We start from the raw sequence: 271,306 nt of genomic DNA, 5'->3' as shown, positions 1-271,306 counted from the left end.
GTACAAATCAACTTCCCATCTTCCTCCTCCATCTCCTTTTCCTTTACTTCGTGACAAATTATGCCTCATGAGTGTATTTTTTTTTTAATCCTGAATAACCAGAGAAATGTAGATCTTACCAGGCTTTACAAGAAGTACTTTCCTATAATCTCATCAAACATAAGTGATAGCACATTGCAGAGGGGGGAATTTTGTACTATTTTTCTAAAATGACCAGACAAATTATCCCCTGGAACCACATGCTGCGGTGTTACGTGACTCTCAGGCCGTTGTCTCTATAATCAATCCCATATGGCCCATCAGTCCTTGGAAACGAACTGGCCCTCAGATAGCAGAGAGATGTGCTGTGAGATGACAACGCAGGGTAACCGCCTACAGATAAAAAGGGAACTCTTTATTTCCAGGGAACTCTTTTTTGCCAGACGTTTTATAAATCATAATATTCCTGTCAGGTGACTTCCATCTTAGCTGATTTGCAGGCGCAGAGAGCAGAGATTTTCCCTGTGATGTTGCACCTGCAGGACGTGCCTTTTTAAAAAAAAAGAAAAATATCTTTCACATCACAGAGGTTTTGCACAGGCAGGTCTCCAATTTGCTGAGAGATGGTCTTGTATTTTACTGTACATTTGTCGCTGCGGTTTGCAGCATGGGCGTGATCAGACTCAAAGAGAATGTACAAAACATACTCCACGCCCTCATAAGCCTGTCAAACCCAGATTTTCCGTAGATATTGTAAAACAACAAATACGGGATTTGGCTTTTGAATCTCTTTTTGCTCTCCCCGCCATCTAATCAGAAGTAAAATCTACTGTGGGGTTTTCTCCAGGTGGCAGGTGATGTTCGCCCTGCCTCTGACATCACCCACAGAGCTGTATGTTTCACTGGCAGCGCTGAATGCCTGTTCAATATTAAGTGCCAAAGAAACCATCTTGAGCCTGACTCCTCGCCCCTAACTTTGCTCTACTTGTTGATGTGTATGGGTATGAGCTGTAGAGTGGGGAATCAGTGGCGGCCTGCCAGCTTTTCACACGCTCCCATGCACTTAAAAATACCAATCCTCCGCTCCCTCCTGAGTGCACTATCTTCTTCAGGAGTGTTTTCTCTCCTTTTTTGGATCAGCATGCAGAAGATATGTTGATCATCCGCAGGTCCTTTATTGTAGCAGAAGATCAGAAAGAGTCAAAACAAGTTAAACGGTCGAGGTGAGGTAGCCAAAGCGGATATCTGCTGTCTTCCCCTCCAATATTGTTGCGCTTATCAGAATTTTAATCAGTTTGCACAGAGGCACGCAGTTTGGAAATGGCCTGCTTGTTTCTTATGGACGCTGTGTTTGTTTAAGTGCTGGGGGTTCAGGAGGAAGGGGACTGTGCATGCTCCGGCTTGGTCTCGCTGACATATAGTGAGACGGAGAAATACGACTTGACAGATGAGAGATAAGAGTGTGTTTTCTGAGGGAGAAGACAGACTCTGAAAACAGGCGTAAGGTGTCTCTGAAAGGGTCTTTGAAAGTCCACAAAGCCTCAGCCGCTGTCGCCCTGTGTAAGAGCTGAGCAGCACTGAACCTTTCACTAATATTCACTAATTTCTTCCTCTTTGGTGCAAGTTCTGGGAAGTTCAAGGACAAAGACAAGTGCACCTTGGAAAACATGTCCAAAATAGTTATACAGGCGCTAATCATAATTTGTCTTTTTACCTGTAACAGCAGAACCTGAACTCTCCCTCGCTGTAAAAGTCTAGTTTCATGTCTGCAGCTTTCTGTTGGATTCTTGCTGCACTGTGTATGTGGCTGTAGACACATTCTTTTGAACACAATAACAACAATACATGATAGAAACTTCATACTTACACCACAGGTTCCCCCTATAGAGTAGATGGTCTGGTTGTATTTTGGAGCACCTTGCTGCAGAAATCTGCATATTAATGAGGAAAAACTGTTCTTTTCTTGAAACTACTATAACTCCTTAATGACGTAAGATACAGAGTTCATATTAATACCAACCACGTGTTATGGCAGTGCCTCTTACTCCCACTGTGATATTACTGTACTTCCTTACTGCTTACTTACTAACTTACTGCTTCTTGTAACCTCTGTGTCATGGCCAGTGAGTCGAAGAGTTTGGCACGGCACCGTAAACAGAGGGAGGAGAGCAAACTCTTGCAGCTGAACTTGAGCAAGTGAGAAACAAGAATACTAAAAGGAAAAAGAAAAAGAAAAAAAAACTCTGGCAATGTTTTGAAGCCACTGTTCTTTTGTCTCTTATCTATCTGTGAAATTTCTCTTTGATGTCTTGTCACCTTCTTCATTATGCATTCTCTTTGCTCTTTCCGGGAAGAATAACTTCACAATCCGCATTTCAACATTTGCCATTTTCTCTGATATGTGCAATCAAAGTAAATTATTCATGGTCACATATACTATGAAGTGAAAGCAGGTCTGGCGACACTTATTTCCCCAGCTGCTATTGTTATCAACAAAAAGAGGAAAGGGCAAGAAAAGGCAACTTCATTAATGACACATAATGTTTTATGGCGGACTTGGAACTTCAAGTATCCCGAGCATAATTTGTTTCTTTTTTATATGAGCCACCCTGGTCCCCACCTGCCTCGGGTGGGGTAGATGAAGGGCATTTCTCGACATGAGCTTAGGGACCCATTAAACAGGGTTTTATATGTTACCACAATGGAATGCAGATGGAGAGCACCTGACAGCCGAGCGAATGCCTATATTCCTTAAATTCATTTTTTTCCCAGTTCGGATTGTTTATGAGAAATAGCAGGATACAAAACTAATGGGTGGCATCAAAAATTAGATCAGAAAAATAAAACAAATGTGCTTTAATTAAGAGTTAGTGCTTATCCTACCACAATAAAATCTACTTGCCATTCAGAAAAAAAAAGAAAAAAGAAATATGGTTGCTTCTTTGCGGTGTGACTATTTTAAAGAGGTTAGATACAACTGTGAAAGGAGTTTGAAAGAAGAAAAGAGACAAGAAAGACAAACAGAAAGGGAAATGGAGCCAGCAAAGGATATGCTGTCCTTTGTATGTTTGGCATGTTGGCAGCACTTGATGAATGGACGTCTCTGGAGGAACCCCGTCCCTTCGCAGAGACTGCCTGACCTCTCTCAGTTACGTAGCAACTATACTTTTGATGGTAGGAATTGTATTTCACGTCTTTTTTATCTGCGAATGCACACGGCCATAAATCCAAGGGGGACATGTGTTCCATTAAATAAAGAGGATAACATTTTCTTAAGTCTTTCTTACTTAACTCCTCAACTTATGTTTGGGGTCAATTGAACAGTTCCTGTGATTTGGTTTCAGTGCTGCCAGACATTGTTTTTCTGGCATTACATCTGACACAGCCGAACAAATGGCTAATGCTTCAGTATGGCTTCCCCCCACACTTACCCCAATACACCCCCCCTCCTCCTCCCCCTCACACACACACACATGCAGAGGCATGCATGCACACACACACACACACACACACACGTACACACACAACCACTCTAGCATATCAACACTGGTAGGTTGGATCTACTGACTGATAGAGTGTTGTATTTCACACCAAAGCCAAGCCTTTGCTGATGTGATGTGAACACAGCCACATACAATTAGCACATTTTCACCACAGCGAATTTTCAAAACACTGGTTGATGCTTTGTGTTGAAAAGAAGAGAGATGATATCTAAAAAGTGTATAAATGTCTCCAGATGAATTGCAGCTTTTTGAATTGCACTCAAAACCGTGACTTCGATTCAATGGCTCCAGGCCTTTCAAAGTAATTATGGGAAAAATGTTTATGGTTATTGTACAGCACATTTCAGTCTCCCCATAGATTCTATAATCGCTGACAGCCAGCTTAAGATTCCCTGTGTTCAGTTGTTTTGCTGTACTGTATTCAAAAATATCTACTCTAGCTCTCCAGTCTAGTTTCAATTCAACTTTTTGAGTCCGACATCTGAATAAGAAAAAGTTGGATAAGAAAAAGTATAGATGAGAAAAAGTATGAGGAAAGCACAATTTTCAAAAGCACATAAAAGATGTTTAGCCATAATTGGTAGAAAATCAGTGCACCCTAAATAAAAACTATGCACACTGCAATAGTCTCCGCACTTAGAGGACGGCCGTCTACCTCTTTGATATTATAAGACCTCAGACCTCAGAGTTATGAGTGACACTGATGACCAGACTGGCATTCATAGTTCTCTGCATGGTGTTGTGGATCTGGCCGTACTGTAACATCGATGCCTGCCTCAGGTTTCAGCCATCGGAGTCATTTAGCATTCCAGTCACACCATCAGAGCACACCATGAGCTTGGCAGACCGACCCGTAGGAAACCTGCCTCTGAACCCCACCCAGCCCACATGACCGACCGCAACGTGGGCCTGTCCCCAAAAAAAATGAAAGATGGGGTCAGTTCTCACATCGAACTATTGCACTGTAAAACCCAGATCTTGCTAGAGAGTATGCACTGTGTGGAGAATATTGTAGTAATAGAATAGTAGTAGTAAAAGCTCAGAATTGCAGTAGATGCTGCATTTGCTGCAAACTTTAGTCTACTCTCTCTTTTTGACGCACACTGAATATCCCTGCTATTGCACTTAGTCTTTACACTTTATTTTATTACTATTTGATGTTTGGCTGGGTGTATATTGGGTTGGGGCATGCTTGGGTATATGTTTATTGTCTTTCTACCTTTGTGTGTGTACAGTATGTGTTTCCTATGTTTTTATGCTGCACCTGAATTGCCCCTCAGGGACTACAGATTTATTGAATTGAATTGAATTTCTCTGCCAACATACAATTTCCTTTTTTTAAAACAAACAAAAAAACCCAATCTAAAATGATTGAAATAAGCGTAACATGGCCCCCCTCCACTTCTATTATCAGTTCTGTAATGCCCTCATTCTGTACTGAATGTCATTGGGAGCGGTTCCCTTGGCTTCAGGCCTCTAACTGAGCGCGACTGTGTCAGCATGTCTGGATTTCAGCCCCAGCACCCCGAGCTCTCTGACAGCCCGGCCTGAACCAGGAGGAGAGATGACGCGATCCCTTTCTGAGTTATCCTGGGAAAACAAGAGCAAGGTGCTGCATGGGCCGAGGTGTTCAACACGGCAGCACATTCCCCCTCTCTGATCTTCACTCCAACTGGTTCAAATAACTGAATGAGCAGGCTGCTGAAGTGTTATGCCCTACTTGGCGAGATGTGTCTGTGATCAAATGAATGGCCAGGCCCCTCGGTGCTCGCTCATTATCTGGATACTGAGCCTTCTTTACACTGTGGGAGGCTCTTCAGCTCAGATAAGACTGGAATGCTGTATGTATGGTGCTACTTTAAATCATACTGCGTGAGGAGTATGACGCCGTTGCTGTGTGAAATCCTAGCAACTCAACTGTCTTGTTGATTTTTATGTTTTCCCCTCAATTGAAGGATTGCATGGTGTCTTTATGGGTTGCGAAAATTCTCCAACCTCTTATGAAACCCTTTAAAAATCCATTGGATAATCTCAAAAATGTCATCAAGCTAAAAACAAGGCTGTTTTTCTTAGTTCCTGAAACACTTTGGAGATTTGGAGATTTGGTTTTCATCCAACAGTGATGATACGTTCCCATATTGTGCATTCACTACTGATGAGTAGTGTGCAATGAAATGGAACGACAGCAACTTTCTTCATGGTCTAAGACAAATTTCTCTACCGAGACCAATAAATCGAATCTTGAATCTTGAATCTTGAATCTTGAGTTAAATTTTATTATTATGGAGAAACAGCTCTGTTGACAGCTCTCCTTTCCTTTCAGATATCATTCTTAAGTATATAAAATAAACTGTATCATCTTGTTTTGAGACGTGCTTTCAATCCCATCTCAAGCCATTTTCACACTCCGTCTCCCTTGGCAGCGGTTGCAGTGTGCCGCTGTGGTTTGCTGGAATGGTTTGTTTGTTGCACATGAAAGAAATGGGTTTGAGCGTTTTCTGCAGATGTTGATTCACCATGGCACTGCTTCAGAAATTTCCAATAGAGACCCCTCTCTCTGTGGTTTGCAGTTTGTAAGTGAATTGATTTATTCGTTTTGGGAAGATTGCACACATTACATATTTGGAGCAATCAAATCAGCAATTATGTGGCTTCAAATTTCATGTTTATGTCCAGCTGTGACAAGCCCAACTGTCAGGAGAGAAGTTTGGCTGGATTTATTATCTATTGAAAGGGGCTCAGTGCCTGGCAGCATGACTAAAGATAATACAATACAATACGAATGTATTCACACCATAGACACACATACTATTTTCATTAAAATATGGTAAAATCAACTTTTTTGTAATAATGACATTGAGGAACATCATGTATGTTAAGGTTACAGTATTAGAGACTATTTTGTTTTATCTATGATATCTATCTATGATAGTGTCATTACTGTTCATGTTTGGCAATTAAGTGGAAAGATGTCTGATACTCCCTGAACTCCCTTTCTATGGACTTCCAGCTGGAGAAAAGAATGTACACTTTGGGGAAAACACAGACGTGCCAATGAAGAGCAAATCAACAAAATAGCAGGAGATGCAATTTCTTCTGTATTAGATTACATATAAGACATGTACTGTATATTTACATTACTGTATAACATGGTCGGCCTTTCCTTAAATATATTTGGACATCTTGGAAAGCTTGTTGAGGCTGGAATTGATGAAATAAGATCCTTCTGTTCTGGTGTCCATGAAGCCTGGGAATTTGTATGTAACTCATCGAATCTCACAAACTTCAGCTGAGATCTTGAATATTACTCGCAGTCACAGTGAGATGAGTCTCACCTGTTTATTAGCAAAATTTTGATCCCAAAAGGCAGCTTAAATGACATGATGAATCTTGTGTGTGTGTGTGTGTGTGTGTGTGTATGTTCATAAATTACTATGACAGCATTACAAGCATTACAAATCTTTACAAATCCCTTTATAATGCAATCCAGATATGGTCCTCATAGAAAATGATACCTAAAATTGTGTTTATAAATAACAGTAAATGACCGTAAAATTCCAGCCCACATCTATTACTGTTGGCCAAGGCGAAGATAAGGTTCCTGTAGTCTCATTTAAAGTCGTCTGTTGCTTTAATGCTCAAATAGGTACGGCATCGCATGCAACAGCCCAAGGGCAAAAAGCGACGGGGGTGGGTGGACAAAACTTTGGTGTGGGCCATCTGTGTGCTATTTAGACCAGTCCCAGCAGCCATGGCTGCTTAATTCAAAAACTGTCAGGGAGTGTCATTAGGTGCAGCCATTTAAAAGCTTCAGATTTCATTAGCCACAGGAAGGGCCACATTACCCTCAGGATTAATGTCAGGTTTCGCGGTTCAATGCTACAGCAGTGGACTGCATTAATGTGACTAGGGCTGACCCTCTTGTTTAAATACACCCTAACTCATTAAAGATTATGTAGGCCAAGAGGAACCCTTAAATAGCCCGTGAATTATGGGCATTTTGTACCAGCGACATTCTCTTTACACCTCAAAAATCTCCAAAATCGCCCACCTCTTCCTGTAGCCTACATGCTAAGATTCAATCACAGAGCGCTAAATCTCAAGCGGAGGGGAGTTATCTGTCATTCCGCAGCCAAATGTTTTGTTTACGCTCCTTAAAGCAGCTTTGTTCTCGGTGTTGCATCATGGTTGTTTCATAACAAGTTGTGCTCCACAGTGTCTTGATGATGTGGGGGGTGGGGGGGGGGGGGGTGTTGTAGGGGTGACGCCATGCTGTACATGCCAGGTCCAGTGCTGTCACGAAGCCACGAGCCGTGGCCTCGCTATCTAGAGGAAGACACAGAGAGCTGAGTCACGGCGTAGTGAGAGAGAGAGAGAGCGATAACTCACTGAGGATGAGCCAAGTCATCACTCTTCCTGTTTTAATTAGGAAGCACGGCCCTTCAGCAGCCAATCATGTCATCAGCTTCCTTCCCTTTCAATGATTACAGACAAGGAGGTTGAGCTAGTTTGCCGCGATGCTTCGATGGTGAAAATGCCTTGAATTTTGGGGAGTAGACTGGCATCGTCTTGCAGGGTGTTTCAGTATCATATTTAACCTTCCGAAATAATGAGAGTGAAACTGTCAGCAACGGTGAGCAAAAGGAGACTTAATCGAGTTATGTGCATCTCTCTCTGCAATTTTGCTACATCATGTTGACATCTTTCCAAGGCCGGAGGCTGTGAATGTAATATATTCTGTCCTCCTGAGGGGTGGCGGCACTGTTTGTTGGGGGGGTCACAGAGCCTCTGTGTTTCATCACTCAGCCATTCATCACAGTGTCACCATGCGCCTGCATGTCAGGGCTCCCAGCGCGCATTACCAGGTGTGAGAGGGGCCTGAATTTTTGGGCTCTTAATCAGGAAATGATCGCAAGCCGCCATGATTCATGGTGTGGTCTGGTTGTCATAATATATATGTTCGGCTCCAGAAGCAGCGTCTTAAGGTCGAAATGTATACTCCCACTCCTGAGAGCCATACCTGCACCAGTGGGATCTGTTTCCTTTTCAGAGTGGATGCCTGATCTAACTTTCCAGAGTTTGGACAAATCTCAGGAGGCAGAACAATATAAATGTTTAAAAAGCAGTTTGGACAGAATTCCTTTTCATCTTTTTTCCTTCACACGAAACCTGCGGACTGTTTTCCATGTCAGCCAAAGGGGGGTTAGACCTTTGTGGAGCAGCAGCGGTACTACTATACCGCTGACTTGGCAGCGAATCCATTTTTGCAATTAACACTTTTTTTATGCTCTCACTTTGGTGCCCAGTGGGCTCTGAAGTAAGCACATAATCCTTAAAGGGGGAGGGGGGTATCACTGTTTAATGCCCTTTATTACTCAAGTGCAGCTCAGTCAATATCTCGGTCACAGCAGAAGATGTCAGACAAATATGTTGATGGGTCCAAACTGGGCCTAAAACATCATAGACTATTGGCTCTGAAACCATCAGGATATTTAGCTAATTCATTCTCTTTCATTTGATATATTTTTGGTTCTTGTTGTGGGGCTTAATTTTCTGTCATCAACATCCTCATTTAAAGCAGAAAATAATGTGTTTTGTGGATGCTGATCATTGAAAGATCAGATATCTGTGTCATTGACTTTTCATGGATTTGTCTCATCTCCACTACTTCAGACTACTTACATTGTTGTTCAATGTATAGCTATTATCAGCTATTATTATTCACAGTCACTTTCCACTGCTCATAGGATCATATTTAGTTAGAAACTCGTGAAATATGCTGATGACATAATTTTTGTCGATATAAAATCTGTTTCCCATCAGTGCAAACAGAGTTCATATTAGTCATAGATAATAAAATCCTTGCTCCTTTCAGCCAAAAACTTTCTTATCTGGTTACAGCTTCCAAGACAAGTAGCACTGGAATCAAACAGAGCAGCAGGAATGTTGTGTTTTGTGTTTGAAATGATTGTGCTCGGTAATTTTCCATGCATGTCTGTTAACTGCTGATCTACTGAAAAAAAAAAAAAAGGTTTTAAAATGTGTGAATGGAAAGGACCTTGACCCACTTTAAACAACAAAGCCATAGGAAATGACCAATGGATAATGAAAGATAGAGGTCAGATGAAGGAAAAGAGACAAAAAATGAGCAGCGGCAGTATTTTCTTTTATTCCTGAGATGTAATGGTGCCTACCAGTACCTATTTCAATACGTTGCCAACAAGTAGCGTACTGTTCACTACAGTGGAAAAAATCCTAATGATGACTATACTTAACTGTGAAGAGCTTATTGAGTTTTCCCTAGGAAGCCTCCCCAGTGCATCGTTTGGAGCTGTGCTGTAGGCAGTCACTGCAGAGACTCCAATTACTGACCAGGTCCCACCTGGCTGGCTTCTAACTGTGACCAGCAAATTAGAAAAAGAGAGAGAGGGAGGAAAAGCATTTAAAACAGCAAGCCAAAAGTTTCGTTGCAGTGCTATAGGGCTACAGGAAACCAAAGAAGACAAACCTCAAGCTGAGTTTAACAAGTGCAATGCTTTAGCAGAAGGGAAGATAGGCAACTCTTTGTTCACGAGTTGGACACGCTCCAGCCGCCTGCTCCATAGGATATTCTTCGATAATCCACTGAGTGGCTGATTTATGGCCGGCATTAACATGCTGACTGAACTTCCTGAACAGAATCTTTCTCTACAAACAAACCACATGGCATTAGGAAAAAACATAACATCTAACAAAAATGCATGTAATTTTGTGGATGGCACGAGTGAGGACTGTGTTAGCATGTTGAGTAATACACCTGTGGCTGTAGTTCTGGTTGGAAGTAATAATTCCAGTCAGTGCGGTCATAGAGTACGTGCAGTTGAGTTCTCTATGAGTACGTGCGGCTGAGTGCATGGAGTGGTGTCGGGCCAAAAGTGATGAGTCGCCGAGACAAGTCTTCCCGTCTTTGAAACACTTCAGACGGCTGCGACATGTAGGAGGTTTCGAGGCGTTAAACCACAGCTGTGATGAAAAATGGGATCAAATTATGATTCAGCCCCTGCAAACAAAACCAATTATCTCGGGGTTCACGGGCCAAGAGCAGCTGCTTGTTTCAAAAAGAGAAGAGAGGGTCCGTCATATTTTTTTGTGTCACAGAGCGCTTTCAAGGGACCCCAGGCACTTTCAACCCATAGGTTATTTCTGTTCCTGTACTGTTTTGAAGGGATATCGTGTTTCCCAAGACAGGAGCTTGTACTCCGAGGGGGGAGGGGGGTGGGAAGGGGGGGGGGGGGGGGGGGCTGGAGAAGAGTAGATGTGCCACATTTGACGTTGAAGCAAGATTACACTGTTCCCCCCAAGCAGACAGACATTAAACAAGTGGGAGACCAGGGAAGCAGAAAGGCAGATGAGAGGTTGCTGTGCGTGTGTACACTTCCACATGGGGCTTAAGAGGCAGAAAGGACAGCTGGTTCACTCATCACTACTTTGCTGTATCCTCGGCTTTTAAGACCCCCAGGGACAGATTGCTCCTCCTGGACAACTGATGCGCACGCTGCAATCATAATGGACAACAGCATATATTCTAACGCAACTCAAGGTGTTGATCTGTATCATAATGTTTGTAATTATTCCTGTAACCACATAACATTAGCCTGAAATAATGGCATTTATTGAATTGTGGAACCGTTGAGTTTAGCAGGGGTTGTGCATGTTTTTTGTGCTTCTTGGGATTTTTTCTATTTTTTTCTATAGTCTGCCTAATAAAACTGAATGAAGACTGAATGAATGAATAGAATGCAGCTATCACAGTAATTATAATCATATTGTTCAAGAAAGCATATATTTATATTATGTGCAACTCAGACTGTAAACAGCCAAATACCATAATGAGAAACCCATTTAGATCAAGCTGGTACCTGTGTTGTTGAATTGTGTTTTGCATTTGCTTAATGAAATCATGTGCTAACACCATAATTTGTAGCTTGTCTATTGCAAATTCATTTAGTAAGTCATTAGCAAAATGTACCAAATGCTACATTGAAATGTCAGTATTTACATTTGTTATTGGCGTATTGTATACAGCTGATTAATTAACTATACAGCACTTAGGCTAATGCTATCTCAACAACAACTGCAGGCCTGAGCTATTTGTGGGAAGGATGACATACTTTCTCTTGTTCAGACTGGAGTCTTGGTAGCTTATCTTTGCTTGGTCCACATCCGCACTTTGCACAGTGCAAGAGCTATAGTTTTTCACTCCCACATGATTTGGTGACACTTTGATTAATCTTTTGTCATCTTGCAGTATATGTAATGCTCTCCTTAAAAGGTTCAAACTGATGTTTAGTTTTTCTGTTGCAGGAAGGTCTACAATTCTTATGTTTTCATAGGAATCATGACTTGGGAAGAGTAGCTTTTTGGATGTTTTGCTTTTATAAGGTGAAGGGGAGTAGTAAATATTGTATATTGTAATATTTTTGCTGTGTATCTGCAGCTTGTAAATTACATTTTTGCAACAAGAAATCAACAATCCAATCCAATATGGGCATATATTTCATCTCTCCAGAGCATCCCATCCCACAAATTCAAGATACTGATTTGAAGAGACACTGCAAGTATAGCAGGTCAGCCTGACTGACTTGTTGAGGTTACCACTCTGTCTGTTTTCAGTGCACCTCTCCCAGTTATGAAAACATCCTATGGGCTTTTCACGCATGGCTAACTCAGTACCATCACAACAACTCTGTCTCTCTGGGCTTGCCGAGCGTGTGTGTGTGTGTGTGCGTGGGTGGGTCGGGGGGTGTGGTAGACAGGGGAGTGATGGACTAGAAGTGACACGCGACCCCTGAGATGGCCAAGGATTAATGGCCTCCAATAGGCAGGCTCCTAGAAGGATGTGGAGGAGTAATGAGGACTTCCACCAGCTACAATGCGTCCATCCATCTGCCCTTCCGGGTCCACATGCCCCCAGCTGCAGCTCAGAGTCCAGATGTGGAGCCACCTGCGGAGAAATGGCCACTGGTTTCCTGCCGACACAAAACCAGTGGACGGAGCATTCCTCCAAGGAGTGACGCTGACCCAATGGCAGGTACAAGGAACTGGATATTGGAGTTAAGGGCACCCATGGTGGTATTGGTGGAGGGGGTTTTCGAGTAAGGAAGGCCTCAACGGTGGCGTGACCCTTTACATGGAAACAAGGAAGGCAGGGGATTCAAAACACTGCAGGGACCTGAGAAAATTGAAACATGGAGAATGTCAGTGGGGTTTTCTGATGTTTTGCAATATACGCAAGCTTGAAAGTTGTTAGAAAGCCAACTGAGAAGTGAATGAGGCAGATATGAATATTAGTCACCTTCATGAGAAGAATGACACATTGGTTATAGTCCTTTCCCCCTTCTAGTTCATATGTTTCAACTTGATTTGGTAATCCCTTTGAATCTTGAGACTAAAACTTTCACGTAAACCACTTCATAGTGTGACTCATATTGCCTTGTATTGCATTTGCATGTATTCATCTCTTAAGAATAGAACTCCTGAGTATAGTTGGCATCCTTTGCGTCATACTTAATGAACCCGTAGGTCAGTAACCTAAGGCTTTCCTGCCAACCAAAGACCCCTTTACTTTCTTCTTAGAGTCGGGGTCTGTGTGCCTGCTGCCTCTGTGGCCTCAGATAGGCATCACACAGAGGAGGTAGATGAGAGGGCTGCCACAGGACATCAAGAGGGCCAGGAGGCAAGCCACCTGCTGTCACCATCTCCCCCTCTCCAAACCGTCTCTCTGAACCAGCATGAAAACACAAGGTCAAACAGCCAGGGCTGCACTTCATGTCCCAATCTATTAGATTTTCAGATGCCCCGCTTTTCACTGAGATCAAATCACTTCCTGCCAACCAGATTAGAAGTGCTGGCGGGGGGCGAGGAGAGGGCGAGCAGGCTTATATTAAAATGGCCTCATGCTGCTGACAAGTCTTTGAACGGGAGGGTGCTACACATTCAGCAGAGAATGTTCCCCAAAACCGCTCCGAAACTGACCAAGAAAATCTGACAGAGAAATTGTCCTTGTGCCTTCAGCAGTCATCTGAGTTCTTTCTGCATGTCATTTGATTGGTGTATGTAGTCAGGGCCTGTCTGAGGTCATTTTTGCACTCAATTTCCAAGTTTGCAGTCACATACCACACATAGGAAGGGTTGCTCATATTACCAGCACTGCCGGTGGATACCTGTACCTACCAAGGCTGAACGATGAACTTGACCTGCTCATCCACTTTAAAAAAGAGCTTGTCTTTATTAGAACAAATTTGTATCTGAATGATTTGAGATGATACATTATTTCTAAGGTCTATTTCACCTTTAATTACGTTTATCAGAAATTTGGTTAGTTGCGTTATCTTAGTGGCATCGATTATCCAAATTAATTCAATATCACAAGTTTTGCTATTTGGCTGGATTTTGATGTTTTGGCCTTGTTGGCTGGTTTCATTTCCCAGGCAGGCTACACAGTAAACTGTGTTTCTATTAGTTTCAAGTGAAAGAATAGACATTAACTTAATGTCAGCTTCATTTGAAGGGTTTGCTGAAATATTCACATATTCTAGCCCATCTTCAGTATACAGCCTGGGTTTGCCAGATTAGCCAAATCATACCGACAGAATGATAACAACTTGTACGTCTTCTTACTCATCAGCATCATTTGACTGTCTGTCTGCCTCTCATTACCGCTCGTTTGGGTAGCCTACTATTAATGATTTCTGATAATAATTCATTGTAGAAATAGAGTTTATCTTTTAAAGCCAGTGTGTAATCTTAGAGTGTGAAAGATCAACATAATTTATGGGTTTTGATTAATTATTAATGGGATTGAGTACATCATTTGGAAATCTCAAGAATGTCACTAGTTGAATGAGAAAAGCATCTGGTAACATTTCAAATAGCCTGGTTATTACAGTATAATAAAATCCATATCCTTCGGTTAGGCTACTGCACAAGCAAGATCTAGTTACTGTATAGGCTACTTAGATTAACTATGAACTGCAGCTTTATTTTCTAAATATTGGCTTTGAGTTGAGTGTGAAGGGGCTTATTGCTTTTTAAATCTGTATTAGTACATTATGTTCCCATTGTAATCTTTTTCTAATTTAAGCTATTTCAGCATTTCCAATTGGTCTTAATCCTAGGATCCATTGATCCCTCTTAACTAGTTAATTGTCTAATTGTTTAAATCTGGTCAGTGAATAACAAGGCCTTGGTCTTCCCACTCCATCTCCTGAAGGGTTTTGGCTCAGTGGTCGATCCGTCCTGTTGTCCTGAATCCACAACAATGCCCAGCAGACCGGGCTGTGCCACTTAAATAACCAAGCGCAAACCAACTCATTGTAAAATGGAAGCGTATGTTTGGCTAATGAGGCTCAGCTGTCCAGTCAGTTTCACTCATGTATATCTCCTAATCTGATGATGGCTCTGTGAGGATAAAGGGGGGATTTCAGAGGCGATACAGACAGACAGATAGCAAAGTGCATGGCGGAGGCCTGGCCCAGGATGTCAGTGTTCAGGGTGGGTGACAGTGTTATTCCCTGCCATCTGTTTCCCAGGCAGCGGTCCAGCAGTGCTATATTGAACGCACAGGCATGAGGGTGTAGGTAGCAGCCCACCATGCCGCACAATTGCCGTTATGGCGTACATTTCATATTAATGTGATAGTGTGTGCCTCCCTCAGATGACTTTTTGTAAGGGCAAAATGGATTCAATACAGGCTACACAGTGATATATAATAAAGCCTTCTTACACTCAGACTGCCCATCTGTCTGTCTCTCTGGCCGTCTGTCTGTTTTTCATGTCTGTGGCACCGTCTCAACTCAACAGAGGAGAAAAAGGCTTGGCACAGTCACAGCTTTCCTCCACATTGTTGAGCTATAAAGTTACAGAATGCAGACGAGAATGCAGCAAGATGAGATTATTGAATTAGAGCAAGTACAACTGTTTGTTTTCCCTCTGCACTTCAGCTTGCGGCTGTTGGTCTGTGTGAATTTCCCATGAAAAGCCATTTCAGGCCCACTCGCAAACCTCTTTCTCTTTTATGAAGATGAACAGGATGGTGAGCGGCGTCAGTGTTTGGTGACGCGGCACATGCCGTAAATGGCATATCATTTTCTGTTTGAGTATGTTACCCAAACAGCAAAGGAATGTTATGAGAGCAATGGGGTCTCATCGCTCAACCTTTTATGAGAAGACCTCACAAAGGCCCGAATCACTCTCCCTCTCTGTCTCCGCTGTCACCCTCCGGAAAAGTGAGCACGCCGTAAATCACCTTGGCAGCTCTGTGTTTTGAAGCGGCAGACTGCCCATAGCCAGTGTCATTTTATAGGTTGTTATTTCACTCCATGTTGCGGGGAGAAGGGTCCTGAAATCACGTCGCTTTTGACGCTGATGTGTTTGCTCGAAGAGGTGAATCAAAGCAGGGATGAATGGAGAGACACGTACAGAAAGCCACCAAAAGACGACCCAAAGTTCACCGGGGAACCTCAATTCAACCTTTGTCCAGAGTCTGAACCTTATGGTATTCAGCTAATTCCTTTAGTATGGAAAGTGGAGGCTTTATTGCATGCTATGAGTATGTGAACCTGAGCGTATAAGTGCTAACTTGCATTAACATGTGCACTTGTATATACAATGAATTACTTTGTGTGAGGGCTCAGGGGAGAGCTTTAGAAAGAAAATCATGGAGGGTTTTGGTTTGGGCCATTTCTATAAAGATCTGGACCATGTTGTAGGTGTTTTAGGTATTATTACCTGATTATGAATAAGAGCATTTTCAACTCCAGAGACCTATATTGGTTTCCTCTATTTCTTTCACATGTGTCTATAAAGCTTTTTATTTGATTTTGTCCCAAAATATTTAGACACCTTCAAGGCAGTGTGTATAAGTGCGTGCATGCTTGCATGCATAAGTCTGTGCAAATCCCAAAACAACCTGTTTTTAAGCTCCGGAGAGAGAGAGCTGGATTATTTCTCCCTGATGCCCTTTGTTTGAAGAAAATGGTGTTGACTGACAGCTGAGCTCCTGGACCCTACTCAGGCAGGGTTCAATGCGGATGCCTGGATAATGAGGTCGACTACAGGGATTACAATCAGACAGGGAATATTAGTGTTCTCATGTGTCAGTCAAAGCAGGAAAACCTCCCAGTGTTGCGGTGTCAAAATGAGCCTTTCAGCTTCTGATTGGTTCATATTTACTATACAACAACAACACAGAGCCATGTCACAGCGTCCCCAGGGTAACTTAAAGACGTCTCAGGCCCATGACAGTTAATGGAGGAAGGAGTTATGGTGGGAAATCTCACCATGGCTCCATTTCCAAGGCCCTGATGGACACTGGGGGCACCCCCAAAAGAACAAATTATCTCGTGTCAGCTTTTTGGCAATAAAATGTGGTAGTTTTAACCTCAAAGTCTTTAACCTCACGATAATCATTCAGCCAAAAGGTAGACTTCAAGCTGAGACCGAATCCCTGTTTTGCGCTGAAATGTATTAATGGACATGGCGGTTGACCCTCTCCAACCTAGAGAGCCTTCACCTCTCCCTCCCTGGTCAGTCCATTTAAAGAGGAAAACAGAGAAAGAGATGAGAGATGGAAAGAAAAACATTAAAAAAGCGGCGACTCACAAGAGCGATGTGACATATGGAAGCCATCACAGGCCTCGACTCCCATCTGTGTCGGCGGTCGTGGCCTGCTGGCACCCACTAGTCGCTGTGCAGGATGGGAATAATCCAGGGAAGAGGATCCGTGGAATTGTGATAAGAGGAGTCCGAATCCCCTGAGGACAAGACTTCAGCTTTGGGGGTGGGGTGGGGTGGGACGGGACCTCGGAGGGTGTTATTGTGAGGTGCAAAAGCTCGCTGGTGTTTACAGAAAACAGGTGCCCAGCAGCTCAGCGGGGTTCAGCTGGGTTTAGCAGGGCTCAGTTTCTCACGTTTCTGCCTGTGACAAATGCCCCATACATGATTAAAACTGCAAGGCTACCATTTCCTTGTTTCTCACCAGCGTGTAACGAACTGTTAATATAAGCGGCACATTCCATCGCCTTGAAATTTAAACAGTTTCTAGACTGTGTTGAAAAGTCTGCGGAGCAAATGTGCATTTCCTGCGCTGCGGTTGCCAAGATGGATTTGATTTATTTCTGTTTGATTTCTGTTTGAATTGCCAAGCCAATCTTTTTGGCACGCGTAACAAGCTGGAATAAAACTAATTGAAAGGCATAATTGGAAAAGGAAATTAGCTTCCCATCTTAATTTACATGTTTGCGTTGCTGAATTAGCCTAAAGGAATGAATTAAAAGTGCATTATTATAAGCCTCAGAGTTGAGCGGAAAGGTAATTTAGGAGTCTTCTGACCACATTCATTCAAGCTTCATACCCTGATTTACTGCAGATCTAATCAGGGACTTGAATGATATTTGCTCCCTCCGGTCATGTTCTATTTTGTTCTTCCTCTAAAAAAAAAATGGTGACGCATACAAGCTATACCTTTAAGGTCTTTAATCAGTCAAGTTGAGACAAAAGTCAAACAACTTTTTACACGAGCAGAACAATTTAGGTAGCATATAATATTCAGTTAAGCACGTAAGAATCTGAGGACTTGTTTCATGTGGTGTGACACGTAGAACGGCATGTTTCTGCCAACCTCTCCTTTGCTACGCCTTACTAACTGGAACAGTCCAAGTTTTTTTGTCGGTGAAAAATTTATTGTAAAGTGGTAAATTTTTTATCACCCCATTTCGGCGGACCCCTGATGGTAGGCTGTGGGGCTGTATCAATCTGAGAGTGAATAACCCTTAGCATTTTAGCATTTTCACGTGCGCACACACACACACACACACTGTTGTTCCCTTGCAAGATTCAAGAAATTACAGATGGGCATCTTACTCTATGTACCAACAATCTTTCCAGACATACACTACTATGCTGAAAGCGGGTTTAGCCCTTCTAGTAGAACAAATCAGCCCTATACTTTGAATTCCAAGTACCAGAATGAATGCAACATGTGATCTTGTGTGACAGTATGGTCAGGTCCCTCGGGTCCTGCACCCAGCCCAGGTCAGTGCAGCCCCTGAGGGCAGAAGGAGCAGGGCCCTTCAGATGTAACACCTCACAGACAGCAACACCTGGGATTTATTACTGAATGTGCGTAAGTGGCCGCATACAGACGCAAAAAGTCCTGGCCTTAGTCTTGACTTCCATACGTAAAAAGGACATCATCAGGCAAAAGTCACAACCTTCATATCTATTTTCTTTTTTGTACCTGCATTTCATCTGTCTCCCTGCTGCTCGTCCATCTTCAGCGGCGTGGTGCGGAAGGGGGAGTCTTTTCAAGCTTGACTAATGTGGTTCAGATAGCGTGCAGGATGATGATGGGGGAGCACCTTGATCTGGGCCATACCTTGTTTGTTGTGGCGGCTTTACCTCCGCCGATTCTACCCTCCCTTTTCACCCTTCACGTCCCCCTCACCGGTGCTCTGCTTCAGCAATTCAGCCAAATGAAAGAACAGCTGTCTGACCCCTTTTTAGTCTGGCTGCTGCTCTAAAGGCGCATGGCCCTCTTTGGTTCTGCGGCGGTCTGTATCCTCAGGACTGAGCGTCACGCAGAGGCAATCTCCAGCAGGATGTGGGCCTCCTCATCTCCTGCCCACTCTGTAATCAAGTGCTTATCTTATCATCAGGAAGTATTTGCGTGGGAGATATTTTTTGTTTGTTTGTTGTTTTTAAAATGTATTTATTTCCTCCAGTACAAACAATCAGACGACATCCTTGGACGGGGAGGGGAGCGTGCCGGTGCTGTGTGCAGCTGGAGGTGACACAGCATGCTGTGGTACAGTAATGGAGTCATCCATCAACAGGCCCCATTAAAACACCTTGACAAGCCAGCTGAGGCCACTCCAGTGGCCATGGTGACCAGTCTAAAGGTTGACATTTTGTTCTCAGACAGTAGCCACAGGAATACTTCATGTAAACGCAATAACACTGAAATGTAACTCACTGTGTTCACCGGTTTATGGGATTTACCCGGGCAGATGATCAATTAGCTCAGTTGTGTGCGTTTTAGTGTGTGTGAGTGCGTGTGCATGTGTGTGTGTGTGTGTAGTTCTGGACACAAAGTCAAAAGTGCAAATGTTCATGAGCAGGGCAAATTTTCTAATGAAATGACCAGGCAAATGCTATTTTTTAATTTGTGCTTTGAATAATCTACTAATGTAACTATGAATGAAGGAATCCACACAGAGTAAATGTTGACTTTACTGGAGAGTCATGTGTTTTATTTGTGACCCGCAATCACATCCACAAGCTTGCAGATACTTTCACTGTCACTGATCCAGACTAGACTGGACTAGCCTCGCTCTCTGTTTGAACCGTTTGTTGCATTGTGCATCACAAGCTGCCATTTGCACAGCAATGCTTGATGTTTGAAAGCAGTTAAATGACTGAGTGAATGGATGACTTGAATGAATGAGAAGTTAAAAACCATCCATAGGCCTTGCTTATATCTGCTATTCACATTAACAGTGATTTTCAGAATATACACATGAATGAAATCAAATGAGGAAGACAAGGGGGAGAGACATGCAGATCTCCCTGCTGGTAGACTAAGTTTCTTCATTCTAACTTTGTCCTGTGTCTGTATCACTGACACTGATACCTTTCTTAATTAAAGCAATATTTAATGCATGACTTAATGAAAAGTTAACCTTTAATAGGAGCCACTTCTGGGATTTGTGTTCACCACCAGTTAAATTAAAATAGGCAAAATTACAAAATTGTTTATTGGAGATTATAACAACTGACATTAGGGTACAAACATTTTAACATTCTTTTACAAGGCGAACAGTTTGCCTCCATTCAATGTGTATGAGAAGTGAACAGTGGTGCCCACTGCATGACACATTGTTGATGGCAAGGTAAGCTTGGCCTATTACGTGAATATAAAGGTTTAACATGCAAATGAGCACAGCAATCACAGTGCAAGAAACCAATCACATTTGGGCAGAAAGTTGGAAAGTTGTTGGTCTTCCTGGTGTGTAACACTGCCATAGGTTGCCTAAAAAACTTTTGCTGCTAATTGGCTAAACAAGTTCTATTAGCTTGCTAGCCTACCTATCCCATACCCATGATGCTTCAAAATGAAACAAGTCACATGACCCACAGCAGCCAATATTAGTGGTTGACTATTCAGACTATTCATCTGGAGGTTGAACTAAAAAGTGAAAAAGTTCTACCAAAGTGAAATATTGTTTTACGATTGTTCATTATACGGGAAAATTATAGGTAACCATATGCAGTGCACTCAACATCCAACCATCTATTAGCAACCCTAATTGACATTTCACAAAGGGGAGTTGGTGAAGAAATGAAAAGAAAGAAGAAATGCAACAATTTAATTGCAGACCTCTATTTTTTTTTCAAATAGCCTAAATTTCCCTTATCTTAAGTAGATTTCCCTTTATCATCTAGAACAAATCAAATCAGTCAAATAATCTTTGTCCAGTGTAGACAAATGTTATTAAAGTAATTGTTCACACACTTCTTCTAGTACGGTCCTGATAAAAAGGGAAAAAAAGGCTAGAGGTCACATTTTGTTCAGGCCATTATGTATAATTAGGCTAATTTGTTAAGTCTTTATTTGAGCATATCAGGCCTTGTAGCCTAGATAATGATATACATTAAGGCATGGTGAGCTATCAGCATTGTGCCTCAAGATAGTTCAAGATTATTGTGTGGATTTCAGATCCTTTATAAACCTAGCAGGTAGTGATCAAAAACCATATGAAAAGAAAAATGAGAGTGAACATGTTTATTGAAAAAGCAGAAATCAAATTATTGTATTTTAAGAAATCAAATGTGTTGCTAGCAGAAATGGCTTTTTTTCTGTCATCATTGCTGTTTAAGCGCTTTATTGTTTGTTCCCTGTACTTTAAGCTCTCAGAGAACTCGCTCAAGCTGAGATAGAGCAATTATGTGCAATTTCAGCTCTCATGCCCATCTCCAGCAATCACCATGGCGATATTTAAAATGTGGTTAGAATCAGGAGGCAGACACAGAAAGTGGTAATATGTTCCTTTTTCTACTGACCACTCTTTGTTCTCCTGAACTTCAACCGATTTACAAACAAACAAATCCCTTTCCCGGATTTAAAGGACTTTTGCTCCACCACAGAGTCAAATTGAGAAACTGTTACAATTGGATGGTTTTAAATTATGTTGGTTTTCGGCAGACATTTCTCCCTAAAGCCCTGTAGAGGAGTGTTATTGCTGCAGTTTTGTCTTGTGTTTTTTTTTTTCAAATCCAGGCCTAAGATGGCTGAAAAAGCCCCAGTGAGCCCCATGTGTATACATTATCTTTGACCAGTGATCAGGATCCTATTCAGAAGACGCTATCTCCCCCATCTGCGGCATGTCGACAGGCATCCTCCTGCATTCCAGTCCTTTTGTTTGCGGAGCTAGGGGAAGGACATTAATGAGTCTTCCATTGACTTAACATCCTTGGAAAGTCCGCCTCGGCCTCACACCTGCTACCTATAAGCCGCAGGAATCCCTGCTTGATCGCTGTTTAAGGATGTGCTGCCTGGAAAATATGCGGGCTGCACAAGGCCCTGAAGGTAGCGCAGCGTGCGTCGAGGAAACGGTAAAGAATGTCAACCTGGACATCGCCTCCACATCCACCAAGACAGCCAAGAATTCAGCCATTGTTAAATGAAAACAGGCTCTCCATCACTGATATTGAGCACCTGTAGACTTAATATACTCTTAAGCTCCATTGTGTTGTTGTTTTCCTCCTTTATTTTGACTGGGATGCAAGGGCAAAGGTCAAAAGGTTGCTATGCGATGACGGGAGTGTGATTAATTGCAGTTGTTTATTAACACAATGGGAGATGGCTTGGTAAAGTTTTGCCATTGGAAGCATTTGATCTGTGGCCTGTGACAGGCTGCACGTACAAAACACAGCCTGCTCTCATGAAATTTCATGAAATGAGCGCAATTTCTTAAAATGAAAATAACGTGCACTGTGCACGAAGAGTGAGAAATACATTTTCCCCTCCAGGAAAGGATAACATGGAGGAGACACAGCTAGAAACAAGAAGTTGTATGGCATTGAAATAGTGCAGTGGGAAATAAGGGTTTGGCAATCAGGGTGGTAGATGAGTGTTTATGTTTGTCTTCAACTCTGGATTCAATTCCCAACTCCTGGATAGGGTTTGGAACCCTAACCCTAAACCCTAACCCTAATCCATTTAACCATGACCAAAACCTTACCCTAAACTTAACCAAATAGCTAACCCTAACCCTAACCATTAACCTCAACCCAAATCTTAACCAAAGTTGTTTTAGCTGCCTAACCTTAAACCTGCAATAAGCGATTTCAGACCCTATAACCAATCCTGAAACTAACGTGTGCTATGTGGAGATTTCCGTGAGATGTAATGATATAAACAAATAGCCACACATGCGGACCAGCTGTGTTGTTGTTTTCACCTCTTTCCTAAAGCTTGTTGTCAGGTTCGGCCCGAGTTGTACCTTTTCCTTTTTTTTTTAAACTAGCTCGTCTCCTCTCTCGCTGTTTGGAAGCAACGCTCTCCCCGTCCCATCCCTGAAAAAAATTCTGGTAATGGCGGAATCGATGAAGCGAGTGAGTAAACGTTTTCAAGTAGTAAACTTGCTACCTACCTCTTCACTTGTCATTGTGGGACATGTAACCTTCAGCGGGAGAAAAATCTGGCAAAGCGAGACTGGCGACATTTCCCCGTAGGTACGTTTATTTTAGCCATTAGCCTTTATGCACGGTTTGTCCTTAAGGGCTTCCGTCGCACCGGTAGTTTTGCTGTGTGTGTTTACAAAGTGTGTTGCGGTTTCTATCACCCTCTAGTGGTCAGAAAATCAAACATTAACTGACATTATTTTACCTAAGCTTAACTGTTAGCTAACCTTTTCATATGCCGAACACTTGAAAATGACGTGTCCAATTGGTGCTAGTGTCACATAATCCTTTCGCAGTGGAGGAGCGTGATCCTCACATTATTGCGTTTCAGAGTTTGTGTTAGCAGATAATATCAATGAGTGCATGGATCTTACTTTGGAGTGGCTGCTGCATTCGAAGGGGACATGGCGTAAAAACTCTGCCAGATGGACAGACACGGCAGAGGAAAGAGGAAAGATCCCTGAGGCTGGCAGCTTGATTGGCTCCTGATAAACAGTCAAACAGTAACTAACTGAGTCCATCAGAGGGCTCACCTCTGCCTCAAACCGAGCTGTACAGCACTCTGCTTTGGCACGGTTACTATGTGCATGGGCATCTGTGATGATGCGTGCCAGATCATTCCCAACTGTATTTGAGTTTGATGTTCAGTGGCACCTTTCCTAAGCTCTACATCACAGCTACTGTAGCTCATTTTATCTTAGCTATTAAAGCTATTACATCTGATCGTCAGTGTTTTTGATCCCTGCTAGAACTAGTGTAAAGAAAAAAAACAGATCAAGCATTCAATAGCTCTCTATTGAAGTAATGTGAAGTATCAAACCCCGGGCTTCTGTAATGGGCCGATAAAAGAGGGAAGATATCACCATAAATCTGTCAGAAGGGTTATTCAATGTGACAAACACATAGGACTCATTGCCTGTGTAAGAGCTGGCCCCAGTACCTACGTATCAAAAACGTAGCGATGGGGTTTTAAGCGGCTGTAACAGCTCCTGAGACACCTGGTTCTGTGTATCTGGAGCCGGTTTAAAGTCCAAGCGGGCTCATAAGCCGCTCTTATGAACTCTTTGACAGCTCCACGAAGCTCAGGACTCGGCTAATGCCTGAAAATGTTGCCCTTGAATGGACTCATCCTAATCCATGGACAGAAGTCTGTCTCTTCACCAAGTATATGAGATGAACTTTGGGTCAGTTGGTGAGGTCAAGGGTCAGAATTTAAACCTCTGTAAAGCCAATCAGTCATCCTTGTCATCTTCCTAAACCTAATCTCGTCTTTTGCCAAATGTTATCGCTTTCTATGAGAACATATTTTTTCCTCACTGTGAACTGACAGTCAAAGCGCTGTCTGACTGTGTAACATGGCAAACATGCACTCCCTGGACAAAAACGTGTTACGCACCGCGGGACGTCGCCAAAGTTGCTGAAAGGTTAGATGTACAATCAGGAAATTCTCCGCGATGGATGCAGCACCCCAGCGGGAGTTCGGATTCCCCACTGATGCACCGTGTCCTGCCTTTCCCTTTCCTCTGCGGCCCCGAACCCACAAGCTACCACACTGCTGCCCTGTAACGGCGGCCTGAAGAGCCTCAGAGGGGCTTCTGCTAGATTTATGTGCCGTGCTTTTGTTTAGCCAAGGCGTCCTGCTTATTTTTGCTTCACTTTAAGAGACTACAGGTTGAGATAATGAATCAACAGACAGGACTGAGGTTATGGATCCACAGAGAGCGTCTCTGTGGCTGGTCATCTGGTTTGACCATTTGTTCAATTGATTTTTTGTTTTGTTTTGTTTTGTTTTTTACAAAGCATGGTCGTCTATGAGCAGCTGAGGTCTTTGAAACAGCTAAATACACTTGAAAGGTTTATCTGACAGTAAACATACAAACCACACAATGGTTCATTTAGTATTATGTTAGTATTGTGGCAAATGCAGAACATCTGTCCTATTCACCATGTAAATAGAGGGGTTCAGTCACATATAATCAGAAATACACAGACTCTTTGAAAAATACAGTACAATTAAAGCCTACACAACATTGGTTCAGTGCACCATTTCGCCCACCATTTTTCAGTCTGAAATCGTGTTGATGCAGCACTATGGAAATGAATCATGAGACACAATGCTGTTCACTATTCCTTTCATTTTCAATTATATATTCAATGATATGCTTGGCTTGTCAGACTGTCAAAAGTTAGCTCTTTTTTTTTAAAGGCTAAAAAAAACATTTGTTCACTGTGAAAGAGCCTGGAAATAGGGGCTGACTTAATCACTTTAAATGTTAGATAAGGGTATGGTGAAAGGTGAGGGTACAGCTCAAGAATAAAGGGTGCCACGGCTAAAATGAGCTATAAATAGCATTTGTCATCAGAGCCTGGAGAGGAAGGTGTTTGGACGGGTCAGAGCTAACAGGCAGACTGTGGTTGATATGTCGACCGAGGTCAGCGTGTGCGTGCCGACTGCAGCGCCTCCATTTTTCCACTGGTCACCGCCGACACCCATAAAAGTCCAGCACATGACATGGTTGCATCAGCAGGGTCTCGTCACCCAGGGTTTTGTTTTTCTTCTCCTTCCAAGAGAGGTGTGAAATCGATGCCTCCAGCCATTATATGGGCTGAATTGCACATAAATCACATCCTTCGTACAGATTTAAGAGATAAGCTTAGCAAGGTGAAAGAGTTTATTTTGACTGTATCCTTTAATAGTATATATCTTTTACAATGTTAGTGTTTTGATTGATGGAATTATTCGTAGTGTCGATTTTATGTAAAACATTCAACGCACCAATATTGTTTTGTCTTCTCTCCCCATTTTCCCCCTCATTTTCTACCCCGATAAACCAGCAAACCCTCACTAATTTAAAGATTTCTTCCTCACTCTGAGGTGTTAATGCTCTCTCCTCTTGTAACAAGCTCCATGGCAGTTTCCACGGAGGGTAATAATGAGCTTTTACATCTAACAAGCGAGCAAGAGCGAGCAAACTGGCTATTTTCTTTTTTTCCTCCTCGTTTCTGCTCCTGCTTTCCATCCCAAATATGCCGTATCTGCATCAAAAAAGCAGCTCATGGGCTTAAAGCTGCCTGTGACACCAGCCTCGGCTCTGTTTCACTGTTTGCCGGAGCAAAGCTTAACCCCCAACCAGTGCATATAATGGGCCAACTTGACTGGCCGCCTTGACATGCAGTCCTCCCTTTGTAATGGGGTCAGAGCCAGCTATGGTGCAGCAGTTTACAAGTGTCAGAAGGAGGGAAGAATTTGCGGGGAGAGAAGGCGAAAGCCCCCCGCAACTGAGAAGTGGGCGCCTTTTCTTCAGCGGCTGTCTGTTCCCAGTAGCGCAGAGGCCTTATTCTCAGGGGTCAAGAGGTCAAGTTAGGCACCATGCTAATCCCTTCACAAGCCTATTATGAGCTCCCGAATGTGCGGACATGAGCAGCGGACAAGTCGTAAGTCGAGCCAAAGCTCTAGATATATCCTCATCATTTCAGCAGTTGTATGTGAAACTTGGAGTAGACTAGAATCCTGTTTAGTTAGACCTTGCTCATTTATGCTGTACATTTGATGCTCTACATTTATTTATACATATTTATTATTTGTTTATTTTATTTAGTAATTCATTTGATAGGGACAGTGCAGTTAAAATGATTACGCTTCACAATTGAAATATAAAGTTGTAGCTACTGCTAATTTCCAACCCTAGTCCCTAGTTGGGCTTTTAAATAGACTACAACTATCTAAAATGTCTTGTATAGGCTAATCATAAGGCTAAAAAATATATATATATATATATCAAAATATTTGTTCCTCATTTAACCTGACAGTCAGCAAACGCTCTGTTATCTCATTAGATTTTTCCTCATTTGCTTCCAACATGCTGTCCTTAATTTGAAAATGAACCACTTATCCAAGATTAGGGATTTGTGGCAAAGAAGGGGGAATTTAGAAATATCCACTATACTAATCAAGCTGCAGGATCCAGTTGGTGAGCTGAACTGAGCCGCATCATGTCTGGGCTCCAGGAGTATACAAGTGTGTTTGTGTATGATCAGTTGGCTTTCCACGCAACGGAATTCCTCCACACAGAGTAACATCCTACATCATTAAAATGGAGCAAATTCCAACGGCCAATTAATGATACCAATTATAGATATCTTTGAACAAACAAGCTGACACAATGACAGATTCACTGACTTACACGCACACACACGCACTCACACACACACACACACACACGCACAGACAGGATATCCGGAAGTGAGGAAACACTGTGAATCAATAGGAAACAACACAGCTTGAGCCGGAGTGTGTCCCTTGTCCCTGAAGGCAGCATGCACTTGAACCAGGTGCCTTCCTCTATGTATTTTTCCTGTTTACCGACTCGCTCGCCTGCTTGTTTGGATGTTTTCCTTTGGTCCCTAAAGTCAATACCTTCCTGTGGGCCGCGGCGCTCTCGCCTGACTTCACCGCTCTTTTCTGGCCACCGGACGTCATTAAAAGCCCCAGAATATCGACCAAGGGAAGTCTGATGGAGTCCAGTGTGCGGTGCATTGTTTTGAAACCATGCTGGTTTTCGGCTTTTGCTATTTCTGGAGCCGCAGATTGCCTCCTGCATGTCAACTGTATTCAACTGTAAGAAGTAGCTATTTTCCACCTACGCCTCCATCGCTAAATAAAACAATGACATTTCCAAGGACTTCCTTTAAGTATAAATTAATTTCCTGTCTCTGAAGTGACAACCTTCTCACTGACTGAAATACTGGAATGTTATGCAAACTGCTGTGCGAACTAACTACATTTCATGCTTGTCAGAAATAAATACCGTGTTGTGAATGGTGGTGTATCGGAATTATTGATGTTAACGAATAAATAATATTAAACAATGAAGTCATCCGTGCCAGAATGGCAGACTGTCAAACGGGCGCTGAGCCCTGAGTTTCTCTTGAATGTTTTTCTGGCATGTCCGCTCTTTGTCTTCAGTGCAACGCTCTGCTATCAGATGGGGGAGCGCAGCGAATCCTCCAGATATCCACCGACATTTCTTGGCCCGTCTCCCGATGGCTCGCTTGACCTCAGGTTGTGGTATTGCTCAGATGTGGCGCGCTCAGACTCAATATCTGTGTCAGTGATTGGTCCTTTATAGTGTGACCTTTGCTTTAACGCGTTATCAGACACACAATAGACCCCAGACTGCACATTCACATGCACACACTATCACCACATACACACACACACACACGCGCACACACACAAATACACACACCTCCGTCTGTGTTTGCTTACACACCCCAAAGCTCCACTTTCATCCAGACCCGAGATAAACACTCAATGATAAAGAAGGAACAGTTTAGAGAGGAATCAGCAGAACTCTCCAGAATTGCTGACTGCCACTGACTGCTAACATACACACACACACACACACACACACTCCAACCCTTTATCAGCCCTTTATCGATTGAAACTTGCCACTCTAACTCTCATCTACTGTACTCTCGACAGATATGTTCGCTCCCCTCTCCCGCAACAAGTCGAGTTATTCCCTCAGCGGTTTGGAATTTGCCGCTCTGGGAGACAAATGGAGGCGCAGCAAGTCTCCCCGGTGAGCGTCTCCAGCCCCGGGGTTTTGGAACGAGACTCTGTCACCCCACACCAAGCATGCACTGCTCACTGTTATCACCCTGTACTCTGCCAAGCATGCCAGCACCTCACTAGCTGCACTTGGATCAACCGGCGTCTCTCAACCAGCTAGAATGACGGCCCTCGTCCTTGACAGGGCCGGGGGTTGAGCTATAGCTTGTTGGAAATGCTGGTATCAAGTATTCACAGCAAAACACACTGCAAAACATGTCCATCTTAAGTGATTTAGTGTTATATTCAGCCTTCAAATCTTATTTTTCTTAAAACAAGAGAAAAATTCTGACTCCACTTGTTTCCAATGCAGTTTCACTTCTTTCAGGGATTTTCTAGAAACACGTGTCAATATCCTGAAACAAGTCAGAATAAGGCAGATCGCTGCACTACTATCAAGAAAATGACACTTGATTCAACAAAATTCTTGAAACAAGTTGATTTGCATTGGAAACAAGTGAAATTATCTCACCCCACTGGCAGATTTTTTCACTTACTTACTCAATAATAGACTAAATGACTTGTTAAGATGGAGATTTTTTGCCGTGTTTAAAAAGTATTGAAGATCGCCTGCAGGGGAGAAACTGCTCAGAACTTTGCCTTTTCCTCTCAAATGGCTGTGGTGATTGCACACTGGCTACATTCTCTGTGAAACCCACAGTAGATCTCATTTCCCAAAGTCAGTCCTATATTGTGGTTTGTATTATGGTCAAACAAACCCAAAATACTGTGTTTTCAACCTCTTCTAACCATTGCATTTACCACAGGACTATCCTACAGCTGAAATGGTTTCTGTGGTCAATATCCCATTGATATTTCATCACTGAGCTGTTCCTGTGATTTTCAGAGAGAGTTTCAGAGATTTTTGGGTTATTCCAGGCTGCTTTGGCTCTCGGAGGTTATCTCAGGCTGCCCTGATTTAAGGTACAGTATGTTTTCACCAAATGCAACACTTTTTAGTTATGAATTCTTAATAGCAAAACCTCTCAAAGGATCATGAATTCCTCCACCAAATACCTTTTGATGTATTACGATACCAAGCTCCTACTCCACAGTGTATTTATACAGTAGATATTTATGAGGGCCTACGGTCTATGGCCTTCACTGAATGTAACAGATTGCATGTGATGGGCCTGTCAGGGAAAATAATTCAACCGTGCCACAAAGTTCTGCAAATTGCCTTAACTATGCTATCTCATAACCTAAAGTCGATTACATTATTGAAGACAGACTTGAGAAATGGCAGACTCTCTCCATTTGTTCCCCCAGAGCCGCACACGCAGGTTTACTGTAAAATGTGATACCTCTTCATTAATCCTGCTGATTGGAGCGCAGCCCAGTAGGATATGCAGTTTGAGGGCCGACTGCATGGCTGAAGTGTGTGTGTGTGTGTGTGTGTGTGTGTGTGTATCTGTCTGTGTTGTTATGAGTAAGTGTGCATGTACTTTTACATCTTAACACATCTGTGTGTCTGTGCATTCTAAGTGCGGCGTCGGCGCCTCGGGACCCAAACCCCTCCACCTCTTCAGTGTGTGTGTGTGTGTGTGTGTGAGTGTGCGAAGTGAGCGCCAAAGGAGAAGTCTTGCATCTATCTCGTCTGACAGCTCCCGACCTTCTCCTAATCCCTGTATTTCTCCCTATCTCACTCCACATTACCTCACACATACATACACATACACACGGACAGCAGGCATGTGACCCACCGCTGCATCAAAGCCAGGCGGCTCATTCATCTGCGGCTGAATTGACAGGCAATAGCGCTCGGGACTCCATCATCCGCTACCGGCTAAAGTCTGGTGCCAGTCTATCTGCATTCCAACCACAACGTCCTTCAATCCCTCTCATATTGTCTCCTCATCTAGATTTGGTGACTGATGTGCAATTTAATTTGCTTTCATTGGTTTGGGAAAGGAGACATTCCACTATGAATTATTTTTGTTGGATTTCAACAATGATTTCCCTTTCTTCAACTGTCAATGTCAAGATCTCTTTAGCTTGGCCGTATACCATGTGGAGAAACACATCCTGAAAGCGGTATACGACTGTGCAGTGAATACGTCAGCACCACACTGCACAGAAGAGTTTTTTACAGCAGCTATAACTCTCCTGGTGGTTGCTACCACAGATAGGTGTTACTCCTGTTCTATCTGTGAATCTCTGGCTCCAAACCTTTGTCTCCCAGCCACATCTGATTTACTGCATGTTATCCTCCGCTTCCCCTATCTCTCTAAGCAATCTGGTTTCACTTGGGCTCCCAGCTCTATTTAAGAGCACTTTGTCAACACAATGAGAGGAGGAGATATTCCCTCCCAGCTGAAGCGCCCAAAATTATGTATTGTGTTGCAAAGAAAGGGAAGACTTATTCTATACAGTTGGTGCTGAAATCTCCTAATGCCTTCAAGATGTTGGGATCGGGTCGATGCTTTATGGTGCAGATGAAAAGAAGTTGTATTTTTCCAAATGCAGCACAATGCCATCACTGTTAATTTCAAATGCTGGCTGAAAATTGCACCGTTTTGTAGTCTATTCTCAAAATAGAGCGCACTCCCAACCTTTCTGAGCAGTTATAATCTTGGAAGGGAGAAAATGTGCGTCAAGCCATGCCAATATGCTGAACAGTTGTAATCTAGGGGAAGTAGCCAGATTTGTAATCTGCTTCCCCGGGCCGCTGGAGTGGCACAGCAAACAAAGGCGGCTGGAAGATTGGAAGTGTGTGACCCCAAAGTGGCCAGTTGCTGTTTACTTTATACAGAGACTGACGGCTGCGTACAAGACTGCAGCGTGTATACGTGACTGAGGTCACAAAACCACCGTACCACTGCATCAACAGCTCAGACCAGGAGCGCTTTTTCCATCTGTATATTTATGGGCTCTCTGTATCCCAGTTTGTCTCCAACTTCCCTCATTCTCTCTCTCTTAAATATGGCATGTTTCCTGCTGCTACCTATTGTCTCTAGGAAGGACTAGGAGGGATTTGGTGGTTGGCGTCCGCTGTCTGTAGTAATATAACTGATTTATACCCAGTTGACAACCCTAAAAATCCTCAGCCACCATTATGGTCACTTTAAAAATATCATCCACTCCGCAGAGATATAGAGGAATGTGCATCACAGCCACAATATATACCAACGATCCCAAGGCAGTGGAGGGAACACCCAGGTTGAATGCCCTCGATGGTTTACTGTACCCTAATACTTAATGTTCAAACCATTCTCTTCATTAAACTTAACTGCTTTGGTTTACAGTATGTTGGGTATGCATTGACTTGGAGAACACAAAGCAAGAAATCTTTCATCTAAGCATTGGCAGATGTAATTATTTCATGCTCATCTGAGTCTAATTCCACCCCTCCTCTCACTCTTGTCTTCATGTTAATTCAGCAGCATGGACGTGAAGCCGGTCATCAGCTGGTCTTGGTGGTGGTTTTCAGGGAGCGTCCATGTTAGGCCTCCTGTCTGCCCTGCCCTCCCCTCTGCCTCAGCTCCTCTCTGACTCACACACCGAACACTGTTGCCAGGGCTACCATTTATTAATATTGGTCCATAACTTTGAGCCTCACCACCGAGCTACAATGAGGCTGATGGCTGATACAGCCACCGAATCCCCTGACACACACAAACACACACACACACACACACACTCACACACACACACACACACATTATGTCCACTAGAGATGCAGACTGTGGATGAGTGCATCTACAAGAGCGAGGGTTTTAATGAGAAACAGGGTGTTCACTGAGGCTGGAGGAAGGACTGGAACCGGGATAAGTTGGTCACTAGCGACCCCTTCTGGTCATGTAGTTCACTCTTCCTGTTTCTTACCTCGCCCTGCCCAGTTCACCACTGTCAATCAATAAACCACACAGTGCAAGGCTGTGGCCAGTGTGTGTGAGGTGAGCTGATCCAAAGACAGAACAAGAAACAAGGAGCTGAAGATCTTATAAGACTAACTTAATCATGTTTTTATGTATTGATTAATTCATTTCAGCTCACTCCTTTTTGGCCCTGCTTAAAGGTCTACAGTGTGTTTTTCCACAGTACTGTGCTTACATCATCATTTACTTCTGCTATTACTGTGTAACTAAAAATACATTTTTACTGAGAACTTTTCCATGTACTGGAAGTTATGTGCTAGCAATTTATGCTTCCAGCAAGTTGAAAATATAATAATTGTGTTAGGAATATGTTGCATGAACACTATTTCTTCAGTGATGCTCACACACACACACATGCGCACGCACACACACATACACACAGAGAGAGAGAGAGAGGGAGAGAGAGAGAGAGAGATCAGAGAGAGAGGATCACTGTTGGTGACCAATTACTGTTGGTTAATTGATTATTAATTTCTTGTTACATGCTTTGGCATTATTGTTTGTTTGTAAACTGGCATGCCAATAAAGCACATTAAATTGGATTGAATTGAAATTGAGAGAGAGAGAGAGAGAGAGAGAGAAGCTGCATGAAATAATGACTATGGAGCAAATACTCCCCCACCTGGTCAAAAGGTGTCACTGACTGCCAATGTATGGTTCACCATTTTGAAAGAGCTGTCTACATCAACAGTTTATAACCGAGGAAGTTCTGATTACAAGGTTACATAATACTTTTTATTACTGCTCCATCTATGGCCCTGTGTGTTCTGTGTGTTTTACCATGTAGGAATTATGCAAACTAAACCAGTTTTAAGACCTATTGGTTTTATTGACCCATATGGAGCTTCCCATATTCCATACACAACAACAGATGGTGGCCAAACATTAACAGCTGCATATCATACCTGCCTGTCCCTTCCTTAATGCAGGCTACTTTGGTCCAAGGTCAAAGTACGGCAGGCTTGACTGGGCTCATTGTTAACTTCATATCTCTCAACGAGTGTGGTCATGATAATATGCTAATATGCTAAATAAAAGAAGCAGCACCTTAAAACGTTCTCTAGAAACCGTGCTGGTCCTGAGTGTAGTCCTCATTTATTCAGCTTTTCTTTTCTTTTTTCCATTGAATTCTAAGAACACTTCTCACTTCCTCATTTGTTAATATTTGCTGCTTGTATACTGGTAATCTAGGAAGTGAAGCGTATTCTGCTGAAGTGCTGACTGTCAGTTGTTCTGATAAAAGCATCAGTACAGTTTATTTTAGGAATATAGCTGTTGATCATGATCACATATGAACTTGTGTACATCAAAGCTGCACCCCAGGCCTTATTCCCCTTTATCTTCTTCATATAGGAGAGTTATGAATTGGTTTTTAAATCAATTTGTATCTATGTTCCTAGTAAATATGACGTGTTGAGCTATATATCATTTGGTTTCAATAGCTTTAAATCATGTAGATGTTGGCTACTAAATCTGCTCTTTTACAGCGTGGCTGTCACATAGACATCAGAATTCAAGAATCCAAGTTTGTGTATTTGTATACACACACACACACACACACACACACACAGAGAGAGAGGAATGTGGAAACACACACGCACAGGTTTCTCAAGCACACAACCTGTATTGAGCTATATATCATTTGGTTTCAGTAGCTTTGCTAAATCATGTGGATGTTGGCTACTAAATCTGCTCTTTTACAGCGTGGCTGTCACATGTCGACTCGACAAATTTTTTTTTGTACAAACCCATGGCCTATCACTGAATCTGATCATGTAATGTTCAATATAAGTCCAACTAAATGTCTGGGTCACTTTTTTCTAGTAATACAATGTGTGAGCAGTAACAGCAGTGTTTCCGCTGCAGCAATAGATGGATTTATGCTTTTCTGTTACTGTAAATCTTCATGTCAAGCCCCTCCAGAAGCCATGGACAATGTTCAGGAAGTCCTGTTATACACACAGGATACCCACAGCTTGCCCTTTTAAACAAATACAGACACCACAGATTATACATCTTCATATAGTACAAGTCATTTTTAAGCAATACAAAACAGGTATTTTAAGGTCATTATTAAATAAAAAAAATCACCTGATTATCCCTGAATGTTCATAAAACGCAGAAATACCCTTGAGTTTACGTCTAAAAGTAAAACTTAAAGGATTTTTAATTAATGGGTGAGCCAAGCTAATCTTACAATGCAAGGTGAAATGAAGGGGTCGGTTTAAAATTAATAGAGGTTTGATATATGACCACCATTACAGTTATTTCTTCTCCTCTTCATAGACTTCAAGGCCCACAGAGACCTCTGTAATTTGCTAAGCTATGGTCCTGTTGCACTCTTTCTATAACCTTAATTTAAAATGAAATTACGTAAAAGAAACTACTTTGTAATCACTATATTTTTCTGTTGTATCCCAGTCTATGTCTATTATTTCAGCACTGTATTCTGAGGCTCTGCTGTGTTTACCAAGGGTTTTGAAGTCATGATGAAATGTGTTTATAAAGGTGTTACCTAATAGACATTTCTTCCTATCTCAGGCAATTGCAATCTTCATAAAATCACATGTTGCATTATGCATCTCTCTGCCTCACCACATTTCAATAAACCAGAAGTAACAGATCCTTCTCATTCTCCACGGAGGTTTTGCGGTTGCTATGCAGTAATTGGCCGGGGATCTTATGACTACCCAGAATCCGGTCTGTTCATATGTTTAAACACACACTGACGTATCTCTGCTCTAATAAGTCTCCTGGTCATACACTCTCCCTTCTCCTCTCCTCCTCCTCCTCCTCTCCTCCTCCTCCTCCTCCTCCTCCTCGTCCTCGTCCTCTTCGTCCTCCTCCTCTTTACCCAGCGGCATCATACTTGGCTTGCATACAAGGACATAAAAATACAGGCAGCAAACATTTTCTGTGGAAAGCTCTGAGGGATTTCCAGGAGTTTTGCCTAAAATGTGTGAATCTTCACACATAGACTCATGCATATACTCGGGCGTGCATACATTTGCATGCAGGCAAACACACAAACATGAAAAAATACAGCACATGCCCACAGACAAATACTGAGGAACAATCACATTTGAATGCACCCATGCTGTATGTATACAGCCTTGTCCATATTTTACAGCATACAGTATACTGGCTGTACACAAGGGGCCTTGGCAACTCTTATCTTATAATAATAATTCAAATAAGAACAGTAAGAGAACATTTGCATAAGAACTGAACAGCTGAGCAGGAGACCCTTCGCTGAAGTCCCGTCTCCTCTTCACAGTTGCGTTGCCGTGCTGCTAAGACAGTTGAGCAACTCAGGCAACATGCCGGGGGAAAACAGCTAGGTGGTCAAAAGTGGCTTGACACATTGTATTTTATGGCAGGGAGCAAAGAAATTGTTCTCAGCCGGAGATCCACCCCCAAAGCCACTGCACATGATTCCTATCAGAGGGCCGCTGTGAGTGGAGATAGTGAGAGAGAGAGAGAGAGAGAGAGAGAGAGAGAGAGAGAGAGGACGGACACAGTCACACACTTACTCTACCAGACACCCACACACATTTTCTCACTGAACACCCACACACTCTTTCTCACATACGCTGCATAAACATTGGAGCACCTGCTTTGTTGCCATTCTGTCTGTGGATTCGCTCGCGACAGGCTGCTGGTGCCAAGATGCCCTCCTATGGCTGGCTGTTGGCTCTGTCCGTTGCAGCTCTGGCAGGTAAAAGTTCCTCTTTATACTCACTATAGTTGATCTGTCTTTGTTAGTAAGTCTCATGTGTCTGCTCTCTGTTTAAGGACTTTTATTGACCTGCAGCAATTATCAATATTTCCACGTTTATAATAATGAAAGAGGCTGAAATGCTGGGGAAACGTAAAAAAAAAAGATATCTGACACTTTATGATAGGACCGGGTACAGTCTAATTGCATATATTTAAAATGCTCCCTCCATACAAATCTGTGTGCATGTTGCCTCATGAACAAGACTCATACTGTTGCTTGCAAAGGGGGCATAAGAAATTGCCATCTGCTCTTCCCATGCCTGTTGGTTTATTCATTTGGATTTCTTTGCATAAAATTTGTCTGTGATTGAGTCTTATGGGAATGACAGTTCTGTTCAATAACCGTGTCTGTTTTCATGTTGGACGGAGCATCCATGAGCATGAACATGATTGAATTACAGTATCTTGATTGATTGTGTCTTTGATGTTTTTTTGCATGGCGGCTCTCTCTGGTCTCTGCAGACAGAGGTTGTTCATCATCCTTCAGTTTGATTGACCACTGACATTTGTCCTTAGACGTCCTAAGCTTTAAGCTGCATTGATTTTTTTTTTTAAAAATTCCAAAGTTGGTTCTGCTAGTCACAATGTCAAAAAAGATAAACACATGATAAGTTGCCAAATGAGAGCGGCACTTTACTCAGATCTGAGAATGTGCTTACACAGCTCAGCTCTGCCACTTCAATGTGTCATTTTCCAATGTCTCTTCCTCATGCTTTTCACATTTCAGGAAACAGTATTGCTGCTGTTGCAGAAGGGAGAGCTGAGAGGAACTGCTCAGCGGTCCCACCGGTAGGATCACTGTGATCTTGACACTGGATGATACTTCATATGCAACAATTATTTACTTGTTACAGTGAAAAAGTCAGCTTTGTACTCCACTGTTTTATGTGGCGCTTTATCATAAAAATGACTTTATGATAAAAAATACAAAAAATGACAAGAAATTCCATGTTTGTCTATCAAGAAACGTTGCATGTTGTTTCAATACACTTTTTACTACAGTTAATGATTACTGTACATGTGCTACAGTTAATGATTACAATGGGAGATACACAAAAGGGATGATTCAGCAGTTTTACAGGTTTTAATTAAATCTGAAGACTCTTCCCAATGTGTGTGTGTGTGTGTGTGTGTGTGTGTGTGTGTCACAGTACCTCCCCAGCACAGCGGTCAATACCACTGTCAGACTGCAGGCCCTCAGAGCGGCAATGAGTCTCCTAGAAATCTCTGCCTACATCATTCCTGGCACTGATGCTCACCTGGTATGTCTGCTGTCCTACATGTCCATCATAATTAATTCAGCAGGGTTTAAAGCATGTTTGTGTGTGTGTGTGTGTGTGTGTGTGTGTGAATGGGTGTGTGTATATGTGTGTGTCTGTTTGAGTGTTTGTGCATATGCCTGGGTTATTCTGCCAGGGTCCCTAAGGCAAGCAAGCTTTATGGGAGTATTTGAGTGTGTGTGTGTGTGTGCGTGTGTGTGTGTGTGTGTGACGCTGAACTAGTCTGTGTCTCTGACAGAGTGAGTACATTGCACCACGCGATGCTAGGATGGCCTTCATGACCGGCTTCACAGGCTCCGCAGGTACATCTGCCTCTCGCTTGTTCCGCCTCCTCTTCCTCCTCTCCCTCCTCTTCTTCCTCTTCCTCCTCTCCCTTCTCTTCCTCCTTGTCTTCCTCCTCCTCTTCATGACTCTGCTCCCTGAGAACTGCGGTCACGCAGCTCCTCTGCTCTCATCCCTCCTCCTCATCGTAGGCTACAACCTGCTGCACATTAATTTGGCTTCATCGGCTCTCATTCACTGCGTCATTGCGTCCCGTCTTTCATCAGTATTCTCACTGGCAGAGTCACTGGTGAGCAACTGGTGAATCGGCGGTGTGTTGTATGAGACAGCGCACACCAACAGTGGAGAGCAGAACAGATAATCATAGCTATTGTACTTCTACACTCAGCTGTTGTGTAGATGAAAGGATTAACAGGACCAATCACTCTCCAAAGGCCTTATTTTTTCCATTGAGAATACATAGACTGGCTACAGCTCACCAGGCCAAACTTCCAAAGGTGCTGGAGGAACAATAAAGTCTATAAAGAAAGGAGATAGTTTCTGCCCACTGTAAAAAAAAACACACACAACACATTTATCATTTCTGTGTGAACCTCTATTGAGAATCTGACATGCCAGCTTTGTATACCAGCAGATATTCAGCCATTGTTACTGGACTGTGCCTTTGTCACGTTAAGATACAACAGTGGAATGACAATGTACGGGATGACAAGCTCGTATATTATACATCCACCGCGCATTGCTGGGCTGCTGCCTGCGCTTCCTCTGTGTTTTTCTTAACCTTGCTTGTTTCGCACACCCGTTACATTTTTCACGATTAGCTGGCCCATCACGCGCTGTAATAAGTCAACTCTGACATTTACAGTCGTTTGTAATTCAGTGTCAACACTGGCCCCGCCATGACGCAGCTGTTGTCCCCCCTCCCCAGGCACTGCTGTAGTTACTCAGACCAAGGCCACGCTGTGGACAGACAGCCGCTACTGGGTTCAAGCTGAGAGACAGATGGACTGCAACTGGGAGCTGGAAAAAGAAGGTGGGATGCTCATAATGTTATTAGTTAGGACAACGTGGTAAACACGGGCCAGTATCAAATATTTATGGTATGATGATCTTGCCCTATTATCATGGTATTTACTTTATAAAAATTGTACTAAAACAAAGTAAAGTCACTTCAGTGCGTGTTTTGTATTACAAAAATACTTTAAAGACAGAACAATCAATGCTGACCTTCGCACATTTGTACTGTGTAGACAATAATGAACACATAGCAGATTTTGTTCTAAAGGGGCAATAAGAAATCTATTAATTTTATCGACATCCATTGGCGACCAAGGCATCGCATCAATATCGACAGATCTCTGGCACAGCTTATGCTGGCCTGTAATTGGCATAAATAATAAAGTCGCATTTTCACAATGGAGACAAGTAGGCTAATTAGAGCAAGGATCAATCAGAAAGGTCTAGTGGAGAGACAATATATCACAATGTAAAACACTATAATAATAATACTGCTTTGTCATTAGCTTTTTTGGCTTGAGAACAAAATTTCTTGTGACAGTTCATTCACTCATAGCACCGTCCAATGTCATTTCAGTGGAAAATGTGAGTGGGGGTTAAGATGAGGTGTTGCCCTTGCTAAACAGAGAGTACGGGCCGGAAAGTGAGTTTTGAAAGCGAGAAATCTCAGAGCCTGGCAAAGTAATTGTTGAGTCACTGGTATTGACCAACAACCCTATCAAACCCCTGCAGATGATTGATGGACATTTTGTGCTCTGGGATAGTAAAAATCGTACTTATTGCACCTTTAAACCTTCACATTTAGATTAGTTTGTACATTACTTAAACATGTTGTTTTCTGGATCATGATAGTGAAACCGGTATATCAGTCCAATCTTACAATCCACATTTTGTAACAAAGCAATCCCTGCTGATTTGATAGATACATTATGATTTATATATGTTGTTCCAATGCACCATAATATTCATAGCAGCAGCACAGGTAGGGCCTTCTTAATCTGTACTGTCACATCCTTTAAACTCAGTAATGGCTTGATACAGTCTGTCATGTGTGATGTTCCCCAGTGTCCGTCAGCAGCGTGGCAGACTGGCTAATCTCTGAGGTTCCACAGGGCGGCGAGATCGGCTTTGATCCCTTCCTCTTCTCCCTCAGTAAGTCGGCCCGGCCCCATTCGCCATCCTGTCAGTCCAGTTTATCGTCAATAAAGCGCTCACCCAAGTAGATGGAAAAGTATTGATGCGGCCTCCAGACGCCATGCAGACTGTTTACTTGTGATTGATTCAGTTCGCTGTGTGTAATCATCTGCAATTTCCTCCATTAGAAACGCAGGAGGACTACAGCGCCAACCTGGCACCGAGCAATCGCACCCTCAGGTCCATCCCTGATAACCTGGTGGACGGCGGGTGGACGGACAGAGATCCCATCCCGCCTGACAACCTCACCCGCCTGCCAGACCGAGTCATACGTGTGTTTGCTTGTGTGTGTGTGTGTGTGTGTGTGTATGAGTGTGTGTCTGTTCACACACAGTAGTCTGATGGTCTGCCAGTGTGGTGCCCTTTATCTGTGAGGCTGATAAATACCTGCAAACTAGCCAGAAAGCAATAAGCACACCACAAACACAGCCATAAAAAGAGCCGATTCATGTTTTTATTGCTGCTTGTCAAATCGAGTCATAACTTTGAGGGATACAATGGAAAAGGCACCAGATAAGGAAGTTCTCTGTAGCCTAGCTATAGAGGCCTTTTTAGTCTTATCATTGTCAGAGAGTAGGTAAATGGAGAGGATCATAAAGCTAATGGTGAGTGTGTGTGTGTGTGTGTGTGTGTGTGCGTGTGTGTGCGTGCGTGTGTGTGTGTGTGTGTGTGTGTCCACAGAAAGGACCTGGCAGATAAAGGTGGAGCACATACGGAGTCAGATGAGGGACAATCCTTACCAGCCCACTGCCCTTTTACTGTCAGCACTGGATGAAACTGCCTGTAAGAAACTCAAACTTTGCAGTTAATACATGGTGCCAAAGAACCTGTAAAAACATATTTGAATAAATCAGCTATTAGTTCACGTTCACGTTCATTTATCGATATAGCTCTTCATCACAAGCACGTCTAAATGACTTTAACGTAGCTTGTAGTGTTGCTGATTTAGGAAATTAAGCTTCTTCTACTGTTGAATTCATTGTAAGACGCGCTGGATACGAGCATCAGTTAAATGCCTAATAGTTAAATGTAAATCTATTCATTACAATTCCTTGTATATGTGCCTTGGAGGACATTCAGTTTTGTCTCCTCAAAACGCAAGAAGTGTGAGTTTTAGGATAGAATTGCAGGTTATAGAATTACTGTCTAATGTGAAGGGTTGGGGAGTTGTAATAGGATTACAGTAATCTGATTGACAGACATGGTAACTGTAATCCAACACGATTAATGACAAAAATATAAGAATGAGATTACACATGCTTTTGAAAAATAGGTAACTGCTTGTAGGATTACCTCAGAATTTGTTCAATATTTAATAAAATATTTTAAAAATTCAATTTAAAAAAAAAGAATAGTTGATAGTGGTTTCAGAAGACGATAATAACATTATTAAAACTATTCAACTGGAATTATATGTCCATTCAACTTTATAGTCTATGGGTTTTGAAGGCAAAGTAACCCAAGACTTATTAAACGCAATCAGATTGCATAACTGAGTTTGAGTAAACCATCTTATAATTGCAACTTGAATCAGGCAATCAGTAATGCATATTGGATTATCAGTTCCCACTCTGTAAATGAATAGCAAATTATTCAAAAGCAAACAACCACACAACCCACTTGGTGCATTGTTGGAGTCACACAGCACAATCCTAACTACATACACTCACTGACTTGTGACTTATGACTTATTTCAGAATTAGTGCGTCTCTTTTCAATGACAGAAGCCCACAGAAAGTCATGTATTGCAGACACAAGCATCAGACACCAGCAGTGGGTCTCGGCTCAGACGGATCCAGTAGATCATGTAAATGGGTGTGTGAGCTGCTGCTGATAGCCAGCGGTTGTGTGTTTTCTCTCAGGGTTGTTCAATATGCGTGGAAACGACATCCCATACAACCCCTTCTTCTACTCCTACACACTGCTGACAATGGATGAGATCTGGCAAGTCCATTTTTTACAGAGATTTCATGTGAACGTTGTTGACAGTTATGTTACAGTCACGTCTTCCTTACTTCTCTGCTCCTGTCTCTCTCACCTCCCCTGAAAACCTAAAACACAAGCCCATGTTTAATGCTTTTAAATTAGATAGTTTTAAATTAAATAGTGCTCAATGTTTTCAGTATGTACTGTCCATTGCTTTTGCTTGTCTTTAAGATCCACAGTGGAAATAATTCTGATTTTTCCGTGTTTTTATTCTTGAAGGTTTCATTCCAGGCTGTTTTTTCTTTTTCTTAGGTGCATTTGTATGAACAACTTGTTGTATTTTAACTCATATATCAATTTAATCTTATTTAATCTTATCTAATCTAACCTACATCTCTTCCCCTCCCTTTCCCAGGCTCTTTTTACACATTGACAGAGTGACAGAGGATATGAAGGCGTACCTGAACGCCTCCTGTAACCAGTCCCTCTGTGTCCAGTTGAAAAGCTATGACAGCGTGCGATCCTCCCTCGAGGGGTATGTGGACAAGCCCGGGGTAAAAGTGTGGATCGGTACAGAGTACACCAACTACGCGCTTTATGAGCTGATCACACAGGTAATGACAGCAGTGGAACAAAGAGATTTCATCAAAGCTATACTCATATACTCATACAATATTCACTCACATTATGATCTGGAAGAGCTTAATTTGTAGATGAAAATTACGCTTTCTAGAATTCAAAATGCTGGTCTGTTAAGTTTACAAGTCTAAAAAGGCTTTAACAGCACCAAACACATGTAAAACTCTTTTATAGTTGTCACATGCTGTCAGTTCTTATGTCAAAAGGTCAAGGCAAGAAAATTCAGCGTCAAAAAACAATATACTTACTTTTCACTTTTCACCTGGGGCCACCATACTTATTATTATTATTGGCCTTTAACATGTAAATATTTTTATATCGACAAAATCTAATATTCAATCTGTATTCTACCATTAAAGGGGTTATTTTCATCAGCAGTAGGACATTTTCTGTGCATAAAAAGCAGTGGAAAAGGAAAACTACGATTAGATTACATTCATGTTCACATAAAAGGCGAGATTAGGGGTGCCAGGGGGGGTGCAGTGATTAGGGAGTCCATCAGCAAACTTCTGCCCTGCTGAAGTGTCCTTGAGCAAGACACTGAATCCCAACCAGCTGCAGGGAAACTCCTCTGTGAATTACAATGTGCTCTGACCTCTCTATTGTTGCGGCGGGCAAGGAAAAAGACAATTTCCCCCCAGGAATAGATAAAGAATGACATTATTTTTTACATTATTATTATTATTATTATTATTCATTGCCTCCCTCTCTCTCTCTCTCTCTCTCTCTCTCTCTCTCTCTCTCTCTCTCTCATGCAGGATAAGCTAGTGACCAGCTCCTACTCTCCTGTGTTGACGACTAAAGCGGTGAAAGACGAGACTGAGCAACGTATCCTGAAGGACGCTCACGTATGTCATCCACACACACACACACACACACACACACACACACACACACACACACACACACAAATATACACATGCACACACACTCACACACAGTTACGAACAGCTCTAAAGGAAATGCTTTCAGTGGCCGTATTTATGAAGCTATAAAGTTGCCAGTGCCTTCCTCTGTCTGAGAGCTTTCTCACCCAGCGGTTCACTAATCGATCCTCGCTCTCAACATGGTGGGACTTTTATGAGTGGAGGCATATTGTCTGTTGTAAGTTTTCATTGGCTAACTTTACATGCGCACAATAATACGACTATTGCCAATACTGCGATTAAAGCAATAGTCTGATTAGGTCGTTTACATGGTTGTAAAACTAACAACTCCCCCATAATAATCCTGTTTACATTCTTTTTGATTATGCAGAGAGAATTGTGGAAATGGGATTTTTTTTTCTTGTTTTGGATAAAAAAAATAACTTGTTTTCTGTCCCACCACTATCAAATTTAACCAAAACAATAGCTAGAGCACTTGAGTGAGTCCTATTCATAGTATTCTGTTACATCACCTCACAGCCATCTTGGTGGGAAAATAACAGGTGATTGTAATAAATTAACAGGTGATTATAATCAAAGGACAGCCAAGGACAGCCAAGGAAAGCCCTGGCAATGCATGTGACATCATGGGAATACTATGAATACACAGCTTGATACATGTATTACCCTGCCCAGTGTTTTCTGTATTCAACAGATCCCAGGACGACAAGCTGTTACCTTGGTGACAGCTAACGGGGATCCTAATAAACTAAACTAAACTAAACAGCCTTGTAACATGTGAATTTTCAATACTTGCCAATAAATTTAGTGTTGTTTTGTTTGATGCTGAGTTTAGCTGAGACCTCTGTGCGTCATTCTGGCTGTGTGCAGGTGAGGGATGCGGTGGCGGTCATCCAGCTGCTGATGTGGCTGGAGAAGGCCGTGCCCGAGGGGAAGGAGACGGAGCTGACGGCGGCGCACTACGTCAACGAGCGTCGCAGGTGAGCGCGCACCCAGAAAACACCAGAGGGAGGAGAACTGATGTATTTGGCTCAAGAAGACGTTCTGCTACTGCGCCTCAATTAAATTACACAAGTCAGAGAATCAATACTCGTCTAGAGAATGACTCAACTACTGTAAAAATAAATTAGATTTATGTATCAGTTATGGGGGGATTACGGTAAATCCAGAATAGCTGTTTGACTGTAAGTGCCAGATCTCATTGTATTCACTACTTTAATGTCTAAAAATAAAGTAAAAATAGAGAGCCAAATAAACTTCAATAAAATAGTAGAGTTTGCCAGCTAATACAAACGTTATTGTAGCAAACAGAATGACAGCAGAGGCCCGAGCTTTGAGACGATCTCTGCAAGTGGACCCAATGCTGCTCTTGCCCATTACAGGTAAGCTGAATTAAAATCCTTCCACTTCTTGTTGACTTCACCTTTTTTGCTTTTATCATGTGTAACTAGGTCATTCAGTTTTCTCCATAGTGAGTTACCAGTATCCCAGAGGTATACTGCTGCTGTTTTGTCTTGATTTCTGTGTTGCAGCCCCACAAACGAAACCAACCGGAAGCTGACGGTTAATGAGATGTACCTGGTGGACTCTGGTGGCCAGTATCTGTGAGTAAATATACTCTGGTCACAGACCAACTCTAGTTTCGCCTTAAGTCATGAGCATTTAAAATGAGTCAACCTTTCTCTCACTACTATTAGAGATGGCACCACTGACATCACTCGGACAGTTCACTGGGGAACCCCCACAGCAATGGAAAGGGTACAACTTTTGATATATTATTCAAAATGCTACCATCTGAAGGGATTTTTTTTTCTATAACATTGAAACAGCATGATGGCCAATCATCTAGCATAGCAGATGTTTAGCATTTGTTTTCTCTTCTTTTGTAAAATGAGTATCATGTCCTTGGAATTCATCTATATTGGTATTATGGTATAAGTCAGTAAATCCTGTAAAATTCTTTGCATAATAAGTTGAATGCCACACAATCCAAAATATTCCTTTAAATACCATTTCCACATGTCTCGTTGCATAGGAGGCCTTCACTCGAGTGCTCATGGGAAACATTGAGATATCTCGAACCATATTTCCCTCAGGGACACGAGGTGGGTATGAAACACATCCGTGAAAGTTCAAAATCAGATATAAACTCTGATTTAACCCTAAAACCTTCTCCATTTCACCACTAGAGAGCCCTGTTTCTCCACTTGCCATGACTGAATGATCATTTTCTGCTCTTACTGAAGCAGGGATGGATGTTTACCATCTGCAGCAGGATGTTTGAGTCAAAGCTCTCTATATGGCTTTTGTTTATCAACAGGTGTCAACATGGAGATGCTGGGTCGCCGGGCATTGTGGGAGGTGGGCTTGAACTACGGCCACGGCACGGGTCATGGTGTAGGAAACTACTTCGGAGTTCATGAGTGTAGGACCACTTTTATTTTTCCTAGGTTTTGGGAATTATATGATCTCATATCGAAAGTTAACTTTCTATTCTGCTTTTTAACCACTTCATCTGCATACATGAACACAATTCAAAGTCAAAATCCACCCTACTAAAACAATTCAAACACAGACTTCAATAATCAGTGATGTCAAAAAGCAATACAATCTGAAGCCAAACAATTGATGATGCATGGGAGGCTGTGTGAGACTTTACATCAAATTGAACTTCACTGCACTGTGGCGCTAATAGCTGAGAGCCAGAAAATGAATAACCTGGCAATCAATTTGGATTTGCATGCACACATTTCATTTCTCCATGCAATCCCCTCGCACTCACCTTGCTTGACAAAAAGGAGCAGAAAACCCCGACTCAGCTTACGAGAATGAGCTTCAGGGAGATGAGAGGAATTGGTGAAGTGAAATTGAAAGGAACAATCATAACAAGCCATGCCATCTTTTTAAAAAAAAAATTGAACATACAATATTCATCCTTTACACTCTTTATCAGGAATTGCAAAGCCACATCATGCTACCTAGCTGGAAAATATGATAAATGTGGGCGTAAGACACAGTTTGTAATATTCATGCAATGGATAATAGCGTTGTTAGAGTGTAAAAATACTTGTTCATGCACATAAATCAAATCAAATATACATGAAATGTGTTTGAGGGCAGATTTTCACCTTTATATAACCATGTTCTGTAATTGGTATTGTTGTAATATTGTAATATTGTGATTTTTCCAGGGCCAGTTGGCTTTCAGAGTAACAACATTCCTTTCAGAGCCGGCATGTTCACCTCTATAGGTGAGGCTTCATCAGAACAATTCACATCCCAAGAGATAAACCCCACATCTCCCCTTTTTTATGCTAAGCCCGTTTAAGGGAATTGAACATTACATTTAGTACTTTCTCCTGTTTCAGATGCGAGCGTGTTTTTAGCAAAGTGTGAAAAATAACAATCTGATGATATCTTTCTCTCAGAACCAGGATATTACAAGGAGAATGATTTTGGGATCCGGATTGAAGATGTTGCTGTGATCGTACCTGTCCAGACAAAGGTAGATAAGCCATTAGCGGGATGAATAGATGGACCGGTTGACCAAATCATTATTATTGATAATTGCTGATCTTGTTTTTGAAGCGTGATATCAGTCATTTAACATCATGTCATGGTGAATGATTTCTGGCTCTATGTGTTTTTCTTCCCCTCAGTACAGTAACAACTACCTGACCTTTGACACGGTGTCACTGGTTCCATATGACAGAAAGCTGATTGACACCTCTCTCCTTAGCGCTGAACAGGTAAGAAATATCTTGGTGCATAATTAAAGAAGTTAATAGCAGTTTCACTTTCATGGGCTTGGAATTACATTTATTTGATGGAGATACTAAAAAGCACCCAAAAGAGTAAATGCCCGGTAGCGTGACTGTAAGATAAGCTGTTGCCTCCCCCCAAGAGACGTTCAGTTCCTTTTTCATTTGTAAATACATGCAGATCTAAGAAAACATGACGTCGAACTGGTTATTTCATCTTCCTGACACACAAATGTTGGTTTCCTCTTAAAAAATCCCCTTTACATGACTTTCTTCAGATTTAAGATTTTTTCTGCTACTCAGAGGTCAAGACTCTCTTTTAGAAAACAAAACCACGTGTGAAATCGACTGCAGCTGCTATGTTTTGTCAGCTCAGTTAAAGAGAAACCTAGCAGAACTACCACTACCAGTCAAAAGTCTGGACACACCTGATTGAACACGCTGTTTCTCATTGTCTTAAAGCCATTTTGATCTGAAGGCTTATGCTTAAATGCTTGAAATTTGTTTCTTAGACAAATATAAATAGTGAAGTTGATGCCTATGTATGAATTTCTTTCCAAAGTCTTTGCCTTTCCATCAAGGCAAAGGGCGGCTACTTTAAAGAATCTAAAATATAAGATAGTTTTGATTTGTTTAACACTTCACTGCATAATTTCATTTGTGTTTTTTCATAGTTCTGATGTCTTGACTATTATTCTAAAATGTGGGAAATAGTAAAAATAAAGAAAAATGTAGTGTGTCCAAACTTTTGACTGGTGCCCTTCTCTCCCTGTAGCTGCAGTGGCTGAACAGATACTACACGACCATCCGGAAGGTGATGGGTCCGGAGCTGGACAGGCAGAAGCTGCCGAAGGAGAAGCAGTGGATGCTCAGGAACACGGAGCCCTTCCTGCAGGCCGGATCCTCCGCGTCCGTCTGCTCCTTCTCACTGACCCTCGCCGCTTTGGCCACCGCTCTCCTCCACAACATCGTCTGAACAGCCACACCCCCCCCCCCCCCACACACCCCCATCTCTCTATTTCTCTCAGTCCGTTTCTATCACAGCAGAGTTGCACACTAATGTAACCCTATGCAGTCTCTACTGACAACAATGCAACTAAACCAGGTTGAGAGATGCACTGGAATTTTACCATTTAGCTCTTTTTTTTTGTTTTAATGGATATTTTTGTTTGATCTTTTAATTGGGTAGGTAAATGTTTGCTTTTGTTGTGTTGAACGTTTACAAAATGATTTTTTGTTTTTTTTGTTTCAGTTTTTTAGTTTTTAAATTGGATATTTGTATGACCTGCTGAAAGGGGCTTTTGCCAGTTGGCAATGCAATATAATTTCTATTTTATTAAAGTAATGCTCTTTTAAAGCCATAGACTCAATTTACTTGAGGATTACAGACTGTTTATTTTTATTAATCATAACCCCACAACAATACAATTCCTTTTTTTGTTTTGTTTAAGTAGTTTAAAGTAGTAAGTTTTATTAGTGAAAAGTGATAACATAAAACTGACAGATAAATAACAGAGGGTTATATACAAAACATAGTGTGTACATTAAATGTTGATATTAAAAGGGATTATAGTTATGGGTGACAAATGGGAAGAAGCACATAGAGCAGAGGCACACAAACACAAGACAATTACATTAATATAAACATGAATATCTTGACCGGAAAAGGGAGAGTATGGTTTACATATGACTTGGGTAGATATAGTATCAGATATTCAATGTAATACAATTCCTAATTCCCACAAAAACAACATTAGTCCTCCACTTTCAGCCTTGGTAATTTCTTATCACCAAAATGACGCCTGACAATGGCAGATAATTGGGGTCATCATTACATGCTGAGACCAAACAGCAGTCAGCTTGCCATGTGTGAACAGATCTTGTGGTTCCGTTGTGCCACATGTGAAGAGCTCATGCCAGCAGAAGGCCGGTTGCCTGGCAACTATTCTGTCAGAGCGGCTTGGAGGTGTGAATGTTTCCCATCATGCCTCACCCTGCATCTGCATGCTCATGGTCTAACAAGCCTATACAGCTGAAAATAAGTTTTTTACACAGACAGTCAGATGGTGTTTAATACTTATGGTGTCATATCGGGGGAAAGTTATGTTAGAGTCAAGACGGCTTTTTAGAAATGGCAAATTCACCCATATCCGGCTTGCGTAGTCGGTGTTGAGGTAAAGAGGCCTCAAAAAGAGGAACAATAATATGATTCTTGATGTTGAAAATATGAGATCATTGTTCTGTGTGAGCGAAACAGCTTCTTCCACATTACATTGTTTGCGTAGTTACTGTAAAACATTTGCATCTTTATGTGTAGTATGTGTGTGAGTATCAAAACCATCCATGTCCCTAACAGCTGTGTGTGTGTCATCTCCAGTAATTAATGCCCCCCTATAGGCTTCAATGAACCTCCAGTGAAATCAAAACCTTGCACAACTTTTTTCCTCATAATTTTGTCCCTCTGAGATCTGTAGAAAGATTAGCTTGTTGCCACCCTTCGATAGAGAGAGCGACAGGAAACAAAAATAGGGCATCCTCTTATCATGTGGTTTTCTACCACACCAAAATAACAAGCTAAATTCAACTTACCTTCTACTTCCCTCTTTTCTTACTAATGCTTGCCTTGTCTCTACTTGTACATGCAAAAATATGTACATTTCTATGGGTCACTCAAGTTGTTTTCTGCTTATTTGTCTATTTTTGGTTGTTACTATAATGTGAACATGGGTTTCTGAATCGCCCTGCATCTCATTTTTACTGTCTCAGAAACCACTTTTCCTATATATACATCCACAGTTGGATGTGCTAGCCTGTCTGACCATTGATTCATCTGCCAGTTTATGATTTTGGTATATAGCTTGGGCAGGCCTCCGCTGCAGCTGCCACAAAGCCGTTGCTGAGTTTCTAAATATGTCATCATTACATGTCTTTCACTTCTGCACCTCAGTTCCAATACGAAATAGGTGTTCATATGAGAAGTATGACTAAATAACAATCTGAGAGATCAAAAACCATCTTGTTGTTCGGACGAACTGAACGACCCATGACCACACAAAGCTGGTTGACAAAAACAAGAGCTGCTGCAGCGTTGCATTATGCAATGTTGCCCGCCAGCAAAATTCAGTTCAACATTCTGCTGAAGTCAAAAGCATATGGCTGTGGAGGAGTGGAAGGCAAAAAGAAATGTTTTAATACGGTAGCTGCAGGGTTTATTCATGCTATACAATGCAGATTTGGTAGCACAGTAGGGGATGAAATGCTTCGTAAACAACTGCTCTTACTTGATGATTCTCTCCTTAGGCTAGTAGCACAGTTTTTATCTGACTGAACAATATGAGAAACCACATGTTCAGTTTTTTATCACACCGTACCAAACCAAAAATGACCAGTGTGGGGTATGCATCACATAAATAATTATTTCACTTTTTGGCCTGTATTGGCCTTAAGTATTTTAAATGTGCATTGTTGGTATTCATCTGTGCTGTTCACATTGAGTTTGTGAAAACAGCATTTGGTAATGACATTCTGCTGAACTGTCTCGTGCGAGTAGCAGTGTAGTATTGAGCCACAGAGCTTGGCACGCAAGACTGAGAAATAACAAACCCTGTGAAAGAGCAGACGGTGTGTAAACCCAAACCAGAGCTCCAAAAACAGGGTTTGCCTCTTTAGTTCCTGTGTGGCCATGTGACTTCCTCTCAGTCTCTGCGCTCCGCTCCGCTGCAAAAGAGGATAGTTCTGTCTTCCTCTGTTTTATCTGAGTACATCGGCTGTGACACCAGAGTGGCAGACACCCTTATTGATTTACATCAGCAGCCGTCTCATCACCGTTTGGCCACAGAGATCCGAGGACCACAGAAGAAGAAGAAGATGTTGAGGCGACGACCTTCCAATGCCTCGGAGAAAGAGCAGGTGCAGAAGAAGAAGGTGAGCAGGGTTTGGGTTGTTAATGTGTTTAGGGGTTAAAGGGGGTAAAGTGAACATGCACAAGATGAGCCTTTATAAAGATGCTCATTATGGACTGTGATTGGGAAGAGTGCTGTTTAGTTTGTCTCACACACACTGTCTCACTCACTTAAAACACTTAAGTGAAGGTGCTTGCAATACGAACACATACAGCCTGTATGTGCAGCTCTTTGTCACAGGATGTGCCGCTCAAACCTTTGCGGTGAAGCTAAACAACAAAACCTAAAATGAAACTTAAGGCTTTGCAAGGTGTAAGAAGGTGATGGGAGCTTATAAAACAAATATGTTTTTTAAGTGTCAGCTTCAACTACCTCCCCCCCCCCCAAAAAAAGAGGCTTCAATTTAAAACATGCACTCTTTTAGAAAAGTTAGGTTCCTCTAGTATGGTTGAGTGAGTCACTGCTGCAGATGTAGTTTGAGTCAGAATATGTTTTGTGGCTTCTGGCTCCCCGTCTCTGGCTGCCAGGATGAGCGCTATAGCCTCCTACGCCTGACACCAGTGCCCCTTGTTTTCCATCCACAGCTCTTCTTCTGCGGTCCAATTCAGGCCTTATCATTACACATCTCATTACCTTTGTTCTCAGCCATCATCCCATCAACACATAATTGTCACCAGCAATAATCGGGGCTGAGGAAGATCATTGTACCATTACATGAGTCTATGGTCTGCGATTATGAAGCATTAATAGAGAATTGATTTATTTGAAAGATTCATAGGTTTTCAGGGAGGAGAATTGTGACAGGGAAAATAATCATTCTCCTGCAAGATTGCCTCATAATAATAGCAATTGTTCCCTGGTCTGTGTGGGTGGTTTAATCCTTCAGCCGAGACGCAGACACAGACCGTCAGACACCAAGGCTGACTGGATGTCTGCAATGATTGGTTGGCAGCAGTTGCTCAAGCTGTGCCTGCTTCCTGTGGTTTCAACCAAGAATCAAGAAGGATGGGTTGAGATAAGATGATATACCAAGACATGTGGTTACATGGAAAATCATGCCTAAGAATTTCCACTAAAGTTAGTAGAAACTCTACTGAATAATTTTGTTCAAACTATGAAAGAGCTCCCTTGCCAACGCATAAATACAGACCAAAAGTTTGGCTTTGGCTCAAAATAAGTAATTCTTAATTTAAGTGTATGCAAATAACACTTATCAGACTGAGAACTTAAAATAGATCATTTTAGACCAGTCAAAGGCTTAGACCAGTCTTAAAGTAAGTTTCTGCAATTAGCCTCATCTCCCTTCTTCATCATTTCCCTGTTCCCATGTGTCTTTGTCTCGTCTGAAAGCCACTTAAAATCTAATCTTGTCATCATGGTAGCATTTACTCTTCAGTCTTCTGAATACTAACTATATGTGATAGGGGAGGGGAATCGTCTAGCGCTTCACCATGCATCGTTTCCTTTGTGCTGCTACAACTACATACACAGGACTTTCAGAAACAACCACCATCTGCAGCAGGAGCTTGCAGGCCTACACTGATCCAGATTCATGACTCTTTATCTTTTGATAAACGTGTGATGGGAAGCCCAGGCAGTGAGTCTTTCTGACTAATCCAGCTGAAGATTCAATCTATGAACACGGTTGGGGAGATAAGGACCATGAGATCAGCATTATCTAAGATGTAAAGTTCCACTAAAAAGCACCAAAAAACCGCCTGACATATTTCTGGAGGCGGTTTTGACTAGTAACAGCTTAAATGTTTACACTCTTCGCCTTGTGATAAGACTTGTGTATGGAGATGATTTATTATGATGCACTGTTGACCCTTTACTTTTGTTAGTGCCCTCATATTTCAGCTCTATAGCGAGTGTATGCTTCTCTGGGCCTTGTCTTTATGATTTCAAACAAAATGCAATTGACAACGTGTTTACAGCTCAGCCTGCAAAGGTCCAGCAGCTTCAAGGACTTCATGAAGCCCAAACCCACCTCTCCTGTTGTGGCAGATAAAGAGTTCAACTTGGACGAGGCAGTAAGTTGGATTGTTGCACTGTCACTCACTTATTCATGCATTTACTCACTCATTAGTCACTTGATGTTCCTCTCAAACACGAACACACACACACACACACACACACAAACAGATGCTTAGACATATGTGCCGTTTTTGAGAAGTAGAAGTAGCTATTTTATCTCTCTTTGTGATTGGAGTTCCTGTAGATGTCAGTTCCTATACAGAGATTTTATCACATTGTTCCTCAGTGGAGGCCATGCAGACCACTGTGTGACCACTGCACCCAGCCTCAAAATCACACTGTTTCCAGAAGTGGCCAAAAGTGGCACAAGGGGCAAGCAGAAATTAGTTTAGGAGTTTCGGGCCATTACAGAAGTGCACAGTTATTGCTTCCTGAAATAATCACCACAAACGGACTCTTGGGTGTTGCTTGCAAATATTGAAATTGAAATTGACAGAGACTGAACTTCCTAACAAGATTGTGCGTGACTGGAAATTGGAGGACAAATAAGCGAAGGGGGTTTAGAAGAAGAGGGGAAGTAAGAAAGAGGATGACGCTGAGTGTTGCATTTAAGCCCGATGCTGAAGCCGGATGACAGAGGCACTCAGACAGGATGTCCTCCGGTGCGAGCTATTCAAGCAGAGAGCCTCTGTCGCAGACGCACGATAGCTGACAGTCTCATGCAGTCCATTTGCCTCATAAACTGCCTCATAAAGAACTGATCGCATCATTAGCTTTCACGTCTGAGCCCAAAGTCACTGTTATAGAATGAGTTATCTCTGGTAGTACTGACAAACTATGTATTCAGTCTGAGCGCGTGGTCACAAAAGTGTGCAAGTGTGTCTATGTGTGTGTGTGTGTGTGTGTGTGCCTTTGTGGGAATAAGCAACATGTGTGTATGCAAACCCAATTACCACAGGGCCTGTAGCTTTTGTAGCTTGTGTTAACACTTAAAAACAACAAGGTGTTGTACAAGTATTTACAAAACTATCTATCTAAACCTGCTGATGAATAACACACTAATTTACGCATAATCATGATTTACTGAAGCTGTCTCACAACCTCACCACTGCATTGTCTCCCTAATTTATGCCAAATAGCCTTTTTGAAATGTGTTTGTATATTTGTTTGTGTGTGTGTATCCACGACTGTTTGCATGTGTGTGACTGAATAAAATGCACACAACTTGATGAGAGAACGCTCTTCATGATGACCATAACTGTGATCCCAGGTGGCAGAGGGTGTGACAGCAGAGGAAGCTGTGAAAAGTGGCAGCAAGCTTGGCAAGAAATGGCGCAACGTCATCTCACGTACCATGACCCGCAAAACATCCAAGATGGTGCAGAAGGCCCTGGCTGAGGAGGGGGTAAAGCCTTTTAAAAAGCCTTATACACTTTACTGGATGAATATCATAATATTTTACAGTTCAACTCATAAGAATTCATACATTTATACACTGCAAAATACTATCTATGATATATGGTTGAACTATAAAGTACTGCCTATACAGAAACACACCCTGGCTTTTATGAAGACAGTTACAGCACAGTACAGTACCTTACACCTCCTGAAATAGGAAGAAAGCTGTAGTCATCACAAAAGATTGAAACTGCCTCCACCTAGTGGACAGACTTGTGCATTATATTGTCCAAACAAAGGCAGGATGAGTCTCAGCTGTCTGATGTTTAAGTGCTTACCTGTACCAGGGTTTGGAACAATTCACTCTTGATTAAATTAATTTAAAATTGAAGAACTGGAAATGCTTTTCCATAAAAAAGGTTCTTATATGTACAGCGACATTTAGGGGCAGCAGGTTGGATTAATTAAGTAGGGAGTCCAAAAAGATAAAAGAGAATTTCCTTACAGGGATCAATAAGGTATCACATCATTATTATTATTATAAATCAGGCTCAGGAGAAAGAGACCTGTATCATTATTATGTGAATTGCACTTCCAATTAATATTTTTAATTGAGTGAACTGAAAGTGAATGGACTTCGACGCTGAACTGCATCATTTTCCTTTGTGCTTCCAGGGGGAGAGTGGCGAGGAGAGCTCCCTGTCTCCTGTCAGTGACTGTCTCCCTGACCTGAGTGCGGGACAGAGGACGTCTGTGTGCTCCACAGGATCAGAGGACACCACGCCCAGCCCCGTCACCCGCCAGCTCTCCGGCAGTAAGTCGCTGTACAAAAACCTCTGAAAGTAAAAATGATCATGAGCTTGTTTTACAGTACATAAGTTGATGAGTATGAGTAGTAAGTTGCTTTTAATATCTGACTCTCTTTCTTCCTCCTCCACCATATTTCTCTTTTCCCCTTCTGTTTTATTGAAACTACTGCTTCTACTTCTGCCTTTATTGACCTACCTATCCCTTGTTTTTGTTTGTTTTTATATAGTTTTAGTATAGTTTCTTACTTGCTATGTATTTGTACACTGTTTTTATTTATGCTCATACTATTTCATGTAAAGTGTCTTTGAGTATCTTGAAAAAAGCTATACAGTAGTAGTAGTAATATTATTATTGTTGTTATTATTAAATGGGTCAGTCCTGCAATGTGAAGCATCTGAGTGTACTGAATGCATCTGAATGAGTGTGTGGCTCCATTTCAAATGTGTGTGTGTGTGTGTGTTTGTGTGTGTGTGTGTGTGTGTGTGTGTGTGTTTGTGTCTCAGGTGGTGACAGACAGAGCTTGGACAGTGGATACTGCCAGAGAGACAGCATGAGGCTGGAGGAGAACGGCCTCTCGTACAGCGGACCCTTCTGTGGCCGCGCGCTGGTCCACACTGACTTCACCCCCAGCCCGTATGATGTGGAGTCGCTGAAACTCCAAGTGAGTCCCGGGGGAAATCCTCTGCGTCTCTGCTTCAGCCCTCGGCCTCTTCTGCTGTCTTGTCAAGCCGTCCCCCGGGGAGCTTGTTAGTAACAGTGTGAAACAAAAAGGGTAGTTCTGATTATCATTCATGAAGGCACAATTTAAGCTACATGGCCCATTACTGACTACTTGTTTGAGAAATAACATCATTTCTGTAGTGATTCGGTCACTGAAGCGCAAATTATACAATGCTATACTATGAGAAGATTCTGTTAATGAGGATGAAAATGTTTAGTGTTTAGTCACTCAGTAGTTTGCTCATATGTGACGGGCTGGAGGGAAAAAAAATCACATTTCCTTAGCAATGCTTCCACACAGAATATTTCCTCATGGTAATAAGTGTGATTTCTTCAGTCACAATTATTTTGAGTTGACAAGTGTTAATTGGAGAGATGTTGCTCCATAGAGCTGATAGGGCAACACACACGCATCAGAAGTGTTAAATTAACTCTGATGGGTGCAGACTTGTATAAACACTGGAATAGTGTTGATTTTTACGCTCTCAGAGTTAAATCAACACTGATGATTTTGCTGTGTACAGTTAGCTAGGCGGGATGCGTTTAATTATTCATTCAGCCTGGTTCAAGACTCATAGGGTTTTGGTGACATCATCCTAACATCTAAGCTGAGGTATTCATGCGTCACCTCTCTTACAGAAAGGTGACATCATCTACATCATTGAGAAGCCCCCAGTGGGGACCTGGACAGGGAAGCTCAACAACAAGGTGGGCTCCTTCAAGTTCATCTACGTCAACATTTTGCCTGACGAGAGCCCCCCGGTCCGGAGGAAACGCTGCCACAGTAAGAGCCACCGGTCCAAAGACAAACCCAAAACCCTGGAGGAAGTGCTGGAGAGCATCGGCCTGACCGTAAGATACACTCCCTTCTGATGTCACTGTGTGTTGCATTGCAGCAGGTCAGCTAACACCTGATACTACCTGCTGTGATGGTTGCCATTGTCCACATAGTCACCTTTAAAGACCACATCTTAAAAGGGTTATATTATAAATGCATCTCAATCTAAATAATATTTGTGTGAATGTAATCTTCTTCTGTGTTTCAGGAGCTGAGCTCGTTGCTGTCCATGCATGGTTTCCAGAGCCTGGAGGATTTCGGAGGGCTGAAGGAGTCTCACCTCAACGAGCTGAACATCACCGACCCAGAACAGCGCAACAAGATCCTGAACGCCACTGACCTCATGAGAGACTGTAAGTTCACATCCAGCTACCACACATTCACATAATCATATAACTCTGCACTGCCCATAATCTATCATATCACATGATCCTGTTCCCCAGGCAAGCAATGAATAATAGCCTTCTAATCTAAGATCTCAATCAAAGCTTAAGAAAATGTCCCAATAAATGTCTGTCAGTTACAACTTAGTATTAAGTATTAATTTCAGAGTCACTCGGTGACACTCGGGCGTCACGTTCAAGCAGTGTATGTGTCTTTGGGGCATGCTTTATGGTAACATCACATTTTTTCTGCCTCAACTAGCTAATTAGGTACATTTTATATGGCTCACTTGTACAACACTCCACTCACAGTTTGCAGTTATGCTCACTCGCCTGTAGGAAAGCCTATTTTGTCCTCAGAAAGGCTTTGATATCTGAGCTCGTTTGCCCTCCAGACAAATCATTAGGTGCAGTTCTAACACCTCTCCTGGAGCAATGGCTATACTCTGAATACAGTTTATGGATGCCCATTAGCATTGCAGTTAGCTGCGGTAACACACTTCCCTATGTTAATTACACAAGAAATGACTCAGATCACCCCGAGACTGAAGACACTGAACGGAGAATACCGGTGCTTTATGTGATTTTAATAAGCATATTTAAGCAGAACGAATTAGAGGATTAGTCGTGCCCTGTTTGTTTACAGCTTTACACAACCTGACCTTAAATTCTCTCTCTGAAGCATTTGAGCGGGATGAGAGGACCTATTAGGGTTTAGGATGGATTAATGAACTGCGTATGTATTGTCAAGCTATTCTGTTTTTAACTGCGTCTGTCTTTGCCCCATTCAGCTGAGGATGAGTCAGACCCAGATGAGGAGGGCCGATCTGGGGAAAACACCAAGGAGCCGAGGGATTCTGGCTGTTTCGAGAGCTCAGAGAACCTGGAGAACGGACGTGAGGAACCAAAGACAGAGGAGGTCGTCCAGCATGAGCAACCAGAGGAGCAGAACCAAGAGGCAGAGAAGCAAGACCAGGACTCAGGAGAGCAAGAGGAGAACCAAACAGACCAGCTGGACTCTGTGCAGGAGCAGCTGCAGGAGCTGACAGTGGATGAAGGCTCTTGAGAAGTGAGAGGGGGGGGAAACACTGGAACTTTATTCATTCCTGGTCCTCAGGATTTCTCAGGATATGTAATGCCGTTAATCAAAGAGCTCCGGCTCTTCATTATAAGAGAGCAGAATGACGATGGAAGCGTAATGTAAGGATCAAACATGAACGTGAAATGGAGTTTCTTTTCAACTGCGGTTGCGTCAGGTTCCTCATTTGCAGAACAGTAGGCTTGTATTCTCTGTGATCCTGACTGAGAGGTAACTGGGAATAAAACCTGGGTTGTTCAAGCAGCACAATTTCTATTGATCTTTCACACCTGAGTACATTGTTTTGAAATAATTCTATGTTGTTATATCATATGTACAAGATGAGATATTAAATGAGATATTGCTTGGTGATTAGTTCCTGCTGAGGTATGACAATGTAAGATGTCTTACTGTTTGTGATCGTTATGTTCAAGCGTTTCAAAAGTTTTCCTTCTCCTCATTATGTCCCTGTGTATCTTCAAAATGTATGTTATACTGTCTCTTTGAAATATGAATGTAAAATGTTTTCATGTCCCATTTTGCCAAAATGGTGGTTTGGCTATTTGTAAATATAAATACCTTGTTTGTCAGCAGAATTGCCAAACTGCTACGTTTTAGTTTACTTTTTCCATTCTATTTTGAAATACATTAGTTTGATTTCTGTTACATTTCATGCATGAGGATGTTGTGAGGGTGTTGACTTTGCTGTAAATAGAATTTGAATAAAAGATCATTCAGTAAGTTTCATCTCATCTTGATAACGTCACAAATGTCAGAACGGACATCCAATTAAGATGATAGTTCAATCAATTAAAGCACGAGACATGAAATAATAATAATAAGACAATATTGTTTATTTACCAGACACATCGATCATGTAAAAAGAAGTGAAGTAAATTGAATGAAATACATATAATCACAGTGTTATTACTAAACAAAGTGAACATAAATAAGTTCCATCAATGGTATAGTACTGTATCTGTATACATGATGCAATGTAATAGATCGATCAGAGCATTCAGATCTGACCCTGTCATGTCATTTTAACATTAGAAATCATAAATACAAATGTTAAGCAAATGTTGAGTTTTTCTTGAGCTCAACTTGGCAGGCTACAGTCACCTCAGTCAGAACTGTGAACCCACAGTGGTGATAACTAAGGTCCAATAGTCCCAGTAAAATTCACTTTAAAACCACCATACACTGGAATTCAACACAAACATCCCATCTTTTATGGACAATCGATCACATACATTCTTGCTTCTCGGTGACAGCAATGCAAAGCCATGAAGTCGACTAAAACTGTCTTCAAATACCTTTTCCAGAATGAAAAACCGCCAAATTCTGCTTTAAAGATTGATTTTGGGTTAGTACTGCTCATTGGAAATTAAACATTCAGCAATTACTCTTCTACACTTCACAGAAACAATACTGTCAGCCATTTTACTGTATCTTTCCACGGAGACATGTCGGTTTTCTCTCCAGGTTCTTAACTATCCGAGTATAGTGAAAGTAAATATGGATAATGGATATAATATGGATTATCTTTCATGGTCTAAAAGCATCCAATATCAGTCTTCATTCTCAACAAATTGTTTCCAGTGTTGCACCCAAATTATAATAAGATAAAATGAAATAATAATACAGCTGCCATCATTCCTGGCAACTGACATTTTCAGCACTTCTGCTTGATTAATTCATACTATATAGTAGCAATGCAGCCAATATTTTTGGAGTTGAATTGAATTCTTCAGGAGTTACAATAATTGTGACTCTGCTGTGTGTTCAATAAATTGTCTCGGGCAGATCTCAGGGTCTAATCAATAATGACACTGTTGATATACTAGAATTTCTATACAAGTATATTTCACAAACATTAACTCTTGTCTTGCATACAACACAATGACTAACACAAACTCTCGCTACCAACTAGCATCACTTAAAACACTTAGGATTATCTGGACCGTCTCTCGTCGTCTTCGTGAATCCCCTTCAGTAATAATCTGTGTGACCCAAACAAATTAAAATTCTCAAGCCTTGATAAATGCTGTGATCCATTTGACGCGAAACACGCAGATGTGTGAAAAAGGAGGATAAACGTACACCTCTCTGTCTCGGCCTTACACGGCGTGATAACGAGCCTTCAGTGGCGGCCGCCTGGCTTTGGAAATACAGGAATAATTCTCACAGCAAGTGTGCAAGGAGAAGAGAGAGAGAGAGCGCAGAGCGTGTTGAATATGAGAGAGATTTTGTTTCAAAGCAGCGGTTTTATTGTGTGAGAGAAGAGAGGGGAGAGGGCAGCAGGAAGAGAGCAGACTCCGGGGATGATGAGCTGTGGCGTGATTTGCAGGAGGAGGTGTTCAAGCTCACAGGCAGAATAATTAACACTGGCCACACACACACACTCTCTCTCTCTCTCTCTCAAAATCAACAAACCTGGCTGCCATCTGTCCTCCTCACCGATCAGCTGAGAGGTTTTTAGCACATCTATACCTACTTTAAACTATGTACAAGTCAACAATGGCTTTGCTTATTTTTTTTTGCTTCTCATAGTCTAATTGGTAGTGTATAAACGGTGACATTTCTCATGAAACACTGTATGTATCTCTGGTTTGAACGGAGTCGAAGGGCTTCTCTGTTAGTCGACCTTAGTTGCATATGATAGTGCAACTGTTTATAAGGCACTGTTACTATAGTGTCTACTATCAACAGCAATCAGGCCTTTTCCCTCATACACACTGGGACACTGGCAAAGTGTCTCCTAGATACAAGACTGTACTGTACAAACTCTACAGTCTCCGAAACAACTTCTACTATTTCAGAGCACCGACACCACTCTGCATCTTCGACGATATAAAAATGGAAGGACAGTCGTTGATCTGGATCAAATCGATTAAAAAAAAAAAGATCAAATAACAACAGTACTGAATGCAGCAATATCAGAATACAAGGTAGATTTTGACGTGACTGGAGGGAGCTTCTGAGATATTGCCTTTCTATCTCAGCTGAGGATTTGCATGTTCCCCCCCCCTACCAAGACATCATTGTGTACTGACAGACTTATGCTCACTACTGTAGGTGTAACCCTTGTATCCACACTTGTCAAAAAAGCTGCTTGGCCAGCCTTCCCATGAATTGCATAGGGCATGTAATGTGTGCACTGGATAAACTGAAAACTGACCGTATGCATGATCGAACATTTACACATGTCCAGAAGGAATATTGTCTTTGTCAGACACTTGCAATCCTAAGAGTATATTTGAACTGGCCTCTCACAATAAATGTCATTATGCTATATTAAATAAAGTAAAAGTAGCACTGACAATCAGAGCGAGCCCACGGGCGACCTGTGGGAATGTCGTGTTATTTTGCAGTTCTTCCAGCAGTTTTTCCCCGATGTGTCTGTTTTGTGTGTCTTTCCATGCAATGTTCAGGGGACAGAGGAAGCTGCATTAGATCACGCCCCTTCCCACAGGAGCGACTGTCAATCAAACAGCTCCGCAGCCTCTGGTTGGGAGAAAAGGGAAGAGGCGGGGGGCTGCAGCTGTAACTCCGCTTTTCAGGTGGAATGTAGGGCAGGAGTCGAAGAATAACTGAGTCACCCGCACAGTAATCAGACATTGATTATTAATGTTCCGCCTCCTGACCGAGCAGGAGGCTGGAGGAGGGGCCAGGAGGAAGACCGCCCCCTTCACGCAGCTAGTGGGCTTTGTCCTTGATGATGGAGGCGTCTACGTCGGTCTCGGGCGAAGCCAGCGGCGGCAGCTTGGGAGCGGGCGATTCCTCCTCGTCGGGGGAGGAGGTCTTCTCTGTTGAGGAGTCGATGCTCGGCTTGGCATCGTCAGGTGTGTGCTCATTAGGGATGAGTGGAGCTGTGGTTTTCTGTAGGCAGAGAATTGCATGCTGAAATGAGGCAAATGCAACTACTAATGACTATCTGAACCGCAGCAGGCATCACACAAATGAAAACAAGTAGATACAAAAACAATAACAGTAGCTGTGGCTAAGGCGCAATATGGCCTATTCAAATGGCTAAAATCAGGGAAAGACATACTCATTTTTAATTCAATCCTGCTTTCAAAGAAAAAAGCTTCTGCACACTGTCACCAATGCAAGTTTCACATTTATTGTTATGTGAAACTTGCATTGGAGACAGTGTGCAGAAGCTTTTTTTCTTTGAATTCACGGTCGGTCCGTCGCCTCCAGCACCTGTTGTAGTGAGTAGCTTTCTATTCTCTATTTCAATCATGCTAGAATAACAGTGCTCCAAATTAAATTAACAGTGACTGGATCTTCCCTAACCAGTTAAATAATCTAAAATTGAACAATATGAGGTCCTGCAGTATGCATGTGACAATAAAATGTTTTAATGCCAACATCATCTGTTGGCTGCACAGAGAAGAGAGATGCCAGATTCATGTTTAAATATGAATAAGCTGGCATAGCACAAGCTTATCTAATGATATAGCTATTCATGGGGATGGATCCAAGCAAAATCTATTAAATTAGTTGGAAGGATTATACACAGATACACAATGGCAACTGTGTAAAGAGAGGCACAAAATGGCTCCATATCCATGAGTCACAAGGTGGATTATCAATGTCAGTGCGATAGGAAAAACGCTTTCCACTCACAGCACTTTGTTTCCTCACACACCTGCTTTGCTCTCCCCAGTGTGCTCTGTAATTGGTTTAGACTCTGTTTTATGCCTGCTCACTGTGCGCTATTCGGTGTCTTGCAGGCTGGAACCATTTTAGAGCCAGAGCCACAGACATGTGTGTGTGTGTGTGTGTGTGTGAAGGGGGAGGGTACAACAGTGAGAGTGTGTGTGTGTTTCTTGGCTCACCGTGGTTTGTGGCACTGGGTTGGTGCTGTCGGAGGTGGGTGCGCCAGGGGTTGCAGGAGCAGGCGAATCCTCTTGCATCAGTCCTCTTCTGTCCAAGACGCTGGTGAGTAAGACAAGACTATCAGTCACCAACAACATCCTGTTCCTTATTCACCAGAATGGAAAAACACTACATGGACAGATACACAGCGAACTGACTGATGACATCATGCAGTTATCACAGTCTGAAAGCCAAAGTGAGCATAGCTAACATGAAAACAACAAAAATACAGATTACATGTTAGGTTTGGTTCACTTATGATGTAAAAATAAATGGTTTAAATGGGAATCTGTGTGCAGATGTGAGGATGGGTGTGTACCCTGTTAACATGGTTTTCTCTTCTTGTTTTTTCTCCTCTTCATGCATATTTCAGTTCCCTGGCACAACTGTATGAGTCGAGACTTAATCTAACAGTCTTACCTCGGGTACGCCGGCCCACACAGCACCTCACAGCAGTTCTTGATGATGTTCTTGTGGCTGTAAGGGTTCTGGACTCTGTTCTTCCCCGACCACGAGCCTTTGATCTGGGGAAAACAAAATATACACAATGTCCATTATTGGGGCAGACAACCTGATAGTTTCACCAAACCATCAGCCAATTCCAAACCGCGTCTAAACCTTAAAAGATCCTGAGCACCCTGACCGCTTACAATCCCGCGAAACAGAGCGAATTGATCGGCCGCCTTTCTAAAAGAATTTCCTTGTGCTTATACCTTATTCAAAAGCACGGTTCCATTTTTAGATGTTGTTCCCACAGGCTTGGGCTTGACCTACAAAAGGGATCTTGTCAGGGATTTAATGATTCCTGGTTTAAACAGGAACACCAGGAGCTACGGGTGCGAAAAAGCACGGCAGCGAGAGATTAAAACCACCTAAATAATTCATTGAATAAATCGGAGGAATCTTATACAGGATTCCTCCGGTGATAAATTATTCTTCCTACAATGTATATTCAGGCCCATGTATAAAATATTAGACACTACAGATAAAGGTAACAGCCTGCCCATATGGTATATATAATGACAAGTTCCCTCGGCATTCATGCGTGTGTGTGTGTGTGTGTGTGTGTGTGTGTGTGTGTATTGCGGACACAGCTGACAGAGCATGTGCCATCCCATGAGAGACCATGCCAGCCATAGCACTCAAGGTGCCTTCTCTTTTTCACCGCTGTTCCTCCCTTTCTCCCTGACTATCTTTTTCTCATTTCTCTCTCTCTGCCTCTCCCTCTCTCTCTCTCTCTCTCTCCCACTCCCTCCCTCTCTCTCTCTCTCTCTCTCTCTCTCTCTCTGCCACACCAGTATTTCTGGCTGCTGGCCAAGCCCCTGCAGGTATCGATGCATCTATTATTAGGCCAATCACAGATATTGAAACGGCCAGGATGACAGGCATTGTTCCCGCTCCTGGAGCAACATTATAGGTGCATATTGCATCGCTCATTACTGATACAAAAAAAAAAAAAATGAGGCCAGCCAGCCCATGAGGAACAAAAAAAGGGAATTATAAATTAATCATCACAATAAAGTATGAGAGCACTCTCTAGCTTTCAGCCATGTAGAACCTCCCACCACTGCTGTCGCTCTGCGCTCCCTGCCAGAGCCACTGCAGTCAGATCTGGGCTGACAAAGCCTCAAATAAAGTATACACACTGTTACGGTACTGTACACAGACACAACATAAATTACTCCCTCTGTGGGCTCATCCAACTGCATCACCACCCGTCATCATCTACTTTTCATCAGCGCGTTTGTGTGTGTGTGTTAGTGTGTATATGTGTGTGTGGAGTCTGATAGAATTACTGGCCTAACAATGAACTAGATAATGACTCAATGGTAATACTGAAGCAATCAATACTCTTTTCCCATAGAGCCTGGGAAGCTTTGATGTCAGTAATCAGCTGGTCCCATTTTGTTCTGATTCCAGCTACCCATTTTACAGCTGAGCAGCTGCCATTTGTGCATATTTTTTATATCATTAGGCAGCGTCGCCCCGCTGGTGAGCAGACACAGCACCAACTGCCGCTGTTCGCATTCAAAATATTTACCGACCAATTTGTCATAGAGCTCAAACTTTGAGCAGAATGCGACTGCTGCTGCTGCTGCTGCCTTGTAAGAGATCCTCGGCCTCAACGGGGCTGAACTGGATAAATAAATGATAAATAAACTCAAAAAAAATGGGTGAAATGAAAGAGCAAAACCCCCCTGTGGTCAACTTTGCTTCAAGGGAGGTCTGGCAAGCAGCAGGGTTATTATTGCTTTTATTTGTTTGTTTTATTGTTATATAGTTTTCTATTTTTATTTCAATTTCAGTTGGTTAGTTATGTGTGCTTTTGGTACTTTTAAGTTTAGTTTTTATTGTTTTTTACAAACGTTTACTTTTAGTCTAGTGTTTCATTAGTTTCAGTTCTAGTTTTAGTGTTTTTGGAAGCTCAGAACAGGTATTGTGTAATAGCCTATAAATAATAAATCAGAAATTATTTTAAAAATGTCTTTACCTGAATCTTTCAACTAGCATTCAGTAAAAATAGCCAAAAATTCCCATCCCAAAATACCCTACCCTACCCTGCACATAAACAAAAGATGGAAACTAAAAACATTTGATGTATTTGACGTATACGTTTTACAAGTAGGCAAGACAGTTGTTTTTATTTTTATGTCAGTTTATGATAATGTTTTATTAACCCTCGTCTCTCAGTCTGGACCGAGGCAGTGTGGTTGTCATGGAAACAGCTCTGTGCTCTTGGAAATTTGCCGTGTTTACAGCGGCACCTGAGCATCTATGTTTATCTTTCCAGCCACGTGAAGGCCATGCTGGCTGATCATAACATGTACACACAACACACACACACACACACACACACACACACACACACAACACAACACACACGTTTGTAATACTATACTTCTGGGGACATTCATTGACTACATTCATTCCCTAACCCTCAACCTTAACACTCTTTACTACATGCCTAACCTTAACCCTAAACTAAACCTAATCCTGATCCTAATTCTAAGATTAACCCTAAACTCAAGATCTAACCTTAAACTAACCCTTTGCCCCCTTAAACTCAGATTTTCCCCTTAAGTAGCTTCAAAGTTAGAAAATGTAGAATATGCATGTACAACAATGTCACATACATATTCTGCACCTGCTTGATTGAAGCTATAGCTGCTTATATTGTGTGAAATATTCAAACCCAAAACACCACTTTTATGGATGCCCCATTACATCAAATGGAAAAAATCCATGTGTTGCACATCATTTTATACACATTTCTATGTCATTTAGCATGACATATTTGGTATCTTTGGGAACCTTGGGATCTTGACTAGAATTTAAAATAAAGTTCTGTGGGTTTGAACAAAGCTTGGCCACACAACATGCATTTGTGATGATGGCAGGGTTGAAGATGTTAAAGAAATGAGGACCGGCAAAATGTCCTCACTGTGGAGAATCTTCTCATCTTTCTATCCTTGGACGGATTACTGCAGTTGGGTTTTACTTTAGTGTGATTTTTAATCTGTGCAGGTTGATGGATTCAGGGACAAACAGCCTTAATGACACATAACATGTTTTAATAGTTATACTTACATCCTCATTAGTGGTCTGGTTGAGGGAGATCAGGTAGGTGTGGAAGCCAGTCAGTCCCACCACTGACCACAGGGTAAAGAAACACACCAACACCTCCAGCACAGTGAACTTGAGTTAAGGAAAACAACAGATGTTATCTGCCTTCCTGCATGGACGCTGATCAAACAGTGACCAACAGGTGGCAGACAATTATACAACCTAACAAAAGCCAGTGACCTTCAACCAAAGGAAATAAGAGTATGGGGACAAAAGCAGGAGGTCAGTATACTCCTGAAGTACCATCATACTGGCATTTACAGAGCAAAGGGAGGAATGAAATGGCCAGCTGGGTGTTTTACTTCAATTCAAACCATAAAATGTGATATTGCTTTAACTGCGGTGTCATGGCTGATGGGATTCTTTGATGTCTTTGAATTTCTATCCTGAGAAAGCGGGTAAATATAGCGCACACGGCAGCTGGTTTTGCGGTATGCAGCGGTCAGAGATTAAAAGGATATGTTCCAGGTGTTTGCTTCAAAGTGCTCAAAAAGCCAGAATCCACTGAGCCTGCGAACAGAACAACACAGGGAGAAGTTAAAAAGGAAGGTCCTCTACACACACACACAGATACAGACTCTCCAACAACCTCAGGCTCTATCTAAGACGACAGACCGTACTCTTCAGTCTCCTCACTCATTCTGCGCTGTTAAAAATGCCCGATTCTTTAATATTACACATGGCGTTCAAAGAGTGATGGGGCCGGCTGTATTAAGATCACATGCCCAGAGCTAATTATCCTGACTGTGGAAGCGTTGCCCGGGCTCCAGCCGTCTCCTCATCATCTGTCTGTGTAGGGTGGAATAGTGAAGCGGGAGGATGATGAAAGAGAAAAGCATGTCAAGCAGTCAGTTGCTGTTGCACGTCAAGTCACGCTCCGGGGGGAAAGCCTGGTCCGAAACAGGTCTCAGTTTCAGTGTGTGTGTGTGTGTGTGTGTGTGTGTGCGCGTATGTTTAGGTGGTAGTTTTCTTATGTGACAGGTCATCCTTCCTGTTTTGTCACATTCTCTCAGCTATCAGCTCCTACATGACACACCTGTACATTCCTTTGTCCATGGTAACGCTTTATTTTCTGGGTCCACAATTTCCTAATCATTTCCTAGAAAGGAACTGTTAATGTCTTAGGAAGTTTCCTGGAAAGAACCATGAAATTATGTTGTAGTTATACAGAAAAAGTAAGCAGTCTGTTGGAGTCATTTCTAAAAGAATTTCCTGGAACGAACTCCAAAACTATAAACTATTTATTGGGAAAATAATAGGCAGAGGTCAATTATCAGAAGTCATTATTCATACAATTATATAATATAGTTATTTGTTGGATTCTTAATTAATTTTAGTTCATTTCTAATTTTCTATATAATTTCTACATAATTTCATGGTTCTGTCTTGGAAACAACAGAAGAAATTGGAGGAACTTACCAACTACCATTGAACTCTTTCTCTATTTTCCCTATAATTAGTGCATCATTTCATGGTTCTTTCCAGGAAACTTCCTAAGAAATTAGCAGTTCCTTTCTAGAAAATTATTAGGAAATTGCGGACGCGGAAAATAAAGCGCTATCAAGTCCATTACTGAATATGAGCTCTTCCTATTCAATCAGTCCTGGGAAAAAAATCCTGATATATTTCTACTTAAAGACCCCATGAAATTACATCTTTACTTCCTTGATTTGATGAATTTCCAGTTGAAACGATGTTGGGGCGGGACATAATGCAATGAGGGATCATTCAAAAGAGGGGGAAATATGAGTCAGAGAGAGAAAGGCTATTTCATTTGATGGGAAGGGTGCGGAGGAGCGGGACTGTTAAAAAATCCGATGGTTTTATTGGTTAGAAATTTATATTTACACCTACTGGTGCAGCATGAGGTCACCGATGAAAGATACTCTGTTTTCCAGGAAGTGAAAGTAATGGGAGTTCATTGCATGGGGACTTTAACCTGGTTCAGTGCAGGATACTTACGCATGACGACGTGGACGATGTCAAAGGTGAAGATGTAAATGGTGAGCAGGGAGAGCGACAGGGTGAACAGGTAGAAGTACCGGTAGTTCCTCTTGCCCACACAGTTGCCCACCCAGGGACAGTGGTGGTCAAAACGGTCTGGGGATGAGAGAGAAGGAAGAGGGGTAAAAAAGTGTAAAATGTACCTTAAGCTCTGGTCTCACCAATGCTACTAGAAAACACACATTACACCTTTTGAAGGGGAAAAAAAATCAAATATAAAAATACACCAATGTCAGTCGTTTGCGGTCATTTTCTCAAAGACGCAGGCGGCCTTGCGCATGCTACTGGATCCATTTCCCTATTCCTCTAGTCTAAATATAGTGATCACTGTCTCCTCGCTCCTCCACTCCTCTTCTTTCATTTGGAGCACAGCCAGGTGAGAGCGGGCCAGGGTCAGATGGACAACAGAGGTAAACATCTTGCTTTACAATTTTCCCTGTCGCAGACAACGCTGTACACCCGGGATGGAGTTTCACAACAACATACACATGGAGACGCAAACGCACACGTGCAGCAACTTGGGGTTGATGTGAGGTTAAAGTATACATGGCTAACAATCACTGGGCATGAACAAATCGGCGCTGTCAGGTGAAAACTCTGTATCTCCAAAATGTCAACTTTTCAGGAACTAGGAAAAACAGCCTTGTTTTAGCTTGATCACAATGCATTTTTGACTTTATCCTGTGGATTTTCTTTTGCTTTCATAACCCCAAGAGGTTGAAAAGTTTTCTCAACCCTCTGAGGAGCATGTAATCCCTCAACTGGAGTGAAAACATGAAACTCACCAAAATTGGAATTACAGGGTTTTCACAGGACAACAGCGAAATCTAATATGTGATATGTGTTGGGCCAGTTTTTATTATACTAAATATTCTGTGACAGATTTTCACTGCTATAAACAATGTTAAGTTGAGGAGGAAACTGCAGTAAGAGAAGGATTGAGGCATGCTGCTGTGTCATGTTCAGTCAATGTGTGTGTGTGTGTGTGTGTGTGTGTGTGTGTGTTCCTACAGCAGGTGGACTCGCCCCACACAGACGGCCCAGTGTTCACAGTGACTGAGCGTACACTCCCTCCACTGAGCCTCCACTGTTTCCTCTCATATCACCTATGAGTCTACGCTCCCTTCAAAAGCATTCCTCAATCAGCAGCAGCCAAATGACTGTTATTCTGCAGGGTTAAGACGGCACGGCTATACACACACGCACACACACACATACACACACACACACATACACATAAAACAGCATTCAATATTCAAAGCACATTCCCAAAAAACTACTGTCTGTGAAGTTGCCGGCCCTTGGACAGTTTGTTTTTGTCTTTTTCAAAACTTTTATACTCTGTCTGCTTAGCCCAACATTTATTTATAAATGTCGGTTTTTAAAATAATTTCATCACTGTGACAAATCAATGCAGAGAGGAGAATGAGGTCAAGGCTTCAGTAATCATCGTCGTCTCTCAAGTTATTCTTCAGTCTCCCACTCACAGAAACATTACTCACCGTTCTATTTCTGAAATAAACCCGTTTCAATGAGTTGTTTTCACACTTTGTAAAAGCCTTTGTCTGTAAAATATATTAACCGGCGGCAGGGAGAGGATTAGAGAAGTTATTTCTTACCAACACAGTTGTCACAGATACTGCAGTGAGACGCACGAGGCGGTCGGAAGATCTTGCAGGTGTAGCAGTATTTGAGCTTGACAATCTGGTTGTTGATCTGGACATTGCGGATTCGAGGTGGCGGTCGCTGCCCTGCGGGGACGTTCCCGTTGGCAGCCTCTGTGGAAACACAAAACAACACTGGCATCAAGAGATGTTGGCAGTCTTGGCCACACAATAAACTATGTTCACACATAAGCGACACGCAGAAGAGCCGGTTTTGCATGCAGCAGGAGGCATGGAGGCATTGTTTAGTTAACGCTCACGTAAATCCATTACTCCCAAACTGCATTTCACATTGTGCAGCTGCATAATCTCTCCATCGGATCTGATCTATCACCATCTCATTGCAGGCTGCTGTCTGCCTCCATTTGGTGGCCACACACCAGCTGTAAGACCTTTCCTTTAGCGGGCAGTGAGAAATGTAAGATTGAGGCGACAGAGGCGAGAAAGAAATAAGTCATAAATCAGAAAGACTGAACCTTGAGAATGTCATTGAATGACAATATTGGCTGAACCCGGTATTTACGACGGTCTGTTATCATCGCTGAGCTGTTAATATTATTTACCAGCAAGACCATAATGCAATGTGTCTTGCTATGTTAGGACATAAAGTCACCTGCTACCGCTGAAACAAACAGGAATACCTATCACATGAGGATGTCCTGCTTCTGCACCATAGTGATCAAGTCAAATTTTCCTACATTCACTGCTCTTGGCTTAAAATCACTGATCATTTTGGGTGGCAATTACCTAGAGGTTAGAGAAGCAGGCTAGTGACTGGACGGCTGGGAAACTGTGTTTGGGAAATGTGAATGAGTAATGTTTTCCCCACCCTCAGCCACTGCCATCAACGTGCCCTTGAGCAAGGCACCTAACCCCCAGCTGCTCCAGTGCAGCTGCTCAGTGGCCGACAGTAGAAGACTGTGGTCGTACTGGGCAGCTCCCAGGTGTGAATGTGGGTAACTGGGTGAACGTGAAGCAGGAGCTGCTGGAAAAGAGCAAGCATGCTCATTTGAGGTAAAAAAAACCCAACAAAAAAAAAAAAAAAATAGGCATTTATCTGGGTTGGGGGAAGTGTTCTGAGGTGAGTAGAGTTGCAGTTCAATATTTCTATATTAACTAAATCACACATTTATCATTTGTATAAAGCTCTCAATTCAACATTCTTAGCTGTGTTATATAGCAAAACTGTTTTTCCTGCCTTCATACAGCAGTGAACCCAGCGCCCTTAAAAACTTGCGCAATAACCATCCATAAGAAATGCACAGATCAATATCCGAAAGCGGTGAAAATTATCTTATCTGACTGCACAAAATCTAGCACAAGACAAAACACTGGGCATTATAAATCCACAGGATGTAGCTTTCAGGGTAAAAACAGCGGAGAATAAATTAATGAGTCATCACTCATGGGGGATGATGCCGCTCCCTCGGGCGGCGAGGCTCGGTCTGCCAATGCCATTATATATTCCAAGAGGATGCCTCTCGTCGTATTAGCATTCCCCCCGGGGACCAGTCACTAACAGGCTGAAGTGACAGAGCAGCGAGGCCGGGGAGGCTTCATCACCGCGCCTTCCTCCGCCTCAGACCGAGCTCTGGGTCTCAGTGTCCATACCTGCCTGCCTCACTGCCTGTTTACCTTTAGCGCGCCCACGCTCCATCATAACAGCACAGGCAAACAGCTAGCCTAGCATATTAAAAACATACTGTTGAATAGCTATACGTGTGGGATGGGTGATGTTCAACTGTTTGTTTTAGCTGTTGCAGTGCATATTCTTCACACAGTCACGCCGCTCATTTTAGCATCTGAGTGATGAACCTTTTGCTATTTTGGGGAAATTTGCCTGAACTTGCAAGGTGGCGTGTGAAAAGGGAAGCCAAAAAGGGGAAGGTGTAAGACTGAAAGTAGGCTGAAGGGTGAGTTAGACTACATGCTGATCAAGGTCAAGGCAAATGAGAAATCCATGCGGTACTCAGTAACACAAATAAGGCTCAGTCGATTTGTGTTAGTGTGTGTGTGTGTGTGTGTGTGTTTCTAATGTGTGGTTGAGAAGCACTGCTCTATCGGATAGATGCTTCCACTGAGATTTCCTCATGTAGGCTACATACAGCAGCAATACATCCTCCACCAGGGTCATCGCAGCCGTAGCTAGACAGTTAAACCACCGAGCCCATTATCATCCAGCGAGCGGTATGAGTCACTGCCACGACGGAGGAAAGCGCGAGCTGCCGACCGGCCGGCCGTCCTCAGAGGACCAAATGCCTCAGCCTTGCTTTTACAGCCCTCCTCTGTCAAACGCAGAGAGCGGTCTCCACCCGCGCCTCTGGTCTGAAACAAGAGAGGACGGGTGATGGCTGAAGGACACTGTGAATCTGTGAACGCTGAACAGCCACGCAGGGAGGGAGGGATGAGGATGGAGGGAGGAGGGAGGAGGGAGGAGGGCTGTTGCAGAGATATTGTGGACAGGCTTATCCCTCCAGATATGAGGAGAGAGTCTGGACAGCCCAGGAAGTGGTCATAAAAAACAAAACCTTACACATGAGGAGAACAACGCATGCTTCTTTTTGTTTGGAATCTCCAAGTATTGTTGTCATTATTAAAACATATGGCTTGTCTTGGTAACCGGATCTTTTGCTAGGAAAAATGTGCATGTGTGGATTTGTCTACTTCTACTTCAGATGGAGAGGAAAACTTCAGAGCAAAGAGGGGCGAGACGGAGCTCCACATCCTCGGATGAGCGGCCCCAACCTTTAGCAACATAAAGCATAACAAACATGAATAAACCAACAGGGCCGAGGCCGTCTCCTGCTGAAGTATTCACGCCTCCAAAACGCTTTCACTTGAATAGACTCCCACTTCATTTGCAGTCCACATTCCCGGATGGCATTTTATGAGGAAAAGAAGAATGAATACGCCTATCTGCATGATGGCGGAACAGGCACACGAACTGTAATAATCCTTTGTCCTGTTGACATAGTGTTTGAATGGATGAAGATAAGGGGCTGGTGCCTGGTGACATTATCAGTACTGATTTTGCCTAATAGTTGTGCACACATCAAGGTGAAGTACTGGGCTGTAAGTCACATTAGAAAAGAGGTAAAGCCCACACACAAGTTCAAACCCGACGAAGATCTGCATTGGATCAGCACATTGTCACTAAAAGGTGTATGAATGGGGATGCTAGTAAGTTGGCTTTATTCTTTTCAACTATTATCTGCATTAACAAAACAAGTGCTTGCAAGTCCATTACACCTAAAGGGATAAATGTTTTAAAACTGGTGTCAACAGTCCCTGTAACTCACCAATCTCCATCTCGATGAAGGTGGCTTCCTCGGGGAGCGCCCGCGGCAGCACCCCCGGGTCACTGAAGCTGGTCCTCAGCAGCATCGCCATGACGAAGAGGAAGAGCAGAGCAGCAAAAACTGGGATGGCAGGAGACAGGTGTTCAGTCAGGTATGGACATCTGTAGAAGAACAAAAGGATCGTGGTTGAGAATGAAGATCCAGTGGAAAAGGGTCGAGTTTATTTAGATACGGTGAGAGGAGGAAATTGGTTTTCCCTCATTTAGTGATAAACATTGACATAAGCATTCTAGCCGCAATTATTAAATGCAGTTACTCTGCTTGGCCTTATCACAGTACATGACAGAATTGCAGGCGGAAAATTATTGCGTCTTGCCTTGTCTTGATTTCATACAAAAACAAATACTCTCTGATTTAAAATAAATCTATTTTTACATGGAGCAAAGATCATTTTTTGCTTCCCGTCTACACAAAGTAAGACTGCAGAGATAACAAGCACAACAGAAACAGCAGAGCCCTCTCAGATAACTCACGAGAGACCATTAGCTTTTCCTAATTTTCACCCCACAGGGCAGCGTGTGCCGACGGGGCGCGACAGGACAAGATCATACATATTCTGAAGCGGTGTACTCAGCATAAGGTCATGAACCGAAGCCTGTAAGAGCTGCCCTTTCTCTGGACCGCGCTGAAGTCACGGTGGTGAATAAACAACATTATGCCACACTCCCCTCACCTTCTGGAGGAGTGGAGAAACATTAGCATAAGTCCAATTGCCAGGCCAGTGATACTGCAGCCAGCAGGACAGTCCAAAAGGCCCGGTCTTCACTGGGAGAACAGATGTGAGCTGCAGTGCAAAGTGCTGCGACAGAGCAGAGAGCAGCAGCAAAAGGCTTCCGCATGCAGTTATTAATAGATAAACTGCACAGCCTCATCTCCTTCCCATGTGGCAGAGATCATATATTCATAATGCAACACTAATGTCGTACTACAGGATCTGGACGCACTGTGCAATATCCTGTACAAGACTAACTGGGTATTGCGTGTCATGTCATGTGTAAGTCTGCCCACACAGCTGACATCACCAGATGAATAAGCTAAGCTGCATAATATGGAAAATTGACAAAATGAACCACTGCAATGATATGTGGAGTGAAAACATTGTCAAAAGACAGATGTTTATCAATATAACAGCAAAATCAGCCTACATTATATTGTCCATTACCAGTTATCATAACAGATTTGGAATAAGTCATTTCTGCTTCAACAAAAGGTATTATAACAATAGTGAGAATTTATTTGTAAAGCATTTTTCAAAACAAAGTTACAAGATACATACTATATAGAACATATTATGGACAACACCCATTTATCTGTATCACTGAACGCAACAGCCTTGTTACATAAACTAATATAACTAATGATATAACCTATCAATCTCTTTGGGTGACAAAATCTGCTTGAAAGCAGTACTAATGCATGTTAATACTTTCATTCTGAAATAATCGCTGCTGGTTTAGCTTGATTTGATTGGTTATTTCCAGTGCCATCCATGATTTTCCCTTGTCTTGTCTGGGTGGCATTTCATTCTCTCACAACACACACAGTTGAGAGGAAATGCGAAAGGAAAGGGACGTAGCAGAGTAAACAAGTGCGAGTCAGCAGAGAACAAAGTCCACCTGTTCAGCCCCACTATGTAGATGAGCCAGGTAAGTCAGCATACCTGAGCACTGGCAAGACAATGGCACACTACACCTGCCAGACTGGTTTGATTAGTTTTCCTGTAGTGCCTTTTTCACACTAATAGAAAAAGAGAGCAGAGATCAAATCAATAGAAATTTCCACTGGACCGAGCCTGAGAAGTGTGTTTGCTCCATTTGTTAGTGCGGAGACAGCAGAGGACAGCCAGTGAATTCAGAGTGAGCAGGCAGGACGACGCAGCCCGGGCCAGCAGTCTGTCGATGATGTGTAATTCCAGGAATGATGACTGGTCGGCGTTCAAGGCACACTTGATCATCGCTTCCCATCGAGACCCCACATCCTTCCAGGATGTTACCATTTCCCATGCTTTGTAAGAGCAGGGTGGTACTGACACTGTGTTTATCTATCACCGCAGATGCAACAGAAAACCTAAACTTAAGCAGGTCCTTTATCCATTTGGTGAAATCTGTTTTCATCAACAAGGCTATCGGTCAGACCGCAAAAAGACAAACACACACACACGCCACACACACTCACAGACTTCCTCTCTCCCTTACTTGACTCCCTCGCTCTTTCTCTTTTTGTGCCAGGACTAAGGATCGGTCTCCATCCCTCTGTCCATCTGGTGCAAATCTCACTGATTTGATTTTGGTAAAAGTTCTGGAAATGATGCATCTCACCACTGCCTTCCAGCATTTTTGAAATTACACTGATTAGCCCTAGGGTTACCACTATAATTACAGGTCAAAACAAGATGACACATCTGTTACTGATTGGCCCAGCGTGGGACTGCATCCTTCATGTGGGACGACATGTTTACTGTTGCCTTGATCAGAGATTGAATTCAGCACCACCTGCTTTAGAAAATATGGAGTGTGCTCAGTAATCTTCCAACATATTCTTTGCCATTCTCTTTCCCTGACCTTACCATGCAAATTAAGTGTTTACCCCATGAGCTATCTTTAGCTCACACTTAATGGGCTGCCACAGCAACCGTCACAAAATCATTTAGCAGTGGACTTCTATCATTTCCAACACATCAAACCCTGTCCTGAAATACAAGACTTTGAATACAGAGAAGAGATAAGGTAAGAAACACTTCTGCTGTATGCAAAGCCACCAGCGCTCTCGCAGTAGCTCCAGTATCTCTACCACAGCAGGGCAACAATAGGTAACTGATGCAGGGTGTGAACTTCAGTACATACTCTGGAGTGTGTGTGTGTGTGATATGGGCGGGGGTGGGTGGAGGTTAGGGTACATTAGATGCATTAGGAGTGTCTACTATAGACTTTGATCCGTGGGATTTCCCTCTCAACACAGCATGATACAAGCTCAGAGACCAGAAGCTTCTAAAGTAGGGATCTTGCCGTATTAAAATCACCTCAACTGCTAAGCAGTAATACCACTGAACCCAAGATCATGCCAGAGTTAAACGTCATGCCGTCATGCCTCCTGACGTTTTACCTTTGCCGAAACATTTCATGCCCTGCCTTTATTAATACTTAACATAGGTGTAATCCGTTGGAAACCGGCATGAATCACAATATAAATGAATTATGCACTCGCTCTACTGGCAGATCCACAGAGGGCCTGTGTAACTTCCCTCTGTCATGCGAACATCTGTAAACTGTAGGCTCTCTCCGTTTCTAGGGCACTGCTGAAAAAAACAAAAGCTCACAAACTCTATTTGCCCTCTCTTCCCCCGTCCAGACACAGACAGAAAATCACTCCATTACCAACCGTGGTAAATATTCTGATTAGAGGGTGGTTTCATCCCTCTGCAGCAGGAATCTCAAACAACTTTTGCCTTTGCCATATAGTCAGATTCATGCCCAGACATCTTGCTATGAACACCGGACTGCAAAGATCTGCCCAGAAACATACACTTTTAATCTCTGAGAAAGCCTAATCCAATGTGTGGATGCATTTGGGAGAGGTTACACTAAAGCTCCAAAGGCTAAAATCTGATAGTTTTAAATCCCTCTCCTTTATTATGCAACAGCTAAATAGCAAACGACTGACAGATGAACCAGGAGATGCAGGGGTCATTAAAAAAAAAAAAAACGTGGGATTAACGATGTTACATCATAGGATCAAAAACCTTCAATAACAATCTAAATAGAAAGTGGAATGGAGAATAATGATAAACCTGATAATGGTTTCATTTCAGGCACATGAAATACAATACCAGTGACCTGACAGCAAGGGGAAAGAGGCACCTACACTTACAGAGGGAGGAAAAAGAAAATCAATGCACGCCTAACAAGTCCCCACAATACCATAATTATCTGCAAATTGAGTAGAGACTAAGAGATTAGGCCCCCCCAAAAAAAGCTGATGGCATCATCTCGACACAAATCTCCTAGGAGAGTGGCAGCATCTATTCGAAACAAAATAGATGAGCTGAGGAAATGTATTCAATTTCCCTCCCAGTATGGTGCATGATACGGGCAAAATCATTTCACCCTCCGCAGAAAAACCAGCACACTCCTCCTGGCAGGGAAGCTTTCACAGGACAAAAGCCAGTAGATCATCGTCATTGTAAATGGGAGCACGTTCTCCGAGCCGGGCGTAAATCATGTTATTGGCTGGTTAGCCGGGGCCAGGAGCCACGGTTTTGATTGGCTGATGGGGAGACGGGGTGGGGGATAGATGCCTAGGGAAGCTCAGGGGTCTGTTACTAGATCTGCTCCGACCGCAGTCACTCTGCTCGGTCAGCACTGCACTCCTCCTCCTCCTCCTCCTCCTCCTCCTCCCCCTGCTCCCTCGTTACAGCCTCCAGTTTGAGGAAGCTGACAAGAAGACGGGTGACCGGCCGGACGCACTGAGCACCCTCCTGCCCTCCTGGTGTCATGTGAAAAACCACATAACCCAATTTTGGTGATTTTCATGTTTTCACTACAACTGAAGGATTATGTGTTGAAATGATTTTACCATCCTTGGGCGTATAAACCCTTTCAAACTCAACTACCAATTATTTCCACTATCAATTAATCTATCGATTCATTTTTTGATGAATCGATTAATCATTGAGTCTACAAAATGTCACAAGTTACCAGAGCCCAAAGTGATTCTTAAAATTGCTTACTTAGTCTGACCAGCAGCCAAAAAACCCCTAAAATATTCATTTTAGAATTATATGAAATGGAGAAAAGCAAGCAAATCTTAGCATTTGTGAAGCTGTAACCAGAAAATGTTTGGGTTTTTTTCTTGATAAATGACTAAAATAATTAATCGATTATAAAAATTATAACCGACTAATTTTCTGTCGATCAACTAATCGATTAATCAACTAATCGTTTCAGCACTACCCACAGGATAAACTCAAAATGTGTTGTGGTCAAGCTAAAAACAAGGCTGCTTTTCTTAGCCTATGAAAAGGTGACATTTTGGAGATACAAGGTTTTCATCCGACAGTGACGATATACATGTACATAAAACACACACACACACACACACAGACACAGAAAGGATCACTCTCATTACATGCACATACGCCTCCCTGGCCCCACAGCTCAGCATCCTGGGGTAGACGCACAGATGACACACTGTCCTTGTGTGCCAGACTCCTGCTCCTTTATCCAAGCTCCATAGGTGGCTATCCACATGCACATATGCGTGCACACACCAGACACACACACACACACACACATAAACACACAAACGGGAGCTGGCCCAGTGAACATCCCAGGCTGTGAGCAAGCCTTCGGGGACACGCACTGTAGCATATCAGCCAAGAGACTATCAAAGCCTTCTTGCTATCATAGGTAAGCTCCCATTCACAGCATATAATACCCAGTGTAATGCATATGTAAAATCCCATTAAAAAATTGGATCAGTGGATACTAGATAGGCAAAGAACCAACAAGCTAAGGACAAGCAATCCTTGAATTCATTCTGCTGAGAAAGAAAAAGACAGGCCGGGCCCACCTCTTCAGTGAGTAATTTGTTTGGCTCTTCCTAATTGGGCTTTCCGATTGTGTATTTGCTGCTCATTTCCGCAATTTAGCACAAATTCTAGCACAGAGAAGCCTCCCTGCACGGGCTGCTGATGGCTAATGATAAAAATGAGATGTCTACTTGGCTGTTGTTGGACATGAGCCAGCCCTTGCTCCAAGACACTGCCCTCTCTGTTCTCACATCGACGCCACGGTGCTCACAGCTCACCCTCAAGCCCACATGAAAGGAACGAGTCGTCCAATCCAAGAAAACTACAGCCACAAGGAAAATGTGTGGTGGATTATTTGGCCTGTAACATGGTTTTCCTAATAACAGAATGGTACAGCAGAACATTGCAGGTCCTGTTTTGGTCCTGTCCTGTAGCTTAATGGGGATGCACTGCATGGGATAGGGGTTTATATCCCATATACAGTATATATGCATACACTCATTGGGCGTCATTTATCAAGCAAAATACACATGCATTTACACAAAGACCGTTTTAAATATACACTATCAAACTAATTTCTTCATAAAATTAGATTATGAGTCTTTGGAAAAAGTTGGCATGCATATTTTGTGTATTAAATAGATTTTAACACTGTATTTTATCAATTTTCAACCTTTTACACATACAGAAATATTGATAAATGAAGGCCACTGTACGGTGCTTTGGATAAAACCAAATTGCATGCATTACTATACCACATAAACCTTATGTGCTATGCTGCTATTAGACATAGTTGCACAATGCCAGTTTGCAGATGCATCAAAAGCTCAGAGCCTTTCTGCAGAAAACTATTACTCTGTCAGCATGTCAGAGGTTTAAATCAGATATGTCTCAAATTGCCCTATAATGGTGAGTTTGGAATTACCCCCCCCTGTCCGGCTCAGTCTCCATGTTAATATCCATTCCCCCCCATGAGAGATAATTACACTCAACCGTAATATGAATGTAGCCTGCTAACGACCCTCCGGCCATTAGTCACCGCAGGGCCTCCTCCAGCAGTATCAGTCTCTCTCTCTGCCCCGAGCCGGACAACAGCTCCTTCTGTCCGGACCCACAGGAGAGCGGGCTGCCATTACAGTGCAGAGCGGATAGAGATGGGAAGGGCTTGGCACTAGAGAGAGCTGCTACTAGTCTTCTCTCCTCTCAGCTGTTTGAATCCATTTGGCCTGGTCGCTGTATACACAACCACAGTCAAGAGGAGTTACAGTGTTACAGGGCGAGACCTTGTGCTAACTCGTGCTGCCTGATTTGTGGGTTGAATAAAAAAAGTGAGAGAGAGAGAGAGAGAGGAGGAAAGAGAAAGAGAGAGAGAGAGAGAGAGAGAGAGAGAAAAGGTGGGGCCTTGAAGAGAAGCAGTAACGCTGATCTTTATTAAAATGATTCAAAGTCATGTTCTATCACTTAAAACATGTTTCTCTTCACACCCAGGTACGCCCTGATAGGCAGGAATTGGGCCCACATGGTCGTGTGTGTGTGTGTGCTGAGCTAATGGGTCCATTGGGTTGTGCTAGTGGGTTGAGACAGAACTGCTGAGACAACAAAAGGCAGCTCTGCCTCTTAAGCAAGAGGCTCTTTCACTGGACAGCAGCGGTTATTAAATATTAAACACTACAGTATGTGGTCAATCGTAAACCTTTGCCCTCGCAGGAGTTCACTTTTGAGCAGCGAAACAGGGAAGCACAGTGTGTTTGGGAGCTTATCAAAACAGAAAATTCTTGTTTATTGCAGATGGAGGCCGTGCAGTACAGTAGGTTACAGGTCAGATAACAGTGTGTGTTAGTCTAGAGTTATCATCCAAGAAAACCCTTAGGAGAAAGAATTATAGGACTCTTATAAGAAATTATAGAAGCACATAAATATCCAAAATTATTACACCAGAATCAGGCAGCTGTAGGTCAGAAAATATGAACTACCACAGAAATAGTAACAGGAGATTAAAAGAAATACCATAAAGTAGGATAAGGGTCACTATAAACTCAGTAATGAGTGCCACAGACAAACTGCAAGTCACTACAGCAACATTATAGTGATTTCTCATTATGGGAGGAGGCACATGGGCCCTAAAGTGGCCTGTCCACACTTTTAGGACCAGGTTTTTTTTTTTTGACAGGTTTAGTCCACTGCTCATTAACACTGCAGTAAGAAGTGAGGTTTTAAAGGCCATTACTTACTCGAATGCAAAGAAGAGGGCGCAGGTCCCGACGATGAGGAAGAGGGTGAGATAGAAGACGCCTTTCTGCCGGGCCATCATCACCCGTCCGTCGCAGCAGAAAGTGTTTTTACCCGGCAGCTTTTCCCATTTTCGCACCTTTCGTGTTATCATTACCGCCGACATGGTGCCACTTGTCAGTATAGTCCTTCTTTGGTAAATGAGAAAATTGCTTCAAAATGGAAATGATGTGGTATAAGTCTTGTATATTTACGGCTGTAGTCTAATTTGCAGCAGTTACAGTAAGCCTAATAGGTGGTATATAGGCTACTGCAAATGATGTAACTGAGACGATAAACTGCTGATGATGGAGCTGATAGCTGATCATACACCCTTGCTAGTCAAATAGCCTACTGTTGAATCAAAGTGTCACACAATCCATTGGCAACACAGAAACGACTGATTCAACAATATTAGTGATTTCTCTACAGGGCGACGACTTTGAAACATTTTTCTTTTCATTTTAAGTGTCGCAGTCACATCATCAAAAATCATTTAATCCATATTTCTAGTTAAGTGCTTCTCCTCTTACTGCACCATGTCAACCCAGTGGCTGGACTCCCACACTGCTGGAAAAAAAAAATAACAATCAGAATCCCTTGCTGTCCAGTGAATATTGTAATTTAGTAGCTGAAATTCATCCAAAAGCTTGCGGCAGATCTTTTCCACAAGAAGCGAAAAAATCCAGTGTTGGTTCTTGCATTGGGAGAGCGGACCTTGACCGGTTGACATTCATATCATCTCGATAAATCATAAATGATCACACAGGCGCGCTGCTCAGTGTTCACATACATGCGACTGTTACCATGCGACTGGAAATGATAAATGAGCCTTATTCCAAAAAATAAAAATAAAAAAGCAGGATTCCTTCGAAGCGAGTGGGGAAATAAAAAATAATCGCAGCCTGGATGATAAGGTGTATTTGCTGTGCTTTTTTCCCGCAGGATGCGAGCTCTTGGTTTAGTCAATGGCAGCAGGAAACACGCCTAGATTGAAATGTCTATTCTTAAAGGGGCAGAACAGGTGAAACAAAAAGGAACAAAGGAGAGACAACAAGGTCCCATCCAAGCCACATTTATATGCTAAAATCGCCAGCCTGTAGTATCACCCAGGGGATTTTTATTAATGAAGGTAATTGTTTAGACACTTGATGCATTTTTTTCTGGTCTTGAGGTTATAATCCCTGAAGTGTTGTTGCTCCATTTGTAGCCTAACTGCTCCAGTGATCAGAGGTGGACACTGAGCAGGAAGAGATTCACGTTAATTACCTTTCACTAATAACATTTGAAAACATGAGAGGCCGTGATGAATGTAAATTAACTGTTTTCAATCAAGTGAGGCATTCTTTGCATCAACATCAACAGAAATGCTTTTGGAGCTTGAATTCCAAAATGTTCCTTATGTCCCTTATAATATTAGAATTAATTCTGACTCTACTCTTTGCATCTCTCATGTTGTTTCTGTCTTCCTTTAAACTTGAATTAGTCCCCCCCTCTCTACAGGCCTTGGGCATTATATAAAGATATATCCAACCATTCATCCTTTTTTATTCTAGGTATTAGAGAAAGAAATCTCATAATCTCATCTCTTCATAAATATTTAGAAGTCAATTATTTCATGAGAAGAAATAAAAGTTCAATTTTATTTTAATATTTAATACAGATTGCAGATTGCTTTTACTGAGTTGCCTTTTGCTCTTTGAACCATCAGATGTGGTCAAGCTGTTTGCATCAAGGCACAGTGGAGGAAAACAAGTGTGTGAAGCTTTAGGGAACAGTTTCATCAAATGTGGAAATCTTTGTGGGTTTTCAAGGTGTTTAAGATCAATTTACAGATGGAAGCCTATGATGAATAAAATGGCAAACCAAATGATCAGCTAATGGAAAAAGATGCCAAACAACCCCCACCAAGTCAAGGACCCATAGTAAATGTTTACTTTCTCAAATCTCTGTGATCACAAACGTTTTCATATTATCAGTGAATGTGAACTTGTCATATGTTGCATTCAAAACAAGCCCAGTTCATAAAATTTTTGGGTTACAACTCGATACAATTTTAGGCCTTAGGCCTAAAATTAATGCAAAGCCCTCTACTAGAAATCTGGGGATCATCTTGTATTGACTATAACTCTATTCCTCTAGTAAATCCCTTTTGTTAGCAGCTGGTTCAGAGGGAAACAGATATATTTCCTTTCAGAGGTCATGCTACTCACTTCTCATCCTCTTCCCATTAGATTCAAATTGAATTCACACAATTGAAGCATTTTTTATTATTTATCGACATGGTTTAGCCCTGATCCATTTTTCTAGCTGTTTAACTCCATATGAACTGAATTACAGTCTCACAGGCCTAGCTCTTAAATCTTCCCAAGTTAAAGTCTAACTGTGATCAGACATTTGCTATTTTTTACCTTTTTGTGAGGAAATAATAACAGTCACACTCTGTTTGAAAGTATTACAATAAAAAGTGATATTATCATGGTTAAATATTGGCTCAACTTAGTCACACAGCCATAATGGCCTTGCTGTTGCTACACAAATGCAGGGAAATGGCACTTTATCAGGAGCAGCAGGGGAGGCTGCGGCCATAAATGACCCAGAGAGGAGATCAGACATCCTTCACCCTCCGTCCTGGCGGAAACTGCGGGACCGGAGGCAGTGAACCGGTCGAGCCGCAGCTACTGTACATCACATCAGTCAGGATTCCTGCTATTTACATCTGCACCAGAGGAGGACATTAGTAATACATGACCTGTCAGATGTTGCCTTGGCCAAACTGCATATCAAATGTAGGCTACTAATGACTGCAGGCAGCTAAAAGTCAGAATTATAATTCTGATGGCACTTTTCATTACATGAGGAGTGGATTAAATGTGGAGGGAGGGGCAGTTTCATCTCGAGGCGCTCTGAAGTGAAAGGAAGCCGAGAGCTTAAGGGTAGCATGACAAATCCAATGATGTATCTGTGCTATTTGAAAGAGAAATTTTAATAACTTACAACTGTTCTCCATGAGACCGTCAAAATCTGACACCTTGACAAGGCAGAATTTTGTGTTCTGCATCAGTGTGAATGGTTCCTACAGTGGTAAAAAAGTAACTAAGTATTTTTACTCAAGCACTATATTTAAATACATTACTTTGAGTATTGTAATCATATGTATATTCCATTGAATTTTACAGTAATCATTCTACTTTTTACCCCCTAAATCTTTCATATACTTGTGGTTATAATTTGATGAAACCAATTTGGCATGAAAACATTAAAAGCAGAGAACTTTGAAAGGAAGTAAATCAAAGAAAATCCCCTAAAGAGGTTAGTGCTTTGGAGAAGAAATACCCTCTATCTCTGAAATATGAAAAACACTTTTACTTTTGATATAATTGTTAAGTTCCAGCCAATCCTGAAATACTTTTACTTAAATAAATAAATAATTAAAATGAATACTTTTCTTTCATGAGAGTATCCAGAAAGATATAGGCTATTTCTTGAGCTATTTCTTTGTTTCTCTCTTGTTTTTTCAAATACTTCATGTCCTCTTATCTTATTTGCACAAGAATTTGTGGAAGTAGACAAAACCTCAGATCACAAGATATTGCAGTCTTATACTGTATATTGGCTACACTAATAGGCCAATGGGACATATATAACACACTGATAATATGACATAGTAAAATATGACACAACTTATTTTAAAAGATTGAAAATCATTTCTGCTTTATTGAAGAGTGCAACTGAACAGGACCAAGGAGGTTTTATAATAGACCCAGGATAATATTTTTTTTCTATTTTATAGACACCCAGACTGCCAACTAGATTGACCTTCATGAGCTTTTGGCTGTTTGTCTCCACCTATTGGCACAAGGTGGCAACTTGCCCAAAGTGCCATGGCCTCATGCTCGCTTGCAATTTATTTATATTTTGCAAAAAAAGTATGTAGTGTACTCTTCAATCTCTAACCAAAGTCTATAAGAAAAACACGTACTAGCTTTTTCATGGGTTCTTATCCGGAGTCAGAAAGGTTTGAGAGGGTTAAACTGTGTTTGAACAATAAAGTTTTATGTTTTAAATCGTCCGTCCTAGATAATAATCCGACTAGAAACATGCTCCGGTGTTTTTGTTGAGCCACTACGCTTGCACATCTTGTGAACTAGCGTTAATTTTCTCCCATTTATTTTATGTCAGATATTATTAGTGTAGGTTTGGATGTAAATGGACGGTGTCCCGTGTCTTCATGTGTCGCAGTGTCAAACTCAGCAGTTCAGGTAATCAGCTTGACAGTTAATAGCTGCCTATGCTAGGTTAGCTAGCAGTTAGCATGGGAACCACTAGTTTGTAGGCAGTAGGAACAAAAAGGTTTATTGATAAAACGGCTGAATACGTTTTCTGTGGCTTTTTGTACCAAGTTTGACGTTACTCTTTAAATGTATTTTATTCTTCAAAGGAAACATTTGCAGTCCCGAGGTGCTCTGGACCTGAGTTTCTGCTTACAGAAAGACTGTGATGGGACTGTACTTCTGCCCATCCTACCATCCTGTCTGTCACAGCTTGATCTACAATCCCTCCAGAACAGAGTGGCTTCAAATAGTATTTGTGAAATTGTCTGGAGTCAGGTAATGGGGGCTTTGTTTCACTTAAATATTAGCATCAGACAATAATTTGCACCTTGACAGTCTTTTATGCCTCTCCTGTTTTTGTCCTGCTTTCACAACAGGCTCCTCAGCAGTCAAAGAGGGAGAGGACAAGTGGAAATAAACTAGTGAAAATCCTACAGGAGGTGTTGGAGTCTCATGGAGAAAGATGGAAGGAGGACCTGAGTGGGGACATTCCCCACAGCTGCCAGCGGCATGGAGACCTAGTCCTACTGGGAGACAACTGTTTCTCCCTGCCAGTATGGAGGAAAATTGGTATTGTCCTCAAATTAACTCTGTTGTGCTTTTGATGGGTCAAGAGGTGTGCAAAGTAATTGATTAGGACAAGTCAAGTTTATTTATATAGCCCTTCATTACAAGCATGTCTTCATGGACTTTACAGAGAACAAGCCTACCTAGATCTGACTAATCAATAATCAATCACAAAACAAAATGATGCAGCAAAATAAAACACAAGGAAGCAAAACAAAGCACCAAGAAAACCTTATTAGGCAAAAAAAAACCTTTGGCAGGCAAATTCAAAGGACAGCTGAGCATACAATAGGTGCCGGGACAAAACAATAAAATGGACAATAACATGGATAATGCTTTATTTAGGCCTAATTGATTTTTTTTTTCTAGGTCAAGAGCTCTGGAGTGCAGTGGCCAAAGGGCTGGGAGCAAAGCGCCTGGCAAAGATGAGTCGAATCTCCAGGGACGGATTCAGATCTCCTGTGGTGACGATGCTGTTGGGAGAGCACAGCTGGGTGACGCATACAGACAACGGCATCAGGTAACTCACAGTCCTAATCAATCAGTACTGTTGATTTAGCGCTGGGGGGGAACTGTTATATGCAGCTAGTAATTATATTGAATAAGCCATAAGTACATGCATTGGAAACTGCTAAAACTTGTGAAGGTGTCACATGTCAAGTTGCCTGTGTCAAAAGCCTACAATGTTGTTTCAGGTATGAGTTTGATGTCACCAGATCCATGTTCTCAGCTGGAAACATCACAGAGAAACTCCGGATAGCTGCTTTTGACTGCAGAGGGGAGACTGTGGTGGATTTGTACGCAGGTAGTAAAACCATGTCGATACATTCAGGCTATAACAGTTTTTACACATTAGAATATATGATTCCTTTTTACTTGAACGTCACATCAATTATTTGCAGTGCTGTAGTAATTAGACTTAATTTGAATGATGATGTAATTGGGCTGGGCAATTATAGTCTTATTGTCTTTCTGTGGGATTATATCACGATGATATAATGTTGTGATACTGTGATACACAATTCCCTTGTCTAAATTGATGATGATAACAAGCACATTTTCTTTAATAACTCTGGAAAAAATGTGGTATGAAACATTTTAAGGAATATTATGAGTTTTGTTTGACATCACACTTAACATTACCATGCAGTTCAAAGCGATGAACAGCAATTTGATTATTTAACATGTGCTTTTGCATAAGTAAGCCATATTGTGATATATATCGATATCGGGGAAAAAATACCTTATGATTATCGTGGTGTTGATCTCAGGAATATCGCCCTGCCATATGATGTCATTTTTGTTATGTACAACTGTATTTATTCTCAGGTATTGGATACTTTACTCTCCCATATTTGGTGCATGCGGGAGCCAGCCATGTTCATGCTTGTGAGTGGAACCCAGATGCCGTCGAAGCTCTTCAGAAAAACCTGGAGGGAAACAGGGTGTCTGATCGCTGCACTGTTCACCAGGGAGACAATCGACAAGTAAGGGGCAAACATCTTTTCACTTATGACTCGTATCATTGTCGATGCACAATGACAGGATTAGCTCTGCCTCCGTTTTAACTGATTAGTTCACTGTTCAGTCAGGAGGGTTTCAGTTGACTGAGCATTTATCATTGATTTATAAGATTGGTACTTCCGCCAAGGAGATTGTGTTTTCTCCCCTTTTAGTTAGTTTGTTTTTCTGTGTGTCAGCAGGATATCTCAAAAACTTTTGAATGGATTTCCATGAACTTTGGTGGACAGATATTTTGGGGCTGACTGGGATCTGGGATTTATGCCATGATAGTCATTTTTTAGCCATAACTATGAAATTGACAGAGATAAATACTATAAGGGTATGTTTGCAGGGTCAAAAATCAATTTTACTTAATAAAATGTAAGTGTTAGGACTTATGTCTTTAGATGTAACTGCAAGTTGGAGAATTGTTCAGCGTTAGCTGAGGTTTACGTTCTCCAAGTGCCTTCTAGGTAATTACAAGCACTTCTCTGGAATCACAGCTGTAGTGAAAAATAAGCATCGATCTTTTCTAAGTTACTCTGAGTACAAAACAGTAGCAGCAGCTCATTTTGCAACCCAAGTCTCAACTGCCTCAAATCTTAAAAAATCCTCAACCAGTGTCCTGAACCTAACCTACATCTCTTTTTTTATAATTGCAGTGAATTTAATAGATGAAATCAATAAGGAATCCTAGCTTTCACCTGGAGTCACGCAGTCTATTTCATGGAAAGAGCAGACGATCCTAATATTTTGTAAACTCATTGTAGTTCTAAAAATCTTTTTGCTTTATTACAGGAACTACGTCAAGTCAAAATGTATTTATATAGCACATTTCATGCAGAAGCAGCTCAATGTGCTTCACAGAAAAGTATTACAGATAATAGTAATAAGAGAAAGTAATAAAATAGCAATAGAAGAAATAAAAACATGGATGTGGGATGTGTTTTATTAGGGTTTTAGACTAGGGAATTAGACAATGTTAAAGAGCAAATCAACACTAAATCACACGGGGCAGAAAAGTGATGTCAAAGCTGGTGTTTTGCCTTTGACAGCTGATACAAAACACCTCCAACAGGTTTTTCCACCCATAGAGAGCAGTGCAGCAACGGTTTTCTACCCAATGTGATTTAGTGTTGATTTGCTCTTTAAAGAACTACTAGTTGAATTTTTCAACTAGTAGCATAACAAAGTATGTACATATACATTATAAACACTAAATATTAAACTCTAATGTCATTTATATACATATACAGTATACATACAGACTACCTGCCCACTTTTTTTTCAAATACAAACTCAAATAGCCTGGCATTTATACCAATACTTAAGCATTTTATACACAGAAACTCTAGCCAATATAATGGTTGGTTGATTTTTTCCCAGCTCCCACTGTGTGATCTCGCTGACAGAGTGAACCTGGGCCTCATACCGAGCTCAGAGGACGGCTGGCCCGTCGCCTGTCGCCTGCTGAAGAAAACAAACGGGGGCATTTTACACATTCACCAGAATGTGACCTCACCGCTACGGGACACGGCGCTCATTCCAGCTACGAATGAAGCAGCCCAGAGGGCTTCTGGGAAGAAGACTGACAGAGAGGTTTGGCAGGACTGGGCCGACGACACGGCCGGCCGCATCGCCTCTCTGTTAAAGGACATCACCGGTGCACCGTGGATAACAAACATCCAGCACATAGAGTGTGTCAAATCATATGCACCTCATGTTCACCATGTTGTGCTGGACTTGGAGTGCAGACCGCTCTGAACTGAACAGACTAACACAGACACAGATTTTTTATTTTATTATGTTCTTATTTAAATCCACAATACACACAATCCAAACCACATAACAAAAAGCTTAATTAGTACACTTCAATGTATAGCAGTTGCTATACTCCAGAGCAGGAATAGTCAACCACATGCCTTGGAGTGCAAAGAGTTTGCACGTTTTCATTCTAACCACACTACACACCGTCTGGTTTCACTGTTTAGCATAACCTCAACCAGCGAGGAGGAACTAATCAGTGAAATTACCTGCTAGACCAGTAGTTCTCCAGCATGTGCCACAGAGGCCAAAAAGGATTTAATTCTAGCCAAACACACCATCTGATCTCACTGATTCGTTCCTCCTCTCTGGCTGAAGGTGTGCTAATCAGTGAAATCAGCTGCCAGACTGAGAACCACAGCTTCTGACTCCAAGCGGTCGGTTTCTCACCTCTGTGTGCTTTAATGTGCACCAACGCCCAAACTAACTGTAACTGCAATATGAGGACATATTGACCGACAATATTCATGTATTTGGTATTGCTGGAAAGATAAACTTCTGATATTTAAGGTGCACATACAGCTCTGCCTTTTGAACACATGAATAGAGATCTTTGGAACTAGTTTGGACCCCTCTTTTACCTCACGTAAACCATATATCACCTAAACTGTGCTGTTTCTGAATTTACTCTGGCCTTTTAGGAAGGTTGCAGACAAAACAATCCTACAGTAGGAGACTTCTAGGATCACACTTAAAAGCAGTAAGACCATACTAGATCCTAAAAATGAATACCTTTACCATTCATCTCATATGGATTAAATTACCCTGTAAATAAAGCTGAGAGACACTTCTGGATCTTGAGTACTTGTAGTCTGTGTCATTTCAGACAAAAAGTGCAAGTCATTCAATGTGCAAACATAAAATATAATGTTACAAATTCTCTAAAGGCTTGAGCAGGAGTATCCTGATAATAGATTAGTGTAGATGGTCGCTCATGCAGGAGTATTCATTCCCTCCCCTTAACTTTACATATTTTGTTGTACTAAAGTGATTTCAAAATGCATTATTTTGTTTTAGATTTATGCAAAGTGCTATATTCAATCCCTCAAAATCAGAGCTGACTTATTTTCTGAGGGTGCAAATTTCAAGTAAATTGTAAATGTGCTATTTCATTTAGGTCAAACTGCTTTACCTGCAAAGAACTGCTCAATCAGATGTTACCCAAAATTCATCTTAAGGGTTGTGAAGAATATATTTTACTTTCAAAATTGCTCTTTTGCTGCCTTTCTTGCAGGCAGTTTTAAAGTGACTACATGTTTAACTTCCAGATGTGTGAGTGTTTTACCATTACTTTGCATAATGCCATTATGTTCAATAGTAGCAGGTAATATTTACCGTATTACAGATCATAATATGAGATTACGTCCATCCTAGTGTACACAGACACACCCCTTCCCTCTATAGTGACAAGATTTATTTTCTGGCATCCACTATACTTTTATTTTTTCTACCAAACTCTCAAAATTCGCACATTATTTTTGCAAAACATGCACATGGCTCGTTTTCTTCATTTATATATATTGCATTGCACATGTTCCCTTGCTGATTTAGTTAAAATAATCTCCCAAACTAACAATATTCTCTGTAAATTATTCCACATTTTACTCCAACGCCGCCTCTGCAGAAATATTAAAAAATAAATCTCTGTACAATTTGGGTAATGGAAGAGCGCAAACTGCTGCAGAGTTTTAATAATAATGCGGATCAGATTTTCCACATCCAGTGCGACTGTGTGGTTAAGTAGAGCAAAGGAAATGCACCTGTCATGGAAAATGTTCAGAGGCGCTCCTGATCTGCTGCGGCAAACTTTCCTTATCTTCCGGGACTTGGACCAGAAAGTCAACAGTTTTAGAGACGGGAGGCAAAAGGAGGGAAAGGCTGGATTGTAGCCGGGTGTTGCCTCCGAGGAAGGTAAGTTAGCCTATTTACAGGCACACAACACTATTATTAGTTTAAATGCGGCGTGAATCCACCGTCTCTACGACTTTAAACCCCTTTTTTTGTTGTATTTTTGTGAGAAATTCCTCGCCGCCGCCCGTAGTGACGCAAGCCGTATCCTAATAGCGGAGGAGGGGGTGAAGTCAACTTTAAACAGCAGGTGTCTGTCATTTTCTCTTAATTAGCCCACTTGTTTCGTGCTTTGCTGCTTACTTATCTGTTATCTTGTTGCAGGTTGTGTGCTTACACAAAACATTGGCTCTGCTTCCCAAGTCTGCAGCCCGTAGCCTACACTTGGATTAGCGCAGCTCTTGTCTAAGATTATTGGTTTAAGTGAATATCGGGGTTTGCGTTTTGAATTATCTAATTTCCCGTGAGTAGGTTGTTGTAATCACATTTTGATCTTTGCATCTTAGCCCACTTGCTTTATGAAATTATGCGTTTCGATACAGTTTATTATAGCCGATTGGTGTGTTCTTAAAGCATGATTTGAAATCTGCCGACTTGCACTAGAGTTTCATGTTTGTTCAATGCAAATGAATGTCATGAGTTAGGGGAAGACAGTCAATCGGGACATTGGAGTTTGCATGCAATAGTAACGTTTATACACACTTTCATGGTAACTTGACATACATAATTTGTATCACAGACACTAACGTTGCTACAAATCTCTTGGAAAAACTATTGACCACCTGACAAAGTCCCTGTCTCAAACCCTGTGTTTTGTGTTTTTTAAGGATTATTCCAGTTAGTGCAGTATCTCCCTGCAGTATCTGTGACAGACGCATGCGCCATTTCCTCTAGTTAAGTTGCCTTGCCGGTATTATTCAACTGAACCATGAGTCAATTGGCCTGAAGTGTTCAAACAATGAGGAAAAAGTTTTACTTAGGATGTTAACCTTCCTCCCCCTGATATTTCACACGCACATTTCTCCCAGCTTCTTAAACACATGCTTGGACTTGTCCTTTGAGGCTGTTCAAATGGAGCATTCAGTTTCAAATGGGAACATGGCAGATGACAAGCTTGATGTTAAGATTAAACAAATGGCTTATACTGGAGCACTCCACCTGGCTCTCTGTATCCTTAGAGGGTGGGAACCCTTCATGATATGCTGAGCTCATGTTGTTTCAACCTTTCACCCTGGTTGACTCTGTGGGATTTTTAATCCTCCAGCATCCTGGTTCCTTGTAGTCATTTATCATTTAGAAAAAACAGTTTTGGCCAAATGTTTCCCATGTTAGGCTATAAATCCTCTCATATGACATATTGACAACCCCCAGTCACAGACTGCATATGCAGAGTAGTGAACAGTTCATCCAAACTATTCTTTTCCCTTTTCAGGTTGTTTGTTTTGATTAATTATCCGAGGAGGCCTAGAGGCTGAAAACTATTCAGTATTTCACAAGAGAAACTAGACATGATAATACATTTGTATTGTAGAAATGTTTTTTTCCTATCCCATAAATCATCTCACAACTCCCAAAAGTTATCTTGTGACCCCTTGGGGGGTCCTGACCCCCAGGTTGAGAACCACCAGTCTAAAGGCCAGTCTGTTGACTTGTTCCCATGGCCAGTGTTTTGATGGTAACTTGACTGGTGTGAAAACAATATTTGGACTTTTAAATATGCAAATTTCAAATATTCAAATTGATTTCAAGTAGTAGGCTACTTTTTTCAAATTCTGAAAGTAACCCAAAGCTGTTGGGAGTTGACATCATTATGTAGAGTTGCCATGGATTGTCTGTGGTGACTTTTAGGTCATCTAATGATTTTATGTCAGGCAGTGGCTGCCTTGTCATTTCCTTAATGAAGCGTCTCCAGCAGGGAGAGTGATGGGACGCTGGCATGCTGGCAGCAGAGGCCTCGCTGCATGGAGGCTAACAGGAAGGGAGAAAGGTCACTCTGCTGTCTACCAGTCACTTTATCAGGACAGCACAACTGTCCCTGCCCATGTGAGTCTTCCTCACTGCAGGGCATCCAGTCACCAAGTTCCTCCTCTTGCAGCAGAGCGCTGTGCAGCTCTCCATGCATGAGCTCAGTGTTGAGACAGGCTCTCTGTTAGGAGCTGGGGTCAGAGGTGCTGTTCCCTCTGTAGGCTTTTTTGTGACATTTTTTCTGATTTGTCAATCTTCTAATTCATTTTTTGAAGTATTTCTCAAAGAGTTATTGGTATTTAATCAAACTGTTTTCCAGCAGTTACAAGGTATAGACAGTCGACTACTTTCCCATCTCAACCAATTCTTGGTCTACTGTTTTGTCTTCAAGAGCCTTCCTAAATGGGACAGCCCCTGAGTTGGGCTAGTTAACCTGTGCTGAGGACCTGTAAAAAAAGAGCTACAATGCCGCAGGCTGCTGAGATGATCAACCTGGCCTTCCTGACGGACTCTGAGCGGGAGCTGATCCTGGAGGTGCTGCATCGGGACGAGGAGCTGAGGCAGGCAGAGGAGCAGCGCGTACGGTGAGGAGACAGCACTTCATCTTCATCGCCCCTGCATACCTTGTTACTTTAACCTCACTCATGACCAATGATCCATAGACACAGAGCGGACGGATTTATGTATAAGGATGTGCATCACTTCGTTTCGGATCTTTCATTAAAGGAAAAACCCACACTGAAAATCTTGAAACCCACATGAAATCATGTGAAAGCCACAGCTAAATGCAGCAGGTTCATGCTCGTTCTCTGGGGTGTGTTGAAAGTCATTCTGGGAAATGTAGAAAATCACTAACTGAAGTCGCAGTAGATGAGGCACGTTGAGAGAAAGTGGGTACAGCAAAAAAGTGAATTACTTTTTTACACTTCATCACAAAATAAGACACTAGACCAGCGATGGAGTTTGTCAAAGGACAACATTTGAGTTTTCGACCCTTTCTTGTTTTAGGAAGCTGAAGGCAGAGTTGGTGGATATCAAGAGGAAGGGGGCGAAGCGCGGCAGCGGAAGGTACAGCCAGCGCAGCTGCGGCCGATGCCAGGAGCCTCTGAGTCGACTGACGGTCGTCTCCAGCCAGTGTAAAGCATGTAAACACCATGTGTGCCGTAACTGCCGAACGGTGCGGCCCAACGGATCCTGGCTGTGCAGCGTGTGCGCCAAAGAGGGGTAAGACACTCTGTTTTCTGTATATTGTCACTCCCTTAAAGTGGGCACTAGGGTTCGACTGATGTGATTTTGAAGGCCAATACCAATGTTTAGAATTAAGTCGCTGATCTTTGAATTTGACCATTTTCAAGCCAAAAACATTACAAGGATTCAGTGGCTTCTCAAGTATTTTATTCTTGGCAGCAAAGGAAAGCCTCGGAAACAGCATACAGTCCATCACGGGACACTAAAACTCTCCACTGAAACCCAGACTAATGAAAGTCTTTTAGGTTGAGTTAGCAGCTCCTTAAGGCAGGGTGATTCACCGCAACCTATTCAATGGTCCAGGAAACTTTGGGATACATTACTGCCTTTAAATGAATAATTCATTCACAAAAAACATTATTGAGCAATTAAATTAATATATAAAGTGTGCAAAGAAGAAATCTCATTGCTGGTTTTACAGACTGTTTTTATGTAGCTGTGGTCAGGGAGGAACCTCTATATTAGCAGTGGACGACATGACTGGAAGACCAATATATCGGTCTAACTCTGCGTTTAGCCCCTCCTCCTTCCTTCCTTCACAATGACTAACTATGGTATCTATCTGTGGCATCAATAGATTTGTCTCCGGAAACCCAGAGCTTTGTGGGGGGGTTTTTTAAACGAGTCTAATCAGTTAAATATATAAGCTGCAAATGAGTCATGAGCTCACAGTACCCACTCCATTTTGTGTAATACTTAATCTACTGCTACTACTAAATCTGTGTCAGCTTTGTTCAGTTTAGGACTTTCACAATAAAAGCAGTGATGTATATTGGTTTCCAGGGATCTAAAGAAATGCACAGGCGACTGGTTCTACGATCAAAGGGTGAACCGTTTCTCCACTAACCCTGGACATGACCTGGTGAGAAGCTCCCTGAAAAAGAGGCCGCCATGTGAGTACAGGAAGAGGATGTGGGCAAGCACAGTTCAATTGGGAATGTAAACAAATCTCAGCCTGGGCCGAATGAAATGCCCGCAGTCACTGGCATGTCGACCCAATTAAATGAGGAAAAGAGGAAAATGTGAAAAAAAACAAAGTTACAATAACATGATACCGTTTCCATTTGTTTCAACAAGTAAAGCAGTCCGATTAAGCCTTTTGTTCTGTGTTAAAGTGAAGAAGCGTGAGACGATGGGAGAAGTGCTGTTGAAAAGTACCGAGGTGAACTCCGACTTTCCCGCTCCTGTGCCTCGGCCCAGACAGAAAGATCAGACAACTACCAAGACGGGGTGAGGCGTAATCACCATTCCTTTCTTTGCATTGATATAAGGGCTGAACACACATTCAGAATGCCTCAGCATTTTTGACACGTTCTCTGTTGACGGTCCATCCAGTGAGGCTTCAGGATCTATCGGTTCAAGGGAGTCGTATGAAGCGAAGGAGGATGTCGGGTCAAAGGACCTGCAACAGCGCAGCGACACGGAGTCCGCAGAGAAATCCAGCCTGTGTAGTAGCAAAACTGAGACAGAGTCCGGCCGCGGGACTCCTGACCCACCAAGGTAAATTCATGCTAAAAGGACGAATTTGCAGAAGTGGTTCTGCTAAAACTTAAAGCTACAATATGCAGCCTTTCGCCTTGAGGCAGGAAGTGCATTGTCAAGTTAAGCTCCAGCACTTGTCACTCATCTCTCTTCTACCATAAAACAGCATCTGGTCTGAGGCTGAGGTAACTGGCATTCATAAAGCCACCACAGGCGTTGAAGAAGCACACGATGAACGCAGGCATTCTGCAATAAAACAAAAAGCAAAACTAATCCCACATGTTTTTGGATGTGTCTTATCTGCTCCACGTTTAGCTTCACTGTTATGACTAGGACTGTCCTGTATATACTGTATACACACGGGGTCACAGACAGACGCAAACTGATTAAGTGTCATATTTTCTGATGTAAAAGGATTCCAAGGCTCTCATGTGGATGTATAGTAAAAAGCCTTTACTGACTGGGCTAGAACATTTTTAAGAACTGCTACAAGAAGCCTTCATAACACATATTTATAGGTGTGGCAAAACAACTGACTAATGAGTTAATTGCATACTCGCCTGCCACTTAGGAAGAAAGTAAAAACAGCATCATGACATTACTCATTACATCATTCAGTAAATCATCCAGCATTAAAGATAGTTAAAACTCCCAAGGCATAACAGTAAGGGGCCTTGATGGACCATTTATACCTCAGCAGAATAGGCATGTCAACCAAATTATAGGAAGGGGAGATTATATCATACAATGCGTCATCAAGCAAAGTCAGTAAAATCTTCCAAGGCATAACAGTAAGGGGCCCAGATGGACCATTTTATCGCTCAACAAAATAAGTACAGTATATTGTCCAAATTACAGAAACTCTATGCCCCTTTCTTCCAATGAGCACCAGTGGTAAGCTTTTTTATATACTGTATTCTTTGGACTCCCTTGACGCTCACCAAGTACCTTCTTTGCAAGTATAATATTTCCTGTTTCTTTTTTTAATGTCAAAAAATTTGCATATTGTAGCTTCAACCAATGTTCATATCAATTCATATCTAGGAGAGAGAAGACCACAGTCGAGTCAAGTCCAGCAGGATCCAGCGTTTCTAGGAGAGAGAAGACCACAGTCGCGTCGAGTCCAGCAGGATCCAGTGTTTCCAGTCGGGCTAACTCAGAAGTGAAAACTGTAAGAGGCTTTCTATCGGACTCTATTGGACATGCTCATTTCAGCTCAGTCAGTGATGGCCTGTTTCCACCATCAGAAGTCATTATCTTCTACTGTCTGACTGTAACTTACTGTCTCTCTAGGCCCCGGAAGCAAAGCGGGCCTGTCTGAGGTCGGAGGTAAATTCCCCGGATGATGTTGATGGGATTTTCAAGAAGAGCATTCGACGTTCTACGAAGCCTCAAGGTTAGCGTCTTGTATTGCAGTTGTCTCTCTTCCCCAAGCAATGAAGTGATTTCTGCAATGTAATCTAGCCTAATTTCCTTTGTGCATGTTTGTAACAGAGCATACATCAGTGCAGGACCTCCGTGAAAATGGAGGTAATGCATCAGAGGCTTCTATGGGCAACAGGAGCAAATCTGTACCAGGACTTGATGTGCAGGTAAGCAGGAAAAATCCTCCCTCTGATACTCTTGCACTGTTTTACATTGTTAATCTGCGATGTTCAACACACTCCTGGAGTTATTTTGTGATGAAGTGTTGTAATTTACTTTTTTGGCGTACCCACTTTCCCTTAACTTGCCTCGTCTACTTGTACTTCAGCTAGTGATTTCCTACATTTCCCAGAATGCCCCTGGACAGCCCTCCAGAGAAGGAGCGTGAACTTGTTGCATTCAGCTCTGAGTAATATGTGTAGGTAGAGAGAGAGAGATAATGATAGCGTAGCAAGAGAAAGAGGCCGAGAGTTTTTCCAGTCAAGAAAAAGTAAGAGTCTCGCCTCTTACACAAAATGCAACATGTCTTGTGGCTGCATTGCATTCTGGTCTATTGAGGCTGCTGTCAGTGGAGAAATTGGTGCCTCTTGTAAATGGATTTCTCCCTGCATGATTGTTGAACGTCGGTGCAAAATGTTGAGTCTAGAAAGAAGTCCATTGCACTTTAATGCTGAGAGACTGACACCAAATCGTTTACCGCTGATGTTTTAGATAGCTGCAAATTTTTCTGCTAAACTCCATTGTAGTTGTGCAGGAAATATCTAGTTCTGATGTTGCGTTGTCTTCATTTGGCTAGTTATCTGCAGGAATAAGAAAAATACACCACCAAAGAACAAAATGGGACCAGAAATGCAAGGTGCATTGCCCATAGCTGTTTTAACAGTGTTTAAGTGTTTACAGATGGATTTTTCCTTTAACCTCTCTTCCTACTTCATATTTCCCAATCATGGTATCTCTCCATTGCATGAATAGATCCACTTCTAGACTTGTTTAAAAAGAAAAACCCTCCTTAAACAGAGGGGAAAATACCACTGTGTGTATGATCAGGCCTCTAAATGTTTTCCATGGTACTACAGGAAGACGAAGAGGAAGACGAGGATATTGATAACTTGGTTAACATCCATAAAAAGACGGCGGCTTCAAGTTCCTCCAGTCTGCACAGCTCAAAGGTAAACTTAACTTTTCTGTCTCTTTGATCATATTTTTCACTTCTTACCTTTTAGTTAGTGCTCTAAAAACAGTTTCTACTGTGCTTCTCAAAACGGAATTGATGGTAGATAACTTTTAACAAGCAGCTATCACCTCCGGATATCCTCCTTCAAGTTAGGAAGTGTGAAGTCAGTGTGTGAAGTCTGTTTAATATGTTTCTAAAGTTACCAGTGCAAAACAAAGCCTCGGGGAATGAGAATCTGAGGATAATGTGGCTTTCATGCTGTCACTCTCCATCTGTATAGATACTGAGGGACATTTCTTGATTTGCTGTTAATATTATTGTTTGTCCTTGAGTCACTTTCTCTTACCTGCCAGCAACTTCTCCTGTCATTTAGTTGGTTTGTACTTAATGTCTTTTGTAGCTGTAAGCAAAGTCTGATTATATGATAATGTTTCTAAACTGTGACTTGCAGTGTTTACCCCTAAGGTCACGTCTGTCCAAATATTATCTAAATGTCAATATTTGCTATTGTTGAAACTTCTTTTTTGTTAATTTGCGTGTTGGTTGAAGACCAAATGAATGGGGTTTGCCCCATCAGGAGAATCCAGATAGTGTCAGGTTTGTGTCAATCACAGAAAAGTAAACTAAATTGACTCTGAAATATTTTCCTGTGATTGTCTAAAATTTCTGGCACTCGGTGTATTTCCCTACATGGCAAACACACACCCAACCCAATCCAACCAGATTAAAACAAACACTAAGAATTATTTGTAAATGATTTTTGACCCAGGTTTGATGTGTGTGTATTTCTCCAGAGCACATTGGGCAGTCTGATGAGTATTTACAGTGAGGCCGGGGACTATGACAGCGTGGAGGTGAGCGGAGATGTCGTCTTCACTGTCAGCTATGAGGAACACACCCAGAGCCTCCATGTCTTCGTCAAGGAGTGCCACGGGCTGGCCTACGGCGACGCCTCTCGGCAGCGCTCCAACCCGTAAGTATAAAGGACTTTACTTATTTCTGAGCAGTGTCAGAAAAATTAAAGCAAAAAAAAAGAATTATGATTTGCAGCATAGTGGGAAAACGTCAGCGTCAACTTTCCTTTTCTTTCCCTCTTAAACACCGACTGTAAAACACAAGATGTGAATTTCTATTGTTCACTTCCCCTCATCATGCAACCACTTCCACTGAAAGCACATGAGCAGCATGTTAGATGTGACTCTGATATAAATTCTTTGTTTACCGCACACACACCCTTCAGTGATGTTAACAAGACTTTGATCAGCTTAGATAAGAGGTGGCTCTGTGTTTACGAAGTCTTGCAAACGACGTCCCGGAGGTGATTACTTGAGCTTCACAGGAAATTGAATGTCAACAGACATTTTTCACGGCATTTAGTTGAGAAATGGATGGACTGTGGAAGTGTCTGGATGGTTTGCTGCGCCAGATGGGAAGCCATTCAGCTTGACATGTTTTTTTTTTTCTGTTTTTGTTTTTCAGTTATGTCAAATGTTACCTTCTCCCAGACAAATCTCGCCAGAGCAAAAGGAAGACCAGCATCAAGAGGAACACAGTGAGCCCCACCTACAAAGAGACTTTAAAGGTGATGCTTTATTAATGGCCCTTCAAGAATTAGACAGAAACTCTGTTGGCCTTAGGCTGTTGATTTAATGACACTCCCTGATTACCGACCTTGCGCCATGCCTGATGCAGATAATGACCCCACCTACAGAGACTTTTAAGACTGATATTGACATTGAAGATAAGAATAGCTAGTGACAAATATTGATTTTGTTGCTGGCCTCCTTCTGAATGTACAGAGGCAGTTTAAATACAGTGGCCAAACAAGGTTGAGGAATAGGAAATTAGCTTGATAAATCAATTTGTAACATAATGGCTCTGTAGTTTTCGATTTGCTCTTTAAAGTCTAAAGCAATTTAGCTTAGGAAAGAGGCAAATTATATTTGAGATTTTTAGATTAGGGAATAGAACTTCCAATAAAACCACAGTTCATCTTCTACTTTCATAGAAGTTCTGTGATTAATTAAAAGCTCCCAAAGCACCTCAGCATTAAAATTCAATAAGACCTCTCCATTAGTGTATCAGTATTAAGACGAGCCTTCTGATGCATCGCCTCTCCTCCTCCTCCTCCACCAGTACTCAGTCAGCCGTTCCCAGCTGATCACCCGGTCCCTGCTGTTATCAGTCTGGCACCACGGACGCATCAGCCGCAACGCCTTCCTGGGAGAGGTGGAGATTCCCCTGGACTGCCGGGACCTGGACTCCCCTCAGGAGGAACGAGTGGCACTCATGGGGAAGGTACATCAGAGAAATATGCTTTTTTTTTTTTTTATCCCCGACGATGAATGGGAGGGGTTGACGTTCGTTCACAAGGTCCCCACGGGTCCTTGAAATCCTTGAAAGTTTGTGAATTTGAGAAAAAAATCAAGGCCTTGAAAGTTTTTGAAAATAGACAAATAGACATGGGTCATTGAAAGTGCTTGAATTTAGAGAAGTTGTTGAGAAGTGTTCACACATTCAAGCCTCTCTCTCTTTTTAATTGTTGTCTGTGAGCTTCTGTAAAGCCTGCTAGTTCTCATTATAAAAATTCTCAGTGTTGTAACAGTAATTAACCTTGATCCGTGTCTCAAACTATGCCGTGTTGGGTCCTTGAATTTGAGGGAATTGGGCCTGGAAAGTCCTTGAAAAGTCCTTGAATTTGATGTTTAAGAAGGTGTGGGAACCCTGGTTCACCTGTCCATCCGTCACATTCGATATCTGCTGATTGGGCGTTGACGAAACTTGGAAAACACCCCAGCATTTTCAATATTACACTGATTGGCCCAATGATGGCACCACCATTACAGGTCAAAACAAGTTGGTATATTTGTTATGATTGGCCATAAGGAGACTGCATCATATGTGGGGAAGGAATGTTTATTGTTGCCTTGTTTGTTGAGTTTTCTTTTTTTTTCAGTGTTTGCTTCTTGTGAGCTAGTAGTAATACATTTCCCTCAAACAGGCAGCCAATCCTGTTCAGGCCTCTGCTTTTGCTCAGTACAAAGGAGACCTGGTGGTGTCCTTGAAGTATGTCACACCTACAAAGCCAACAACTGACAAAATCAAAGGTAAGACTGCTGTAAGAAAAGCGCAATCAGCTCTACCTGTGTTTTTGATGCCCTTCGCCTCATGTTTCTGAATGCCGGGTGTGCCTCTCTTCTCCCTAGGCAAGAAGGGAAAGACTGAGGAAGGGGGAGAATTGCACGTCCTCATTAAAGAGGCGAAGAGTTTGATGGCAATGAAATCAGGAGGAACGTCAGACTCTTTTGTAAAAGGGTTAGTGTCTGTCCACTCTTAACACCTCACTCATTGCATCTCCATAGTAAGCAAATGTTTTTCTTCTAAGCTAATTGTTTGTGGCACCGCAGGTACTTGTTACCAACTAAGGCCAAGTCCACAAAGAGAAAGACTCCAGTCGTGAAGAAGAGTCTGAACCCGCACTACGACCACACGTTTGTGTACAAGGAGCTGAGCCTGGAGCAGCTGCAGGGCATGTGTCTGGAGCTGACGGTCTGGGACAGAGAGGCCATGTCCAGCAACGAGTTCCTGGGAGGGGTCCGCCTCAGCACCGGCACAGGTGAAAGACTGACAGAATTCAATGAAACCTGGTGACACGGAGATTTTCTCTGCTCTTTCAGGACTCGGCTGTGTCGTTTTGTAGTTTTGTGAATCACCCTAGATGGTTATCAAACTGGGGGGGGGAAAGGGAACTGAATTAATCAGATCTTTACCTTTCCAGGCACTGTAAAAATCGGAAAGGAGGAGGTGGAGATGGACTCTGTGGGAGAGGAGGTGAGTCTGTGGCAGAAGGTGATGCAGTACCCCGACTCGTGGGCAGAGGGCACTCTCCCCCTGCGCTCCTCCATGGGTAAGACTAAGGACAAATGAGGACGCCGCTCAGAGCCTGAAACTTGGGAGAAAAGCCATGGACGCTGAAATGGGGAGAAGCTGTGAGACAAATGTGAGATTGTTGACTTAATTCCTCTGGCAAGTTTTTCACACCAGAAGCTTGTCGGCATGAACAGGCTCACAGATGATTTGGCTGTAAGTAGAGACGCAGTTTTTGTGGCCTACTGAACACTAAATGTCTGTTAATACCTGCCTCCCTATATGACACAAATATTTAAAGTCTATTAATGGCATGGCTTGCACTTTTGAGCCTCTTTTCAAAGCATAAGTCTCTTTGGTGGAGTTCATTATTGTCACAGCTTCCTCTGACTGCAGGCCGGTGTTTCTTTCCAAAGTGTACCAAAGCATCACAACACTACGCTCTTGCTTTATTTTAAGTGTATTGACACGCTGTCATTTTTATGTTTTTAAAATTCAGGCTGTACATATTTTGTGCAATCAAAATCGCACGCAGCACTTAACAAAAGAAATGGTGTTATATCGTATCACTCTTTTCTCTAAAGTTGTGTATAGTTGCATTATAACTGCCGTACTCTGCAAACCATTCATTATAAACTGTGGTGTTAAACAGAATTTCCGGTGTTGCATCTGACAAATTATGCTTACTTCAATCCATACCATCATGTGAGCCATCGTAGTTCATATTACTACCCGACATCTTTATGTAAAATTAATGTTTATATAACAGTTACATAAAAAGCCCTATTTGCAATTATTTAATTTGTCTGTCTGTAGATGTATAGGTAGATTTTAACTCTTGACGCCTAAGAGTGCGATCAGAGCCAAGTTTACATAAAAGTTGCCTTAAATATTCCGTTCACCTAATAAAAATGAAACGACTAAACCCCAAATCATCCTCCATTGGTCTTAACTGTGTATTGTATTGTGTATAATTATCAGCTGGCTTCAAAAATTAATCAAATCAGTGGTTGTTGGGTTTTGTTTGAATATTTGATGACGAAAATATTAATTCGCCTCATGGGTTAAATTCTGATTTTGACATTTTGACCCTCCACATTTCTGTAGCTGAGATCGCTGTTTTCTGGCCGTCATGCCTCTCCACTGCTGAATTAATGTAGAGGAAACAGTGCTATCACTTCTGTGTTGTCTCATAGTGTGTAGTGATCACATTTGAACAGAAGGAACTGCATTACTCTTGTCCTTGTTTCCCTTTATAATGTCCTCTCGACCCGCTTGCTGGTCGTTTGTGTTCTGTTGGTATCGCTGATCAGTTTATCCCTGTGGCAACCAGAGCGCCTGATTAGATTAGTCACAGAAGTCTCTGTGGAGCTCCAGCCTCTCTCGCTGCTCCTCGTCCAGCAGGAAGTTATCGATGTAGGAGAAGAGCTCGTCCGAGGCCACGGGGGTGATGAACCTCTCCCGGTCCACTCCGTGCTCGTCCAGCAGCACCATGCTGAAGTAGGATCTGGAGATTCTGAATGCTTGCCTACACAAAAAACAGAAATTAGATCCTTAAAGTAAAAAATCCATCCTCTGATACTCTCACGCTGTTATATAATCAATCTGATGTTCGATGCATTCCAGGGATTATTTCGTAATGTAAGTGTTTTGTTGTACCCACTTTCTCCTCAAATTCAATTAGTGATTTCCTATTTCCCAGAATGCCAACTTGTTGCATTGTTGTAAGTAGAGAGGCCGATAGTGGAGCAAACGTTTTTCCAGTTGAGGAAAAAGTGAGTCATGCTCCTTACGCAAAATGCAACATCATGTCTTGTGGTTGCACTGCATTCTGGTCTATTGAGGCTATTGTTGGTGGAGAAATTGGTATCTCTTCCTCTTCTACAATAGATTTCTCCCAGTATGATTGTTGAACATCGGTGCAAAATGGTGAGTCTATAAGAAAGATGCCCTTGCTCTTTGATTCTGAGGGACTGACGCCAAAACTTGACATTTACCGTTGATATTTTAGATAGCTGAAACATTTTCTGTTATCAAACAACATTGTAATTGCACTGGAAATGATGTGACATTGCATTGTCTATATTTGGTCCATTATCCAGGGGGATAAGAAAAATACACCATAACAAGCCCAGAAATGCAAGGCACATCGCCACTGTTTTTCTTACAATGAACTGTTGGATAATTTTGATTGCCAAACAACAGGAAGGAAACCCCCCGCCTGTTACCTCAAACCCTCGATGACTTCAGAGCCCAGTTGCCTTTCCTTGATGCGGCCCGTCTCCCGAGGCGGGGAGTTCAGCAGCTCAATCACAGTCACATGTCGTAGGTCTAAGCCACAGTCTGATTTCTAGTGGGAACACAAAGATGCATGGGGGCTGTAAGACTCCAAAGAATTTTACAGCACTCAGTATTTATAACGTTCCCTCTGGAAACAGCCAATTTTTTGTGGTTTTCATGTGTCTTTTCCTCACCTGTACCATAACGTTCTGCAGCTTGTAGTCCGGGTCAGTGATGTCGGGTGCGGACACGATCAGCAGCCTCCTCTTTTCATAAAATTGATCCAGGAGGGCGGATGCTGTCTTCACATCTGATTTAAACTCCATTGCTGCACATACACAAAAGGTCACACAGCCATACCCTGCATTTATACCCCATTATATGCTGCTATTTATATACAGCAACTTCATAGACATGATAATTATGTTCATAGAGACTGTCAATACTCACGAACGCACTCAGCAGGGCCTCCACCCCAGCTGCGGTTGAACTGGCAGACGCGGCTAGACGTTCCCCTCCTCTCATATCCTCCGTCACAGTGATACTCACACACTGCACCGTAGTTGTTCCCATCCGAGGAGCAGGTGAGGTAGCCGTGCAGAGGGGGCGGCAGACCCGAACATCTTCTCACTAGGAGGAGAACGCAACGGAAATAAGAACAACACTGCAACACTGTAAGAATCAAATGCTTTATTATTTAAATATAGAAAGGATACTGCCGTGTTGTTGCTTTTTTCTGTGTGGGTTTATGCCACCCATTCGTCTTTTGTTAGTAACACGTGTTTGTTATTGTGTTATTGGGAAGGGTCTGGGGAAGTGGGGTGGGGGGAGGGGGAATATTGTTCTTGTCCTTTGTACTTACAAAGAAAACTAATAAACATTGTTTACAAAAATATATATATATATATATATATATAGAAAGGATATTAGCCATAGAAAACAATAAAATAGCACAATTTGAAGCCATATGGGATGGAATAATGAAGGCAGTAACTACTGGGCACTCATAGTCATAACTGATAACCGTTCAGGAGGGGGGGTTTGTGCAGAGGTTTGTTTAAGGGATGAGAATTAATAGAAGAAATAAAGAGTAATAATCAGGTGGATATCGTAAAAGAAGTGATAACAATGAACAGATAATGTGCTAACTTGTATGTAAAAGAGGCTATGTGAAAAGGTACAGGATGGCTTGGGTGTTAATATGAATAGGTGGGAACATATGAGGTATGTAGGGCTGAGCAAGTATGTTGATTTGTTGTATGTTCTGATGGACGCTTAGTAATGTTGGTGTCTTGCTTGTATGTTCTGTTGGCAGGCGAGTAGATATCGACTTTGTCTTTGTCGTTTTTAATTTATGTTTGGTTGTTTTGTTTGTGATAAATGTATGAGTTGCCATGGTTTGTGTTTATATTGGAAACTAAAATAAAATCTTATAACAGTGTCATCCTGGCAGGTATCATGCTTGTTGGTGTATTTAAATTAATTTGATAAATTCAATCCTCAGGTCAATTCACATTCTCTTTTTTCCATTGACTGTTTTGGCACCTTACCCTCCACACGGACAATGAACTTGCAGGCGGCTCTGTTCCTGGCCTGATCGTACACTTTGTATCGGATGATGTTTGCTCCCTCTTTAAACTCGGTGCCTGGCGCCGGGCCGACTAATATTACACTGCAGAGAGGCAAAAAAACGGGGCAATTGTTTCATTCCCATTAAAGTGAACAGGAAAAGAAAACACTGAAAGGAGCGACATACTCGAGTGTTTTATCAGCAGTATCCGTGGCAACAGGGGGGTCCCAGGACACCCTGGCAGTCAGCTTTCCAGGCTCGGCAACCTTGACTCTGGACAGAGGACACTTGATCTTGGGAGGATCATAATCTGAAATCAGTGGGAAATTAACCTACTTTTCAACAACAGGGGTGATAATACAGAACAGAAAATAACATGGTTTGATAGTTTGCACATTTTTGGCACGGTTTAATTGCAGCAATTCCTTTTTAGAAAGAGTGGAATTTGAAGACTGGAAGACAATAGACCATGATGTTGGATCCAGTCCAGAGAACAGAGGGGCAGGAAATATGCTTGTTGTATTTGTGTGGGTGGGAGACAGGACACATGGGGAGCAGGGCCTATGAAAGACTAACGGAAAACCAGACAGCAATGCAGAAGGATTGAATTTAAGTCCATTTTATGGCAGGGAGGTAAAAGTACAACTGTCCAATTCCAGCACCAGATTTGTGAATTTGAACATCAAGCTAGCTTTACTTGGATCTGCACACTTAAGACCGTGACAAGTACCTGAACAAAGGGGTTCAGCCCCGCTCCACGACCCCCCATGCTGACAGATGCGTGCGTGCTGCCCCTCGATGCGGTAGCCAGGGTCGCAGGTGTGGTCGCACCTGGAGTCCACCACAAAGCCCCGGGTGCAGGTGTACCTGCCGTGCATGATGAGGGGCAGAACATGGCAACGCATCTCTGTAGAAACAACACAACAACACGTTTATTATTTATTATACTAGCTGCATTTATGGATTGCTGTTAAATAAAATCATAAATAATAATAGAATTTTGTTGTACTTGTTAAAATGACAATAAAGAATCTGATCTAAATCTAAAGGGTTAAAACAATCACATAATCAGTAAATCTGAAGTGTTATTGACAATTTAGTGATATGGAAACCCTACACTGAAATCTCAACACCAAATCCAAATCTGTATAAAGTCTGACATTTAAAGGTGCAAAGTATGCTGTTTTTGGTGTCACCTTCTGGAGAGTACAACAGATGGTGACATCACCTGGCACCAAAGATCAGCCAACAGCAGATTGCAATAGCAATTTCAATAGCAGACTTTGCACCTTTAAATGTCAGGCTTTATACACGTTTGGGTTTGGTGTTGAGTTACACTCTTAAGTTATTTCGTCATCAACTTGTGTTCGTGTTCAACTTCCACGTACGGCGGCAGTAAGCTGTCCCAGACCAGCGGCGGCTGGGGAGGCACTGGATGGAGCTCTTCCCCAGCAGTTTGTATCCGCGGTCGCAGCTCATTTCGCAGCGGGTGCCCAGGGTGCTGCGGTGGCCTCCTCCTCGAGGGGAGACGCAGGTCACCTCCCCATTGGTCAGGCCTGGAGAGTGACACCACTGTGGGTCTGCATTCAAGGAAAAATAAACAGAAATCTATCAGAGCAAAGCACAGAATATAAAACTTGTTGCAATGAATAAAAAGAGATTCCAAGCAAATGAGAGATAGTTTAGCACATTCAGGCTAAAGGATACACATCCATTTGATCAGAGGAGTGTTCTGTGTGTGTGTACTTTATATGTGTGTGTGTGTGTGTGTCTCCTCCCATACGCACTGCTGTAGTCTAGTCGAGGAGTGTTGTCTTCCTCTAACGCCAGCTCGTTGTAGCCGTTGTGCTCTGTGGTCCCGGAGCCAGCTGCAACAATAAAAGCCAATCAGACGTGTAAAAAGAGCAAACAACAAACCTATAAGGGATTTCATGTGGCCAAAATGTCACACATCAAACACGTGGTTCTCTGTCGAGACATTATGACTTACTACGAAATGACTTTGAGCTTCTGCGTCAAGAGTAAAATATAGGTCATACAGAGGCAGGTTGGCATGCAAATGATTCTCCCCACAAAGTCTCATTTGCATAACCTCCTTTCAGGTTTCCTTTAACAGCGGCTCAATAACATTCCAGTCCACAGACACCTGGATTTGCAATCAGTGAAGCTGACAACAAGCCCGCATGAACGCTTTTGGACTTTGGATCCTGAAGCATGCTGGAAAGTGTACGAACTTTACAAAAGCACATAGAGATTATCTTGTTTTCTTGAGAAGGGTCGCAAATAAATCAACAGGCATTAACACAGCCATGAGTATAGATAAAGCACGCTTCATAAAAGATTTTAGAGTTAAAGTAGATTTTATGTTTACCTCCTGCCTTTGTCTATCTCCTGTCTTCTGGCCCTCTCACTGCATTGTTAAAACTTTAAATGAGGAAGTTGAGGCAATGTAGATGAACTGCTTCACTACCAATTATGATGAACAGCATGTTTTCATTATCTACTCTGAGCTTGTTACTCACCCCCTCATCTATTACTCATCCACTCCCATGCTGAAAGCGGTATTGCCCATGTACTACAGCCTTTTATTCTGAATTTTATTCCTGAATACAACTTTCCGTACAGTAAATCTCCCTCACTCCTGTTCTCCTTTCTCAGCATTTGTGGTTCGTGCACATTATCCCTTTTTCCCTTTTAAGATCCTGAAAATGACTCCATGTTTAGAGACGGGTGCCAAACTTGAGAGTTTCCAGTCCGTAAACCTCCCCACTCCCCCACGCCCCCGGCTTCAAGTCAGTTCCTGCACTAAAAGAACTGCTTCCCTATAGTTTCAGCTCAACCTCGCCTGCTGTATTTTGAGTATTCTGGCACAATGACACCCGAATTAAGTTCAGCACTCAATGAAATCCCTAATAATGGCAGTTTCATCACATTTAAACAGCTATTCCCGCTCTGGAAATTGTTCCAGACTGTTCCAGTGATGTTTCTATTACACCTATCATCAGCTTTTAATGAGTTCAACGTTCCACTCGGTAACACTTCCTCAGACTAATATTTCCCAAGTCCCCCTTACAGAAAATTAGTCACAGAGGAAATAAACAAGCTGAGCTCATCAGATTTTTGTGCCTGGTATTTGGAGAAGGTCTACACCACAGGACTGAAGTAATGTTAATGTGACAGACAACCAATGTTATGTTGTTGACCTGCCTGGGGACTACAGATGTAAATTAGCCTCTTGGCTAACTCTGACACATTTACACTGAAGTGTGAACTAAAATGTTGATTGATGTGTAGGCCTACTGTCCCTGCCAAATAAATCTTAAAATAAATAAAATAAAATAAACCAGCCTACATAGACATTTCCTCTCTTGATATTACCTTGACATGAATTATCATCTATCTGGCCACCAGAAGCAGTGCATTAGCGGTCTCACAGCTCATAGTGGCAGCCTATTTTTAATTATACATGGGTGAAACTGCTGAGGTAGTCCTGTTGGAAAGAGTGCAGGATGCCCAGACACTGACACACGCCGTGCATCAGTCAAACCAGACGCAAATCCTCACCAAGAGCTCATAGTACTGAGGGAGTCATGCATAGGGAAAGCATCCAAACAGGAGGGATGAGTCACATTAGACGTACTTGACAGCTCCACTACTGATGGCTGGCTGACAAAAGTTGCTTGTTTGAGTTATTGTGTAGAAGGGTTTAATTTAAAAAATGCCATTGCCGATGCCAATCAATCCTGTTAGACTTGGACAGGAGGCAATCTGGGACTAATAACAAAGCCGAGATGATAATTGACGTCCCTTTTAATTATTCTGCATTATCATCTGAGTGCATGGGTGGATCTGAGGTCACGTCAGTCACTCGCTATCTTGTGGGATCAAATGAAGGCTTGGCCCGTGGGGACTCAGTAATTAGCTCGTAGTGATTGGAGCTGTAATTGCACACTTAACAGCAGCAGAGAAGCACCTGAAAACACACACAGAGAAGAGGAAGCCAATTCACCTGCAGTGTTCCAACTAAAACATTTTTATTTAATTTCCCCCGAAATTCTACCAGGTTTTGTGTTGTGGAAGAGTTTCATCAAGCTCCTCATTCCTTACGGGACGGATGGGCTCCATTTGTATTCATTCACTCTCCTCAAACATCCAGCACATCTGCATCTAATACAAGAGTTATTACTGAGGAGATGAAGGTATTTCCCAACTGCAGGCATGGGTTATGAGTGAGTGAATGACAGACATCTGGGATTTCTACTGTCTCAACCAATCTTATTTATAGATTTATAGATTTAAAAAGTATAGTGACATTTTTGATATCTTTTTGCTTTTTTGCTGAACGCCTAAACTCCTAGAAGAAGTAAGAAACTCAGAAACATAAACTCGAGGCACAAACTCAGAAACATAACTGCAGAAAGGCCTTGCTGGGGTTTTCTTACCTTCACCGTTAAGGCTCAGCAACTCACCTGTAAAGTAGAAAATGAACACTGCGACGATGCGGCTGAGTGACATGGTGAAACTTTTCTCTTGAAGCGCAAAGATGATACCGCCTGCTGTGCGGATACAAAAAAAAATGCTTTTGCGCAGGCTGTGGTTGAGATCGCAGACTTGAAATAAAATAAAAGAAGTTAATCCAGAGATAGTTTACACATGATCAAACGACTTTTTTAATCCATACTTTTTATGCCCACTGAGGAGAACAGACGCTCCAGTCACACCAGTGTCTTCGGGTTTTTTTTTTTTTTTTGTAAACCAGATCCTCCTAGTTCTAGTTCAGCAGAAACAGGGAAAATGCCGCATGGTGGCACTGTCGGACTTCTCAAGTTTGTCTTCTGTTTCCTCCCACAATTCCTCCCCAACTGCATTAAACATTAAGCCATTTTATAAAACTCCACCCCTCCAAATAAACACACAGAAAGTGATGATTATCCCGACAGTGAAAATATAAATGATGAGAATAAGATAAAAGCTGATTCCCCTACCGAAAGAATAGGAAACAACAACAATAATAACAGGTCTAATAATAATAATATAATACATTTATTTATGTAGCACTTTTCAAAACACTGTTACAAAGTGCTATACAAAGGATAAAAAAAAGAAAAAGAAAAACTAAACAGCAAAAACAAACAAGCAAGGCAAGAATACAACTTTAAAAATAATAATAGTAATAATCTGTAATATTCCAATATGGATTTATTGTGTGTCTGCTGTACTCAATAATGAGTTATGGTGACCTTATAATATTTTAATCTCCTATAGTATTACTATAATATTCATATAATAATCATATGGAGATTTATAGTGGATCTCATTCGTGAATTATAGGGACTTTATCGTGGTTTGTGGTTTGTTTGTTTTTATCTCCCACAGTATCATTATAATATTTTTATAGGGTCAACAGTTTTTATGTGATATTCCTATAGTGTCCTTTTAGGCCTACATTTTTAATAATACTGCTGTTGGTTTTTTTGTAAGGGTGATTAGGCTACGTGCAGTTCGCTAGACTGGAAAATAGATTACTAGAACAAATTGAATAAGTCATTTCCAATCTTCATGTAAAATTTTTCAATGCACGCAATTTTATGACTTTATGTCCAATTGATCCCAACTGGTCTAACTTCGCCTACAGTGAGCTGCTGTGCCATCCACCATTATCAAAGGAGTAAAGTCAGTCAGAATAAGACCGGAAGTAATGCGGCTGCCTTCAAAATAACAGCGGAAATGTTGTTAAGTGGAAAAAAAAGACCTATCTTGCATTGCTATCGGATCTCTTAGGAACAACTTTATTACAGTTATTGGTTAAACTTGACTTTGTCAAGGTCTTGGTCATCCTTCTAAGTTGTCTGGTATGTGTTTTGTGTTTGAGTCTTTGTGTAGGCTAGCCTGTTATTTTTGGCAAACCCGTGGGATCTTGCATAGATATATAAAGTCATATACATATGTGCTGTGAAAAGGACATCAACAGACAGCAACAATAGTTTTTCACTTACCACAGATTCCTCCTTAAATGTGTTCTGTATTTTCACTTAAAAACACTGCAACGCATGTCTAAGAGAGTTTTATTTTGAAAGTTGTAACCGAGAATCCCATTTTTTTTTTTTTTTCATCCTGGCTGACTTGACGCTGGTCGGGAAAGCTTTTTTCTCCCCTCAGGAAAGTGAATCTGGGTTAGTGACGACACTTCCCCCTCTCCTTGGATTTATCACCCAAAGTTTTTTTCCCTCAACAGGGCGCAGTGAAGTTTTCTCTTTTTCACCCACAAGTGAAAAAGCCACCATGTCTCCGCCGTCTCGACGGCTTCAGACGAAGCCCGTGATTACCTGTCTGAAGACTTTCCTCATCTCGTACAGTCTCATATTTTGGGTAAGTTGCCTGACATGTAATGGGGGACAACAAGCTAAGGCAACAATGGGCTAAGCGGCGATGCCAACGCTACGTGACATCATTTTCTCAAATCAGGGTCTGGGCTCGTCGCTGCTGCTCACATGTGAAGAAAATGTGCTGGAAAAAATGCTCATAATTCAAAGTAGACTGGGGTTTTGCGTTGAAATAAAGAACCACTTGTTGAAATTTCACCGACGCTAGGAGAGGCTGAAGCAGATGTTTTGTGTTGTGCAGCCACTCGGCGGCGCAAATCGTTACAACGATTCAGTGTGCGCAAAAAAACAAACGGCAGTGTTACTTTGTGCCACTGATTGAGACTGTAAACATTGTATCTAATGATAAGACTCCTATCGTGTAATGTTACCAGCTGTGTGGCGTTAATAGCTGCTGTACTAAGCAGGAAAGTCTAGATTAAACACCGCCATTCGTGCTTTTTTTTTCTACAATGTAAGTGCGACATATTTGGGAGAAAATGTAAGTTTATGTTGAAGAAATCAGTTGCTGACGTTTTTTCCCCTCGCAGCCATTACTCTTTGCACCGAGCAAACAGCCACCTCAGGCTTGCTAACACAAAGTTCACGTCGATGCTTTTATCTGGCCATTTATTGCTCTTGGTTGGATGAGCTGATGCCTCCCGTCAGACTAATGACTTGTGTGGGTAACGTTAAAGAGAAAGATGCTGAGCCGAGGAAACCACGGGCTGCTGCTGGCCCCAGGTGTGTTTTTAATAAAATGTTGACGGGTAAATATCATAAAATATCCGCATGCATAAAATATCTGACAATTGGAGTCCCTTTTCCTGACTGACACTAGTTTGCCTCAAGCCAAAGTAGAGTTTATGTGGCCATATAATCTAAAGAACTTGTTTATACACTGAAGATGCTAAATGTTAGTTACATATTCCTGATTTTAAGTTGCAGCCCCTTTTGCACAATCCACATCTCAGTTGTCCCAAAGCTTAAAAATCCTTCTGTAGCTCATCTACTTCTCTTTATCTACATCTCCTTTGTGATCGGTATAGATTCAATAAGGGAAATCAATAATGGCTGTTTCCTAGATTCACCTCATCAGTGTACTCAATGAAAAGAGGATGTGTCCCTAATATGTTGTATATTAACTGTAGATCAGTGTTCCCTCTGAGTAGCTGCATGCATATGAAGGGTTTCATTCCCAAATACTATAAATATATATAGAAACCTTTTGCTACCTGAATTTCATCAGGCAATATTTGAAAAACGTAAATGATTTTGCCCTCAAGAAATTTACTATTTCATAAGCAAATGTCTTAAGATGACTCCTAACTCCTAACAGTAACCCTTAATGTGCTTAACTTTCAAGTCAGCAGTCATTATGAGATGGTGGGTGTCATTTTATTTTACTTCTTTTAAATGCTGGATGTAATTTTGGAATGAAACTCTTTATATAAACCCTGGTTCGTACGCTGCAAAGCTCCATATTTTCACAGCTGTTTCTGCGAGGCCTCCTGACAGCTTTTTCTCTGAACGTGATAGAAGAGGTTAGCCGGTGTGTAATTAAGCGGGCTGGTTTGTGAGCCTTAAATCTCAGGTTTGCGTCTCAGAAGCAGCCTAAAAACCTCTTGATCAGTCTCCTTGATAGTGGAGCTGACTCGTCCCGCTGTCTCCCAGTTCACAGGAGTGATCCTGCTGGCGGTCGGCGTGTGGGGGAAGGTGAGCCTGGAGGCCTATTTCTCCCTGCCGTCTGACAAGAGCACCAACGCGCCATATGTCCTCATTGGGACCGGAGCCACCATCGTTATTTTCGGACTGTTCGGCTGCTTCGCTACATGCCGCGGAAGCCCATGGATGCTCAAACTGGTCAGTGCGGCGTTCAGTATTCCCCAGTACAAGTCAAACGTGGCCTTGTCTTGATAGTGCTTTGTTTACGGTTTGTTCCTTGCAGTATGCCATGTTCCTGACCTTGGTGTTCCTGGCTGAGCTTGTGGCTGGAATCTCAGGCTTCCTCTTCAGGCATGAGGTGAGTTACTGCAGAAAACACACACACACACACACACACACACAGAACAGCCAGCCAGAATCTAACCTCCTTTGTTTTGAATTGCCCAGATCAAGGCCATATTATCAGACGCCTATTCAAATGCTGTGGAGAACTACAATGGCACCGACAAACCAAGCACTGCAGTTGACACCATTCAAAGTACTGTAAGTGGGAGATTTGCCGTCGTATTAATGGTGTTGCTCTCATCTGACTTTAGATTATCTGTTTCTCTTTCTGTGTAAAGTAAAAGAATCTCTTTGGTTATATAAGCCCCATTTTTTTAAAAACCAGTAACGCCACTAACCAGAGACTTGCGGCCTGGAGTTTCAGTGCCAAGTCATTTGTTGAATACGGATAGCGCGTGGCCTGTCCCAGATGTCCAACACGGCCCTTTGTTGTCTGTCATTAAAAATGCTGACCCACTTTTGTGTTGCATAAAGACATTTGTTGCTGCATTGTCTTATTTGTTTTGTCTGCGCTTTAACATGTAGCTGAAGTGCTGCGGGAAGACGAATTACACCGACTGGATGGAGACCGCCTACTTTAAAGAGAACGGCATCCCTCCCAGCTGCTGTAAAGACGACGCTAACTGCACACCAGAAACCCTCAAAGACCCCGAGAAGGCTGGGAATGAGGTGTACAGAAAGGTGAGATCGCTGGATATTTGTGTCATTTAAATGGGTCGAATTAAGCAGAAAAAAGTGAGCACATCCAAAAAACTCACTGCAAGTGCTTGATCAAAAAATTGAGAAAAAGAGAAAAAGACAAAGAGGTAAAAATCCACACACTGTATTGATGTCTCCCAATAATTTTAATGTCAAGGCAACGTTTTGATCTTATAAAGATCTTCGTCAATTTAAATTATTCAGCTAAATCAAAGATTTTAGGTTAAGTGTGTGCTGGCAACAAGCAAGGTGATTGTTGTTTTGTTCCAAAATTATCTGACTGTGTTTGTTGTAAAAAGCTTGAAAGGCACTGTGTAAATCTTTATCTTTCTGTTTACGCAGGGTTGCTTCTCAGTGGTGACCAGCACGATGGAGTCCAACCTGGGAATCATCGCAGGAATCTCTTTCGGAATCGCATTCTTCCAGGTAGATCACACGTCGCCCTTTTGGATGTTTTTGTCTTGGAGCAAATGGCACGAAAATGTTGTTCTGCTGCTGGTTTAATACCGGAAGAACAGACATTCATTCGGTGTATCCTGCTATTGTGTATATTTTCTCACAAGTCAAATTTTTCTTTTTTTTCTTTCTTTTTATTTCCTTCCGCTCAGCTCATTGGAATATTCCTGGCCTGCTGCTTGTCTCGATACATAACCAACAACCAGTATGAGATGGTCTAGCAGTCTCCTTCCACAGGTGGGACCTTTTTTAATGGGATGCTGTCAAAGACGTTACACACTGGGAAACCGAACTATAATAGCTATTGGCGGGAGACTCATCTAATTTGTGTTTTATATCAAAAGATCAATATGAGTCAAAAGCACAGATTGTGAACTTCTGGTACCAATAAACAGAAGCTGAATCAGTCATTTCATCTAATGTCGAAATGTAAATATAAATTTGTTGTTTTACTCGATAACATGCCAGTGTCTAACAGTCTAACATGTTTTCTGTCTCTTCATAGGTTACTGATGGGCAGCTCCCGATGCAAACTGAGTTAATGGAATCTCTCATAATTTTAATATTGTGTGTGTGTGTGTGTGTGTTAGTTAATATCGTTTTAGAGAAGGGGAAAAAAAAACTCGCTGCTTCTTTTATTTGATCTCACTAATGGCAACCAAGCAGAAGGGAATATGTTTAAGGAAATCATAAGGGACAGTATTTGCAGTGTAGTTTCTCAAAAAAATAAAAAATAAAAAAAGGCACCTATATATTTTGTAGTTAATTTCTGTTGCTCCTGGGATTTCATTAAGGATTTCCACGAAGCATAGATGTTATTACATACATAGATGTTGTTACTTTTTCATTTCAGTTGACCGTTAACTCTACCAGTTTGTTAACATTTCCAGTTCTCAAAAAAAGTGTCTTTAGATATTGTGGCTGCCTTATTTTGTAATTCTGCTAAATTCTGTAGCTAAAGATATGAAAAATAGAAGAAGAATAAGCTAATAAATGTTCAAATTCTCCGCAACACTAAGTGAATTTCTGTGTACGTGAAACACATAGAGCCTAAGAAGTAGCCACCCTGAAATTGAACATGTGATTTACGCTAAGGAATCGGCAGTTGTATGGAAAATGGCACGGGCCTTATTAATTGTGTCGGCACAGCCATGGTCAGCTTCTTGGAAAGCTTGCGCTCCAACACTAATTGTCCTCATATTACAGTTGTCAGTGTTAAATTGTTATTCATTTGTGGATGCATGTGAAATACTTGAAAAATAAAGCTGAAATCCAGTATTTTTTACAGTGTATGTTTGTATGTGGCACAAGAATTTGCCTATCCTACAGTTGTTTTCCTCTACTTTCATCTAAAAAGTTGCAGAAAAATCCCTCTTCTAGGCTGGAGGACATATTACACCGATCCATTTCTTCTATGTAAAAGATGTGAAAGCCCTTTAGTTTTCCATTATGCAGGAAAACATTCACCGTGACACCACATAATGTTGAAGGACACTATAACAAAAATTCACGTTTCAAATATGTCATTTCTATACCTTAGGGAAGTGTGTTGGTATTAATTAACACTGACTGCTCCCTATAGGCAGAGAGAAGGGAGGGAGCTTGTCCTGTCCCTATTCTGCAAAGTCACACCAATGTACAGCGTGATATAGGATGAATATCTAAAGATAGAAAAGGTGACTAATAAGGTAGTTGTCTGTAGATCAGAGTGCATTTTTTGATTCAGAGGTTATGTCTATTGGCTTTTATAAAGCGCTTTTGCATGTAGAAATTCTGATAAATATGAGTCTATAAAGTCAGTTTCTCATTCATGTTTAATTCTCTGATTTCAAGCTTTGGATACACTAGTTTGTATACTGATTGGACTCTCCAAGGCCAATTAGCATGTGTATAGTCTTGAATTGGATAGTATTTCCCTCTAATACCAACAAGTAATAGGAGTTTGGCTTGGACACAGTGCAGTGTGTCTCTGTCCACCGTGTTGGTGGCACAGTAAACCTCAACAGAGTCCAGGCTGAGCTCACCCAGCAACCTCTGCCCGGGGTTCAAGATGAGACATGATTTGTTAGATGCAGTTGCACATAACAGCCTGACAAGCCATCCTGAATGTTGCAAGTTGTGATTACACCGCTGATCCGGTCTAGAATTGTATTTCTTAATCAGTGGGTTGCAAAATTGTTTTGACAATGGCCTCTCTACATGTACACATAAATAATTCCCACCAGACTTTTATATTACTAATAGGGACCAGCACTTCGATTTTAGAACTTTATGAGCAATTTCTGAAGTATTTCTCTCAAACTTTTTGCATGAACCTCCATTATGCATGTACTTGGTATTATTGGAAAGACAAACTATTACAGTATAATTTGGAGATACATGTTTCTGGAGTTCTATAAATGGATCCTGTCCCCATATTTTTTAACTTTTCTGGCCTGAATATGGTATTTATAAGTTAACTGTGACTGCTAGGAATAATACAGACAGAAAATTCCAGTGGTTGGATACTTCTAGGAGCCTAACGTCTCACATTAGATAGTAATATTCTCAAGATAGGTGTTTTGGGGGCCTTGAAATCTAGAAATGTGATTTTATTGATTCATTTTCAATCTTTTCAAATGGAGATTTTTTTCGTACTATAACTCCCTTTTCACCAGCTCCAGGCTGCACATCTTAACGACATCAGACATTAGAGTTGCAGTTATTTGGTTAATACCGTTTGGAGAGAAAGTTGTGTATAAATGTTGGTTGAACTGCACTGGGCTAATGGGCTAATTGACATGGGTCAAAGCAAATTCTTAAACTGAGTGAAAATAGGGGAATATGACATATAATCATCCTCATTTGTTTAGTAGGCCCCTCTTTTTATCAGATCTGTTGACATTTTTACTTATGGAGCAAAATATCAAGGGTCGGCCCGTTACCTCTGTGTTATAGGTTACTGTGACAAGTTTGTTTTTTTCTGTTGTCAGAGGTTTTCACAATGGAACAGTCTCACAATAAAATCTGCGGTAAGACAATCATCTGAATCAACCAACATCATATTGAGCGACTTGTGTGTCTTGTGATAGACGGCAATACAGGTTAACTTCCACAAGTGCAAAACATTAAATGGTGATGAGTGTTTCTGGTCAGAAGAGCCTGAGGTAGGCTACTACTACATCTCTAAGAAACCTTTTTAGGGCCTGACGTGGCTTTGGGGAAATGGCTTAGTCCAAACACCAGGCGGCAGTGTTGTGTAACATAATGATTCAGGGCTGAAGGCTGGTTACAGAGACCAGAGTATGAGGATATGATGCTGGTGAGAAGACACTGAACAAGTTCAAACGGGGCTGTGACTCACAGAGGATGCTATTGATGGATTGCTGCACTGATACTTAAAAAATGTGTTTGTGTCTTGACATGAAGCTAAATGACCTCAGATGCGCAAACCTGCACCTAAAACCTGATGCATGACGGTAAAAACGCTTGATGGAACCTTACAACTATGCAGCCTGGCATTAGTGTTGCCTACAGGCTACAGACGGCCTGGAAAAAAAAAAGGGGGAAGCAAGTAGGGTGCAGCTAATTGCCGACGAGCCCACAACAATATATTTGACGGCACTGATGATGCGGTTTGTCATTGGTCGGTTTTGGGTCAGATGCTGTGAGTGTCCGCCTCTCTCCTCCGTGTTACCCAATCGGCGCGGAGATGCGGTTAAAGCAGGGAGGGTGTCTGTTTTTTTCCAGCCCGGCGTGTCTCCTATAAAAGCAGCTTCCGCCGTCAGCGAGCCGGGGAAATTTTCACTTTTCTTCCCGGCGGGTGGTGTGCAGAGGCTGAGAAGATCTTGACTTGGTTTCTACAACCAACGCACCACCATCAAGAAAGCATTTCCTCAGGATACCTCGTGGTTCAGGTCAGTCGACGTTTTATTTCTCGGTCTCTAAAATTAATTGTTATATAAAATGTTTTTTAGTTGTAGGCAGTCAAGGTCATATTAATCTGATTTGAGCGTGATGGACGTTACAATGCGGCAAATTTGTGTCGGTTGGTCACCTATTCATCTAGTCCCCGACTCGAAATGCATTGTGGTTTTTCTGCCTCCGTATATGACTGCTTGTAGTCAGGTTAAGCCCTCGGGATAAAGTCTGAACTAGGTTAGGCTACCTCCTCTTCTCATGATGCGGCCTGCAACCTTGATGCACTCTGTTGTCTGCACAGTAACCTAGAAAGTAGTTTTTTTTTTGCCAGTGCTAAATGTTAAACCTTGTTTATTCTGGTGCGTCTGGCAGGAAGGCCTAGTTTTCCTCATGTTACACTGTTGGCAGGCCTGCAGACAGTGGAAACATCAGATCAAGCTGCAGCACCTGACACGCATTCTCACGTTTTCATCTCGTTTTCTTGCAGATCAACACCAAGCCACTCTGCCTTAACTCCACCTGCCTGACACAGCAACCAAACCCACCTAAAGCCTTCACCATGATGCAAATCAGCAGCGACTCGGCCAGCAACAAGCACTCCCTCATCAACGTCATGCACCGCTTTATCGCGGCGGCCAACAACATGGACGAAACCATCATGGTGCCCAGCCTGCTGCGGGACGTGCCGCTGGAGGAGCAGGCCGTCAGCCAGGTGGAGACCAACAACAACGAGCCGCCCTGCCCCAACAAGCAGAGGGACATGTACGAGCACTACCTCCTGCTCAAGTCCATCAAGAACGACATGGAGTGGGGCCTGCTGAAGAGGGAGATGAGCAGCGGCGCCAGCTTCCTGGAGATGGCCGTCAAGCAGGAGGAGCAGCAGCCGGTGACCGGGGATCTTCCTCTGGAGGACAACTCAGACCTGGAGGACCAGTTCCACTACCACCTCAGAGGACTGTTCGGCGTCCTGTCCAAACTCACGGTGCAGGCCGACCACCTCACCAACCGCTACAAGAGGGAAATTGGCGGGGGGAACTTCATGAGATAGAAGTCACACACCCAATTTATGTTTTTTTTTTTTTTTTAAAACCCCCTGGACTGCTTGACTTGCAACAGCAGGATGTGTGAGAAGGCCACGTCTCTCTGAAAAAAGATCTGAATGGACAGTGAACTGACCAGGGCAAACACCTTGTGACTTCTCTCACTCCTGTCTGAGTAGCGACACTCCAACCCACCCCCCACCCTTCTTGTTCCCCCCTCTCAGCTCCACTAAACATAACTGAAAACCAATGATGCCCACATGAGTCCCTGAGCCTGTAGGAAAAATGAATTCGGACTGTAACAAGGTGCTTTCGTTCATTGTCATTTCAAAGGGTTGATGGTTTGTGCTTATTGGTGGCTTACCGAGTTTGTATTTGCACCCAAGTCCAGATGATTCACAGCTCTGGTAGATAAGCAGGAACTTCCCCCCTGTCCACTTCAAATTTGAACATGAATTTGTCCAAACAAAACCAGGTGTGATTGTTGATAAAAGTCAAGGTTTCTGACTGTAGGAGAATTTGGAATGCTGGTTATTCTGTCCCTCCTTAAAATGCAAAAACTGCTATTTGACGCTGGGCTGAAGGGCCTTTATCAGAAGAGCTTTTTAGACATCTTGCTACTCGGTGTTTCTGTAACATGGCGTGCCTTGACTTTTTTATATACCTTCATGCCCTGTTCAGTTGCTTCCCATCTGGTCCCCCCCCCGCCCCCCCCCCCCCCACTGTCTGAATGCTTCAATGGTAATCAAGGTGTTGTAATGAAACGACTCATTTGTTTGTCCTTGCATATTGCAAAAATTTTTATATTGAGCAGAAATGCAGTACAACTGATAAATAAAGAATTAGAAAAACTAAGTTACTGGCTTACTTTGACTTTGTCCCTTACACAAGAAGGGGTTTAGAGAAGTGGATTGTCCTCTTCCTGTTTTTTTTTTTTTTGTTTTTTTTTCTTAGGTAAAAACATGGGCTTTACTGGAATGTGGGTGATTCATTTTGACACGCCATAACATGAATCGCACTGCATAAAGTCACTGTTTACTTTGCCCAGTACATGATCCTTTTTACTGTTTGAAATGCAGGGCAAGTCTAACAACTGTTATGCAATGTTGGATTTCAAGGGTTTAAGTAGTGCCTTAACTGGTAAGGATTTACCTGAGGGAGAAAATGCAAAAGGATCATGCTGTACTCGAAGGGTATTTGTTACCTTCAGACTCTCTCTATCGTTTTAGCTCATTCATTTCCATTTGTGCAAATGACTGCTCGCGCTGATAAGGAGAGGAAGTTACTAGAGAGCTTATGCTGCAGGAATTGTCGGAATACAATAATATCGCAATTACTGTTCTGCAGCATTTGGATATACTGCAATATCCTGCAGTTTGCCTTTTTGGAAGTAAAAGCTAAAACCCCTGGGGAAATTTTCCCTTACTATGGAGTTTAAAAGCTATGATTGACTTTAAAGAACTCAAAATTATGGCATCTTAGTCATTTTCTTACTCTTGATCTGCAATATTCTAAGTATTCAAATATTTGTCACTTATTTGGTTTTCACCGGCTGCAGTACATGCTGTAAATGAATGGCCTTTTGACAAGCATCATTGTGGTTTTTCATTTGCAGCCTTTGAAATTCAAATAAAAACATTTGCATAATATATTATACTGTCGTGTTTCCCCATCCCCAATGGTGAGGTGGACTGTGCTTAGTTTTACAGAAATTCACTTTACTGACACCACAGTGAAGAGCTTTTCCAAAGTCAGATTGTCCTGTGGATTAGACTTTTAGATTATTTTAAGGTTCTTTAATCTCTGTACTAGGTAACATTAGACCATTACATGCCTTATGTGTCTAATGAAGTTAACTCAAGACAAAATCATGTTAACCTGTCCTGACAAATGAGCGGTAACGGTGTATTTTGTTTATATTAGTTCTCATAGGGCAGCAGAGTTGTTAACCCATTTTGTGAAAGTTGTAGCTGTATGATGATAACCATATTGACACTGTTGTATGCCATATGATCATAAAATAACAGACTGGCACAAACACCTGCAGTTCACAACCTTTTTTGGTGGTTATTTCCCTTCATAATCTAATAATTCTGTTGACATTTTAACAGCAGACTATTAATCTCAAAGGGTAGAAATAATGGGTTAAAGAAGGCTATAAAAGGCATAGGGAACACTGACTCATCAGACATGATAGATAAGAGTTTATTTTGGTGAGACAACAAACTTGATTAAAAAAAAAAATGGCTCTGTGGTGGCAGAGAGACACAACCTCTAAAACCTCTGGAGTAGTAGTAGAGTATCAATCACAGATTTCAATGACACAAACATTTCCTGCAATTTTACGTCAAATTGAACATGTTAGCGATTCTGTATGAATGAACAAACCATTAAATTGCTATATATTTTGCTCAAAGTGGTTGCCCTCACCAGCTGCCACATCTATCCATCACTCTCTGAAACCCTCCCCTTAGCAACAGCTCCACCAAGAGTAGCCAATCCGGTAACAAAGGCTTTTTTTCCTCCCTCTCAAAGGCACAGCAGTGATTAAGAGATTGTAGTGTGGTGAAGGGCATCCAGAAAGAGAGTGGAGGGCAGTGATGGTTGTGCAGGGAGAAAGGACCAGACTACCGGTGATCCTCTGACCAGACAGAGAGCATGATGGGACTGGGAGCTTGCATAAAAGGATCAAGAATTGCCCGAGCCTTGTGGTGCGAGGCTGCGGTCCTCCTCTCTTTTCACTCACAATGGACCATAGAAATGGCTGCAAATCAAAATGGCTGTGTTGGTCAATCCTTCAGCCCACTCAAGTGAACTGGGTCAACCGCACACTGGCGACAGCTGGCCAGGCGGTTAATATGAATAGAAATGGGTTTTTATTATTATTTCAAGATTCTAGACTGATCTGTTTTAATCTGTTGATCTGTTGATTTCATTTTCATTCATTTCATTTTTGCTTTAGAAATTGCCTAGAATTTGCCTGGGAATAAATTGCTCCGTTGCGCGTTCTAACAAACCAAATATCAAAGGGCCTGGCCCATGACGTTGATATTCTCTGTAAATCAGATATGACTAGACAACTACTGAGCCCCTTCCTAGCATTCACGAGTCTCCCAAGTCACGTTAATGTCTTGAGGAAACCTGAGAGCGAAAGGCTGCAACCAATCGCCTGTATTTCAGGTTTGAGACGGCTCCAGTTGTAAGGATGTGCTCAGTTTCACCGCGCTCAGCAGTTGTTTAGAGGGTGCGTGACGCATCAAAGTCCACTGGCTGGATTACACTCTAAAACACTAGATGGCATTTCATGGGCAATTTATGACTATGGAAACCTACTTTAATTTGATTGATCATGATTGCGTCAACTCCGACTGTAGTATAAAAATCAAGCCTCCAATGTGTTTAGATGTGTGTGATAATGCCATTGGGTTTGCCACTGGGTTTTAACAACATTGACAATGAACTTGAACTTGAACTTGAACTTGTGGTACGGAGCTGTGGTGAGTGTGTTGTAAGGGGTTACAGATGCAGTGCAATGTGACCAAGAGGGAGTTGGAGCACAGAGCTTGGGACATCGGAGACATTTGGCGTTGAATGGCCTCTCATGGGTCTGTGTGGTTGGCAGGTCCCCCCCACCCCCCTACCCCCCTCCCCCCCTCCTCCCCTCCCCTCGCCCCATGGGCCAGCACCAGACTGCGTGATCACACAGACAAGACTTTGCCAGACAACGGTAGAGCCTGCCATCCCCTCTCAGCCAGCTGCCCTGTCCTCAACAGCGCTGACTGCTGAGGTGTTGCTTCACGGCTGTAATACTCTTACCTGACATTGGCAAAGTGCAGCGCCAGACTGCCACTCAGACAGGGCACAGATCATTATCTTTATGATGTAGGTCAAAACAAGCTGGACAGGTGCAGAAGGGCAATATCTAAGAGTTGATACACGTGATTCTAAAAAAAGGCCCATATCTTTTTAGCAGTGCAACTGTATCTACTATTTGATATTCCTGGTTGGCACACCTACACCCTATTTCCCGTTATCAGTTGCCCACCCAGTTTAGTCTGCACTTTACTATGGCAACAGCACTGCTCCCAGAGTAAACACCAGGATCTATTGACTATGTTGTTTGCTTTTAAGTCCTGGCACGTTTGAATAAACCTCTGAGTTAGCAAGCTGTGGAGCAGACAAAAGAAGCAAGCAGGCCTCTGACTGTCATTGCTTGAGACTGTAAGTGAATGTGGATAGTACTAAGAGGACTTTTTGCTAAACTTAAGTGACCATATCAAGGGGCCTTTCGAATAGATGTAAGGGAACATGAAAACACATCATTCTAAACTGAGATTGTTTTTTAATTGGAGGAAGTTTAGTGTTTTGTAATATAATGTATACATGCAGCATGGAGTTAGCGCTGCTAGGCATTGCCATGACGTAAAATCTGGTGTGAGAGCGGGCAAAGCCTCCATCACTGTGCATGACTTAGACTTACAATATGCTGCTCTGTGCTGCAGACGTAATGAGAACCAGCATGCTCTATCAAGTCATTAGCATTTCTGTGAATTGAAGAGCAGCAAGGCTGCAGAAAGAAAGCTGAGAAATTGCTGCTGGGTATTCCCATGAAGAGAACAGAGTCTTTTTCAGTAAGTAATCTCTGTGAGTTTTATCCCCATAGCTCAAGGAGTCTGTCCTCAAGACATGCATGATGTAAGACAATAAAGTAATATTATCAGCAAATTCATACAAACATTTACAAGAATATAGTAGAATATAATTTCTCAATTTAAAGGTATTTATTTTTCTGTATTGTCTGGTAATATATACACACTTCAGGAAGGGCTGGTGAATGCTGCACTTTAATCTTTGGCTGTCTACTATCGCACAGCCACTTCATTACTGCAGGCCAATCAACCTTCACAATTTATTTTTTTCTTTTTACAACTTTTGATCTGTGCCAGAACAAGATTCTGTTAACAGAATCTTGTTAACATCTATATAACTTAGAGAATTCATTTTTGATATCTCGCTTGTATCGATCTCATTGACATGAGCTCAACAAGATAAATAAATATCAATAGTCAGATTCCCATCTGCACTCTTCTGACAATGGACTTGAGCAAATGTTTCCTGTTGACCTTCTGTAGAAGCAATTGTTTTTTCCAAGATATTGTGATGTTTATTAACAAGTGATTGAAATGAAGTTAATGAAAACAGTTATAATTTTGTGTTTTCAATATGAAATGCTTTCCAAATAATATAATGGTGTTATTAAATGGTGGATGACTGCTAAAAATCTCCCCAAATATGAGTAAAGTGATATTGTTTACCAACAGCCAGTTTTCTGCCAGATTACAGATTATCATGTACACTCTGAAGTGAAAAAAACAGGCTTTGTTTCTGTTGGATTCTATGTGGACTTTGAATGGTGATCAGTGAAGATAGCAACATGTTATCTAATGTCTGTTTTGTTTTTTTCATTTTCTAGTTTCATAATACGACAACCTGGCAGCTACAGTGTTGTCATTAGCTCCGTCAGTGTGAAAGTGGCTATCTCCTCATTTAGCCGTAGATTAGCCATAACTCTTTTGTCTTGGCAGCTTTGGACGCAGCTGTGAAGCCGGGAACACCATGTTCTCTTTTAGACAGATGCTTTCCCGCTGAGCTGCTTCAACGCAGAGCCAGCCCCCCCTTGCTCTCTCTTTCCCCCCCCCTAGTTTTCGATAGGACGGACCTGAGCTGCACTATAAAATCCTCTTGTAAGGGCATGTACTGTATATCAGTGTTTATGTAATTGGTAAAGGAATCCAACTGTCTGCTGTTTTGGCTTAAAAAAAACAGCATCAAAGGTCTTCCTTACTGGTAAACCATTGTCTTCATACATGGTTGAATTTGCTGAATTCACTCAGAGATTAAGGCAGATCTTTGTAAAAAAAACTCCCTACTGTTTTACTCACACAGCCCCATAGGACAAGTCAGGACAGCTTGGCAGTCACCGCTGAAAACCAGGCCAGCATGATCAGTATGTTCTGTGCAGAGCATATAGAGGTGGAATGTATAAGGTTATGTAAGAGGCAAGTGGGCGTGGAGTCCAGCTGGAGCTGCTTACTGCCTGACACACACTGTCTCTCAGAGCGAACAATCCCCTCTGCCCCGGCCCGGGCCTCGTCCTCTGCTTACACTACTCTGCTTGCATTGTCTCTGCCTAACGTCTAACCCTATCCCATTCTGTGCCGTTTATATAGGTCAGTACAACCTTCCGCCTGTCACTGCAGCCGTGCACCCACGGTTGTTCCCCCATCTTAATCCTGGAGAGTCTGTTAAAAACAACACAAGGACAATCCATGCAAATTGTGCTCACTCACACAAAACCAGGACGTTGTTTTTTTTAAAGATGCCCTGGATGTTACTATTGTGTTTGTATCGTGTGACTTTTGAGAGTGGATTTCTCTTACCATTTCCCAAAGGCTATCTCTGTAAACTGTACACCGATACTGAAATGCCACTGTGTCCCTCCAGGAATCGGTTTACCCTAATTGTCAGGTAGGGACGTGATAACAATCAGCCTCGCTCCTTGATGCCGAAACCCTCTGTTCTCAGTGGGAAACACGGCCAGATAAAGAGGTGAGCTCTCCGCAGGTCAATGCCTCTGTCCATCCCTGGCCGGCTATTTCATTTAATCTAATCTGCAAGGCAAGCAGGAGACAATGGCACGACTGTGTGTGTGTGTGTGTGTGTGTGTGTGTGTGTGGGCATGTGTGCTTGTCTGCCTGAGTTTGTGCATTTGTTCGTGTGTGTGTGTGTGTGTGTGTGTGTGTGTTCAGTGGGCAAGTCAGCGATTCCACAGTGACTTACACAAGGCTTGTATTGTCAGTGGAGCCACTGGAAAACTATACAATCTACAGAAAACACACGGATCACATAACAGAAAACAGAATGTTGATTTGCCTCTTGTAGCTGAATCTTTATCTTTCAAAGTGAGGCTCTTGGGGTTATCAAGTTCTTTTGTAACCTGGCAAGAACCCAACATGACAACAAACAAGCACCCCACATTATTTTAGACTTTCACACAGTATTTGGATTTGCTCAACCTTTATCTAGTTAGGAATACAAAGGGCAAAGTGTCTCAATATTAATCAGATTTCATAAATAGGTCTGGATGACAGGGGTCTGTTGGGCACGTGCAGACGGACTGAGTGTTGACTAGATACTGGGGTGAACTGAAGTCTCTGGCCAAGGTCAGTTCATTGCAACATAAAGCGGGGCAATGCATGACAGTGTGTTTTCCCCCCCGGTTTATATTTAGAAGTGGTGCATGAACCAACAAGTCAGAGATAGCAACAGATTAGACGCCGTTAGAGGTCTGGATATTAATACTGGCCAAGGACCCTTTGGCAGCTAGCGCAGACACTGTACACTCATGCTTACAGTCACAGTATATTTCAAAGCAGTGCCATGGGATGTATGATTTGTCTATTTTCTACAGTGCCGTTGACAAAGACATACAACAGACTCCTGCAGACATTCCTCGCTGCGGGGAGAACACATTCATCTAAATCTTGCTGATCAAAACAAAAGGAACTACACTCTCATGGGATGAAATTAAATTCTCTCTCAAGCACTAAAAGCGTCCACAAAGTCCAAAGAACAGTTCAGACGGATTGCACCGTCTACTTGAGCGCGTTTAAGATTCTGGTCAACACTTGACAGAGTGATATGGTGAGTTGTTTTCAATAGGAGAGGAGAGAAAAGGAAGTATCTAGGCTGAGCTTCAGATGCAAGCTAAGTGAACAGGACTTCCCCCTTGTGGCTTTTTTCAAAGAGGACTGTTACATAAGCCAAACCCAAGGGTTTGTACAAAGACAAGACAGACGCCCTCTTTGAACCCGAGGGAATGTGGGGGATATTTCGAAGAACTAATTTTTCATAATATAACAGAAATCAAAAGCAAAAGCATCAATAACAGTATTCTGAAAAGCCTCTCCAATAGCATGTTGACATATCTTGCTTAGATTATATTAAAAGGACATAACAACTAAGATTTGGTGAGAAACATTTTCTACAACATTTTCTTTGCCTTTGCAAATGGATAAATGTCTGGTACCATTCATTCTGTAATATTTGAAGTAGAAGTTAATAATGAGGTCACATAAATATTCATAATCTGTTGTACAAATCTTTACTTTTCCTCTGGTTCTTTTGAGTCAACAGGGCCTCCATATACGAACAATACACAACTTCGCCCAGCTCCCCTCTCTTCCTCTTTTCATGTCAGTCTGTCAGTAGGTCTTGTAGAGACTTGCCCTCATTTTGAACCAATCAGAATCCGCTGCCCCACAACAGAAGGCCAATGAGCAGCGCGGCACGGCAGGGGCTTGGTGAGGGGGCGGACCTGACAGCTGAACTTCATGTATGATGTAATGAAGCTTATGATTTACAGGGCCAGCAGTCAGGCTTCCCAAGACTGCTAAACCCTCAGCGAAATATGATTACTTCCTTGCAATGGCTGCGACTGTCTGGATAATCATCACTAAGAACAGGCAATATCTGACAGAGAATAAAACCACTGTGGACTTTAAATCTTGAAAGCAGCTACTGAACTCATACTTAATGTATTTTAAAATGCATACTTCATGTACAATTGTAAGTAGGTTACATAAAACATTCATCAATTAAAAACCTAGACGAAACGGGCTTGAAACTGGGAGCAGCCACATGCTATCTGTTGAGAGATAAACCTGGCTGCAGCGCAGAGACTGAACTCTAGTAACCTCATGGGTACTGCACAGGTTACAGTGTTGGGACGATCTGTACCATGAGGCCCTGCGAGGGGCTCTGTGGGGTATGTCATGTCCCAGTACAATGCAGCACCTCAGTGTTTTTACATGTACACGGTTAAATCATAGAGGCCCATGTATTCTCAGGGAAATGTTGAATTCTATTACTTTAGTTTAGATATTTCAGCTGCACTCCTCAACTCCAGCTTTAGTAATAGAAATATTGCTCACTTTATAGTAGGCTGATCTTTGATTTGCATTCCTTAATTGTATCCAGGCTTTTAGATGGAAAATACCGAGAGGCAACTTTGCCAGAATCAATTTCTCACTGCCTTTACCCAGAGGATAAAAATAAGGGAAATGAAGCAAGTCAAAAGTGCATTGCTAAATGTGATTTTTCAGCATTTCTATCAATTTTAAGTGTTATATACTGCCACATTCAATGTCACTCTAGTCTTCACCTTAATAGATAATTGATGGCAACTAAATATCACTGAAGTAGAGGCACTTTACTTTCCAGGTATGGGCATATCATAAAGTTCAGTTAAGTTCACAGGACAGCTTTTACGTGGATAGCATATCTGTACGTGCATTTGCTCACCGAGGGCAGACTCGCCCAACCCAAGATTACCAGGGGCCTTGCAGCTCAACAGAAGTCATAAAGTTTCTCACATGATGCCACCTCCTGGTTCAGAGCTCAAATAATTTGGCTCAGTTACTTCACTCAGTGAGGCTCCAAAATGTGTGGAACAGCAGCAGCTTAACAGAAAAAGCTATAGAAAAGCAGTTACATCTAGGTTTTTGCTATGTATTTTTGTGCTTTTGTGGTACTCTCTTTAACCAATATAATCTTATACATACAATACAAATCTAGGTAATCTACTGTATGTAATATGCCTCCATTTTTTATTTTCAAGTAACAAAACAGTAATCCAATGTGAAGTGGAATGCCAGTGTCAGAGAAGTCACCAGTAACTCATGAATTTATGCACATGGGTAACAGATACAAAAAAGAAAAAAAAAGCAGGCAACAGATCGCTCCTTTCAGTTTCACTGCTTACTGAGTCTCTGTCATTGGTTCCCTCTAGTGGACATAATCAAAGCCAGACCATATCTTACTGACAGAATGAAGTCTCACGTTATGACTCTTCAAATCTCCCAATCACACTAATTATAATGAGAAAGTACTTTTCATTAAATTGATCACCCATCTACAAACAGACTTTACATGTCAATTCCTATTATCTGCTGAGCGGAGAGCTGAGTGCATGAATAATCTTTGCAAATGTTAGAAACAGAGAGCCAATTGTCTAATCTGTAACGTCACCAAGTACCAATTCCTAGAGTTTCTAAAGCTGTGATTGCATTCAGGGTTTGATTTTCCAAGCATATATCTGCATCTCCTGCTGGTTCAGAACTGTCATCACTACTATGAAATAAAACTTAATTGGGTTTAAGAGTAAAAATGTGAAAGTGTCTCTTAGTGACACCAGAGATTAATATCATGGTTCCTTGGATTCCGTCTTAGTTATTTATCACAAATATTCATTCATTTAAATGTTCAAGGACAAAGAGATAAGATGTGAAATGAGTCTTAGGGTGAATTTTCACTTGAACATTTAATATAAGTATTCATTCAGTGAAATTAAGATAACCTAATAGACAAAATGAAGAGGTAAAAACGATGATTCACAATCATGCTTTATTCTTGTTGATTTCTTATAAAAGAATCAAATAAAAGGTTCTTTCCAGGTCTCACACACTGCTCAAAATCATTTAGTCTTGCTGTATCCCATTTTCTTTAACTAAACTATACTTTCTTTACATTTCAGTCTCTTCGTCTTAAATATCTTTTATTAGTTTGTGACTTCAAACCAAAACTTCATTGATTGTCAACACAAAATCTATCTTAGCACCAGTACAATAAAACTGTACTTTTGCTTTTTGAAATACTGTTTTGCAATGAAGGAGAAAAATCTCAGAATAAAGGGATCCTAATAAGTACATTTCAAAATGAAGCACCAACCATACAAAGCAATTTCATAGATAGTTTTGTCAGATACATAAGAGGTCAAATATATTAATGACTATTAAATTAAGCACAACAAACAGTGTAAATAAAACACTCGCAACACAAAGCACGGTGGGATCCGGGAACACCATAAGGACACAGGGACAGTCGTGGCTGCAGTGAGAGGGCATCTAGCTCTCTGAGAGGCTCTGGACTCCAGAGATGGTGCTACTTTTCCTCTGAGAGTGATCCACAGGATTCTGTATCAGTTCAGGAGGAGTGCAACCTGGGGAGTGGAGAACACTACTGCAGAAACGTTCCATCTGTGCAGTTCTGTAAACAAGTTCTCATTCTCAAGGTCCAAAAAACAACATGTCATAGTCTGAGCGGGGGGGGGGGAGGGGGGGCGGGGCAGCTGAGTGCCACCCAAGGTATACTTCGTGAAATGTGCACACAAAATGAAATGCAAAGCAACATCGTAAGCTACATGTCCATCCAGTAATGATCTGTCGAGTATGATAGGTGAAAAATAAAACGAGAGGAACAAACTGGACTTGAGGCTGTGAGCTGGGCGGGGGTGTGTGTGTGTGTTTTGTGGGTGAATCTATGTGCCATGGTCTCTTCTCTGCAGGTCTCCAGGTCTCCCAGGTTGACAGAGAAACCATCTGGGCCAATGGCCTCCCTGACTCTGTTAGCTGGCCTTAAGCCTCTTAGCTTTACGCAAGAGTTCACCAAGATAAAAGCCTTGGATTATCTCCCATCGAAAAATATCGCTTTCCCTCAGGAACAAACAAACTCAACAAAAAGTCCTAAACATAATCCATCCCTTGCCACAAGAATACATTTATATAACCAAATGTGTTAACCCTGATGGCAAGATATACATATACACTACCATGTACATACATAATCATTAAAAAAGTTTTCTCAATAGTTCTCAGGTAATCAAATATACCTATAGATAGGAACCTGAAAGCTGCTTTCCAGCACTGACCACTCTGATGTGCCGGTCCTTGAGGTGGTGTTGCCGTGACCACGTAATCATCTTGCTGCTGAGGTCAAAAGGTCAGAGGTGGAGTGTCAAGTCAGTACCATAGCTGGAGTTTAGACGCTTAAACCCATAACCCTCGTTACAATGGACGGAGAGGTTTTCTTCGAGCTGCTGCTTGCAGGGAGGACTAGGTTGACACACTGGGGATTTGAAAATGACAACAGTTTGAAAGTCTACAGGTTAGAGAAGAGTGGCGGGACAGAGGCTATCGGCCGCGTGTCTTCCCTGTGTTCGGCAGCGTCTCCTCCTCCTCTTCCTCCTCCTCCTCCTCCTCTTCCTGGAGGATGTGAATGGAGGAGCCCAGTAGTCTCTGCAGCTCTGGCACACAGCGCACCAGATCCACAAGCCCCTCTTCATCCTCGTCCTTGTCTTCCTCCTCCTTATGCTTGCCTCTGTGCGGCGCCGCCAAAGCCGAGCTCACCTGGCTGATCGACACCTGCCTCCAGAGCTCGGCCCGGGACAGGGTCACCACCTCCAGGTGCGGGTAACGCGCCCGGAAGATCCTCGCCGACATCTTCAGACGCTTCAGGACGTCCGTCAGCAAGAACCAGTTGCAAAAGCTGCCAGAGAGGAACATGTCTGGTATTAGCCATAGGTTAGGGAGAGAAAAAATCTTATTTTTTACTGTAGATTACCAATTTTGAAGTATGCATAAAGAAAGATACATTAGGTAGACCAGTGGTTCCCAAAGGTTTTCATGTCAAGGATCCACAAATAGATGCACATTAGACTATGGACCCCCGTTTCCTGAAGGAAATACACCCCATTTTTATTGTTCAATCTGGCTTATATAACTGTCTATACTGTAACCTACAATCAGAACAGTCATCCATATTCATTCTCTCCCTGTGCTAACTTCCAAGGAGTGACATCAAGGAACCCTAGCGGGTCCCCGCACCCCACTTTGGGAACCACTGACTTTAACTCTGCTTCACACCAGATGCGGAACAGGCACGTAGCAGAAGTAATGTGTGGGATTTGCTGCAGGGCAACATACCGGGAGCGTTTTTATTACGTGCATAAACTTCCATGAGTAAAAAAAATACTCTACACAGAAGTGAAATGCCCCCTCATTCCAATAAATGAAAATAGGATAAACATTATGCTCCAACAGGCAAGACGACAGCATCCCAAGCCTTATGTTTTTAAATGTTGTCTTTGTAGAAACAATGCTGAGGGTCATATAACACTCTGTACCTTTCCACTTCAGTGATTAACTTTGTATCATCCATCTTCTTCACTTTCTTCATTAAAATTGTAGCTTGAATACTAAATATCTGTTTTTATATTTCAAAAGGCAGATCTGATGTTCATCATCCCATAATGACTCTGTTGCTTTTAAAATTCACACCAGTGCACATTTACTAATCAACAACAACAGTAAAGGCATTAGTAGGTTAATCGTCAAATGGCTGGGCGTGGAGAAAATGGACAAACCTATCGCTACGTCCACATGCTGCGGCTGGTGTGTTAACTATCCATTAACATCAGCGTCCACTGCCCATCCCTTCAGTGTCTGGTATGTCTGAGGCTTTAGACTGTGTGCGATTGTTCATTTTCTAATAATTCTTGCCAACACTGTCTCATCTTTGCCAACTCACCCCTGGGTTAATGACACCTGAACATGATAGCAGGGTAAGAGGGGCTCGGAGGAGAACTCAAACAGAAGGCAATCTTTGTCGGAGTCTCTCTCGGTGTTCCCCCTTCCCTTCTCCTCCTGCTCTTGATTCTGCTCAGACAGCAAGAAGTCCCAGCACGGCTCCTGGTCAGTCTCTGCAAAGAGAGGTTCAGTGAGGTGAGCAGAGGATCGGAGAGACTCGCTGTATATCTGAACTGCCAATGAGCTGCTTCTCAGCACAGGGTTAGGACGCCCTCTAGTGGGCAGTGTGTTCACAGAAACCACAATACATGACTCACATTCAGTGCTAGGGATGCTCCGATCGGTTGAAGGACAATACCAGAGAAATTTAGTGTTACGGCCCATCTACCAGTGTCTACATCAAGTTTACATCTCCCAAATCATTTTTCTATGCATGCTGTATGTAATTAATGTTTTAACATTTACTTGTTTTTTTCCATCGTTTTTTAAAATACAAACTTTACAGTGTCAAACCTAGCTTGAAATGAACTGCTGTCCCGACTAACAATGACACCCTAAATAAAAAGTAATGGATAAGACAATAATGTCTGTTGAGGTGATTTTGAGGGATTATTTCCTGGCAGAGACCCATTTCTTCCTGTGGGTGTCGGGTGATTGACAGTAAGCAGAGTGTAACGCAATGCGTCCATTGATATGAAAAAGCTCAACCTGGGCACAACAGAATAACCATAAAACAGAAACTCAAGACCAAATTAAAGCTTCACGTTTACCATGATGGATTATCTAGGTCTGTGGAAGTTGTTTTTCATACTGAACAAAAATGAATGAAAGCAAATGGCTTCTTCTGAAGGCAGGAAAATGATCCTTGATATCTCCAGCTATGCTGACTATGTGCAGACACCAGCAGGAATAATGTAAAGGAGAGGGGCAGCCCAGACAATTGACACAAACTTAAAAAAACAAAACACTGGTATTATCCTTTAAGAGTGGCAACAGACTTAGTGGAAATCAGCCTCCTCTGATACTTTGTATCAGAAAATGAAAGCCGTTTAAATCTTCTGTCATCATCACACAGTTTGCTGCAGTGCACTCCATTTGTCACTAGTAATTATAATTCAAAGTAAGTATTAAATTCATAATCAAAAGTAAGTATTAAATCAAATTTCTGTTGCAACTGTGCTACGCATTTTGCAGAAATACATGCAAGGTTCACAAAAAAAAAAGGAAAGATATTGTAGATAAAGTAACGGATTATCTACATATTGGGACAATATTGGGCAGTCTGTTACTGTCATCATAAATTACCCAACGTGTTCTCTTCAGTCTCTACAGCTCATCCGGAGTGCTGCAGTCTGCCCTCTCTTCAACCTCCCTAAATTCTCCCATGCCACCCCCATCCTGCTGTTCCTCCACTGGATAACCAGCCCCCTGTGGCTGCTTGTATCAAATTTAAACCCCAAGTGCTGGTGTAAAGGGCTAACCTACCCCCACCCACCCCAGTGGCCGAGCCCTGGCCCAGCCTCACACTCTGGCCTTTGCCCTGCGCTCTGCTACGACTGGGTGCTCACTGGGTGCTCAGTTCCCCCTTCCCTGCAGCCACCCGACCGCCGCTCCAACAAGCCGCGACTCTTCTCCCTCCTGGCCAGTGGTGGAATGACCTTCCCACCCCATGAAGGACTGCAGAGTCACCCAATATATTCCATTACAAATTGAAAACTCATCTCTTCAAGAAACACTTCACGCCTCTCCCACCTTCCCCTGCTTGCACCCAATGTTGCTCCTGTCTAGACAGATAGATAGATAGATAGATAGATAGATAGATGAATGCATCTTACCAAACAGGGAGCTGCTGTAGAAATCCCAGGGTAAACTGGGATCCTGTTCGCTGCGCCCTTCCAGGTCTGTGAAATATTCTGGAACAAAAGAAGTCAGAAGGTAGGAAAGAAAGAAGTGACATCTGATCATTACGAAGCATTATCATTAGTAGACCTACACTATGGGATATGGATGTGAACAAATGTGGATAAAGATTTTTGCAATATCTCTCTTGTATACGTTGCATACGGGGGGAGGACACAGAACTTGTATTGTTTATTGCTCACTGTGCAATGTTGATGTGTATGGGGGCACAGTGTTTACTCATGTGCTGACACATTGTAGGATGGGTGAATGTAAAGGGGGCAAATATAGCTTTTTAGTATTTACTTTCATGTATTGTTTTTATTAACTTTATTATAGCCTCTTGCTACATAGTTTATTTTGGTATGTTGTTTATGTATTTGTTGATGCTGTGACACCTGAAGTTCACCCTGGGGTAAAATATCAATTTGGTAATTTATCCATTTATTGATGACTAGTTCAACTGATGGACAAGGTGGCCAATATAAACAAGCCGGATACTTTACCTGTGAGGAAGGTCTTCATGCTTTGGCTGTGGGCCAGCTTGACTGGTGTGTGTCCGGAGTAGGTGGCCAGAGTCGGGTCTGCACCATGATTGAGCAGCAACCAGACTATTGGGAGGTTATCACTCGCCACTGCATCATGAAGGGGCCTGAGGAAAATATATAAAAAACACTATTATTTGTCTGAGATTTTATACTTTTAGAACAGACCTGAGTCCAATACTATTTGCAAATAACCTATATAGAATACCAGATGGGTGGGGTTTACTACATTGACACAGTTCAGATAGTGTTGGGCAAGTTGCCTATCACAGGGAAGTATGCTAAATTAACTTTCAAATACTGTGATTGATTACACTTTCTGGCACTTGTTACAGTCCTCTGTGGCAAACCACACCCACTGGGAACCTCTGTAGGCTTAAACAAACAACAGAAAGTATTTGCAGCCACTGTTTGACCAAGGTCTGCATAAGAAAGAACATATCACCAAGCCATGCTATCCTAATATAATCCCCAGTTTTATCATAAATAATACCTTTCAATGTGTATGACCTTATGTCATGTCGACCTTATGTTAATTACTTATTTTTAACAACAATATATGAGCTAATATCTTGACAATGTAAATCCTCTACATCAGTGGTTCTCAACCTTTTTGGGGCTTGTGCTTCCCAAAAAACAAAGTGATTCCTACTCCTGACCCCCTGTTGCAGGTGTAAGAGTGTAGGACAGTGAACTAAATGACACCAAATGATGATCCCCCCCCCCCAATTAGAGGAAGCCTAGAGGCTAAAAATTATTCCACAAGAAAATGACATTTAGCACAAAGATTACAAACATGATAATACTTGTAAATTTGTAAATATTAGAAATATAATTCTTTAAATTCAAGAAATCAACTTGTGACTCCCCCAAAATCATCTCGCTCCCTCTGGATGGGTCCCAGCCCCCAGGTTGAGAACCACTGCTCTAAATCATGACCCATGAAGCCTCACCGTGTTCCATCCTGGGCGCTACAGTTGACGTCAGCCCCGTGTTTCAGCAGCATCTGGACAATCTGAGTCCAGCCCCGAGAAGACGCCTCATGGAGAGCTGTGTAACCAGCGTTGTCACGCCGATTGACCTCCCGGATGTCCTTCTCAAGACAGTACAGAACTACATCCTGAAGGACAGAGAGGCACATCAACATGTTGGAAAATGTCTAAAGTTGAACGATTCTCACTTCATGTTAGCGTCAACATAGGTGATTAGATGGGATGTTACCTGGTAGCCCAAGCGGGCGGCTCGTTGCAGCAAAGTCTCCCCGGCGTTCTTATTAACAATCAACCGACGAACCTCTGGAGGGACAGGTCTTCTGGGTGGAGACTCTAGAGCGCTGCCTCTTCCTGATGAGCCTTTCCTATTGGATGGAGGCGATGGCAAGCCCTTTGGAGTGGCCGGGAGGCTGTCTGGTCTTTTTCCATCAGTGTTGTCATCATCTATAGCGAATGAGGCACAGCGCTTGCCCAAGCTGCTGCGTTTGGTCTTAAACTAGAATACAGATTTTGTAATGAGAACACTGTGTGAAATGGAATCTATTGTACTGCAATGCAAACTTAGGGCAATTGGCTCCACATACCGGGAACCAGTACTGTATGAGACTAGCTGCCATCATGGATAGTGACATAAATGGCATTAATCATTACTGCCGCAAGGGGGCACTGTAAGCTAATCTATTCATGGCGCAATGTCCCTACAGTATTTCCTAATATCCTGCATGATTTAAAATGTACGGTAAGTCTGTGAGCAAAATCAGCAAGCATCCTACCTTCTGCTCATCACTGTCACACAAGTGCTTGCTTTTGAACTTCCTCTTCCCTGAAGGCTTGTCATTGCACTCTGGAGAGGCCTCGCTCTCCTGGTAGCGAACTGACCCTGAGCGAGTGAACGAGGGTCTCCGCAGAGCAGCCTCTGGACACTGGGCACTGGGGCTCAGATTGGCCTGTGAATCTGTAATGACAAACTGGCTTTAGAGGTTGTGCTATCAGCACTGAGTGGCATCAAACAGAGGAACAAAACGTACATTTTATAAAGAACTGAACTCTATCTTAGACAACACCGCCCACCCCATCTATGGTAAGATGATGCAGCTACAGAGTACCTTCAGCCTCTTGCACACACCCGCCCCAACATGGAGCATGGAGTATTTTAGGTGCTCTTTTGTGCCAACATCACACTGTACAATGCTTCCTGCCCCAACGGCCCTTGCCTCAGCCATCTAGGAGGATGCTGAAGCGGGGCACCTGCACTGCACTGTCTATAAGAACTATTCTGGACTGCTTTTTGCATTCCTATGCGCTGGACTAATCTATACATCAGCTTGCACAATTTATGATCTGCATACATTTCTGCATATGAGTCAGTACATGTCTCTGGACACATTTCTGTGCATATGCTACCTTCACCTATAAATATTCTGATAATTGTAATAATGAGAAAAGACATCAATGCATATGCACCTTGCACAGAGTCACTTTTTCTGTATGTACAGGCCTATATAAATGGCCTGTATACATACAAAGGCCATACAAATAACCTTTGTATGGCCATTTGTACATGAGTGCATATGGCCTTTTGTAGATGCGTTAGTGAATACAACACACATTTGGCACATCATGTACATAAGCTATAAATTTACATATCTCTTTTCTTCATATTCATTCTCATTTTTTAGATATTGCACATATCTTAATATTTTTAGATTGTTTTATTTCATACTATATATTAAATATTTCATTTTCATACTGTACATATTTTCTCAGATTTTTTTGGTTGTCTCATTATGTTCTATTGCTGTTATTTTGTACATCCTCATAAAGCTGTAATTCATTTTTTTTCTCCATATTTTTCATTCATACATTTCTACTCAATATGTTTTTAATATGTTGGAACTGACGGATGTTGTATGTTTAATACCTCCATTTGCTATATTCTTATTTATATTCCATTTTCCCTATTCCTATATTTTTCTGCCGCAATGACCCAATTTCCACAAATTTGAGTTTGAATAAGAAAACAAACAAAGACGATGAAAATCAATTAGTAGGACACTTACACTATAAACCAGTCACCAGCTTTGATGGCCACAGGCCGTCATATAAAAAGGTAGAAGATCAGTGATTCAAGTATATATTTTAGATTATACAATTAATTCTAAAAGCTGCTCACACTCAAAATTTAAATCCATACATATAGACATTTTCATCGTTCTTGCTATATCTGTAACTAACAGCTGCACTTTTGATTACAACTTGGCTGGAAACAGATAAGATAAGATGAAACTTCATTGATCCCGTAGGGAAACTGGGTACCTGCTGCAATTCCAATGTCCTGTCTCAGGGAATCAGATTCCTCGAGCTGCTCTCCATCTTCCAACTTGTCTTTCTCAGTGATGTATTCCCCAGTCTGATACTTTCTGTTACGGCAGCGCCGGCGTTTCTTGCGAGCAGGGGTGTCTCCCTCTGCGCTGGTCGTCTTGGCCTTGCCCTGAAAGACTCGCTCTGGCAAGGGGTTGGTGCGAGGTCTCCCTCTGGGACGGCGGGCAGGTTGTGTGGGAGGCGTAGCGGGTGAAGGTGGGGGAGGAGGCGTTGGGGGAGGCGGGGGAGATGGCGTCGCGAAGCCCCAGTGGTCCAGCCGAGCCTCATCAGCTCGCCGTCGTCCCCTCCTCAATCTTGGGGTGGAGCTCTCTGTGGCTTTAGGCTCCTTACTGGATATGGCAGAGCTGTTGAGAGTCTCTACACTCTGAGGACTGCTGCCACTATCTGTAACTGATTAAAACACATTTGCATGTTACACTCGAACCAGGTACAAAGCATAGAGGAATAGCCATTTCTGAGACATCAAAAAATAGTATGCAGACCATATGCGTGACATTTCCTGCCCACTTAACAATGCATGCAAACTACCATACTGCTCAGGGTGACTGCAGGGTATTTATCTCAAGAACAGCGACTATAACTCTGAGATGAACACAGTAATCTATTGCTAACTGTAAGCTCTACAAAACGCTACAGATCTGATGCGATGAAAGCATAATTTAAATTTAAGGACTCAGTATGACTCAAATGCCTGTTAACGCCGAGTGAGGTTGGATATCTGAAATTTGTGCACACTGTGAGAACCGTTTTAAGGGCAGTAAATGTCACAGTATTATAAGAAACAAAGACTTTACCTGGTTTGTTGTGAGTTGCCTGCTCAACCTTGCTGGGACTGCTCTTGTCCTTTGGAATCGCCTCTTTATTCTGTGGGGAAAGTTTTTCCACTGATAGGCTCTGCTCTAGCACAGGTGCACATTGTTTCTTCTGTTGAAACACACAGGGGACAGAGTGAACACACTATATGGGACGCTATTGATCACAAAGCTTTCATGGTGATGGAGCACATGTAACAGAACAAGGAGAGCATGTAACAGAACAAGATTCACAATAAACCCTTGGAAGTTGAATCATCTGTCATAGATTATTATTACAAAAGGAAGTACTGCATGTCAAATTAAAATTCATTATTCAAAACCTGATTCTTGGAAACCAAAAAAGCTGATTGCTGCCTTAAACATTAGTCTACATTTCTACCAAAGGGAGATAATAAATGCACTAAAATCTTTTAGATCTAATACAGACTTTCACACCAATACAGGCAGGTAATTTACCTTTTTAGGGCATGACACTTTGGTTGGAGTGCTTTCCTTGTCTTGCTTTTTCTTTGTTGTTCCTGCAGCTTTCTTTGATGGGTCTGTTTGTGACTTCTCCTTAGCTGGCTTCTTAGGACTGGCTTTCTTTTGTTTGATGACAGCAGCTTTTGCTTTGGTTGGCGACTCCTCTTTGGTTCCATTTGTTTTCTTCTCAACCTTGTCGCCTCCCCCTGCACACTGGCCTGTAAGAATAGACACAACTATGCCCTCCAATTTTTCATTGGGAGGACTGTCTGACGCCCCACTTTCTTTCTTCAATATCTCCCCCTCTAACACCTGGGCTAGTTTGCTCTCCATCCTGTTCCCGTTTGTTGATGCATTGCTTCCATAGATATGAGACTGGGCAGAAGGCTTTGAGGAGCCTTGCTTCTCTTGTAGTCCCATATGTTCTCCCTGACTGGTGTGTATCTCAGTATTATTCTCCCTGGGCTCAGTGGCACTCGCCTTCTCAAGTCGGTTCATAGTTTGAGTTGAATCCCCTTGAGATGGCATACCAGGCCGTTTCTCCACAGACCTGAAAGGTGGGTATTCAAAAGCAGAAGTCTGTTTGGACTGAGTGTCTTGGCTCCCCATGAGTGGATTCAGTACATCAGCTTTCCTAGATGCAACAGGTACAGCCTGACCATTACCCTCGCCTGTCAGTGCTGTTGTTTCCATAGTTTTCTGCTTTACAATGGACGCAAGGTTAGATAGGGGGGACTTAATTCTCTCCCATTTTTCATCCTCAGTTTTGGACGGGCTATGATGGGCACTCTGAAACTTAGAACCCTCTGCAGTTGCAGTGCCCCTGGCCTTTGGGGATCCTTGAGTGTTTTTTCTCTGAACAGAACAGCCTTGGTGAGGAAGAAGAGCTGGCTGTTGCCATGCTGGATTGACAACAGTGGTAGAGTATGACACTGCTGTTTTGCCAGTTCCAGACTTTTGATGAGTCTGAGCGTTGGCGGAGACCGACAGGGCAGTTGATAGGGCTCCTTTAGAGGGACAGCTCTTAGGTATGGCTGTGCTGGTGTTTTTAACATGCTTGACACTATGGGCATGCTGGTTGCCCTTCATCAGATAGGATGGCTTCTTTCCTCTTGAGGCCAGATGTTCTCCTTGGTCAATGATAGATATAAACTCCTGCTTTGCGAAATTCTGAAATTCATCTGCAAAAGTCCCTTTTCCATCTTTGCCCCGAAGGGTAGAAGCCAGTATGGGGCTAGCCACGCCTACGTAAGTTCCAGGGATGTTTTTTAAGGAGTCTTGTGAGGATCCTTTGCTCCAGGATGACTTAGGCTCCAAGACCTGGTGATTTGGAGGCCTATTTGATTGCTTTTGATGCGATCCATTTCTGTGGGTATTGGGTAAGATAGGGTATTGCACAGCTGAACTATAAGTGGTAGTATGAGTCCTCTTTGCATTAAGAGAATCTCTCTGATTTGACTCATTGTGATGCTGCTCCATCACAGGAACTGGAGGGTCATTTATGCATTTTGGACGTTTTGACTTAGCAGACAAATCAAGAGGTACGTCCCTCGGTTCAATCGGGCAAGTGACTGTATGGTCCTCTGAAGCAGATGGGGGCTTCGGTTTTAGACAGCCCACGGATGTCTTGTCTATGCTGTGGCCTTTCTCCACGTGGTTCAGCAGTCTGCTCTGAGTGGTGATACTGGCCAGTGCAGGGCCACAGCAGATGGCAGCGGTGGGAGACAACGTGAAGCGGGTTGGTGGGGCAGAACCTAATGATGGGTGCTGTAATGGGAGCGCAATAGCTGGCGAGGCCACCACTGAGGCTAAGGATTTATGCTCCCCTACAGATTTGGAGCTCTTATTCGACGTTAGGTTGGATTTTAGTTTTGATGTTGATGTGCCTGTTTTTTTCTCTGGAGTGGGAGTCCGGCCGACAGAGAATGGATATGGGTAGGTCCGCATGAGAGGTGTCCCTCCGACGCCTGAACTTTGAGGCTGAATTTCTTTCTGAAACTGACTGGCTGTGGCCTCTCTCAATGCTGCAATCTGACCCAGTGCTGGTGGAAGAGTGATTTTACAAAGTGGAGAGGAAAAGTTGGTGGATGGAAGGAAGGCAACAGGCTGGCCCGGTTTAAATATGGTGGAGCATTGGAACCCAGGAGGAAGACTTAGCACTGACTGTGTTTGTGTATGTGATTTCTTACTGGATGTCACATTGCTGTGACTGGGGTTGAGCGAGTCCTCCGGGCTGACCTTTGCACCGCTTGACCACTGAGGTGTGGGGAAAACCCCGGCACCATCAGCCTTGAGTTTAGGGACCTCTGCCCTTTTGTCTGCTCTCTTGTCAGAGCTGGTGAGGGGAGAGCCTGACATTGCCGCATTGTTGAGCTGTTGAGGTGGAGGAACCTCAGGACTGTGGTTGTAACTGTTAGGGTCCAGGCAGGCTTTTGCTGTCTTACAGTCTGTTGTTGGGGTGTTCTTGTTTTGCTGACTGAGGGTAACATCTCCTCTGAACTCAGGGGGCAGCGTCTGGGGGGGATTTCCCACCATACTAGTAGACGCTTTATTTGGAGCACCGATCTCTCTGCTCACCGTGCCTCCATCCCCTACATTCATTAGTGTAGGATCCACCTGAGTAATAAGATAAGTTCATGAGGCCAATGTTAATTAGATAAGAGGAAAGAATGCTCTAATCTAGTAATCTAACTGTAATAAAAACAATTACCTGCATAGGTGTTTCTTTAACACAGCATGCCTCAAGGGGTGGGTGAGTCAGTCATGTGAGTTTTCCTTGAAATACAGTGATATGCTGTAGAATACAAAAGGGAAAAAAAACACTTAATGTGTTAAAACAATACCATCACTGATTATATTGTTTTAGTTTCGATTACACAAAATACTTTCATTTAATCCTTCTTGAATGAACAGGCCCTATTCTATGCAAGAGTAATTGATTTTGAGTAAACAATATTGGACAACTGAAAACTTCCTGGAGGCCAGACATGTTACAATTTCCTCAAAACCAGGAGATAATTCAGAGAAGCACAGTAAAGTGTATTAAATTGAGGAACATATCTGTTCTGTTGTTCCTTTTGATTTTATTAGGTTACAAGTAGGGAATGTTAACCATTTGGCAGTGCTTTGCCCTCCATCAATCCAGTATGTGAATTGTCTTTACTAAAAAAGGATATTCACTGAGTGAAATGAGACCTATTGCATCAGGGGGCCATCAACTGTGACCTCTCAATTACACTCCTTTACTGCTGCATAGGTAGCCTATATGTGCTCAGTGCTGACCAAGCCATGCACACTGCTGCAAGGTAAAGAGACCACAGCAAGCAAAGGGAGTGATGATTGTCTCACCATCTAAATATACTTCAATTAAACTCTCCTAAATCATCCATAGCTCTGTCCTAAAAGTTGTGATCCTTGTTCAATGGATATCTATCGCTGGACAATTTGTGGCACTCATGCTTAAAGGGTGATGTATGATTAGGATAAAGCAGCCCACCTCTGTTAAATGCATTATTTAACTGAGAGTGCTGGAGTGTAAGAGATCATCAGTCTTATCTAGAGGTGGATTAAATTCATACATTGCTTCCCTTTTGAAAACCATTCAAACAACAAAACATTTTCACAGGAGATTGAATACCTTCCATGACAAAACAATCCTAATCATGTACAACACTGTCAACAATAACAAACAAATATTCAATCTAGCTTGATGACATCTGAAAATAAACATTTGCAATACTCTCATGAACACCGGCGACACACAGCAGAAGCCCCTGGTATGTAGGTAAAAGCGAGGTGAGCGCAGGCGAGCGCATCTGCAAGTAAATGAGACAACTACAAAAAGGGACCAGACGCAAATCTATGTCAAATCTTAGGGAAATGGGGAATGTTTTACTCTCAAGTTACCGGGACATAACCAATCTAATGCACATAATGATTGACACCCGGGCACACCATCTCCGCTGGAATCTGCGAATACGGACTGAAAGGGATACAGCGATGCAGCTATCGCTGAATGCAAGGAGGGTCTGCATTCATTACCGTATAACATCATGTTGCTTACAGCTAGTTTGTCTTTGTGCTGCAGATACGCGGTCTACTCCGCCACATCATTTGAATTCATCTGCTCTGATGTAGGCCAATAAATACATGCAATAGTGCACACACACCGTGGGCAACACCACTCAGTCAAAACAAAGTCAAGCCTGCCATTACCGGTAAGGAAAGCGGATTTGAAGAAACCAAATATTCTATTACTCAGACTGTAGCCTACTTCCACCCGGTCAGTTCACTGTCCAGCCCACGGCACAAAAGACACACGTCCCAATGTCATATTTGAAAGAGATAAAGTGCACAATACGACCAATGGCATATTCATTTCGTGGTATCCGGGCATGGACAAAAACAGTTCATTTTCTGTATCAATATCAGCACGGAAAAACTCTGGAGAGCTCCGGGTCGCTCGCTCGCGGGAGATGGCGAACAGTCACCATAATGAGAGGATGACAATTGCCTCTCAGGTGATCAGTCTGCCCACAGACAAACACACGAACAAACTGAACAGGCTCCCTTCATTTCTAAGCCCCGGAATAACGTGCGAGCACAAATTAAAATGTTTCAAGATGAAGACAGATGTTTGGACAATCCGGTGACAGGAGAATTCCCCATCGAGTGCCTGGGCTGCGTCGTACGAGCACAATGTGGCAATGTGTCACATCTTTCCCGATAAGGTAGTCAACATCAGCCGAAAGCACAAAAACCAAGGCAGAGCCAAACAAAACTCCGGCGACCATCCCGTTTCACCAAGCCACAAACAGGCAACCAAGTCAGCCTATATTATCGGTGACGTGGTTTCCAAACAGATAACCACAATCAATTTCACCAGCTGATAATACAACGGAAACTGACATGGGCTGCATTGAGTTACTCACAAATGTTGTGATAAAAAAGTAGCCAGCTGGACAACTAACAGAGGGGTGGGTAACAACTTATTAGATAGGCTAGTGCTGGAACGGTCGCCACTACACGAAAAAAGGGCAAACAATATTCAACTCCAATGTCCAAACACCACGAATAATTTTTCAGATCCCTGCGCAGCAAAGTCTCCGCGAAGCCTCTGCATTACTCCCAGTGGTTTACATGTTTAGGCAGGCTACTGTTATTTATCTCTGGCCGACCAACGTGAAGTGCTCCGTCTCCTATCGGCCCTTCGCAGAGCCACTTCGGCGTTGAAAGGCATTCGCCAAGCCCGACCCGAATCGATCCTCCTCGTCCCCCAGACTCTCCCAAATACTGAATAATTCTAAAGGTAATTAGCAGGCAAGATAAAGATGTCTAATGACACAAACAGTTACGAACCCGTCCGTCCAAATGGCATGTGAACGACGTACAGCACGACTCAAATGCGCCGTCCAGCCTTTCGCTCTGCCGTCCGTGGCTGTTCACTAATCTCGACGGTTTTCGGTTCTAAAAGTCCGAGGGGGGGTTTGTCAAGACAGTCCGTACCGTATCTCCAGTCTCTAGTCTGGTGGGAGAGAGAGGGGCAGAAGGTGCACAGCCAGCATGGGATATGTAGTGCTTGGCTATCCACGCCCAGGATTAGAAGCTGGAGCGGTTGGGAGGGGTAAGGACTGCAGGTACCGGCATGCAACGCGAGCTCCAGCCGCTCAAGGGGAAAGAGGGATCGCGACCAAAGAGTGTAACGGTGCGCTAAACTGAAAAGGCTTATCTGAGTAACGAAGTGATAAACTGTATTTTGTTAACCAAAAGGAGGCACAGAGTCTTATTGAACGGGTGCAAGCGTTTGAATAACAATCAAGTCAATTAACGGAATCACACAAGGGGGTGATGGTTGCTGAACGGAATTGCCAAATACAAAAAAAGAGTGGGAGAGGTATGGTTCTGTTGCAGCGGAATTAACACGAGGAAGCAAGATTCCGGGTGTGTGGGGCACTCCAATTACATGTTGTAAATGTTACAGGCTACACACTGACACGGTGCCATGGAGGAGACGGACGGACACTGGAGCCTTTTCTACAGATCTTCATATGAACTGAAAACCTATAACCATCTGAGACATGTTATCTTTGAAGGCATGCTGGTCATCTGTGCTGGTCCCCTAAAAGGATCTAACTTTAATGAATGAGGGCTAGCCTCATATGCAGTGCCCCTAACACTGACCTCCATAATTCCAGTTTTATAAAAGGCAGAATGCCTCATCTCTGGAAACACACACATTTGTTTACTAGGGGGTGGGGGCTTTTTTTGTTGTTGTTGTTGTTGCTAATCCCCTTTTGTGTCTTGTCTTTATTCACTATAGCTGATATGAAATGAGCAGGAACCATTTCCCCAATCCTTAGCAACCCCACAGGCTATGTGTAGAATCTCTAGAGGTCTGCAGTATAATGTACCTGCATATTCACCCCCAAATGCTTGTTGCCCTTCACTGAAAATGCTGAAACTCAAAATGAATCCATAATAACTAATAATGACAACTCATACAGTGTTATTTTCTCCCATAGATATACAGTATGTTAAATACTTTTTCAACATCCACTATACTTGACCGTTGTGGTTTTATACCTGAACCCTATTGTGTCCAACCAAACCAGAACCTGGCAGATTTAATTTTTAATAATTATCTTTGGTTAACCAGTCTGGGTTCTGACTGTGCAGGTGATTTGTCAGCACGGCTGCAGATAAACATTGATTAAGGAGATTACGAACAAAGACAGCGTTATTCACTTTGAGTTCCCTCAACAAAATGACATCTTGCAGTGCAGTGAATCGCATTCACATGTACTCTGATTATGTCAGGTTCACACTCATGAATTCCTACTGAGGTGTGGGCTTGAGCTGAGTTTGGAGCAAACCTACAATTTGGACAAGGTTTGAATTCAGTTCTCCACTGGACAATTCTGCACATAATCAACACAAGCCTGAACTAATTCATAATAACAGCCTTCAACCTATTGACAAGTATCCAATAATGTTTAACATGTCATGCTGTGATTCCACAGTTATACTGAGTTTAACACTAGGCACTGATGCAGAAAGACAGCTCTGTGTATTAAGATATACTATATAAATATAAGACACCAACAAACATGGAGATCAGACAGTTCTAAAGGTGTGTTATGATTTAAGGAGAAATCTCCCCTGCAGGTGACATCACATTTACATACATTAGTGATAAAATCTACAGTGTGAGACAAAACCCACTTTTCAATATTTTCAGTGTGTTTAAGTGCTCATTAAAACCTAATTGAGGTCAGCTTCTTATTTAGTGACATCTGGCTCAAACAAAAGTACTGCAAAACAAACAAATGTAACTGCAAAGGAGCTGACTAGAACGTGTTGACTGTCTTGAGTGAAAGAGCAACATCTCTCATTTGCAGGTATGAGGTGAATGATCGACATATCTGCAACTTCCAGTTATGCAGGTGTCTAGCAAAAACGGTTCTGGTACATAGCTTGCAATGTCAAATCAGTTTAGAACACAGGATATGCACTTTATCTCGTGTGGTTCTGCTCCCAAACTGTAAATATATTCAGGCTATTTATGTTCTCCCATAAGATAATCATATTTTGGAACAGTAGTTACCCAGCACAGGTTACCTTGCTATAATTAGGCCACTTGTCTTACCTGAATCCTGAAAGCAGTATAGGCCTACTGTAGCTTACAAGGGTATCCACTCCTTTAGGCCAACAAATTTCCTACTTTTCTCAACACTTGTGGTGGGAAGGATATAGACGTGCATATAAAGCAAGCGTGACATTATCGTGAGAGTGAAATAGTTTGTTTATTACCATCCGTGATCTGTTTCTTTACTGACCACCGAGGCGGCGCAGGACAACGATCCCGTCCATCCGACGAGAGCGTACGCGAGCAAACTATTTCGCCGCTTTCATATCGGTGAGTGGATCGGTGTGTGTGAGCTCTAACATGCCCTTCGCCATTCGCTCAGTAATGGCTGCGTGCAAACAGCCAAATCGCTGACAGATGGCCAAATGTGAAATTAGGAAACCAAAAACGCCGATCAAAAGGGGAACGGTGTGGAGCACAATATCGGTGTAAGCAGGAGACCACGAAGTCGGCAGTTGACACATTGCATTGTGTCTGAGCTGGGGTAACCCGGAGACCTCAACGACCGCGCAAGAGCTATCCCGGTAGTGACCGGCTGCTCGGGGCTTCACCAATTATAGACGAGTTTGGTTCACAGGCTCCACAGCGGATGTTTGAAGCCTCGGGATTCAAAAACTTGTTAGCTATGCGTAAAATTAAAAAACCTATCGAGCAGGAACATGGTATCCTACACATGCACTGTGACAACTACCGAGCATGGCTATAGATGAAGGCACATTGTTTACTTCGAAGGCCTGGTTTTAAGAATGCCGTCCTCAAAGTGGGCATACATGGTCATCTATCTGTGAGTCATATTGGAGATTATCGACCCTATTTAGGCCGCCATGGTTTACAGCTACGAGGATGTCCCGTCTAAGTTCGTGGTTCACCTGGACAATACTGAATGTCGAGGCTGGGGAGGAGGGGGCTGAACGTTAAGTAAAAACCAGGCGCATTATACTACCATCTTGATGTAAGTAATGAATTATTCCACAATAAACGGCGGGAGCGTGACAATTGATCAGTGAAATAGTCAGAGATGGTGTTCTTATTTGCCAGGTTAGTGGCGCTCCGATACGCCGTCAGATGATGCTAAAATATTTTGCCTAAAATTGAAATGCATCACTTCACAGTTACTGTGTCAGCGTTTGGATAGCCGACTGCAATATCATGTATGTCATCTCGAGGCAGAACTTGGGTCTCCATACATGTGACACGGTTCTACATAATGCCGCGGGATACAGCAAGGCATCACCCAACTACTGTAGCTTCTGCAAGGCATTAAAAACTTGAAAAATACAGACATCCAGGTCAAAGTTTGGCAGAGTTTACTTGCCCTCAATGGCGTTGTGCAATGCCCCCTTTAATGCCCCCTGCTCGCCCGTAACGCCTTTGTTATTAGTAATCGCATGGTATTGCACCGTCTTACCTTGCGCTCCAAACTGTCTACAGTCACAAAGCCTGCACACAGCGCAACAAGCTATTGTTCTCTGCCGAGAGGCTTCCGTGCGGGGCCGGGGATAAGATTTTGAAGTAGAATGAATACAGTATGCAATTTTGGCTTGTCCTCGCGATCTTCCCTTATTGCCAGTTTTCAGTCTGCAGCAGCTGGAGATGAAAATCGCGCACCCTGGGTCCTAGCGCCGGGTAAAGCCCTACAGGTGAATAACAAACAGATTGGGACTCGACGGGCTTGAATCGTTAATTGCAAGCCACTTCTTTGGAGTCAGGTAAACTCTCTCTGGGTAGACTACCTTCTCACTGTATTTAGAAAGACTCAACACACATTTAGGAACGATGCTTAGCGGCATATTTAACATATACCATTATAAAATTAATTAAATTACATTTGAATATGTCATCTATAGAGTATCTTCAAATCCATCAATAATGACCACACATTACTTTGATAATAGAATTAGTGCTGGTAAGCTTTTACACTGAAAATGTCAAATTGCAGACTTCAACACCGCCACCATTTCAAAAGCACCTCATTTGCCATTTCACAGGTAGACTCATATGCAGTCATGTGTAGCTCAAGGGGTACAGCATGGCACTAACACTGCCAGACTGAGGGATTTGATTCCCACTGGGACCCCCATGCCAAAAATCACTCATACTATACTCATGATATAAGGTGTGGTGAATAAGAGTCCACCTAATGGCAAATATGCCCACCGGCTCACCAAAACCCAACTTGGAGGACGGTTACATTGAGCCTTTCGTATTTTATGAACCCCTGAAATAATTACAATTCAAAATGTAATGCTTTTCTTTTGCTCAGTTTCTGTTGCTCAGATCACTAAGCCACACCCTGTGATATGTTGGTCAATACGGGAGTGCCTTTGATGAGTCAAAATCCTAACTATATTTTAAAATGCCAGCAAACTTGTGATTGTAATATTGAATCACCGAATGTACAGATGTTTGGAGCAAGCATACGCACGGTATAAACAGCCCATGCTTGTTCTCTAGGCAACATGACACACACCAGCTGCACTAGATGTTTTAAAACCGCAAATAAAAAAAGCTGGGCACAACTGGAACACAAACAAGTCAAATAATCAAGAGGGAGACAGATATGCTTCCAGCCAGCAAAATCCTGGTGATGAAGAGGGGACAGGTGCTTGAAAACCATTGCTTGTTCCTAAAAGGCACTCATCCATTACAAAGGAACCTCTTATTGGGCCGGACTCTGAAGGAGAGGACATCCTGGCAACTTGTTCTGAGCTTTAGATGTGGCTTATGTCAGCGAGCAAATCAGGGCTGCTGGGTGAGTTTCAGGCCTGGATTCACCAGCATGGCACCCTCCCATGGACTGAGACTCAACAGAAAGCGACATCATTTGGCCCAGGAGGAAGTGTGGGGAGCAGGAAGGTATATGGATGAGATGGGAGCAGGACAAGGACCGACCAGAAGATCTCACCTCAGTGTGTCAAGCACATGATTCAGTCTACACCGCCCTCCCCGACTCTTCCAAGCTCTTCTGCTGGGATAAGGTTGAGTCACCATTATGCCCCCTGTGCCTCAAGAAGAGAGGAACGCTGGAGCATTTCCTCAGCTGTTGCCCAAAGGTTCTGGGAAAAGGACACTATCAAAAGCAGCACGACATGCTGAAGGCTTTGGCAGACACATTACAGAGGCGTTACTCAGGACAAGTCCCTCTGCCCAGGGAGGGAGGCCACTGCTTTCATCAAAGTGGCGTTGAAGCCACAAACCCAGAGGACAGAGTCAGTGAAACGGAGCTCAAATCCAGATGTTGTGCTACTGTCTGAAACATCAAGGCAGGGGGTCATGCCTCAGGATCAGACAGAAGAGGTCAATGAGAGTAAGATGGACAATAAGGCGGAACGTGGCCGAGTCCCACTGATAGGGGCAGCATGCATGGACTGAGGTTGGCTCTGCAGGGTCTGCTGTGTTATTTGCGTTACAAGTGTGCGCAAGAAGACGGTCATCAAAACCACTAAAGTGACTATTAGCGTGACACACATTTCCTGTCACACCATTGGACAAAGCTGTAATGCCAGTGGACATTTCCAGATGAATAATCTGTTTTGGGCCTCACTGTAGGCCAGTCAGCCTTCCATTTGAATTCATTGGAACATATCTTTTTAATAATATTTTCTAATTGAATAATACAATTGCAAGAAATAATTTTGTGTCTACAAATCATATAGGCTACATCACACAAAAGCATTAGGATACTGACCGCAATGATAACAAAGCCATAATTTGATTGAAAGCCATTATTTGATAAATGATGATGCTAAACTTTAGTTTCACTTCAGACCATGTGCTTTGGTGATGCCTTTTGTACTTCCTGATTGAAACGGGACAACTAGCAACACATCTGTAGCCAAACTCATGGCTGAATAATCACTTCACTATGTCACAGCAGAAAGACACTGATTTTACAGAAAAATCCAAAATTGAAGCATGAAGAACTATTTAGAAATTGCTTGAATTCACTTAGAGACTATCATTCCTGGAATATAGACCTAAACATTAAATGATTTATTTTTTTTAAATACTTAAAATATTTAGCCTATTTAAAAGGTGACAACATCAAAATCATTATCTCACTCACCAGTTAATAATGATCTTCCTTCACTTAAAATTGTAAAAAAGAAAAAAAGAAATAAATCAGTCAGCAGAGTATAAAAAAAACTAAAATTTTAGTAACATATTTTTATTTTTTATTTTTTTTGGGGGGGGGCATTTTCATTACATATTCATATAGGTTTAACATTGCTGACACAAAAATGAAATTACATCAACAACCAACTCTTTCACATGCAACATAGTTACAGTTATCTATAGTTATCTTTATCATGTCCACATAGTATGTCAAATTCAACAGCCATGGGATGGATGAATTTTGATCCAGCCCACATACGAATCTGCCTTGTCAATTCATTGTGGCCTGCCATGTTGGAGCTAGGATCGGTGGGAATACGAGTCCCTGTTACCTCTCAAGGTGCGCTATTGTGCACCACATGATAAACAGATGCAGCCATCACCCTCACATTTTGAAACACAGCCTAACTGCCCTTCCCTCACTGGCACCTAGCAAGCAAGCTAGATAGCTAGCTCACAATGACTAAAAAAGAAGGGATGATGCTGGAGGCAGACAATTTCAAGAGATGGGAGATGGATTATTCCTTAGCGAGTGTAAAAAAAAAATCCTGTATGACTTGTTTTCTAAGAATAGAATTGGCATCACCGATTTGAAACCACACACCAGCAGAAATATGGAGTCATGGACATTTGGAGAGACTTTGGAAAGTCGCTGAACTGATGCTCACTTTATGGCTTGTCAGTCAGTGACAAACACACCCACCAGCAGCACTTTCCCCAGAGCGGGATACACGCTCAGCCTGAACAATCTCAAAGCAGAATTTAGCAGGAGAATTGTGACTGTGAGGCTCAGAAATTCAGGTTTGAAGTCTTAACAGATCCATTTGCATTTGATGTGGAGAGCATGCCAGAATACTTGCAGATAAAACTGATAGAATCACTGTGCAGCAGCGCAGTGAGGGCCATGCTTTATTCTGTTGGGATGCACGAGTTTCCACCTTTTCATCCCAGACATGATACTACAGTTTGGAAGCACCTATCTGTGTGAGGAGATGATGAGTGAAGATCAATAAATAGATCAACATGTTCTCTCCATTTTGTAGACTCTACTCCAAGGACCAATGAACTTGCATTAAAGGATAGGTGCCAAGTGTCCCGCTGGTGTAAATATGGTGGTGTAAATAAATGACCTATGACAAAATACCTTGCAGCTGTTGATGTGTCACATTCTGGCCTACAAATGTTATATGGGACCTGTAGAAACATCATGGTCAAGAAATTAATTATTATACTTTAGGATACATTATTTTGTTTGACTGAATGTTACACACAACCAGCGATGTGTCATGTTCAGGCCCGTAAGGCGGGCTGTGTATCGGTTGTAAAACGTTAAACATAATCAAAATGTATTATTTTGGTTGACTAAACACCATGCAGTGTGCACAGCCAGTGCTTTGTCATGTGGTTTAGGGCTTGATGTTAAGCAGCCTTTATGTTAGTAGGCTATATATGGGAAAATTAAAAATATGGCCAAAGGTCACTATTTTCATTTGTTCACTTACGCAATTATATGTAAATACATGTCCAGCCCTTGAGTTGATTCTCATTCCTACTTTCTAATTTCTAATGTCGCCCTCGCTGACACTAAGACAGCTTTGATCTGACGCCTTGACAGCTCTGTCTTGTTGGCCTTACAGTGAGCAGCAGGCCCACTGAGTGGAAATCTAACACAACCTATAAGCTGGTCAGGTGCCTCACATTACCTGTGTCCTGCTCTCTTTACATGTGGGAAATGGCATGTCACTGGAGCACATGGCACCCTGCTAAATTTCTACAGAGGATGTTAAGTATTTAAGGGCTGTACTATTAAAACAATCACAAATGTAAAAATGTCAGCACTTCATTCATGCTGGCACATAGGCAGAAGGGGCAATGTTGAATCAGTAAGTCAGAGTTAAGTCAGTTTTCTACCACTAAAACCGCATTTTCAAGATGTTAGGTGCACTGCACGAGGCGAGCAGGGGAAATAAGGACAGATGAGGTCGCCCGAGCGAGCTATCTGACTGGATCCACTAGCATTTCAAGTCGCTGGCTGCTTATTTGATCAGCCGCAGAGTCAAAACGTCCCAAGAGGACGCGACTCGTAACTGAAACTATTTCTCATAAGCCCTAATAACCAAGCCCCTAAACTGTGCTTACTGGGAAAATGAAGTTGACTGCCAAATATTTTGCACGGCGAAACGAAGCCTGCAGGCTGCGGTGAAGCGCAGCAGACACAGGAAGGGAAGGCACCGGGACTGGCTGGACTGTCAGTTTGTCGCCCTTTTATCAAATCTCAAAGACATGGTTTTGACATGAAGGTCGAGCCGAATCCATCGAATATTAGTATTGTAATCATACAGCAGCTGGGTGATTGGTAACACTCACCGTCTCGGTATGTTGCCCGTGTTGAAGTACGACAATCTGCGCTGTATATAGCCAACTGGTTCCATAGTGTAGCGGTTATCACGTCTGCTTTACACGCAGAAGGTCCTGGGTTCGAGCCCCAGTGGAACCATCGTGTTTTGGCCCCAAAACTCTTCACACCACTGTAGACGAAAATGCATGTTTTATACATACCCATAAACCTTGAGTAGGCTGCATTTCTGAATCAGTTTTTCTTTACATATTTTCGCATAATTACCACGTTCATTCTAAACATTAACATTACATTTCTTTACGTTTTACAGGGACATCTGACAAATTGCTGTGCTATCTTATTTCATATTCCCCTTCCAAGTAACTAACAACTTCATACATTTTCTGTCCTGGTGATTCTATAGAATGTTAGCGCCAGTTTAGCTTAACAACAAATGGAATCATAAAATCCTAGAGTATCTTGACTGCGAGAAATCTAGCTATTTATAGTCAAGGTAAATATGGTTATGTGACTTGAATGAGACAATGAGCACCAACCCTGATATGTGACAACAAGCACAATTCTTTGTGTGCCTGACTAGGTACTAAATACATTCACTGCTAACTACATTTAATAAAACTAGAAGCCATTTGGAGAGCACAAACCTCCACCAACTCTGAACAAGTTTCTATCTATTATGGTTAAAAACATAATCGTCTGATGATGGCGGAAATCCCACATCCAGATCACCACCAAAATCTAATCAATTGTTCCTTGGCCCAAGGCCTGTCCACCACAGTTCATGGAAAGCTGTTAATAAGTTTTTGAGATAACGTTATCCTGCTGACAGACTGACACATTAACAAACTAACTGGAGAAAACATAACAAGGAAACAACTAATCACAGTTGTGATATTTACTGTTATTACATTTAATTCTAACCCTAATATTTGCATAGTCATCTTAGCATAATTTACTTTAGCTCACCCAAAACTCCTAACGGCAATCTATGCCATATATGGACTGACCTAGCTTCGGTGTGGCCTCCAGGTAGCTAAGGCTACCAAAAAAGGTACTTTAGCTACCTTGCTAGCTTAGTAATAACTTAAGTTTTGGCTGTTATATTAATGCACTCAATCATAACAGTCTCACTGCGAAACCAAGCCTATGTTATCTGACCTAACTTAGCTTTGATTGGAGTTTGCTAACTTTGTTGACCCACAGGCCCTGAGACCTTGAAATTCCCAACTGCTACATTTTGTGCTAAGAACATTATTTAGCAATGATAGCTAGTCACTAAAGAACAACTCACCAAATCCTCTGTTTTAGACAAGGAGGGCCTTCGGCAGCACATCGGCTGCGTTTTTTGAATGGCTTCCTTTATTTTTTTTAACTGATATAGCAGTGTACACCTTCGACACGTGTATCCTGTCATGTGCGGAAAGGCGGTACAAATAGACAACAGCGGACAACAGCGCCATCTATTTGTCAGGTAACGTTACCGATTTTGACGATTGACCTGTGATCTTTTATTTTTACCTAGCCGGGATTTGACGACAGTCTTTGCAACGACCCGCGGCCTGTAGTTTAATAAATATTTCGCTTATTGTTTATCATTGATTTATTATTCTTGCGAAAAAAACGTAGGTAGTGGATAGCGTCAAGACATTAGTAAAGGTCGGATGAAATGTATTTGAATACGGCCCTTTTCTGAAAGCGGATATTGTTTGATGCTTATTTCCTGGTGTTACATTAATATATGTCCCCAAAATGGCGAATCTAGCAGCAGCAGTTGCAGCTGCCGCGAGTAGAGATCCAGCAGTAGATCGTTCATTACGATCAGTCTTTGGTGAGTATGTTTATGTTACTTGTACATATATAGATTTGCTCAGTAGGTGCACTGATGTCGATAAAAGAACGGTTTAAGCTAAATAATGCAAGCAAGCTTGCTAACATAGTTAGCCGGCTAATGTTATTGTGTCGCTAGCTAGGCAACGAGGTAACGTTACCTATCGCAAAGGTAGCTAGCAAACAAATCTTAGTAATGTAAATGGGAATTAACATTTTATTGTCATCATGCTCTCATGTCATAACTATTATAGTGGGAAACATTCCGTATGAAGCCACAGAAGAACAGTTGAAAGACATCTTTTCTGAAGTCGGACTTGTCGTCAGCTTCAGGTGAGTTAAAGAGAGTGTCATTGAATTTCAGATATGTTTGTACGTGTCCCATAGCCAGAAAAAATAATTGATCGTCCTATCCTCCTCTCTGTGATGTTACACCGTTTGCGATATTAACCTTATGTTGTTGTTCAAGTTGAGGTAAGTATCACGAGTCCTCAAAGTCAGTTTTTCATAATCAATGGAGCAATCCCAGATTGTGCACTCATATTTTTGTTGCACACTCCTAACTAATTTTAGTCAGTTCAGCATATTTACTGTTAAGCCGTCATACAACTTAAAATGGCAGTATTTTTTTTTCTTAAGAGAAAAAACATGATAATTTTATGTCTGCTGGTTTTCAGGTTAGTGTATGACAGGGAGACAGGAAAGCCAAAGGGATATGGCTTTTGTGAATATCAAGACCAGGAGACGGCACTCAGTGCCATGCGGAACCTGAATGGGAGAGAGTTCAGCGGTCGGGCTCTCCGTGTTGACAATGCAGCCAGTGAGAAGAACAAGGAAGAGCTCAAAAGTAAGTATTTACATGTTCTGAGCATTGTGTTAATCAACAGTTGTATAAAGGGTGTGTGTGTGTGTGTGTGTGTGTGTTTGTGTTTAAATTAGAACTGGCTGAGAGCTGTTAGGTTGAGGCTGTAGCTGCATATATTGTTTTTTTTTCTTGCACAGGCTTGGGAACAGGAGCCCCCATTATTGAGTCTCCTTATGGAGAAAATGTCCAGCCGGATGAGGCCCCAGAGTCCATCAGCAGAGCTGTGGCCAGTCTGCCCCCAGAGCAGATGTTTGAACTCATGAAACAGATGAAGGTGTGTTGGTTTACTGCCTCTTGTTTTTCACTCTCATCCCCACCCTTCCTCCAGAGCCTTCCACAAAACCTTCAGTCCATTTTCATGGAACTTGTATTCCAGTTTTTATAAAACTGCTTAACGTTCTAAATTAATCAGTCGTTTAGTTGCACATACTGTTTCTCACCAGAGGCGCACATATGCCAATTTTTCACAACTAATCTGAATACTGTACAGTCATTCATGCCTCCAAGTATTGTAAAGCGATCTTAGGAGCAAGTGCATCAGTTGTGTTAATCTATTCATTTGATCAAATTATGCACTGACCATTGGATAACAACACTCAATCAAATAAATGCTAATAAAGTAGTCGATGGTCTACCTGAAATAGGGTAGTGGATATAGCTTCTTGCTTTCACAAACTGCAGCGTTTCAGCATGTTGATGTCAGCCAGCTTTGCCCAGCAGTGTTAAGCCAGCCAGAATAAAAAAACAGGACTTTCTGTCAAAACTTGCAGAACAAAAACCCTTGTTGATGAACATGTGCAGCAAAGTGTTTTGAATAATGCAAAGTACCAGAGTGAAAAGCAAGAAGTGAAAATATATTTAAGGGGGAGTCTGTGGTGAATGAAAAATGGAATTGTTTCCCCCAAAAGGTCTTGCTCACAATATGTATAACACCATTACTTCATTGTTTTTTCCCGCTAAAAGGACAGTGACAGATTTTACTCACCTCACCTTGAATCACCTCACTTCTAGCTTGACGGCTTGACACAGCTGCTTTACCTCTTCTTCTCAATAAGTCCGTCTCTCTCTCAACTCTGCCAGAGACACCTTAGCACAGCTGGCACTGTTTCACTGAGCTAAAGGAATCGCCACACTGCAGACAACGTTTCCTCCTGCTGGGAAAGGGCTGTATTGTGCCAAAGCCTGTGCCATTTAAGTATCAGTATTGAGACGGCTTCATATGCTGATCCGAGTATTAGTGTTTGGGCTCTGTTCATGATACTACAGATACTATCGGTGCACCTCTGTTTCTCGCCTGTGGTGTGCTGATACCACTACGTTTGTTGGTTATGGACATGGACTTGACCCATGAGAACGCAGCAAAAAATGAAATAGACAGATGACCGGTCGGACATGTACAAGCCCACAAAACTGAAACATGTCTTCATAAAATAAAGAACTCTCCTTTTGTCTCTCTAGAAAGAATCGGCCCACAATTTTGTGCTTTGGACTTCCCGGTTGCCGTCATTCATAATGTCTAGACTGTCATATTTCTGGATTCTGTTGACTTAAATCCCGATTTCTGTCTTCAGCTGTGTGTGCAGAACAGTCCCCAGGAGGCGAGGAACATGCTGCTGCAGAACCCTCAGCTGGCCTATGCTCTGCTGCAGGCCCAAGTGGTCATGAGGATTGTTGACCCTGAGATTGCCCTGGTGAGACTGATGAGATTAGACATACCTTACTTGATCCTTACTTGATTTATTTAATGCAATCAGTATGGACTTCATTTAAATTCGATAATGCAAACTGTGTCTTTTGTTGAATGCCAGTCTGCACTTCTGAACCAACTCGGCTGTTTGAGAGCAGCGACTCTGTATAACTCTGTTGTGTGTTGTGCTACAGAAAATGCTCCACCGTCAGACTCCAGTCCAGCCTCTGATCCCCAGCACCCAGAGTGCAGGACCTCCAGCAGGCAACCCGCCTCCGGCCCAGCCCAACGCTCCAGTCTCGCAGCCACAGCCTGTGGTAAGAACAGCACAATCTTTCTCATATGTCGCTGTTGGGTGAAAACCTCGTAACTCCAGTTTTGGTGATTTTCATTTTAGCTTTACTTGAAGGATTCCATGCTCCTCTATGGGTTGCAAAAAATATACAACCCGGCTTGCTCTTATGAAACCTTTTCAAAACCTGTCAGATGAACTCAGACCAAGCTGAGAGCAAGGCTGTTTTCCTTGACAGTTTGGAGATACAAGGGTTTCACTCGACAACCATGAATATAGTATAATGTTCACTTGGTGTACAAAATATTAGCAACTCCTAATATTGAGTTTCACCCCACTGTGCACAATCCATGTCTTGATTGCCAAGAGGACCAAAAACCCCCCGTTCACCTACGTCTCCCCTGCATGACTGAAGTAAATCTAATCAGTGAAATTATTAAGGAGTCACAGCTTTCACCTGAATTCACCTGCTCAGACTATTTCATAGAAAGAGCATGTGGCACTAATGTTTTTTCCACTGTGTATCTAAGACCCACAAATTAGGCAAAGTGGGATAGCATAAGGTGCTTTGTTGTTTTAGAACTTCAAACTCCTATTTTATTAATTTTATAAAAATGGTAATCTTGTATTCACATTCCAAGTAACTTTTGAGATTAAGGGATGATTTTTTGTTTTTTTCATTTTGGTATCTGATCAGCCTGGAATGCATGTCAATGGGGCCCCCCAGATGATGCAGCCCCCCAACATGGCCGGTGTCCCAGGACCCATGCCTGGACAAGGACCTGTGGGGCCTCCAGGTAACAATCAAACTACATGCATGCTTACATCACCAGCTAAGTTAGTTGTGTTAGCATCATCCTTGTGTTGATTATTTAGGTCAGTGATTGGTAATATGTGGGATGTGACTGTTCCTTTACATCCAACATTAGTTCCTCACCTGTATGTACAGTAGAAGATAAATGTCTTATTGTGCATTTGAACGGTTTTGTTTATGTGAAATGAATCGCCCTTCAGCTGACCTACCTCCATATTACTTCCCCATTTTTCCACTCAATACTTATTTATTGTTTCCGGGTTTAGGTATTACAAAGCATAGCATACACTCACACACACCCTGGCCCCTGAAGTGACTACCTACTTTTTTGTGCTCATTGAATCAAGGAAAAATCCACACTCAAACACTTTAACACTGTTAAAAACAAGCTACTGACGATGTACCTTGCATTTCTGGGCCCGTTTTGTTCTTTGGTGGTGTATTTTTCTTATTCTCCCAGATAACCAGCCAAACGTAGACAGTGTGATGTCACGTCAAAATATTTCCAGTGCAGCTACAATAGAATTTGATAGCAGAATTGTTTTCAGTTATGTAAAACATCAGTTGTAAATGACAGCTCCTCAGAATCAAAGAGCAAGGGCTTCTTTCTACTCAACAATTTTGCTATATTTATATGTCCTTATACCTTTGACTGAAAGCAACAAGTTCACACTCATTCTCTGGGGGTGTTGAAAGTCATTCTGGGGAATGTAGGACATCACTAACTGAAGTAGAAGTAGATGAGGCAGGTTGAGGGAAAGTGGTTATACCAAAATGTAAATTAGAACAGATCATCACAAAATAACTCTTGGAATGCATTGGACATCACAAATAGATTATATCTAACAGTGTAAAAGTATCTGAGAGTAGATTTTTCCTTTTAAAATAATTTTATATACATGTTCAGGGTTCCCACTCGTCTTGGAATATCTGTACATTTTATGGTTGCATTTCCAGTCTTTGAAAATGGAGAGTTAGAAGTTAAGTCTTTCTCTGGGGGATAATTCCCTGGGGCTTTTGGGGCTTTTGCAGCCTCTGGCGGCCATAGTGGAGGTCCTCCGCTCCTGGGCAGCAGTGGCTCCTAGCAGCTGATAGCATTTTCAAACTTACAACTTGGCCGTCTAAACAGTATGGAGCAAGTATGGCTAATTTCAGTGCTGTTTCTAACTGGTCATTTCACCACTGATACAGCTCATAAATATTAACCATAAGTATCTGATCAGCTAACATCACTGTTTTGTTGTTAACACATGTGATTTGCACAGCAGTTAATGTTAGAAAGTGAGTTGCTGGCATTAGTAGTGGGTTGTGATTGTGTCTTAATATTAACATCAGTTGCTTTGCTAAATTAACTTGCTGGCTAGTTACCTACCTAACAAAGCCAAAAATCAACCTTTTTTGTTTTGGTTGACTGATCTGACTTTATTCATAATAACAATGTCAGATCAGTTAATTATTAGTAGTAACAAACTATGTATACAGTTATCTAAAAACAGTTTACATTCAAAATGCTTCACAAAGCAAAAGCTACAGCTTGGAGTATTTGGAGTGGGGACTAGGACTTCAGGGGCTGAAGAAAAGGCGGTGTGCTGTGGCACAGTAATCGAAATATGGGAACTTTTCAGACCATCCAATTTACTTACATTACTGAATGTACCTACACCCACACCACAACTAGATTTTCAGATGTCTTTGGTTTCTAGCATGTTTATTATATACAGTATGTAGGTAAAAAAAAAAAAAGTAGTTATACAACTTTAAACAATAATAATGCAGTATTTAGCAGTATTTAGTCATTTTAACAGAACAATTCAACAGTCAATAGTCGTAAACAAAACAAACAGGAAAAATATTTAATAATACAGTCAGTATTAATAATGTATATAAGAATGTATACCTACTTTTGAAACAAACAGCAGTTAGCCATTATTTTTGCACAGTTAATTCTCAAGTGGACCTCCATGTTGGCACCAGCTGTGTTTGCTTGGAGATTTAGGACGCCACTGCAAAGCCTCTTTACTAATGACCTCCTCCCAACCCCCCTCCCCCAATTTCTTAAGCAAAGTACTGCAAAAAGATTTTCTAAAGAGATAAATGAGAACATGACATCTTAAAGAGTGTCAGCTATTTTGTTGTATGCCGTATTCTTGGAGATTGTTCTCTTTTCAAGTTTTTATTTTTTTATTTTTTTCCACGTCATGGCTCATTTTGGTCACTAGGTGTCATGATAGCCTTGGAATCAGTGGCGCTCCCTTACACGGGGTATACTCAGGTCGACTGTCATGGTTCTCAGTAGCAGAGAGGGTTTGGAAATAGAACTGATATTCTTCTTAGATGTTTGACATTCAAGGGCCTCATTGTTTCTGTTCAGCACATCAATGTCTTTATATACTAAGGTTAGGTTTCTAAAGTTTCATCATAATTAATTCACCCCTTTTCACCCGTGTGTGTGTGTGTGTGTGTGTGTGTCAGAGAGAGAGAGAGAATCTCATGAGCATGCTTAAAAATGCTCTGAAAGTGCTGCTTTACTTTCTGAGTCCTGTGTCTCCTGTTCTTTTCACTTTAATGCTGGCTCAGGAAACCTTCAGCATTCTCCCACAGGATCGTCTGGGCAGGCTGCTATCGAGCGGCCTCAAGGTATCACCCATACTCCCTCTGCTCTCTAGTCAGATCATACGACTGTTCTGGACGGGCCACTGCATTAGATTTAGCCTTATTGTTCTACAGTTGGTTAAATTGCATGTCAACCATCGTCAAATAGGAACCTCTTGCTGTCTTCTTCATATTCAGCCAGCAATTAATCAACCCTGCTTGTATAAAGAGGACGATCTCTGGTGAACAGTATCTAACAACAGCAAAGCATGCCATGTTACAATAGGTGGGAGGGGTGTGGTCACACTGCATGTGAACAGATACAGGTTTTGGGCCAGCTGCCAATAGTATAATACTGGTATGACTCACAACGTCCCTCACGGTTTACTTTGTTACTTTATTAGAGCAAAGCCGTATTTGAATCTTGATGTGTGCGCTTCACACACACATAAAGCAATACATATGTACGGTATGTGGAAAATTACATCACTCTTGGTCCCATAACTGGATTTGCTCATGAAAGAGAAACTGGCCTTGCAAGTTACATTAAAGAGCGATGTGTCATGAGACAAGATGAAGCTTATATATATATATATATATATATATATATATATATATATATATATATATATATATATATATATATATATATATATACACACACACACATGTATATGTGTATACACACGTGTGTGTGTGTATATGTATGTGTATATATATATATATATATATATATATATATATATATATATATATATATATATATATATATATATATATATATATATATATACGTGTGTGTATGTATACATATATAACAATAAAGATATGGGAATTAAAAAGAACTAACATGAATTTAAAGCAAATATACATGATTTGCAAAATGTTTGTCATATTCACATTTAACAAATCTACTGAAGGTCCTACATGTGTCCATAAAGTGTGTAGGTGTGAAATGTGTGTTGTTAAAAAAAAAAAACTACAGACCATGTCAGTATATTTAGTTTACAGATGTAGATAACATAAACACAGAATCTGCCGATTTGGATATTTGCATTGCTAGCTCTTCCCTTATCAAAACTCCAGAAGGAGATACCATATGTACAGAACAATGATAATATGCAAAACGCATGTACATTGTTTTTTTTTTTTTAATATTACTACCATTGTCAGAACATGTTTATGGGAGGAGGTAGCATACATCAGAAAATATGTCAAATGTACCATATGACTGGTATGCAGAGAATGCACAGAAACGCGTGCAGATAAGAAAAACTGCAAGCAAATGCTGGATAGTTTAGTCCAGAGCATAGGAATATGAATGAAATCCAGGCTAGTTCACATAGACAGTGCAGGCACCCTGTCTTCAGCACCCTACTAATTGGCTGAGGCTGGGGACGTTTGGGCAGAAAGCATTATAAAGTCTTGATGGCTGTCAGCACAAAGAGCGCTTAGGATGCTCTGTGGTGCACCTTAGGGTGCTGAGGCGAAGGCTGAAAGTACTCTGTAGCCTCATCAGCTCACCATAGCGGGGGTGGGAGGTCTTCATCCTCCCCACTGCTGCTGCCTCCAGCGTTTCCACACTCAGCCCTACAGCAGAGCCAGCCCTTTTAACCAGTTTGTTAATCCTGCCTGCATCCCCAGCTTTGAAGAACGGTGTGCTGGCCACCCCTGAAGGATGGAAGATGTAGAGTAGCCTGTTACATACATTGAAAGACCTGAGCCAGACCTGATCCTCCTCAAGAGGAACAGTCTACTCTGTCCTCTCTTGTATAGTGCCTCTGTATGCAACCTTAACATTTGCATACATCAAGTTCAAGGTCTTATTCTCCCTTGTTACACATTTCACGTATTGGGTGAAGTCAGTCAGGCTGTACGAGGGGGCAGAGACATGGTTGAAGTCTCCAGAGATTGCAATGAAGGTGCTGGGATGTTGTGTCTGTAATCCCATGACAGCTGAGTGGATGACATCATGTGCTGAACCCACATTAGCCGAAGGCAGACTTTAAATGGCTTGTGAGAAGTCCTGCAGCGGGCAATATGGCCGCAAGCCTTCATGTCCCGGTTCCGCTCACATCAGTTGAAAACCCACCGGCGTGATCAAGGAGTCCAGTGCATTCTCTTGTTGCTGTCTCTCTGTGCAGCATGTTAGGCTGGATTTTCAATATTCCCATCGCACCCTGACCCAGGTAGACAACTCATCCATCTTGTTTGCCAGCAATCTCAGGTTCCCTATGACAGTAGATGGAAGGTAGGGTTTAAATCTCCTTATTTTCTCGCCTTCGACCCCGCTCTCTTCCCTGTCCGTTGTGCCAGCAGCTCGGTTGGCAGACTCTTTGGACGAGGGCCAGCGGCTAGGAGTGTAGGACAACAACGTACTGCACAGTCCAGTAGTGACCTAGAAAGGTAGTAAAACAAGGTGAAAAAGTGACAAATGAAGAGAAACGCAAACCAGTAGTACATTTAATCATGATCTGAATAAGAGTGCAAGAGGCGCTGCAACACTCATCCACTTCTTCAGACCCTGTAAACTATGAACCAGTAGTGAGTTGTTACACCTGTCTGTTTGTCTTTTTAAAAATGGGATGCTTAAAGTAGATTGGATACAAATCAGCCCCTAAATATTGTTTGAAATCCCTAACTAGTGTACTTCACATTGTACCAATACACAAGATGTAACAGTTCCTTGTGCCAAAATCTATGGTCATCATTCATATAGAAGCCCAATTCAGATGGTGAAAAGAATGGTGAACTAATCCACATATGGTCACCACACAGACGACATCAGGCTAAGCAATAAAATAGACCGGTCAGACAAACGGCACCTTTCACTAGCTGTCTAATCTAGATGTTACATGGTTGAACATGTGAGTGTGGGTATGTTGTTGGGGTTATCAGGTGCTTCCTTCACCGATGTTTCATTGAATTAGGCCCATGCCACCTCAAGAAGGCTCAACAGTGCATTCTACCCCCGCTATACCCACAGACTTCACATTGCTGTGCCACTGTTATCTAAGACCTGTACCCACATCTCGACCTCATTAATTACCTGCAAACAATATTACCTCAATATCTACATGCATAATACAACTATGTTGTAAAAAATTACTGCAGTCTGTGCTCTACTCTGTATCCCTTAGTATGGGCTTCAGATCCTAAACTAAGTAGCATTACAACCTTGCTCCATAATTGTGCAGACTCAGGTGTCATCAATGCTAAGAGAAAAAAAAACCTCCCCCCTGCTCGGTATCCCACACTGTGGGCCACAGATGCTAAATTTACTGTAGCATTTCTATCTGGCTGCATACATCACTGCATATTTTTTACATGTGTAGGCCATAACTTACAGTTCCACTAGACCTTAATTTCTATCCGGGTTTATTAGAGATTTAATGAATACCATGTCTGTATACATACAGAAACAATTTTTGTTGCAAGAATATCGCCCCTCACCCCATATTTCAATGGGTCATTGGTCAGGTATGGTAGTACTATTTATGTCTGGAGAAATCCCACCTGATACTTATTTACAATGAAGATATGACCGTATTAGTTCTTCGTGCATGTCTTCATCTCCGTGTTGTCTATACTCTTCCTTACCATGCCGATGTATTCTGTGTCTCTTGTTTGTGCTTGTACTTTTGTGCTGATGGTGAGATCTTCTTGTAAATGGTACCACTTTCTTGAATGCTTTATGAGTTCTCCATGTTGTTCCTTCTGCTCATTCCTTGTACGGGTCCTTCTTTGACATTTGTCAGAAGTGAAATGGTGTGAAGGCTCCCCAGTCATTATTGAATTACCTTGACACTGGGACTACTTATACTTTTATAGGGAGGTGAGACGAGACTGCCGGTTCCTATTGATCCTGACAGATGGATGTGGGATGTAGACTCCAAGAGAGTTACTACTCTTGAAGACTTTAGATGTTGAGAACACAGACAAGTTTCTGAGTTGAGTGATCTCTTTTGGGGGATTTAGAGTGGACACACCTCTTTGTCCAGCCTTATTCATTTTCTTTTTCTGTGTTTACTTTCTGTGTTTTTACCACGGTGCTGTTGCCATGGCACTGTGGGCATCAAGAGGCAAATTCAGGTCAGTCAGCCACGGATGAGACACTTCACTCCTCTATACCTGTGCGCTTTCAAACCTTTTTGTGGTTCACTGCACTTTTGAGTTTTGTGTATTCAGCAGCATCTAATTAATAAGATAGGAGGAAGTAAGAATTAGTTGTATTACTGTGAAAATTCAATTTCACATCTTAGTTGCGCATTTTCACGCAATGTTTGCGCAACTCCAACTCCTTTTCTTGTATTCAATCAAATTCACATCATGCCACAAAGGTCCAACCTGGAAGCTAGGGGAAGGAGCATTTTAGTTGTTTAAGACAAGTGAATTTCAATGGTCAGGCATCTCTCAAAAATAACAGAAAAATGTGTCACAAAGGACAAAACAGATTCATTTATTTTTTGTCAGAATACAGGAATAGTTATGACAGCTTCAGTTGGAAGAGATGGAAATTGTGCATTTTGACATTGGCCTTAATTTTTTAGGGGGCAATTTCCTAATATGGTGTTTGCCTTACCCGTAGTGCTGGTCACGTCCATTCCCTCTGTGTCTTTGTGCCTTGGCTCTGTATAGAATCTGGACTTGTTAGAGATTGCTACGGCAAACTGTAATCTTCCCTTACCATCTTGCAAGCCCACTGTTTTTACTGGTTCCTGAAGCGCACTATTTTCCTGGCATTGTCAGTGGTAATGCCAGTCAATAGCAGTTCAGGTCAAATGTCCTGATGACAGCCATTCTCCTTACTGGCAGAAGTAAAACGATTCTGCTCCGCCTGCTCTTTACACCACGGAAACTTTGAGTGTCAATACTGACATGAAATTGCTGAATATGCTGTCAAGCAACATGCGGCAAAGCAGCGTGTCGGTTCCAAGGAATCTTGCTTTTCTGTAGTCAAATTAAGCTTCTTGGGTGGGATATCTCTGTGCTTTTGCTTTTTGACACGTGAGCTATGGGACATAAATAAAAATCCATCAGCTTTTTTGTTTCCATATATCTATTTTCTGTACCTCATTGGCAGTCAATCTCACAATCCCTTTTACCTGAACTCGTGAATAAGACCCAGAGATGCCTGAAATCCTTCACATGGGGCAGCTGCTCACTCCCCACCTGCATGGGACAGCCCATGAGTCAACACGGTTTCTTTGGAAGTGATGATCCACTTCCTAATCTGAATCATCTGCATTGCTATCTACACAATCTTGATGAATGTACATTTACAAATGCCATACATTTCTTAAAGGTTAAAGAAGCTACATTCAATCCTAAAATAGGCTGCAGTAAAATTGCATTCTAATCAAATTCACAGTGTCATTTTCTAATGGAAACAGGCCTGTATATTGGGGGCATCCAGACTAACAAAGAAGACCAACAAAAGACTTTTTCTTGGTATTTTCAAGGCATTAATGCCTACCTAAATATAGATTATACTAGAAGTATTGCATCCTACAGACATGCTAAATGAGCCGCAGTAATACTAGGTCAATTTCAATTCAAAAACCGTGCATGAGGGAGTCTGTACCCCAGAAGTCATTTTAGCTGCAATATAATCTGGAGCAGTGTATCTGCAAATTAGGCTTCTTGTGCAGAGAAGATATCTGGGAGGGTCACATCCAGCTTATTACATGATGTAACATTTAGGCCCAGACTATGTCACATGTTAGATAAATTATATAACAAGTATTTCTGACAGTAATGTGCACACACATTACTGTCATGACTGGGACCACATCTACATTGATTGACTGACTTTAATAATGTTGTGCACTGACATTGAGTTTGGGTAGATTCCGGTAGCCGTGTCTGTGGTTTTCATGTTGTTTTTATTAGTACATGTGTGGTGCAGTAGACAATAGACATGATTGTACTGGAAAGCTCACACTGACACACCCATTGCTCTTGACCTTTTCTCTGTAATGCATGCCTCCCGTCTTGATGTTCTCATGGCTTAATGACACCAGATTTACAAGACACAAGTAGGCAAATATTTGCATGTCGTTTTTTTCTGTCTGTGTGTCTGGGATGTTTTTTGTTGTGTTTTTTTACCCACAAGATTTCAGTTGTTTTGGACATACAACTCCCACTTCATTTTTAATGGGAGATTACAGTTTTCCATTTTTTTTTCCTGCTTTTGTGTGTTTCCTGATCACATCCCTATTCTTCCAGTTATCTTCCCAATCTCTGCCTTTCTGTTGTGACACGCCTGTGGCAGTTTGCTGTGATCACTGTTTACTTTATTGTGCGATGTATCTACCCATAACAACTGCGGTTGTTCTGAGATATCTATCCTGGGTGAACACATTCCTTTTGCGGTCGTGTGTGGTTTGTGAATTCCACCATGCCCTCGTGCCCTTTTCCAGAAATCTTTGGCCGAAGTAACAGCCCAATCTTGATGTAGATTAAGACTTGCATTTTTTCCTGGTCAGTGAGTGGAAAACCATCTGTTTCAGTGATGTGTATGTATGTGGTTGACTATGTGATTTGTTCCACTCAGGACCAGGCGGTATCCCGCCCAGAGGCCTGCTGGGAGACGGTCCCAATGATCCCCGAGGAGGAACTCTGCTGTCTGTCACTGGAGAGGTCATCGAGCCCACGTAAGACATTCACCTGGATCACATTGCCTTAACAATGGAACAGTTTGTGTGTATTTTGGAAGGGTGTTCATTTAAGCCGTCCATCGCCACTTTTGTGCAACAAACACTTTGATGGTGTAACTTTGGGTTTCGGACAAAATAGGTGAAGTTGCCAGTTGAATATTAGAAGGGTTTCATTGTTTCAAGTCTAGAGCCATCTCTAATGTTGTGTGTGTGTGTGTGTGTGTGTGTGTGTGTGTGTGTTACCTTTATCTGTACATCTAGCCGGGGCTACATGGGAGCTCCGCCACCCCACCAAGCCCCACCTGTACACATGGGCCAAATGGGAAGTGGACCCCCTCCGGATATGAGAGGACCTCCTCACGACATGAGAGGCCCACCCATGGGTGAACCCAGAAACATGATGGGAGACCCCAGAGGGCCCCCAATGATGGAGCCGCGGGGACCTCCAATGGAAACCAGAGGTAGCTGTGCCACTAGTGCTTCAACTTAAATTGGTGCGCTTGTTGAGAACGCCACTGCACAGACTGTTTTCTCTTTTATCTTCAATACCATTTGTCCTCCAAACATTACTATCTCCTTTATGTAATTTTTTAATTTTCTCATAATTGCTTTGTATTTTAAAATACAGGAGAGCCATGTGTTTTAGAGCTGCCAGTTTTATTTTACACAGGATTCTTTATCATAGTTTTAAATCCATGTGTAATCGTGTGTATGTAGTTGACACTTTGGGTGTGGGTGTGTTTGTAATAAATCTAGCTTGAGCAACATCGGAGCCCCTCCACCCTTCCAAACACCACTCATGCTCATGGGCCAAATGCCAATAAACGATACAAAAGTCCTTTGTCTCAGCAGTAGGTTTTAAGTTCCATTGCTTTTTGTAAACTTTATTACTGGTATTCCTGATTTCCAAACTGCACTGTGGAAATCTGTGTGCGTCAGAGTGAGCACAGTTGTGTATGACCTGACAATGCACCCTAAACTTCAGGTAGTACTGCGGTTACTCTCGAATATAAACCATTTCCTCATATTTATCATTGAGGCCAATAAGACTTCTCTCAGTTAGCATGCAAACCTTTTTACATTGAATGGTTATGTTGTGCACCGTGAAAATGAGCTGACCATCTATATTATAATTTTATTGCTGTTATGTATTAATGAACTTTCTTTCACCTCAAATGGTCTAACTCATTTTTAAACTTATTTGCCAATTAAGTGATGTATAATGGTCAGATTTCCCAGCAGCAGTAATGTAAATGGACATTACAGGCTCTGCTGAGCATCGCTGACTCACCCTGGTCTTGGTTTGTGTCCTCAGGTCGTGACCCCAGGGCCATGGACGCCCGTGGGCCGGTGTCTGGGCAGAGGGTTCCCATGGCAGGAGCAATGCAAGGCCCAGTTCCCCACAACATGGGTCCTAACGCTCCTCCACCCGCAAGACCGGTAATGGCTGCATCTAACATCTTATTCTGGTCCAGTACTCGGTTGGCTGTATCTGTAGTGCTTATTGCTTCTAGCGTCCCACGGTTTCACTTCCATTCATATTATGTGAAAACAAATCTTACCTTTTTTTTTTTTTGTTGTTGTTTTTTTTTCTTCATTGAAAATGTTTGCCAGTTAGCTACCTGGAGTCCTTCCTTTGTTATGGAATTGGCTCTTCAAATGCAAGCCTCTGACTTTTATTTTAATTAGATTTTTTGCCTTTGGGGAGGAGACACATTGGCCAGAATTAGAACTATTACTTCCAGGCTCCCTTTTCCTAAGTGTAGTTGTAGAAATGAAGACATAGATTATCTAAGGTTAGTGTGTCACTTAGCGCAAGGGATGTGAATCTCTCCTCCTTTGACCGATTCAATGTTAATCGTGATACGTAGTTTGTGATTCAATTCACATTCGCATCGCATTCACAAAGGCAGGGGATTAGTCATAGCCGAGTTTGACATGGAGGGAGAAAGAAAGATGCAAAAGAAAGTAACGCTACTAGAGAAATCAATATTCACAATTTGGACTTTTTCTTTTTAACACTGAAAACTAACAGTGTGTTTGTCCGTGCGTCCTCCAGGTTCCGGGTCTTTCTGGCGTTCCACAGTCGGGAGGAGGCTTCAGCCCAGGGCAGAGCCAGGTTTCCTCACAGGACCAGGAGAAGGTGTGTGTGTGTGTGTGTGTGTGTGTGTGTGTGTGTGTGTGTGTGTGTGTGTGTGTGTGTGTGTGTGTGTGTGTGTGTGTGTGTGTGTGTGTGTGTGTGTGTGTGTGTGTCCCTTCATAACAAACTGGAAAAAGATTCACTTTATGAGACTGTGAGCATAATGTCTAACATTAGTGTCTGCTGCCTTGTGAAAGATTTAAAAAGTTTCACTTCATCAGGCCTCCATTGAGAATCCATTCAGAATTAATTGCAGGTTATGATCATCAACTTTTCAAATGGTATATGTTCCCCATTCACCCACCCACAGCTATAAAGGAGAATTACCACAAGTAGAATAGGCTGGGTGGCACTGCAGCTTAGCAGTTAGAGATGTCATCCCATAACCAAAAGGTCTCCAGTGTGTCAGCTGTTGAGCCCTTGAGCAAGACACTGAATTCCTGCTCTGTCATTTATTGAAAGTCACTTTAGATCGGAAAAAAATACCTCCATAGATAATGACAGTTAAGCATGAACACAAAGGACTCCTTGAAGTGTTTGAATGCCTAACTTGAGTGCACTATTGTTAATGTTTTTTTGGTGGGGGGGGGTTTCTCTGCAGGCTGCCTTGATCATGCAAGTCCTGCAGCTCACGGCAGAACAGATTGCCATGTTGCCTCCAGAACAGCGGCAGAGCATCCTCATCCTCAAAGAGCAGATCCAGAAGACGGCGGGAGCGCCTTGAGGACCTCGCTGCCCGGACGCACGCGGGCTGGAGGTAGGCGGAGGTGGAGCTTCTGTCTTTCCAGTCACGTTCCTCCAGTTTCCGTCACGATTGAGAAACTGCCTGCTCGTTTCGACACATTCACATGCTTGTCATTGTCGTGGAGCCAGTGTGTAACGTTATCTGCTAATTCTGGCATGAGACGCTCTGTTCCTGGACTCGATTACCCATTTTTTTTTTTTTTATTTCAGGCGTGGGAAACAGTCTGCCCTCACCCCCTGATCCTGTCACCATCAGTTTGAACCGGTCCGAAGACACCACCTCATGTTAGTTCGGAATATTTTGTAGGTTGTTTTGTATCATAGTGTCTGTGTTTTTGTACGGAAGGGTGAAGTTGATGCTTGTGGATGGAAAAATAAGTGAATCTTTTGAGCGGATGACATTTGTGAAAGCTGATAAAGAGATAAAGGCCAGAACTGGCATGTCATGAGGTTTCATTCTTTTCCTCCAAAGCCCAGTATTTTCATTTTATGGTTCTGGAAGCTGTTGTCTGGATATTTTGTTTGCCAATAAATACTGAGACAATGACTTTTTTCTTTTTATTCAAATGGGGTCAGGAATTACATACAGGTAAGGTGGGAGGAAAAGTGACGCGGAAACGACAAATGTCATTTGTGATTGTGAAAGTTATTTCAACAGTGATTTATTGTTCACCCATGACCTTCGGAGGAAAAATATTCTACGTGACTGGTTGACTATACTTTGTCCTCGTTTCCTTGTCTCCTTATCTTACTTACAAGGAAATGCTAGTGAGTTGATGGGCAATAATAAACGGTTGTTGGTTTCCAAGAAGCATACTTCCTGAAGATGGTGTAAGATCTGAAAATGTCAGTTGAGCCTTAATTCATTTGCAGACATTGTGAATGAAACATTTGTAGTGTTCAATTTGTTTTATTTTATTCATACACATGTATTTCGTTACACAACACAGCAAGGTTATTTACAGTATTTACAAGGTAATTCAATTTGATTCAAAACATTAATGCTTATAAAAATGTTGAAATATGGTGAGCTGATTCAGTAGAAAAATGTCAATCACCTTAAGCACTAGTATGAACTAGAAAGGGTTACATTCAATTTTTAGAATAGCTGTCTGGGTTCAAAAGTCTGCTGTCTTGGTGTAGGAGAATAGGTAGTCGGCTACATGATAACCTTATAATGCCTTAACCTTTATAATGGTTAAACCACCGGGGGTCCTGATGTCTCTCACAGTAGGTCAGTTACATGAAAATTCATCCCTCTAATCTTAAGACGTCTCAGGCTATCGAGTACTATGACGTCTCTACCAGCAGTACAGCCTGACATGAATGATTTCATTCAGTACAGCTCGAGTATACACGTATCTTTGACAACTGTAATTTGACTTATAAGCCATGAATCATTGTAGAAAAGACAGGAAGAGAGAAAGCCAGTCCCTGAGTAGTACTGATATAATGGTGTGTCCCATTTGGCTGACAATAAGGAAGCCAGGTCATTGTGATGCTCATGGCCTCTTTGTTTACAAGACTAGTCAGCATAGGTGTGGCGCTTTGTCAGCATCTTATTGTCCTCAACTGATCCATGTTGAAAGAAAAATTTCCCCCTCAATTATTTTGAAAAGATTAAAGAGCCAGCTTGTCCTTCCAAAGCCGAAATGCACCTCCTCTTGTTTCTCTGCTCAGAAGTTCTCCTTGTTGAAGTAAAACTTGGTCTTGCGAGGATCGACATCTGAGTATTTGGCACATTTCTTCTCCAGGACCTTTCCTAAGGCTGCCGGGCCACACAGGAAAGTCCCCACCACAGACCTGAGGGCATTTGCAACAAAATCAATATTATTACTGATTTCCATGGTAAAACAGAGAGTATACTCTTATGAATAAATACTACCGAATTCTTCAATCTGCTTTGATTCATTGAGAGAAGACATTGAAAACTTAAGAGGATATTAAAACTGATCTTACGTGGGGTTCTCTTTACGGACTTGCTCAAACTCCTTGTCCCAGTTGGGCCGGCCATAGTGGGTTTTCTGCTTGAGACCAGTCACCACATCTGTGTCCTCATCAAAATGAACCATCACATGACAAGCCTGTGAAAAAATAAATAAATAAATACATGGCTGGTAAAGATGAACTGAACTCTTGACTGTGTAGGTGGATTATAAATTTAGCCCATGATGTCAGCGAGCATAGATTGATTCACACACATGGCTTTGATCCCAGCCAGTCAGATAGAGTTTGTAGGTGAGGAAATCCCCCATGCCTCTCTCCTCCATCTCCCTCTCCAGCACCTGCAGCAGGTCAGCGAACCACTCAAAGGCGTGCGTTTCCCGGCACAGCCAATAGAAATAGATCTGCAACCAGGAAGGAAATGCCAGCATTTTAAACAATGATCCTCTTGCACAAGAACAGCCCACACTGCTGATGGCTCATCATACAACATGATGTATTGTGAAAACACACTGTAGTCTTTATTTAAAACACAATAAGAGGTCTTGTCTCGGATGGATCAAAGTCAGCATAGCACCTGTCAACACAGTGAAGATATGCGGGTTTGAAGGACAAAACCAGACTGGTTAGGCCGTGAGCCAAAACAGTTTCGGTTGTTACCTTTCTGGTTCGCAGCTTAGGGTTGGAGTCTTTGAATTTGTACCAGATGGACTTGAGGATGGAGGCGAAGGGAGTGACGCCGATGCCAGCACCGACCAGCATGCTGACTTCATAGTCAAACACGTCCTCACTGGCTGTGCCAAAGGGACCATCCACACCCATTCTAGGGGAAAAGAGTAAATGATGTTATTATGTGAGGACAGCAAACAATCCATTAATCTATAACTAACTTGTGAAAAGCAAGGGTGGAAGTTAATAATTACATTTACTCCAGTTAACTGAGAGTAACTGAGTCAATTTTTTCCAATTCAGAAATTTCAATTTTACTTAAGTGCGTTTTTGCTGAAGTATTATACTTAGCTACATTTTAAATCACATCCATTACTGAGTACAAATTTTGCAGCTCTCGATAAGCAACAGAAACTGGACAGTTGTAAATTGGTCAACTGTGGATCCATTTGCAGTGAGAAGAGTAATCTGGCTTTACTTTGTGCACTTTACTTTGTAATTTCTCATTTTTCCAATTAAAAGAATCTAGTTGGAACTCTCCTCTCGTCCTTTTGGAAAAGATCACAGCTAACAACGTTCTCTTTTCTAAAAAGTAACTCAGTCACTTTCACTCTGAGTGCATTTTAAATGAGCTACTTTTTACTTTTAAGTAGATTTTTTACACTGGTAATTTTACTTCTACTTAAGTTAAATTTCAGCAAGGTAACAGATCTACTTGAGTAGGATGTTTTAGTACGCTTTCCACCTGCTGAAAAGTGATTTAAAAACATCTATGCTGGGTTATAGTCACAATCAGTGCCTGCAGTGTGAACAGTAACGATGTGGGCCAGTACAACATGAATGCAGATCAGTTCAATACTGTAAAAACGTGTATTAAAGGGAAACACTCACTTGGGTCCCTGCGCTCCCTCCGGCAGCTCCTCCACCATACTGATGAGTTTCTGGGTCCAGTCGCCTGCCGAGCGGATATGGACGCTGAAGAAGTCCTCCTCGGGGGCAGAGGTCATGGTGAAGGGGTGCCACTCCAGCTGGGACAGGGCGGGACAGTTGAGGAAGACGTACTGGCCCACCTCCATTTTGAAGCCATTCTTCACCAGCTGCAGCTCCAGCACCTTGGACGGCCGAATCACGATCTGAAAGTAAAGCGCGAGATTATGCGACCATGACAGGCAAAACGCATCGGGAGGCCAACAGATGAGTCATTATCCACAAACTTACCTTCCTGTATCTGACTGTCTGCGTGTAACGAATGAAACGTAGCAGACGTTCACACACATACAGGATCATAGGACCAATCACCCACATCCAGGTCTAAATGAGGGCGGAAAACAGAGAGACTTGTGCTCAAATTATTTCACAATCTACAGTACAGCAACTAACTTTTGTAGAGTAGCTTTTATTATCAGTTGTAGTTTTAAAATATTTACAGTATTTTAAAAGGACTAACCTGTGGAAACCCCCCGGCAAACTGAGGAACGGGGCACTCAGAAATCCGTCCCCACTCTGCAAATCGGTCTTTACAGAAGGTGAAGTTGTGTGCAGTTGTATTCTGCTGACTCCGCACAATGCGCCTGTGGATGGGACACACGAGTGAAACCTGCAACCTGCCCGGAAGAATAATAATAATCCTGTCCCACCTAAAAATAAAACGAGGGCCGAGACTCTCATCCTTTATCCTTACCCCGCTCCGTGAAAGACCAGGCCGGCGAAGAAGATGATGAAGAGATGGTGCGTGTACCAGAAGACTTCGAAGTAGCTGCGCCTGATCACCTCCATGGAGGACGTGATGATGAGGATAAGGGCCAGGGTGATGATGACTCCTGTGAGGCCGGCGATGGTGGTGAAGACGAAGTAGGTCGGAGTCTGCTGCGCATCCTGAGACCCGGCAAGCCAAACAGAGTGACAAAAACACCAGAAGACGATTAAGAAGAGGTGTGTGTAGAGCATCAGTAGAGGACTCTTTGTTTTTGCCGGACAGATATCGAGACTACCCCTGATGAAAGCTGTGCTCAGGTAGACAACTATCTGATAACTTACAATGTCTGTGGAGCGGATCGGGTTCAGGTAGGTGGTATTTTCTGAGTCTTCTAGATCGGACAGTGCCGTGCTGAGTCCGTCATACACCCCTCGCCGGCTGTTGTTGTACCACTCCACGTTGAGCAAATGGGCAATCATGTGAACAGCTGCCAAAAACACAGATAGGAGACACTTCAGTGATGCTGCATTTGAGGGTTGCTTGTTCATTCTTTACCCTGAATTCTGCTTTCTGTCACGAAAAAAAAAACCGCACTGGTGAGTTGAACTTTATAAAGACACAATTCTAAATACCTCTTTACTTGTGGATTCACAGCTGTATGACATTTCATGAGAAGCGTTTTCAGCTAGCAGACCTAATATTTAAAAACATACATTTCTTCATAAAACAGCCTAGTACTTTTAGTTTTCTTCTAGAAAGCTGTCAAATATAAAAACATTTTTACACTCACTCCTTTTTTTCCCCTGGTGAGATAGCCAGGCTGGGAGGTCAATCTATCTATCTATCAATACACCCTGGGTCAATATTTAATTTAGGATTCCTTTGCCTCCCTCACCCCTACCCAAAATCTAACCCTAACTAACTCATGAACATTTTGAATAACATACGCTTTTTTGTTTTAACCCCACTTTTACCTTTATTTTTACCCCACTTGTGAAATGAGTTGCATTGAGTTGACCTGACCAATTAGAAGTTCATCTTTATTCTTTAAATGAAGAATATTGCCAAAGTTAGTTAAAATATTTGGATAAGAGGGATAAACAGGACCTTTGTTCATATGCTTTCAATCAAAAGTTACACTAGAAAAGGGATGCGCATGTCTTACCTGTCATCAGGCCGATCATGTAGGCCACCAGCTTGTGGAAACTTAAATTTTTGTCCAGTTGTTTCCTCATCGTTCGGCCACAGCACTGAAAGCAGCAAGGAAGTGCGAGGTCAACAATTTAAAAGATTTAGCAAGGAACATCTTTCTAATGCAAAGTCAAACGCTGTGATTACACAGATAATAACAGTGTTGTCATGCCTCGCCCTGCTGTGCCATGCAGACAGTGTTGTTGCTTTTGTCCAAGCCATCTTACCATGAAGGATCCACGGAGCAGAGACAGCAGGTTCCTGCACACTGGCAGGAGGATCAGCAAGCAGTTGAAGTTGAGCACAGCTGCGGGGGCTCTGGCCCAGGCCAGAGCAGACTGCAAAACACACAGCAGCATCAACACATGCACTGCCTGCTCATAACAGCCAGGGCCATCCATTCATGTGTTAGGTCTAATAACACATGGGCAAAAATAATCAACCAAGCATTATAACTGGCATGAATTCTTCAAAGATAGGTTGAATCACCTATTTTGTGCAGAGATTTGGTTGGTGCAGAAATGTTTAATAAGGTTATATAATATGATAAATCATTCAATTATATAATATATAATATGATAAGTCACTCACCCCTAAAATATGACGCGTGTAGAAAAACTGATCCCCCAAATCGTAGAAAAAGTAGAACCAGACGAAAAGGAAGATGTTGATGGCCATCCAGACCACCTGTAAGTCCAGACACGATAGATGTTTTCATCACAAAATCAGCACATATTATTTAATCTAAACATACCATTTTTTATCTTAAGAATTTGTGTTGAAGATGCAACAGCTTGGACTTTTGGACACTTGGGCATTTTGCGCACAAAAGGTAAGCCGCGCGTAAACACTGATAAATAGCCACCTTTACAGTGCTGTGCGCCGTTTCGGTAGATTAAGTTTCTACGATATAAAGATCTATGACGACCTTACCAGTATGAAGGATGTGAGTCCATGGTTGATAATCCAGTTGCCCATGCTGAGGACTTGACGCTAATACGTGTGTCGCAGGTGCTTCACTGCATCTTCAGCCTACCTGCGGTCTTTATAGACCTGGTCAAACTCCTCCCATTACAGAGGTGGTAAGGAAATGAGACACGAGGTAGCAAATGAACAGCTGACGGAGTTGCGTGATTGAGGAAGTTTGGAGGACAGTTTTCCTTTATGGAGAAGAATGTCAACATTCCGGTCCTCTTCTGTAGAGTCAGGTAAAAAAAAAAAAAAAGGGATGGGTGGAATGAGGAAGTATTTTTGACTAAGTGACCCTTATAGATGGCGACATGATTATTTAATAGGCTTAGAAAAAAAAGTAGTTTTGTAAAAGAAAATTGACAAGAATGCGTGTGTAGACATTAGATTATTATTTTATTTATTTTTCAAGTAAATACAGTAGTAGTCAAGGCACTGACGCGTACAATCAAGGCAAAACGTAAAAATAAAGGGCAAACTGTGAATCCATTTCAGTATTTTAGAAGCTCGTTCAGTGTCAGTCTTGTTAATGCATCATCAAATGTAATGTTAAATTCTGAATTAAATATGCATAAGTAAGTAATTTGACCTTTTATAAAAGACACCTGCCTGATATTCCATAAGAATTTTACTTCTTTTGTGACGACTTTTTCCAGCAGAATTTTTTTTTTTTTTTTCCCACTGACTTTTCAACACTTGGTGCATTTTTCCAAAAGCAAAACAGGGAACCAAGGCAACATGATCAGGCAGACAGTGAATAACACCAAGCATTCATCACACAACAGCGTAGTGGGTGCAGTTGGGTATGAGGAAGGTAAAATTCTTCATCTGACCTTTTCTTGCCCTGTTGTTGCATCTCGAGTCTCGCATACGCAGCACTGTGCAAAGGGTAGGGAGTGGAAACCCTGAGAGAAAGTAAACTGGTGTCCCGGGCAGAGTTTGGGGTCGGAGACACTTGGCACGTTTCCCACACACCTGGCTCGCTCTACCTGACCCACTGCTGCTCTCTCAAGGCGGCCTTTGTGCATCACTGCATATCTCACCGCGCTACATTCTTTGGTATACCGGGACCTAAGTGTATGTTAACACCCTCACTAAAAGGCATCATGAGTTACCCATTTCCCTCTCAAAACTGTGAATGAGAAAAGTTTTGTACACTTGAGAGAAAAAGAGGCTTCTCCAACACATGGCTTTGCTTAGTCAAGGCTCTCCATGCACCTTTGTTCTTCTAATAACACAAATAATTCTAATTTCAGTGTTAAATCCTTTAGGTCCTCCTTCAGGAGCCCGTCCTGCAGCGTAAGCATCGCTGTGTCCCGTCGCTCCCAGTGTGCAGCTGTGTTCTTTAGAAGAGAACATCTGAGTTCATAAGGCTATTATGTAAAAATCACTAAATCCCCACAAACTCCTTCTCAGGCAGCATCCATAGTGTCATCAACGATGGCAGTCTCCCGCTCCCCCAGCTGACTGGTGATGTCGGGGGGTTGTGAATTCTGGGGGTCCAGCAGCTCCAGCGGCTCCTCTGGCACCAGGACCATGGTGGCAGCGTTGGAGTAGGAAGGCGGTGGCTCCCCCCGCCGCCTCCGCTCTTTACGACAGCAGATGCAGTGCAGGCAGTCATGGACGTTGTACTTGAAGAGGCGTTTGCAGGGGTGGCAGAACTGGTAGAAGAGCAGCATGAAGAGCACAGCCAGGCTGTAGCAGACCAGCAGCTGCACCACCAGCAGCGGGGCGCACACGTACTCGTAGAAGTCCGACTTGAAGAAGTACCACAGCGTGATGAGGACGAAGTTTTCAACAAAGCGGCCGCAGTAGTAGGCGGCCAGGCGGCCCCAGCGCTGCTTCTTCTCTATGAGTTCTCGATGGCCGAGGTCCAGCTGCACCGCCGACCAGCAGAAGATGTTGATGCAGGCGTAGAGTAAGGTGAACATGCACAGCACCACCATGGTGCCCAGCTTGGAGAAGTTCTTCTCCACGTTCTCGGGCAGCGAGCCCTTCCCGGCCCAGAACTCGGCCCAGGGCAGGAAGAAGAAGAAGAGCAGGTTGCCAAGGCCGACGAGGATCACCCAGTGGGTGAGCGCCGTGCTGAAGAGGACCAGAGCGGTGATCCGGGTGGCGATCTCCAGCCCTCTCCACACGATCATGCAGAGGTAGGCAGCCGGGCGCAACCGCACCTTGTAGTCGTCGTATCTGATCTGGATGGCCAGAACGCTGCACACCAGAGCGCCGTAGATGATGGAGATCAGTGTGATGATCATCAGAGTCACTGGAAACACAGAGGGAGTCACTCGTTAAAACCTCCACACATCAACAGCAGCAGACACACTGCTACAGCATTTGAAAATGTCTTGTCACTAGGTGGCAAGCACAGGGAACTCCTTATAATATAATATAATACCATCATACTATTATTGTAATTCAGTACAGTTATACATTATAATTTATTATTCCATTTTTATTTCATTCAAGTCTAGTGCAAAATGGAAATAGTATCCCTAAAGGAAAATACATCTCAAACCTGACTGAGTAAAAAATATGCTCATCAGTTGCTAGAAAAAAATCCTTTTTTTTTTTTTTTTCAATTTCAATAAAAGTATCACTATTTTATACTGTATGAGTTCAACCGATATCTCAGTTTCCTACCAGACCACAGCTACATATAAAACAACAATGAAATTTGATTTTCTTTGCATATTTTATGTATTCATTTAATTGTTACAGATTTTTGTTAATTATTTCTTCATTTAAAGACAGTAATGTATCCCATACAATGGGTCACGGTCTTAAAGAGCTGCTACCCCTGAACAAATTTCACGTCTGGGTGTCAGTGGAGAGTTTTAATCTCCCACGATGCTCTAAATGCTGTTTCAGAGACATTTCCACCCTGCCAAGAATAAAATTCTGGGTGCACGTTGTCATTTTTGGCATGAAAATGGCCGACTTGACAGACAGCATCCCTAGCATCAACCCCCACCCCTCTGTGACTTCTTACATCTGGTGTAGAGGATGTATTTCTCCTGGATCGTGGCGTACAGCTGCAGTGTGAGCTGAGGGGTGGAGCCCAGGAAAGCCTGGATGACTGCGGTGCGTTTGAAGGCGTTCCTGTGAGCGGCCAGCTTGCGCTCCGAGTGGCCAATCTCCCACTCCATGGGCGTCCCCTGCCCCTTCTTCAGACTGATCTTCCTGGAGATGGTGACGTACGGCTCCTCCTTTTTACCTGCCTTGAAATAGACCACCAGAGCCTCGAAACACCTGAGGGAGACAGAGAGAGAGGGTCAGTGAGGGTGGAGTAATACTTTCAAACCAACAGAGGGCAGCGCAATATTACATTTAAATTACACCACAGTGGGACGCTATGATTTTCTATGCACTTTTTTTACATTTACTGTGATTTTAGAATTACATTGTGCAGGCAAATTACAATAGAGTCTACACAGATATCATACAAATCCATGAATACAACAATTTTATACAACAGTTTTTTTTATCGTTTTTTTGAGCCCAGGAACCAAATGTGCAATTTAGTTACTTGTCATGGAACCAAGGTTCATTAAAAGATGCTAGAAATTTTGTCATGTGGGGCTCCACCATGAACAGACCTGTGAACCTTTTCTGGGCTGTGAATCAAACACTAGCACAGTGTTGCGGCTCCACCAGAGGGCGGTCAGAAGAAAGAAACTACAGTGTCAGCCTCCTGACGCCTGAACACAACATCTCAGGGTGTGGTTCCCCGTACTTTCAAGGTAAATGCTCTCACTGTTTACCGACATGGGGACATTAACACTTCGTAAAGAGTATAAGCATGTTTTTCACCATCACATGTAAAGGAGGGTGTTGTGCAAGTGGTGCAAACGGCCCTTTCATCTCCAAAAACTCAGGTTTTTAGGATTTTCGGCCAGCCTTATTTCTGCATTTTTGAAATTATTCAGTAGTTTCTGACTGGTTTTCAGGGGGCCTAAGGTCACAAAACTTGCTTAACCATTTCAGCACTACATAAACATTCAAGCTGAAACCTGAAAATCACCAAAACTGGAATGGCGAGGTTTTCACGTCGACAACAAAAATGCTTTCATTAGAATTCCTGAGAAGAAAAATCACCGTATATTCACAGTGCTGTGAGCAGCTGTGCTCAAGACACAGCCCAGCCCGCTGAGGATTCTCACTCCAACAGTAAATCTCACAGCACAGTGCTGGAATGTTATCTTTTGCTCCAAAGCACCAACATCTCCAACTTTGGACATGATGGACTTAGAGGCAAAAGCATCCCACGTGTATTCACTTCCCCGCGGTTCAACTATGTGCCATCGGACTCTGCTGAACTTACGCCCCAAACTCGACAGTCAGCCATTTTCAGTTGGTGTTGTTTCAGCTGTTATTTGGTGAGGATTTACATCCTACTCTCTCCTTAACAGTGCAGATGCAGCGCTGCACGAGCTTCTGTGTTTCATTGAACTGTCTTTGACCCAAAACTAGAGAGAGGGAGGGTGGTGAGGATAATCTTGTTGTCCTCCACAAGCCTACTCTTATCTCTGGACTCACATGCACACACACACACATATACACAGGCAGATGGGGGTCATCTAGTCTACGATTTACTGTAGAAGGTCTACAGTAGAGTAAGGCACAAGAACATGATTTACTGACAGTCTTCCTAGGAAACTTGGCAGCACAATGGGCTGAGAATGCAGTATGGGTAGTGTACTCCAGCCAGCCTGCACTTAGGCTTCTGTAAGCGACCGAGAGCCAGACTGAATTTCACTTAGGGGGGGAGAAGAAAAAAACCCCAGCATGACTGATGAAAGCATTAGCCAACAGAATCGATATGCTTACTTTCCACGGCAGCATCTTATGGATTTATCAAAAGAAACATACAGGCTACTGCTCTGTAATCGCAGCCTAACCATGCAATCTGTTCCCTCTCTGCTTGAGCACACTGCTACAGAGTGTGAAACTCAAACGACATGCAGTAAGAGGAACAAAAAAAAACAAAAACAGAATGAAACTACAGGTTCTTTGTGACACAATGCTGAAATCGGCTAACAAAAGCGCAGCGGAGCGATTCAGGAAATTCTTTCGACAGCTCTTCTGCAAGATGGGGAGATACTCATCCTGTTTTGGTAAGCGGTCGCCTGGCATTACCCCACCAGGCTGTCAACATGGCCTCTTTGAACGGTGCACAAACAGACAACACCATTTGTAATTACTGTTTCAGCTTTGCATGCTGGGACTGGACCGGGCTGACATGGTGTAATTATGTAGCTAGTCTATCCCTACTTTGGGGTAGGATCATATTCTCAGGGAGACAAGTCATGACAAGGTCCAACACGTAGCAGATAACCCGACTCCCTACTCACAGATTCCATATTGACTCTGTATTGACAAACTCCTCATTTGTTTCAGGTGGACTCCAGTACAACTAAAAGGGGTCTTTTAAAGTCATCCAGTTGATATGCAGTATCAACCATATTTCAGTGTAAGTTGTGAGTTTAAGTTCCTTGTCTGTCATGAATACTGACTGTACAGCAACCTATTTCCTGAAAATGCAATACTGGATTGTGCAGCCACGGCATATGATCAACAATTACATCATCCCATCAGCTCCACAGGAAAACGCCCATCAGATCTAAGCAGCAGAGTTCATTTGATTACAACAGCATAGCACAGAATAGAGTAGCATTGAATAGTGTCAAGTAACATAGGACAGAACTGAACAGAGCAGAGTAACATGTTTTGTACAACCGATACTAGAACTTGTTTTCTGGCCTCACCTTTGGCACATTAAAAGCACATGTTAGAAATGTTATAGCTCAATGTGATAGATGAGAATTATAGGATCACAAACATAACAAATACGCAGCCAGTTTGGTTGCACAGGCCCACTGATATCGGCAGCTGCCTTTTATGAAAGCTGTTCTTGGTCTTGGCCGTTCTAAATCACTGACCCGAGGGAGGCATCCTGAGCTGGAGGGGGAAGGGTGCGCTGAATGATAAACCAGTGTCAGAGCTTTTATACAGCTACTTTTGCTTGGCTGCTTACTTTTTTTCTTCCAGCAGGACTCACAATGCTGGACATTTTTGTTTTGTTTTGTGTTCAGGTTCCCCTACCAGACTGATGCTGATGCTTTTTAATCATGCCAACACAAACCACCTCCAGGTCTCTGTGTCAAACACCAAAGCCCTTCAGCTTCCTAAGTGAAAACAGTCTCTGCCTCGCCTTCCTGAAAATAAAAGCAGCAGTCTGTGAAACTCAGTACAACTCCAGCAGCTCTGCAATTTCCTCACTGCCAATATAACAAAATTAACGCATTCTCACAAATCTACAGTACAGGCAGCATCATTAATGCAGAAAACGACATGAAGAAACTGAATGTTCATGCTGCTCACTGTTGATTGACTTGTTTAAGTCTCGTTGACACTTTCACCTCAATATGAAATACTGCTTGGAGCTGCAGGCTGCCATTGACATGTGTGGCTTCCTCTGAGGGGAGGGGATGACATCCACAGACATCAAGCCTCTCCAATGTGTAATTATAGAACTGTAGCTGAACCAAACCTTGACCTTGGTCCAGTTATACTGGGAACTGCAAAGCTGCAGAGCACTGCTCAAAGAGAGGGCTTGCATGATAGTAAATACTGTGTGAATATGATATTATGTGCTGATCTGGCAAAGGATATTGGCCCTCAAGGTATTCATCATAACAGATACAGCAGATAAGGCCAGGAATCACGTGAGTGCTGTATGTTGAAAAGACACTGGGTTATGTCATGTTTTGATAAACTACAATGATCATACACAAATCAAAACCATTTGTTCAGTTTTGAAGATGAAATCCTTTCTCTTTTTGAATGCCATTGCAAAGGACAGTTATGCCAGATTGTCACATTTCACTTATACGCTATGCTAAAGGCTGAGCCACAATAACAAGGCATATCATTTCTATGCCTTTTAGCAACACTTTCTATTGGAAGCCATTCTTCCTATGGCAAGGAACCCACGCAGACCTGAAGACGATGTTGAATTTCTTGCCCTGCAAAAGGCCGCACCCTTCAATTAACTGTTATAGCACCGGAAATTCTGCGCAGCACCTTAGGGCTCTCTGTTGACAAATCAAAGTTCAGAGAGAGTATCGCCGGAGATTTGAATTTCAAAACACTCGAGGACAAGTCTCCACCTTCGTCTTGCAGTTAATCCAATATGAGTCACACGCCAAACAGGTCTCTTGACTGAGATCACCAACTGCCACTGACAAGAGGCGTAGGCTGACAGTATTTCAATATGCAGACTGTAGAGCCTTAAGAGTAACGTGATTGAACTCTGCTGTTAATTCTGTCAAACATCTTTCAATAAGGCTGGTTCATTTGCTTCCTCATCCTTTACAAACACACTTACTTGCTGCTCATGTTCAGAATCTGGTCACCTATTCCAATATTCCCCCCAAAAGTGCTCCCTACTCTTTTTCTTTGCATACACTTGTGCTGACCTTTAGTGCAGTGTGTGATGTTTGCATTTCCTCTGATTTGATCTACAATAATAACCCAAGGCACAGCAGCTGTGGGAGCCTTCTCCACTAGATGAGTGTGATCTCTGAGCTACTGCCTTAACACCTCAAACCCCCTCTGACCTCTCTGCTCATGAGCCAGCCAGACCAAGAGCCAATCTCCAGCATTGAGGGCCTTTGGGTGCCATTACGGTCAGATGAGGTCATATGACTGAGTGGTAAACCGTAGTGTGAGGGATGTGTTACTGGGGCAGGAAGCCAGCTCTGCACAAAAGTCACTGAGGGTCTATGCCAGGACTTTTAAGACTACAGGGGGTTCAAATATGATTCAGATGAAGCTTCCACATAATAAACCACTATTTGCCCCCACTGCATGGGATAGCCTGCAGAAAGACTTGAAACTGGTGACTCTTAATGAGTTTAAAGTGCCAGATTGAAGGGAGAAGTTGCCCATTGCTTTCCAATGGTACCCCCCCCCCCACCACCACCTACCTAATGAGAGGACCGAGGAGCAGGAGGTGCAGGAAGAGGACCAGAGGCCGGTCTCTTCCCAAGTCTCTATGAAAGAATGTCAGCGCCAACTGAATCAACACAGCGGGCACCAGCATGAAGGCGATGGTGAAGCCCAACCAGATGGTGTCGTCGGTCTTGTGGTACCTGCTGCACATCACCGAGGCGCTCACAAACTCGGCGCAGTACAGCAGGGTGGCCAGGACGACGCTGAACGGAGGCTGGATGTGGCTGTGATTGACCACCAGCATGACTCCGTTCTCCATGGTGGCACAGTCCGCCTGGGACTGGTCCATGTCCGAGATCTCCCTCTCCACCGGCTCGCGCTCCTCCATGGCCACTTCGCGAAGGCGTCAAAAATTAAACGGGGATTACTTCACGAAAACGATGTTAACCCGGCTCGTCGACCGTCTGCTTTAGCCTCTTGTTCGCTGAAATAAACACGACCTCCCCGTCAAAGCTGTGTATCTTGTCGAAGCCGCATGACATTACATTTTGTAAACATATTCAATGTTTCTTTCCGATGCGCTGTTTCGCTCTGGAAGGCTGACGTTGCTCACTTTCCACCTAGTTGATCATCGCTGTACTCCTTTGTGCACATACTAGCTCCTGTGGTAGGCACCCAGTCACCCCCAAAGGTCTTTATTGTCAGATATCGTCCTACGTGGCGTTACCACCCCGTGTGGCCACGGTGGTATCGTTTATTTGAGGAAAAACCAACGTTAGCCTACCACCCGAAAGGATCTCGGCACTGTTGCTGCCCTGCCATTGTGTAGGATCGGGAAAGTTCAACGTTGCAACGCAGTCCCATCAAAGCATTTACCCGGAGAATCATGGTCGAAACCCGTAGGTTACATGTTAGAAAACACTTGTTCCTCACAGAAGAGAGGCTGAACTCGGCTCCAGCTGTAAAGTCCCACGGCAGGCTCTGAAAGGCAGGTGTGTCCCCTGTCCCGACATGCCTGTGCGGTCGGTAATCCGTATCCCAGCGTTTCCCGAACTACCCCGGGTCCTAATGCAGTGTCAACGGCGACAGCTGTGTCAAGTTAGACAGAGAGAGCCACCACAGTACCGGAAATTGTGGAATTCTGCCTTCAAAGTAAAAGCGCAAAATTTGCCCGGCATTTGATTTTGAGCAACCCTATATGGCATCTTGCGTGGCTATGAACATATGGCAAGCTATAACAAAGATAACAACAATAACAATGATATAGTACTTTTCAAAACAAAGTTACAAGTGCCTCACAGAGACAAGGAAGTAGGAATCTGAAGTAATGAAATTAAACAAAAGCGCAGGGCAGAAAAATAAAATACAAAGCCAAAAACAGTTAAGCAGAATGAAAGCAGAGGCAAAAACGACAGAAAATAAATAAGAGCAATAAAAAAGAAAACGGGTGAGTGAAATAAACAAAAAAATGAAATATAATAATAGAAATATAACAATTGTATTTTCATTTACTGTAGACTCCTCTTTAAATATATTCTTTATGTTCAATTTGGCACTTTGTATGACTCAACAACAAAAAACCGTTCGCCCCTTTTTTTATTTTTTTTTTATTTTGAAAGTTCTGACCGGAAAAGTAACCTTTTATTCTTGAAAATTGACACTGTTGATGGCAACGTAGTGGATGTCAGTTCTAGTGTTTACACCCTATGAATGCAGAGACTAAACGTTTCAGTAGATAAATATAAGGAGTAAACAAATAAATAAAATAACATTAAACAACATTGAATACATCCTAGATGTGCTAAACTGAAAGCAGAGGAGGTCAAAGGTGTAAAATCCCATTGGATTCTCTTTCATGAAATAGGTACAACAATCAATGAGATAAAAATGATGAATGGTGATGTAAGAAGGTAAACACTGTGTGTAAACAGAATATATTTACTTTCATGATTCATTCCTTCAGGACTATTTTTGCTCCATTAATTGCTTGCAAAACAAGAATATACCTCTTGGCATTGAGAATACATGCAATGAGTAATATATAGCTGTAGGTCTTATATATTTTCCTATCCAAATAGCAACACTGTAGAGGGCAAGCATGAGAGATCAGTTACTCTCTGTTTCCATTTTTAGTTTCCACCAGTAGGGCAGACTTGGCCTTGTTATAGTGGCCTGCAAGGCCCGAGTGAAGCAGCAACATGAACAGGTGCAGCAGACACACTGATATGTCGTCAGTCAGCTATAAAACTTCACTTTATTCTGACTCATTGTCACACAGGCTTATCCTCATCAAATTAGTCTTTGCTAAGGCTACACGCTCAGTAGTAAACAATAAAACCAACATTTGTGATCCAGTGCAACAGAACCAGTTTGATGTTTGCTCAAATACTATGCAAACAAGGATTATCAATTTGCAAGGTGCATGGGAAGAATATCATCTGCTGTTGCCAACTTGATATTTCCCATGCAAAACCTTGAAAAAGCCAATCATTCTCTATTGCACAGCCTAATTTCAGTATGACCTACCATTTCAAAATAAATTAAACATGTCTCCTGTGTGCATGTTTACTGGAAATGTTGTTTACAAAAACCTTTCCTGAAAGAGCTGTCATTTCCTCTAGCATGATAGCGTGATCACAAATACCTGTAAAGCTAAATGGAACTTTCAGGCTTGTTCCCCTTCTACAACAACGTAAAAACAACAAAGAGAGTTGTTGTGCCAAGTATATGTGTAAACTGAACTGACCTGTCTCACTGTGAACTGTGGTACAGTTTCAACACAGGATACACAAGCTCAGCCCAAACATGACAATCTCTCCCTGTCTAATCAGATCCCAAGTCAGTGACATGAGCTCTGCATTGTGAAGGGGGTCTATGCAAACCACTGAAGGCTTGTCATTACTAATGCATGTGTTTGGCGAGGCAGTGGTGTGGGTCAGTGACTTCAGACTGCACAGACTGGATACTCTGTGGAGCCTCAGTCTTCCGAAGTGGAAGACTGAGGTCTTGTCATATCCAACAAGTCAGCCATACAGAACGCCTGGCCTGCACCCAGTGCACAGCCTCAGCAGCCAATCAGATCAGTGCAAGGGCACTCCCCACTTCAAAATAGAACAAAAAGCTGGGTGCATTCCTGTCTCAGTCTCAAATTTACCGAACAGGATTAGGGCCACATATGAACAATGTATTTGAGTTCTGAGATTGTACAGAATTCTGACTTTCTGACTTTAATCTCAAAATTCTGACTTTAATCTCAGAACTCAAAATGTTTTTTCAAATGTGGCCCTAATCCTCTTGCGCACAAACTCTTCACCTCAGACTGAAACAGAAACTCTCTACCTTTGCCCTGCCTTTGTTTTGAACTATATGTAATGTTGACATTTTAAAGCAGAAACCTTAAAGCGGAAGAGCAAAACCTCTGCACACGTGTGAGTTTCTTTATTAAACCAAGCTTTCGGTCAAGTAGACCTTCTTCAGGTCATGCATACAAAAGCAGAAGGCTTAAAAGAAACCTAACTGTGCAATTTAACCAAAAAGACAAAATTATAAATTTAGTAAAAATGTATTCAAAGGGACAAATCACAATTAAATAAGAATCACAACATAAGCTGTTGCTGATCCTGTTATAGTTATGTGTGCACTCTGGAGAGGAGAATAGTCTCTCTCCCTGGCTTTAGCAAGGTCTTTTTATACACACTGATACAATCATCTTGGAAAAAAAAGGTCATCAAAGTGATCAAGGGAAATGCAATCAACCAAAGGGGAAAAGTGATCAAGGGAAAAACAAAGAGTATTCTGTTTCAGTGAAAGAAAGGAAAACAAATAGTAGGCTACCGGTATACTTTTTCAATCAAAGAAATTAAGGTTAGCAAAGAATATCTTCAACATAACTCGATCCCAGATTCCAGACTCAGCAGTCAGGTGTCTCTGAGATATGTTTGCAATGTGGAGAGCAGGAGCAGATGAGACAGGGTGTGTGGTAACTATACTCAGCTGCTGCTGCTGCTGCTGCTATGAGCGTGACGATGTGTGTGAGTGAGAGGGTGTGTGTGTGTGTGCGTAGGTGTGTGTGTCACTGGCAGCTGACAGGGCTGTGGTCAGAGTCTCGGATGAGTCTAGTCAGCAGAGGAGGATCATGCCTGATTGGACATTGCTGTAATAACTTAATGAGATAAGACCGGCGTACAGAACGCAGCTCCAGGTGTCCAGGATGTTATTCATGCCATGTCAACTGAATGATGCCACTTTTATCTGCCTGAAGTATCATTTCATTACAGCTGCAGCGGCTTTATCCTGAAGTCCACTGTCCATGTTCTTAGGATTTTCCTACTTAGACATTATAATGTGACATTATTAGCAACGTGGATTGGTGGGTAAAATGGTTGCCATTCAAAAACATGTATATCAAGTTATGAGTAGACATAGATATAGCTGCAGGGCAAAATTCTGCCTTATTCATGTCAGCGTGAAAGAACCACAACACAAAGCCATTATAATAGTGAAACAGACCATGAGGTGCAACCACAGCCCCTAGCGTTGAACCTCTGTGTATAAGGCCACCTAGTGGCCAATATTAAATGTTACCATGGCACCGAGAAATAATGCAACAGCTACTGTAGCAAAGTTACAGTATTGCCTTATTGTATCATACACGTACAGTGTCTATTAAGTGATCCATAAGCTATATTGAAAATTGTGTTTTATTATTAACATGACATAACATTTTAGTCATTATACATGTTTAAATTGCATTTGATAATTTATTATACTTATAGATAGTAATAGTTACTACTAATTTATAGATAATAATATATAATAATAATATAGATCATTTTAGTGGTCCCTTCTAAATAGTTTTCACACTAATCAAATGTGTAAAACCATATCTTGTTTTCTTTCTCTCCATTATGCAAACTGAAAAGTGTTGACATTGTTATTTCTGAGATCATAGCCCCCCGTCCCATCTAATCCAATCAAAATGTACAGTGAGTACAGTGTACAGTGAGTCTACAATAAGTCAGACCTTAACTATAATGGGTGTTTTGGTTCCAATTATACCTGTAATCTGGGCTGGCTGGCTTGTCACTGTGTATTGTAACCTTATCATTAAAAATAGCTATGATGTCATTATCTCCTGTAGTTGTGCAGCCTAAATCCATCCAAACGCTCTGTTGTTGCCATAGCTACCCCTCTCCGACCTGAAAAGGCATGGGAGATCACGGCATGTCACAGATCACACCATGGGACACTTTTAGTTCTCATGGACCGATATACACACCTTGATCTGTTCCAGTTAAAAAAGGAGCACACCACCCAATGGGGTTGGCAATTGGCTCAAAGGGCCGTGGGATTGGTTGAAATGCCAATACCACGCTTCCCAGATTGCACCTCCCACATGAGGTGACCAAGGGCTTAGTTTGAGCCTGATTAGTTCTGTAGCTGGCTGGTACAAGATGTCAGTAGAGAGGTGCACACAAGCAAATGCATGGACATAGAAATCCTTCTGTAAGTATTCCTTCAATTTATCTTAGTTGTACTAAACTTTGCAAATTTTGCATCTGATGTGGCGAAGTAAGTGATACATGGAGACCCAATGGGGTCTCCATGTATCCTGTTTGAGCCTGTTTGAGGGACTTAGCAAGACTTGTAGTGTCCACTGGGCTTAAAGTGCATTGTTTCATTTCCTTGTTCCACTGCATTTTGTGTATGTCAGGGTTTGTTCACTGTGTGTGAATTTAGATTGGCAATTTTTCTTGACGCAAGAGTGTTTTAGGTTTAGATTTATTTGTTTCAGATATTGATTGAACACAGTCAAACTAGTCCTCTGTAGAGGTTTGTTGTTTACATCAACAGGTTTTCACATAGCCATGATTACTGCTGACTATGAAGAGTTTAATTGTGAATTTATCTACTGGGCCTCCGCCATCCTTTACATTCCCATCTGTCATTTTATTTATGCTTTCTGATATCAGTGGTGTCAATACGTTTGTTCTAGGCGTGGGCTAATATCAGATTTTCATGGTATGATCATGTCTGCCAAAAACATTCTTGGTAAACAATATTATCACAGTATTTACAAAAATCAGCTGAAAATTGCTAGTAGTGATGAAACAGAGAAAACCCAGAGAATTCGGAACATACAAGATTTAATGTTCTTTTCCTTTTAAATCTTCACATTGAGCACAACACATAAACCTTCACATTTGAACTTTTCTTACATTCAACACTGCATCCTTTCACAGTGTCATTTGAAATAGTTGTTAATCATAGTAGTCACACTAATAATTCGTGTTAGTGTCATTACTGTTACTGTTCTGTACTGCAGATAGTGAAACTGGTGTGCTAGCCTGCTCTGAATGTCCAAAACACTGATTTTGGACGTTGAGTAAAATGCTCTTCTTGAACAGAGGAAATCTTCACACACTCATGCTCATAGTGTTGTGGAAATGCAGGCGATGGCTTGTCTGCCTTCTCTAGTCAAAACAAAAATGGGGTCAGCTTGTTAACAACACGGTGAAAGAGGGACATTCTTAACTGAATCAGTCAGGGCTTTAGCAGATTACAGAGCCTGAGCAGATGCAGTGGGCAAAGGGCTGACAGACCTGCTTGTTTTTTTTTTTAGCACATGCCCGGCTGTCACTTCAGACACACCTGCTGAGTGTGTATTACTAGACTTGAGCAGACGACTCATAGTTCCCAGGACATGGCAGAAAGCTAGTACTGTGCTCATGCATGAGCGGATTATGCCAGGCCAAGTGTGTGATGTCACGATTGATCATTGAGACTTACTGTATATGCTCAGGAGAATAGAAGGTGCGAGAACTATGACTCGTGTAAGTAGCCTACTAGTTATGTAAGAATAAACTAATCTTGCAATGTACAATGGAGAGAAATCTTAACTGTTCAACTTATGGTACCAAGTATGGGTGAAGAAGATTCCTGTTAAAGTTTGAATCTGTGTAGTAAATGTATGCACCTAACAGTCATTTCAAAAAGGAAATGGAAATCTGTATGTTAGAGAACATGATTGACAACACTGCAATGGTCCTCATTGCTGATTGCACAAAAATACTTATATGATATTTTTGGTTGATTATGGATCAACAATATTAAAGAAAATATTACTGCTTATATATTCAGTAAGTGAGCTAATTTTGGACTCTAAAGAGCTAGAGACAGAGACTTGGCAGTCACATCATTGCCTGGAGTGGCCATCTGTAAAACTGTCCTAAGCCCACGGGAGACAGACACACAGCATCTTTGTGCTGGACCCGGCCATGACCCCTAGTGACTTAACAGATTGGCCCTTTTTGTGTGTATGTGTGTGTGTGTCATACTAAGGTCTGCCATCTGTTCCCAGGTACCAGTTCCAGAAAAAATGGTGGCCACTGTGCTCACCTTGCTCACCTCAAGTAAACATGTTCAACCTGATGAGCAACTGCTGCACCTGGGTCTCCAAGATACAGGAGCCAATCAGGCAAGAGAAAGCAAATTACTTCAACAATGATCGAACATGATCAACACTGATTGAAAATTGTAATATTAGTCTGATGTCTATGAATTAAAGCTGCACTAGGCAAGATTTCTATGTAAAAAAAAAACAAAAACACTTGTTTAATCAGCCTAAATGCAACAGATGGGAGTGTCCCATTCTCCTGGACTCACCAACGTTAGATCTTTTGCCTCTCTATTCCCTTTGGTATAAAGTGATCCTAGACATAACATGAGCGTATGTGTGCAGTTTACTGATGCCACCTTACATGATTTCTGGCTCTTGAAGTTCACATTTTTCAAACAGTTACCTCTTGCTGCCATTTAGCACCAACATGTGAGTTGCCTAGTGTAGTTTTAACTCAAATTCTATGTTGTATTTTATTTTATTTTGTGCTTCTCCGCAGGAAAGTGGCAGTTCTAGTGCTTGGTCTTGACAAAGCAGGAAAAACATCCTCTATCAGGGGGATGTTCAGAGGTAATTCAACAGTGACTCATTTTTAAATGTGCCTTTAACAGAAATAGAGACAATAAAAAACGCATCTGTGTCTCACTGTGCGTAAATATTTGTCTGCTTCAGTTCCCCATGCTGTGGAAGCGGGTCCCACCCATGGCTGTGTCCGCAAGGAGCTGAGAGTGGAGAACTACCTGGTCACCCTGCTGGACGTGGGAGGAGCAGCGGAGTGGCGGGCCGCCTGGAGGGAGCACTATGGAGAGGTGCATGGGATCATCTTCGTGGTCGACTCCAGCGACAGGCAGAGGATCAAGGAGGTCAAGGAGCTTCTGGCTGACCTGCTGAAGCAACCAAGAGTGGCTGGAAAACCCATACTGGTGTAAGTAAAGTCAACTTCTTAATTGGATGAATGGAGTGATTTGTTATCCACAGTGTAAACAGTGCTCTCTGGTGGCTGATGAGACAAAATATCAAAATAACTGAAGTCATCGGGTAACCGTAAAATTGAGGGGCGACTTTTTAACTGTGTTAGTCTTTCCTTTATTTTTCAGGTTGGCCAATAAACAGGACAAGATGAACGCTTTGCTGGGAAGTGAGCTGATTGAGCTTCTGTCTCTGGAGAAGCTGGTCAACCAGAGCCGCTCTCTGTGCCATATTGTAAGTGTTGTCCTACAATTACCTACTGCTAGTTGGACAGACACAAATCTCATGTAGATATTGAGACAGATGTGGATAGTAGACAAACAAGCAGGCAGATTGAGAAGCACAGAATTGTAGAAATGCAGGTAGACAACTCAGACAGAGAAACAGACTCATCCTGAATTGATGAAGTTCCCTTCCCTCCCAGGAGCCTTGCTCAGCCTTAATGGACCTGCGACGCTGGTCGGACAGGAAGACACTGCGGGGCCTCCGCTGGTTGCTGCGTGCCGTGTGTCTGGATTACCCAGATCTCTGTGCCCGCGTAGCCCGGGACAGCAAGAGGCCTCTGGCTCCTGAAGAGAGGGAAAAACTTGGGAAAGCAGAGAAAGGACGCAGAAAAACCAAGGAGGAACGGTGAGAGACGTCTTCACATTCAGATAGTTCATAGATGTCTTTTCTTCAGATATTGTGCAGAGAATAGATCAACAGCAACTTTGGTATAGAGTATTATTCAGTGTGGGCTGCACACTGACCTTTTATGTAAAATATTTTCTCGCCTCAGAATGCGTTCCATCAAGTCTGAGCTTCGCCAGGTTCATCAGCCGCAAGAGAAGGAGAAAAAGACCAAGGGTGGAGGCAAACTGCAACCCATTCGAAACATCCTGCAAAAGGTTAAGAAAATGTTATTAATCTGTTATTAATCAATCATGTGATATCATTAGTCAAAGCAGAAATAGGTCTAAATCACTTTTTAAGACCTACAGTATTTCTATAGACATGCTTTTATGTAATGATGTTTCTCTTTCTATTATTGTTCCACTATGTTAGTTTATTGGTATAAATTTATCCCACTACTCCATCCTTTACCCTAACCAGGGTCTGTATCCCACCCTAACCCCAATGGTTATACCACTGTCTTCTTCTTTCCTTGTGTAAGCCTGTCCTTTGTCTTTTGTTTGCTTTGATTGTGAAGCACTTTGGACATTTGTAATAATAAATACTTCGAATGGTGCTGACAAGTATTTTCCTCACAGGAGAACACGCTGAAAAAGAAGCTGAGCAGAAAGAAGAAGAAGCATGTTAAGATCAAGGAAGGTGAAAAAGACCAAGAAGGAGAGAATGAACAGGAGGAGGAGGGCGAAGGCAACGAAGGGGAGCAAGAGCAGTCTGGACAGAAAGAGAAAGCCAGCAGTGCCCTGATCCCCCCAAAAAGAGGCAAACTGAAGCGCAAGACGAAGGTGAAAGAAGAGACTCTGGATGTGCCAGAATCACCTGAAAATGAAGAGAAGATACCCAAAGGTATAAATGGTTTAAATAAACTATCATCATGGGTTCTTAATAAGCTTTCAACTCTTGTTTAAGGGAAAAAAATCAATATTTCTTTTCTCTCATGTCTAGCTAAAGGGGAAAAGAGGAAAAAGAAGAAAGTGGTGAAAGTAAAAAGGAAGAACAAGATCAATACGGAGGAGGTGCCTAGAGATTACTCCCAACCTGTTGACCTGTCTGCTACCTTTGGTGAGCCTCATCCACTTCTTTAATTCCCCACTCAAGTACGATAGCACTGTGGACTCTGTGATGAAATCCCAGTTTTAAAAGACAACCCTGTTTCCCAACCCTGATAGATCTGTATCGAAAAGCGATCATGGCTCTGAAGGAACGTCAGGAACAGGGAAAGTGAAAGAGTGAAGCCTGGTTGTGTCCCGCGACCTGAACGTGACGATGTGTGGTCTACTTGCAAGAGTTTATGGTCACACTGCATCACTTCACACACTCACATCTCAGCGAGTCACCGGGAGAAAGGCAGAGAGACACATTCTGCCTACTATTCCTTTATAATTTCCTTTTTACACTCTCACCTCAGACCTGATCCCTGAACCTTTGGAGTACAACTGGAAATTCCACTGTGTAGTGAAGGGCAGCTCTGAATATTTATTCATAGTGTGACATGATAATGTTCTGCTATCCTTTTATTAGAGATATATTATGTAAAAATAAAAATTACAAAAAAGAAAAAGAAAAAACAAGCAAAAAAGAAGTCAAACATGAACTTGTGTACTTGGCCAAACTGTTAGAAGAGTTTTTTGTTTATATACTATACCACTACTTTGTTATTTTGATTGAAAGGGAGATATGATTTTTGAAATGTCTTGACTGTTTTTTTATGATTATTTGAAAAATGTCCACGTTTTCCAGAAATGAACGGTGTGTGTACAGGGTGGGCATTGTTAAAGTGATGAACAGATCTATGGAAAACTACAATAAACACTCTTTTGTCACTACTGCCATGTGTTTGATGTTATGTGTTTACATTATAGCAGGAGCAACACTCATACCACTTACGGTTATAATAGCGGGCAAATTATTTAGCAACCCCTTATGCTACTTTCTGAGATACTGAAACTTTAAAAAGTCACAGTAAACTAAAAATGCTTATTTGAGTTTTTATACCCAAATAAGCTTAATTATTTTGTATGCTTTTGACTGTCAGCTAATATAATAGGCAGATTTTGTTACACAGGATTTGCACCTCTACTCTTATTTGTTATAAAAGCCAAACTTGAGGAAAAGGCCAGTTGTTTTCCATGAAAACAAAACACTAAAGTTCAAATGTGAATGGGCAAATTTACATCTTAAATTACAATAATCACAAGGGATTGAATGTGATGATATATGGGCAAAAATGCCTTTTGTGTGCCTCCAGTGTGTATTTATTAAGATTTTCTACTTTCATTTCAATCTGCTGGGTTTGGTTGAGAACAAATAAAACTAAACTGTCAAAAATATGATACAGCAACTGCTGTGTTATCTGAGACAAACTGGAACAAGCAGGAATATAAATTGGCTAGGTATTTCCCATGTAGGCTAAAACGAAGACAAAAATTGAACATGGTGAAAGTTTGGTTAATTAAGGCAGTGCCCAAAACCCATAATTTCAGTTAGGGAAATGTCCAATAACTGATCAGTCATGAATGTGTGGGGGTGTGTTTGAGTTGCGGATGGGTAGACAGAAGTGTGTCCTAGATGCTGTAATGGTGGTGTCGGGGTGAGAGGAAAGTGAGGGGGTTCCCAGAGTCACCTCCTGTCCCATAAACCCTAGCTCCGCCCCTGGATCACTGGGCACTGACTGGGACCCGTACGTCGCCATTTTTGTCGCTCATCCAGAAGCCCATCCCCCTTGTGCATCTTCACCGGGAAAACGTCGGAGTTTCATTCAGTTCACCGGGAAGCGACTGGCTGCACGGTGGCGGGTCTCCACACACGAACATGGCCTCACCAAGGACAATAACTATTGTGGCCCTCTCATTCGCTCTTGGTTTGTTTTTCGTGTTCATGGGAACCATTAAGCTCACTCCGAGACTAAGCAAAGATGCATATAGTGAAATGGTGAGTAAAACTGGGGGGGGAGGACAAAACTGCTGGTCTGCATCCGAGGGAAAAGGCCATTGTTCTGTGTTGGGTGCAGATGCGAAAGGCTCTCAAGCTCGAATAATGTGCTGGGATGCTGACCTAAATTTGTCCAAGATACTGAATATGAATGCATCGTATATTTAGACATCATCACATCTATCGCCAAGCCTTTCCCAGCGGAATATTCTCTCAAGCATCCCTCTAAGACCTGCTGCATTCCCTGTATATAATACAGTTAGCATAAAGGCTATATGCTTAAAGATAATAAACCTTAAAGGATGTCGATATTGTCAGCAGGCCTGCAACGTATTCATGAAACGATTAGAGATATAATTTCAGTCAACAGCCAATAAACACTGAAGTAAGAATGCATGAATGCATGCGTCTCTATTCCTTTATAAATGTGTTACAGCATATAGATAATTTAGCATTGGCCTACTTGCAGCAAAGAACGGGCCCAACAATCATCAGTTAGCAAATATTCATCTATATGTGAATATGTGTTGTAGTACTCGCTGTCAATTCATGTGGAGAGTAATTTAATAGCCAAAGAGCAATGGCGGCGCATTCGAGCAAATTCTGTGTGATGCACCTGCTGGTGCTGATGTTGAACTGCTGTGTGTAAGGTAGTAGCTGCCATGCGTGTAGACTTCACATTAAATCCAACTGAATATGCATTGAGAATAATTGCTTAGTGTCGTTCAGCTTCATTTTATAAGATTATGGGGTTTTCTTCAGATAAGGCCCAACTGCAGGCCTGCAATTAAAGCGATAGGCACACATTTCCAGACTCATTACAGTGAGGAAATCAAAGCATTTTAGTGGAGAAACACTGCTTGACTTGAGGATGTGAACCTCTAATGCACACTTGGTCCTTAATCCATCTCACTAAAAGACTCCCAGTAGAAGTTTCTACTGCCTGAAGGAGTTGTTGAGTCTTTTAGGATTAACTGAAATGATGTCTCTGTTCTGTGTTTTTCAGAAAAGGGCATACAAGAGCTACGCCAAGGCGTTGCCAGGCCTGAAAAAGATCGGCATCAGCTCGGTCCTGCTCCGTAAGATCATCGGCTCCCTGGAGGTGGGCTGCGGTGTGGTTCTCACCCTGGTGCCCGGCAGGCCGAAGGATGTGGCCAACTTTCTGCTGCTGCTGGTCATGCTGGCCGTCCTCTTCTTCCACCAGCTAGTAGGAGACCCTCTGAAACGATACGCCCACGCTCTAGTCTTCGGTATTCTGCTCACCTGCCGACTGCTCATCGCCCGCCAGAGTGAGGACCGGCCGGAGAGGGAGGAGAGCAGGGAGGAACAGCACATCAACGACCAGGAGAAGAACAAGGTCAAGCAGTCCTAAGCTCCGGTTCCCCTTTGGTCCGGGCTGCAGCGAAGGGAGCCTTGCGCCTCTTCTATGGATTGTAGTAATTCAAATTTTGAAGGAAGCAGTCACTACCGATAATGATGCCCCTCACACACATCCCCTGTCCTATCCTGTTGGCTGACTGGTTACTCTCACCTACTCCTCTGCACTGTTATTGTGAAACTGAAAACTCTTGTTCCATACATCCGATACAAAACTGTGGACAATCATACCTGTGAAAACTGTAATGAGCTCGGCTCATTGTCACACTAGTCATCCATTTTCCCTTTTTTGTTGTCCATATTTATTCCACCAATACAATGTGTTACCGTATACCATATGTATGTGTTTTTGTTTTTACTTTCATATGAATTTCCTTTAGGCTACAAGTTGATTTGAGAATGCTGTTGTTTTTCATGAATGAATATTTGTAGCCTGTTTTTCTAACTTGTTTTTTTATATCGTAGGTAGGGGAAACTGATAATTTATGAATTGTATTATTTTACAATAGTTCAAGCATGTTTCATTTGAGCTAAAGTATACATTATAAACCAAAATGAGTACTGTTGGAAGATTTATGGACTGATTATACATCATCTCGCATTTATTGAATATCCACATCATTTTTTTAGCAGAAGGCCTATTTTAGAAAAAATATATAAATCCTAGTTGTTCTTTTTTTCCAATACCTATATGCATGAAATCCCTTTTCCTAAAGAAAAATAAGCTGAAAATCCTCCTTCTCATTTCAGCTTCAAGTATCACCTTGAAGTTGTTTAGTTGGAAAGGACAGCAGGTGCTGCATCAGGTGTCTGATACTAGGTTACATGTTTCCAGAGCAAAACCCAATGAAAAGTCTCTTTGCTTGTTAAAGAAACTGGATTTTGACTTTTGCTGTTCACAGTTAAAGTCTTATGTTCATTCACTGTCACTTAAGTCTTTCGCTTATCTGTTTGATTTGTTTTAATTTTCTCATTGAAGCTATGAAAAGGATTCCTATTCAAATTTAGCTTTTTGGATGCAATCTCAGTTGAAAATCATGTCAGTTAGTCTTTTCACAATATTTCTGTAAAAGTAAATGATATAATTAAAATAAAGAATTGGAGGTGAGATGAACTAAATGTTGTTTATTTGTGTTTTTTGATTTCATTCAACCGTACTGCACACTTAATGCCAATTCAAATAACACAACTGTCCAACAATATGGGTTTTAACATTGTGTTTTTTTGTTGTCTCATATATAACAATGTGTACATCAATCCCTGTTAAGGTAACTACTTCATAACAAGCCAATAAACTGCACAGCCTAAAATGCAGTGCTCTCCACCATGCCCTAACAGTGGCTAGATGTGTTATTTATGTTATCAACATTTTATATTACACATTTTACAACAGTTTTAGATTGCATTTTGTGAAATGAACTTGGATTTACAGTCAGGGCTGTAAACCAAGTCTAACCACCTCATTACTCATATCATAGTAATAGCATGAAACTAATGTAGTTATATGATATGGTATTATAGGGGAAAATACGTGCCTTACAGTACATATAATTGATTTGTGTTATATTGGTAATTGTTCGACTGATGATCACCGGCTAGAGATAATAGTTTACCCACCTTTTTTATTTACCACTATTGCAAGACTTTGCAGTAGTATTCCAAAGGAGAGTGAAGTTGTAGGCGGTTGAGGTGAGAATGGGATGGACTACAACAACCAGGAAGCAGGCTAGCGGATGGAGTATACTGCGCAAGCGCACGGCAAACGGTCGCGCGGAAGATTTGAGTTTTATTTGAATGGCTGAAGGCTGAGAGAAACAAATATTTATTTGTTTTTAGCAATGTAGCAATGGCAACAACGCTAAACCTGTCGGGGCCGCCGGATTTAGACTCGTTGTCTACAAGCGACCAATCTGTCTCTATTCGGAGCAGTAACAGAAGTTTGAGAGTCGCAGAGAAAGAAAGAAGAAAAAACGAGGCGGAAGATCCGTTTGTTCTTGCGCTGAAGTACTTTTCAGACGGTAGGCACGGCTCACAACACACCCAGCAACGGCAACGCTAACTGGCTAACGTTGGCGTAACCAGCGTTACTATCTAGTATTTACAACAAGGAAAATAGAAAGACAGAAAATAGGCATGGCCAGAAAAAAAACTTTCTTTTTGAATATGGGGCATAGCGTTACCAATAAGTTACCTAACGTTGCCAAATTTACCATCCATTTTTTTCCCAGTGAACTTCTCAACTGCTACGCTGGTTTAGCTAGCTAGCTAGCTAGCTGGCGACATCAAACCAGGATTCGTGGCAGGAATGCTTTAGTTTGGCTCAGTAAATAGAGCCAAGTAAGTAAGACAGTCTGGTCTGCTGTCACTTGACCAAACATCAACTTTAGCAGAAATAACAAACAAACAAACTCTATACTTAAGCTAGCTCGTTTTGACATCTTAACTTGTTTTTTGTTGTTTCTTTGTTGTATTGGTCAGCTGTGTAACTGAACCTTTTCTGTTGCACCTTTTCTGTTCCCCTCTCCCTCCTCCAGTTGAAGCAGGCACTCCGTGTACTGGGAATGATGAGGTGGAGAGGAACCTGGTGCTGGTGGAGAGAGTGGCATACAGTAAAGGACTTCCCCCAGAAGCCATCTCTATTATGCTGGAGTTTGCCATGAGCCTTCGTATGGGTAAGATAGTCACATCTCAGCAACTGTGGGCTGGATATGTGTTAAATTTGGCTTTTCCAACCATGGGATTGGGCCCCTATTTGTAGGCCACTGATATGATAATTGGCTCAGTACAGAAGTTTCTTATCAAAATGAAATGCAATAATATCTGGTAGTCATTTTAAAATATAATACTGTTGTGTTTGGACCGCACAAAAGCCACTGTAAAAGCCATGCAGCCTACCTTTGCATAGTTTCATTGACCAGTTCACAAGAATGTTGGAGGTAAACATTGCTTATGCAGTAGGTGTGATGTGTAATTATCAGTATGATGTGAACACATAGTTTTCATATGTTTCAAACACAAGGTACATGAATTGTATGGCCTCATGGCCTGAAACACCTGTGTTAAGTAGGTGGTGTCTCTTAATAATCTAGTATTTTAGCAGCCAGTCTCACTTTTGTTCTCTCTGTATAAGGGTTTTTCTTTTTGTGGTCTGCTCTGTGTAGGATCTAGTCCATGTGTCCGGGTGCTGAAGTGTCTGATCCCTGCCACTGTGGTGCCACAGGAGGCCGTTGTTCGAGCGGTAGTTTGGCTGTGTGTCAGCAAAATACCTATCACTACACAAGTAAGGACCAAGTAATTGATTGACTTACAACTGTCTTACACTGTCATTTGTGTTGGGCTTGCCTATAATGCCTCAGATGCAACAGAAAAGAGCATCCCATCCTCCCCTAATTGAGACCCCATAGATTCGCCCTATTTTCCTAAATTAAATTTGGGTGTCGGCACACTTCTCAGTCCACAGGAAGTGATGAAACTTTAGCGCAAAATATTTTGTCCCTTTGGTATCAAGCAGTCACAGACTGGCTGGGTTGGTAAACATGACCGTGCTGTGTGCCATCTGCTGATGTAACGATATATGATTTCTGGGTATTTAAGTTCAAATTTTTAAAACATTTCCCTCTTGCTGCCATTTAGAGGTGCTAACGTGTGAAGTTGCCTGTTGAAGTTTTATACTTGAGCTTTGATCTCAACGATAGTTTTTAGATTTTTTATTTTGTGTTATTGTGCAATCATTTCTTGCATTGTTTGTTTTGCCCTAATTATTTTAATTCACAAGCACATTGTTGGATTAGAAGTACAATGGTCACATTAACTGTCAGAGAAATATGGGAGAATTCTAAATAATTAATAGTAATTAGTTTTACTTAATTTTCTATTAATCTAATCATCCTACATACAACAACAAAAGTGTGAGTTTAGTTTACCTGTTGCCATTACCAGTGGCCATTTTGTGTAATGACTGTTTATGGACCTGACAGCCACCTGATCCATTTTTAAGCTGCAGGCTGTGAAGTAAGACTACTTCAGCTGTCTGTTTACTTTGCATTCATGCAATTATTCAGTGTGGAAAAATAACTGGAAATCAACAAAACACCTAGTGTGTGTAAGAGGTTCTTGGACTATGCAGCGATGAGTGAGTGTTGGTTTATCTGCCTGAGAGTCTGTATGTGTCATGTCTGGTTAAGGTTTTAGCCTAACAATTCATGAATCTGAGTGTGTGTCCAATGCATGTGTACATATTTTCCAGGTTCTTTTCATAAAATGGGTGCTGACCATTTTTGACATGATTGACGCTAAGGACCAGCTTCGAGCCATCTATGGCTTCCTCTTCAGCTTTGTGACAGAGGAAAATCTGGTATGTGTAGTGATGATCTTGGCATTGTTGTAATAAGCTGCTTAGCACAAATGTGACAGCATCAAATCAAATTTGTATACTATTTATTTACAACTGTTTGAATGGGAAATCTAAAGTTTACTAATCTTAATTCGACATTTGATTTAAATGGCATATTTATATTTCTATCTGTCAGAGCTTAGTATAAATAGGAGTAAATTGGCAAATGCCACTTGGTTTATGTATGCTGTGCCCTGTTCCAGGCACAGAAACAGTCTCAGTGAGATAGATGGAGCTAAATGTCTGCCTGACTAGAAAGACAGACCATTAGTTGATCTGGTTCAGGTCAAGCATAAAGTTTATAGACAACAAAGGGGTTTGGTTGGGTGGAGTTAATCATTCTTAATAACTGGCAAGATACTTCATAACTAGCCCTCAGTGGTTTGTGACTGCACCGGTCCTGTATTGTCAGTACTTACATGGTTATTGTTAGTAGACTCGTGAATTATTGAGTGCTTACCAGCATAGTGACATGACTTAATTAGGTGATATGAGAGCCACTGAACAGTTTTGATGTTTGTGGATTAATGATGAAATTGTGTTGCAATTTTTTCAGTGTCCTTTCGTCTGTCATCTGTTGTACCTTTTGACCAGAAAGGAAAGTGGTAAGCCAAACATTATCACACCTGGGATGTGATATACATGTTTTTGTTTTTCAAGGTTTTTGGATATACAACTGCCATTGATTTGTTTTTCTGGTTCCTCCATTATCCCCTGTTTATTTTTGTGTTGTCTTCATCCCTTCTCTAAGCATAATCCACTGCTTCACTCTTTCTTTTTTCCATCATAGTGCGACTGTTCAGAGTCAGGAAGCTACTGGATCTACAATCTAAACTGGTAACCATCCTCTGTTTGCCCTTTGCAGATTTGATGTGATCAAATTTCATAGACAGATTCAACCTCTCATCTCCACATCCTTTCAGTTCTTTGGAGCCATCTATCAAAACTAGTACATGATTTCCTCACTCAGTATGTAAATCCATTCAATGATAAATTGCAGGAGGGAATAATACTGTCATATTGTGTTATCTGCACGATGCACACAATTCCCATAAACAGTTTATCCTCCCATATAATCGTTTATAGTTGTATTGCATATAATTAGAGACCTCAATCAAAAGGGGAGATGCCTAGCTCAAAGATGTATCATAAACACTATGTTCATATTCTCTCCTTTCTCCTCAGGGCAAGCAGCCGTTCCTCTTGCACTTACTGTCGCTGTACAAAGTGTTCTGCCCCGAGTTGGTGATGCTCTCCCTTCCGTCACGAATGAAGGTTTGTACCTGGACTGTGCAGTTCACGCCCACTTTGCTTTTATTATAACATATGACCATCAAAAGCACCGTAGCGATTGTATCTTTCCTGTTGTCTCTCAGGCAGGCTTTAGGAACCACAATGCTCCCTGGAAATCAGCATTGATTGCCGTGCAGAAAAGGAGCAGTTCCCAGGTTGCCTCTGGCGTCAGTCTGACCTTCAGGATGAAAGATAAGACCAACCCTAGGAAAAGGGTATGGAGGGTGGGGTTTAAGTTGATTTTGTCTGATTCGGTTGTAAGAACAATTTTGAAAATGGATGTAGAATTTATTGTGTAGAGTGATCTCAGCCTTTTTAAGTTTTTCCTTTCATGTTGGCATCAGGATTAATTCCAGGAAATGAAATAGCCTAGGCTTCCCTGTATACTTACTTGCCTGTTTTACTATACTCTCTCAGAAACATTGCCATCTGGAACTGCCAGCATTGAGTTCTGCAGTCCAAACCCAGGCTCAGACCGACACCATCTCCAGCAGAAAGGTGGTCCCCCTGGTGCAGCTCGACTCCTTCTCTCAACTGCTGGAAAATCTCCACCATATAGAGGTAATTTTTCCTAGGACGACTCTCTGAATTCTACTTCTGAATCTGCCCCTGTCTGTCTCTCAGCCTCTACCTCTCTGTACCTCTGCCACCACTCTCAGTTGGTAGTCCCATAGCCCCAAAACACCTGGATTAGGAACAGATGGAAGATATGCATTTAAGCAGCAGAATAAAGAGTATGTCAATTTCTGAATTCTGCACGCCATTAGAATGAATGACCCCACTCCATTTAACTTGTGATATTTCATCATGGCCACAGGGTGGCACTGTGTCACTTGTAGATTTTTGCCTGGACCAAGTACCAGGCCACCAGCAACTTTGTCCTACAGAAACACAGCAGAGGTGGCCTGGTACTGTCATTTGTTTATTAGATTCAAGCATAAAGCAGCTTCATGAGCACTCTGCTTGTCATTTGCTTACTGAACGTGCCATTGCTGTGTTTACAGACTTCATCAGTGGTTTGTTTATCCTCTATGAATAATGAATTAACAAATGAAAAGAGATGTATCTGAGTAATCCATTGAAAAAGTTACAAAGCGAACGGCCATTTAAAAAGGCCTCCCCATAAATGTCTATTTGCTCTACAGATCCAATGACCTGATAAACTAACATAAATCATTTTAAATGGCTTAAGGACTTTTATGCTTCATGCTACATAAATTTATCTCTTTCACTGCTCACAAAGCCAACATGAGTAATAAGGCGTTCGGATGGCGATAGCATTAACTGTTTTTATAGCCGAGGAGCCGTAGTTTACCATGTGCTGGGATGGACAGATGAGTACAGTCAATCATCCAGATAAAACTATTCAGGGGGGATCATTGATTCTCTCCTCCTTCGCCTGCACTCCCGTTGTTAAAAGCAGAATGTTGCTTTCTCAGAATAATGATGCATTTGCCCCGTAATTATTGGAAGACTGAGCCGTGTCCGTCGACAATCTGTCTTCCCTGGTTCTAATTTATTTATTATACTTGACAAAGTCCCCATATTGGGAGGCAGCTGTTCATACACAATAAGAGACTGGAAAATGTCTTGAGTGATGGGAGAAATGTCCCAATGCTGGCATTATGAGGATTACTGGATACTGAAGAATTAGCCCAGTAGCGGATTGATGGCCCACTCAGTGAAAACAAGGACATGAGCATCAGGGGATTCTTATTCTTCAGTAGGTGAACTAATCTCCTGATTTGAGCCGATTTAGCACACAGATCAGCTTTGCGCTCTGGCCTTAAGTGTGTGTGTGTGTGTGTGTGTGTGTGTGTGTGTGTGTTTGTCTTTGATGTGATGTGAGAGACTGTGTGGGTACAGGTAGACAATATGATTTCTTTCATCACATCTCTGTGCTTCTCCTCTGTAGTCATGCATATTTTATACTATTGTCGTTGCCACTATTATTTATCTTACTTTTTTGGATGTATGTGTTTTTTTTTCTTCATTTACACCAGCTGCCAGCTCAGATGGGCTCTCTGCTAGGCTCCAGTCTGGCACTGCAGTACCTGGACTGTGTACAGGATGAGTCTGCCTTCCTACGCCTGAACTTCTGGCTTGGCCATGCTCTCCACGAAGGTAGGGGGATAGCAACTACAAAACTACTCTGACATCTTCCATCAGGAAGATGCATCCAAAGCAAAGCTCACCTTGAGTTGAACCCAAACAACATTACCTAGTTGGCATATCAAAGGGATTCTTTCAGGGAAAGGTTTTAAAAGAGAGGGAGGATCTCACTGTCAAAAGACATATAGAATCAGAAATCTGCTGCTTTTTTCTTTTTGTTCCCTTGACTTTTTCACCTGCTAAACGCCCTTTTTCCCTTTTTTTGTGAAGAGTTTTTATTCTGCAGCGACGGAGGAGTCTCCCAGAATTCAGAAGAGGCTCTACAGTTTTTGGACCGGTTGCTGTCCACACAGCACTTTCTCCAGGTGAGGCTCACCCTTCAGGCCCGACGCTGACCTCTCTCCCTCACACCTGTCATCCACCATTTCCTGTATCCCTTGACTGGCACCCATGCACTCAGCTGACACTCGCTGCTTGTTAATAAGTGATACCATAGACATATGTTTTTTTTTTTGGTCCCATTTGCTCACCCAGGAGGGATTCTCCAGCACAGAGGCCTTTCTCTACAAATTTCTCAACGTCTGGGATGGTTCCCTCCTCCGCCCACAGATCCTCAGCCTGCTGAGCAACATCCCTGTTATCCCCAGTTCCTGTGAGTATTCCCTACTCCACCACTTGTCTCTGTCTGTCTGTCAGTCTGTCTCCCTCTTGCGTGCTCTCTCTTTCTCTCTGTGTCTCTGTCACACATACACACACTCGATTTCCTGCCCAATCATGCTGTCTCCCCTAATTAAAATGCAGCCACATGCCCATGTTAGCCAGGCCTGCCATATTCTGCCATGTGCTGGGAATTGCATGGTGGCGCGCTGAATTATATGGCTGGTGCAACTGTAATCCTCTATCTCTCCCCAGGTATCAGACGGCTTCTGTTTGAGCCCCTCATGCAGCTGTTCTTCACATCCACGCTGTTTTTCAAGGTAGACAATATGGTAGCTTTCGTCCCTGAGACACCAGTAGAACTAGCTTGCTACTGTATTTGAATCAGACAGAGAAACTCCGACTGTTACTTAATAAAACAGACCCTAGATGGCATTTTGTATTTATAAAGCACTCGTTATGGCTCTTACTCTAGGCTCTGAGTGTGTTTTAACTGTGATTAACCCTTTCCCTCCTCTTTGTGTGTGGGTGTGTGTGTGTGGGTGTGTGTGTGGGCACCCTTTCCAGTGCGGTTTGATAGAGTGTCTGAACAGTATGCTGTTGAAGTGGCTGACCTGGCACTCTGTGTACGCTCTGGAGGATGGCTTGGATATCAGCCTCAATAGCCACACCTCCATGTAAGTCTCACATATACTTCCTGGGGCCTTGGGCATAAACAAGCAATAGACCTGAAACACTTCATCATGTGAATTGATTCATTGAGTACAAGGGTCACAGATCTTTAAGCTTTTTTCTTCTTTCAGGCCAAGTAACACTGTAACCACTTTCTCACACCTAACCAGTCCTTTCAGGCTTACACTGACAAGTGTTGAGGCGTCTGACCCTCTGCTCTGCCCTCTTCCCCAGAAACATGACTTTGTCAGGGTTCAAGGATTCCTTGATGGAGCTGGTGCATTTCGTGGGTCACCTAGCATCTGTGGGCCTTCAGCTTGAAGGCTGTCACTCTCTCCTGCTCAGTTTCATCCTGGATTTCTATGAGACGGTAACTAGGCTGATGCTGATGAATGTGTTTACTTTGTCCGCTTAGTCAGGCAAGATAAAACCCGTCCCTGGACTTGTTAGGTGCCTCTACAGCATCTAGCAAAGCAGGGTCGTAATAAAAGTAGGAGCAATGAGATTTTTGTTTGTATATATGTGCGTTTCACTCACCTCTGCTCGGTCACTGTGCATGTGCTTGGGTGTATGCCTGCACATTTCTCTCCTCCCCCCAGGTGTGTGACATGTTTCTGAAGTATGGGCTCCCCCTGGTGGTGATACCCCCGGTTGGAGTGTTCTACCCGGCCCTGTTTGCCACCGACCCCGTTAGCGTGGACAGACTGGCCCACATCATGTACAGGTAAGGACTCGTCATCTCCATGCTACAGACTGCCGCAAGATTATCTCGACCTCAGCCTCGTACACACACCAGTTGTATGTCGTGTGCAAAATACCCTGCATGTAATATGTAATTTGTGTATGCATATTTCATGATGAAAAGGAACTGGAATCAGAAATGGCTTCAACACACTTCCTCAGTAAATCTGACATGTATGATTTATGATAATGAAAGGCTAAGAGGCAATACACTTAAGCTCTCCTCTCCTCTTCATAAGTAGAATTCAAGCATCATTTATAACTCCAGGCTTGAATTACACGCATCCTACAATGTCAACTAATTGACTGTAGCCTGGGGAAGTGAAATAAAACTATTCCAAAGCTAAGCATAAATATGTTGTGACAAAAGAACATTGTTTTACACTGCATCTTCTTTCACGACTGCTAACAAGGTTAAATACACTTCAACATGTTTAGGTTGCTGGAAATGAGCATGTAAACATAGTTGGTTTTCCTACAATTCAGGATCACAGAGGTCACTGCTCTTTTGTTTTTTTTTTGCAGGTACAAGGTGAACTTGACATCAGCCAAGAGACAAGAAAAACTGACAGAGGTAAAGAAAACTTTTGTTGCTATGCATTAGGGATGCCGTGATCGATCGGCCAGCAATCGGAATCGGCCGATATTCAGTATAAATATGAGATCGGAGAATTCCGATAATGCTTTATAGTCGGCGATTGCAAAAACCGATCGATAACGCAAAACACGTGAGCCATTTCTCTTCTTGAACTTCTTGAATTCATATTTCTTTAGGCTACATGTTAACTAAAAACACAAATCTTCATGGACAACCAGTAACGTCACAGTCCGTCACGCCTGCTACTTCCCCTCATTTAATTCTCTGCTTATTTAATGCATCAATTCATCGCATGTGCATTTGTTTACATAATGGTCTGCACTCTGCACCGCTGTCCACGCCATACTGGACGACGGTCGAGACCCTAACAGCGGAGAGGCAACTGAAAAGTCTAATTTCTCTCTCTCTTAAAAACATTCACTTATACAAAAACAAAGACTGAAACGGATATATATATCTTCGGAGGGTGTCTCCATTTATTTAACTCAACTCAACAGCACAGGCAAGTGGCAACAGTCTGAGTCTTGTGCTTCGGTTATCTCACTAAATCATGTTCCGCTACCTAGAACGCACATGGTTTTGTTTACATAATGATCAAGTAAATATTGAGGTAGAAAAAAAGAAAATGTGGATACTTTTTAACCAGGACTCAATTTGATGGATGAAATGTATGTAAAATGGAAACTGACCTATAATACTGCTATACCAGCTGCTATAACAAAACAAAAATCTATCTATGGCCGATCGGTATCGGCAGATATGGCTCATAGACGATTGGCGATTGCCGATCGGCGATCAGCGTCAAAAAACATTATCGGGGCATCCCTACTATGCATGTGTCGAGATAATGCATAATAAGGTCAAGGAAAGCTGCTTACCACACTTAGTGCAAGATATTACTGCAACATATTTATATGTCCATCTGTTCCATCTGGACACCAGGTATGTGTCATACAGTGGGGAGAAAATACTTTCCATATTAGCAGTTAATTTAATTAAGAGATGGCCTGTTGGTTTGTAAAGTCAAGTCAGGTTTATTTATATAGCCCTTCATCACATTGCATGTCTCAAAGGACTGGACAAAGAACAAACGTATTTAAATCTAACTAATCAACAATCAAACCCAAAGCAAAAACGGGAAATACAGTGTACAAACAAAATAAAACACAAAGCCCAAGATACACACCGTTTGGCATTTTTAATTTAATTTTAAATGTATTACCAAACTGTTGTTGCATTTATATTTCAGGCATTTAGCTGATGCTGTTATATAGCTTGACTTAGTTTACTTGTTTGCTGTTTGTAAACATTTTGAGTTACTGTGGTGCAAAGAGATTTTCCATCACCTAGTCCTGCCCTTTGGGAATCCACAAGCATTACCTATAGCTGATACACTGAAAACACTCTGGGATGGGGACTTGAAAAGATGTTTTTTGTTATTTTTTTTATACGACTGCCACTATATGACATGAATTTATAATTAGATGTCACCCAGCCAATATGCTCAACTCAAAATGTCACTGCATCTTATCAAGGAAAATGGACCCAGTAAACGACTTGCAAATTCATCAAGCGCAGCAAACATTAGAGATAATGGATAATGAGGTCTCGTATAATATAATGAGGTCTCGCATAATATCCAACCTTGGTGAAATTCTCAAGATATTTAGACATGCAGAGTGGTTTGGTTGAACTCTCTCTGTATTTCTCTCTCTCTCCACTTTCTATCTTTCTTTCATCTAATTCTCTTCCCATTCTGTCTTGCCTTCAACTCTCTCATCTGTTTTTCAGCAGGCCTTTCACATCAGCCGACAGACGTACCGTGAATTCAACCACTACCTGGTCGTCATGGTCAACTGCCTGTGGAACTCCAAGATGTTCCAGCCGGGCACGGGTATGGAGCTGGGAGAGGAGCTGCTGGTCGAGAGCAAAGTGCCGCAGTACTGGACCAGCTTCGACTTCATCCACCACCCTGCCTTCTTGAGCTACGCTGTCGACTTTCACCACAAGGTGGGTGTGTAGCATTTAGGATGCTTTGGTTTACTTTCTGATTTGGCTTGTGCGGAGAGATTCGGATAGGCCCCTGTCTGGTGCAGCACAGCCCAGAGGGGGTGAAGCAAAATTATTCTTCTAGCCGAAGGGTATCATCAACATACCCTTTTTAAAAACACCTGCTGAAAAGCTCATGCTGATTTCCAAACTGTAAGAGGCATTTGATGTACCAGCACGCAGCCGGTCTGTCCAGTTTGGTTAACAGACTTACAGGCCAGACAAGGAGACAAATGTGGTATTAATGTATCTTTCATGGAAGATCCATTAATACAGTAGCTTATTTTATTATTCATGGGAGCTGCATGAGACGTAAGTTTTCATCATATTTAATAATACACGTACCTTCTTTTGGTTCTGTCCGACCGCAACTTCCAGCGATGTTCTGCTGAGATTTACTAGGTGTGGGTTGACAATGAATATTTATGTTCCCTCTTTATCAGTGTTGGCCAGGGAGCAGGGGCATGGACCTCAATTCCATAAAGGTATGAAGGGTCTCCTTTTCATTTCCTCCTTGTTAATAGACTTCACGTGTAGTGATGTCAGTTTGAAGTTTAGCATTCATATTTCATAGACTTTTTTTTTTTTTTTGTAATGATCAGAGACCTGTTTGATCCTGGAAGTCTTTAGATGGCCTGTATATAACTCTGTGTATGTGTGTGTGTGTGTGTGTGTGTGTGTGTGTGTGTGTGTGTTCAGCATCCCAAGCCATGGGGCTGGTACCTGGAGTACCTGTTTGCCCAGGGCTTTGACGGCCTTAAACAGTTTATTCAGAGTAACATCAGCCAGCGATCCACAGCGAGCGATGGGCAGGGCGGCAGTCTGTCCGCAGACCAGAGGTAGACGCTCAACTCAGTGGGAAGGAAATCACAACCACTTGGATCTTACCTTATAAAAGACTTGTACATATTTCATCCCCTCATCTCTTCCAAGGCAAGACACTCACCAGACATCTGAGTGTCTTTTTTATGTACATAAATATGATGTGTTTATCCTGTATTTTTACTTAACATTGTTTAAATCCAGTTTTTAGCTTACTTGTATACGGTATATGTTTTATTGTCCATTCTTGTACAGCTTGCCATCTGTTGTTCCTGTGGCTCTTGCACATTGATAAGAATAAATGAGCGTAGGACTTTTACTGAAGAAGCAAATAAAATCAATCTGTTGTGTCTAATGACAACATTATACTGCAGTACTTGACGGAGACGTAACATGTGAAGGTACACATACCAAAGTGTCTTGGGCTCATTCCCTAAAGGCAATGTGAATTTAGTCTCTATCAAACGGCATCAATTGCTTGGGAATTCATTATGGGGATAATTATCAGTATCTATTGCAGTAAGTTGCTCAACCGTCTGGAAAACAACATTTTCCTTTAATTGAGGGACCCATCTGGATAGTTAATAGGTCCTTGGCTCCTCAGCTACCTTGGAAAATATTGGGTGCAGTGAAATCCACTGCATGCCAGTCACATACAGTTGTCAAGAGATCAGCTTTTCTCCCTCCTCCACCATCGTGACTGAGAACAAGACCAACAATCTCATGTATTTGCATAACATTTGTTGTGCTTGTGTTGACACATCGAACTTCTGTCCAACTGTCCTCGTTTCACTGTAATCTGTAAGCAATGCAAATGCAATGGGTATGAAAGGCCACAAGTCATTTAAAGCTGTGGTTCCCAAAGTATGCTCTTGGGACCCCCAGGGGTCCTTGACGGAATTCCAGGGGGTCCCAAGAAAAAAATCCTATTGTTGTCACCATGGCATCATATCTAACAACAGAAATTTTCTCAGATGGGCTTCCATAGACAAAATCTTAAATTTTACTAAATGGGGTCTAATGCGGATCTATTTGTCGAGTCTTTGGTAAGAAAGTTTGGGAACTCCTGATTTACAGTACCATTAGTCTCAAATGTGCAGTGACCGAAACCAGGAAAAGATGGACTTAACAGCGTCATTTTTACATGCATCTGTGTTTTCCATCCTCCCGTGTCAAAAATGACAAGAAGTGAATGTGTGAATGTCCACTCTCAACCTGGGGCCAAATTCATCTTGTCAGTGCATTTTGGATCCCCCCCCCCCCCCCCCCCCCCCCCCCAAACCACTGACTTAAGTCTCATGAAGGCTTGCAGCTCTCATGGCGCACTGAAGTCTTCGAAGTTTTTTTTTTTAATATCCCAACACTGGTTTGCTATGATGGAATGGATATTTATTCTTCTACTCCGCTATGATGAAAGTGAAAGCTAGTTAAATCTAATAGATGGAGACCGTGGTGTAAGGCGCTGATTTGAATAAGCAGACCACCTTAAGCAGTCCTCTGATGTCAGCGTCAGAGAGCCAGACTCCGCCGCCGGTACCGCGCTCCTCCAACCTGAGCGCCGCTCTGCGCCGCCGCTTCAAATCTTCATCTGCGCTCGTCTCCTTACTTTGTTCGGCTTTATGTCTCGCCTGCATTCACACGAGTAGCTTATTTCACTCTCTTTGCGAAACATTCAGCTGAACTGTCTCAGCCCTACCTGAGCCAGACCCTTGCCCCAGCCCAGGAGAGAAAGGTAAGAATATTTGAGGCTGTTTTTTAAGTGTAAAATGCTGAAATTGTGCTGTTAAGACACCGGGGAATATTAGATGTAGGGCAATTCCAGGAATTTGGTGTGACAATGTCTCGCCTGGTTTACTCCTATGCATGTTCAGAAAAAAGATTGTCTATAGTCAACATTTTCCCGTTACTGCGCACCGTCCTGGTCAGTTTGGCCGATGGGGTTTTTACCACAGACGACCATCAGTTTGGTAGCTGGGTTTTGCCTTATAAGCATCAGGATAACTCTGTGCTCCTCGGCCGGTGGAGCTGTCAGAACAAAAGGTGCGCAACTGGAAATTTTGGCAGCAGCACATAAAGCCACGACTTGTGTTTAAGCTGCAAGCGCCCTTCGCTATTCTGAACTGTAAAACATGCAGCTGGTAGACTATGGGAAAGGGATTGCATTGCATGGACCACTGCGTTTCTCCATTTACTAATTGCGAGCTGAAGGAAACAGATTTACTGGCATTGATTGTGTGCGCCTCGGACTTCTTTGTGTAACGTTATGCGCTTATACTCTGGAGCTCGCTGGAAAAAGCCTGCAAGATTTCTTTTCTTGTCAAGTTTTCCTGCAAGTAATGCTTTCTGCAGCAAAGGAACATTTTTAGGGCATTTCTGCCTCATCAGTTCAAATGGGTGGAGACTGGCGAGTGATGGGAGACAGAGGTGTTGAGCCGGATTTGAACTCACTATGTCGAGAGTAATTATGGTTGTAATTACACGGTATGCGTCTTAGCCCAAAACTCTTTGAGGCCACCAGGACGCGCCACAATGAGGATAATGATGGGTCTGGGTAAATATGTGGACGGAGGAAAGTAATCCTGTCTGGTTTTAGGCAAGGACTTTACCCCAGCAGTATATTTAACAGCTCTTCGCTTGAAGGTCGGCAGAATGAGTATTTGATGTGTGACAACGTTTTCACTGACTTGTTAAATAGACATTGGTCTTGCATCCTTAAACGTTATGTTTGCCTTTGCTGATTCGTCCCAAATGTCTCTAGCTTCCTTTTGAAGGGTATACAAAACAGATATAAATTATCCTCAGAAAAATTGACTCAAAAGTTTCATCTGGACTCTGCTTAAATGAATGCATATCCAAAAATGTTATTGCCCTCTCTCCCTTTCTTATGAGGCTGGTTTGTGCTATTCTTTGATCTCTGATCTTAAAACCCCCGGCAGCTCTCTGTGCTCATGGTATTTTCAATCCAGGATAAAATTGTAGGTGTCTGGCAGCTCTAAATGGTTTACTTTGGTAGAGGGAGCTGAATAATGTTCTCATCCCAATGGGGGCAATGGGCATGAAGTGACACCCTGCCTTACAGAGAAATTCCACTGAAAATGACTTTTAACTTGTTATTCTGCAAAGGAGCTCAAAAGCATCAAGGCAGATGCAATCCTGTGACATCGAATTGCAGCCTCTGAAATAGTTCAAAGTAAATTGGACTCATGTACCTGTACGGTTTCTTTTTCCCCCCCCCTCCAGAATTCAAAAGCTTGCAATGTGCAAGCAATGTGATTTGATGTTATGATAGGGATTTCATGTCCATTGATCTTGAGAACTACTGCTGTGAAACTCATAAAACAGCTGAAAATGTAATACTTAAGCAGAGTTACAACCTAATAGTTTTAATGAAATTGCCATTTAAAGGTTAATAATGGATAAAATACTGTGATGATCATAGCAACTTGTGTTTTATGTTTGGTTCACTGTAACCAGTTTTGGCAGGTGTGTGTGTGTGTGTGTGTGTGTGTGTGTGTGCGCGCTAAAGGCTCCAAATAATAGTGAACTGTAAATGTGAAAGACACTAAAAGGATTAGGAGCTTGTTCCATTGTCACTGCCTCTCTCCGTCTAGATGCCCTCTAGACTTGTTTCATGTTTTGCATTTTCTTCACTCTCCCTCTAGCTGAGTCTTGAGAATATAGATTAAGTCATACGGCTTGATCTCCTTTAATATCCTTTATTTATCCCTTTAGAGAACAGCGTCACTGTCAGTCCGATCAGATAATGGTGAGGCTTTTGTGTGTGTGTGTGTGTGTGTGTGTTTTTTTTTAGACTGTGTGGTTTTACATGTTTAAGAGTGTGAAAGGTTAATCCTAAATACGCAGTATTTCCAAAGGCACAGTAGAGATGATTTCTTTCATGGTTTGTTTTTTTAATCTCCTCTGATGGATCCTAAACATGTATTTTTTTTTGCATTGCATTATTTATAATAGTGATGTAGAGAGCAGACTGTGCTAAAGATCGTCTCCGGCAGTTTTTCTTTCCCCTTCCCTTTTTTTTTTTAATTCAGGAGAGTGATCTGAAAATGTCATTCTCTGTTAAAGTCTCCCTGGGGTCGTCAGTAACCCTAGCAGAGCGTTAAGAATGAGCAATCTACCAACTGCTGTAGTGACATTAGATATTCTTATTCAAAGCGTTTGATCTTCCTTATTTGAATTCGCGGTGACTGGGGAATTATCGGTCGGACCCTGTAATTTCATGTAAGCACAGTGATCATGTATAATTAGTCGGATCGTGTGCGTTCTTGTTAAGCAGGAGAAGGCAGGAGCGATGTTCACAAGATGTTGACCTGGGTGAGACCTCATGGAGTCACGCTGGTCAAACTGCCGCTGTGGTTTCATTACAGCTGACCCCAGCTTTGACCCTATTGATGTCACCTTGCTCTCCGAAGGGGCCGATCAAGACTTAAGCGATCTTTTTTTTTTTCTTTCTCCATATCCAGCTTCTGGCGCGGCGCACAACGCAGTACTGGGAAAACCTCACTTTGCCTTGTATTGCTAGACTGGATATAGGCAGTGAAGGAAAGGAAGTGTGTATACTGTGATTCTTTTTTTTTTTTTTTAAAGTTTGTGTCAATCATCTAGGTTGCTCCTCTCACATTAGTCCTGCTGGTTTCTGCACACAGTCAGCATAGTTGTAGATATCAAGACTTATTTTCCTCCTTTCAGAAGACGCCGTTTGCTGCCATTCATTCTTGTACAGCATGAAAAACAACTTCCATAGTCTTGAAAATTGCCCGAGCTAGATAATCCATCACAGTAAACATGACGCCTTAATTTGGTTTCTCTGTTCGTTCGCTATTCCATCATGCCCAAATTGAGTGTTTTCATATCAGTCCGCACATTCAGAGTCCTCTCATTCGTCCAGAGAATATTTCAGGCTCTTTGATTGGATGAGCGAGGCCAGAGGGCGTGCGAGTCACAACATAAGATAAGACAACACTTTTCACCAATCGCTGACAAACTTTGTGATTGCATTACGCTCTGCTTACTGTCAATCACCTGACACCCACAAGAAGAAATGGAAGTCTCCGCCAGGAAATAATCCCTTAAAAACATGTCGCCTGGCAAACTTCATTGTCACGTCCATGTCTTTTTATTTGGGGCGTCTTTGTTAGTCGGGACAGCAGTCAATCTCAAGCTAGGTTTGACACTGTGAAGTTTGTATTTTAAAAATGATGATAAACAAGTAAAATGTAAAAAAAAGCATCCATAGTAACATGATTTGGGGAAATGTAAACTAGACGTAGACAGTAAATGGGTAAATGGGCTGTAACTCTAAATGATAACAGTATTCTCCTTTTAAATTGCAGTTAGACTAGACTAAATGCCTAGAAACAGGTGGATAAACTCTGTGTACCTGTGTAACCCATCTGTTAACATTACTGGGCATTGGGCGGCTCTATCTTGTGTCATCCTGTCCAACGAAAAGAGCCACCGGTCACAACCAGGCGCCCCAGGCCCCGCTAGAATAAAAATATCGTCCCCTCCGACACCCAGATGGACCGATGGATCTGTACCTCGGAGCATCATCATCCCAAGCTCCCGGGCCACGGGACAGGTGTGTTCAGTCAAGCAGGCCGCAACGGTCCCATCACCTCCCTGCACCTCTCCATCATCCTCACCCTGGGCTGAGAGATGGCAAAACGGACAAACGGGGAAAGAATGGGAATAGAAAAGCAATTTGCTAACTCCATAAATTCCTGCACCCGGGGAACCTATCCTTGGCCATGGTGACTGGGAGCTATTATTTAGAATCTGGTAACCGATGCTTTCCTATTAACATTAAATGGGCTGGTGTCTGCGGGTTGTCTCCTGCGACACGTTTATGCCGCTTATTTACTGCCTGGCACTGCGGGCCTTGCTCTTGGAGCCGCTCTGAGGGCCGGCTCACAGTGTGGCCCGGGCCGGCAGGACAGGATGTGGAGCGGAGCGTGGGCCGGCTGCTTAATTTACAATTTGTAACTAAAGGGAAGACAGGGGGGAAATGTTGTCAAATGTGTGAGAAAGAGGATGTGTAAGTGACACAGAAGGGGAGAGCGTGTGTCTAAGCGATGGGTGTTTCCGTCTCCTTGTGTGCCAGTGTGTGTGTGTTGATACTTTCCTCTCTCTCTGTTCTTGTCCTTGCATGTCCAGTGCATGACAGCTTGTGTGTTTTTTATGTTTCCCGGTGATGGGAAGCTACAGGTGGAGGAAAAGACTATACATTTTAAAAGAGGTCATACATTTTGCCTAGTATGTCTATCAGGCAGCGGTGCGGTGAGCTTGAGACTTGAAGGTGATGCTGTATATCTTAATCCTGTCATCCTGACTGTTGATGCTGCCTTTGGTTTTTTGCCTTTTATCTGCCGTTGTCAACATGTGGGGCAGAGGTTTGACTAAACATTTTCTGCCTGTATATTTCTGCTTTTTCCAAATAATGCTGAATAAGACCCACTCATCACTGTCTGACAGCAGCATCACACAACGGATGAAAGAATAAATATAACATTAGTCTTTTGTTAGTGATTAATGCCTTATTTAGGCTATTAAAAATCCATTGTTTACCAAGGGTCCTTTCATTTTCTATACAAAATGTTCTATCATCGCTTAGTAATCAGTGGAGGCTGCAATGCTTTAATGGTCCATTTTAGCCTCTGGCTGATAGAAGTGTATCATTCAAATGCAAGGCTATGTCTAATAGAGAACTGTTCAAATAGACTCTCATCTATATATAGCTATTTCGGATGCATCTTCAGTCTGCATGAGGCACAGTGGTCAATAGCATTACATCAGCAGGCCCCACAGTGGCTCCTCTCTAATTTGACTTAATGGCTCCTGCACTCAGTTTAGCAAACTTCTAGTGGCTGCTGCTGAGTTTGTCTCCCAGGATGCACTTGGTTTTCCAAACTGTGATGAATATTTTAAAAATCCTGTTACCGTTTCCATGAGTTTTGTTTAAATGCGAACCGATCGCTCCTGTGTCAGGTCTGGTTAGGGCGATATGGTGTCTGCTCGCCGCTGGTCACATTTCATCTTCTCCTTATGTGCTAACGTGCTCCAATTAAAGCTGACACATTTTGATCGGCTTGCTTGGTGCGGTCTGATGTCTGGCAGTGTGACCTGGGGTGGGCTTGGTTGTCCTCCGCTGCTCCATTACTCAGCGCCGTCTTGTATTATTGCATAGAAACTAGCCTCTCGCCTCACCTCTTAATATTCATGGAGCACTCTGGTATTATGTAGAGGGTGTGCACTATGGAAGAGGTGTGTGTGTGTGTGTGTGTGTGTGTGTGTGTGGCAGCAGCTCTGGCCCACACCTTAGACAGTGTTCAGATTTTTTTTTTTTTTTTGGATAATTGCCTTGAGTCTTCTGGTTTCATATCATTTTAGATACATAATGGAGTGTTTATGGCAATTTGAAATCCCTCCTTGCCATATACAAGGTGATGAACTCATTAGAAATGACTCCCCCCGCACCCCCACCCCCCCTTTTCTATCTAACCTTCTTGCTGTGGGAGAGAAAAAGAAAGCTGCTAGAAACCATTTTCTGGCATGTCTTCAAAGCAGCTACTCTCTCCAACTTGCAATTGAACAGTTTCTATCTATTATTCTCTATAAGATGATGTTCAGTGTCCTAATCTGCATGGTTGGAGGTGTAAGACATGTATAAATGAAATCTGCACAAGTGGAACATATTACTTCATTACTGTTGTCAGAGTCTTAACTGGATTGTGCTTTGACTGCTGACTGACAAATTAGATGTGCTTTGAATACTGTATGCGCAGTGTGGTCTGATTAATCTATGTGTACATACAGTGCAACGCTGTGTCACAGCTTGTCACTCACATGATGAGTATGTCCGATTTTCATAATAGCTGTTATAGGGGAGAATCCACTTTTTGCATTTCGTGCTACTACAGCAAAATAAATATGTATTTATTTCAAACAATAATTGCTATGCATACTTAAAGTTGTTGGGCATTCGTGGAAATGAAACATTTTCTGTAACTAATACTGTTTTTAGAAGTATGATGCATTTAAAAAAAGTTGGTCATTTGGCACAAACTACCCCAGGATGAGGATAAGTTGAGTCCTATAGGGGTAAAATAACCTATATTTTTGTCCTTTTCAATCCTTTAATCACGGCCTTATGTGTCTCTCCATTCTATCTCCATTTGTTCTTCTATCACATTTTAACCACATCATTTTTACTTCAACATATGAGGATAATTTCTCTTACTTTCAAAAAGATAACAATGCACAACTTGGCTCAACACAACAGTCAGTACACGTGTGTGTGTGTGTGTATGTACTATCTGTCTGTTATAACCTATTCTTGCTGCTTCTCCTTTGTCGATTTTCTCAGTATATCTCTTCAGTGTCATTCTGTCTTCTGTTCCCTTGCCACTGATTGAATCGACTTCCCTTCTCACTCTTCCTTGGCTGCTCTTATTAGATCCTCCAAGGGGACTGAAGCCCTCTCTCTAATAAAAGAAAATACCACTTGAGCACATACATTTGTTTAAATTAACTACATTTTAATGAAATGTAAAAGTAATGAGATTGGGGTAAGCTGAGCCATTGGCTAGTGGCACATTTTACCCCACAGCCACCATTTTGACAAAACTGCTTCACACAGCAACTCGGGCCTACAGTTAAGCTAAGTTTATGACCTCATATTGTACCTTATGAAACCTTATGAATATATAATGAAGCCTCAAATGTATCTATTTCCACTTAGATTCAAGAATCATGGCATCTAAATCACACCTGGCTCTCTTACCACTTCCTCCATGTCCTCTCCTCTATCACAGATTCATGGGAATGAATGACACTTACAAAATCTATGATCACAATGATTAATTTTGTGTATGGTTGCCTAGATACAAGGGGTGACTCATCTTGTTCCATAATCATTTTTCCTGAGGATTGCTTTCCATTTGAAACTTCCCACTGAGCAATTTCCCGTTGATTAGCTGCTTTAAAGACATCTACAGTAAATGGTTGTAGACATCTAGACTAATGAGGCTACACAGGGTTTAAAAAATGAAAGTTTAGTAGATATCTACATCTTAGACTACGTCGTCTGCGGGAAATGCCAAAAATATAGCATCATCTTGTACTTCTCTGGTGCATATATATATTTATAGCTGTTTATGCAATGTTTAAATATGTAATAATGTATTTACTTCTTGGTCTAAAACTAGGCTATACATTGCCAGAAAGATCCTGGGGCTATGTGAGAGCTAAAGCAGAGACGCAACGTTGAAATGACGTCTGGTTCTCAGTGGGTTTCATTCAAAGGATGCAGATAAAGAATTGAGCATGAAGCACTTGCAAACGCTTGTCTATGGAAGTTCAAAAGCCCCTGTTTTGACATCGTCTCACACAGCCAATGAAATGTGGTTTCCTCTTAAAACAAACCAGAAAAGAACCTGATGACAGACTATATTAGCTACAGTCTGGAGACTACTGTGGGCCCTCCTGTTGAAGCCTAATTGAGCACCAAGGGAATGCTTCTCTTTATCTGAATGATGAAATAGGAATTTGACATCCCCAAAGATGACAAAGTGCCGGTGTCTCTGTCCCATTTTGAGCGCCAAGGGGCGGAATCATGCGAATTTTGGATGCATGCGTGGGTGTGTGTATATGTATGTATGCTGCAAGCACAAGCCGGCTGGGTCGATGCAGCTCTAGATCCTCAGATCCAAGATCATTTCTCAAAGCCGGGTATTTCCCATCCACGAGCCTAATGGTAGTCTCCCTGGCTTTATGATTTATCAAACAGAAAAGGTCACTATGGCAGGCTGCAATTAATTCTGTCTGCTTTTATTTGGTGCTGCTCAGGAGTGCTTGCTCCATTAGTGGCATATGTCATTACATGGGCTGTCTTCAGGCTGGGAGAACAGAGAGGGGCGGCATTTATTTGAAATAATGTCACTCTCTATTCGTGGATGAGCCAATGTTGAATGTTCAGCTGTATTGAGCAGCTCAGGCGCATGCTGGTGAGCGGGCTGAGGACTTGTTGAGCACTGTGCCTTGTGAGAGCAGCCTTGACGTGTTTACAAAGAGAGATGTGATATTTTTACAGGAGGATTTTCTATTTAAAGAATCACTTGACTTAAACAAATTCACATACACATAAGTCAAGTAAATTAGCTGCCTATTGTGGATTCCCCCCACAGCAAAGGCAACAGCCTTGTTCCTCTCCTTCTTTTCATTTTACTAGCTCTATCTTCTGATGGCAAAGACTTTCCATCTCAGATTAGGCACAATGCCTTAGGCGCTGTTTATTTTTTGCCGTGTTTACGCTGTAGAAATAGCTAGCATGATGAAAAAACTCAAGTTATTTCGATATGTTTCTTGAAGCTGGGTTATAATGCCTAATAATGAGTGCCCCAAATCAAATTTTGTGTCTTGCGGCTATGTTTTGAACATAAATAGTGTTGCTTGTGCACTTTGAGCTTCTCATCAATCTGTCTTGTGAGCCGATAGCTGCCTTAGTTAGTTCCTATGGAAACTGTGATGTTAAAGTTCAAACTTATTGCTATGCAGACCAACAGTCGGTGAAGTATTACAGGATTGTAGGACTCTTTGCCCTGGTAGACAGTGTTTCTTCATGTTAAATCTTGCTTTTTGTTGTAGGGCAATAGTTTTGAGTTTGAGCTTTCTATCAAAGGCTGAAGAGCTGCAGACTAAATCTGAACTAAATCCCCATGATTCAGATGACCGATTATTTCACTTGCCCGCCCTTTCAGATTCTTCCCAATCACGTTGACCTTTCAGAATGCCAGTAGATGTAGCTGTAAGCCTTTGCTCTTAACAAATTAAATCCTGATGTACACCCAACAGATCTTCCTTCCCTTCACAAAATTCACACCTAAAACCCTTTGTGAATTTGCTGATGAGATCAGCCTAATAGTGTTCCTCCTCCAAAGCTCTCTCTCTCTCCAGATTGAAGTAGTTTGGAGCAAACTGACTAATTCTTTGTGCATGGTGCCTTGGCGGCTGTGTCAGTAGCAGGGCAAGATGTACAGTATGTGAGGAAATGCTAATCGTGCCTTGTCTTTATTTTTAGAGTCAATCTCCTCCTGGTGCTCAGTCTTAGCGAGGAGGTAGTGAGTCATGTTAAAACCAATGAACATGAACAGCTAAACCCCACGGTGCGATAGGAACCTCGTATCCTCCTGTAATGGCATCATAACCCGTCTTTTCCCACAAGACCTGCTCCTAGTTACAGGCAAGCATGTGGTTTGTGGATTTTGTGGCAGATTTGATTCATGGTGTTTTGCCGTGGTGTGACTCTGGGTAAGGAATAAATTCTCTGGCATCATGTAGTTTTATGCATCACAAATTAGTTGGTAGGAGCAAGAATGATGTTAGCTGAACACTTCACACACCCACTCAGTCATCAAGAGGTACCATCTTATTCCCCTTGTTGAGGGATGTTTTCAACTGTGCTGCCTACCATCCAGAGACTCGCACACACTGTTGATGTAATTGTGTATATTCGAGATTTGACGTCAATTGAGGAATTTAAAACTATCAAAACATTATTGGTAATTCCTTTGAATATAATTGAGCTTTAGGCTACTGAAACTGTCACTAATGAGGACAGGTCTCCAAGCATTATCGTAAATTTTTAAATATTTGCGCACTCTGTCTAAACTTCAAATCCACAAGGACTGCTTTCAGTCAGACTGGGTGATTAATTTATTAATCTGATCTGGTTAGCAACAGTTTATCATTGCTAATTGGAATGCGTGCGGTTTTTGGAAAAATTCTTAATGCCAGCCCCTCCTATGGGAATTATGCGCCACCCACAGTGAGCAGGCCTGCAGCTACATCATCTGTTAGTTTTTACTATGAAGCTAATAACATAAAGTATCTTGGTTAACCTGTACGATGAAATGCATTAAGGATAACGCATTTGAAGATTAGGGCTGCAGAATAATTTTAAAGAATATTCAAAATTTCAGACTTGCCTACTGCAATTTAAAAATTCACGAGAGGCTGCATTTTTTTTTTTCCCAGGGAAAGGTGTTAAGACAGTTTCCTAGGCGAGGTATTCTTAGGCTTTGCAGAATCCCTGGCCGGAAAATAACTCTGAAAGCTGTCTCCAAATTTATTGCAATTCATATCAAATGGCAATATTCAGAAGAAGAAAAAAAAAAAACAGTATATATTTTTTTGTCAATATCATGCAACCCTGTTGCAGATCAAAAATCCCTCATTATGATAATCTAGGCAACGTTTCACCTCTGATGTCCGACGGAGTGGAAAAGCTAAGCGGGAAGCTTCAAAGAGTCATTTGTTCTTAGATCTCAGCCTATATGCAAATAAGTCTGAGAAAAGCCGAACTTTAGATTGCCGCATAGCTTAATCACTGATGTTTAATCAGCAGAGTGGGCTGGAGATAGATGGATGGATAGATGGCAGAGTGAAGCAGGCGCTGAGGTAGAAAGACAGTGACCTCAATAGCACCTGACTGTTTATCTAAAGCTGTCATGGCTGCCATTATCTGAATGCCAGCCTTGTTTTTTGCTCCGTACTCCACGGCCTGATTGCGTCTCCCATAGATACAGCCTTAACATCAAAACTTATCTCTGGAATTCAGACTGGCAGTCCTTATCCCCATAGTCTTTCATGCGCTTATTCAAAACACAAGAGATTTGGCAAGGCTTGTTTCACTCTACCTCTCTAATGTGGTCCAGAGAGGAAATTCAAAGGGACGGGCTCGTCTGTGTTTTTTTTCCATCATTTTGAGTAAGGGTTAGTTTGTGACTGAGTGTGAGTCATACAAAGAAGGAAAGAAAGAAAGAAGGAAATGAAAGAAAAGACAGAAAGGACAGAGAGACGGTCCTGGAATAATGCTACCAGAGAGATGAGTAAGTGTTGGTTTCTGCATGTGGGACTGGATGCATCATGTCTGGCTAGACTGAACTATAATGGTGTGTGTTTGAATGTGAGCATGTCCACTGTGGCATGAGAGGAAGCTCATCTGCATCACGGCGGAGCCTTGGGCTGTTCAGGTGAAGAAGAAGACCCCAGTGTGTTCGACTGAGGAGTGCCAGGCGAGGTGAAGGTGAAATGAGTGGCAGTGTTGAGGATAACAGTTGTTATCAATACCCTCCCTGCCACACACACTCTTTCAGCTACATCTGGATTACTCTGCTTCCAGAATTCAGAGAATAAAGCTGAACAAAAAACATATTCGGATGTACAGGCTAATGTAGTTTGAATTGTGTCACATAGACATTTGGATCCATATTTCACAGTCAAAATGCCGTTTTTGCTATCAAACATGTTTCCAAACAATCCAACAAGTAATCATCTATCTTGCTAAAAGTATCTGTAATCTGATTACTGTATTTTATCAGTAACTGTGCTGGATTACAGCTATTTCTTTTACAATCAATGACTACTTCAGTCTTGTTATATCTGTTATCTATTATTCCCCAACCATTTTCATGCACACACACTTACACACACTTACACACCTTCCTTCAGACCTCTTTGACAACAGCAGGTGGAGAGGGCATGGATTCCCATACGATGTAAATGTCAAATCCAAAGTTGAAGAATTAATTTCCATTTAGTGTCTAGAAGACCTCTCCGTCTCTCTAATGTGTTCATGTATCACATCACAATCATAACCTGTGTGTCTGTTTTCTTTAGCATACCCAGTATTTGAATTCTGAACCTTGAACTTTAAAGATTATTTATTTATGATCTTGCACCTCTTGCTGCAGTTATGTGGGCAGGCTGAATCAGATGTTTTGTTAATTTTTTCGATGCCAGGCAACGACACCGCGTATCATTTTATCATGGTGCAAAGGAGGTGGTGCTGAGAACTGTTAAGGGGAACGGTATTATTGTAGATGCATGTATTTTAATCCCGGTGAAAGCGGATGGCAGACAAAATTGACAAAGACTCATAGAAGGATTCATGTAAGACGGAGCCCTGGGCTGCAATATTTGAGTTTGAGATCACACACACACACCCTAGTTCTAACTCGGTGACGTTTTTGTGCACACAGCCTGTCGACAACCACATCATCGCTAACTAACAGGTGAGATTCCTCCGATCAACCTGTATTCAAATTCAAATGTGTTTCCAAGGTAACAGCAGAGCTTAAAACATAGTTCTTTAATCCTCAGATCATATCACTGAATTACAACCCGCAGCAAGAGATTTGGTGTCGCACATGTTTTTTTTTGCTCCTTGCTCTCGCTTCATAAGTCTTCTTCCAAGTGCTTGAAGAGGCAGCAGTGTGTTGGGAGGGAAGTGTGGAGCGTGGGGAGGCATAAAGGGACAGCAGGAGGGTGATGCGAGGTCTAGAGTGGGGTGTGTGTGCCCTTATCAAAGTCTTGTCGCCTTTTTAGTGAGAAGGAAGTGGAGATGAAGCTCAGACGGTGGTGAGTGCTCCCCATGCGGCCTTTTCAGTTTTATTTTTTTCCCCTCCCTATTCCCTCATCCCAGTGGCCTGTGAGTAATGAGCCTCAGGCAAGGCTGGCTAATTAGACCTGACATCACACCATAACTTGCTCGCCTCGGTTCCTCTGGACACTTCCTGACCCATGCGGATATAGGCAGAGACGCACACACACACACACCCACACAGATGCAAAAACAACACAGAGACACACTCATATATGTACACATGCCCACAAAGCAGCCACACACATAAACAGGTATGCTAGTGGCAGCGGCATTTGTACACAAGCATACCCACACACACATGCACACGCACATGCACACACACACACACGTACACACGCACACACTAACACCTCCTCCTGTTCCAGACGGCCTGACGGACCCCATGCTGCACAGAAGGCTGCTCTTCCATCTGAGTGTTATGCCTGTGAACGCCCCCCTCCTCGCAGCTATCTTCCATATCTTTCTTAACTCTCCACATTCACACGCATCACCCAGAGAGGATCTGGGGGGAAATTAGAGTATCAGTGTGTGTGTGTGTGTGTTGCGTGCCTGCCTCACTTTCAGTGTGTCACACCAGTAGGAGGGATGTTTTTGCCAGTTAGCCTTATAGTTAAAACGCGGGGAGAGAAAAGTCCAGTGGGAGGAGGGGTGGGAAGGAGCCCTGCGAATGATTGCAATTTGGAATCTAGCATGATTTAAAGAGGCAATTTGGGGATGCAGAAGTTGGAAAAGAGTCAGCTGTGTATTTACTTGTATTTTCAGCATGCTGTGTCCTGCTTGGCTTTTCTAGGGGCCGTTTTAGAGGTTTGGGGCCATGCAGGGTGAGAAGACAGGTGGCTTAGCGGAGGACAGGATGTACTCTTGGCCGTAAAGTTCACCTGGGGGCCCAGACAGTTTTGTGTTTTTATACCAGTCCTTATGTCTGTATAGCCATGCTTTGGCTGTGTCTCTGGCCAGATAGTCTGACACTTTACAAGACCCACACCAGAATCAGAATCAGAATTGGCTTTATTTGTCAGGTACATTAAAAAAAAACATGCAAGATGAATTTGGCTGGGTGAGGTTCGGGGCAGGTACATATACACATATACACTTACATACATGTCACATCCACAAGTTAGGATACAAAGCAAAAAATACATCACATTTAGTGCAGAAAGAGAGAGCGCAGACCTATGTTTAGACATCAGACATAAGACTAGACTTGGACTATACAGAACATTTAGCACACAGTGCACGTTGATACACATGTTGGTGCACAGTGGTTATTGCATCATGCTGTGTTAAATAGAGCAGACCTATATGCTTAGATAACCAGACATAAGACATAATTTCTTAGACGCAATTATTATAATTCCCGTAGAGCGTTGGTGTGCAGCAATTTACAATACGAAACACATACACATCTGTACATGAACATATTACAAAGGGTCACAACTGCATGTGGTAAAGTGCGTAGTGCCTATGCTACTGTATTGTTTCTCCTTTCTCCTACACTGTCTCCTTATGTTCTGTTTAGTACGTTGATGGCTGAGGGAACAAAGCTGTGTTTGTATCTATTGGTCCTATAGGACACCTGAGGGCAGAGGGAGACTAGACCAATAGAAGCTAGTACTCTAAAGGTCTGCTTATATTATTAGCTGCTTCAATATTACGATCATTATTAGCAGCACTTGTAACAATTGCCAGCTTTTATTTGATCCTCTATGAAGTTTTTCTGTTCAGACATTAATTCTGGAGAGTACAGAGCCACACAATTGTTACAAGCTTCATCAAATAGCATTGGTTTATAAATTATAGATTCAGTCAGAAGATTTCAATGTGCATTCATGATGTAAACATTTGACTTCTTTGCTTTTACTCATAAGAAATGGAGTCGTTTTGAAGGCCTCAGCCAGGCTTGCGGGAATGGAGATGTCTTTAATGGTCATTTTATTGGTTATTTTCTAAGTGTCATGCTGTGAATTTTGATAGAAGGGGGTGGCTGTTTGGAGAGTGTGTTTTCTCTGCTATACACTCACTCATGGTAAGCAGCCGTGTCTAAGCTGAGCATTATATGAAGCTGAAGCATTATACTGTATATTCTGCATGACACAAAGGCCCGTCTCTGTAATATCTGTGACCTCGCTTCTGCAGGCTGCCAATGGCAGGGTTTTTATCACTATTGATTTGTAAAGAAGAGAATAAATCATTAGTGTGACTTGTGAAACTTGCTGAAATGCTTAGAATTCTTTAGATTTTCTGCATAGAACCTTAGATGTGTCACAGCTGGTCGCTGGAAGAAACCTTGTGATATTTTCTGTTACTTCATGAGGTTATAGCTGATGGAGAGGGAAGGGCACATGAGTCAGAATGTGAGTGTGTGTGTGTGTGTGTTTGTTGGGGGTGGGGGTGGGGGTGGAGTGGGGGATGAGGTGTCCTAATGACTTTGTCCTTTGAGTGGTTCAAGATAATTGATCTGTATTGAGAGGCAGCGATGCACTCCATTCTTCCATCAGAAAAGGCTATGTAATGACTGTGACAGTGGCCGTCACATTGCCATTGATTTCTGCTGGCTGTCTTCAAACCCCCTATAGAGAGAGGGAGACCTGTGAGGAATTCACCTATGGCATCATCTGCAGCTCCAGGCAGCTGAGAGGCAGAGAATGCGATTTGGCAAGAGAGGGAGGCTCTCTGCTCCCAGTGATAAAGGTGCTTTGCCTGTGCCATGAGTCTGTGCTATTGGCTGCCACCTGATTGGAAATACTGTTTGTTTTTTGCCGATGGGGGCGGGTTGCTGAGAATGAGGCAGTTTATACATGTGTTTGTGTATTTGCATTCATCTACAAAATGATTTGTGCTTTGTGCTTGTTTGCATATGTGTGTAGTGGATGTGTACATGTGTGTACATGTGTGTACATGTGTGTACATGTTTGCCTCACAACTCACAACATTGCTTGGAAAGATTTCCAAGCGCACAGGCTCAGCGGTGGTCATCTCTATAGCAACTCTGTCTTTTCCTGTCAGGACTCCGGGACATGCCGAATGTGATTAAATTGTGGCATGGGGGAGGGAAGAAATTCAAGTGTTTTAAATTAAACTAAATGTTCTAATTACATCTTATGCTTTTAAATACAACAGGGGGGATTTAATTAGAGGGAGAGGCGTCTGGGTCTGTACCATCCGGAGGGAATGCTCTGTGGAACTTGAAAGCAATTTGTTCCTGCTCTGCCTTCATTTCTCACCCCTGAAACGGCTCTGATAGCGCAATGAAATTAATGTTTGGAATAAATGTTGGTGGAATTTAATAAAGGAAATTCCCTCTTTCACCCCCTACCCTCTCTCTTTATCTGTTTCCCTCTCTCTTTTCCTTTCTCTCTTACACACTCACACTTTCCCCTTTTACCTCCACACCCCACCCACCCACCACACACACCTCACACACCTCTTCCCTTCCTCCTTCAGTCAATACGTCAGACAGTGACACCAGGGCTTGGGTGATGCCCGCTTCACTTCACAGATTAGTCTCTTCACAGTGTGAATATGACAAGGCATTGTTCAGCGTTTTTTTGCCTGGGGTGAAGATGAGTTTGGAGTTCAATTTTCATAAGCGCAAAAGCCTGACATTTCACAGAGCTGTGAATGAGCAATAGCAGCCTATGGGGAGTTGCCAGGCAATGAGGGGCTGCAGTCTTCTCATTGCAGTGCTGTATATTCACAGAAAAGCTTGCTAGCTAGGTTTATTGAGGTCTTTGATTTGAGCTACAGTGGCTCATCAAATATGAATGTCATCCCCCTGCTGCAGTAGAATTGCATTTGTCATTGGGAAATTTAAGTTAATTTACAGCTTGCTCATTTACTTGGTTGGAATGTGACATTTGGATTAGCTCCGGGAGAATTGATCAAAGGGCAAACATCTTTAATAGGAAAAGAAAAGAAACAAAAGACACTGTGCACATGGCAGTAGGGCTTAAATGAAACACGGCAAATAAACCGTCCATGTTATCTTTATGTAATTACTTGTCTGAATGTTCTGCTTCCAGTGTAAACTATCAGTGCTGCCACTGAGTTAATTTCAGTTGCTCTGCTTTATACGTTCTCATCATTTCACAGGGACAAAAACAACACATCATCACCTTGTAATAGGAGTGGATGAATTCAATTCAAGCATTCTAATATTACTAATTTCCACAAGATAAAGCCCCATCTGGTAAAACTTTACGTGGAATGCACTATGAGGCAACATATTATCAGAGAATTGAATTATGAGTGCATTCATAATATATCAGACATTAGCATGACCAATATTAATTAATTATAGTAATTATAAATCTACCATGTGCTATCAGACAGTTGGGAGATACGCAGTTGATTCATTTTTTTCCCCTCCATTTGCTTCCATGACCTTTCACATAATGATTTTAATAGAAATTTACAATGTGTTACTCTGTTATCATCTTTTACATGTATCTATTTTACACGAATGCCAGAAAATTATGTAACAATGCTGCATATACGATTTTGACATTGATATAACGCTGTGAAATTAGTGATAGTACAATGCCAGCAAAAAGCAAACACACTAAATTAACTGTGACTGTTGCTGTTATGGACAGTAGCCAAAAATGATGTGCGTCTTGCTTTCCTTCTGGCAGACTGGTAAATAACACATTAAAAGTAATGTGGAAGAGATCATGACCACGCTATTCGTTTGATAACTCCAGATTTTCTTCTTGTTGACCAGGTCTATTTGTGAAAATGTGACCTTGGTCTATTTGCTTGAAGGCTTGTGCGTTACACTCTTGGCACCCTATTTCATCTTTGTCCTGCCATAGACAGCCATGACAAGCTATGGCCTGCCCTCTAAATACTTGTTCCTGACCAACTCACCCTCCTCTCCATCAAGAAATTTATGAACCTTGACTGGTCTATCAAATGAAACTAAGGAAACTTGCCTGATACTCTGCCAGTGGTTGTCATTCAGTGTTATACTGTCCCATCCCTTTTAAAAATGTTTCTATGTGATTAAAATGGCATATCCATGGCCTTTATCCCACTTCTCCCTCAAGAATCGCGATGTTCTCCATGGGGTTATGAAGACAGCCCGCGGCGCCATACAATTCATCAAGTGCTTTATCTATGATGACTAAAAATGTCGCCTTGAATGTTCTGGCTTTCTCCCCCACTTTCCTTTTTCAGCACAAGTTATGGCACCAGAAGCCCCAGCTAATGAGCAATCCACTGCTTCGTGTGCAGTCTGCCGCGAAAAAACAACAATGAGGGTGGGGGGGAAAGAGAAAATGGGAAAAAAAAACAGTGCTGCCTGAAGCTGTGAAAATGTAAGTTAAGTGCTGACCTTGGTGGCCTAATGGCTCTAAATAGCGTCTGAATGTCAGTGTGGTCCAGAGAAGGGCAGCTCCAGCCCAAGGGTAATGGGTAAAGCAGCGCTCTGAACTTGTGAAAAGGGGGACAAGGCGGTGGGGGAGCGCTGTTAGATGGATTAAGGAGGATGGAGCATGGCGCAGGGATGTGATGTGCTACTGCTCTGCTTCTCCATGGGAGGCACTGCGTCACCATTCAAGACATAAACCCCATGGAAAGACAGAAAGAAACAGTGTGTGTGTGTGTGGGGGGGGCTAGAAATTCACGTGGGCCACTGGAATCCCATCACTCACTCATCCATCCCTGCTATTGTACGATAGTAGAGGGCACAGCAGTGGATGATTTATAGCTGGACAGTTCTTCTCTGCACAGTCCACAGATTCAACCCTTCATGTTTCTCCAGCTAACAACACAAGGTATCATTAACTGTGACTGCAAAAGGATTCATTCAGCAAACAGTGGGAGGTCGGTAAATAGAACAAAACCATCTGGTGACCAGGAGTTCACGCTTTCCCCATTTCAATGCTATCCTCAATGAGCAGCTTGCCTGTTTTAATGAGCCATTGGATGCCAAGATAGAGCATCAGAGTGGTTTGAGGAGCAGTCAAGGTTGAGAGATGACTTCTCGAAGTGCCTTTTAATTGAACAACCTTCCCTATAGGTCCCCAGACAGGCTGCCAGGGGAAAAGGCCGACCAACCGGGGCTAGGGAGCTGATCCTGTGCTCCACTGGTTCACATGAAGTCACTGGGTAAATTATGAGGCTTTCAGGAAGATCCAGATGTGAAATCTTAATCAAGAGGAAGGCAGTTCCTCACGAGATCAGTAAAAGCCAATGAGGTGGAAGTGGGACATGATTTACAGGATTCTGACTCCATAATCTGTCTCAGTTTCCCTTGCATTAGGCATTAAAAGCAAGCTTTCATACGCCAGCCTTGTCCTTTTATTCATCAAGAAAGAGCTTGAGTGTGACATGGAAATGAAGTGAGCTGCATTCATTGACAGAAATTGAGTGAGACTGTGGATGAGTGGCCGACAGGTGCAGGGTTCTAGTGCCATTGTGCCAGATCCTCTTTCCGTGTCTAATAGACTTGATCACAAAAAGCACTTAAAACATCAGCTACTGAATTTTTACAAACAGGTTTTAGTATGATGACTTCATCCACCGGCCAGGCCATTCATTTGAAGTGTGTGTGGGTGTTTGATGCTGGAGTCAGTTTTTGTTGGCCATTTCTGTTCCAGTGCTCAGTTTGGCTTGGTTGTATTTGGGACATTGATGAAAGGGGACAGGGACAAAACGTGGCTTTTTCCTATCTGAAGGCATTGTCTGTGTCATTGGGCTTTCAAAGTGTTTTATCAGCAGAGCGCAAAATGGTTGTGTGAAATTTGCTGTGCAGGCTTTACTGAATTGGCAGCGGAAGAAGTCTATTCTTCTTGAGATATCTGGCTCAGGGGCGTGGAATTTCCACCATTCTTACTTTGCTAGCTATGTATTTCTTATTTAAATGAAGGGAGCCTATTGATGTGGATCTTATTGGGCCTTCAGTCATAGAAGGGGTATTTCATGCTTTCTGTCTATCTCGCTTCTCGCTGATACCAAAGGACTTTGAAGTGTGACAGTAATATGTAGAACTGCTACCAGGGGTAGCTAGCCTATTTATAATGCAGATATTGTCTCTCCTCTTGGCAAATAGGATATTCATATTACAGATCAACCACTTAGATGAACTAGTGTGCTACAGAAATAGATATAGATACTGGACACAGTACTTGATGCAGCTTAATGCTATCAACTGACTGGACATCAGTAATACTATGATTTGACTATCCTTTAGATTGACTATCAGCTGTCATTATGTACAGCTTTGAATGCAAAGTTGCCATTGTTGTTCTAATGTCTTATTACATGGGAGTATGAACAGAGTAAAGAGTATGTACAGAGTGACAGAGACAGGTAGTTATTTTCCAGTGGCTGGGCTTGTTCCTTACCAGGTGACAGTCGGATAGTGTTCCCTTGGAGAGAGAATGATGACTTAAGCATTCAAGTGAAATACTGAACTGCCTGACTCACCACAGGTATGGACTTGAATAACCTGTGTGGAAAAATTACACTTTTTTTTGGCAAATAAAAGAGATGAGGCAGAAGTATACTGGTCAAACTGGATTTTTCCATCTGACCACTGCATTTCTTTTGTATAATTCTGGATATCCATACAAAAGGATGGAAACAGTAATGCAGTACTGTTGTGTAGCACTAAGGATATTAACACTGCTCAATGCTATAAGCTCCCTTATTTATGGTCTTTCTTTATTGCTACCAATCGATCTCTGCGTAGCCATTTTTCTGTCTGAAAATCAATGCTGTGATTGCATTTGTTTTTCTTCCTTTAACCTTGGCTAATTTCATGGCTCAAATAAAATTCCATCTGCCTCCCAAATATCATTCATCTTGAAATGTCACTTTGTTTTGTGGGGAGGTGGCAGGGGTGCAGGAGGGAGCTGGAGGCTGCTGAGGAAGCCATGTTTCTGTCAACATAACTTAGCCACACTTAGCCTAGCGCTGCCGTGGTTAACGCTGAACCCTGGCATTTCAAGGACCTCGATGTAAAGAAGAAGAAGGAGCAGTAGGAACATGCGAGGGGCGGGGGGAAATAACCAGGAGATATGTGGAAGGAACAGCTCCCATGAAATCTCTTAACATCAGTGTTTCAGTGGCAGCTAGCTAGCATAATTAGCACAAGGACAAGGTTAGCTGGCATCCGTTTGTCCTCGGCCAGACTCAGTAGACCGACAGATTAGGACGGGGGTGGAGGGGTGGGGGGGTACGCTGATAAGGAGCAGCTCTATTCAAATTCAACATGACAGCCATGATTGGAAAAAAGATTCAAAAGGTGTGTGTGCATGTGGGGGTGTGTGTGTAAAGGTGAAATGTATATTAAGACAGGCGTCTTAATATACATTCATATACAGTAGGCTGCCATGGTGGCTGATAGATGTACTTGCCTACTCGTAGTTGCAGTTTCCCTTCTCGGACATACAGTGTGTTGACTTCTGGATTTCCTGGAATACATAATTAACATAGCGCTGTGTTACATGACGCAAGGCAAAATGAATACAACCCAAAGAAATTCAAAGAAACGGCATGTGGAACGTCTCTATGGCAGTAACTGACAACAACAAAAATATTAATTTGAAAATCAGCCCAATGTGCATTTAACTGGGTTTTACATCTCATTACTCAAAAAGGACTTAAAATATGGGCAAGCGCGTAGGAAGGAGTTTGAGATTGAGTATGACAGTGTGTGTGTGTGTGTGTGTGTGTGTGTTTTGTGTGTGTAGGTGGTGGTGGTTGGTCGTATATATTGAAATCTGACCAAATCAGACTGTAAAGGGCCTCCTCCTATTCTTGTCAAGTGCATTCAAATCGTGGCTGAACAATATAAACTTAAACAGATGCTTATTTTGAAATTGCTTTCTAGTTCCATAGCGAGAGCATATCACTCCGGTTTTAGCTGCATTGCACTGGCTCCCAGTGTCCTTTAGAATTGATTTTAAAGTTATTTTACTTGTATACAAAGCTCTTAATGGCTTAGGACCGGCCTACATTACAGAATCCCTGCTGTTCTACATTCCATCAAGAGCCCTCAGGTCTTCTACTGCTGGTTTTTTAGAAGTACAAAACCCCACTCAAAAGAAGATTGGGGATGCAGCCTTTTTTAACTATGCTCCTAAACTGTGGAACATCCTCCCAAAGAATATTAGAGAGGCGGGCTCTGTAAGCATTTTCAAACGACTGCTAAAAACTTATCTTTTCAGCTTAGCTTTTAAGTAGCCTTCATTTTAACTGTTTCTGTTCAGGATCCCAACAGAGCTGACACGGGCAAGTACGAATTTTCATTGGTCTTATACGGGTAATGCTTACTTGCACGAGTGAACACTATATGTGGGGGGGACAGAGCTTTACCCTGTATGATTCTCATCCATCTGTGGATGGTGAGGTTTTTGACCAAGAGGAGAATCTATGATTCTCGTCTGCCTTAGGCAGTGAGATCTGACGTAAATATCAGATCAAGAGTAGAATCAGGAAGGACAGGGGAAAAGAAAATTAAAGAAAAACATATGGATTCACTCACAATGTGCATCTAAAAGTGGGAGTATTTGTTGTGTTCTTTTATCTTTCTATTTTACTTGATTTGATTCTTTTAATGCAATGCATCTTGCTTGTTCTTTTATATGAATTTTATCTTTTTATCTGTCTCTTATCTGCCTTTTATTGATGTAAAGCACTTTGAGCTGCATGTTGTGTATGAAAGGTGCTATACAAATAAAGGTTATTATTATTATTATTATAATTTCATTAGAATGTTTTGGAAAACAGGTCCTGCTATTTCACGTGATGTCTTGCACCCTCTTTGCCTCTCTGTGCCCGTCTGGTTTCAGTGGGGGTGAAGAGGCTGCCTGCGTCCTGCATAAATCAAGTGCTGATTCTTATTATGTTGCAGCCATGAGGATAAATTAAGTGACCATGCTGTTATATAGCTAACATGAATGATTGAAACTGTGAGAGAGCTCATTCCATTCGCAAGGGAGACGAACATTAACAATAACTTGTTTACTGACATATTTCTCCCGCGTACGTGGGTGATGTGGCTGTAGCCACTGTAAGGCAGTGCTAAAACCAAGTGTGAAGAAATAAAGGTAATACAGATGGTCTGGCAGTGGCACTTCAGTCCTACGTACTCTATTACCATGGTAATACTTAACTGTTTCTAGCTCATGTTCAGCATCATACTATAGTTTTCTGCACTCTTCTAAAAACCCCTCATATCATTTTTTTTTCTTGTTTTGCTTGGTGGAGGCTGTAACCCACTCATTGTTGCTTGTCCAACGCTACTTTATCCTTAACATGCAAGACCCATGTGAAAGGAAGTAGGCAGTGTTCATACAGTTCTTACTTTGCCTAGTGAGAAATCTGTTTCACAGTAAAAGTCCCTGTTTAGAATCAGCGGCCTCTGAGTCGATTCATGCAATGAAAATAATGTTTTTGCGGGGGACAACTGATTCATGTCCTCTGTGTCCTCTGTGTGTCCTCCCCGCTTCCTACGCCTACAAACATGGGTAGTAAATAGCTGTGGTGAAGCTCTGCTGTACTCTCTCAGACCAGCAACACTGTGGTTCGTTGTTCCAGAGGATAACAATGAATATCTCTCTGTCATTTGCCCAGTGAGGTCATTGTGGATGATTATCAGCGACTGTATGATCTCACTGCATTAACTAATTGGAATGTGCAGTGCAGTGTTCCACCGTACGTTGGCAATCTCATATCTGCCACACATGGATTGGTATGCAATCTTTCTCTAGTCCGTCTCTCCCATATGTAAAAAACAAAAACAAAGCAAAAAAAAAAACCTTCAATATTAAGCCCATCCACTCGGGTCGATATACCATCAAGAAAATGGAGCATGTTGTAGCCCATCAACCAGAGCGAGACAACAATCTACCAGAGTCAACAGAAAGTCCATTATAGCTAGCACGGTGGGTGATTATAAGACCAGATAGGGGGTCTTAAAGAAAGGACCCCCCCCCCTCTGTCCCCCAGTATGACCATCAGGGCGTGGAATGACACTGACCCAAGGAGTAATGAGTAATAGACCTGGACGACCCCTCAAGGAGGACTCCAAGACGACCCCACACAAAACCAATGATCTCACCTAAAAACGAAAGCCTTCCCATTGATTAAACACTGTGAGCTTCTATGGGTACGTCATAAAAAATGCAATTACATCTCATGGCTTTTACAGTATAGGAATAAATATTGCTGACGTGAGAGGCTTGCCTGTGTCAAGGACTGGGTGCCACATTGTTGAGATTAAGTACAGTCATCATCATGTTAGAGAAATTATTTTTTCCACGATAAACATGCATGTTAAGGAAGTCTATGTATGCAGAGCGCAGCAGTAGCTTGTGACTGACCTTATACATGGCCTTACCGATGATTAGTTTGTGCTTTCCCTCCTGATTGTTAAGGGTAAGATGTGAGCAGGGTGAGCCGGTATTGGAACAGTGCCTGAGGGCAACATCTTCCTGTAGGATACAGGGAGGGAGAGCGTCTCAAATAGCGGTTCACAAAGTTGTGCTGAAGTAGACGCATCTGTCCTCAACCTCCTTTAGAATCAGTAAGTCAGAGTAAAAAAAATATGAAGCGACAAGTGGGGTTGACCCGATGCAGGCAGAAAGCTCCGGCAGCTTATTACGCCTCTGTTGCTCAGTTAAAACGGTATTCAATCTCTCTGTGTCAGGGGCACTTTTAATGCGGTTGAAAACAGATTTAATGGTCATATTTATTGGCCTTGGAATCAAAGATGGAGTATCGCGGGGTGCAATAACACAGGGTGTCATCATAATTATTCATGAAGAGCTGTTAAGGTTTGTGGTTGTGTCTACCAAGTGGAAAAAAAGCTGTTTAAGATGGGCAATCAGCAGGAGGAAGCTTCCTTTGGCCACGGTGTCCCTTCAGCTGCATCATAGGATCCAGACAGGGCTCATTACCAGAGAAGATGACCTGCAAGTAATCTGAGCACTTAACCCTCTGGAGAGCCCCAGCTTCTAGACACTCTGGGGCAAAAACGTCACGTTTGACTGGATACATGAGCAGCGTGTAATGTCCTCCCATTTGGAAACAGAAATGTTAAAAGTTCATGCAAAGTATTGTTGTGGCTTCAGCAGAGCCTGTACTCAGTCAAGGCGTCCCCAGGGGCAAGTGGGACTGAGGCAGTGACTGAAGCATTAGCTGCACACGGTTAACATTACTTGCTGTATTGTACAACTGGAATCCTCCTACATACACAATCATGTAGCACTGTACACACATGCATTTCTTTAGATTGCATGGTTGGCAGCAGTGCAGTAGTTTGGGTCTCAGTTCCTTGCTCAAGGACACTTTGGCCAAAACCATAGATGTTACACCTGCAATGCAGTCTCATAAAACCTTGAGAAATGAGCATGAACTCTGAAATGTAGATTACTTGTTGTGGACACAAATTATGTGAATCAATCATGTGAAAATGTTAGATAATGGTTAAGTTTAGGCAAGTAAAACAACTTTGGTTAAGGATAGGCAACTAAAACAATTTGGTCAAGGTTAGGGTAAGGTTTTGGTCATGGTTGAATGAGAAAAACTTTGGCTAAAACTTCAATCACTTTAGAAAACTTGGCATGAGTTGAACCCAGCTCGCCGGAGCTGAAGTTGGGTGGAAATGCCCATTCACCATCGCAACCTCCACATCCTTATTTTCCTCCACGCTATTTCAATGTCAAACTGCCACCGTTTCCAGCCATGTCTCCTCCACGTAATCCTTTCGTAGCGGGGAAACACATTCCTCTCACTTTTCATGCACCGAGCATGCATTTGCATTTTAAGACGTCATGCTCATTTCACGAAATTTCAGGAGATCAGGTTAAATTCCAGCCTCTTGGTTAGCCTCCAGTCACTAGCTCACAGCTGGAATAAACTTTCTTGTTTAGGGTTAGGGTTTTGATTCCATCTGGGGTCATCCAGGCTAAAATGTGTGCACTCACACTGCAGTTACTATGGCGTAGTTGCCACACCTATGCCCTCACACACTAGGAAGCTCAGAGCCTCTCTTTGGGCCTTGCCGTGTTTGAGTATGAATAATGGAGCGATAGCAATGGGAGAGGAGGGTGGCAGCAAGGACACAGTAATGGAAAGGACACGCTCAGAGATGGTCACTCAGTGTGTCTTGCCACCTCTGCTGGGCACCATGCTGTTACACTGGAGTGGGCAGCTACTTATTCAACTGTTACCCCACACTCTGACTCTTGTTGACAAGAAAGGTGAAGGAAACAGATGAGCTGTTCAGGGGAGTTTCGTAGCTGCGCTCTACTGCTGATAAGGAACTATACCATGCCTGTTTGAGATGCAATGCAGTTTTGCTGCTATTTTATACAGTACATATGTTTTGAGAAAATGTTTTGCAGGAATAATTGTGTGGGTGGATTTCATGTCCCTTAAGGGGTTTTGCTGTTTCTGATTACATTGCACTTCCACTACATTGCTTGGCAAGATTGACAACTTGGCAACAGGAAGAGGTGATTGAAACTGAGGCTGGGAAGGCAATTTTCACACTTGAGAGCTGAGTTAAACTAGACTCAACTGTACTGTAGCCTACAATCTTGACTAAATAATAATAACTATATTTGTTCTGCACTTTTCTTAACAAAATTATTAAAGGGTAACTTCGGTATTTTTCAACCTGGGCCCTATTTTCCCATCTTTTTGTGTCTAAGTGACTAAAGGGGACAACAATTTTTGAAATTGGTCCAGTATTGAGCGAGATCGCTTCAGCCGGCAGCCGCGAAACGAGCTGCAATGTAATCCGACGGGGCAAATCGCACCGTCAATGTACGTCCACTAAAAGTGCTTGTTTTTGCCACTGACAGGCTCAGATTGTTATTATAAGTGTCTGACAACATTATGGAAAGGACCCTACAGAGAAATGAAACGTTTTTCTTTACCTTTCGCTTGATCCGGTCTGTGTGTAACTTCCTGCAACAACTCAACTCTCGCGAGACTTGAGCGAGACTTGGTTACACACGGACCGGATCAAGCGAAAGGTAAAGAAAAACGTTTTCATTTCTCTGTAGGGTCCTTTCCATAATGTTGTGGAAAGGACCAATTGCCCAATTGCTCAATACTGGACCAATTTCAAAAATTGTTGTCCCCTTTAGTCACTTAGACACAAAAAGATGGGAAAATAGGGTCCAGGTTGAAAAATACCGAAGTTACCCTTTAAGTGCTATGAAATAAAAAGAACAAAACAATCATGTTACCAAAACCACCTGCTATAATGAAGGAGAAACGTCCACTGCTGCCTGTTCAGCAGAACAGAAATAAACTAAATAACAGTAATATTATCTTAACAATACCAATTTGCAGACAAATAACACCACTATAGACTTAAAGGTCTACTCAGCAGTTCAGTTTGTACATCCATTGTTCATAGGGGGGGGGGAATCATATTGGCCAGTCACTGTGTAGCACTTACGACTCCACTTCTGACCTCCTTAGTTTGATTGTGGTGTGTGAAGCAGACTGTAGCTTGAGTGAGTTCTGGGGCCTTGGTTAAAGTATGTTTTATTCCTACCACTGACTGCAGAAAAGCAGCGGGCCTGCCATGGGATTGCTGACATGCTTTGAAATGAGTGAGAGTGACAGCGAGTCCTCCCAGTGCTTCACTTCTCATTCCACACACCTTGGCTTAATGGGAAGTGTTGGACCAAGACTGCCGCCATGTTCCCAAGATTTCTCGTTGGCTGTGTTCTGCACCTCTCTATCATTCCTTCTCTCCCAGTATATATCCAACCTATTCATCTCTCTTTCTCTCTGTCTGGTACGTCATCCCCAGTTCCACTTTCTCTCATTTTTCTTTCCCCAGCTTCATCATGAATTACTCTCTTTCTCTCTTCCATATTCTCGCTTCTCCCTCTCTTTATTGATCCATCTGTTTTCCTTCTTTCTGGTTCTTGGCCCTCTCTATTTCTAATTTTCTCTCCTTCCCGGTCCTTTTCTCCTGCCCTGTCCTCTCCTCTTCTACTGGAATTACAGTAGTGACTCACTCTCTCTCTACTCTAAATCCTGCTGTATTCTCAACCATTTGAACTGTCAAGGTAATCACTGCTTAATTACTCTGCGTGTCTGTGTGTGTGTTTGTGTGTGTGAGTGTGTGTCTGTGTGTGTGTGATTGTGTCTGTGTCTGCACGTTTGTGATCTTGCCAGTGCGTGACCCCATTCCAGTAGGTGTCCCTTTCTCCTTGTCGATTGGTTTGGCGCTCTGGTTGTTTCTGGTAACCGCCAGATCCTAATCTCCAGCCGCTTCCAAGATTGATTCAATTAAGTCAAACCAACCCATATCACACTACCCCCATCAAAAGCTATTTCATGCCTCTGGAACATTGCTGAGACTTTTCTGAATGAGTGCACACCCATTTCCAATGACAAAATGCTTCATTATCTGGCCAGCATGGAAGTGACAGGGGGGTTAACACTGTGGATGATGAATTGCGTTGTGTTGTTGAAGTGCACTTCAGCGTGCTGTCCTATTTAAAGTGACAAGCAGTCTCTGTCTCCCCAGCTATATGACTAAACTCTCACACCCCTATCCTGGTAGGCCTAAGCAGGAGGATGCCTGAGTGCTCTTCACTGTTGCGGCAGCGCTCGGGGCCATGAGTGCCCCCTGTACACCTTGGAGAGAGATGCTTTGACAACCCGGTGTCCTCCTTGAAAGCCAGGACAGATGGGATACCTTTTAAAACGCTGCTGTTTGAGGCAGCTAAACGCTCCAGGTCAGTCGGTGGCGACGAGGGAATGGAGAGAAAGGGAGAAAGAAAGAGAAAGGGAATGCTAGCATTCAGCAATATATCATGTTGGTGTCTGTGTGTGAGTGTCAGAGCCGCACATAAGGGCTAAGCCTCATTCTCTCTCTCTGTCTGTCAGTCTATATACTGTATCTGTCCAGGGCTCGCTCGCTTGCCCGAGGCGAGAGATTTTGGGGGCGGCGAGTCCAGAGAAGAGATCACTAGCTCAACTGGCAAATGAGACTGGGCAGCAGATTCTCAATCCCTTGAATTAATCTGTACCAACATTTGGTTAAGGTGTCGGAGAAAGTAGTCTATATTGTGTTTCTTCGGTTCCACCTTAAAATCGAAGTGCCTCGGCCTGCCTATCAGAACTCTGCACTGTTGCCATAGAGCCAACACACAAAGCTGATGGTGAATGTCCACACACAACGCCAGTGATGCTTGACACTACTTTATGCTTGAAAATATTGGCCGCCTCGTGGGTGTGTTTGTAACGGATGCAGGCTTTGCCTACTAAACAAATACCGATAATTAGCTAGGTTGCCTGTTATGGCAGCGCAATCAAGCAAGCATCGTTGTAAGTTTCTCTTCACTCACCATCCACACCTCCGATTTCAGTCACCTGATTGGTTAATGCCTGTGTTGGCCGCTTGAAAATCTGCATAGAGTAATGGAAAGTTCTACTCTGGTCAATTCTGGCCACTCACCTTGGCTCTCATTCAAGCTCTCATTCAAGTGAATGAGAAGTAAATTTCCCTCCTAGTGGACATTCACCCTGGGGTGACAGCGTTACAGACAGGCAGGCAGCTTTTTAGCTCATTAGCTCACTGACAGAAGTAGCAGAAATAATAGTAAAGTAGTACAAATTTTACTCTACTAGCCCAGAATCCACCCCTTTATCTGTCTGTCTGTCTTTTCCCTCTCTTTCTGTCTCCCTCTCTATAGTTGGCACTAGGGGTTAGACAGATACTGTATATCGGTTTGCAGAGCCAATATTGTCCTTTTTTTAAATCAGATATTGGCCAGTCATGAGGTTCACTGATTGAAGTTCCCCCCTGAGTACAGCTACATAAAACAGTCTATAAAACCTGCCATTAAATCTTATTCTCTTTGCTCATTTTATTTATTCATTTTATTTTTTGATAATGTTTTGTAAATTAATTCTTCATTTAAAGGAAATCTATCCTAGACTTTGTCTGCCATTGAATAGCTGGAGTGGGCCAACCTGAAAGAATTTCATTTGTATCCGTTTCAGTGGAGAGTTTTAGTGTCACATGGTGATACTGTCTGGAGGGATGTTTTGACATGTAAATAGAAAAACTGTTAAATATTGAATATTAATATATTGTATATCAGCACAAAATAACTGCTATCGGCAGCCTCAGCCCTGAAATATTGGTATATATGGCTTTCAAAAACCCATATTGGTCGAACCCTAGTCGGCACTGTAGGGGCAGAGGTTGTGGTGCATTCAGAATTCTATTGCTTCTAATGCTAATGCTTCTAATGCTCCCTCTGAACATGGTAGCCTGTAGCACCTCCTCCAACAACCTACATATTGAGGTTTGTAGGGCACACATTTTATGAATGACAGGAGCTCGCCAGCCACTGGGGCTGTTGCCCTCAACTGGAAATAACTGTTGAAGATCTAGAACAGCTGATGGCCATGGGGAAAATCTGAGGTGATAAATTCTTTACAGCTTTACTTGACAACTTCACACATTAGCGGCTCCAAATAGCGGTGACAGGTAACTGAAAAATTTAAACTTCAATACCCAGAAATCGTGTAAAGCAGCATCAGTATACTGCACACAGCACGCTCTTGTTCACCAAACATTGGCAAGTCCAGCTTTCTCTCGACAGAGCGCTCGCCTGCTGCTGTTTAGGAAATACATTTCGCTCTTAAATTTCAATTCAGTTTCAAGCCGTCACTTCTTGTTGAGGAACAAATATCTATACCAGACACCAGAATCATTTGGACAAATAAGGCAAATCTACAAGGTCTCAATTAAGGGAGATGGGACACTCCTCTCTATTGCAGCCCCACTTTGTGATTTATGCTGATAAGATGGTCGTACTTTTACATATAAATCTTGCCTAGCGCAGCTTTAAGTTAGTTCTCTGACTCCAATGCAAGGCTGAGCTCAGTGATTTTATTGTCTGACTAATACAGTTGAGTGGACATCTCCTCTGTGGGACCTGTTATTGCCAATGCAATGGCTACAACTAAATGTTCTCATTTGTGTTGCAATCCCAGTTGGATGCTCATGTAAAGTGACAGGCTCTGGTTTTGTTTTGCAGATTTGTGATCAGTGCATTGGCACGCATAGCTTTGGCACTGCTTGTTGCATAGTATCTAGCGGGCTGCGTGGGTACCTTCTGTGTACGCTTAATAGGCTACTAGGCCTAATACATGTACTCATGTATGATGCCCACACATTATACGATTAACCTCTAGGCCTTCTCTCTTCTCTCTCCTCTATCTGTCAATTTCTCAAACAGTCTCCTCTTTCTTTGGGCTAAGCCGTAGGCACAACACCATAAATTGCCCTGGGGTTTCACATATTGCCATTTTAACTTTTTGAAGTGAACATTGCTGGCTGTGGCCAGAGCGGCCCAGACATCACTAGGGACACCTAGTCTTGTTGTCTGCTTCTTCCACCTCTCCTGTGCGGCTATGTTTTTATTTTTCCTTCCTTTCTCTCATTTTTGTCCCACATTGTGTCCGCCTTGCTCACTTTCTGTCTCTTTTGCTCCCTGCTGTTTCCTCTCTCTCCATTGGTGGTCCTGGTGGGAACTAAGTGCATATCATATTATTCATGGCAACCTTTGATCATATTAATATCCCCATATTATTGCATCCTGTCATTAACTGCGAAAAGGAAGACTTAATTTATTGAGATTGAGTGTCTGAAATAGCTGCTCTGCTGGATTCTGGCTGTCTGATTTGAAAATGAAAGCTGTCCCTCAGCTTGTCACTTACAGTTGTTGGTAATCTTGTGTCAAGCTACATATTTAATTTCTTTCCGCACCTCTTGAGGGAGGCTGCACTAAATTTTTGCATATTAAATCCATTTAAACAATGACAGATTCACTCATTCACACAAATGTGCACACACACACACACACACACACACACACACACACATACAAACACACAGTGGCTACAGTACAGCCAATAATGCTGTAGACGTGTTAGGGGCAGGAAGAGGAAGACAATACGTATAAAAGAATCCTCTATTTCCTCATATAAAACTATAATGTGAATTATGAATGCCACTTACCACTCTGAAAATAGTTCAGCTCATTCCCTTTCTGCCGGCTGCTAGCTGCCAGCTTTGCATTAAACTTTTATATCTGTTTTGAACTCTGACGGAGCACACTCCTTTTTTCTGCCAACCTCTGCACTGCTCCCCCAGATTTATTAGAAAAGTCGCACACCTCTAAACCAACCTGTTTGCTGACAAACTCCCTCGAAATATCTCCCTCTTATTTCCTAATAATTCCTGTTTCCGAGCTTTTCTGCCTGCCATCTTCCCCGCAAACTGTCTGCTTGGGCCGTATCAAAGCGGATTAGCGCCGTTATCTGTGTTTGTTAAAGGTCAGGATGGTGGGCAGTTTATGGTGCTAGGGATTAGGGAACGGACTCCGGTTGCCGTTAACAGGGCTATCAGACCTCAGACCAGCCCAGAGTTGCTCCGCAGGGCGATGCGGTGCCAGTGTATGGAGTAGCTAATGAAATCTCAGGCCTGGCTAGATGAGGAGAGGAAAGGAGAGCAGAGCAGAGGAGAGGAGAGGAGAGGGGACGCTCATTGGCATTCCTCCCCCATCGCCTCGCTCCCTGTTTCTTCCCAGCGGCCAGCGCCCAGTGTCTCAGCAGTCCTATATTCCAGGCCTGAGTGTGCTGTCTGCTGATAATAAACAGCCCAACAAGCAGGCCAGAGTCACAGAGGTTTGGCTGAGTTAGAGCCTAGGCACCCTGCACCGTCTGTTTCTCTCAAAGCTTGGACCGAGCCTTTACTTTATGCTCGGTGCCACCTCTTTTTAAAACCCCTGCTGTTATTGCTTCGCTCCCGGGTCTGAATGTCATTGAGCTTGTAGTGGGGTGGGGGTGGGGGTGGGGGGTGGGGTTGAGAGGGCTGCATCCCTGGCATGTAGCCCGGCGCCAATAAAGGATTAAACTCCAAAAGACAGCTGTTAAATGGTGTGCCTTCTTCAGCCTCTTATCAAATCTCGCTTCAGTCAGCTGGGGAGGAGTCTCTGACCCTATTCCCTGTACTGTAGGTTTCCCCCGTGTGAAGAGAGCGCCGCCGCTGTCGTTGCTGCTGCTGCCGCCGCCGCCGCCGCCACTACTCCTCGTCCCAGCCTCCCCCGCCCCTCCTCCCCCCTCGGCCAGCGCAGGGCAGCCAGAGAAGCGTTGGCCCGATTCCAGGAAGGCTCCGATCCTGCAGCCACGTCAATCACGTCTTCACCGCTGGGTAAATATCACTCATGGGAGGAGCCTCCTACCACTGCATTTTTGGGGATGAGAGGCACAGATTCTTTTGAAATCACATGTTCTTGTTTTTTTGAATAGTTTTTTTTGTTCTTGTTGTTTGTGTCGAGTCTTACCTCTGGGGTCGCTCGTGTGTACATTTTTCATGTAAAAGAGGCTCTTTCTCCAGCCAAGCATGCGAAATACACACACGCCTACACACACCTACACACACACACACACACACACACACACACAAACACAGATGCCAGAGGGCTCAGGAGGGATCTCTAGGGGTCTGATCAAAGTTGCTATGTCTTCTTTTTCAAAGCCCATTGACTAGAAAGAGTTTCACTCTGGCTCCAGGTGTCATCTACAGAACTGTATGTCAAACTCGCCAACAGCATTTCAAAGTACTGTTCCAGTGAAGGGAATAAAGCAGAGGATCTGTATGAAATGCCGCCTTGGCTGAGGAGCATACTAAGTACCAGCACAGACACACAAGTGGCAGTCAGAGTTACTGATAAGCTCATGTTGACGCAAGTATAGACATTATTGATGTAGATGTTCTTTTCAAGTTAGGTTTGTTTGTTCTTGGACGTGGTTTAGTTTATGTCTGCTGGCCACCCAGTCCTCCTGCTGATCCCTATATTCTGTTTCCTGAGCCAGATCTGGAAGTGAAAAACTAATTTTTGATGGAAAATGAGATACTAGACCCTTTGCCCACTCCCACCCTGTTATTTTAACTCTCCCCCCCCCCCTTCTCAGCCTCTGTGTTGATTTCTTGATTGTTTTCTCGCAGTTGTTCTCTCTCTTTCCATCTCTGCTTTTCTTCCACTTTGTCTCTGCCTCCTTCCTCTCTCCAGGAGGCCCTTAACTGACCTAGCTGAAATGATATCCCTGTTGGTTTGTTTACTCTCCTTCCCACACATATATTAGGCTCACGTGATCGCCAGATGCGAGCCATGGCGTCCGTTTTGTTTTCTCCCTCCTCTCCCCTCAAGCTCTGCTATGCTGCATTTCATCACTGTGTCCGCCTACACTCGTCTTTCTCGGATGGGGCTCCTCTGAGTTAGATAAATGCCTCCTGGGTTTCCGTGGCGCTGTCATTTAGGTGTGTTTGACCCTCTGGAGCCAATTCAATCACTGTCTACCCACAAGTAATATCCTCAGCCTGCCCTTATCTCTGACTCCAAATTACTGAGCTTCGGCCCAGTCCGCACATCAGTCTACTACCGAGATGAGGGGTGCAAGGGAACAAGGAGGGAGCTTGCAGAAGGTCAAAAAAGGTAGCTGTAGGACAAAAAGGCAGTAGCTTGGATGTGAGGTTGCAGTGGTTCTGAGGAAGTAGCCCCTGCTCCTGCTCCATTCCCGGGGTTGAGATTGGCACTGTGCAATGCTACACAAAACCTGGCAATGCCCGCTCAATCACACAACTGGTGTGGCACAAGGGAACATCGCCTCGGCTCCGCTGCAGCACATAACAGATCTGGTTCTGGAGTCGCAGCCTTTTAAAATGTTATCTCGCTCCAAGACATTTGAGAAGGGTTTACTGTACTCCGCCAGCGAGGGAGATTGTCTGCCTCCTTTTTCCTCTCCTCTTATCTGTGGGCTGCTGCATTATGGTTGAGGCTGATGATTGGCAGTGGGTTTTTCAGGCTGTAAGTTTAGTCCATGCATTCGCTTTGTTGATACAAATTGGTGTAACAAACTCTATTCTCAACTGTACCATAAGCCTATTGCCTAATGTGTTCATATGCCCGACTGCTGAAATTAGCCTCTCTTCATGTCCCTATACGCTCCTGTGTCACAGAGCATTCCCAGCCAACTGCTTACTGTACAGTGAGTTAATGTGGCAGCACTCCCACCACTATATTCCTATGCTAATCAACAACTTAGCATGAACAGCAATCATCAACATGTCGCCTTAAGGTTTATCCCCTCCGAAGCTTCTGGCCCATAATTCCTCTGTCTATGCCAGTCGACGTATTACCACGTAACCTTACTGCATAATTTTTCTGCTTTATATAACAATGTGTGTGTTAATTAAGCATAAAGCATATGATTACTGGGTACGTCTGAAATAGACTAAATATATCAACATCACATTAGCGCTCCAGCTTTTGGTAAAGCCCTCCTCAGACCATGGATGAACCACAGAAGCAACTGAATGTCTACACAGAGCACAATAATGTTCAGATCATTCTGATCCCGTGGATTTCCACTAATCTATGTTCAAGGCAACTTAGCCCACTTGCCCACTCTGAATGTCCCTGAGTGTCCCACAAGGTTAAAGATCCTCCACAGCGGCATCATTTTCCACATCATATTTTCTTCCTCCCTCTGTCTTCCACTCTGTTCTCTTTTATCCTTCACTCTTTTGTTCCACTTTTATTCTACTCCCTTGTCACAGTCTCCTCTTCTCTTCGTATCTCGCCTCTCATCCTTTTCTTTCAGAATCTCCTCTCTTGCACTGCCTCCCTCTTCCATTCTCTCACTTCTTCTTCTTCTTCTTCTTGTCCTGCGGTTTGAGCAGGCGTTGAGCCAGCGGCTCCCCATGCATGTGTTGTCCTCCAGAGAGGCCTGACTACTGGAGCGGAGGAGCGGGCCTGAGGATGAGCAAATGTGGCACTTCCCTATCCTCTTCTCCTTCTCTTCTCCAGTCTCCCTTTTCCCTGTCAAATCTCCCACTCCTCCTCTCCACTCCGCCCCCTTCAATTCCCATTTCAGTCAGCATGTCTCTCTCCCTCGCTCCCTCTCTCTGTCGCCTCTGAGAATGATTGGCTAATGCTCTGGAAATGGGGGTGGTAAGAAGCTGAGATATAGCTTCTCCATGGAGTCGACTTTATTATTTGTTCTTCTGCTGTGTGTGTGTGTTTTTGCAGGTGCGTGCGTCTATCTTTGTGCGTTCGTAAAGCATGCAGCCTTGCATGCTTTTGCAGCATTGTGGGTGTCACTTTGTACTGTACATGTATGTGGTGTTTTATTAGGTTGTGGCTGGGTAAACGGGTGGTTGTTTGTCTTTACGCCTGTGAGGGTATATGTGGGAGGGAAGGGTGTGTTGTTTATGTCTGCTGCATCTTAATGTTCCTATTTGAGGAAACAGGGATCTGTGTGTGTATATGGTGTCGGGGGTGAGGTGGGGGTCAGGGGTTTGAGCGTGGGATGGGTGTTGTGCACGAGCGTACGTATGTGTATGTATATGGGCATGTGTACAGTCTCTCTCTGGTGTGCACTCACGCAAGTTAGCTGGCTTGCGCTTGTGTAAAATTAAATCCACGTCAGCAGGCAGGCATTCAGATAAGATTAACAGGACTTGACATTTCCTAGGTTGGAGACAGATGCTTGCTCCAGTTCCCTCAGAACATTTCCCCTCTCCTCCGTCCTCCGTCCAAATTACATTTTATTTCAGTCTAAGGATATTCCCCCCACTTATCCTGCCTGCCCACAGCCAGACCTGTCCTCACCATTAATTTGATTTCTGATATTGTTATTACAGGGCAGTGTGATTAGAAGAGCATGAGTTAGATTAAAGGCTTGTTTAATGCCATATTGAAGCCAATTAACTCCAAGTATACACTTTCACCTCAGCAGGCAGATGACCGTAACTGCTGATATTAGGCACGCAGTCCATCTCGCTGCTACAACTTGTTTCAGTAAAAGCCCAAGGGAAAAGCGGGTTTGTGACGCTGATGAAAAGACTTTTTATGTGTCCATGAAGCTGGGAGAAATGAAACGTTCTTCTCGCTCATATATGATGGATGGCCCAGGGAATCGCATGCTACTTTGTCAATTAACTCCCTCATTACGGTACTCTGATTTCAGCCTTGGCTCGGAGTAGTGGGAGTGAATTGATTTGAAAAATGGTTTCTTATTATTTTACATAAGAGACATAATATGTACATCAGTGAGGAACAATTTGTATACTAAGTACTGAATGGAAAGTGACTATTATTTATGCATAGACACAGTTTACACATGTCTATTTTTTCCTCAGTGGAAGTGAAAGAATGAGATTTATGTGGAAGTACAGCACATGGAGCCATAATGTCTGATAATGTTAGTGAATAACACTTAAATAGATGTGGACATCATTTATATATAAGCACAGTGGATGTCACGGGGCAATGTCACCAAGGGGCATAGGGAGGAAATGTGATTATCATTTATGCAAAAGTACTATTACTGTGTGAGAACACCACACTGAAAAAAGTAATAACATTTCTATTAAAGCAACTGAAGCGGATATAGTTGTTTCATCTGTCTTCTGAAATGGTTCCTTTGAAGCGAGCCACCTCAGGCAACCTGGAAACATGTTAGTGTGTCTGCGAGGTAGAGGTATGGTGTAGGTTGGTGTCAGTTGATGTGGCTGAACTGCTTTTATACGACCCGTCATCGTTATACCCTCACAAGAATGGACGATGTTTTCTCAGTACCTACCCGTGTAAAAGCCTTTCATGCAAGGCACAATGTGTGATGCATGCAAGACCATTATGTGTGTTGCGTGAAATAGAGTAGGGCGTGAGTGAGAAGCAGTTCAGTAGTGTGTGAGTGTGTGCAGTGGCTACAGTGTGATGTTGTCATTCTGATGCATTATGAGCCATTAGTGAGGCTATGAAACATGGGCTTAGGGAGTGAAGTAATTGATCTGTGTGTGTGTGTGTGTGTGTGTGCTTTTATATGCGCACACTTGAGGTTGTTTGAACTTTTGTGGATGTCAGACTGTGCTGTCTGTGAATGTTGGTGTGTATGTTTGTGTATGTGTGCGTGTGCACACACTGTGAATGCGCCGTATATCTCTCCGCCTGCAGTTAGCATTCTCTAGACATTTTCTCCAGGCTTAGCACCTTTAGCGCTAATCCTAAAGCACAGTAATTGCGAGTGTGAGGGAAATAGGGTCTTTTCATTGCTATGTGCCGGTCCTAAGACCACCACCAAATTGCCCTTCATTAGGGAGAAGTTAATCCCTACTTATGGTGGTGGAGGCAGACACTAAGACTGCTCTGCAGAAGTCACCACATTCATTACTCCATAGCCTCTGCTGCTGAAGGGCATTTATATTAGGTGGTGAGGACAAGTCGCTTCTTTTAGCTGTAGGGTAACAACATGGAGACATCATTTTTAGTCGTTTTTTTTTAAATGAAGCATCCTCTTCTGCTTTCTTGTCGATGGTCAAATAAATTCAATAAATTCTGTATATATACTTATACAGGGTCATGGGGGCTGGAGGCTGTCCCAACATAGCCTGCCTGGGCAGGAGACAGGGAAACACCATGGGCAGGTCGCCAGTGCAGCGTTGGGCTAACACAGATAGGCAGACAATCACTCACAGTCACATTCATGCCTATGGGCAATTTAGGCTCTCCAATCCACCTGACCTGCATGTCTTTAGACTGTGGGAAGAAACCAGAGGAAACCCACACGGACACGAGGAGAATACATAAACTCCACACAGAAAAGGATGTGAATCTAACCCAGGTCCTTCTTGCTGTGAGGTGACAGTGCTAATTACTGAGCCACTGTGCTGCCCATACTCCATATACTTGGGAAAATGAAATGCAGTTTGGACAGTTTTACTTACAGCCCTGGATTTAATTTATAGGACTCTTACTGTGTCTTTGTTTCTGTCAGTCCCAGCTCCAGTCCCAGCAATTCAACTATTGCTATTTCAATTAGCCACACAATTGAAATGGTCCGTGTTTTGATACAAATCATCCACTGCTGAGTTGATTAGTCGAGTTGCATAGTGTCTCACAGCAGGGTTGTTACAAAGTATAACTCAATATATTTCTGGCTCGGACCATGAAGAAAGCTTCCATCGCACAGCTAGCCTTCCCCATCCAGCTTACCTATTTAAAGAAGCTTAAGATGGCACAGCATTATCTTGCTGAAATTGCACTAGTTATTATTTATCCTTCAAAGAACTCGGATGTTGGTGGCATCAAAAAATAATTACAGAGGGCATAGCTTTTCCTGCAGAATTCTGTAAGCAGCCCTAAATCCATCATCCGGTGGGAGAATGAATCAGGGATTTGAGCGGTAGCATGCTGTGGAGAAATGGCTCTGATGTGGCAGACCTTATGCACATTATCAGGGGCGAAGAGTCATAAATAACACCGCATTTGGCGGGTGACAACTCACCTTGACTCACTCTAACGTCTGATTGAACGGTGGAGCCGGGCAGCAGGACAGCTGTGAAAGATCACATGTAAATGTATCAATTGCAGTAATATTAGGTAAATAGCCTTTCAGATCACTCTTCACGTTGTCAGCAGAAAGAGTTGCCACCGGAGTTTACTCGATGCCATGAAGGATGACATGACACATCTGAGCGGCTGGGTAGAAACACACATCCCAGACTCACATGGGCCTTACTAGGCTACACTGCATGGGGAAGTAATGTGTCAGGTGTGTCTGTATGTATGTTTGTGTCTTGTGTGTTGGCATGCATGTGTGTATTTGCATGCATGTGTGTGGGCGTGCATGTGTGCGCGTGCATGATGGCAGTAGGAGTTACGTCGCTCTGTGAAATTGAACAAACAAGTTAATGCAATCCCCTGGCTATCTTTTACCCAGGAGTGTGCCGATGTTGACAAGCGTGAGCTGATATGTGCGGCTGCGGTCGTTATTTGTGTGGCGGACGATTTAGACCCGCAGGCTTTCATCTGAAACACAAAGCTTCCAAATGAAGGTATTCACCAGATTATTTATGTTTGGAGTAACTCGGGAACGGATGCTGGTCAGTTCCTCTCGTTCCTGGGCCCGATTCCACGGCTGAACTGAGCCGGGCCGCGGCCTGCCATGTCGGCGGGGTCGGGCGAGCAGACGGCGTGGGCGCCAGTGATTGAGAGTGCTGTCACAGCACCTGCGGTCACAGCCTCTGTCAAACTCCTCTGGGGGCATGAATAATGTACGCAGTGGGCCTGAGTGATGGGTGGTGTAATGATGCCAGGCAGAATAGCGTGACCAGAAACCCCAGTGACGGCCAACGGCTCAACCAGCCTGCCAGCTAACACACACACACCTACCAGGGGATAGAGATGTATTTAGCTTGCAGTCTGCTACAAGTTAGTCTCTCGAGTGCTGTTGTTGGGATTATGTGAAACTGTTTGCAGTTGCTTTCCTAGAACATGTGAAAATTTTATGTAGCTTTAGGAACATAACCTCGCTGCTCCGATGAATCAGACCTTATATTCCATCAATTTGACAGATAGCTTTCAAAACAGATTGGTGTGAAGTTGAACACAGATGGCCAATGAAGTTTCTAAATGCATTCTGGTGTGCTGTCAAGGGGATGACGTGTTGTTGAAAGCAGGCATGGATACTCACAGGTTGGTGACATGTTGCTGAGCGTTGCTAACCGGTGAGTTCAGAAATGGCTCGTCTCTCTCACAGGTTGCATCGCTGATTTCTGGGGGAAAAAAAAAAAAAGTCGAGCATGTGTCTCTCCTGGCTTAATGTTCTCCAGCTTCATTCTTTCCCCTTTTCTTCCTCCTTCTCTCCTCTCCCATGCCCTCTTTTTCTCTCTTTCACCCTCCCCTCCATTCCCACCCGACATCCCTAAAAAAACTCTCTCTCTCTCTCTGAGTGAGTTGTTTTCCAGGAAATGTTGATTGGTTTTTTTCAGAGAACGCTTGTTGTGCATCCTCCAGTGGGGCTTGCCCTCGTTGATTACTGCAAAGCTCTTTTTTGCTCAGACTCTTTGTCTCATTGATTCTTTCTCTCTCTGTTTTCCTCGCTCCTTTCTTATTGACTCTCATGTTTCCTCCCTGTGTCCCTCATCATCACACTTTCCCTATCACTCCACTCCATGGCTTTCCTCTCTACTGGCTGTCTCTCGCTCTGTGTAGCAAACAGTTGGGTTTGTGTCTGGTAGTTTGCGACACCAGAGTCTGATGGGAATGAAAGGACATGAGAGACATAAACCAAACCAACAAACCAACCAACCAACCATAAACCGCCCTCTCTCGCCAAACCCCTTAACATCTCCTTTCTTTCCTAGAGTTCAGAGGAAGAGAATGAGACTGAGGCAACAAGGGAGAAGAAAGAGGACGAGCCGCAGCTAACTAGAGAGCGGTAGTGTCTTGTTCTGGGCTGTTGATGGGGAACCACATGCAGACTTCATGACACTATACTGTGATCTTCAAAGCCATTCTCCCTCAGCCCCCTCTCACTCTCTTGCTCCCTCGTTTACTCGCTCAAGAGAGGGAGTGTGTTGGCTGCCTTCAGGCACAAAGCCATTGCAGCTTCAAAGTTTTTATCCCCTCCTCCCATCTCTATTTTACAGGCTCTATTCCTTCTCTAACAATCCATATCCCCCATCCCTGTATTTAAATTACCTTGTCTTTTGTATTTATTTTAGCAAAGAGAACATTCAGGTGAGCATTTCTTTGTTCAAGGGTGGAATAAATGACAGAGGCACTTCCTGAAAAGGTTAGGATTGATTAATTAAAGTTTCCAAGCCTGCAGTCATGATACATCACTCTGTCACTTTTTCACGGCTCACTCCTGTCTCCCACAGGCCTTCCCTAGAAAGAATGAGCAGACACGTCACCAAGTGCCAGCTCTCTCTCCTCGCTGTCTCTCCTGCTGCCTGCTGATCGCTCGCCCATAAAAGCAGAATGTGCCATTCTCCACAACGCTCACAAACTATCTAGAGCAGGGCCACTGCCTTGGTTTTCAGAGAAAGGGTTGAGGACTTGTTTTGATGCGGGGTTGCTATTTTTGTGCTCCACAAATACCTTCCATGTCCTGTCTGCTGCTCTTGAAAATCCCTTCTGCTTAACCCAGTTTCTGCTTTTCATAGAGAATGACACAGCACCTCTCAGGGGGGCGTCATTCAATTTTTATTTAATCAAGATGAACTATCGTTGGCAATATCTTAATTCAATACCATGACAGAGTGATGGTATTGTTTACCCAGCAAGGTGCCTCGGGGAAGTCTTTCAGGATGGTTTATGACTCTGGTTAGACACTTGATTAAGGACTTGCTCTCCACTGGGCTCCATGCTCACTGGAGAAAAAGGACACAGTGAGCTTCAGGTTTTACCTCCATCATCCATGCGTATAAATGCGAGATATGTTAGTCCTTAAACATTTATAAGACTCAAATCAAGCATAAAAGGTATGGAAAACAATGCAAGCTTTCAAAGACCTGACCTGACCCGAGAAAAGACGGTATTTGTCCCTTGATACTAGCTTGTCTCCTTTAGGTGTCACTGGAGGCCAAAACTGACAGAAACACAGGGATGTTAGTGGCGGTACCTTCGTTTCCAAATGAAAGATCATCACAGGGGGCAGCGCCTGTGGGCTTTTGCTCTCAAAGACCCATTAATCAAAGTCATCAACCTCTCTCTCCTCCCTCTCTCTCTCTCTCAGAAACACCATGTCATCCTCAGGAGTAGCAGCAGGAGGAACTCTAGCAAGCTTTAGTGGCTTCAAACTTTGATTCGGCATGTCAGAAATCAAACAGAACTTTCTTCGCGGTTTCTGTTCATACGGAAAGCCTTAATCAAACACCAGACGGACCCTTCTAACAGAAACCGATTGCAGTGTTGTATATTACATAATAAGCTTGAATGGATAAATATGAAACTACCTAGGTGGATACCATGCCCCTCTGAGTTGTCTCTCTTGGTTTGGCTGGGGATCAGACCATAATTATTCCATGAGATCTTGTCAGTGTCAACCCCAGTGCTCTCAGTGTGTGTTCTGACTTTGTGATGAGTTGGCATCAAGAGGGCAAACTAGGCTACTCAGAGAAGAGCAGCAAATGCATACAGACATCTTGACAGGTGATTGGATCTTAATTGTCAGATAGTAGATCAAACGTGTCCCTGTAGTCTGTATGCTATAGACTGGTGGGAGGTATACTGTGAGTCTAAGCAAGCACCATGGCTACACACGGGACATCCGGGCACTTATGGGGTAGACTGAACTCACTAGCAATGCTCCCAGTCTTCATTCATTCATTCATTCAATCATTCATTCATTCATTCAAACCTTGTTTTAATCCTTGGGGACACATTGAGAGAAAGAGCCTCATTTGCAATGGTGCCAAGGTAACAAGATAGAACACAAAAATCGAAGAAAAAAAGAAAAAAAAGAAAAACTTGGACAATGATAATATAAATAAATAAAAATGAAGTGAAAATATTAGTCAAAAAGTTATTAATTTGCACCATCCTAACAAATCCTACAACACTGCTGACAGAAAAAATGTGTCTAAAAGTTGAATGTTGGCTAACATTATGAAAACCTTGTCCCTGCCTTTCCATCTGTTTCTGTACACTTATTATTAATGACTGAATGAGCTGTACACTGTTGCAGTAAGTATATTCTCCAGCGATGCAGCTACCAAGCTGTGATAGTTTCACATGAGTCCAATTAAATTATCCACCTAATATTACCAGTATTAGCACAGTATAAATGACATATGATATAATTTTGCACTAACAACATGGGGTCAGGTTTAAAGCTGTTCCCCTTAACCACAGGTCAGTCAAATGTGACATCATTTTTATGCCCAAATAAGCGACTCCAGACCCCCAACCCCTGTTAAACCATCATGAAAATAAATAGGGGTGTAAAATGAACGAGGGTTGTAAATGCCTCCAACTACATCTGAGGCATTGGCTACATAAACACTGACTATCTTGCTTCCAAGGTTTCCTCTAATATGGATTTCTTTATTTGTTAAGAGTTTTGAAGCTGCAAAAAAACCCCAAAAAATCGTTGGCCATGACCTGTTTCAATAGATGACATGAGCCTTTCACTGCATATACATTCTCTCCTAGTTTGCTAGCAGTGAGTGAGATGGAAGTATCTAGTGCTGACCTGATATTAATAAAAAGTAAAGTTTGGGCAGAGAGCTGAAGACCCAAAGCTAGATAACAAACACTTTTGTGGCTTTGTGACACGATGATAATGCAACATTCGCACCATGGTTGATAGCAAAATGTGTTTCTAAAATAGATTAAGTAGATAAAACATATAATAACTTTGTCCTGTTTCTTTTGACATGATTTCACTCATTTGAAGGCTGGAACAAGGACTGGAACCTGATAGGCAAAAACCCCCAAAAAATAGCTGGATAGGATTCGAAAATGATGATAACACTATTGTAGTCTATCTATTGTAGTCTAACAACACCACTGTCCTAATTTCTCAAATTCAAAGGATGCAGCGTTGTGTTTGGTGTCTGCTCCCTCCAGTTCCTCCCTGCAGTCAGTAGGATGTAGTTGGGGACGCACTGATATCACTTTCCTGCCACAACTGCTTCAGAGCCCAGACTACTGATCCAATTCATTAATTTTACTGAACAACATAGACTGAACATCACTCATTTGGGCTAATTGGACATAAACGATTGAGATCTAATCAATTCCCTGCATTAGGGAGATCCAGCATCTGTCATTGTGTGGAAAAGGCAGAAAAGCAAGTTGCTTTGCTATGATTTCTAACTCAGATCAGATTTTGGTATGAAATTCTCCATTACATTTTTGCCTGTATTGGCCTGATATCTGATACCTGTTATCAGCATCACTTCCCAAGCCTTCGCTGACATTTCCAGTGTTGATTGTAGTCCTGTTTATCATTTAACAGCATTTCATCCCTTCTTTTGTCCACTTTATCACCTTCAGCCGTTATCACAAGACTAGCTGGAATATTTCTCAGAGTGGGAAAGAATACATAACATTGTCTTCCAAACTTTCTGAGGAGAAACAACACTTTCAAAGCTCACTTTTTATGCTATATTGAATAGCCTTAAATGTCAGATCCGTTCTTTCCATCCAGTTCTCTGCCTACTGTCCTTCTTCCAAAGGCCAATTTGTTTGGCAATGTGTTCCCAAGGCCTACTCAGCCTTTTTCCAACCAGATTTGCAATCCTATCCCACGTGTAATGATATATGGAGATGTTGTGTGGGTCTGAAAGAGGATTTACTCTCCTTTGGGTGGAATCTCAGAAATAATCAAAAGGAGTCCATTTGAACAGACCTTGAATTGAGGGCAACAAGAAGGGTAACCAGAAGTGAGCTTATGTTAATGCAGGACTCAGACTTTCACTGAGAATAAGTGCTACCTGAATATTTTAAGCTCTCCTCCATCATTAGCACTTCATTAGTGCATTCAAATCCAGCCTAGATTTATGTAATAGAAACAAATTATCCTCTCCTTTTCTTTGCCCATACCTTTTTCCCTGCAATCTAAGTACAACTCATCAACACCATGCAGTGCCTAGTCATTGATTTTGCTCACGTCTCATTTGTTATTTGGGTTAAGTGATGGTTTGAAGTGATTGAAAGTGATTGATTAATATTCTTATACAAGTTAAGTTATTGGCTCCTTGGTGTTCAGTCTGTGTCTCAATTTCATCCCAGTGTTTTCCATTTTGCTTGTCCCGACTTGGCACATGTAAATGATCCTCGAAACATATTTTTCTGAGTTCATTTCTGTTCAACGAGAAGAAAACAGACATGACCCTGTTTACACAAACAGCTGCTTTCACACTGGATCTGTGCCTGTCCCAATTACATAGTTAGTCAGGCACTAAGTTTATGTTCCAGTGTTTTGTGGCACAAGCAAAGCATCAGTGTTGCATTTTCTATTTCTGTTTTAATATTTGTTAAATTGGAATGTCTCTTGTGTTTATACTTCTCCAAAAAAACACTGCCTTGCTTGTCCTCTTGAGCAAACTAAGGAAAGCAGAGTGTCTTGGTTAAGCGCACCTCTGTTCAGTGCCACCCTTTCTAAATCCCACTCTGATTTGTGCCATGGCCGCTGCTCATATTGTCGACTGTACATTGTAGAATTCATGGTCACCTTTTTAATGGACAGCGAGCTGTCACCCAGATTCCCATCTCTCGGAATCTCTATGGCTCCGTCAGCAAATAGGAAGTGACAAGGTTGACAAGCCTGCCAGTGTGGACAGTTGAGCAGAGAGCCAAATGTCACCCCATACCCTGTCAAAAGCCTTTTCTTGCTGTTATAATGAGATTCCTGGCTTTAAAATGAGCCTCGCTAGAGTGGTGAATCCATTAAAGCTCTTTCCCTGTTGATTTGTGCTTTTCGCAGCCTTTATTACCGCCAATGTTCATCATTAGCACATACCCTGCACAATACCTGTGAATATGTGATAATTCACAGGTATTCTGTGTTCGTGGCTGTGTTGCTTTGTCTGTTTGTCTTACTGCTTGTGTATGCTACTCCTGTTCTGTTGTTGTATTGCCTGATGCTCTTTCCTGGTCATATGTTATTCCTGTTCTGTTGTTGTATTGCCTGATGCTCTTTCCTGGTCATATGTTATTCCTGTTCTGCTGTTGTATTGCCTGATGCTGCTGTCTGCTAGCTACTTGCCCGTTGCTTGTGTGCTAGACCATATGTCATTTATGTAATGCTTGTTGTCACACGTAATGCTTGTTGTGCTTATATATAAGTATGTTGTGGTGTGTGGAAATGTTTGGATGTGTGCTGCTGTCTTTTAATTTTTGACATTTCTTTTTAGCCCCTACCCCCCTCTCCCTCAAGAGGCTTTGCCTTTTGCCAGTTCGCCATTGTAAATAAGAATTTGTTCTTAATGACTTGCCTGGTTAAATAAAGGTTAAATGAAATAAAAAAAAAATTATACCTCATATTCCTGTACATGAAAACTGACCCTAGTGGTCATGTGTGTAAAAGTGCAAGGTTTCTGTAAGGTCAAAGGTCTGGCTTGAATTGTCATATCATATGAATACAAACCTACACAGAATACAAACATAGTGCAGTTTCCTAACACCAGTTGAAAAACAAATGTACTAGAAAGCAACTGATTGACACAGAAAAGCGGTTGAAATAGATAATTTCCTTTACCAATTTGGGTGAAAGAAGTGGACCACATCATGGAGAGGAACCATAATGTATGTATGGCATAGTAAAATTTTGTGAAATTTTGTGTGATTTAGTGAAATTTTTGATTTCTGTTACTCCCTATGTAGGGTTATCTCTCAATATATCTATGTTCAATGAAACCCAATAACAGAATCAGAATAAGAATCAGAAATACTTTATTGATCCCCGAGGGGAAATTGGGTTTCGTTGCAGTTGTTCACAGAAATATATATAGGCATAGAGAAATTATAAGAAAAATAGAAATAAGAAAATAAATATAATATATGTAGAATATGTGCATTATACTACAGATACAATAACGACAGAGCTCCATGCTGCAGCCCCTTTGAGCTGCTTTCTATCTGCATAGAATTCCTTGCTGTCTTACAAGCGTATCACTTGATCATCTACTAGAAGGGATTTTTTTCAGGGAACTGAGATCATGGCATCACTGTAACGTCGAGAGCCATGTTTTTTTTTTGCAAGCATGAAAATGTGTGATGACAGTTAATTTCACACCAGTCTATTGATTACAAAATCCTACATGCAGCATCGTTAAACAGAGGGTCAGACTGGATTCACGAACCCAAACAAAAAGACCTGCTGCTGGTGCTACACTTGATGCTGATGCTAATCCTCATGGTGCACATTGCTAGGAAGGACTGGTTCATCATCCATGAGGCTGACATACACCTTATGAACATGTTATGGTGGCAATATTATGGAAAAGAAACTGAAAATGAAATCAAAAAGAGTAATTCTCTCGCAACAGAACATTTTATATCACAGCCTTTGCAGAGGAAGAATCTTAATTAGCAGGGATCTCAATTGTGGTTTTCTAAATTGCCTCTTTTCTGAACCAGGCGTTCCCTCTCCACACATCACTGCATGTTAGAAAACAGTGACAGGGTTGACTTTTAATCAGCGTTGCTTACACAGTAATTGTAAGGTGGTACGTGCATTCCGTTGTATTAATTTTCTTTAATGAAGTCTAAACATAGCAGATGCGCTTGTCAGAAAACGGGTATTTCAAACGCAAGGGACTGTGTTAATTTATTGACTTCCAGAGTTTTTAATTTTTTACAGAGAAACCACGGTGTGAACTTCAAAGCTCCTGTCCGTGGTGGATTCAATTTTCATAGACTGGCACACTCAGTATGAATATACACTGCACTCCGAACAATGCAACCGGGGCCACAATATGAACTCCTTTGAGATGAATAGTATTATTTCTTGAGCTAATCCCTAAAATGCTCTTTGATAGAATTAAAAAGCTAGACTGAGTACCAAATAATTTGTTTTAGATGTGGATTGATATGTTTTAAATCCTCTTGCGTGGCGCTCTGCTTGACTGTAGTTCTCGTCACATACAGAATAGATCAGCAGACTGAGAGCGTCACAGATCCTGAATGCAACATCGATTATATTCTTAAAAGCATTCTTTAAGGGGTTTTCATTATGGGAAATGACAGTCAGGACACTCAGGCACATCATTTTGAGTTATAGTGGATTGGATATCACCAACTGTAACCCACAGTAGAAATTGATTACTTTTTACATTTGGCTACTTTAAGCTTTTCCTCTGCTTTTTTTTTACCCATGTGTTTTTCCAGTCTGCTTGCTTGAGTTTGCAGAAGGTGTGCTCTAACTCGCTCACCCAAGAAAAGCATTTCAATCTGTTAAGTTAATCACCGTTTTTCATTTTGCCTAAGTAATGAGCTTTAATATCCTAAAATCAGCCGAGTTCGTTTTCTGATTCCTTCACCAGTAATTTCAAGCCCTGTGGTCCTCTGTTTTTAATTTGCAACTATGATTCATATCTACTTGTCATTTTCAGAGAACATTTTGCAGGAATGGAACTGGGGCTTTCTTCTCAGATACAGGCTGAAATATCTCAACTGCCATCCATTGCCTTGGAATAGAATACATTCAAGACTAGAATCAATGAATTAACTAAGAAAATTAATTAAGAACTTCTGATCTCCAACACTTTACAGGGGAAAGCTGCCTAAGAACACTGTTAATTAGTCATAAACACAATTAAATAGAGGACGCATGAATGTCAAGGTAAATAGTTGCAGTCAATAGGCAATGCATTTTCTATTAACTAGGTATTTGAAGTCCCCATAAATCCCAAGTGCTCAGTGGACTCACCTATACTATACTGAGATATACACACACACACAATATAATATGCTTTAAAGAGCCATATGTGGGACTGCATGGTGCTCATCAGCTGTCATTCACTGAAAGAGAGAGAGATAGCAAGAGAGGCCAAGATAACTGTATCAAACCAAAATAGAGTCTTCACAATAAGCTCATTAGGATGCAGACTGTAGCGGAGGCAGCAACAGAACCGCTGAGTAAAGCAGACATCGGCCTGTGATCCATTCCTTATAGGGAGGCTGTGTGAAGGGTTAGGCAGTGAGATGAGGTGACTGTGGCGGGGGTAGGCTTGGGCGATATCCAAAATTTAATATTGTGATACTGTCACAATATTACTGTCACTGTGGGGGGTATTTCATTTTATTTCTTCTAAATTACATAAAATGTAATAACAATTATTATTATTAACAGCTCAGAAATGTCATCTTACTATTCAAGCATTTGAGGAAACGATGGCCATTTGGTGTAATTTGCTCATTTATGCTATTTAATGGAAAAAGGGATGATTATGGGAAACTACTTGAAATAAAATGAAATGAAAATATCGGCCCAAGCCTAGGTGAGGGGCCGCCAAATCCTACAGTATCACCTGTAGACTGGGCCAATGGAGGAGAGGACACAAAGGACGGTACACAGACATGGAAGCACTCACACAGACAGACACAAAACATCATCCCATACATAATCATCTGTTTCAGATAGTTGATGCCTCACTGCTGCCCCAGAAGCACTTCACCCACCGTACAGTAGTTATGAATGAAATGCATAACCATTACTCACCCGATGCTAGAATCACACAGCGACTGCCCTATAAAGTGTTCAAATAATACCTTTCTGCTTCCGCTCCCTGCGATAATGATGTTAATGTCAATCGAGCTCTTATTTCACTCGCCGAGCTCTCATTTCAAAGCCGCCTCTTTGGGACAAAAAAAGCAAAGGCGCAGTGTAAATATAAATAAGTGTGTGCGTGGCATGTTTGCTCTGGGGGAAATTACTTTGTCATTGAAAAGATAATAAAGTGCGAAGGATAATGAAATATGTGGTTGGAGGGCAAAACAATGTGCAGTCGCGATGGGAGTACAGGGAGGGAGGAGGTGAATTGAAAGCCTTCCTCGCTCCTTCTGTTCTGTCGGGCGACCCCACCCCCCACCCCCGCCGATCGCAAATCACTCTGCCACGCGTCTGGCGATGAGAAGGAGTCAGGCCTGGGAAGAGTGCAGCAATGTTTCAGGGGGAATAGCACTAACTTGACAGCTGCTTTTGCCCGGCGGGGGTGTGGATAGTATAGCTGATGGAGTTGGCAGTAGCCGTGTGTGTGTCCTGTGCGTGTGTTATTTTTGTGTCTGTGTGCTTGTCAGTGCCTGCATGTGTGTTTGCAGTGTAGTAGGCCAGTGATTCTCAGCCTTTTTCATATTATGGACCCCTAATTTAGTGCACATTATGGCCACAGACCCCCATTTGATGAGATTTTGCCTCTCAGACCCAAATCGGAGAATATTTTCATTGTTAGATATGATTTTGTCCAGAATTCCACGACTATCTGTATTGTAGGTAGAGAGTTAACAGTGAAACTATGCTAAAAATAGTCATTCTTCTGCATTCTCTAATTGTGTTGACTTATTGTAAATGAAATAATGGCGATGTTTTGTTTATATGTTTATTATTAGGATCCCCATTAGCTGTTGATGCAACAGCTACTCACCAAACACATAAAAAGAAGACGTAAAACTTAACATTTGCTTGCATTGCACTTCTCTATTTCAGTACAGTACGTTTCTTTACATTGCTTAGACTTTGTATTATTCTAGAACAGTCCATGCAGTCTACAGAGAAAGGAGAGAGCGGACAAAAGAAAATTTGAAATATCACAATCGACAAAAAAAACGTCAATCGACAAAAAAACTGACATTCGGCAATTCATCAATTTGCTGGGGACCCCCTTGGAACCCCCTCAATGACCCCTGGTGATCCCCAGACCCCACGTTGAGAACCACTGTTGTAGGCGACGTGAGAGGGCGCCTGCGTGCGACCCATGTGTGAGTCTGCGTATCTGTGTGTGGCACCTCCAGCCAGTCTGCGTGCGTTGTGTCACTGGAGCTCCTCCAGTCTCTCCAGCAGTGTGTGACGGTTGCAGCTGTGAGGGAGAAGCTCAACTCCCTCCCTCGTCTGCATCAGCAGCAGTGAGGGTGTGTGAGCTGGAGGGCGGCTGTGTTTTTCCTGGCGGTGGGAGCGAGCAGGCCTTCTAACTGGTGGCTGTTGAGGGGCTGTGGGACGGCGGGGTGGGGCAGCGGGGCGGCAGCGGTCCAGCCTCCACTAACCCCCCTGTCAGGCACAAAGCCAGCAGCTGCTACTGGAGGAGGCCTCAACAGCCCCCGGTGGAGGGATGGGACACACACGTCGACACACACACACACACACACAGGCACACGCTCCCGCACAGATAGTATACATGCACCGATGCGTACACACACTATTTAACAGAAGACCTCCTAAGACCTCCTGGACACTCATACTCTATGAGTCAGCGTTGGCTTGGCATTTATTTGTTGTAGCTAAATCAGTGATATGCAGTCAAAGACACCCAGCCAATGAGTTCTGGGTGTCTGAATCCGTGTTTGCCAGTTCTTTTGGACACTGCATGATGTTTTATCACTTCTGTTAAGTGTTGTAATTGTGGGTGTAATAGCATTACAAATTGTTGTTGGCTTTGTTCTGCTGACAGCAGGATGGGTCCGCAATTACAGTATGGAATGGATTCCATTTCAGTACAATCGCTCCATCTGTCGCAGCTGACGTATATTTTAATATGAATGTCTAATTTCTGAAAATGAAAAAACCTCACGTCTCCCTCTCCCAGGCCTTCCTCTCACCCTTAATCGTTTTCCTCGTTCCTCTGCCTTCCTCCTGGACTTGCACTTGATCTCGCTCCTTTTTGTCTGGAAAAAAAAACATAACCTTTTTCACCTGGCTCTTATTTCTGTACCAGGGACCAAGAATATTTGTTAGATTTATCGTCCGGGTGCTGTGGCTTTGACCCTTGCACTCCTTACTATTGGTTGCCTGTACTGTTGGAACTTGATGTAGGAATTTAAGCTTATAATGCAGGAATTTGTTTTTTATTTTTGGCCAAGAAAGAAGAGCACATTGGATTATCGTCATCGTGATTTAGAGTTTCAAACATTTTCTGACGCAAGACTGTTCCTAGAATCATTAGTACAGGTTGTTCTGTCTTGGTCAGTGTGTGTGTGGGTGGAGGACATCAAGCAGATGGCCTTTTCTTCCCATTGGTAGTGGGAAGTGGGGTACAGTGTAGGTGTGTGCAGGAATGTGCAGGACAGAGAACTCTTTGACCAAGAGAAGAGTCTCTGCTTATTGGGTCACCCATCCCTCCATGCCTCTGTCTCTCTTCCCCTCTCGCTCTCCCTCCCCCTCTCCCTCCTTCTCTCTCTCTCTCTCTCTCCCTGTTTGTCTCTGTTTCTTTTCATCCCTCTCTGCATGCCCAACTTATCTCTGCATTTTCTACCAAGCACAGCCAGGGTAAATAATGTCACCGTTTGGATACCCATAATGACAGATTTAACAAAGTGAGACTGAGACTGGGATCGCAACGGTGCAGCAAGTCTGTGCTATCAAGGTAAGCACTGCACAATATGTTGCTGAGATGAAATAAATTCATCCGCAGAGCTCCAGTAATGAGAATAAATCCTAGCTATCTTATTGCTTCTCAGTATCTGAGCTACAGCGTTGATGCCTGCAGATTAGTATCAAGGTGTAGACATGGCATAGCAGTACAGTGACTTTGATCTTCTGATGCTTTATCTGCATAGTTGAACTGTCTTCTCTCTTTTGCTCTGAAATCCAGCAAAGCTTTGTATGTTATCTTTAATGAGCTTAAACTCCCTTGAATTGCACATGTTTCCGGAAAATGTCCTTGCAGGCTGGTTTGGCTCGATTGGTCAGAGAAGAGAACAAGAGACAAATATCATGCTGTCTGTGTTGTTGACGTGATCGGGCAATTTTGAAAGTGCCAAGCTATGATTTCTGTAAGGAGCAGTTATCACTATATTGAGGTAGGAGTCGTAGCCATAGCAGCAAGATGAATACTGTCTGTGTCACTTTTGTGGCATGTCACAGAAATCTCAGCAGGTTTTTGGCATCTTTGGAAAACACACAGTATGTATGCTTCACTGAGCAACGCCACATCCAAGGCCATTAATAATGCATGTTTAAAGCTTGACTCATGTTTTGAAGTCTAAAGCGGGAGACCTACCTAATGTATTAATACATACAATGTGTGCATGACATTTACACATACGTGTCTACAAGAGGGAGAGACAGAGAGACACTGGAAGAACAATATTTCTTCAAACATCAATTGCTTTGATTGCTTGTAATGTGTCTCGTGTGCTGGTGCAGTAGAAATGAAAATTGCACTGTGAATGTTTTAATATGTTTATGTCTGTATAGATACAGTTCTTGCAGGTGCATGCATGTGTGAGCCTGTGCGTTTATGTATATCCATGCCAGTAGCTATCAGAGAAAAGGAAGGAGAAGCGGAAGAGGAAGGAGAGAGTGGAAGAGGAGAGGTTTGAGATCGCCGGCAGTGCTGTCTGTCACTCGGCTCCCCTCCTCACTCCAGAAACAAACCTCTCTCAGAGCTATCTTTGGCCCAGGGGCATTCTCCGGCTGTTACCAGTGGTGTGGTTGATGTTGTTGTCATTGTTCAACTCCATTTCACATCTTGAAGAGGCAGCTTTCAAAAGTAAACAAACAGTCACACTGCCATTCTCTATCCTTAAATTGCAATGTCTTGTGTAGCCTCTGCTGTGTCTGTTTGTGTGCGTCACTTCCATGCTTTATACAGAGCAGTGAAATGATTCTCTCCACACTTTCCAACAGCATTTAAGCAATTATTTTAGTATTAGCAGTACTAGCTGTATGCGCAGTCATATCTGATGTGACCTCTGATTATTAGCAAGGGAGAAAGAGACAGTGAGAGAGAGAGTGAGAGAGGGAGAGAGAGTGGGAGAGATGTGGAGGGTATTGCTGATTCATATAAGAGTCACCTACACTAACAGGAGCTGTCTGAGGAAGAAAAGGGAGAGAAGGAAGAAGGGAGATAAAGAGAGACAGGAGTGGGAGAGAGATGATGATGATTCATGTGAAATAGAAAAATCCATCTGGGCAATCCGAGGTGGTCTTATGAACAAGCAGAGGGAGAGAAGTGTGAATGTAGAGAGGGAATAAGAGGACAAAAAGAGGGAGGGAGAGGAATGTATGATTATGAGGGAGACTGAGGAGGGGGGTGATGAGTCTGCTGCAAGTCTAATGCTCGCTCTCTCTTTCCCTCTCTCCCCCCGGGGAGTCGTTCACTCAAATGTTGACACTGCAACAAAAGTTCCTTCTTCGTAGCACATTTCAGGCGCAATTTGTTTTTGGCAAACCACCCGAGCTTTGTGTGTGTGTGTGTGTGTGTGTGTGTGTGTGTGTGTGTGTTTGCGAGAGAGAGACAGTGAGAGAGAGAGAGAGAGTACTTAAAAGCGAGTTGTGAGTAAGACACATTATGGGCTCAAGTGTAACAGTATGTCTGAGTGAGTGCAATATGTGTGTGTGTGTGTGTGTATGTATGTGTGTGTTTTGCAGATGGCAGAGGGTGGCTGAGTGCTGCTGTAAAGGCTAGAGGTTGTGCCCTTCTGCAGGGGAGGAGAGGAGCGACCAGGCAGGGAAACGATGGGATGACAAAGCATCTACTGGCCTGAAAGTGGCTGATTATGATGTGTG

At 42.4% G+C, this 271,306-nt stretch overlaps 15 protein-coding genes and 1 non-coding gene across 18 annotated transcripts; 11 read left to right on the top strand and 5 right to left on the bottom strand.

Annotated features, from left to right (window-relative positions):
* The first annotated feature begins 36,365 nt into the window (after positions 1-36,365).
* xpnpep2 (X-prolyl aminopeptidase (aminopeptidase P) 2, membrane-bound) lies at positions 36,366-48,816 on the top strand. Its single transcript, XM_071916187.2, has 21 exons — positions 36,366-36,414; positions 37,204-37,265; positions 37,628-37,738; positions 37,995-38,058; positions 38,967-39,071; positions 40,121-40,207; positions 40,378-40,521; positions 40,931-41,032; positions 42,112-42,193; positions 42,591-42,789; positions 43,573-43,662; positions 44,572-44,681; positions 45,006-45,083; positions 45,234-45,305; positions 45,399-45,459; positions 45,737-45,806; positions 46,022-46,126; positions 46,893-46,952; positions 47,130-47,206; positions 47,361-47,450; positions 48,238-48,816. The coding sequence occupies exons 1-21, from the start codon at positions 36,366-36,368 to the stop codon at positions 48,436-48,438; spliced, it is 2,019 nt and encodes a 672-aa protein (XP_071772288.2). The 3' UTR covers positions 48,439-48,816.
* A 2,376-nt stretch (positions 48,817-51,192) lies between these two features.
* sash3 (SAM and SH3 domain containing 3) lies at positions 51,193-59,309 on the top strand. Its single transcript, XM_071916127.2, has 8 exons — positions 51,193-51,386; positions 53,302-53,397; positions 54,612-54,746; positions 55,415-55,553; positions 56,053-56,210; positions 56,909-57,121; positions 57,316-57,460; positions 58,282-59,309. Exons 1-8 carry the CDS (start codon positions 51,330-51,332, stop codon positions 58,554-58,556), a joined length of 1,218 nt encoding a protein of 405 aa, XP_071772228.1. The 5' UTR covers positions 51,193-51,329; the 3' UTR covers positions 58,557-59,309.
* An 89-nt stretch (positions 59,310-59,398) lies between these two features.
* On the bottom strand, positions 59,399-82,824 carry zdhhc9 (zDHHC palmitoyltransferase 9). Its single transcript, XM_078288965.1, has 9 exons — positions 81,865-82,824; positions 74,047-74,207; positions 70,703-70,861; positions 69,042-69,179; positions 67,543-67,589; positions 67,044-67,148; positions 63,876-63,979; positions 63,416-63,515; positions 59,399-62,450 (listed from the first exon to the last, which is right to left on the bottom strand). The coding sequence occupies exons 1-9, from the start codon at positions 82,026-82,028 to the stop codon at positions 62,268-62,270; spliced, it is 1,161 nt and encodes a 386-aa protein (XP_078145091.1). The 5' UTR covers positions 82,029-82,824; the 3' UTR covers positions 59,399-62,267.
* Positions 82,825-86,044: 3,220 nt separating this feature from the next.
* On the top strand, positions 86,045-90,930 carry tyw2 (tRNA wybutosine-synthesizing protein 2). The gene is made up of 7 exons (XM_071916126.2): positions 86,045-86,163; positions 86,343-86,511; positions 86,613-86,805; positions 87,172-87,322; positions 87,498-87,607; positions 88,132-88,289; positions 89,692-90,930. The coding sequence occupies exons 1-7, from the start codon at positions 86,111-86,113 to the stop codon at positions 90,067-90,069; spliced, it is 1,212 nt and encodes a 403-aa protein (XP_071772227.2). The 5' UTR covers positions 86,045-86,110; the 3' UTR covers positions 90,070-90,930.
* Positions 90,931-92,074: 1,144 nt separating this feature from the next.
* sytl4 (synaptotagmin-like 4) lies at positions 92,075-104,075 on the top strand. Its single transcript, XM_078289255.1, has 17 exons — positions 92,075-92,227; positions 94,334-94,526; positions 94,951-95,166; positions 95,974-96,083; positions 96,306-96,420; positions 96,526-96,690; positions 97,717-97,843; positions 97,966-98,068; positions 98,167-98,264; positions 99,174-99,266; positions 100,066-100,244; positions 100,751-100,853; positions 101,408-101,569; positions 102,273-102,378; positions 102,478-102,586; positions 102,679-102,887; positions 103,050-104,075. Exons 2-17 carry the CDS (start codon positions 94,408-94,410, stop codon positions 103,196-103,198), a joined length of 2,163 nt encoding a protein of 720 aa, XP_078145381.1. The 5' UTR covers positions 92,075-92,227; positions 94,334-94,407; the 3' UTR covers positions 103,199-104,075.
* Positions 104,064-111,749, bottom strand: srpx2 (sushi-repeat containing protein X-linked 2). Its single transcript, XM_071916179.2, has 10 exons — positions 111,458-111,749; positions 108,776-108,856; positions 108,377-108,568; positions 107,719-107,895; positions 107,175-107,298; positions 106,969-107,090; positions 105,869-106,048; positions 105,613-105,746; positions 105,367-105,488; positions 104,064-104,666 (listed from the first exon to the last, which is right to left on the bottom strand). The coding sequence occupies exons 1-10, from the start codon at positions 111,501-111,503 to the stop codon at positions 104,486-104,488; spliced, it is 1,359 nt and encodes a 452-aa protein (XP_071772280.1). The 5' UTR covers positions 111,504-111,749; the 3' UTR covers positions 104,064-104,485.
* Positions 111,750-113,110: 1,361 nt separating this feature from the next.
* tspan6 (tetraspanin 6) lies at positions 113,111-117,793 on the top strand. The gene is made up of 8 exons (XM_071916165.2): positions 113,111-113,357; positions 115,025-115,213; positions 115,299-115,373; positions 115,463-115,558; positions 115,886-116,041; positions 116,402-116,485; positions 116,668-116,752; positions 117,021-117,793. Exons 1-7 carry the CDS (start codon positions 113,271-113,273, stop codon positions 116,734-116,736), a joined length of 756 nt encoding a protein of 251 aa, XP_071772266.1. The 5' UTR covers positions 113,111-113,270; the 3' UTR covers positions 116,737-116,752; positions 117,021-117,793.
* Positions 117,794-120,294: 2,501 nt separating this feature from the next.
* On the top strand, positions 120,295-122,310 carry mid1ip1l (MID1 interacting protein 1, like). Its single transcript, XM_071916162.2, has 2 exons — positions 120,295-120,411; positions 120,903-122,310. Exon 2 carries the CDS (start codon positions 120,975-120,977, stop codon positions 121,461-121,463), a length of 489 nt encoding a protein of 162 aa, XP_071772263.1. The 5' UTR covers positions 120,295-120,411; positions 120,903-120,974; the 3' UTR covers positions 121,464-122,310.
* Positions 122,311-131,905: 9,595 nt separating this feature from the next.
* On the bottom strand, positions 131,906-151,138 carry bcorl1 (BCL6 corepressor-like 1). Of its 2 annotated transcripts, none has more exons than XM_071916177.2 (12): positions 151,028-151,138; positions 144,685-144,768; positions 141,969-144,590; positions 141,492-141,621; positions 140,632-141,081; positions 139,089-139,270; positions 138,545-138,811; positions 138,277-138,443; positions 137,285-137,430; positions 136,715-136,792; positions 134,881-135,052; positions 131,906-133,839 (listed from the first exon to the last, which is right to left on the bottom strand). In XM_071916177.2, exons 2-12 carry the CDS (start codon positions 144,688-144,690, stop codon positions 133,485-133,487), a joined length of 4,575 nt encoding a protein of 1,524 aa, XP_071772278.2. In that variant the 5' UTR covers positions 144,691-144,768; positions 151,028-151,138; the 3' UTR covers positions 131,906-133,484. The 2 variants fall into 2 exon arrangements, with proteins under 2 accessions (XP_071772278.2, XP_078145318.1); XM_078289192.1 differs by lacking the exon at positions 151,028-151,138 and adding an exon at positions 147,333-147,444.
* A 5,021-nt stretch (positions 151,139-156,159) lies between these two features.
* trnav-uac (transfer RNA valine (anticodon UAC)) lies at positions 156,160-156,232 on the top strand. The gene has a single exon. It is a non-coding gene; the product is annotated as a tRNA-Val (tRNA).
* Positions 156,233-157,843: 1,611 nt separating this feature from the next.
* cstf2 (cleavage stimulation factor, 3' pre-RNA, subunit 2) lies at positions 157,844-174,261 on the top strand. 2 transcript variants are annotated; one of them, XM_078288973.1, is made up of 14 exons: positions 157,844-157,922; positions 158,176-158,254; positions 158,599-158,768; positions 158,924-159,060; positions 160,358-160,477; positions 160,668-160,790; positions 161,463-161,562; positions 164,157-164,216; positions 170,728-170,827; positions 171,092-171,291; positions 172,146-172,270; positions 172,890-172,973; positions 173,572-173,727; positions 173,925-174,261. In XM_078288973.1, the coding sequence occupies exons 1-13, from the start codon at positions 157,844-157,846 to the stop codon at positions 173,692-173,694; spliced, it is 1,500 nt and encodes a 499-aa protein (XP_078145099.1). In that variant the 3' UTR covers positions 173,695-173,727; positions 173,925-174,261. The 2 variants fall into 2 exon arrangements, with proteins under 2 accessions (XP_078145099.1, XP_071772242.1); XM_071916141.2 differs by lacking the exon at positions 164,157-164,216.
* Positions 174,262-174,267: 6 nt separating this feature from the next.
* nox1 (NADPH oxidase 1) lies at positions 174,268-180,267 on the bottom strand. Its single transcript, XM_071916138.2, has 13 exons — positions 180,148-180,267; positions 179,806-179,901; positions 179,442-179,552; positions 179,189-179,273; positions 178,365-178,510; positions 178,009-178,202; positions 177,775-177,898; positions 177,546-177,638; positions 177,219-177,460; positions 176,319-176,481; positions 175,916-176,062; positions 175,674-175,798; positions 174,268-175,517 (listed from the first exon to the last, which is right to left on the bottom strand). The coding sequence occupies exons 1-13, from the start codon at positions 180,190-180,192 to the stop codon at positions 175,391-175,393; spliced, it is 1,698 nt and encodes a 565-aa protein (XP_071772239.2). The 5' UTR covers positions 180,193-180,267; the 3' UTR covers positions 174,268-175,390.
* Positions 180,268-180,599: 332 nt separating this feature from the next.
* xkrx (XK related X-linked) lies at positions 180,600-189,164 on the bottom strand. Its single transcript, XM_071916160.2, has 3 exons — positions 188,175-189,164; positions 183,176-183,435; positions 180,600-182,449 (listed from the first exon to the last, which is right to left on the bottom strand). Exons 1-3 carry the CDS (start codon positions 188,525-188,527, stop codon positions 181,596-181,598), a joined length of 1,467 nt encoding a protein of 488 aa, XP_071772261.1. The 5' UTR covers positions 188,528-189,164; the 3' UTR covers positions 180,600-181,595.
* Positions 189,165-193,624: 4,460 nt separating this feature from the next.
* Positions 193,625-198,660, top strand: arl13a (ADP-ribosylation factor-like 13A). Its single transcript, XM_071916193.1, has 10 exons — positions 193,625-193,644; positions 195,500-195,616; positions 196,038-196,108; positions 196,211-196,463; positions 196,636-196,741; positions 196,932-197,137; positions 197,286-197,394; positions 197,758-198,022; positions 198,122-198,238; positions 198,346-198,660. Exons 1-10 carry the CDS (start codon positions 193,625-193,627, stop codon positions 198,399-198,401), a joined length of 1,320 nt encoding a protein of 439 aa, XP_071772294.1. The 3' UTR covers positions 198,402-198,660.
* A 1,301-nt stretch (positions 198,661-199,961) lies between these two features.
* Positions 199,962-202,551, top strand: tmem35 (transmembrane protein 35). The gene is made up of 2 exons (XM_071916189.2): positions 199,962-200,107; positions 201,114-202,551. The coding sequence occupies exons 1-2, from the start codon at positions 199,988-199,990 to the stop codon at positions 201,477-201,479; spliced, it is 486 nt and encodes a 161-aa protein (XP_071772290.1). The 5' UTR covers positions 199,962-199,987; the 3' UTR covers positions 201,480-202,551.
* A 720-nt stretch (positions 202,552-203,271) lies between these two features.
* On the top strand, positions 203,272-215,129 carry cenpi (centromere protein I). The gene is made up of 20 exons (XM_071916182.2): positions 203,272-203,502; positions 204,019-204,156; positions 204,646-204,764; positions 205,731-205,838; positions 206,434-206,482; positions 206,668-206,714; positions 207,063-207,152; positions 207,254-207,385; positions 207,588-207,731; positions 209,174-209,294; positions 209,553-209,647; positions 209,817-209,934; positions 210,195-210,259; positions 210,507-210,616; positions 210,846-210,981; positions 211,211-211,335; positions 211,878-211,926; positions 213,742-213,960; positions 214,443-214,484; positions 214,699-215,129. Exons 1-20 carry the CDS (start codon positions 203,331-203,333, stop codon positions 214,840-214,842), a joined length of 2,223 nt encoding a protein of 740 aa, XP_071772283.1. The 5' UTR covers positions 203,272-203,330; the 3' UTR covers positions 214,843-215,129.
* Positions 215,130-271,306: the final 56,177 nt, after the last annotated feature.

This window comes from Centroberyx gerrardi, chromosome 16, assembly GCF_048128805.1.
Source record: "Centroberyx gerrardi isolate f3 chromosome 16, fCenGer3.hap1.cur.20231027, whole genome shotgun sequence".
Lineage (NCBI taxonomy): Eukaryota > Metazoa > Chordata > Actinopteri > Beryciformes > Berycidae > Centroberyx > Centroberyx gerrardi.
This window is presented reverse-complemented; position numbering and strand designations above follow the sequence as displayed.

Coding starts and splice junctions, on each gene's coding strand:
- xpnpep2 (XM_071916187.2), top strand. CDS start 36,366: ATGCCCTCCTATGGCTGGCTGTTGGCTCTGTCCGTTGCAGCTCTGGCA. Junction 47,207..47,360: donor TCGTACCTGTCCAGACAAAG/GTAGATAAGCCA, acceptor TCTTCCCCTCAG/TACAGTAACAACTACCTGAC. Junction 47,451..48,237: donor CTCTCCTTAGCGCTGAACAG/GTAAGAAATATC, acceptor CTCTCCCTGTAG/CTGCAGTGGCTGAACAGATA.
- sash3 (XM_071916127.2), top strand. CDS start 51,330: ATGTTGAGGCGACGACCTTCCAATGCCTCGGAGAAAGAGCAGGTGCAG. Junction 55,554..56,052: donor CACCCGCCAGCTCTCCGGCA/GTAAGTCGCTGT, acceptor TTTGTGTCTCAG/GTGGTGACAGACAGAGCTTG. Junction 57,122..57,315: donor TGGAGAGCATCGGCCTGACC/GTAAGATACACT, acceptor TCTGTGTTTCAG/GAGCTGAGCTCGTTGCTGTC.
- zdhhc9 (XM_078288965.1), bottom strand. CDS start 82,028: ATGTCGGCGGTAATGATAACACGAAAGGTGCGAAAATGGGAAAAGCTG. Junction 74,208..81,864: donor GCCCTCTTCTTTGCATTCGA/GTAAGTAATGGC, acceptor GTTCTTCTACAG/ATGTCCATACCTGACTGAAC. Junction 67,149..67,542: donor CTTTGAAGCAAACACCTGGA/ACATATCCTTTT, acceptor TAACTCAAGTTC/ACTGTGCTGGAGGTGTTGGT.
- tyw2 (XM_071916126.2), top strand. CDS start 86,111: ATGGACGGTGTCCCGTGTCTTCATGTGTCGCAGTGTCAAACTCAGCAG. Junction 86,164..86,342: donor TGTCAAACTCAGCAGTTCAG/GTAATCAGCTTG, acceptor TATTCTTCAAAG/GAAACATTTGCAGTCCCGAG. Junction 86,512..86,612: donor GTGAAATTGTCTGGAGTCAG/GTAATGGGGGCT, acceptor CTTTCACAACAG/GCTCCTCAGCAGTCAAAGAG.
- sytl4 (XM_078289255.1), top strand. CDS start 94,408: ATGCCGCAGGCTGCTGAGATGATCAACCTGGCCTTCCTGACGGACTCT. Junction 96,421..96,525: donor CAGACAACTACCAAGACGGG/GTGAGGCGTAAT, acceptor CGGTCCATCCAG/TGAGGCTTCAGGATCTATCG. Junction 98,069..98,166: donor ACGTTCTACGAAGCCTCAAG/GTTAGCGTCTTG, acceptor TGTTTGTAACAG/AGCATACATCAGTGCAGGAC.
- srpx2 (XM_071916179.2), bottom strand. CDS start 111,503: ATGTCACTCAGCCGCATCGTCGCAGTGTTCATTTTCTACTTTACAG. Junction 108,857..111,457: donor GTTCATTTTCTACTTTACAG/GTGAGTTGCTGA, acceptor TTATTGTTGCAG/CTGGCTCCGGGACCACAGAG. Junction 105,747..105,868: donor AGGCCCTGCTGAGTGCGTTC/GTGAGTATTGAC, acceptor GTGTATGTGCAG/CAATGGAGTTTAAATCAGAT.
- tspan6 (XM_071916165.2), top strand. CDS start 113,271: ATGTCTCCGCCGTCTCGACGGCTTCAGACGAAGCCCGTGATTACCTGT. Junction 115,374..115,462: donor GCTTCCTCTTCAGGCATGAG/GTGAGTTACTGC, acceptor TGAATTGCCCAG/ATCAAGGCCATATTATCAGA. Junction 116,486..116,667: donor TCGGAATCGCATTCTTCCAG/GTAGATCACACG, acceptor CCTTCCGCTCAG/CTCATTGGAATATTCCTGGC.
- mid1ip1l (XM_071916162.2), top strand. CDS start 120,975: ATGATGCAAATCAGCAGCGACTCGGCCAGCAACAAGCACTCCCTCATC.
- bcorl1 (XM_071916177.2), bottom strand. Junction 138,812..139,088: donor GTGACAGTGATGAGCAGAAG/GTAGGATGCTTG, acceptor TCTGTATTCTAG/TTTAAGACCAAACGCAGCAG. Junction 138,444..138,544: donor CCGCCCGCTTGGGCTACCAG/GTAACATCCCAT, acceptor TCTGTCCTTCAG/GATGTAGTTCTGTACTGTCT.
- cstf2 (XM_078288973.1), top strand. CDS start 157,844: ATGGCGAATCTAGCAGCAGCAGTTGCAGCTGCCGCGAGTAGAGATCCA. Junction 157,923..158,175: donor TTCATTACGATCAGTCTTTG/GTGAGTATGTTT, acceptor TAACTATTATAG/TGGGAAACATTCCGTATGAA. Junction 161,563..164,156: donor AGGACCTGTGGGGCCTCCAG/GTAACAATCAAA, acceptor ATGCTGGCTCAG/GAAACCTTCAGCATTCTCCC.
- nox1 (XM_071916138.2), bottom strand. CDS start 180,192: ATGGGCAACTGGATTATCAACCATGGACTCACATCCTTCATACTG. Junction 177,899..178,008: donor CTGGTCTTTCACGGAGCGGG/GTAAGGATAAAG, acceptor TCCCATCCACAG/GCGCATTGTGCGGAGTCAGC. Junction 176,482..177,218: donor GAGGGAGCGCAGGGACCCAA/GTGAGTGTTTCC, acceptor CTTTTCCCCTAG/AATGGGTGTGGATGGTCCCT.
- xkrx (XM_071916160.2), bottom strand. CDS start 188,527: ATGGAGGAGCGCGAGCCGGTGGAGAGGGAGATCTCGGACATGGACCAG. Junction 183,436..188,174: donor CTCCTCGGTCCTCTCATTAG/GTAGGTGGTGGT, acceptor TGTCTCCCTCAG/GTGTTTCGAGGCTCTGGTGG. Junction 182,450..183,175: donor ATACATCCTCTACACCAGAT/GTAAGAAGTCAC, acceptor CTGTGTTTCCAG/TGACTCTGATGATCATCACA.
- arl13a (XM_071916193.1), top strand. CDS start 193,625: ATGGACATAGAAATCCTTCT. Junction 198,023..198,121: donor TGAAGAGAAGATACCCAAAG/GTATAAATGGTT, acceptor TCTCATGTCTAG/CTAAAGGGGAAAAGAGGAAA. Junction 198,239..198,345: donor TGACCTGTCTGCTACCTTTG/GTGAGCCTCATC, acceptor CAACCCTGATAG/ATCTGTATCGAAAAGCGATC.
- tmem35 (XM_071916189.2), top strand. CDS start 199,988: ATGGCCTCACCAAGGACAATAACTATTGTGGCCCTCTCATTCGCTCTT. Junction 200,108..201,113: donor AAGATGCATATAGTGAAATG/GTGAGTAAAACT, acceptor TGTGTTTTTCAG/AAAAGGGCATACAAGAGCTA.
- cenpi (XM_071916182.2), top strand. CDS start 203,331: ATGGCAACAACGCTAAACCTGTCGGGGCCGCCGGATTTAGACTCGTTG. Junction 209,295..209,552: donor TGGCCATGCTCTCCACGAAG/GTAGGGGGATAG, acceptor TTTTTTGTGAAG/AGTTTTTATTCTGCAGCGAC. Junction 211,927..213,741: donor GACAAGAAAAACTGACAGAG/GTAAAGAAAACT, acceptor TCTGTTTTTCAG/CAGGCCTTTCACATCAGCCG.